Here is a 288,358-nt window from a genome sequence, read left to right on the forward strand (position 1 = left end):
ACTACACGCCACGCATTGGCTCATATTGACGACTAAATACACGATTGGTGAATTCCTTAACGACAAGGTTTCTTGGAAGAAAATAAAACAGAAAAAATTTAAAGATTGTTAAAATATAAAATGATGTTGGAAAAGAGCAATCCGCTGAGTTTCTTGCCAGCTCTTATCAGTAGAATCTGCCTTCCGAACCGGTGGTAGAATCACTACCAACAGACTGACTTGTCGTTTCAATTGTGCTTATAAACTAAGCCTAGGTACTTGAAATAATAAGAAGAAGAAACACTTTATTGCACGTATAACATACAGGAAAAGAAACAGTGAGAAATATACAGTACAGAATGTAGACATTTAAAAGAAAGAAATATAAAGAATCTACTTCAAATTCCATTACTTAAAGAGAGGTAGTAGTCCTTCAGACAACTCTTAAATATTGGAAGGGAACTACTTCCACGGAATAACCAAAACACATAAATGAGTTTTGAAATTAGTATTTTGAAATAAAACTGCTACTAACTCTGCACTTACCGCACGATTGTTCTCTCTAGATAGCTTCGTCGGACCTCTATATGCCTACTTAAAGTAAATAAATTTTAAATTTAGTTTTTTTTTTTTCAATTTTATAAGGAAACTTAATGACTCATACACAGTATTTTCTATTTACGTTAACTGCTGTGAACTCTGACCTCTTTATGTATCATCAATTATTCCAGAGGAAAGGTCATGATTTATCGACCAGTAGGTATGGTATTGAGTTTTTGGTGTTAAGTTAAAATCGTATTATTTAGAAACTACGTCATCAACTGCCTCTCCCAAAATTCAGAGTTTAAAATTATTAAATGGCTTCGTCAGTTTTATTCAGTAGACGAATATTTAAAGCCAACAGTTTAAATAATTCCGTTTCTAGGTTTATATTTTGGGTTGCTTTATATTATTTAATTTTAATTTGACAATATTATTTAATTTCACAGTTTCGATACCCTAATTTTCTGACATTTTGTATAAAATGGAAAAATAATTTTATAATTGAGGTGTGGTTATATTTTGCATGCTAAAGAATGGCAGATTGTAGCACGGAACTTGTTTTGTTTTAATATAACATCAAATTTGTTAAATTACAAACACATCATAGACTTAAACTAATAATAATTAAGTGTAAAATTTTAAGTTAATCCGTATTAATATAGTATGGACTAACAGTTGGAATAAATAAAATATCCAATAAACAAATTCACTAAGAATCAGTTAGGATTAAATAAATAATATCGATACGACATCAGTTGTTGAGTATTCCCGATTCCTGAACGAAAACTAGGTCGGAGGAATATCAGTGGGAAAAAAGGGGGAATTAACCAGTGATGGTGGAAAAACAAGCATTGTTCTAAACTTAAAAGTACAGTTGGTAGAAGTTTAAAAGGTCATTCTGTTCTCTTATACCAAATTATGAGAGGAAGTAATTGTTTATAAAGGAAAGTAAAACGAACAACCAGTTTAATTGCGAGTCATTGAAACGTTCTTTCTTACAAACCACAAGTTGCTAACAAGATTGGAGATGAGTATTGACACATTTACCTTAAACCTAGTTGCTAGAAGCTGTTATAAGCACCTTTGTGACCAAATAATAATAATTATTGCTCTAACCGGGTTGCTCTTCTAATAATTTAAAATGACATTGTGAGATGGCGATAACAAAAAAAAAAAAAAAAAACACCCGGCTAAGTTTGTTGTGGGCTTCTTCTTAGACCGGGACGCGTTTGGAACCCACGTAGCTTTAGTTTTAAGTTTACGAATGTGGTTATCGCCATCATCTCACTACCGTGTAATTCTTATGTACGCATCAAAAGTGCCACCTGTGGGCCTACTTGAATAAAGATATTTTTGACTTTGACTTTGACTTTGAAATAACGTTTAAGTTTAGGCATGATAATTAAACTTAATAAAACTATTCAAACCTATTAAGTCGGCAGGTACTACGATAAATTATAAGTACCTGCTTTAAATAAAGCGAAAGTAAAGTATTAGTATGAAAAATGTTTAGCTAGTAGGTGAGTAAAATAAATCTCGAGGTACAAAGTAAATAAATAACTCTTAAATATGTGCACTGTATTTTATTTATGTGAGCCTAACCCAATATTTCTAACAGTATGTAAGTCTGTTTGTGTTGTTCTGGTAAATAAACAAATTCTATTCTATTCAAATAAAAATTTGAATTTGAATTTGAATTTCCCATGGGGAGGATTTGCCCATAATCACCACGCTGGGCAGACGGGTTGGTGATCGCAGTACATGGTAGGAGTAGCTTCTGATATTTTGTTTATTATACTAAAAATTAGCCCTCGAAATCACGCCTGGTGGTAAGCGATGATGCAGTCTAAGAGTCGATGATGTGATGAGAGTTTAAGATGATAGCGGGCTACCTTGTTAGGGAGTACGGCAGCTATATTAAACCCATACCTATAATTGTTTCTACTTGAGATCGTAGCGGCACGTCTTTTCTTTAGGGTGCCACTATCTAGCCACGACTAAAGGAAATAATAAATTTCCGAATTGCCTCTGCTGCGGATCGAACCCGGGTCCTCCAACTGAAACCAACAACGCTCACCACTGTGCAGTCAAAAAATCAACTAACCTTAAACTTACCAAGAATTTAATTTTATTAGGTACGGGATGAGATAAGAGATACTTAGTCTATAAACAATACAACAACATTTTGCACGTACTAATATATTTATAATCATAAACATATTAAAAAACTAAGTCATAACATGAAGTACATGACATAACGGAACATACAATGACACTTTAAATTATTTTATTATCTTAATAAACTATAGATGTTATAAGGCACCACAAACGTATCCCTTCGGTTACCTTGGCAAGTATCCGATTTCATACGATCGAGAGGTATATTAATTTTCAAAATCCCGTCTTTCAGATCATACGTAGCTTCCCCAGTTTGGAGACTATCTGGTACTATTTTAACATCGTCTAGAACCTTCCTTCTCACACCAGCTTTAGATTCAGCGATTACCCGCATTATTCTATGTCTGATTCTAATGTAAATAGATGATTCTTCGTAACCTTGCAAGTGGTAAGAGCATGTATATTCTTCTGTGTTTAATATCTCGACAGCCTTCTCGTTCTTGTCGCAATACTGTCTCAATTCATTTTCAGCATCTATAAGACTGTTTGCTAGATCTTTGAACACGTCCCTAGTATATTCATCTCTCGACTGTTCATCGCCGGAATCATTATCATCATCTAAATACGGGTTATAGATCTTGTTATTTATGTATTCCATATTAAATCCAGGTATACTAAAACCATTGCCACAGCACTGCGAGTCTACTAAACTAATTTTACTAAACACAACAATAATATAAACGGAACGTAACATCATGACTGAATACTGGACACTGACTGATATGTTATCTGTAATATGTGAAGCATTTATAGTAAGAACTCGTGTTTGCGTGAGCTATTAGGTATGTGACCTGCGATGATTACAAAAGTAAAGTATTATTACAAAGTACGTTTCTACGTCAAAATTAAAAGCGCCTTATTTCTGGGCAAGTATTGTTTTCTACGTCAAAATTGGAAGCGCCTTATTTTAGTTGTTTTGGGCAACCTGGTGCTAAATAGAAAAGTATCGTCAATAAACAGAGAAACGCTTTACAGGGCATGCATAGAATCCTTTCAACAAAGTGCCGCCCTGGGTACTGACCTTAGGCGTAAGTGTTAAGCCTCACAAGTCTGTAAATAGACCGCAAACCATGCCCTTTAAACCGGAATATAGCAGCTTGGTTTTTAAACACCGCATGCAAATAAATAGCGTTAAACTTATCTTACAACTACACAAACAAAATAAAAGTACTAAAACAAAATATGCAGTGTAGATAATGAATAAAATTTAAAATTTCATTCAGGCCATCAAAACCATTTGAAATATGTAGTACTGCTATCGTATGTTACCATAGAAAGCTAGCATTAATTAGAAATAACTAAATTAAATGAACGAAATAATATGATTAAATACAAGCATAAAATAAAGAAAAACAAAAAATTCAAATTATCACAAACTGGTTGCAAAAATAAATATGACAGAAGTACTTCCCCGGACGAACTCTGTCACAAAAAAAACTATTAATACTAAACCAGTCTTAATCACCCGCGATATCTTGCAACCTATATTTGAAACTAAAGCTCTGGTAAACGAAAAATTTAGCTTTCGAATTATAATAAAAATTTGCAATCTCCCGAAAATGCCGTTGCGTTTCACAGTCACGAGTGTGACAAACTAATTTAATTGTAAAGATACCTTTATCGTGTCTGTGGTATTTAATTAACTCCATGTAAATAAGCAATAAGCATTGATATACAAACCATATAGAGACCTGCCTAAAAACACTTGAAAATATCGCCTTATAAATGGCGCTAATAAAATATAAGATTCAACATGGAACAATTGGGAGCTAACAGTACCATTTGAAGCGATCGTGGTTATATTGTGATTTGATCTGTAATACGATTGTGATATATTTGGCGTAGACAAGATGTTTAAACGAAGTTTTAATATTTCCAATTTTATCTTCTAACACCTCGTAACTGCCCCGGTGGGTAGAGGTTCGCATATTCAACTAAGGATTACGATTTTGATTCCTGTGAAAGACTAAAAAATGTAAGTAGAAATTTTCTGTATTAAACTGTTTATTTCACCCTGGAACCCCTGGAAGAGCAAATTAAAACGTCAGTACTGGTTATTACCACTGGCATGTTTAATGATCGTTGAATTCCACTCATCCCCTTGAAAGCAACTGTTGAGACTAAGCTTTACGTTTTTTTAGCCCTTGACTTTAATCTCACCTGCTGGTAAGTTATGATGCGGTCTAAGACGGTAATTGGCCAACCCTTCAGGGATATAGCCATTTTATTAAGCCCAAGCCACTTAGCATTCAAAATTTAATAAGTTTAAACTTGGACATTGATGTTAATTTTTTTTTTTTTTTAATTTAATTTTTTAATTTAATTCTTAATTTAATATGAATTTTAATTTTAATTCTATTTATATTTCTAACATTATTAATTAGTAAAATATTTTTAGACATTTATTTTGTAATGCAGTTATATATAAAATGTAATTAATTTTGAGATTATTTGTAAACGTTGTGAAAACCTGTAATAAGCTGAACATTCACTTAGCTCGCAACGTAAAAACTTGGACAAGAAAAAATGTATTAGCGGTTGGTTTTCCTAAATAAATAAATAAATAAATAAATACATCGTTTTCTACGTAACTACATACCGGTTATCGCTTAGCGACAAAGCTTTGTCGGTTTGGTGGTAAAGGTAACGAAGCCTCCCACAAAAAAAAACGGTTTTGTTATGCGAATGGTACATACTGGTACAGACTGGTACAGACTGGTACAGCCAAACATTTAAGAAAGAAAAAACATTTATTCATGTTAAGTGTTACAAACAGTACATCTTATAATAATAAAGTAACAACAGAGTATACAACATACAATGTCTGTGTGTAACACCAGATAGAAACACTAGGTACAGCTCAGCATTTATTTTTATTTTTTTTCAATATTAATAGCGGGCAAACGAGCAAGTGGGTCACCTGATGGTAAGCCGCCCATAAACATCTGCAGCACCAGAGGAGCCACCGATGCGTTGCGGGCTTTTAAGGAATTTGTTTATCCGTCCCTTGAATAACCCTAGATTGAATTTTTGAGGAAACACATCAGATGCGAGATTGTTCCACAGTTTGCAAGTGCGCGGTAGACTACGCGGTAGGTTTGCCATGCATTGTACCTAAGTACATGCACGCTGCTGATTTTCAGCTGAGACCCGAGTGACGATACGGCAAACTAAATATATAAATAAAAATAATTAAATAAATAAATAAAGTGAAGTACACTTAAGTGAAGTGCACATTTAGAGCGCCGTATCTTGAAATATATATCAATGTCATTGAAGGATTAATTTTGCTTGCTTCAGGCTGTTGGCGACCCTTAATTGAAACCCGAGTAGGAAATTATCGTACAAATTAGTGATGGAATTAATTAAAACGCAAACTCCTTTGAACATTTTGTAGCTTTTGATGTTTGCCGCTTGCTTGTTGTTTGACCTCGTTATTGACCGAGCAAAACTTCTCATCGTATAGTTGCGTAAAATTCTACTTGAAACTGCTTAAATTTAGAACGCACATAACTCCGAAAAGTCAGTGGTGCGTGCTGGGGCTCGAACTCGGTCTTTACGAAAGGAAAGCCGAAGCCAAGGCCATCACTACTATTACGCTATCGCTGCTTATACATGTGGCTGTAAGCACACCGGAAACCAAAGAAATTAGACCGGAAGAGAGCAATGGTACTGCGCCATAAATAACTGCATAAGGACCCTACAATATTTTTAGATCCTTATGCGGTCACGTCTGGCAAACTTGTTTATTATTTAGCGGGCAGCAGCATTCTCTGTTGTAATAGTACCATCTCATGCGATCAGCAACCCGTCTGCCGAGCGTGGTGATGGTGGGCAGACCCTCGCGTTGGGAGAGGCCTTAAGTCCTCCAGAGGACTGTTATAGGCTATTGGTGACTCAGGTTAAATATTGTTAAGAGATTTAATCAAATTTGCGGGTTTTTATTATTAATAAATCTTTAAATATATATTTCTTGTGTGCGTGTGTATGTCACTCATGAACTTGAACTCCTGCTAAACGGCTGGACCGATTTGAATGAATTTTTTGGTATGCGTCTGGGTGGCACCCTGGATGGTTTAGATTCACTAATCAGCCCGACAGATGGCGCTGGGATCCGCTAGTTAATAAATATACTTCGACAATACACACAGTCCCAAAGTAAGCGTAAGTGTGTTATTGGTACTAAGATCACAGAAGAATTTTTTTATCAACAATATACATAAATACTTATAATATACAGATAAACACCCAGACACTGAAAAACATTTATGTACATCACACAAACATTTTCCAGTTGTGGGAATCGAATCCTTGAACTCAGAAAGCTTGGTCGCTGCCCACTGCGCCAGTCGGCCGTTTGTCTTGGAATACATTTTTATCTATTGTAAAAGTATTGTGCAGCTTAAGGACTAGTGCTCTGACCTACAAGCATCATGCAGAATCCTCATGGAGCCATTATTGCATTTAGTGCATTGTGTCCAAAAACAGTGAAAATATAGAGTAATATAAATATATAAAGTCAAAGGCAAGAATATCTTTATTCAAGTAGGCCCATAGGTGGCACTTTTGATGCGTACATTACATGAGAATTACACAGTAGTGAGATTATGGCGGTAAACATATTCGTAAACATAAAACTGAAGCTACGAGGGTTCCAAATATTGCTAGCTAACAAACTTTTTCTCATTTTCCCTTCTTATGGTAATCGTTAAGAACATTTGAGGTAAATTAATTAAATTTCAACAGCTAAATGGTATGGAGTGACTTTGAGAACCGATTGTTTGAGTAACTACTCAAAAGTGGAGTGGTTTTTGTTGCTTCAACATTAGTCGTGTACACGATTTCTGTATATTCTTATTTCTGCGCGTACGATACGGATATTCTCTCACGGCACCATAAATAAGCAAGCAAGTTGATGCAGAGAGATTATAGGACCGCTTATGGATCTTGGCGAGCTGCCAAAGCTTTGTTCTGAAAGGGCACTAACTACTGGCATGCCAGGCGCAGAGTTCAGTTTATTGTATCCCGGATTTTAGAATACTATTCATAGATTTTAGTAAAGAAGAAGACTTGTCTTGTTTCTATTTTATTATAAGTCTTTTTTAGAATCCCAGCTGCTGTAGAATAGGATACCTTTATTTGCTGGAATGTAGCTCTTTTATTATTAAAACTATCGGTGTCCTGAGACATTCAAATAATCTAACAATAGGTATTGTATTTTTTTTTTAAATTAATAAAATTTAGAGCATAACCACAAAAAACTATTGTATCTAAATCTCTTAAAATACTTATCACAATAATGTTAAAAAAAAACTTCGTGGAATGTTCAATAAAGTGTTACTACACGTTTTGCAAACTTGTTTATTATGATTGTCAACATTGTTTCTCCTTTATATTCGAAGTTACAATACAAATGTTTATGAGAAAAGCACAGACCTGAGGAAAAATTTAGACGGAATTTCCAAGGAAGCCAAGAGGGTGAATCAATAAAACCTAACCTCCATAATGCTAGAGGCATCAGAGAAATGGGAATCTATAAAAAAATACATGGAAGAGATAATAAAAGTAAAGGAAAGGGACGAAAGAGAAGGAAGGTAGGACAACGACGTTAGTGGTAGGCCAAATGGCAGGTACACTAACGTTTAGAAGGCAGGAGGGGTTTTTAGTCGGTAGGAGTCCGGCACTATCCATAGGGATGTCCATGAGGATTTTCCCCTCCTAATATATAAAAAAAAAAAAAAAAAAGAGGGTGAATCATTAAAAACTTGGCTGTAGCTTTTAATTTGAGCGCATGTTCTAGGTTTATTTTATGCACGTTATTTATTTGCGTCGAATACATGAAAAAGTGATTGATTTAATGTAAATATCGGTACAATGTACATATATCCTAAGGAGCTTACTCTAATCTTAAATTATGTGCTTTACATGAATAAGTTTTATTATACAGGTTGCTTAAAAAATGTGCTGAATAGTGCGAGAATCGAGGTTAAAATGTTAATTTGATTTGTAAAATTTGACAGACTAACATTACGTCTGTTATGAATGAATTAATGAATGAATATACTTTTAGTGATCATCAAAGAAAAAAAAGTAGTTACAGAGATATAAACATAGAGCAAGAGAGAACAATTTGGTGGCCTTATCGCTACATAGCGATCTCTTCTAGTTATGTTACATGTTCCAATGTTTGTGAGTTAAATGTTTCTGGAATTTAAATTTGGAATCCAGAGTCTGTTAAACCTCTACGATCCATAGAGCACAAACGTGTTTACTGACCATTTATTCTGTAACTTTCGACAACGACGTTAGTGGTAGGCCAACATTGGTACTGTAATTTACTTTGGGATCGTCTCCGTTGGGTAAATATATCCGTCTATATTTTTCTTTAATTTGCGGAGACAAGTAGGTAGGTACAATGAGGGAGGAGAGTTGTTTGTGCAAATCCCTTTGAAGACAACTCGTGTACACACAGCTTAAGCATAAAGAGTTGTCTTAAGGTAAGTCCATACTATGTAACAAAACATGTTATGAAACAAAGCTATTTAGGATATTTTAATAGTGTGGGCGATACAAGTATGTTAATATAACATTTTAATGTTTTGTCATAAATTAAGCTGCTACAAGTACAACATGGTTTTGCTCACCGACGGTAAAATTTGGAGTCTAATATCGCTCATTTTCAGGCGTAATTTCGCAAATTCCTCAACCGATTTCCAATTAACCCGTTCACTTACGAAATTAATCATCGACAGCAGGTACACCACAATTGCCTGCATTAACTTAGCAATTTCTGAACTTTTTTACCAATATATACATATTTATTCCCCTCAGAGCTTATGTAGGTAACTAAGAATTATAACATTTAGTTTAGGCGTAAGAAAATTTATACTTATAAACACAAATATTTTACTATATCAGATTGGTTGCTAAGTTCGGGCATACAAGGGACAAACAATAAAAAACAACGTACAGGCATTCGCATATACAACGTATAACGGATTTACGATATTATGTTGAAGGCCGACTGGCGCAGTCGGCAGCGATTCCCACAACTGGAAGTTGTTTGTGTGATGAACATGAATGTTTTTCAGTGTCTGGGTGTTTATTTGTATATTATAAGTATTTATGTATATTATTCAACAGTCATATTAGTACCCATAACACAAGCTACGCTTACTTTGGGGCTAGATGGCGATGTGTGTATTGTCATAGTATATTTATTTATTATTATATTTATTTTCATATACAGACTGGTTCAAAACATTCTTAGTGTTTAATCATGACAACCCTAATGAAGATAAAAGACGCGCATAGTACCTACACTATGCGACGCGTACCTAATAAAGTGACAGGAGTCACTTGATTTTACTTTTACACGATGTGATGCTAGGGCTGTTTAGGATTTCTTTCAGTAAAAACTATGGCAATGGTTTTCTCAATAACTGTTAGCGTTTCGGTTTAAAAGATAAGTATCAGAGACAGTAAATAATGTACCTCTAACGCTTCTAAAGTATTATTTCAATTTCTATTTACACGTTGTATAATACAAGTAGGAGGAGCCTATCACGAAAATGCTGCAGTTTTTGAGGAATTTAATTATCTGTCTTTTGAATAATCCCAAGTTTTAGTTTCGAGTGAAAAAATCGAATGGGAGATTTTTACACTATTTGCAAGTGCCTGGTGGAAATGGTCTGGCATTGCGAGTAGTAGAAGAATAGCAGGCATCCAGATGGTGGGAGTAGACTTTGTTTCTACGACTTCAGGTGCGGTCAGAGAACAGGGAAGGTTAAATTGCAAATTACTCTGCAAAAAACTCTACTTTATATAGACAGAGAAGATACTAAGCGAGCTCATCTCTTTCGTCCTCTATGGGTGCCTACAAGGTGCAAGTCAATTAAGAATTGTCAACAAGTCGACCACTGCGGCGATTATATCCGTATGATATGTCAAAGCATTTGATCGAGGCACAACTAAACAGTACCTATTCTTACAAATGTAAGTTATTATTTCTAGACTTTACAATGTAGCTGCTAGGTTACAACAATTTTTAGCTTTGATTAAATACCCTCTTCAAATTGATCACGCTAATACGGACCAAAAGTTTCGTTTGTTTACTTCTTTTTTTTGCTTTTAAGGAGTGCACTCAAGGCTAATAAACTATGTACTAAAAGATGGACTCGAATCCGATCAATCGCCGATCTTTTACTTTTAAAGTTTTATCGTATTAAATTAACACAGCACAAGGTTCTAAAGTCTATCTTTTCTTATTTGTTTTATAATGTAAACAATCTTTTTGATACAATTTAAAGTTGGAAGCGGTGACAGCGCATTGGGTAGGAGCTCAACTTCGCTTTCGGGTGGCCAAGTTCGAATCCCAGCTTGCACTTCCAACTTTTGTAAGTTTTTAGCATTTTTAAAGTATCACTTGCTGCTTGATGCAGAAAAACATCGTGAGTAAACCTGCATGCTTGAGAGTTCTACATAAAGTTCTCAAATGTGTGTGGAGTCCACCAATCCGCACTGGGCCAACGTGGTGGACTACGGCCTTAACCCCTTTTCATTGTAGGATTCTTGTGCTCTTCTCGTGCCCGTAATGCGTTGATGTGCTGATGATAGTTTTGAATGTAAAGTTTATTTCCAAACTGTTTAGAAAAATAATAAAAACACATCGATATACAGAAAATCTCATTTGATTGTGTTTGTTTTTATTTCTTTTATCGCACTTGTTTTTTTATATTTTGCCTGTGTCTTCGCATATTGGTAAGACTTTAAATAAAATAAATAAATTTACTACGACAATACACACATCGCCATCTAGCCCAAAAGTAAGCGTAACTTGTGTTATGGGTACTAAGATGTCTGATGAATATTTTTATGAATAATATACATAAATACTTAGAAAATACATATAAACACCCAGACACTAAAAAACATTCATGCTCATCACACAAACACTTTAACTTTACTTTCGGAAGGCCGATTTCAATCCCTGTTCGCACTTCTATCTTTTCTAAGTTATTTGCGTTTAAGCAACTAAAATATCACTTACTTCATTGTAAGGTAACCTGCATGCATAAGAGCGGTGGTTTCACAGACGTTTTAGATTTTATTTAGTTATTAGTCAGGGCCAATTTACTTTGGTCAATTTAATATCGTGATAAAATACGATTCCGACTTTGCCTGATGCACAATATTCATCAGTCATCTTAGTACCCATAACACAAGCTACGCTTACTTTGGGGCTAGATGGCGATGTGTGTATCGTCGTAGTGTATTTATTTATTTATTTATTATTTATTTATTCTCAATAATTGTGTAGAGAATGTTTAATTTGATTACAATAGATAACCACTTAATCACCGAGACAGTTCATATTAAGTATACATAGTTGAAATAACTTCATACCCATCAAAATGCTGGCGCAGCGAATTAATTCTAAAACACAATACATTGCATGGTAGGAATTCCATTTTGACACTAACAGAATTTAATTAAGGCCCAAATATGAGCCGTATTCTCCTGATAGCTATTATACCGAAGTCGTTATAAACCTGAAACTATTTCCTAACGCAATAATAAATACAACCGCTCGGGGGTTTAATGGAGATAATGAGTGATGACCGTCTTCACGAGTTTCGTTGTCTAGAGACAGACCGAGACAGAAAGGTAGGCCGAAGTCTTACTTGTATTTTAACATTGTGCTGGCCTACCGATATTCAATGACAGCAAGAAAGCTGTTGGGATTGGTATCGAGAAGAGACAATAACAATTCCTCTCTCGATGACAGTCCTGGCTACTGCTGTATGTAGTAATAGTACTGTATATACTAGTTATACGTAATGTAAGACTAAAGAGAGGTAGATTCGCCCAGCAAAAAATCTCTTAAACGTAAGCTTATAGAAAAGTCCTATTGTAGTAGTAAGGACTACGTCAACGATAAAAATGCTTGGGTGTAAATTATTGCTCTAACCAGGTTCTTGCTTCTTTAATAGTTTCTAAAGGACCATGTGAGATGGTGATAACAAAAAATGAAAATAACGACCGGCTAAGTTTTTTGTGGGCTTCTTCTTAGACCAGAGCGCGTTTGTAACCCTCGTAGCTTTAGTTTTAAGTTGACGAATTTATTTATCGCCATCAACACACTCCTATGTGCCTATTTTAATGAAGATATATTTGACTTTGACTTTGACTTAAAGACTTACCCAACAAAGTCAAAAGTAACTTTATTCAAGTAGGTCGTTAGGTGGCACTTTTGATGCGTACATTACATGAGAAGTACACGGTAGTGAGATGATGGCGATAACAATATTCGTAAACTTAAAAATGAAGCTACGAGGGTTCTCATCGCAACTGGTGTAAGAAGAAGCCCACAACAAACTTAGCTGGGTGTTTTATTTGTAATCACCAGGTTATCTAGGTTACTACCGCTTACTTTATAAAAATAGTTGCCATGTTTTGTGAAATAAATTTAAAGAGACAAAGTGTACAAAAATTGTAGGTCATGCTCTTTACTCCACTGCTGCATACAAATATATTTAAATATACGACTCTTGCATTCTTTTGTGAATACAAATTGCGTAGTTCTTTACTCTCTTGAGGTTTCCTCTATTTTTTTAAGACGTGATTAGAAAGCACTACCAAAAAGAATGTTGAAGTGAAATGTAAATTCTAATATTTATCTGTGGTAGTTTGTTTGATTATCTTAAGTTTATTATGTTATTTTTTATCTGTGGTGTTGTAAGTTTTTAACGTGACTCTATAATAATGTGGTTGAAATTCTTTATTTATTCATTATTTTATTTATATAATTCAATATTTTATTATAAATTCATAATAACAATTAGAAACTAACATTAATATTTAAAATAAAATATAAGCCGTCTAACTGTTCATTAATGGGCATGGTACCCAAAATTCTGGCACTATTGCCCCATTGAATTGCTAGACTTAGCCGTTGGGCTAAACAAGCGCCAGCTCTTGGGTCACCAGACGTAATTAGAAATTGTATTTGGACGGACGGACGCGCTTGTAATTGGATATTGTACTGTAATTATTTTGTTGACAACAAAGGGTTAACTTTGTTATACAACTTAAAAGCAAGGGACAATTATTTTGTATCACATAATTAAGTAGGTGTGTTCTTCAACCTGTTTAACTTGATGCAGTCGTAAAACAGCTCTGTGTTTGGCAATCGCCTCAGTGAGAGCTTGATTGTTATCGTCATACCAATCATCACTCTTATGAGATTTGAAGCCCAATATCTGATTTGTGGTATTAGCTAGCTCCAATGACAGAGTTGACCATTTTTCAAGCAGATCGCCGTCTTCTAGTTCTATTGCTCGAACCATATCACCAACTGCTTGAACATAAGCTTCCCTAGTCGATTGCTTGCAAATGTCTAACGTTTAACGACTGATGTTTGGTCCCATGAGAACGGCGACGAGGATAAAGATGGAGCTTCAACTTCGGTGTTTACTCCAACAGTGTGCACCCCGCATAACACGGGTAACTTGGACTTGAGAAACATCTCTTTGCCTCACTATGGCAAAATCAATTAAGTGCCAATGTTTCCATCTTGGGTGCATCCAGGTAGTCTTATATTTTGCTGGGAGTCTAAACATGGTGTTGGTGATCGCCTGATTAAATTGGGCACATAGAGACAGTAACAGTTCAGTTGGCGGTTACTATTCATGTTTCCAACTCCATGTCTTCCTAGGACATTTGGCCAAGCTTCGAATTCACGCCCGACTCTGGCGTTAAAGTCACCCAACAATACTATCTGTTCTTTAGGACGGATTCTAGATAGAGTCTGCGTTACCTCTTTATAAAAGTTGTCCTTAATATCTTCACTCTTGTCCATCGTTGGTGCATAAACACTTATGAGGTTTAAAAAGTTGTCATTGGCCAAGTGCAATCGTAGTGATGTTACGCGGTCCGAAATGTGAATAGGGAACTAGTTACTAGTTAGTTGTATAACAAAGTCGAACCGACTTTGTTATACAACTTTTTTGTAAAAAAATATATTTTTTTCGTGTAAGTTTGCGATCATATCTAAATTACAATAGCTGAATGACCTTAGTAGGCGGAGCGTTAATGCTGGAGGAGTTCTCCCGGCACTTCACCATCATCATACCATTACCATCAGTACTATACTATATACCTTTTCTTGTACTATACTATGTACCATAATCGAAGCGCAACAGTTGTAATACTTATTAGGTACATTGACAAGAAGATCCGACTTTGTAAAAGTCGAGTTCGAGGAAAATCTTCAAATATTATATGGACATCCATAGCGATTTGAATATTTCTTAAAGTAACTTGAGCATTTGTTTTTGAAAAGCACCATTTGGTCCAGTGAAACTGATGATGCAGATCTCGGATGAGTACCGGGACTATACAAATGTTACGCGGGCTACGGTTCGAAATCTTTATATATAGTATACATACTTTCTTTTATATACTTTCTATTCGCATCCCTTTATGTCCGGTTCACTTTGTGTCCATATAATATTTGTTATAAGTGTTTTCTCGATTTCTCCAGGATTCCTTTAACTTGTTACTGTATTTGACGGCCAATTGGCGCAGTGAAAAGCGACCCTGCTTTCTGAGTCCAAGGCCGTGGGTTCGATTCCCACAACTGGAAAACGTCTCTGTGATAAACATGAACGTTGTTCAGTGTGTTTATCTTTATTTTATAATTTTTATCAGTTATATCGGTACCCATAACACAAGCTACGCTTTTTTTGGGGCTAGATGGCGCTATGTGTATTTTCGTAGTATATTTATTTATTTTTACTGTATCAAACAAAAAATATTTTTTTAAATCGGTTAAAACAATAAATAAATGAGCGAGTTTTGAGGTGACAAACCTTAAAAAAAACAACCCATAATCCCTTCTCCTTTTTTGTGAGTCGGTTAAAAGTATCTGGAAAATATCAAATTATAGTTATAAAATTTTAATTATTTACCCACTTTAAAAAATCACTGTCAATTTTATAAAAGGTTGTATCAAATTGGCCGCGCTCATGAGTTTTCGTACAAAATTCGCAGTTTTCGAGTTCCCAAAATAAAATTAAGCATAATTCAAATCAAACAATCAGTAATACCTATATTTTAATAAAAAGCTGCAAAGCTTTAGCGACAATTTCATCCTGTTGAAAAAATAATTATTTTTCGCATTTTTTTTCCACAGTGTTCATGTTGTTAGAACCTCATTTCGGAATACTAATGCCCGTTTTTACTAACGACGATCTAAGCAGTGCCTAAATAAGTTACACCTAATCTAAGAAGATTCCTAGGCATACATAAGCCGTTCACAAATAGCTATCACGTAAGAGTTGGTGAAACGTTATTTTTCTATAGACAGCGCCTACATCATTCGGCATTTTCGATTGAGGCGATACCTTGGTTTAGTGAAAGCGGGCATCAGCATCACAACCTTTATTTATTTTTTTGGCTTGGTGTAAAGCTTTATTGCTACCTCCGACCCTTGGGCAGGACGGAGGTTATGTGGGACACCCCCATGTAAAGGAGGTATTACCCAATTTAAAAATCACCACCGCATGTGCCTCTGGTTGACTTATCAGGACCTCAACATGCGATACAAATCGTATACAGTGAGTGAGACCTAAAGACGAGCGAAATAGTTTCTTAATGATTAGGTATATTAGAAAGACTTATGATTTTCTTATTTCCTTTTATTATCGTATCCAGATGAAGTTACAAATATTTAGCGAATTCATTTATATACATATTATATAATATAACGATCAAGATCTTTGGTTCTCTCAGTATATACTTACAACCCAAAACGCACCGAACTTATTTTACACAGCATCACGAAGAAGTCTATTAATAATTCAGTAATATTAACATATCATAATATTCACATTGACTATTCATATATTAAGCGCGTTACACACGACTTACATGAAAATACAACTTTATATACATATCAAAAACTAATCCTTATGTACCAATCACCCCAAAAAAGTAGAAAAATGCAGTTGGATATTTAATAAATAAAATATTATTTTAATTCTAACTGATATTTTTTATGTTTCTAGACATTATGAAATTTAGCATCAAAGTTGTACAAGGTTTTATGATCAACACAATCGAATGTTTTAGACAGATCACAAAGAACTCCCATGGGGTTCTGTGAAAGGTACAAGGCGTTGTAAACATGTTTTATAATTTTACGCCTGCATCCGTTGTGCTGCAAACTTGACTACCTCTCAGCACGAAAAAAAAACCAGTGCCTGAGGGATAGAATACTAACTAAGAAAATTACAATTTATCTAGATGGAGGAAACTTCGCACTAACGTGGGCGAAAATCCACTGGCAAAAGATAGTTTGAATATATATTGTAGGATGAATTATATAAATATATAGTCGCCGTTCATACGTCATTTAAAGCACTAACAATTATGACAAAACTAAATAAAAGTGAAAGTTCTATAATCACATACAATATTAATCGTGTGTATCGACCCTAACAAGCATTTTTAAATATATTAATTAAATATTTACAGAATTGATTGTCACTAATATGTCTTTCATCATGTAATTATTTTAGATTTAATAGGAATCACAAACACAATGAATAATATATCAAAGTGTTTATTTCATCGTGCAAGTGCGTTATAGGTAAGGCAGTTTTCATTCAGTTCTAGGGCTAAGTGTAAGTTTTCAAGCATACAGACGTTTAAATTTTTCAGGGTAGCAAAATTATATATCTATATCTATATCTATACTTATATTATAAAGAGGAAAGTAACGGTACTATTTTCAGGTGATACAATTAAGTAAATAAAAAAACTCATAAGCATTACAAACTTTCTTCAGGTTGTAATAAGTGAAATAAATAAGAAGACAATTCGTTACTGAACGTAAGCAATATTAGAAAACTTATTAAATTATTTTAGAAACTGGATAATTGTAAAAATATTAAAATTCAAAAAAACCCCCGACTTTCAACATAGTGTACATTGTTCTACTATTCAAGCCCTTTCATTTGATACCCATAATAATGTGAATAAAAAATGTAATCTGCCATTTTGTAGTGGCGGCCATCTTGGACCGATTTTCATCAAACATAGCTAAGAACACATCCGACTTATTCACCTTTAAAAACACGCTGCGCACCCATACACACACACACTAAGACACATGAAAACTTTCACAACCCGTCGGAAACCCCATGAAACATTGTCAACTCCGGCGTTACGTTTGAAAACTTACACTAGGGATAGCAATGTTTACGATTATGAACATATCGTTGCCATCGCATTTACACGTCAACAATAATGGAGGAGTAACGGCACTTTTAAGTAAAAAATTAAAAAATTTAAAAAAAAAATCTCATGATGTTTACAAACTTTCTTCAGATGTAATAAGTGAAATAAATCAGAAAAATATTCTTTACTGATCGCAAGCAATATCATGGAAAAGTTCTTCACGTAGATAACATTTACCGAAACAATAAGCACAAAAAAAAATTTTGTCCCTCAGTCGGTTTTTGTCATAAAAATCGCATCGCATCGGTGGATCGTCTGGTGCTGCAGATTTTTATGGGAGGCGGTGATCACTTATCATCAGGTGACCCAAATAAAGGTGATTAGAATAAAGCGCTGCTCTGCACGGGACACACAACCAGCTTTCAGATACTGTTTTTTTTTCTCGATGATTTTAGAACAAATTTGGACCCAAGAGTCCGTTGACTGCTTACCGGACAGGGCAACACCTGCCAGCTTTGCTTTGTACTTTTCAAGAAATAAAGGATTTTTTACCACGACTTCTCAATTACTATTGACTGTATCACATAATGTAAACTGTCTGAGCACTGCTTTACATAATTCCCTTTCAGTTCTTATTTCTATTGTTATATTATTATTTATTATGATTACAAACTTTGATATAACTTCACTCACTTACTATGTAATATTATGTATATTAAATATTTTGCATAATGATAAAATATTTGAATTTTTTTTAAGAATTTTGGACTATTCCTAAAACCCATATAATACTTTGGCGAACAAAAATATCCTATAGTACCTCTTTTATGTACAATAATATTCAATATATTATCTATACAATATACAACAAAATTTATATATACCTAATTTAATCATAGCAAAAAAACAATAACAAACATTCCATACTCATACAACGAAGAAACACATATAGAAACACATTTAAAAAACGCATTTCTATTAAACACTACAAATTTACATAACTTTTGGAAGTGCTGCATAAATTGCTATCTTAAAATAACGCCTTCAACTCGAAAGTTTTTATTTGAGTAAACCCGTTGAAAAGTTGTCAGCGAAAATTTTGTCAACTCAGTTTAAACAGAAATGCAAAATGAGTCTTTCAAAAACCAGGGGTGAAACTGTTATCCGTCAGGGCAGGTCGCTAGCAAACTAAGCACTCTTAACTTAAGCACAACTCCCCAACAAAATTCTCAAGTCATCTATTTACATTGCGAGCAGATAAAATTTGTATTTACAGTAAAATATTCGAAGGAAGTAACTCTTGATATGCATTTTTAGAACTATAGAACTTTTTTTTTTAACTTTAATATAACCGTAACTAGTTTTAAAAACTATAAATCACAGTACGGACTAGCATTTACAAATTAAAACTTATAATTTAAAACAAAACAGCTTTTAGATGATTTTAAGCATCACTAAAATTGAACACAATATCACATCCATTTAGCTTATCTGAAATGTTTAATTTATGCTACTTCTTAACTACTGAATACGTTCAAAGTTTTAACGAAACGTAAGCTTATAGAAATATCCTTTTATAACAAAGGATTACATAAGCGATAAAAAAGCTCGGGTATGAATTATTGCTCTAACTAGATAGCTCTAACTTAGTTTTAAGTGATACTGTGAGATGGCGATAACAAAAAAGATATCCGGCAAAGTTTGTTGTGGGTTTTATCATAAACCAGGGCGCGCTTGGTACCATCTTCGATTTAGTTTTAAGTTAGCTAGTGCGATTGCTCCATAACCTTGTAATAATGTATGCACGGTTTAGGTTTATTTGAATAAATAAGTTTTAAGGTTGAACTTTGAAAGTTTTTTTATAGTTAAACTTCAACGCCCCATCTCTTTAAAACCGATGACTCCGTGAGAGGTATGGTATTCGCATACATTATAACTCTGCTGTAATAAAGTGTTAAACTGCGAGCTTTATGTTATGTAACATAAAGCAAAATTTCCAATAATTTCAAACAAATGGTCTACGAGTGTATCACACGTTGACCATGCATCTCACAATTTAAGCAACACTAAAATATGTTACATGATATAAAACTCACATTTCGTCGGTTTAAATTGACTAGAGTCGATGTGGTATGCGAAGACAGGAAGAACTATTTATTACTTTGCCATATTTGATGTCCATTCGTTTCCCTTAGATCTCTACTAGATCGTATATTTGTCAAATATATATCAGGTCATCACTTCTGGATGTCAAATGAGTTTGTTAGACGCGTCCAACGATTTATATCTTCATAAATTCTTAGAAAAACATAATAGAGGATAAACTGGAAAAAGTTGCGCAGTAAACCTGTCTCAAATGCACATTTATTTGCTTTAAACTTCCCAAGTTTTCAACTATATAATAGTGCTACTAAAAAACTTGAGGAATAACTTTTAAATGTAGCTTTAATAAAAATAATCTTCCGGTGTACTTAATTTTAGTTTTCATAAAATACGTTATAAAATGCTGAACAAATTTATTTAAAGTTCACCAATCGGCTAGATTTCTAATATTAAGCAAATGTAGTGATAGAAATTTTAGAGAAAATCATCTAAAAATTGTTTATAATTGCAGAGGAATGTAAGTACAGTCTTCATTTACAGAGTATTAAACGGTCACCTCCTCAGTAAACCGACTTTTGTCGTCTAGATTAATGACGATAGCATGAGTTCTCGCATGACCTGACCTAACACCTTTAACAGTTTCTGTACTACTTGGACTGGACCTCACTTCACTCCTATCACTTTTGCCTATACCATTTTTAATGGCAACTTCAGGTGGACGTATGTCACTGCAGCCTGCAGCCTCACCTGAGATTTTGAAAACACCATTTTGTTTATCTTCTTTTGAATCTATATCTTCATTTAAATCTGTTCTTTTCTTGGGAGAGTCCGTTGTAACGTCTGTTTGGCTTTGCTCTGCATTGCTGTTTTCTGTGCTTTTTGCTAGAGTGAAGTTTCTTTGTTTGTATGCTGGTGGGGCTTCGAAAGGCAGATCTCTTCCACTACTACTCGATTCTTCTCCCGGTGTAACAGTGCACATAAGTTTTCCTGCTACGGCACTAAATACAGTATTTAGTTTGAGTGGAGCGGAATCCGTGGTGCCTTGACTTCGTTCATGAAGAGTTGCTGCGTCTTTCATCGCACTTATTATTTTTGAAAGATGAGCACCAGGTCCACATCTCTCTCTGAGCTTCTCCAGCTGGTTACATATTTTTTTGAACTCCTCCTTTAGAAAACATTTCAATGTTAAGTTAGAAGGTCATAAAAATTTAATAATGTTAAAATGCATTTAATTTTTTTCATAAACTGCACGGTTTGTGAGTTTTAAAATAATAATAATAACGTAAAATGAAATCCACAGACATGTGCTGAGTCAAATATTAGAATCATATTTTCTATGACTAAGGAAAACAAACACTCTGTTCTCCTAATCTTTGTATGACTTGATCACGTAAGCTTTAAAGTCAGAGAGAGTTATAATCAGAGTGAGCATGACTCTCACTGTCCGAGCTTTTCTATCAAGCAAATTGTTAGCGACCAGGTTGAGAAACATGTCACTAGAAACATACATATTAATTGCTTCGATGTTTAGGTACTTAGGGAAATGCCAAAAATAGTTTACCTCTAAATCTCTTTCTGTCATGTTGTCACAAAAGTGGGCGCTACGGTTCGTTGTCATAGTATAGGTAGAGTCCGCTGGTCGGGATCTGAACTTGGTTTTTTCCCTCTCGTCCTTCCCTTGACCTTTGAACACCATGTAAGCCTGGGGATAAACCAGTCATCATTAAGTGTGATACCTAAGGATAGGTAATAATGATTAGTGTCGATAAATTACTATATATAATATTCACTTCATAAAAAGAAGAATAGAAAACTCGCAGATAGGTCTTCTTAGTTAATTCAACCAAATGTCTTACGAGATATAATAAAATTATCTCCAATAACAGCGAAGTAGGTTCAAGCATTCATTGGTTCATTTACAAGGCTGATGTTATTGAAGTTTTAGAAATAGATTATTAAGTTCCTGAAATATAATTTGTACGTTATTAATTACAAACCATGGTTACTGTGAAAAGTATGCTTACCCGGCTACCAAAAATAAAACACAAGAGAAGCGTGACAGTGAGTTGCGTGTGGCAGAAGAATATAATGTACAGAAGGTCCGGATTAGCGGGCGACTGTAGGAATAACCTGTGAAAGAAGATAACTGTTAATTTAGAAGAAATAAAGTACTTAAATCATCATCGTCTTGGTATCCAGTAGCTGAATTATATAAGCAGGGCAGGGTTCCTACGTTCCGCAAACTATACGTGCTGTTAATTACTCTTCGTAAGCACGCCAATACTACCTACGATTCAGAGTTTGTTAAAAATAAGCGTAGGTTTGATAGGATTTGTCGAGTTGAACCACGCAGAACCGCTTTAGCTGGTTTTCATTCGTACTTCAAAGTTCAATGCTTTATAAAAAAATAACGAATTCTTAACCTATGATGAGACTGAAAACCCTATTTAATAATACATACAGTCACACCCTCACCCTCACCCTCACCCACACCCACATAAAAAGACGCGCGCGCGCACACCCATATGTAACCTTTTAAGTACGATAAATTATTTTAAAATTTAAATTTGTATTTATGTAAATGTAAGAAAACAATATATACATGGTATTTCAATGCATTGAATTGAATTTAACCCAAAAGGTTTTTAGGTTTTCTTTTTATAATATTATAATATTTTGAAAATATTAACCAATAAATGGGAAAATCCCTTTATGGAGCACTGGTTTGGTACACACTAACACACCAAATCAAATAAAAAAAAAACAAAAAATACTTTATTGCACACAAGAAAAAAATAAATAAAAGAGACAAAAACAACAAAGGTACAAGTCAATTAAACTTGTGTAACAAAGGCGGCCTTATCACTTATAGTGATTTCGTCCAGGCAACCATTATGAGGAATTGGCTCACATATGAATCATCATAGCGTTGCGCAAAACTCTAAGAATATACATACTTATTAATAATTAAAAAAACAGTACATATAAAAAATAAAATAAAATACTATATGGTAAAATAAATAGTACTAATACAATATATAATAATGTTAACGGTACAGAAAGTAAATGTAAATGTAAACCAAGTGCTCAAGAGGGTACTTATCTTAGTTAGGAGATTCTAATTATTTATTATTTATATGTTTGGTCAATTTTAATTTATAATATTGTAAATAATACTAATACTTGATAATTGTTTATGTTGTAGCTGTGGATTTTTATCTGAATTAAACGTTTTTATTATTATCTCTATAATTTATTAATTTTCATTTTTTTTTAATTCTTAACAATGCTTACAAAAACAAAAAACACTATTAAAAATTTATAAGAAAAAAAAACCACCCTCCGCTTGCGGGGCTTTTGAATGTCCAAGCAACCGGCGGTCAGGGCTCAAGAGTGAGGAACCTCCTCACAATACGCGCCGTTTCCAGGACTACTGCCTTCTGTATCCGACCCTTGATCTAACAACCAAGCGAAAGCTTCTTAAGATGTTGTTTATTATTATTATTATTATTTATTCATCTCTCTAGATTTAATTTAAGTGCATGGTTCTCGTTCCAGTGACGGGCGATATTAACTGCGGCTCAGTCTTGTACTATAGCAGTATTATCGAATTTGGGTTTCATGATACACATTACCTTATGTTCTCCTTATTTTCTATTATTTTTAATTCACTGGGTTTCATGATACACATTACCTTATGTTCTACTTATTTTCTATTATTTTTAATTTACTGTGTAAAATTGAAGTAAACCTATTATTATTATTACTAGCCACGATCGAATTGACGGCCGATTGGCGCAGTTTGCAGCGACCCTGCTTTCTGAGCCCAATGCAGTGGGTTTTGTTTCCCACTACTGGAAAATGTTTGTGTGATGAGCATGAATGTTTTCAGTGTCTTGGTGTTTATATGTTTTTCTAAGTATTTATGTATATTATTCATAAAAATATTCATCAGGCAGATTAGTACCCATAACACAAGCTACGCTTACTTTAGGGCTAGATGGCGATGTGTGTATTGTCGTAGTATATTTATTTTTATTTATTATTATTTTATTTATCGAAGCCCGCCAGGTCGGAAAAGTGAAAATTCGGTAACCAGGTTAACCACGAAAGATATAATCTACATCATTAAGTGTAAGATTATCCATTATTTACCACTAAAAACCTACTTGGTACCTAGACGCACATATATTATATTAATTGAATAGTCTTAAGACCTTGTTTTATGCTGCTGATATAGATTCTATTTTCGTCCTGCAGAAAAGGGCTGTTCGTGCGATATATAAAATGGGCCCAAGAGAGTCATTAAGGGATAAATTAAAAGAAGTTAAAATAATGACGGTGCATAGTCAGTACATATATGAAAATTTAATTTATGTCCATAAAAATATATCAAAATTTAAAAAGAAAATGCACTGTAACAATATAAATATTAGAAGCAAAAATAAACTCGTTGTGCAGTTTACTAGGCTACACAAAATTGCAAATTCATTCAAGGGCAATTGTATATTATTTTATAACAAATTACCAAATGAAATCTTTGAGATGTCTCTCAATAAGTTCAAAGTTTATATAAAACGTAAGCTTACAGAAAAATCCTACTATAATATTAAGGATTATTTAAACGATAAAAAAGCTTGGGCGTGAATTGCTCTAGCTTCATAGCTTAATTTAAATTTACTGGAAGATGGTGATAATGAAAAAATAAATTTACCCGGCTAAGTTTGTTGTGGGCTCTTCTTAGACCAAGGCGCGTTTGGAACCCTCGTAGCTTTAGATTTAAGTTTGCGAACGAAGTTATCACCATCCCGTTACAATTATGTAAACAAATATGTATGAACGCTTCAGAAGTGCCTGTGATAGGCCTACATGAATAAAGAAATTTTGAATTTTGAATTTGAATTTGAACCATATTAACCTCTATATTAACCTCGTCTGCGTCTTCGTCTTGTCCATTAAACCCATGCCATACTTTTCAATCTCAGTACAGCTTATCTAAAGTGTTTTAGACAAAGCAGCTGCAGTAACAATGCAATAAGCTTGAAGTTCATAACTTGAAGCTTAAGCTGAAAGTAAGCATCTGTTACCCACCGCGATGCTGTTGCGGCAGTTAAGTAAATCATAAAGTTTGACTGCACAGATTTATATAATAACTTCCTTGACACATCTTATATGTGTTGTGTTTGGGTTAAATACGGGTGCTGAATGAACGAGCGCTAAAGTACCTGCAGGCACGTTCCGTTCAGAAGTGGGATAATTGAGGGCCGATTGGCGCAGTGGACAGTGACTCTGCCTTCTGAGTCCAAGGCCCACGGCCTCGATTCCCACAACTGGAAAATTTTGTTGTGATGAACGTGAATGTTTTTCAGAGTCTGGTTGTTTATCTTTATTTTACAAGTGTTTATGTTCATTATTCACGAAAATATTCATCAGTCATCTTAGAACACAAGCTACGCTTACTTTGGGGCTATGATGGCTATGATGGCGATGTGTGTATTGTCTTGGTTTATTTATTAATTTTTTATTTAATTATTATTTAACTTTTCATAACACTTTCGAGCACCAAAGGAAATATTATACACACAACCCAAATGGGTTTTGTTAACGATATTCGTAAAAATAAATGTATTTATTTATTTATTTTATGTATATATTAGGCATTGTTTTCATACTACGGTCACATTTTAGACAGTGTTAAATAAAAATACCAGAAAGCTCGGCCTGTAGTCGTATACATTAAAACTTTCATCCATTTTCCTTCTAGCCGGGTTTGATTCGATCGTTTGGGAATTTATAATTTCTAGTCTTGCGGGAGGCTACCGGACCCCCACGGACAAAGACGTGCCGCTAAGCGATTTAGTGTTCCTGTGCGATGTCGCGTAGGAGCCAATTAGGGCTACGACTCCCATACTCCCTAACAGGTTAGCCCGCTAAAATCTTAGATTGCTTCGCTTAGCAACAGGTGAGATTTCAGTCAAGGGCTAACTTGTAGTAAAAGATAAAAAATAAATAAATATACTACGACAATACTCACATTGCCATTTAGCCCCAAATAAGCGTAGCTGGTGTGATGGGTACTAAGTTGCCTGATGAATATTTTTATGTAATAAAAAATATTCATCATTAAAATACACAAATACATAAAAACACCCAGACACTGAAAAACATTCATGCTCATCACACAAACATTTTCCAGTAGTGGGAATCGAACCCACGACCTTGGCTTTAGAAAGCAGGGTCGCTGCAAACTGCGCCAATCGGCCGTCGAAAGAAAAATTAGCCATGTTTCGATATAAAGTTCACTGACAGACCTTTGCCCAATCATATTGTGAACTTTAAAGCTAGGTTTGATTAGATTAGTTTTGCCTTCTAGAGTGGCAAACAGTTGCTCTAGGGAATCGCAGCGGATTACCATTGAGTAATAACTTCGCCAACAAATTGGTCTCAGCGTTTAAAAGCATCAAAAGCAGTCCGCCAACTTTTCACTTCTATACTCCGCAATTTAAGCTCCGACTCGTAAAACTTAATAACACGAACATTATGGCACTTTAAAAATAATATATGAAGGCCTGTTACCACTCACTATTAATTAAGGCAGCTTTAATTACCAATTTGCTTTTGAGGCTCAATTTACGGCCCGATGTTTTCATTTAATTTAATTTTGTACGAGTCCAATTCAAAATAATTAATTAATTAACGAAAATAACATGCAGACTATTCCAACAAATAGACTGGCAATTCGGTAGGAACGGTTACTGAGTAACTGATTTCGTTTCAATTGCCAAAAAGTGTGTGTTCGCTTATATAGGCTTTCGGTCATTTATCGATTCAAAACCCGTTTCAATGCCGGTCCAACTTGGACTCTCGGTTCACTGCAACCTCATTAATATTTTGTACTGGATTAACTAAATGCATTTTTACTGCTGATGGTCTAAGATACTAAATCCAAATAAACTACATACAATTCTAGTATGCTTTCTCCATATTTAACAAACCGAGACAGTTGTCATTAACTTGACAGATAGATAGATGTCAATTTAGCTATGGACTGCTAGAGGCTATGTTTATCTAAGTTTAAGTCTAATAACCCCTTTGAGCCGCTTAAGATCATCACCATCAAGTATATCCTTCACACAGGGGGTGAGAAGGGGTTAAGGCCGTAGTCCACCACGCTGGCCCAGTGGTGGACTTCACCCGCCTTTGAGAGCATTATGGAGAACTCGCAAGCTTGCAGGTTACATCTCGATGTTTTCCTTCACCGTTGAGGCAAGTCATATTTTAATTACTAAAAACGCACGCAACTTAGAAAAGCTAGGCTGGTCTATTTTAGTTACTTTCACAGCATTATGGCATATGGAATTTTACTATGGGGTAATGCTGCTGATATTGGCACTATTTTCGTGCTGCAGAAGAAGGCTGTTCGTGCGATCTAAAAAATGGGTCCGAGAGAGTCGTTGAAAGATAAATTTAAAGATGTTAAAATAATGACACTCTATAGCCAATACATATTTGAAAATTTAATGTATGTTCACAAAAATATATCAAAATTTAAAGGAAAATGTGACTGCAATAATTTGAACGTTAGAAGCAAAAATAAACTTGCAGTGCAGTACACTAGACTACACAAAATAAGCAATTCATTTAAAGGAAATTGTATACAATTTTACAATAAATTACCGGTTGATATCTTGGGGATGTCACTAAAAAAGTTCAAAGTTTGTATTAAGCGAAAGCTTATAGAAAAGTCCTATTATAGTATAAAGGATTACGTAAACGATAAAAAAGCTTGGGTGTAAACAATTGCTCTAACCAGGTTGCTTCTTAAATATTTTCTAATGACAATGTGAGATGGTGATAACAAAAAGAACACCCGGCTAAGTTTGTTGTGGGCTTCTTCTTAGACCAGGGCGCGATTGGAACCCTCGTAGCTTTGGTTTTAAGTTTACGATTGTAGTTATCGCCATCACTACTCACTGCTATGTACACATTTTGTATATAATAACGCATCAAAAGTGCCATCTATGTGCCTATTTGAATAAAGAAATATTTGACTTTGACTTTGAAAAGTGAGAGGTGCGTGATGGGCTTCGATTCTCTATCCATTGCGCTATCACAGCTTCTTCTTCGGTTTGATCAGTGTAGGCTGTCAATTTAGCTTTGGGCTGCTAGCAGTGGCGTGCACTGGGTTTCTTACCAGGATATGCATACAGTAGGAAAATTGCATAAAACGGCACAAATTCTCCTCCTATTCGAGTTACAATATCTATGTTAGGGTATGCAGTGCTTTTGTGCATGTATGGAGTGCGCCACTGGCTGCTAGAGCTACAGAACAATTATAATCATAACACCGGCTATCGGATTTGGACAAACTATCAAATGATTGTGTTTTTATGGGTCCTTGATAAAGTCTAAAGTCTGATATTAATTAGACGGGTTGCCAAAGGGTTAAAATCACGTTCGAAGCTACCGTTACATCTATCTATCTATCTAAATATATAAAAGAGAGCGATGTGGGTATGTTCCGTATAGGCTCCGAAACGGCTGGACCGATTTCAATGAAACTTTCAGGGAATCTCCAGATTGACTTGGCGAGTAATCCTGTAACGTTTAGTGACGATCGGAGCACTCCTATTTTTGAACTGTCAGATTGTCAAATACAGCTTTTATTTACTACTAGCTGACCCGCGCGACTTCATCTGCACCTAGAAAAAACCTAGAAACTAATTGCAGCGCTACCTGTGGACCTGTTTTATTTCCAAACTATGTTATTCGCGGCCGTACGTGTTATTCTATACCCGTCGCAACTTCTACGCGATAGGTTCAATTTTAATATTTTAAAACTGAATTTGCAGGTATATAATGAAAATTAATATTTAAATTACTTTATTTCTTTCGCTTTTATAATATTAGTATTTAGTAGGATGATACGCATGCACTCGATCGTTGTCCCATATGCCTCGCGACTTGCTGTTATCTGTGAAGTGTTACGTCCTTCATCTCCGACAATATTTATCAGATCTTAATTACGCTGAGTACGCTAGTATATTATATTACATAGACACCAAGGTAATATAAGCGTGTTAAAAAAACCATTTTTAAATTCACCATCTTGGCTATTACCTTAATCATTTGGAAGCTGTTTGATGAAACATCACAGATTTATGAATATAGGAAATAAACTTACATGGAAATATTGAGGAAGACAGACAGTAGGAACTCGTTGTATATAGCCATTGATATGAACCGGCTCTCGTTGAACTCCGAGGGCGCCTTCCGTACCATGATGCACAGGCGGATACCCCACATTAGGAAGATCACCTCCACTGTAACAAAACACACGTTTTACGAACATAGGAATCTTAGTAACAAGACATTTGAAGCGTGTGTACGCGTCACCTTGTCACCGCGAACGAGACTCTGAACACTCGAATGTTAACATTACATTAGCAATAGCCCACCGCAGTGGCGTGCATAGAGGGTATGCACAGGGTACGCAGATGATATAAAATGAAGAAAATCACCAGTACGAGTTTTAAATACTTAAAAGTAGGCTTTTATAACTCTCACAATGTCTACGCTTAAGTTTTATCATTATCAACTCTAACATGAGATTTTCTTCATTTTATATCATCTGCATACCCTGTGCATACCATTTATGCACGCCACTGGCCCACCGATACGCACTGGGCTAGTGTGGTGGACCACGGCCTTAACCCCTCCTCATTTTGGGAGGAGACTCCTGCCCTGTAGAGGGCTGGTTTTGGTTTGATATGATGATGACGATGAATAGTAATAATTATAATAATAAATAAAGAATAATAATAAATATACTACGACAATACACACATCGCCATCTTGACCCAAAGTAGGCGTAGCTTGTGTTATGGATACTAAGATGACTGATGAATATTTTTATGAATAATATACATAAATACTTAGAATATACACCCAGACATAAACATACAGACACTGAAAAAATACATGCTCGTCACACAAACATTTTCCAGTAGTGGGAATCGAACCCACGGCCTTGGACTCAGAAAGCAGGGTCGCTGCAAACTGCGCCAGTCGGCCGTCAATAATTAGCAACTTTTAGTAATTTTTAAACTACATTGTCTCTTATGCTTTATAAAAAGGAAAATAGATAAGAAAATAAATAAATAGAGAAAAAAGTATAACAAAACAACATATACAATTTGGCGGCCTTATCGCTTCATAGCGATTACTTCCAGGCAACTAATGGCGAAGAAAACAGAAAATAGGTAGATGGTGCATATATACATATATTAATTTTCAAACTACATTAAATAAATAAATAAATAAATAAATATACTACGACAATACACACATCGCCAACTAGCCCCAAAGTAAGCGTAGCTTGTGTTATGGGTACTAATATGAGTGATGAATATTTTTCGTGATTAATATACATAAATACTAATAATATACATATAACCACCCAGACACTGAAAAACGTTCATGTTCACCATACGAAAATTTTCCAGTAGTGGGAATCGAACCCACGGCCTTTGACTCAGCAGAAAGCAGGGTCGTTGCCCACTGCGCCAATCGGCCGTCAATGTCATTGTCTCTTATGATTTAAAAAAACTGGATGTATGAAAAGTATAAATGTATGACTCCGATATTCCATCGGCATATCACTCCGAAAAGTTCGAGGTAGTAGTGCAGATTTTTGTGACAGAGCTTGTCCGGGAAGTACTATCACCTTGCTTATTTCTGCCGCTAAGCAGCATTATTGCAATGCTGTGTTGCGGTCTAAAGGGCGTGGTTGCCGGTTTAATTACAGTCACATGCGGCTGATTAAATTGATGGCCACAGCCAAACAGGGCGGCATGTTGCAGGACGTGCTCGTTGCATGCAAGTGTTGCTCTGGTTTATAGGCAACGGTTTTCCAATTACCATCAGGTGGACCATTAGCTTGGTCCGTCATTTATTTCTATATAAAAAAAAGGTACATGCCGGGAATCGAACTCGTTCTCCGCGGACGGCAAGCATAAGCTCTGGGAAAGTCATTGCTTCGTATCTGTTATTTACGAAAGACATATTTATAAACAATGAAAAGAGACAACAAGAATCTTAATAAATTAGTGTCCTATTCTACATTTTACTATTAACTAATTTATTTATTTATATCTTGCGAATTTGGGTTAGAATAAATGGTGAGCTTTTCACCAAAATCCGATTAGCAGAATGCAAATCATATTGTATCATCTTAAAAACCACACCTTAGATTTTCTTCAGTTTCCACTTAAACGAAGGAAGTTCGCGCGTCGCAATTATATGCTTAGGCAAGTGATTACTAAACAGTAATCGTTGAGAGTACTGCACTCGAAAAAACGACGAATACGTATACCTAGGACTTACGATCCAGTTTTGTAGGTCCAATTTTGAGAAGGAGGTGAAACGCCGAATCCAACTCGGATGGGCAGCGTTCGGGAAGGTTCGTGACATCTTTTCGTCAAAAATTCCTCAGTGCCTGAAGACCAAAGTCTTCGAACAGTCCGTATTGCCAGTGATGACCTATGCTCATAAGAAGGCTCAGTCACTCAGCGGGCGATGGAGAGAGCTATGCTCGGAGAATCTCTGCGTGATATCAGAAATGTGGAGATCCGTAGAAGAACCAGAGTTACCGACATAGCTCAACGAGTCGCGATGCTGAAGTGGCAATGGGCGGGGCACATAGTTTGAAGAACGCAACGTCCATCCCACGTTGCAGTCTTAAGCTGCTGGAATGGCAGCCCCGCACTGGTAAACGCAGCGTCGGTCCCGACGAGGTGGACGGACGACATTAGGCGCGTCGCAGGTCGTTGGATTCAAGCACAAAACCCTGGAATTTGGAACTCCCTACAAAAGTCCTTTGTCCAGCAGTGGACATCTATCGGTTGATATGATGATGTTGATGAAATTATTACATAAAAGTGGACTAGTGCAGAAAAAGCTCTTTGAGAAAAAACCTCTTTGCTGTATCGTAGTTTTTGCATACGTCTTTGACTGCTACAGTTTTCAAATGAATTGAAGTTTACTTTAACAAAAATCATAGCCTCATAATTTTCTAAGTCAACAGCTCGGGGAAACATTATATATTCAGGAGCTTAAATATAAATAAGGGTGCCGAGATATTTTACCTGTTGCTTATTCAAATGTTATTTTTATGCTCGCCGAAGTTGTTATTTAATATGCTCCTTAATTTTCAGTATAATTTAGTTCTACAGCGTTGCTCTGCGCAAGAAGCGAGTTTACTTTGTTTAGCAATAGCACGTACAAACAACGTGCGTCTAAAACACGAGAATGTATTTTGAAATTACGTAGAGCAAACCAACACGCACAAATTCTAAATTAATAGTTATAAAAAAAAACGTACATTTGTATGTATACCTAACCAAATATATATATTTTTTCTCTTTAAAGCCAATTAGGGTTTAAATTTTATATCATATTTTATTCATAATCTGCAGAATTGCAGAAGTTTTTTTTTATTAGTAACTAGCTGTCCCGGTGAACTTCTTACCGCGGATCTTTTTTTTATTATGAATGTTATATTTTAATATTTATTATCCTATTCCGGACCAAGAGAAATAAAAAAAAAAACAAATATGATAAAATTGGTCTAGCCGTTCTTGAGTTATAAATGGTGTAACTAACACAACTTCCTTTTATATACATAGATAATGTAGTGGCAAAAACATATGGCCCACCTGATTTTTAGTGGAAACCCATCGCTTATACATGTCATGTAAAGAACACGTCCTACAAGGTGTCCCCCTGTGTGCATTTATTGAGGTATAAAGCCTTAAAAATAAGAAGAAGAATATTGAAGAAGTAATATTGAAGAATGTATAAGTATATTTCATTTGGAATCACCCTGTATAAATATTGAATAAAAAGAAGCCGATTTTTTTTCCTACCAACCGAATTCAAAACATTCAAGTATTTACTTGTAATAACCCTGTTGAAGAATGACACGCGCATAGTACCTACGCTACGCGTCTCGTACCTAGGCAGGAGACACATGTTTTTAATTTTGCATGTGATTTTAGGACTGAATCTGATTACTTTCAGTAAAAACTATGGCAGTGTTTTAGTCAAAAACTACAAAGGTTTCGGTTTTCCTTTATAGTTTTTAAAGCCTGCGAAGTATTCTCTATACCTGTAAAGTATATTTTCTATTTTCATATACACGTCGTATATCGCAAAATCGAGCGAAAAGGAGATTTATCATCTCGGAAAAACACCCACAATCCCTTGTGATTAGGAATATACTTCCTTACTTAGGCAACGGTTAAGGGCACTTCTCATGCAGACAGAGTCGCGGCAAACAGCTAGTCTACATAATTCGCACTTACCGAATAAACAATTTCCATTTATATTTAACATATATTTTCTTTCAGTCCCCATTGGCTACATTTATATTTATTACAAGCTGAATATTATAATGACGGTAATAAATCCATAAATTTAAGTATACTTTTGGCAAGCGCGCGTTTTTACTTATCAAGATACTTGTCATGACAATTCGAATTCATGATTTAAATGTTGGCCGGAATATGGAATATTAATATATTAATATTTTATATAACGCTACCAATATTATTTACAATATTGCTGAGCTTTTTTTTTGTTGGTGTAATATTTTATTGCCAAGTTAATTGTATAATATATTTGTCAGAGTGTTCCCTTTTACAGTTTAACAGTGTCTATAGTTTTCTAAACGTATCTCTGTCATCTAGAAAAGAATTTCGATATTTTTTCTCACATACTCGTCCGCCACTGTTTTTATGGACATATTTTCGACCGTACCAATGTGAAGATCTTCACACTCACCAAAATACACATGCGCTTTTCTAAAATTAATTAGTACGTGTGTTTGTTTGTGTGTGTGTGTGTTTGTGTGTGTGTTTATGTACTATTCTTTGTACAAATTGTCAGAAAAACCGTAACAACGTAATTCAACTTACACGTGGTAAAGGAGTGGTCCCACCAGTCAGTATTGCACAGGTACGCTTTGAGGTCGTCCGTGGTCCGTCCCACGATGACAGTCGGCGGCGCCACCAGCGTTCGTATAGAGAGCAGTACGCACGCTACCCCCACTATGACGCCTATACGCCGCAGGAGGTACATGTCGGATATCTTCACCGCTTTCGCTGAACGCACTTGAAAGATGACTGATATTCTGTAAATAAGAACGGGAGTTAAAAAACTGCGTGCGGTCGGGGCATCCCCTCAGGAGCGTAGTTCTTGAGACCCTTTCTTCAAGTTCGAATGGCGAAATTTGGCGAGTATCCAGACAACACGCCCGTTTTTAAATTTGAAGACATGTTGTGCAAGCCCCTTATAAAGTGTGTTGAGGACAAAAATATGAAGAAGTATTAAGATTTTTGTTCTTCTTTGAATCGGAATTTAATATAACATGATGTTTCTGAAATTAAGTACAAAATAAAACCTTTATTATATAAGCATAAAAATAAAATGCAAGTTTCAAGCATGTGACAAAAGTATCTGTTAAAAACTACTTTGCTGCTTAATAGGGAATTAACCCTCTTTCCTATGAGAGAGGATTCTGGGAGGGTCTGTGCCCGGTAACGCGACGTTAATAGGCTTTAGGTTGATGACGATGATGAAGGATAAACTCTTTGACTTTAAAAATAAGTTTAATATTTAATAGAATGGACGTTAAGTATGTATTTACGTACCTACTTTTTCGTTAAGTGACGTTTCATCATAATAACCTGAAAACTCCACTGCTGGAGTCCAGGCCTCTCTTAATACTCACCTGGCCACAACTAAGTCGCCTCGTACGACTACCATGGCAAGAGGTGAAGTGGTGACAACTGTATTCTGATCTGCTGCCACGACACGGCGCAGGTGACGTCTGCTACCTACCAGTTCATTCCTCCCGCAAGCCACATTAAGGCAGTTCATTCGATCCTTTATTCTTTACTTATGTACTAATAATAAATGTTAGTATTAGTGTCTTAATATCAAATCAGAGAGATCTATGCACGGATAACTATGTGATAAACGATCCAATCCCTAGAAGAACTAAACTTAACTTACGGACATAGGCTAACGATTCGTTTACTAAACTGGCAATCAATTGGTGAGGCACATATCTCGGTGTTAGAATAATACCTCCTTGGTAGAAAGCGCATTGTTGAACGATTCCCACAAGGTGGACAGACGACATAAAACGAGTGGCTGGGTGTAGCTCGATACAAGCGGCTCTCAGCCGTAGAGTGTGGAAATCCCTACCAAACATCTAAAAACGAAGAAAAACAAGTAGTTAATATGGAAATAATGGTAGATATATGAATGAATATAGCCCTTAAATACCCACGCCTGAGAGAAGTTTTTTTTTTTTGTAACTTTAGACTTGCGCTTGACCACAATCTCACCTGATGAGTATAGATATGGCCCAAGATGAGACGGGCTTGCCTAGAAGATGCCTATTCACTCTGGTTTTAAAGATACCCAAGTTGTAAGAATTAGGAAACACAGAACTCGGAAGGGTGTTCCAAACCCTAGCCATTGCGTATAAGAAAATAAGATGCAAATTTAATTAAATTTGATATAATTAAGTGAGGGGTTGAGGGTTAATACAAACAATAATTTAGTTGCCAGATTTGTTGGTCATCACAAGTTTAACAAATAACTAAACACATTACTACGAAATCCAGTGTCACTGACAGTGTGCAAATATTATTTCGATCAAATAATTTAAATTACAGTAGGTATCACAAATAACATTGTTTAAATCATAAACCTACAGAACGTTAATTGTATTACTAGCGGATGGACGAAACTACATCTGCGTGGAACATCTAATATTCTATGAGATATCTATAAATCACGAGATTAATATTTTTTTCGGTGGTGCCAATGCCCGTCACCAGAAAAAATCTATGAAAGAATTCGTAGATTCGTTCGGCTCTCCTACCGTCGATGCCGAAATTAGTATATGCCTTTCACATCAGTCTTATAGCGACTGTAGCGTCATCTAGTAGAAAACGTTGCAGTTTCGATCTACTTTTTCAAAGGTCCATATTACAATGAGACACGTTTGAAACAAGAGATGACACATTGCTTTTTTAATTTTTTTTTATTAGTGTTTTTACCCACACTTGGAGGAATTATCAATTTTTATAAATTTACAATGCATATAAATTTCGGCATCGACGGTAGGAGAGCCGTAGCTTAATTGAAGAAAGCGCTCAGGCCGCGATTGCCAGAGTGTCGCAGGTTCAAATCCTGTCGGTTCCGAAAATTTTTATATGCATTTTAAATTTATAAAAAAATATTTTCTGGTTAAATCTTAAACAATATTAGAAAGAATTACTATAATAATTGAAGAAACGCGCAGCACTGTAAATAACCGACACTTGACTAATTGGACAACTTCGTCGGACCGCTGCAAGCAGTGGCGTGCATATAGGGTATGCTACCGATGATATAAAATGAATAAAATCTCCAGTCCGAGTTATTAAAAATGTAAGGATAGGCATTGTAAGAGTTATAAAAAGCCTACCCTTAAGTTTTTGTAACTCGTACTGGAGATTTTCTTTATTTTATATCATCTGGATACCCTGTGCATACTCTCTATGCACGCCACTGGCTGCAAGTATAATTCCGTGTCTAAAGTGGGGAATCAAACAGGCCTGCTTTTGGTCCAAATCGGTCGATCGGTTCAAAATCAAGAGCTATTAGCAAATTAGAGACTAACAAAGGCCGGATCTATTTAAGTCGCCGCACGCTCTTACACAAGGCTATTGAAATCTATGCCAATTGTGGAAGTACCTACTTAGTGAGTATTGCACATCGAATTACTTGCTTTAATCTTATTGGGCGGATACGATGTAGTTTAATAGTTCTCCTGACCGACTTCCATAGAGGTCAACCTAGGAGGTCTCCTAACAGATTTTACAACTACGGCTTGATTGTAATAAGGTACGACCCGGCGTCAGTTCTTGAAAATAGCAGAGCACTGCTCTACTGGGATCGAACGATTATCAAAAGCTAAATAAACTAAAACATAACTAATTAAATGTTAATTGTTATTATATAGCTTCAACGAAATTAATTGTAATTAATCAAATTCTGAATGTTATTTATTATTTTTAAGTTATGATTTGCATGCCTTTAAATGGGCTAAACATTGTTCTGTATAAATTTTTGTAACATCTATAATTTGACATGTTTTTTGCAAATAAATGATTATGATAAAATTTTACTAAATGATCACTGACAGGTATATTACATCTAATAGACCTTATATAGAGCGATCGATCAGTGCGCCGTGCAATAACTGTTGACATTACAATTCCACATGATGATAATCGGGTAAAAGCTGAAAAGGAAAAAGTATGTAAATACTTGGACCTTGCTCACGAGATTACCGCCATGTGGAGTGTTGAGTCGACCGTTATTGTTCCGATCGTCGTTTCAGTCAATGGTCTTCTCGTGAAAAGCTTCGACCAACATCTTAAGAAGCTTTCGCTTGGTTGTTGGATCAAGGGTCGGATACAGAAGGCAGTAGTCCTTGAAACGGCGCTTATTGTGAAGAGGTTCCACACACTGGAGACCAGAAAGCCGGCTGCTTGGGCATTGGGCAAGTGGAGGTGTTTTTTTTTACTAAGCATTGTTAAGAATTAAAAAAAAATTGAAATCAATCAATAATAGATAATAATAATAATGGAAATGGTATAGTGTACAAGTGTGTGCGTAGACACATAAATCCGGGTGACAAATCTAGGCCTTCGCGATATTCAGTCGACTATAATAACCAATAGAAAACCTCCCTGGCAAAAGTGAGCGCTGTGAATTTCAGTAGGAGGTCACTGTTTCGAGTCCCAGCGGGGCAGTTTGGGAATTTATAATTTCTGGTCTGGTCTGGTGGGAGGCTTTGGCCGTGTCTAGTTACCGCCCTACCGACAAAGTCGTGCCGCTAAGCGATTTAGTGTTCTGTGCGATGCCGTGTAGAAACCGATTAGGGGTATGACTACCAAACTTACTTACAGGTAAGCCCGCTTCCATCTTAGGCTGAATCAAAACTTACCAGTGAGATTGCAGTCAAAGGCTAACTTGTAGCGGAATAAAAAAAGACAAACGATGCGAACAGAAAGGAGTCAACCCAAATTTTTGAGTTATTGACATTTAGGTCAGTATTGCTAACGGTGCCACCGAAATTGTCTGCTTGTAATTTTCTTGACTGTCGTGATGTAATTTGAAAGTTGGACGAAGTCAATTCCATATTTCAGCCATTAATAGTACTGTAACCAATACTACGTGACGGGGCAAAAGGAGCGAGGCGGAATTATAAGACACTTGTGAAGAACAAAGTTGTATTTAGAATTCACTTAGAATTACTTGACAGTCTAGAACAGTGTCCCTGGCTAAAGTCCCACGCAGTGGAAGCAAAAGCTGGAAGCACGTCCTGTAGGTTTCACCAGCAAGGTCCACTACTACAACTACAGCGTCCGGCAAGTGTCTTCGAGAGGAAAGCGTTTGCTGAAGCACTGCAGGCAGGTACCGCTAATGATTGATAATGGCGGAGTGATTAACAATGGTTGGCCGTGGCACCGTCTTGTACTAGTGGGAAAAAATCTCTTTAGCGCGATTTACATTTCACGCAACTACAACTAACGCCATCTAGTGTTAGCGGGTCAGTATTGCGTTTTATTGTACCTATACAGTACCTATTTTCAAGTATTCAACACGCGTGTTTTTATATTTTAATCAACAGCCCGATTACTAAGTTTCATAGTTAAAACTTGAAAAAGGTTAGACCGTCAGTTACCTAAACACTTTTCCACTTTAAGGGAATCACTATTTCTATCCCTGTTTAACCCCCTAGAGGGCTAAGCTGGAAAACTCTATTTTAAAAAGTTATAGAGCCTGTAGCTGTTTTCAAAGTTGAGTTATCAATAGGAATAAATAGAGAAGAGAAGAATAGATGGGAGATAAAACTTTGTAAATTAAAATATTAAAATACATGTTAAAAAAAATTGAATAATTAAAAAGAAGAAGTTTATTAGTAAGAACGGAAAAAACCACTTGAATTAAAAAAAAAGTATTTCTTTTGATTTCATAGCCCAATTTATTTATTAATTCATGAACAAGAACAGCTGAAATTTAAAGAGACTTCTTCCAGAAGCCCCGGAGACGAGTAAACGAAGTTATAGCACAGGCGGGCGATGCGACGGTTGTTTGCTGTATATAGTTGTGAAAGACATTACGTATGGGAAACTTTTACAAAGTTGTATTTGAACGAAGTCTTAGGAAACCGTTAGTATAGATTCCAGCAATATAATTCTTCTTGTCTCCATTAAATCGAGTAAAAAAGGTGGTAGCCGCACACAATTGCCACATCCACCTGAATGAGCGACCGCAGATAAATTGCGAAAGGTTTTGATTGCCTTCCACTTTATAGGGCCCATTGTCCCTCGGAAAATGGGCCGCTTGTTAGAGCAAGTCCATTACCGTCTGGGGAATGTTCACATCAATGGAACTCCGATTTTTAGGGTTCTATAGCTAAAGAAAACCCCAGATTCTTATTATAAATTACTAAAGCAGTTAGATGAAGCCTTTTTTAAGATTAGTAGTCCTCGGTGCGCACGGCGACCTCCACTGGCGTAAGGCGGTGGGCACTGTGAGCTGTGTGTTTTTTTAGTGGATGGTCCCCGGTTCAATTTCTGGCCGGGCAATTTCTGAATTTATTATGGCCTAGTCTAAGCTTTGGCCGTAGCTAGTAACCATCCGACAAAGGTGTGCCGCCAAGCTATTTAGCGACCAAGACCGTGGTTTCGATTCCCACAACTGGAAAATGTTTGTGTGATTAACATGAATGTTTTAAAGTGTCTGGATGTTTATAAATTATAATCTTATAATATTATATTATAAGCATTTATGTATGATTTCTTGAATATAGTTCAACGGGTACATACCACGATAATATTTTGGATTTGTTGATATTTCGACCCAGTTGCGTGAATCGTAGTCACGACAGGACTGACCACGATCCATGTAACTAGGTCGAAATATCGACAAATCTAAAATGTTATCGTGGTATGTACCCGTTGAACTATATTTAAGAAATGTTGATTAAGCACGAAAATCTTGGTTTAAAATCTTTATGTATAATATTCATAAAAATATTCATCACTTATCTTAGTACCCATAACACAAGCATTACTTTGGGGCTAGATGCCAATGTGTGTATTGTAGTAGTATATTTATTTTTATATATTTACGATGTCGCGTATAAACCGATTAAGGATATGGGATTCATATAACTGATATACCCCTGACAGGTTAATAAGAAGGCCTTAGGCTGGGTAGTCCACCACGACAAAGATCCTAGTTTAGCCAAGTGCGGTGGTAGACTTCATACGCCCTTGGGAACATAATGGAGAACTAACCGGCATTCAGGTTTCCTCACGATGTTTTCCTTATTTAAAGCAAATTATATTTAATTCCTTGCATTAAAAACGCACACAACTGCGAAAAGTTAAAGGTAATTGCCGGAAATCGAAAGCCGAAGTCTTACCTACAGGCTATCGCTTCAATTAATTGGATACAGAAACAAAGTTACAGCAGCCTGACCAATGGTATTAAGAAGCTAATACTACGTACATAAAATACGGATACAGAAATTAATCAGTCTGTACGTTACAGCTACAAGGTTATTCTAAATTGATTCATTTAATTTCATGGTGCACACACGGGCTATAGGAGGGCCACACCCAGAGCCTGGTTTGTTGGGCCGGTATAGTTTAGGTTTTAAGTTGTCTAACATAGGATAGTGGTTTTGTATTGTTACTAACATTATATTTATTTATTTTAATATTTGTTTCGTGTTTAATTATTAGTATTTTATTAATTTTAATTATTTTTATTATTATTATTATTATTGATAATTTAATTTGTGCTTCATTTTATGTTATTTTTAAAAACTGTTAAGTGCACACTATATGGGCTATGCCTGAAATAAAATTTTATTATTATTATTATTAATTAAAATATTCTACCGTACTTTATTATGTGCGATCCATTTGCTGCGGTCGGGTTGGATACCAAAGGAATTGATTGCCTTTATTTTATGTGATCAAATGGCCCTTGACAAATTAGCTGCCTTTTGGGGTGATTCGTCGTTAGATCGAAGTTTCCCAATCTGGTTGCCATAGAAAGGGCCGCAAGAAGTCCTCTGTACTTCAAAAAATTCAACAAAATTATCTGTGCAGGGGGGTCGCAGCTACGTTTGGAGCTAGTCCCATACTTTGAAAAATTTGTGGAGATCAATAAAATCAGCCATCGCACTTTAAGAGAAGTTAGAAGAAATGGCTTTTACTTCTAAATCGCCTTAATTTCTATAAAGATCGAGCTTAACGGTGTGATTATCATCATATCAACCCATCACCGGCCCACTACAGGGCACGGGTCTCCTTCCACAATGAGAGGGGTAAGGCTGTAGTTCACCACGCTGACCCAGTGCGGATTGGTGGACTCCACACACCCTTGAGAACATTATGAAGAAATCTCAGCCACGCGGGTTACCTCACTATGTTTTCCTTCACCGCAAGTGATATATGATTTGTTTATAAAACGCACATAACTTAGAAAAGTTAGAGATGTCGCTGGGATTCGAACTGGGCTCCCCGAAAGTGAAGTCGAAGTATGAGCTGAGCTGCCGTACCGCTGTTAACCGTGAATAATTCAATAATTGAAATAAAACTGGATAGAGTTGAGATAATAGTTAAGAATAGAGATTCATCTCAATTCCCAGTATATATATTAGCTACGTCATTGCCGTCGAGCTCCATTAGTGTCGATTGCAGAATCGCTCCTCGCTGAATAACTAAGTGCACAGAAATGGGCTGGAGACCAAGCGGTAATTAATTCATGACCAATCTCTTAACCTAATTACAGTGGGATGGATCGCTAAATATTTCATTACGCATTTCGTTAATAGCGTAATAAGAAGGTGAATTATATTCTAAGGTAATATAACAGGATGTTCAAGATTATATTATTCTAAGTGAGTATAAGATGTTCTACAATCATTCTGAAAATTAAGTTAACAGTCGGTTTTCGGTATAAAGAATTAACGATATTTATTTCTCAATAAGAACACAGATAAATTATTGTTCAACAGCACTCCCTCACACAGTATGCTTTTCTTTCCATAATTGGTTTAAAATTTAATAATGGCGAATAATTTTTTAATAATGACATTAAAATTGAATTAATTATACATATAATGATTCCTAGACTAAATTCAATAAATTTGACAAAAAATATTGTTTATTGTGGTAGAATTTAATGTAAACCATTGCATGCCATTGCGTGGCTGATTGTAAATTGCACAATTTACATTAAACTACACCTTGTTTACTTTACAATCTGGCAAATAAGATATTATTTGCGTATTTTTTTGTTTGAAATCGTAATTGTGAGAGTATATTATCTGTGCTTATTTTTATTATTTAGGTGCAGGTTTTAAATGAAATACTAAGAATTTTCGTCTCTGTATACAATATTCTCTCTCTCTATATATATATATATATATATATAATTATATACAATACATATTTCTGAATATTTTTGACAACTTAGTACTCATAACACTAGCTACGTTTACTTTGGGGCTAGATGGCGATGTGTGCACTGTCGTAGTATATTTGTTTATTCATAACTTAGAGATTGCAGTCAAGGGCTGTCTTGTAATGGAATGAAAAATATTATGAATTGTATTGCTTTCTTCTTACTTCTAAAAAACAAAAAAATAAGGATTTTTGGGAAGATTCTTGAAACACGTCGAATCTTCCCAAAAAACCCCAAACCATTTTATATAAAACAAAACATCCCATTACTGATAACTTTTTATAGTTCGAAGTATCATTATATTGTTCAAGTGGATAGTTCGGTCTGTCTTTCCGTTTTTTTGTCTGTTTCTAGGTCACAGCGTTTTTGTTCAGAGATTATTAAAGCTCAAATACTGAAATTAGCACAGTTACATTTAACTTTTATCGCCACAAAAATGTGCACAAATCTTGTGAAAAATTTGTTAATTCGAACATTAAAAGTGAAAGTCAACCCTTAAGGCAAACCCCAGTTTAACCCCATACAATTTGTCCTCGTCGAAACAGTATTTTTTAATTCGTAAGACTTTTCTTTTAAATTTTTTTAGTATTTACTTTCTTAATTTTCTTTTTTTATACTTCTACCAAAAGATATGCGAATGCATAAGTGGGCGTTTTCGTTAGTCCAATGATGTGCTACAGGTAAAACCGAATCAATCGGAAACGATTGTGGAATTGCAAATGACTTTGAAATGGAATCCCGATGACCCGGATGTGGCGTTCATACCGGAAATTGCTATAAACTGTGAGTCGGGAGACGGAACGCATCTGAGTTGATTGGCGATCGGCTCTCCTATTCAGTAACTTTTTTTAATAATTTCTCTGGCGCACTAGTGAGTGCTGTGGTCCTGCGAGAGAGGGAGGGAGGTCTCGGGTATCGTTTTCCAGTGGGTCATTTTAATCTATAAATTCTGAATTCTCTTTGCATTGGAATAGCAGCCATTTGTTAGCTTAATTGTTTCAAAAAGTTATATTAAACATCACCCTGCGCTCCTAAGGAGTATTGCGACGGGTGAGCGAAGCAAAATGTGAGATGGTGTTAAAAAAAATACCCGGCTAAGTTTCTTCTGAGACCAGGACGCGTTTGGAATCAAAAGTCGGCAAAACGTTATTACCATCCCCTTACAATTATGTAAACGTATATTTCTGAACGCTTCATAAATGCCTTTGATAGGTCTACATGAATAACAAAATTTTAAATTTGAATCTGAACACGGTAATTAGTAGAATTCATTTTATACAGGAAAAAATTACGTATCAGAAATTGTACGCGGATGAAACTGCTAGGAATCGCTAGTTTTTATTCAGTGCTTAAAATTTTCAAGTAAAATGGCTGAAACTTACGAATAGATCGACAGGAAAAGTTTTAAATCGCTACGCTTTTGACATTTGGCTACTGAACCATACAATTGCATGCTCTATATCGGTTAAGCTGGTTTATCTTAATTAAGGGCAGTTTTCAAACGGCATACCTTGAAGAAAACTAGTTTTCAACTGCGACACAACCACTTTTAGTAATTTTTTAGTTTATTTTTCGGATGGACCCTAGCGATATAAGTAATTAAAATATCACTTGCGGTTGCAATTAACGGGAAATGAAAACATCGTGAAGACACCTGCATGCCTTAGAGTTCTACATAATGTTATGAAAGTTGTGTGGAGTCCACCGCACTGGACCAACTGGTGGCCAGTACGGCCTTAACCCCTTCTCATTGTGGGAGGAGACACGAGCTCTGTAGTGGGCCGGTAAAAGGTTGATGTGAAGAAGTGCTGAACGTTTGGTTTAGATAAAATTTCGGATGTAAATCGTGTCGCTGCAAGATCGCTTCATGTTAGATTTTATAACAATATAGTATTTGTAAGACAACATATACACTTTTTGTTTACATAGTCTATATAAACAAAAAGTGGATATAGAATTAAAAAAGTTTCATCTGCATATCGTCTGCGAAAGGTACAGAAGTTATTTGTGGTATTGAGTATACGCTTGTATAATATGATTCCTAAGGTAATTTTGGACCTACCAATGCATAAGTTAAAAGAATTTGTTAAAACACATTTATTACAGTGAGGTTATTATACAATTGATGAATTTCTTAATGACAAGGTTGCTTGGAATCATCCGGCTCAGCTTTCATCTCTCACAAGATAGTAAAATGGATGTTAAAATGAAAAATATAAACAGTTGATATTGGAAAAAATCAACTGCTGAGTTTCTTGCCGACTCTTCTCGGTAGAATCTGCCTTCCGAACCGGTGGTAGAGTCACTACAAACAGACAGACTTTACGTTTCGAAAGTGCTTATATGAAATAAATTAATTTTCAGAATTTTTGTATTTGAGAACGTTACGTTGTACCTTTTGCAGTTGGCTACGATTGATTGAGCTGCCGTCGCCCCGTGTGAGATAGTCAAATTTAATTTATATAAGTTACGTACCTCCATGTCTTCAGCATCAAAGCACCGTATGTCAAACAAAAGCCAACCTCCCGCAGCCAGACGCGTGCAGTGCAAGTGAATACAGTAGGTCTGCCGTACATCACGAGGGTGGTGGAGTAGATCAGCAGGGCTCCTAGCACGATGACCCTAAGGAGAGCTGGACTTGCAGCTCTCACTACCTGTATTCACAAAGTATACCACAATTCAGACTTAATCCGATTTCCTCTAATATTTTTCTATGCAAAGATTTTGTTTTAAAAAAAAAAAGCAGCCCGTTAAGACGACGTCATAGAGAGAACTTATAATTAAATTTACTTTTATTTTTTCCATTTTTCCTATAATTGGAAAACCAACAGTTGTAATTACTACATAGTTCAAAAATTGGTTGACTTAAAAGTAATAACAGTTTTTCCACAGATAAGATTCGTGGTAGAACCTAGAAAAAATGCAGCAAGGTATACCCAAAAATAAGTATGCACCAGTTTATTTTAGGTTTTAGGTTGCGACGTACACTATTCATATTACCATAAAATAAATTAATTTCGGAGTCATTATAGAGAGAATTATGAAAGCGAGAAACACGGATTACAAAATTATTAAATCAGTTCTTAGTTTTAGTTAAAGGTATGTGCAGAGTCTATTTTTATACCGAGGTAATCGTGAGGGTACAACAAAGTCTAACTTAGTAAGTAATAACGGAGTTGTGATAAATCTAATAAAAAATATTTTTGTTATTTTATTTATAATAATAATTACATAATATAAATATAAAAGAAGTAAATATGTTAGTGTAGAGTGTGCATGATGTCATAAGAGAGCGTCAGCCGTTTGCCGTGGCGGCTAATGATATGGTTTTACCTCCAAAGTTGATAGATTTCACATTTAGAGTGAATATGCATCTTCTAGGCAAGCATGCAAGACCTCATTATTGCTTTCTAACAGGCATGATTGTCGTCAAACGCTGGTCTATCTTTAATAAAAAACATCCAAACAAGCCTCTACTCGCCATTTTTTCATGCATGTTTTATTTTTAAATAATCTTAGTGTAAAGATAGTTTTGAAAATTATATACATTCAAAAAGGATATTTCTTTTTATTTTCTTAAAAACATTTATTCTCCATCTATTTTTAAAACATATTTGACAATAGAAAGTTATTAAGTTACTGTTTACATTATTACATTATAAGAGTTAGGACAAAAAGACTTTAGATATTAAACGCTACGGCCATGTTTCTTTATTTTAGTAACTTTGTTAGTGTTGTTTTTGTCGTAAATTTTCTGGTGATGTATGAACCAAACTGCGTCTGGACACAATAAGGAAAATATAAACAACACAGTGGAACCAATATCAATTTGTTTGTTTTTCCTTGTGAAATAATTTAACATTTCATTTTGCCACAATGTTCGTGCACATAGAGGTAGGAAGCGGTGAAACGTTTTGCATTACACGTATGCCATGTTCGGTTCGTTTTAAAAGTTGGGAACTTTAAGAAGTTGATGCTGTGGGTGTGAGAGAATCAGTGGGTATGGGAGTGGCTGTGGGTGAGGCTGTGGGTGTAGTTTTGGGGGTTGCTGTTGAAGTGAACTGTCACTTTAACAGCAAAACCCAAAAGTAACACCCTGGGTTTGGCAGTGTGTGTGGCAGTGTGGCAGTGGGTGTGGCAGACTGTAGGATTATCTTTTTGGTTTTAAATAAAGAATTAGCACTGTTCCAGACTTACCCGGACATGTCCATACTTGATTGTGAAATACACTATGAATGGAAGGCAGGATATGACGAAGCAGGCCAACGCAAAGATGGTCGTCCTCACAACCCAGTTCAAAGCGGCTACGCATGGAGACCCGTCTACGCAGGCTTCGCAACCTTCCGCACAGGGCAGGCATTCGAACGCTGTGATTTTTGAGTACAGGTTCATTTGGTTCTGGTGGAGGAAACACATACATTACATTAAGAATACATGGCCTGGGCTCATTATCCGTAGTAGAAATTTAGAAATTTAAACTTTTCTGTTTGTACTCGGCCTGAGTAAGGACGTTATATCATCGGTGGTAGTTCTGGTGAGAAACCAAAGTCAAAGTCCGATTTAAATATTTCTTTATTAATAGGCACATAGATGGCACTTTTGATGCGTTCATTGCCAGTACGAGTGTGATAATAATCACAAAGCCTTATCAATGGTCGGTAGAGAGGTTTATCCGTTAATATTTTAACAAGAATCCTAGGAAATTTAAGTTCATGATCGAGTATGAAAACGTAACTTGTAGGTAACCTACAAACCTAATAACAACAAAAAACAAAGTAATTTCGAGAATTGTCATACATCAAAATGTTTCAGGATCATTCCCTTTGCTTACCATTCTCATGTGAAGAATGTTCTATACTTCAGATAAGGGACATGAAAAAGGGTGTATGTCGTGACTGTGTAAATTTGCTCTGAGAGCATAGCGAAGCAACTTCACAGTGAAACAAGAGGCCAAACTTGATAATGAGTCATTTCGGCTATCCATTTGGACTACGATTAAGCCGCGCTTGCAAGTGTTTTCTAGAAGTTAGAAGTTACACTAAAGAGCTGATGAAAGTCTTCACAGAGTCAACAGGTTTTCTTATTCCAAATCCTTGAACCCCAGCACGTAAATTCATCAGCCATTTGTCCAACTTCAGGATCTCAAACTTAAAATTTTAAGTTTATTAATTAAAATATTATTTTAAAGTTACTTACGCGATAAGCTATCGTCAAAGTTAACTGCTCTTTGATCCGCCAGTTAATATTTTCTTATTTTAAGTTTGAGCCAAAGGAAAACTTTAAACAATTTACTCATAAGTGAAAACTTTTGGAATTCCGTAATATAACTTTGTATATCAATGAAATATTAAAAAGCAATTTAAAGTTAAAATTATTTTAGAGTTTAGTACAGTATGTCACAGTTTTTTTGGTAGGTTCCAGTTGAATATTTTGGTGTGTGGTAGACTTTAGTTTTCGTTCTGAAAGGACTAACGTTACATACTTCCAGTATTTACTTTTATATATTATATTATGTATGTTATACATACTATGTATATTACATATAATTATTTATATATATTACGTATAATTTAAATAAATTATATATGTATTTGTATCTTTACATTTTGGTATTTATGTATATATTAAAACACTCTTGGCACTATCCCGTTCTCTTTCTGTAAGTCCTTTCAACACAGGTTGCCTGTAAGAGATTGCTTGGCAATAAGGCTACCTTTGTATGTCTACATTGTTTACTGTATACTCATTAATGTTTCTTTTCCTGTATATGATACGTGCAATAAAATGTTTCATCTTCTTCTTAAGGTAATGTACTGAATGTAATAATCTCATGCGTTAAGAGTAAATTTTACATCTCTTGTCCGTTCTCGCTCATGTTGTCCTAATTCTATGGTAGCCTGGCAGATATCGCTACTAAGCGATAAAACCGCCTTTTGTATATATCCGTCTATGTATTTCTATTCTTCTTTTATTTCCCTAACTTCATAGTGGTGTACAAATAAAAAGTTAAATAATAAATAAGAGTACTTCATAAGGGTAGGTTGATGATAGTTATCTTATCGTTTAAATTTTAGATTTAAATTTAAATATTCTTGTTATGATAATATTTTTTCTGTCCTGAAAACTTACTGAGAGGTGTTTTTCATACTCCTCCTCGATGTCGCTTCCGTTGTAAAACCTGTTCTCCGCAGTGGTGTTTGGGAAGTAGAACCCGCGGCGACATACGCAGCGGTAAGAGCCCCGTCGGAACCCCAAGCCTGGGACCGGCACACACTGTAAAGAAAAGCATGATATAAATCTAAAAAAATAACATTAAATTAAAAAAATATCGTTATCTTTGAAAAATCCTTTTATCAATTATTCATTTTAAAATTGAATGTTGCACTTTCCAAACATGCTTCATCAACCAAAGGTTGTCTGGAGGAGATCGCTTCAAGCGATAAGGCCGTCTTTGCGTAAATATATGTATTTATCTCTTGTTTCTGAATGTGCAATAAAAACTTTCTATGTATCCATCTAATACAGCTAGGTTACTATACATTTGATGAATTTCTAATTGACAAGGTGGATTTCAAGAAGCCAGCTTCGCTCTCTTGATTGTAAATGGTGATGTTGGAAAAGATCAACTACTGAGTTTCTTCTTTTCGTTCTTGCCGGCTCTTCCCGGTAGAATCTGCTTTCCGAACCGGTGGTAGAGTCACTACAAACAGACATACTTGACGTTTCAAAAGTGCTTATAAAGTAGGCCTACTTGAAATAAATGAATTTTGAATTTTGAATTTTATCTATCCTTTGAATGGCTTACTGGTCAGAACGTGCTTTTTCTTTTCTGTGGTTTTGTGGGTTTTAACGTGCTCCGATTTCCGAAATCTACTGGAGAACTTTTACCAGAAAAACTAACAAAGACACAATAGTTATCGTCCCGCCGTCTATGAAGTATCATTCAAAACTTAAACGTCTTGTATTTGTGTTGCTATGGATAATAAAATGAGAACCTAGAGCAAAAATGGACGCTTCCGTTTTATTTATTTATTATTATTTTTATTTATTTAACTCTTTATTTGTACACCACTATGAAGTTAGGAATATAAAAAAAAACAATAGAAATACAACGACAGAAGTAGAATACAAAAGGCGGCCTTATCGGTTAGTGGCGATCTCTGCCAGGCAACCTTTGGATTAGGACAAGATGAGCGAGAGCGGACAGCTGATGTAAAATTATTATAAACCTACATTCAAATAGCTAAATACAAATACATAAACAAAATTGCACAAATAAGAAAAATATAATAAATAAATATAAAAGAATAAACTAATATATACTCAATCATACATAAATACTTAAGAAAACATAGATAATAAAAATAGACATTTACATTTACTCGTATTTGTAATGAAATATTTACAAAAAATAACCTTCCATACGCAAAAATAGAAAAATGTTCTCGCACGGGCACTGTGCCCAAGTCGCTGGTATTGCCTCTTTGGATTATGATTATAATAAAACTTTTATGTCACGGCTCTCATGGAGAAAATGGTGAAAAGCTTTGCCGAGGCACATGAAGCAGAAAAAACTAGGGGCGACGTTTATTTTTATCGCGAAGACGGCGGATAGTACAATTTACTTTATTGTGGTAAGCTCCGGGGCTTAGAGGTCAGACAAGACGTTTCTTAGATCAAAATATGCCGCTATAACAACGTCCCCAATCACAATCGAGAAGGAAAATTGACTGATACAATTTTCACTCATATTTCTTTCTAATACCAACGACTAATATTTATTTGAAATCATATTTGTCTTGTATTCCGAGCGAATCATCATCGACTTTTGCAGCCTAGTGAGATCACAGCCTCACATGGCCTTTCGAATATAGCGAATAGCTCATATAGCCTAATACGAGTGCCATATATTTAGAGACTAAACGTACGTTTGTTTGTAACCTGACTCCTCCTATACAGCTGGTAAAACTTTACGTGGACCGATCTTGATAAAATTTTACGTTTATATTGCATTATAGGTTTCCAGTTGGCTTGAAAGCATAATTAGACCCGGTAGGTGGCGCTAATTTACCGGGCAGGACGATGTATTTCGAGTCTTCTAGTTAGTAATATTATTTAACTTAAATTTATACATAAGTTTATATCTAAGAATTAGGTCCAGTGTCTTAATATAAAAACTAAGACATCGGGAGGTCTTTGCATCGTTTAAGTCCATAAAGGACTGAAGTGATTATTGTTAGCGTTGTTGTAAACATTCTTATCAATTTAATAAAATATCTGGAAAATATGAATTTATAGTTATCAAAAGTTTAATTATTTCCCTACTTGATAAAATTACTGTAACACTTATTTTATGTGTGTGTAACAACTAGTTCTTGTTATCTAAAATTTTATTAGCACTACGCTTTTACTATATATTCAACACTCTGTTGCTGCGTGAAATAATGATAAATCAACATTAATGCCGAGTTATGTGAAGTTTCCATCAAAACTTCTGCAACAGGTGAATTCCTAAAATTATGCCAACACACTAATATTTTGTCTTGTTTTGCTCGGGCTTGCAAGCAAAAGTTAGTCGTTCTAATTTCTAATTCCTGAATGTCAGTTGCAGTGAAATTATTCTATATATTCTATATTCATAGGTTTAGATTAAATTTGTGTATTTAAAGTTTCTACGTGTCTCCATGTAAACCGATTTGATGGAAATCTGGGCTTTGCCCGGAGTTTGCTTTCTAAACACGAGTATAGGCTACCATTTAAACATATTTTAATCTCATGTAAAATTCGCTTCTGTTACAGTAATTTTATAAAGTGGGTAAAAAATTAAACTTTGGACAACTACAATTTTGACGGCCGATTGGCGTAGTTTGCAGCGACCCTGCTTTCTGAGTCCAAGGGCGTGGGTTCGATTCCCACTACTGAGAAATGCTTGTGTGATGGCCATGAATGTTTTTCAGTGTTTGCATGTTTATATACCATAAACGCATAGTTTCTAAGGGGATGGATAATTATGTTGGAAAAATATTATTTACTTTTATTTTGAACAATAAATTAAAAAAAAAAAAAATATGTATATTCTAAGCATTTATGTATATTATTTATAAAAATATTCATCAGCTATCTTATTACCCATATCACAAGCTACGCTTACTTTGGGACTAGATGGCGGTGTGTGTATTGTCGTAGTATATTTATTTATTATTATTTAATTTCAATGAGACGTGGTGGTAGTACTTCCGCTAACGAACTGTCACAAAATCTCCACTACTTTTACCCTGGAGGAATAAGTATCCCGCGGAATTTCTGATAAACAAGCGCAGACTAAGTCGCGGGCGAGAGCTAGTAATAAATAAATAAAACAAAATGCTTAGAAAGCGTCCGCACTTTTATTTTATTTATAGTTATAAGATGTGACATGCGACCTTGTCTAACCTCTAACGTTAAAAGCCTACGCCTCTCCTGAAATATTGCATTATGTATATTATATTATACTTATCATAAAACCATCTTAGGAATCTCTGTAAAATACTCAGACAGACATACTTCTGTATTATTTATATTTGCGATATTTGGTAGGCTTTAGTTGTATATATACCAACGCTACCACGATAGTATCTTAATTACCTAATGACCGTACGGGCGTGTGTACATTTTGGAGTTTACTCTGTTTAAATTCTACTGTATCTGTCTGTCCATCTGCCAGAATGCTAAAGCTTGTGTTACCTAACTTGTAAAGAGTTGCGAGCAAAATTAAGGCTATATTTATGTTATGCGATACAATATATTTTTTTGAAAATGATTATTTCTTTATTTATAGAAATATACGTTTTCATTGAGTTTACGCAACAGTTTATTTTTGAATTAAAAAAATTCAGAATAAGGTAAATATAAGCACTTTTGAAACGTCAAGTCTGTCTGTGTGTAGTGACTCTACCACCGGTTTGGAAGGCAGATTCTACCGAGAAGAAGCCGGCAAGAAACTCAGCAGTTGCTCTTTTCCAATAACAACAATTTACATTTTACATTTTAAAATTCATTTTTCTATCTTGTGAGAGATGAAAGCGGAGCCGGATGCTTCCAAGCAACCTTGTCATTAAAAAATTCATCAATTGTATAATAAACTCGCTGTAATAAATGTGTTTTAACACATTCTCTAAACTTATGCATTGGTAGGTCCAAAATTACCTTAGGAATCATATTATAAAAGCGTATACTCAATCCCACAAATGACTACTGCACCTTTCGCAGACGATATGCAGATGTCACTAATTGTGACTGTTTATATCCACTTTTTGTTTATAAAGACTAATATGTTGTCTTACAAATACTATATTGTTATAAATATATTGTGAGGCTACCGTAAGGATACTTATACGATATTCTTTAAATTTTTCACGGAGAGATTCACGTGATTTAAGTTTATATATTGACCGTACAGCTCTTTTCTGCAATATGAATATAGTTTCAATATCAGCAGCTTGGCCCCATGCTAAGATCCCGTAAGACATCACACTATGAAAGTACGCAAAGTAAACAAGTCTGCTGTTTCCATGTCAGTAATCTGTCTAATTTTCCTGGCGGCGTAGGCAGCCCAGCTTAGTTTAGCTGCTAGTGTATTTATATGGTTAACCCACTGAAGCTTACAATCTAAGGTCATGCCCAGAAAAACTGTGGAATCTTCCATTTTTAGTGATTCTCCATTTATTATTATATTTTTATTAACTTTCTTTACATTTGGTAAAATAAATTCCACACACTTAGTTTTTTTTAAATTTAAAAGTAAATTATTGACAGTTAACCAGTGCGACACATGCGACATAGCACGGCTTACATCGTCAGAGTTATCTCTACCTCTATCAGTTTTAAAAATTAGAGATGTATCATCTGCAAACAGTACAATGTCACAGGTTTCACTGACATGGTGTGGTAGATCATTTGAAAGCTGAGAACACTGCTTCTCACTAAAACTAACTAAGAACTAGCTAAGTGATTAAGACTTCGGTATCACTTTCGGTGGGCCGAGTTCGAATCCAAGCAAGCACCTCTTACATTCTTATTTATTTGCTTTTTATGCAATTAAAATATCACTTGCTTCAACGGTGAAGAAAAATATCGTGGACAAACCTGCATGCCTAAGAGTCCATTATGTTCTCAAAGGTATGTGGAGTCCACCAATCCGCACTGGATTAGCGCGGTGGACTACGCCATACACCTTTCTCATAGTGGAAGGAGACCCGTGCCCTCTAGTGGTCCCTTTATGGTCTAACGGGCGTGGTTGTTGGTTTTCAGGCTCAACATCATCGCCTTGGGTTGATGGACATTGGTTGGCTTTTTGTGGGATGTATTCCTTGCATGCCTTGCAAAGTGTGGCTCTCTATAGGCGACCGTTTTCCACGTACCATCACTATTAAAAAAAACTAGCTACTAAACTAGAAATTCATTACGACCCACTTAGTAAAAGCGGTTCAAACCGCGGAAAACAGCTAGTAGTGAACACAAAAATGAATTCTTTACAGAATAAGTCCAGCCTCAGACCATTTTTTATGACTTGAAACATGGAGTCAATTAATAAACGCTACTCCAGGGACTTAATTATTGTAGGCTTTACTGGAGCAAGCAGAAAAAAATTATTCATTAAACAAAACAAAAACTATTTTCTAAGTCAAGTTCTTTCTGTTTCATAAGTCCGAGCTTAGGTACTTTTGTCTTATGTCAATATTTTCAAGTGTAAGTATATGCAAAAGTAAAGTCGAAATATTAAATTAATTATTTTGTAGTTAGCCTACTTTTGAAGTATCCTCTTGGAACTGATATAATATGCTTAGCAAATTAGGAGTTCAAGTCATCTGGGAATAGGAGCTTGATTACCTAATTTACTTGTAAATGTATTGCTTTGCATACTTTGTCTGTTAACCAAAAACATTGCCTTTTTTCGTAAGTGGAACATATAAAAACTCTAATATACAAAATTCTCGTTCACAAACTCCTCCGAAACTTCTTGACCGATTGAAATTGTATCTACTTCCATTGTTCTCAAGATTGTGAAGTGAAATTCTAAAATGTTGATTTTAAAGTCAAAGTCAAAAATATCTTTATTTAAGTAGGCCGGTACTTTTTGGCGTATATTACATGAGAAATGTGTACACGGTAGTAACATGATGGTGATAACCATATTCGTTAACTTAAAACTAAAGCTACGAGGGTTCCAAACGCCTCTGGTCTAAGAAGAAGCCCTCAACAAACTTAGCTGGTTGTTATTTTTTGTTACCACAGTGTCATTTCAAATTATTAGATGAGCAAACTGGTTGGAGCAATAATGCACACCCAAGCTTTTTTATCGATTACTTAGTCCTTTATACTATAATAGGACTTCTATAAGCTCGCGTTTTATACAAACTTTGAACTTTTTAAGAGACATCAATGGGTATCAAGGAGTCAATGGGTAGTCTATTGTATGCAATTTCCTTTCAACGAATTACAAATTTTACGTAACCTAGTATATTGCACTGCTAGTTTAGTCTTACTTCAATGTTTAATTTATTGCAGTCAAATTTTTTCTTAAATTCATCATTTTAAAATCTTAAAATTTATCTCTCTACTTTAAACTTGATCTTGCCCTGTGGAACTCTTCGAACTCAGTGCGGTTATAGAGTCACCTCAAACATACATATATGACTTTTTAAAAGTTCATATAAAATAGGATTAGGTACTAATGCTATTTAAAAAAACAAAGTTTGACTCAGGGCCCGTATTAAATTATTATTAATTATTTATTAAGTGATAAGGCCGCCTTTTGCACATAATTTATGTTAAAATAAGTGTTCCTGTGTGTGTTTCCTTTATTATGAAATATAGTTGTTTAAATAAATAAATAAATATCATGACAACTGATCTATAAACTGACGACAGCAGTACTAGCAGCAACAGACTTTCTCTCTCATTGCCGGAGCGATGGTGCGTCCATTTTATAAATTGCCGTTCATCCGCATCCGTTTATTTTAAAGATCCCAGTATCTATTCTCGTCAGTCCGGACATAAAAGCCTGAAGCGCCATCCACGGTGAAATTCCGATACATATTGGATATTTGGGGCACTCGATATTGAAAAATAAGTTTTGTGATCACGACCTCGTTGGTTGAGTGGTTTGAAAACAGGTTATCTGAGAATTTTGTGATATAAAAGAGTAGTTGGTTTGAAGGAGTTTAAAGCGCAGGTTCTAATTACATTATTCGAAATAATGAAATCTTTTGTTCCACAGCTTTCTGCCGAGATTGATACTTTTAAAGAAATAAATGTGCAGAGTTACCACGAAAATTACGTAGTGTCAACCATAATAATGAGGGGTTTAATGAGGTGACATCTGCCTTTACGGGTACTCTGTAAGGATCATTCCGACCTATTCCCCATGTTTGAGACACAGGTTTACTGGTGTCTCGGCAGCATCCCCCCCCTGAAACCTACCAGTCTCTTTGATGAACCTAACGATATCCCCTTTAGAGAGCTAGGTCTTCTTCACTTATTCCATCCTTATCTTTTAGTTCTCATCTCACTAGCGCGTACATGGGGCACCCACTCAAAGGATGGATCTTCTACAATTCTCATTATTGTTAGGAGTCTTTTTAACAGGCAATTTCCTGTAGTGATGCCTGCTACCAGTGCTATTTGGTTCTGTTCTGTGACATTAATTATTTTGTCTTCCTCTTATCGAATGACTTGAGAAACAATTCCGATTGCCTATCTCAGTGTGAACCATAATGTTAAATGGGGTCCCGAATTAATATGGCAACCACACAAGGATTATAGTCCTGGATAACATAATAGAGTTTCATAAATCCGTATATATTTTATAGACATGACGGCCGAGTGGCGCAGTGAGCAGCGACCCTGCTTTCTGAGTCCAAGGTCGTGGGTTCGATTCCTACAACTGGAAAATGTTTGTGTGATGAACATTAATGTTTTTCAGTGTCTGGGTGTTTATCTGTTTATTATAAGTATTTATGTGTATTATATTCATAAACAAATATTCATCAGCTATCTTAGTACCCATAACACAAGCTACGCTTACTTTGGGGCTAGATGGCGATGTGTGTATAGTCTAAGTATATTTATTTTTTTAGACATGTAAATGTGATTTAAAATAAAAATTAGTTAGGGTTGTGATTTTATTTAATAACGAAAATAACCTATTTTCGCTTTTTCAAGAAGCATTGTATAGTCAGGAAAATGGCATTACCCACCCTGTCACGAAGAGTATATCAAGCCTTCGGTCCTAGTTATTATCACCAACATTACGTGAGAATAATTGCTGAACTCCACCAACCTACATCGGATCATCATGTAGAGTTTTAGCTCTACATTTTACCATCAATAGCTCTCTTCTCAGGATTTTACAGGAACACTCAATCTTTTGGAGGCACGGCTTTGTCAGTAGCAGTTAGAAGAAGTCATGTGAGATATAAAAACGCTAATGATGACGTTATTGATTGCGAATAAATTATTTTTCATTATAGTTTTAGCTAAATGGTTAACCAAAAAACGGATGTTTGTTCAGAGCAGATCTTTTGAGTAATAACATAGAAAGATAGAAAATAAATATTAAGTAATTTGTTCTTATTTGGTGTCAGAAACAGTAGATCTTATTCTAGTGTATAAAACATTTTGTCTGTCGGTGACACCTGTGTCTATAGTTTGGCGTATGGCGTGCATAACAAACGCATGCATTTCGCCGATTTATCTTACGCTGAAACCCAAGTGACGCCACATCCAAAAATAAGAATTCGGAATTTGAACGTGGACGTGCTTGTTCATAAATGCTCCCTCCCTGAGGGAAACTGTCTCCTGACCGATTTTGTATAAGGTTGCCGATTTCCAGAGAGATTTTCCAACTTCACGGGAGATATCAATATGATATTGCACAAGTGTATGCGCAAACACAGGTCCACTCTACTTCCTAGCTCTCATAGTCCGATGGGACGGCAGCTCCGACACGAACGGAAAGAGATCAGGCGCACGACCAACAGCTTTCAACTTGCTTTTCTAGGCACGAAGGGAATTATCGCTAATTTTCGAATTTCGAAACTCAAAACCAATAAGGTTTGACCCGGCGATCGAACTCAAAAGCGCGTGATCTGGTGGAAAATGCTCACCACTAGACCAACGAGGTAGTCTAATCCATACAACCGATCAATTTGATTCGTGGCATAGAGTTAGTTTTAAGGACATAGGCTAATTTGGACTTGAAAAAACATTAAATTCTCAAGCATGGTTTACAATAACATTCGTGACTAAATATTGTCCTTCCATCACGTCCTTAAAAAAGCGAAACCAAACTACTTATTCACCGAAGGGATAACTCCGGTGCACAGCTACTATAAAATATATGTTATATGCAGGTAAAACACAGTATATTTTACCTATAACTTGTAAAGAGTCTATTCGGATGAGATACTAAAGATTAAAAGAATATTGTTCCTTAAAAATTACAACATTTCGAAGGTTTGACGAAAAATTACAACAGTGATAGTAGGTTTGACCACTGATGCCTAAACTAAAGTTGAATTCACACATTCAAACATTGAATAAAAATAAATAAAATAATTTAAATTTAATAAGCTCATATTTTAATTTAATTTTAATTTTAATTTAAACTTAATAGTAATATAAGTTTAGTAATTTGTGGACAATGATGTGGGTTTAATTTTGTTTTTTTTATGAATGACTGTCTGTTGTCACTTATAAATAAAATAAAATTAAACCTCAAATATTTTTTAAAATATGGAACATGCATTATTTGTGCTATGTAACAAATAGGCTGTTTCTGTGTTTAACCACACAGATTTAACGGTATCTAATAACTCGCGAAAAACGTTAAACAAAAATATTTGGTACGTGCATCAATTTTTCATCAGTATTCGCCGTACGAATACGGTTAAGCTGAACAGGTATAGCCTGAATTTTAAATCCTTGCAAAACTTGTTACGCTGCTGGAAAACCATCGGTATTTTTTTTTTTAATTTTGTCCCTTCATTTGCATTACTAAGTCGGGTCGTGTGTGTCATAAAATTACGAGACTCTTTAGTGTACTTAAACAATACGAAAGGTGACGCTTAGAAAGCGGAACAAGTCGCGGCAATAGACAGTTTCATTATCATCATATCCACCCATTACGGGCCAATATAAGGCACGGGTCTCCTCACTCTAAAAAAAGAAAGCCAACTAAGAGAGATTTTCTCTTAGTTGGCGTTATATAAATTATAACAATTATGATAATAAACATAACAAGAAAAGCTGATTAGTTATAGCAGCAAGTTCATTACAGATTGAGCTAACAATGTAGGTATGTTCATTGATTCTAACAAATAAATACGTTGTTTCTATTATTATTTACTTCTTTGTATGATTAGATCATTTTTAATTATTTAGCTTAAACAAGTACGTAAATGGAATCAGTTAAGAATATGCCTTAGTTAAGTAACAATAATAGGAGCAATACAGTTGCCCAGTCCATTGAATTATGATAAACAATCATTATCATCTTATTTGATGTATCTATGTTCTTGTTAGGCTCGTATGGAATCAAGATGCTTGATCACAACAATCACTATCTTGTTAGGAATAACCAATTTTTTTTTAGAGTGCTCTCACAATGAGAAGGCGTTACAACCGTATTCCACCACGTTGGCCCAGTGCGGATTTTTAGACTCCACACACCTTTGAGAACATTATGGAGAACTCTCAAACATGCAGGTTTCCTTCACCGTTGATACTAGCGATTTAAGTTCAATAGCTTAAAACGCACGTAACCTAGGAAAGTTAGAGGTGCGTGCTGGAATTTGAACTCGGCTTTCCGAAAATGAAATCGAAATCGTACCCACGGGGCTATCACCGCTTTCATAGTCAGTATAGCATACATTTAATATTGGATTCGCAGTCCTAACTCGAATAATTGGTACGGGCGGCAGGTGTGGATTACGATGTGGATTAATGACCATACATCCGCACCACTCGTGCGGCTGAATGATGCATTGGCTTGACCTCTCCAAAAATCAACACATACTTTTAAAAACCCCCTTTTATAACAACCTCCCTGGCAAAGTGGGGAGCACTCTGGTCTTATAAGCGGGAGTTAAGTGGGTTTTAGTAGTAGTATAATATATAGTAGTACCATGCTTATTTTTGCCACCGGGCGGGTTTTCATCCCTATGTTGTTAATATCCCAAAAACTCGCACGAAGCGATTGCATTTCCTTTTCTTATACGCATAGCTACTAGGGTTTGGAACACTTTCGGAGTTCTGTGTTTCCTAATTCTTACAACCTGGGTATCTTTAAAACAAGAGTGAATAGGCATCTTCTAGGCAAGCGCGTCCCATCTTAGGCCATATCTACACATTCCATCAGGTGAGATTGTGGTCAAGCGCTAGTCTGTTTCAGTTTTAAAAAAAACCAAGCAACATTGCTGGGTTTCAGACTGAAAGGAGTGGTTGCCGGTGTAATAACAGATACGTTCGGCTTGAACCTACGCCTTAAGGTGATGGGCACAGGCTGCCCTGTGTCCATCACCTTAAGGCGTAGGTTCAAACTTGTTAGGACATGTTCCTTGGATGCCCTGTGAAGTGAAGCGTTGCTCTTTTATAGGTGATGGTTTCGGGTTTCATCATCAAACGATACACGGAAAAATTAAATTAAAATTTCTTATAAACGCGTCATCTTATATATACCTTATATAAATTTATAATGCATATAAAAAAATCTCTTGTTTCAAGCGTGTCTCATTGTAATATGGACCTGTGAAAAAGACTGTAAAGATCGAAACTGTAAAGTTTCCTACTAGATGACGCTACAGTCGCTATAAGACTGATGTGAAAGGCATATACTAATTTCGGCATCGACGGTAGGAGAGTCGTAGCTTAATTGGTGAAAGCGCGCAGGCTGCGATTGCCTGAGAGCCGCAGGTTCAAATTCTGTCGGTTCCGAAAATTTTTATATGCATTTTAAATTGAACACTAATAATAATTATATATACCTACTTAAACTTGTTATTCACACTACCTTGATAATATATTACGAATTATTTAATACATGTTAATATTAATTTTCTCAATAAGTTTAACTGTTTCTTATAAGAAATCTATAAACCTATATTATAAATTAACAGAGTCGTGTTTAAACACTTAAAGTTATGAAAGTTAGACAATCATATAAAGCATCACATAAAAAGGAATAAAACAAAATTTGGTGTCATAATTATTAAATTATCTACTTACAATTTATAGACGCAAATTAGAATAATAATTCATCTATTATATGGGAAAAACAACTAACACAAATTTCAACATATAAAGTGCATATACGAGTAACACAACAGTATATCAGGGAATAGATAGCAGAAGATCTTTTAATTAGGTAATTAGATTAAAAAAAGGATTGTGTGGTTTTATGAAACCACGATTAATTGAAGAATATTAATAGTAAATTGAATGTACTAGTAGTAACAAAGGTACGCTTCCTGTATGTACAAATAGTCCCTGCTCATTATTCAACTGCCCTACTAAAGATCAATCTCAGTGAAAAACTACGTATTTACCATAGAATACGAAACGGAAATGCCGATAATAGATAGGCACGGATCCGTGCCGCCAGCGGTACTGGGAGTCCTCTTGATAAATGAACGCACCGCGTGGCACTCGCCCCGAGTAGACACTTCATATCATTGAGATAAATTGAACTGTGCATGAGAGCGACTGCTGCACTACTTTGTAATATTTTTATCCAGCTTCATTAACAAATAGTTGTACAAACCATTTTTTGTAGTAAATTCTTTAGGCGCGATTAGGGAGTCAATCCGTTTTTATCTGACGGAAGTATTTCAGACGTCTGTTTAGTTTCCGCTGTTTAAAAATAATAATTGAAAGCGTGTAGTAAAAAAAAAGCGTGTAGTATATTGTCATATACTACACGCTTCTTGTCTTATACGCCAGCTAGTGGCAAATATCATAATCAATTAGGATTATTTATTTCCAATATTTTCAAATGGATCAATTGTGAGTGGCAAAGTGAATAAAACAGTAAAAAATGTTTTTAGAAAATCTCAAAATATACTAGTTTATTTATTACTTTTGTAATAAATAACTTATGTAACCTTCAACGGTATTTTGTAATTCGTTTACACGTTGTATATTTTAAATATATTTATTCTCCCATACCCTCACGCGCTTTTCTCGCACGTCCGGTGGACTTAGAGCTAAATTATTTTTTACCAGCCAACGGTAAAAAATAATTTAGTCCACCTTATGTAAGCCATTTTTTTGATTGTGTATCAATAAAGTGAATAAAAGAATTATATTTGCCGCCGCCTCGTTTCTGTGCTCAGGTCTGTAGAGCGTGGTTGCCAGTGTTATTACAGGCAAGATCGGTACGCTGCGTTTAAGTAACAAAGGTTGTTTTTTGAAATTACACGATGTAATCCTCTTGATAAATAAACGCACCCCGCGGCACTCGCTCCGAGTAGACACTTCATATCATTGAGATAAATTGAACTGTGCATAAGACCGACTCTTGCACTACTTTGTAATACTTTTATCCGCGCTTCATTAACGAATGAACGAAAGCAGGCTTTGTATTATGGCCGCCTAGCAGCTTTGCTGTGTACTCAGGTATTAAGGGTGTGGTTGCCAGTGTAATTAAAGGGCACATGAGGTTTCAGACCGACGCTTTAGACTGATAGACGTAGGGTAGCACGTTGCAGGACGTGTTATCTTAAGGATTATTATATAACACTGTAAGTATGATTATTATATTCCACATTTATGTTCTTTACCTTCAATATTGCGTTTTAATTTATTTTATACTAGCGCACCCAGCCCGCTTCGCAGGGCTAGATTTTGCTTTATTTTATTTAAACAAAAAACTTACATCATAATATATTAAATCATTTCTCTCCGTATTCATTCTCTTCTCGAGCGGGTGAAGATCATTATCTACACCCATGTACACCCAACAATAGAATATCATTATAGTAAATAAAAGCTGTATTTGACAGTTCAAAAATAGGAGTGTTCCGATCGTCACCAAACTTTACAGGATTACTCGCCAGGTCAATCCGGGGATTCCCTAAAAGTTTCATTGAAATACGGAACATACCCACATACACACTTTCTCTTTTATATATATAGATATATTTTTATACATTATAGTTAACATCTGGTACTTATATTACATCTGTGCATAAAATACAACACGCGCATAGACCTACGCTTGTCTAATAAAACACTTAGCTAATCAGTCACTTGATTTTAATTTTGCAAGTGACGTTGGCTGTACATGATTTCTTTCAGTAAAAACTTTGACAGTGGTTTACAAAAACTATTAAGTTTCCGCATCACAGAAAAGTCTAAGCGACAGCACATAATTTACCTCTTAAATGAAAACCGAAATATTACTTATATTTCGGTTTTCATTTATATTTTGTAAACGTATTCTTTTCGTATCAGATATTTCTGTGAGTACGAGTATATTCTTAATTCTTTTCTCAAATTCGGGTCTTCTTAATGAAATTTTGGTAGCGATTTAAATTTTTGGTACTAAATAAATAGATAAATAAATAAATAATAATAAATTGAAGCCTACCAACCCGTTGGAGAGCGTGTTGAGTCAACGCCCTAATTCCCTATCTTTCCCCAGTAGGAGAACCGTTTTGAATGTTTTGATTTACCAAATAGCCATCTAGAATTGAAATCGTAGCTCTCCACACAGCGTAAACCGCAATGCCCAAGTGGTAATCTGTTATGGATGGATTCTTTGGCTTTAGTATCGTGTTCCAGATGAAATCAGTGTAATTATTACTAAGCATCTTCCCCGAGAGCAGTCTAATTGGACGAGTTACCCTAAACACATACGCGGAACGCTCTCCACGATCCTTAAGCCCAAGTTTAATTGCAGAGCTCTTTAACTAATGTGTTAGTAAACCTAACCGTGCACTCAGTTTGAAATCTTCGGGAAAAACCAAAAACGAAGGGGTGTTTTTTTTGTAGTGTAAACGTGTGTGTGTCTGTGGCAGAGTGGAACTGGAAAAGATGAACTGATTTTGATTACGTTTTTTTTCATCAAAACGTGAACGAGTCGAGAGTGTTTTTAGCTATGTTTGACGAAAATCTATCCAAGATGGCCGTCACCACAAAATGGCGGGCTACAATTTTTTTCACAACTCCCTCATTATGGTTATCCAATTTAAAAGCTTGACAAGTAGTATATTATAAAAAATGATAAATTTAAAATCCAAGATGGCCGCTGACCATCACAAAATGGCGAATGGCTCAATAGCAGATTAATGTTCACGGTATTGAAAGTCGGAGGTTTATTTGATTTTAATATTCCTTCTATCTAAAATGTAACGAAGACTATATATATATATATACATGTTTTAGAGAAGGATGTTACGACTAAATAAAAAAAGATTGAAAGTTTTAAACCTTCTTTTAGATGCAGTAGTACTACACTCGTACTAGAACTAACCTATGTGTTTTACGCGTAAGTTCTCAAACAAAAAGCGTAAATTGTAATATAACAATTTTCTGCAAAACCCATGGACGGGTTTCACTCGACTCGAAGCATATTATTACGACACATATATATTAATAATAATAATCATTTATTTCAGGCTTTACCCAGAAAATTTAACATCATTTACGAAATAAAATTAAATGCAATTAAAATATATACATGTCAAAAATAAATAAATTAAAACAAAAAACTAAATTAAAAGAAACTAAATAATATTAGATAGAGCATTTGTGTTTGTTCATCCATAACCCGTTGGGCATTAATTTGTTTGCCTGATAAAAATGTTGCAAATGTAATATAATGCGTTTTATGTTATTAACGTATGTTTTTCTTTGTGTACAGTACTTTCTTTCGTTATTCCTTCCTTCCTTTGACATCAAAGCAAGTTATTAGATTGCAGGCTCTCCGGAGCGCTCCGGAAGTTCGTTGCCATCGTGGGTTTTGCATTAATTTTTTTCATTTGAAAATTAAAAAAAAATCAAAATTCATTTATTTCAAGTAGGCCTAATATAAGCACTTTTGAAACGTCAAGTTTGTCTGCTTGTAGTTACTCTACCACCGGTTCGGAAGGCAGACGCTACCGGGAAGAAGCCGGCAACAAACTCAGCAGATGCTATTTTCCAACATCGTTTTACAATTTAACAATCTTTGTTCTATCTCGTGTGAGATGAAAGCGGAGCAGCTTGCTTCCAGGAAACCTTGTCTTTAAGAAATTCATCAATAGTATAGTTACCTCGATGTATTAAACGAGTTTTTTTGTACATTCTTTAAACTTATGTGATGGTAAATCTAATATTACTTTCGGTATCATGTTATAAAAGCAGTTTTTTATAATTTTTTTATTTCACTACAAATTGAGTGCAATCTCACCTGGTGGTAAGTGATGATGCAGTCTAAGATTGTTGCCGGCTAACCTGTTAGGGAGTATGGTAGTCATACCCCCAATCCAGTGGCGTGCATAGAGGGTATGCAGATAATATTAAATTAAGAATACCTCCAGTACGAGTTATAAAAACTTAAGGATAGGCATTGTAAGAGTTACTCGTACTGGATATTTTCTTCATTTTATATCATCTGCATACCCTGTGCATACCCTCTATGCACGCCACTGCCCCAATCGGTTTCTACGCGACATCGCACCGGAACACTGAATCGCTTAGCGGCACGTCTTTATCAGTAGGGTGGTAACTAGCCACAGCCAAAGCCTCCCACCAGACCAGACCATAGAAAATACAGAAAATATAAATTGACCCTGCTAGGAAACGAACCCGGGACCTCCTACTTAAATTCAAAGCGCTCACCGTTGCGCTAGGGAGGTCGTCGCATATATTCGATTAACTTTTGAATTATTCTTATGTTTAAGTTCTATTTTTCGCTGTCGAGATAAATTTTTCTACATTCTTACTTTAATTAAGGAAGACTCGGCTCCTGAGGGACACTTCACATAAACGAGCCCCCATCTCGAAGACCCGAAACAGCTTTATCGATTGCCCTCTTAAAGTAAGTAGAGACCCGTCTCTCGGTTAACATCTGTTACACAGAGGCAATTTCTCGCCTCCCAAATAAAAGTGCCGATAGACAAGATTTTTAAAGATGTTCTGTGGAACTTTCACATTTAACGAAGTTTTAAGGAACTCCTATAGTTTAATCCCACCATCACTTCGCAACCATAATCCACAGCCTATAAAGGTCTCACTGTTGCTATTACCTCGGATGAGTGTTGGATAGAAGCGGGCGTTACTTTGCGGAATTCCATGATGTATTATGAACATTAAGCTTAATTTTCTATACTCCGCGAAAAGCAGGAGAATATGTATGGTGTAATTTATAATTTTACCAATCTTTATACTCCATACAAAACAGATTTTCGGCGATACCCTCTACGCACGTTTCGCTCCTATACCGGAGCATCCTCAGGAGATGTTGACTTTACAATGAATATAACATTATAAAGTCAACATCTCCTGAAGATACTCTTACTTTTCGCGGAATATAACAAATTAAGCTTAATTTCATAACTCTCGGATGAGACTTTAGTAAAGACTAGTTTAGATTATCCAAGCTGCTCATATGCGATTATTGTTAGTTTTAAAAACGTAAACGAAAGCTACGGCCTTAGAATGAAAAACATACAGAACCCTCATTCAGCCATTATTGCATGAAATTCATTGTGTCCAAAAACTTTGAAAACGCCCCGCGCACATCTTTCTTCACACCCGAGTAATCATGTTAGCTCACAAACTTTTTCTCATTTTATGGTTAACGTTTAGACCATCAGAGTTAAATAATTACTGTCAACTGCTAAATGGAATGAAGCGACTAATCGCTTGTTCGAGAAACACTACTAAAGTGGAGTGGTTTTTGAAGCTTCAATATTAGTCGTGTACACGGTTGTATATTCTTAATTCTGTGGCTTAAAAATTTTTTGTATTTAAGGAAATTTTTCTAATAAAAATTATGTTATTTTTTTCACAATATTATCTGTGAAAAACGATAGCACTATTTTTAGATCTGTCAATTCAGTTTAATGTATTATTAGATACAATGTAATTTACTAGCATCATAATAATTGTCCTTCAGTGACCTTCCATAGGTTTCTCATTCGACCAACCTTATTTATTTATTTATACTCTTTATTTGCACATTAAAATACAGAAGTAGAATCAACAAAAAAAAAAAGACAGAAGCAGTTTACAAAATGCAGCCTTATCGCTTAGTAGCGAAGGAAGCCGGGCAACTTTAGGATAAGGAAAACGAAAGGATAACAGACTGCGGGTAGTACATTATGAAAAAAAAAAATTCTAATAACTACATTGTTATACTTGAACTAGTAGAACTACTATTATTATGTATTATTTTATTACACAAATAAAATAATACATAATAATATAATCAATATTAAAATAGTTAGAAAATCCAAAAGCCTCATAATCTCATTCATTACAATAACATTGAGATTATTTGTAAATAATAATTAAACTAGAACTAATTATACCGTGAAAAGAAATAGGCTTCTATTCCTCAAAATACTGAAGCCTATAAAAAAAAACCAAGTGAAGTATGTCGCTCGTTATCGTGACCCCAAGATACGGGACCCGCACCTACAGACACACGGACGTCCAATACAGAACTTTTTTAAACAATTTTTTAATTAGTTTAAATAAAAAGAGATTTCAAAATATCGTGAGTGTTAAAAATAGTGTTTTTTCTCAACATTTGTCTCTTTATATTCACTTATAAAAGCAATAAAGAATAAAAAAGTGACATTTTAAGTTGGAGAATATATTTTTGACAGATTTCTTGAATATATCAAGTGATTTAGACTGCCTGGTTGCGCCAAGTTATAATTAAGTCTTAAATAATAATTTAAAATTTCATTGGTGTTCCTATTCTCCCATATCCAACCTAAAACAGCACTGAACGATTGTCCGTGAAGAGACTGGCGCCCTCATACGCCTCAAAAACACTAGAACGCAGAGCTGTCACTTAAATTAACGGAAGCAAACGATTGAGACGTTTGCGGACGACTTGCTTTCCGATTACGAAAAGTAACGGGCAATACGAGTTTGCTGGCTGCCTGAAAATAAGCCATAAAATATCATAATATACCTTAGAAGTTTCAATGAGATCCTTTTAAGCATAATTCCTATATTTATGTGTGTGCCGAAATATAACATAAGTGGTGGTGTTCGAGAAGAGAGGACTTCGTGAGGAATATTTGGATCAACGGACGGCGTGCTCCTACCCATGAAAAATAAGGTCAAGTAAGTGCTGTCTTCCTTGTGCTCTGATTCCTTTGTATCTTTCTTTTGTACACCAATTTACCGCAAAAAAATACAGTCCACTCATTCGAAAAATAAAAATCTTAAATAACTTAATATAACTTGGCGCATACACTGCCTTTTGGTGTCTCGAACAAAAATGTTCCAACATGTCTTTGTGAACTCACCCTAAGGCATCGGGCATTTTTCCGATTTTGGTCTCGGACCGCCGAGACCTATAATTTAAACCAATTCCATTATTGAGTGATGTCGCTTCACGGTTTTTAAATTTTGCAATTACATTAAAAGAGCTTGAAAAGAACATTGGGGATGTCACTAAAGAAGTTCAAAGGAAAGGATCTTGGGGATGTCACTAAAGAAGTTCAAAGTTTGTATTAAGCGAAAGCTTATAGAAAAGTCCTATTATAGTATAAAGGATTACGTAAACGATAAAAAAGCTTGGGTGTAAACAATTGCTCTAACCAGGTTGCTTCTTAAATTTTTTCTAATGACAATGTGAGATGGTGATAGCAAAAAGAACACCCGGCTAGGTTTGTTGTGGGCTTCTTCTTAGACCAGGGCGCAATTGGAACCCTCGTAGCTTTAGTTTTAAGTTTACGATTGTAGTTATCGCCATCACTACTCACTGCTATGTACACATTTTGTATACAATAACGCATCAAAAGTGCCATCTATGTGCCTATTTGAATAAAGAAATATTTGACTTTGACTTTGACATTTTGGTATAGGGCAGGTGTTGGGTTCTAGGGTTCTAGTGACACCGTGTGTTAGCTTACTTGGATGGGTTTAATTAGATCTTCAGCTTTTCTCCGTGCCTCGGACAGTACGTTAAACCGTCGTCGTAATCGTACGTTATTTGGTTTTTAACCGATTTAAAAAAGAAGGAGGATTTCAATTCGACTGTTTTTTTTTTAGCGACAGAAATAACCAAGGTACTACTCCTCGGACGAAATCTGTCTCAAAAAAAATATACTATACTATATAATACGACTATACACACATTGCAATCTAGCCCCAAAGTAAGCGTAGCTTGTGTTATGGGTACTAATATGACTGTTGAATATTTTTATGAATAATAAATAATACATAAATACTTATAATATACAGACTCAAAAAGCTGGGTCGCTGCCGACTGCGCCCGTCGGCCGTCAAAAGAGCCCTACTGATTCTAATATTTTAACGCAATATCCGCAAGGCTTTCTACTAAAACTTTCATAATATTAGCGCAGGCAATTATTTATTTCCGTTTTGTAATAACGCTTCCTAGGTTGCCTCTCGATGTTATTATTTTGCACGAGAATAAAATATTAAGTTTCTATGTTATTAATTATACTATGTAACAAAAACTGTTCTACTCGAAGCACTTATAACAATTTTGTTAAAGTGTTTTTACCTCGAAGAAAATAACACTTATAATTTTTACATAATAAGGTGCTAAAGTAACTACTAGCTGTGCCTTGTGGTTTCACCTGCTAAGGGCCCCATCAGGCGATTATATCCCCTGACTAGGGATATAAGTAACGTGTCCACATGCTAAAGTACGGGGACATGAAATAGGAGAAGTTTACACCCGTTTATTATTACACATACATTATTTGAACATTATTTCCACTTTGCGCCAATACTCTAAGATTTGATAAAGCTGTGCGAGCAGATAAATAAATATACTACGACAATACACACATCGCCATCTAGTCCCCAAATTAAGCGTAGCTTGTGTTATGGGTACTAAGATAACTGATGAATAATTTCATGAATAATATACATAAATACTTATAATACACATATAAACACCCAGACACTGAAAAATATTCATGTTCATCACACAATCATTTTCCAGTTGTGGGAATCGAACCCACGGCCTTGGGCTCGGAAAGCAGGATCATATCGTTTCTCCAGCGTATCTCCGGCTAGCGGAAGGCGCTTCGGCGAAATTTATTATTATATCTACCGATAGTCGTGTGCCTACAGATTTCTAAAAGGTTCCGTGTCTAGGTATTTTAGCATGTATCCATATTTATATAATACCATCACTAGCCTAGAAAAGCCAACTGCTGGACTAAAAAGAGGAGTGGATATGTCAGCTATATTCTGGTCTGACACGCATTAAAAGAGTTTTTTTTATTCCACTACAAGTGAGCCCCTTAAACAGACTTCTCTGCTAAGTTACGGTGCAGTCTAAGATAGTAGCGGGCTAATTTGTTGAATAGTTTTTAGCCTCTTCGCCAAATGGAATCGGTCTGTACGCGGATGGTACTGAAACGCTAAATTGCTAGACGGAACCTACGTCTAATAAAATGTCGCCTACCTAATGTCTATCACCAGACTAGACCTTTATTCCCGCTCCACGTAAAAAACCACAGCACTCGGAACAAAACCACGGAGACCTTAAAATCATAGGAAAAAAGGGTCTGTTTGTTCGTTAATTTGTTTTATATTTTCGGCCATGTGAACCGATTAATACGCAGATAACATTTGTAAAAAGTTTACAAATGTTATCAACAATGTAGGATCTGTATTAAAAAGAGTTTTTTTTTTCTAAAATACTTAATTAATTTAACACATCATCATCTTCATCCACCCGTTACCGGCCCACTACATAGCACTGATCTCCTCCCACAACGAGAAGGGGTTAAGGCCTTAGTCCACCACGCCTAGGCCTAGTGCGGATTGGTGGACTCTACACACCTTTGAGAACATTAGGTAGAACTCTCAGGCATGCAGGTTTCCTCACGATGTTTTCCTTCACCATTGAAGCAAGTGATATTTTAATTACTTAAAACGCGCGTAACTTAGAAAAGTAAGAGGTGCGTGCTGTTTATTCCTACCTTCAGATTACAATTAGACAACTCTTTTTTGGTATATTTCTAATTTCAACGGCTCTCTTTTAAAACTGCAGATTGTACATTATTTATATGGGATGGCGGTTATTGCTAAAACGGAATGTTATGTACGTCAATAAAGCACAATGTTGGTACTACTACTTACTTCTGTGGTCTTTTTCTTGCACTTGTCTGTGCCGGCGAAGATGTTGAGCTGAGTGGAGCCAGGCTTCAAAGGACACTGGTCGATATCCACCCTTCGAAGGTCAATGTCGATGCCGCTCGTGCCTCTGAGGGAGAAACAAAAAATTTTACTTAACTCTTAACTAATTTTATACAATATCTTATACTAATACTAGCTGACCCCAGCGCCATCTGTCGGGCTGATTTGTGAATCTAAACCATCCGGCAGCCACCCAAACGCATACCAAAAAAACATTCAAATCGGTCCAGCCGTTTAGGAGGAGTTCAGTGACATACACACGTACACAAGGAATATATATATATATATATATAAGATATATAAAGCTGAAGAAGCTGAAGAGTTTGTTTGTTGGTTTATTTACTTAAACGCGATGATCTCAAGAACTACTGATCCGATTTGAAAAATTCTTTCAGTGTTGGATAGCCTATTTATAGAGGAAGGCGATATTTATAATCACGCTAAGACCGCATCGCACCAATAAATAATTGTTAAAAATCGGGAGTTTTTTCCCCTTTTTAGAAGTTCCGCTACGAGCGCTGCGTAAACGGTTAAAGTTTTGATAAAATCAAGTATGACGAAGTTGATTCACTTTAAAAGTTCAAAAGAAAAATGCGGACCAGCATATGTAGTGTGTCTTTTAAGGTTGACAAGAAGAAGATATAACTGAAGAAATAAAGATATAACAAAAGAACTAGCTTACTATGTAGTATATTTATTCACATAAATATCATGATTTTAATGTTAAAAATATTAAATACTAGCGTTTTCTACCTTATTTGGTTGCCTGTAATAGATCGCTATGCAGCGGTAAGGCCACCTTATTTTTTAGAATACAGAATGTGGAAGTCCTTGTAAAATACCTATGAACAGCTATAGACGTATATAATTATGATAATGATTGCATTCGGCAAGAACCAATGAAATCCGATAACATATAATGTCATGTGTTTTAACACCAGTGTCAATGTAACATCGATTTAGCTAACGTGTAAACGATATGAGCTGCACAGTCGCTGAATAATACAGCTATCACTGGCTATCTGTGTCTGTCGTTTGCTCATAGCTACAGCAATAACAGTTGTTTCCGCTACAACTTTAGACTATCTGCCTGAGTTACAAGCGGTAGCGTTTTATATATAACTTGCAGTTGCGAGTTTAAATAAAAAAATTGCCTGATTTTAAGGCGGCATTTTTACGCTCATAACCCAACTTCGGTTTCGACTATCGAAAATCTGTAACGTCAATAAAAATTGAATGTATGTACCTTGTCCGCACTTCTAAAAAGCTCTAGACAAAATAGAAAATCGAGTTCACAGAATTTGCGACTCTAAAACCTGTAACATTAGGTCAATTTTGCTTTAACAAATGTGCAATATAAGTGTATTCATTCATGCATTTTGGCTACCGATAAAAACATACAACAACATAGGCTACTTATAGATTTCATATAACAAGCCATAATAGGTTAGCCCACTACCATCTTACACTGCATTATTTGATAGAAGCAGGCGTTACTTTGCGGAATTTCATAATATATTATGAAAATTAAGCTTAAATTACTATACTGCGCAAAATACAGGAGAAGTTGTATGGTGGTATTTATAAGTTATCCCTTAAGTCAAAATTAATAAAACGGCTGTTGATAAAACTTTTAAAGGGTACGAACGAATAAATATAAAGATTGAAGAAATTTAACACCATGTTTTTTGCGGAGTATAGCAAATTAAGCTTAATTTTCATAGTATAACACTGCATTGTCAGGCTACATTTCAGTCAATCGCTAAATAAATAAATAAATAAATAAATAAATATACTACCACAATACACACAACGCCATCTAGCCCCAAAGTAAGCGTAGCTTGTGTTATGGGTACTAAGATAGCTGATGAATTTTTTTTTTTTTTATGAATGTAATACACATAAATACTTATAATATACAGATAAACACCCAGACACTGAAAAACATGTTCATCAGACAAACATTTTCCAGTTGTGGGAATCGAACCCACGACCTTGGACTCAGAAAGCAGGGTCGCTGCGCACTGCGCCACTAGGCCGTAGGTAAATGAGGCTGTAGTAAATTAACAAAAAGTTTGTGATATGTACCACAACTCAATTAGCCCAAATCTATGCAAGCGGTCTGTATTCCTGACAGATTATGCAAATTCCTCACGCTGCGGCCGACCCCGATCCAGCTGCGCTGTAGATCTATTATAGTACATTATTAGCTTTTCGACTGGAAATATCATTCAAATTTAGACGGTCCGGGACGTGCACCGTCTAACCTAGGGATAAACGGATAAACGGAACGGATGAATAAATTTGATTATACTGTGCACCCAAATAGTCCAGGGTCGATAATTTTTAAAACCAAAAAAAATCATAATAGGATGAAACCCATTAGAAAAGGAGGGAAATATGATAAAAATGAAAGGAAAAATAATTTACGGGCGATCTGAGGTTGGGAAGGGGATGGGGGTGAGTTCTTAAGGGTAAAAAACGGTTTTTCTCGATTTCCGGCGAAACTAAAAGTCCTATCGAAAAAAGTCAAATGGAAAAGTTGTAGATAATAAAAAGATCAAAAACTTTTGTATTTACACTTTTTTCACATAACCTCAAAATTTATGTGAAAAATTCAAAAAACCAAGTTTTTGGTTTTTTATTTTTATCTTTTACAAAAATTTTTTTTTTTTAACGAAATTTTGTGAAAACTTACCTTTTTATGTCCCAAAAACGCTGTAATTTATTTAATTAAAAATATTTATTTTTTCACCTTATTTTGAATTAATATCGAAAAAACACCCTAATTTTCAATCGAAAATTCACCCGTCAAAATATCAGCTTTTCTCAAAAAGTTGTTGTGGTTTCTGTTCGTTGAAATCTCTACTTTCCGATGGTGAAAAAAAAAATATATGTTACTATGGTAAATCTTCTCAGAAAATGCAAAAATTCAAAAAAAACTTGAATTCGAAAAATTTTTTTTAATTATTATAAATAATTTCATCTAAAAAATCTGATTGCTGCAATTTGTTTCAATTAAAAAGTTGATTTATTTAATTCTAATTACATTTATGTCATAGAAAATCTCATTATAGATGAATATAAATGTAAATTGTACTATTAAATGTAGATGCTTTATAAAAAATATTAAAGAAATCAATGTCAAAATAATATATATTATATTATAAATCTAACAAACAAATAAATAATATATTATAAATCTATAAAAAAGTATAAAATATATATGAAAATCGGCCAAAAGTTTGTTTTATTAGAAATATATTTACGATATATATTTTATATATTTTTTATAGATTTTAAATATATTTTTTATAGATTTTGAAATATATTTTTTTTCATGGGATTAACTAAATTTGTTTGTGCAAAATTAAGGAGATAATTATTTTTTTATCTTGTACTAAAATATCATTTAATTTCAATCTTTAGGTTATGTTAAGTTAAGCATACTATTTTTTAAAGAAAATATTACGATTTTTATGGTTGAGTTGATTGATACAGATAAAAATAGAGATAGTATTTACCTTCCTATGCAGATTCGAAAAGTTTTATTGTTTTTTTAAGTAAACTTGTCACAATTATCTTCAAGAAACTCAGCGTGCACGTGTATTTTTATAAACGATGTTGTATACTGTACTGTATTTCGAATACTGGTTAGGCTAGCGGTTGTAACAGCTGCTACGAAATATATAGTATATAATAGTAGGTATGTATGTAGTAAGACCCAGACCCGCCTAGCCCCTTTCCCACTTCTCCACGAAATACCTTTTGATGGGCTACAATTTTTCGTAGGTCACTCAGGTATATCTACTCAGGTATATATATAATTTATCTCAAAATAGTTATAAATAAGCATCTACGCATATAATTTAAAGAAAATTAGACAACTTTCTCCAAATATTGTAGATGTCTTATTAAATATTAATTTAATTAACTTATTTGTTTGTTAATTATAGTAGTATATTTTTATTTGCAATTTTTTTGTTATCAACGTCACATGTAATCTAACGTTTTTCGAGTAATTAAAGTCTAAATTTTAATAAATAGCTCAAAATTATTTATAATAATTAAAAAAAAATTTTCAAATTCAAGTTTTTTTTTAATTTTTGCGTTTTCTGAGAAGATTTACCATATTAACATATATTTTTTTTTTCACCATCGGAAAGTAGCGATTTCAACGAAAAGAAACCACACCAACTTTTTGAAAAAAGCTGATATTTTGACGGGTGAATTTTCGCTTGAAAATTAGGGTGTTTTTTCGATATTAATTCAAAATAAGGTGAAACAATAAATATTTTTAATTAAATAAATTACAGCGTATTTGGGACATAAAAAGGTAAGTTTTCACAAAATTTCGTTAAAAAAAAAAAATTTTTGTAAAAGATAAAAATAAAAAACCAAAAACTTGGTTTTTTGAATTTTTCACATAATTTTTGAGGTTATGTGAAAAAACTGTAAATGCAAAAGTTTTAGATCTTTTTATTATCTACAACTTTTCCATTTGACTTTTTTCGATAGGACTTTTAGTTTTGCCGGAAATCGAGAAAAACCGTTTTTTACCCTTAAGAACTCACCCCCATCCCCTTCCCAACCTCAGATCGCCCGTAAATTATTTTTCCTTTCATTTTTATCATATTTCCCTCCTTTTCTAATGGGTTTCATTCTATTATAATTTTTTTTCACTTTTCATTATTTTTAAAGGCTTCTACCCTGGTCTAAAAGGTCATTTTGAAACATGTTCATGTTCTATTATTTTTTTGCGCTATGGTTCGAAGATCTGACGTCATCCGGACATGGGCTCACACCACGGCCTCGGAGACGTGCGGAGTAATCACCGTCCCAAACCCCGTAACTCCAATCGTCGCCTGAGCCGAGGTTCAGCCTAACATCAGGCTGCCTCAGGCCGACGATCCCATCGCTTGTTCGAGCTCTAGGGTTCAAACTCTCACTGGCAGAGCCAAATTCCGTTAATCAGCAACACACAATACGAAGAAAAAAAGAAGATTCGGAATAAGAACATCAGTTGATAAATAATTAAAAAAAATTGACTTCAAGCAAAGAAACAAATCAACCCCCCAGCTTTATAGAATAAATTATACTAACTGTGATTTCGACGTTGTTTTCTTTTGAATCAACTTTAATTCAATCACATTTGGCCAGCGAACGACGGTGGACAAGGGAATGTTATCACGTTCCCAAATAATCCATTTCCCTGGGCACTATCTATGGCCGAATATTTATTTTTATTGGTCGCCAATGTCAAATAGAGCCGTAGATTGTGAGCAGCGCAGACAAAAGATATGTATTATCCACCACTTGCTATTGGCATAGCTATTACTGCTAAGTATAATGGCGCATTTCATTGGCCTATAATTTTGCTGATACGCGGCATCCGGGGACTCCCCGAAAGGTAAGTAAGGAGTAATGAGACAGTCAAGCTAATCTTTCTATACATATTCTAAAGCTGAAGAGTTTTGTTTTTTTTTGTGTGTCGCACTTTTTTGACAGCCTAATTCTAAAGAAATGAAATACCTATACTAAAATTTAGATTTTTTTATATAACATCACTACGGGGTTTATCAGGGGATGAAAGTTTGTAAAAGAACTGTACATTTTCGAGTTATATCGCTGAAAATCTGACGCTTAAAACAGTAAGAAAACATGTTAGGATATATAAAAATGGGGGTGTAAGTTTATTTGTAAGAACGCGCGAAATACCAGTCCAATTTTAAAAATCTATGTCGCATTCGATAGCTTAACTTCAAGCAAACGAAGTACTAGAGCAGACATCGCGACGTGGATATTGTGTATAATGATGGATGAAAGTTTGTATGGGAATCTTGTCAGATGTTCCTATTAATGGTGTGCGATTCAGAAATCCCCTTTTTTCATCGGTCAATGGATAGGGCGATGGAGAGACCTATGCTAGCAGTGTCTCTAAGTTATAACGTATTTATAAGCCCAATTTGTCATTCTCTGCGTAAATTAGGAGAATCTTTAGGTGTAATTTATAATTTCTTCAATCTTTATACTCCATACCAAACAGATTTTCGACAATGCACATTTCGCTCCGATATTTAAGTTACATCGTAATCAGATATGGGGAGATTCGTAGAAGAACTAGAGTTACAGACATAGCTCATTGAGTCGCGAAGCTGGAGTGGCACCGTAAGGATCTGCATCCCTACGTGGTTCATATACTGCGGATGCGTACGAAGCGCTTCGCATCTTAGTTTCTGATCCGCACCGCTAGAATCTGGAATGCTCTTCCAGCTTCCATTTTCCCCAGTGCCTACAATATTAGTACCTTCAAATCAAGAGTGAATAAGCATCTTCTAGGCAAGCGCGCTCCACCTTAGGCTGCATCATCATCTTACCATCAGGTGTGATTGCAGTCAAGCGCTCGTCTATAAATATAAAAGAAAAAAAACGATAGACGTATGGGTCCCATGGTCCTGGAATGGCGACGCAGTATTAGTCGACCTTCTAATACTGCGACGAGGTGTACAGGTGTCAAAAAGCGAGTCACTGCGAGCGAGAGAAAGAGATTCTGGGACTCCATACAAAAAAATACGTCCAGCAGTAGAAGTCAATCAATTATGTCTTCGGATGTACACTTGTACAAAGATATCCGTAGACTCTTGCCTTGAAAGTATTCAAGTTATATTTTGCAAGTTTTATCCAGCGAAAATACGGTATTTTCAAAGCCTGTCAGAAATCGACACAACTGTCGTTCGTTTGCTGAACGACGCTCGGTGTTTTCGCAAAATAGTAGACATTTTTTATCGAATAACTGACTGACTACAAAAGAGTTATTTATCTTTGGAATGAAGTCTGCCATACTTTCGTTGATTATATTTTTCTATAACCGATTCAGCATCAGGAACTGTTTTGTTCGGAATCGTTTTCTATAATAGATACCAATGGTTCTACAACATATTGGTCATGTCCAGTGTACTAGAAACAGACATAAATTAGTGATATCTGCATATCGTCTGCGGAAGGTGCAGAACTCCTTTGTGGGGTTGAGTATACGCTTTTACAACATGATTCCTAAGGTAATTCTGGCATACATTTAAAAAATATGTAAAAACACATCTAAGACAGCGAGGTTACTATACGTTTGATAAATTTCTTATGACAATGTAGATTGAAAGCAGCCAGCTTTGCTCTCATCTACCGCAAGATAGAAATATGATTGAAAATGTTGATGTTGGAAAAGAGCAACTACTGAATTTCTTGCCGGCTCTTCTCAGTAGAATCTGCTTTCCGAACCGGTGGTAGAGTCACTACAGACATACTTGGGGTTTCAAAAGTGCTTATAAAGTAGGCCTACTTGAAATAAATGAATTTTGAATTTTGTCCAAATATACGTACTAATTAGAATATTGGTAGGTCATGAAATATCATCATCTTCAGATCGTGTGGAATATGGATAGCAACATCAGATATTGGATGAGACTTATTATTAAAATAGGGCATAACTGGTTTTATTATTGTATGTATATGTAAAGTCACTTACTTGAAGAAATAAGTGCCATTGCTGTAACCGAAAAAAGGGACGGTATATGTGAGCATCCAGATGTTGCCACCACCGCAGTCGTAGTACGGTTTCGACCACTTGCCATCCTCATACGTCACGGAGAGAATCTCGTCGAACTCTCTCTCCGTATGTGCTGTGTCGTTGTAGGTGTACGTGTTGTAACCTGGACATAGATAATACAAGACGTAGTTGGAAAACTAAAATTAACTATGTACTACTTCTTCAATAACACTCAAGTTTTTGTTTATATCTTCTTATACCAGAGCGCTTATGCAACCCTGGTACTTTTAGATTTTAGTTCATGAATCCGAAAAATTATCACCTCATTTATACTATTAGTGTTAAAGAAGATTAGATTTTGGAGCAAAGACCCACCTCGCTGCTTCAATGTAGGTTCTTGGGCTGGTCAAACCAACCTGGCCCTACCTGGTAATCGAACCCAGTACATTGGAATCCGTTAACGAAAAAGGTAACTTCTCCACCAATTTGTTAATTTGTTATAACTACACAACAATATGATAATATTATGCGTACGCATCATAGTGCTTTCGTTTAGGTCGTTTTAAATAGAGCTTTGACTTTGACATAGTCCTGTTTGTAATATTATAGGTAGGGCTATAAAGAGAAAATGTTTGTCAATACTAACGTAAAGCCGGATTTACATAGTGTGCTGCTGAATCGTGATCCGTGGTGCATCAAAAGGCCGAGTGGGCAATACATTTTGTATGAAGGCGTTTATCCTCGTTGACACTACATCACGTCTATCATGAAATATATAGTAAGCAGATCTTCATAGTATACAACGTGTTAATGAAAACTTAACAGGTTTAGAGGTACATTGTGTACCGTCTCAGAGACTTATCTGTGAAACCGATAACCTAATAGTTATTGAGTAAACCGCTGCCATAGTTTTTACTGAAATAAATCAGATACAGCACTTACATCACACGCGAAATTACAATTATGTTACTCCTGTCACTATATAAGGCTCGCGTCGCGTAGCATTGAGAGAGATTAAAATAAAATAAATATTAAATGAACTGACTAATGTGTTATAAGTATCGACTACGCACGCTTAAGTTGCCTTTAAAATATTTATGTATCTACTGCCTCTATAGAAAGGAATTCCAAACCGATCAACAACCTGCCTTGAACTAAGTATGTTACGCTAAACCACAATATAATAAGGGCACAAACTAAGATAAATTTGTAACATGAATGTCAAACAATAACTGTGACGTAAGCAAATAATCTAACACTGGAAATCTCATGTAGAGTCATTTAATAGCACACTACATACCGCTGTCCCGGGGAAATTATTAAAATCGTTCCATCAAGTTGGAATGTTGGAATATATTATGCTATCACAATTCAGTCGAACGACCCTTAAATACTAAGTGAGGTACCGAATTAAACCACCTCACGCCCCCCCTGTATATCAATCGGGAAAGTACGGAAATTGGATATAATTTCGTAATTCCATTATCGTCTGAGGCGCAATTGATTACTTGTTAGAAATCAAACCGGCAATCCTATTAACTGTAGCTGTATCTCGAGAACGTCAGTCCTACCTCGTATATATTAACTGTATCTAGATAGCACATTTCACATGCAGTGATGGTCTTACTGAAGCGGTGATAGCGCAGTGGGTAGGAGCTTGACGACTTTCTGTTTCTTGCTTTGCTTTTTAACCAATTAAATATCACTTGCTTCAACGGTGAAGGAAAACATTGTGAGGAAATCTGCATGCCTGAGAGTTCACCAAAATGTTCTGAAAAGGTGTGTGGTGTCCCCCAATCCCTACTGCCCCCCCTCCCCCTCCCTCACCGTGGGAGGAGACCTGTGCCCTGTTATTGCGCCGGTAATGGGTTGTGATGATGATGATGTTACGAAAATTGACCAAATATTGTATGTTATTGTTGCCTGACTTTTACTTTTGTTTAAACTTTTATCACATATTCATACTAATTAATAAATTGATTTTTTAATTTACATCTTTATTATTCCAATAAAAGTCGTATTACCACTTTTTACTTTTTTACCTTACATAGTTTTGATGCGCCAAAACTATGTAAGGCTTTGAAGAGTGCAATCCAGTTTTAGCCCTTAGTATCTCGACGTCAACTAATTTATTTAATGTGTTTTCATTTACATCGAAAATAAATAAAATGCTTCTATTCTTATTCGGTGTTAGAAACAATACACTTATTCTCATTTTTATATATTAGGTTTGTCTGTACCACCACTCAGAGCTGGTAAACAGCTTCGCAATATACCGTGCATTATGTGAGCACACACTATTTCATAAAGAAAGTGCGAGTGAGTGAATGTATTGTGTACACTTTAGTTGTACACTGTAAACTTTTGTGTACAGAAAAAGAGGTAACACAAAAAGCAACACAGTGTCTCTTCAACTGATTGCTATAAATTCAATTATATCTTTTTTCTAATGCAAAGTGGAAAAAATTAAACATCCAACTTGAGAACAAAAAATTTCCAACAGTTTCTTGCCCGATCCGTAGCACTCGTGACTCTTAGACGATTATGGTAACCACTAGGTCAATAGCAGTGAGTTAGTAACAGTGGTGTTATCATCATTTTCATTGTCATATCAACCCATTACGACTACGAGGCATAGGTCTCCTCCCACGATAAGGCCGTAAACCACCACGCTAGCCCGTTTGGTGTACTTTGCACGCCTCTGAAAACATTTTGAACATTTTGGAATACTCGAAGTGAATGCAGATTTCCTCACGATGCTTTCCTTCACCTTTGAGGCAAGTGATTCTTTTAATTACTTAAAACACACGTAACTTGGGAAAGTTTGAGGTGCGGGCTAGGATTCGAAATAGCCCCTCAAAAGTGAAGTCAAATTCCTAACCACTGGGCTATCACAGCAACTTTTATGAAGTAGGCCACAGAGTATCCCAAAAACTATATATCAGGTCAAACAATCTATATATATATATATTATTAACTATTGTAAAGTTAATTAAGTTGTTATAATTATGTTATTGTTATTATTTTTCTTTTTTCTTTGTTTGTTCTAGTTTTAATCTGTATAATTTTATCGGCTATGTATTTAATTAGTGTAATTTAATTTGTGTTATCCGTACTAATTCATTTAAAATAAATAAATAATAATAATAGACCTTTATAAGTGACTTTCGTTGATTAGTTTCACTATTATAATAGTAGAACTAAATGAGCTATAAATCGCTCTCACTTATGCTTTACACTCACCTCTCCTGAACTGATTGTGGTTTCGAATCACGCGCTCGGCGTTCTTGCGGGCAATGTAGAACCACTCTGAGGTGTTGCTCAAATATTTGTACTCGACCGCCAGATCCTTCGCCAATATCGGCCCCTCGGGTAACCGATACGCGAACGGGCAAAACAGCTGGTAATCTTTATATTGATATTGGTCATAACAGTTCCCAGCCGCGAAAACGTCATCGTCAAACTCCACCATCGAGAAAACACTTGCATGGAGCAAATACTCATTATGCATCACAGACGGACCGGCGTATTTCCATAACCTAGTGAGCATATTCGCTCTATTAACAGCCACATCCGCTTCTATCCTAAATCTCTCTTGAGCATACCTATCTACCACACCCTCGCCTAGATTCAAATGCGTCCCAGCTGTGCAGTTTTCGCCTAGCAAATGCTGAGTTTCGATCAATCTTAGAAACTTAGTAACAACGTCTTCGAGAACATTCGGTCTGACAACCGTTACATTTTCACTATCATTTATATTTGTGTCATTGTTAACAATGTCTTTTATATCATCTAGGGAGATTCTCTGCGTTTCATTGTCATAACTATGCTCTAGGTTAATAAAGTGATCTAGCAGAGACACGTCGTCCGTTGTGTCTCTCGCGATAACATTTCCCGAGTAATTCCCGAAGTATTTCTGGAACATGTCAGGTGTGGTTTTGTATCCGTCTTCATCGGGCGCTCCGTAAGGTCTGAGCGCTGACACGACCGGGTCCTCCCCGGATTTGTCGATACTCTCTGCAACAAAGATAAAACGTTTTATTACAAACTGTGTAGATATCGCGTGATTTTATTTGTTTTGCTTTCGTTACATGTTTGTCGCGAATAAGCGACGAGTTTATCTAAGATCTCGGTAAATTGGTAGCTTACTGGATTACGATTATGGATATATGTACTAACTGATGCCTGCAGCTTCGTCGACTTAAGTTAATATACCACATTTAAAAATATTACAGTATACAGCCGTCACCAATATGCTACCGATGTCTGTTTTATTAATCATATCAAACCATTACCGGTTCACTAAAGGGCACGGGTCTCCTCCCACAATAAGAAGTGTTTAAGGCCGTAGTCCACCACGCTGGCCCAGTGCAGATTGGTGGACACCACACGCCTCTGAGAAAATTATGTAGAACTCTCAGGCATGAAGGTTTCCTCACGATGTTTTCCTTCATCCTTGAAGCAAGTGATATTTTAATTACTTAAAACACACATAATATTAAAAAGTTAGCGGCGCGGGCTGGGATTTGAACTCGATCCCACGAAAGTGAAGTCGAGCTCCTACCCACTGGGCTATCACAGCTTCACTTACATATATTAGATAGCTATATACATAGCTATATTTTATGATATATTATTATGTATAATGGAAATAACAAAACATTACCTCTGAATAAAGTAACTAAGAATTATATGCAACGTTATTTACTTATATTTATTAAGTACCGTTTCGGGAATGCCAAAAAATACTGCACGAAATGTTAATATTATCATAATGTACGAGAAAACATTGTTTCACCTTTTGTAAACTCAACGAAAAACGCGAATGTAAAATAAGGCTAAATGTTTTATATTTTTCTTGGTCCTTTTCAACAAACCGAGTTTCTGGATATAAAAGTTTCAAAGTAGATAGCCAGTAAACATTACTTGGAAAACTACACTAATACTATTTGTTTTTGTGGGACTATAAAACGCTTTTAAAATTACCAAGAGCGACGCTTTAAAAATTACTGTTTTACTTAATTTTTTTATATACTACGACCATACACACATCGCCATCCAGCCCCAAAGCAAGTTTAGCTTGTGTTATAGGTACCTAGACGACTGATGAATATTTTTATAAATAATATACATAAATACATATAATATACAGATAAACACCCAGACACTGAAAAACATTTATGTTCATCGTTCAAATATATTCCGGGGAAATCGAACCCACGGCCCCGAACTCAGAAAGCAGGATCGCTGTCCACTGCGATATGGTTTTTAATATGGTTATTTAAACAATATGAAACATATTTCTTTTTTTCATTTATGTCTGTCTGTGTAACAGCTCTGATTTAGACAGATAACAATGAGACATGGGTGTCGCAAAGGTTTCAAACATGAAAATTTAAGAAGAATAAGAAGAAACACTTTATTGCACGTATAACATACAGGAAAAGAAACAGTAAGGAGTATGCAGTACACAATGTAGACATGCAAAGGCGACCTTATTGCTGTATGCATTCTCTTAAAGACAACCTTAGTAGGTTTCTTTTAGGGCATAGCTATACGCTTACAAAAACTCATCCCTAAGGACGGAAAACACGAATAAGGTATTTATATCGGAGTCATAATAATATTTTTGGAGTCACAGATATTCGGAAGGTAAATAAAATCATTCTGGAGACAGGTAATAGGCTACCAAAGAAAATTTTCATAATCTCACGGGAAATCAAACATTGTACGCGGACGAAGTCACCCTTCAACGACAATAAAAATAGCTAAACAAAATCAACCAACAAAGAAAAATCTGACTCCGTTAAGGAAACAATATTATTTTTTTAATAAAACAGCAAGCGATACCAGCACTGATGTAGATACATGTAAAGACGTTTTGCTCCATAAAGGGGATTTGTCGGGGGCGACGAGCTTGTAAAATCCCCCATCTTGCCTTGTAAAGGGGGATTTTGTTTATGAGAATAACAAATCGCGACTTTCATTACGGCAGCAATTGATGGGCCGACATTATTTATTGCAGGCAATTTCAGGATATTCCGCGTTCACTGCGAGATAATTTTGGATAAGTGCGTGAAGAATTTGAGACTCGAAACGTGTGGGGATGAGGTGGAGTTAGAGACAGTGATGCATGTAGAGGTACGATTTCGAACAAGGATTCGCAAACGGTAAAAATACAATCTATAGGTGAGTTATGCTGTAGGTTTAATTTATCATGAGTTTTTAAGAATGTCACACTACTGGGTGCAGACATGCTTTCCATAAAAGTGAGCTATGTATAAAATAATTCAGTATGTCAAATTATGACAACCCAAACTTTATTCAATGAAAGTTGGCGGCTTTCAATGACATTATTGTCGCTTAACCCCCGTCTTAACAACCTGCTCAAATTAATACTTAAAACAAAGCACAATATTAAAAAAAAACATTGTTCCGATGATGAAGGTAAACAGCGTAAGGAAACTGTATGCCTAAGAGTTCTCCACAATGTTTTAAAGGCGTGTGAATTCTAGCGATCCGTGCTTGGCCATCGTGGTGCATTCTGTGACGAGATCCGTGTCCTGTAGTGGCCGATAAATAAAAAGTACATATTAATGACTTGGGACCCTTACAAAATTCACGACAAAACACTAAGGAAAATCATTTCTCTCAATTTTCGTATAAAATTATCCGCCATCTTCACACAGTAACCAGAAAAGACGCGAACATGACGTAACAAAGCCAATTAACAACTTCTTTACGTCATTATATTTACAGAAATGGGAAAGCTGTATCTTTATAAGAAGTGTAAGGAGTAAGCGGGAGCCACACTGCGACGTTTACGTTTGCGTCCTGCGTGCGACCAATCACAAGACCTACTCAAACGGGCGCTTTGTGTGATTAGTACCTCGAGAGACGCCAACTTTTGTCGCCGGTGTCAGGCCTTATTTTCTAAGTGAAGGTAACACGACGGCGTCAAACCTGCGTCCTCAGCGGCGTTAGACAAGACTTAGTATAAGACTTAGACTACTTTTTGTGATTGGTCGCAATCCTAAACGCCGCTGAAGACGCAAATTTGACGCCGCAGTTTGATCTTACCTTAATGAATCTCATAAATCAAACTAAAAGATGAAAAAAAGGGAAAATACAACAAAAGAAATCGCGCAAAAAAAGTATTTATTAGTCATATAATTCATAATCACCAGCCAATTAATTTCACATTGCTTTTCAGACGGCCGATTGGCGCAGTTTGCAGCGACCCTGCTTTCTGAGTCCAAGGCCGTGGGTTCGATTCCCACTACTGGATAATGTTGTGTGATGAGCATGAATGTTTTTCAGTGTCTGGGTGTTTATATGTATATTGCTATTATTTATATATATTATTCATAAAAATATTCATCAGTCATCTTAGTACCCACGTGTTACCCAGTAACACAAGCTACGCTTACTTTGGGGCTAGATGGCGATGTGTGTATTGTCGCAGTATATTTATTTATTTATTGCTGACCTCAAGCCTCTTCAAAATATAGGTTTACAGCTAACACCCACCACAATGCTGTAGTGCTCTTTAGCGGGCTTTAATAATTACTATTACATTTAACGATTAGTGATATAAACCGGTTAAACCGGTATCGACGTGCGACAGCTACGTGCTTTTAGAGACATGGTTAACGCGAATTTCCAAACTCCGGGCTCACGTATATTTTAGCAGTACCTACACCTTGTTACCTTGAGAAAGTGCTTTACTTGTTTACCTTTGCCGCTATAGACACCCGCTTTGTTATGATCGAAAACTTATAATAGATTAAGAGACCACGATTTATTAAATCCAACTTCAGCTCCATATTTGAAATAACGTTGCGTTACTTAATTATTCTCTCTCTGTTCAGTGGATAATCTTATTTAGATGAGTAATTTTTTCTAAAGTGTTTTTACGAAAAAAATACATACAAGTATAAGTAAAAACGCTTTGCAAATAGATGTATAATTTTGTTAACACCAATACAGAAGTTCTTTATAACATTTCATATTTTATAAGTATCGTGTACAATAAAAGTATGTTTTCATTTCACGAAACTCATTAATATTAAATCATCTCTGAATACATTTTGGTACCTGGTTTCTATTTAAATTATTAAGGTTATTCATTGTAATAATATACATTAAACAAACCGACGTATTTGTGTGGTCCGCATCATAGCTATTATCATAATATTTATTACTACAAGTAAGTGTATTTTTAATTTATCTATCATTTTTCTTTTTAATTCTTAACAATGCTTAGTTATCATAAAAACAACACTATAAAAAAAACATCCACCCTACATTTGCGGGGCTTTTGAATGCCCAAGCAAACGGCGATCAGGGCTCCAGAGTGAGGAACCTTCTCACAATACACGCTGTTTCAAGGACTACTGCCTTCTGTTGTCGACCCTTGATCCAACAACCAAGCGAAAGCTTCTTAAAATATTGGTCGAAGGTTTTCGCGAAAAGAGCATTAACTTAAACGTCGATCGGAACAATAACGGTCGACTCAACGTGTATTTTATTATTATTTTACTTTATATTATGCAACAAAAAGTTATAACAAAAAGTATGCGAATAAAGCAGTTAAGCCAATTAAAAGTTTTACAAATGCCATTTATATGAACCGAAAGGAAATTCTCACGTGGGAAAGTATAGTATATAAATAAAACCTTCTGTTAATTATAAAGTATTAAAAGGAGATGAAAACTATAAATCCCTAGCAACTTACTAGCAGTGCAGTTTCGTCCTATGGACCCATTACCGGCCCAGGGCACGGGTTTTCTCCAATAATGAGAAGTGTTTAAGCCGTAGTCCACCACGCTGACCTAGTGCGGATTGGTGGACTTCACACGCCTTTGAGAACATTATTGAGAATTCTCAGGCATGCAGATGTCCGCGCGACGTTTTAATTCACCGTTGAAGCAAGTGATATTTTGATTACTTTAAACGCACATAACTTATGAAAGTTAGAGGTGCGTGCCAAAAGTGAAGCCGAATTCCTAGCCACTGGTACTATCATCGCTTCTTGCGTTAAATACCTACAAGAAAGTAAAAATATATTTAAATGGATTCCTATTAACATAAAAAAATATGAGATAAGCGCTTCCAAGTATGAGCCCTTTCCAATATTTAGTATACCCTGAAGTATGACAAGTTTGATGTTCTACCCCTTCGTTCCTTCGGATGATGTGAGATGTTAAATATCCTATAACCTTCTTCCATAAAAGTTATCCATTGCATTTTTTTTATATGCGGTTCAAACTCTTCAATTTTATAATCATGGTCAAACTGCAGCACACATATAGCAAATATGTGTGCTGCAGTTTGACCCACATTAAATTAAACAAAAATTATAACGCAATATATACTTCTTGATATTAAAAGAGTGACTTTTTGTGATGGCGGCCATCTTGGATTTGTAATTGAGAATTCGAAGAAAGCTCTCCACTAATTCACCTTTGAAACAAAAAAATAAATCGAATCGGTTCATCCGTTTGGGAGCTACGGTGCCACAGACAGACACACAGACACGCCAAACTTATAACACCCTGTAATTTTTTTGTCGGGTTAAAAAGTAGTCCACAAAATTATAAATCATTCTTGTATGAATCGGACATGTTAGAACGTTATACTTGTAGCAACATGTTGGAAAAAGTTAAGTGGCCAATAAAGCACCCGCGTCAGGTAAAGAAGCACATTAAAGTGAAAAATGAACATGTTCTACTAGGGGTTCCGGAAGCAATGACTTTTTGATGGATATTTATGAGAAATTACGGGACACAAAACCACTTGCCGTAACAAACATTATACCCTCTTCAAATAATGCTTGAATAATTTATTTTTCTTTGTCTCTCCAATCACAATTTGAGTTAATATGACGTGGCTATAGATAGAAACAGGCCTTACCTATTTTGTGTGTTTTTTTATCATCGCTATGGACTTAGCGTTGCGCGCAGGCGTTAATTTGCGGAAATCCATGATATATTATGGAAATTAAGCTTAATTTGCTATACTCCTCGAAAAGCAGGAGAATCTGTATGGTGCAATTTATAATTTCTTCAATCCTTATACTCCACATCAAACAGATCTTCAGCAACCCTGCTTTCTGAGCCCGGGGCCGTGGGTTTGATTCCCGCAACTGGAAAATGTTTGATGTATATTATTCATAAAAATATTCATCAGTCGTCTTAGTACCCATAACACAAGCTACGCTTACTTTGGGGCTAGATAGCGGTGTGTGTATGTATTTATTATAATATGTATTATTGATTGTTTTTAAGTTTAATTTAATTACGAATTAAGCAGTTACTATTATCTCGCAATCATGTAAAAGAAACCCCATATTCATATTTTACAACGTTTAATCGTTTAAATATCTCTAATTACACCATAGCACATTGTAAACTCAAACATCAATCTATCTGAACTTATAGCATACTGTTAATTAACTACAAAGAGATAACTTCTTCCATCCTCCCTTGACACTCCCGTTTGTTCTCCTCTGTACCTCTATTTTATTGCCAGTTTAAATGACCCTTCTTTTTGATCTGGGTTCCTGTCATTTTGAATTCCTACTCCAAATTATACCGACTACAGATTATGAATAATTTTGACCAGTCTGAACGAAGAAACCTTTTTATCTTCAACCAAATGTACATACAAAGGCAGATTTGCTAACATATATAAAAAAATATGTAGGTTAACATCAAAGGTGCTTTTTAAAAGAATAACAAATTATTTATTTACTAATTTCTTAAACATAGAAAATACACGTCACTTTATCATTATTTTCCTTTCAAAAAATAACAAAAAGCAGAAAAGGCGTACTCATCGTCAAAATGTCTCCCCTAGTTACTCCAGGGCCAAAAGTGTCCATCAATGAAATTTATGAAATGAAATGAAATTTATTTATTTGCCCACAAAATCGCTTACAATTATAATACAAAAATATATCCTAATAAAAGCATGTGGACAAATAGGGTTCCACCTCAGCACGAAGCCGCAGCGAGCTGCAGCGCTGGTTTTCAGGGGGACCCTGTGTGCTCACAGACGTGTTTGCGACTACATCATCCATGCCACAGTCTATACAAAATAAAAATAAAATTAAAAATAAAACATGGTGCGGAATATAAAATTTACAGATCTAAACCAAGAAGCCTATCACAGGCAGTGTCCATGGAAACGCTAGATACTTCGTCTGTACATACGCCAGAAACAAATTACAGCCCTGCTACTATAGTGTTTTTGACACACAAACACATACGGAAAAAAACTGATTTAAAGAAAAGCCTCATTAATGTCGATTTAAGAACTATAAATTTTTTGTTGCTGTAGCAAATGTGCTTTGAGTTTTTCTTTAAACAGCCGAACAGTTTGTATATCACGTATGGGTGGTGGCATCAGACTGAAAGCGTTGCCGTGCTGTATAGCGATGGACAACCTTCGGGCCAGGTAATCCCCAGAGCAGAGATCACAGTCCCTTTCCCGCAAACGGCGCCCAATCTCCCAGATGGAACTCTTAGTTCCCCCACCCCAGCAACCAGTTGTCTCCGAAGCTAAAGGGACTAAGAGGTAGCGATCCAAAAGTTGGGTATACTTTTTTTTTTTGGCGGCGGCAAGATGAATTGATTTTGTCTTTGACATTATTGCAAATACGTTCAATTCGAACAAAATAATAATTTTAAATTCTGAAAATTAAGCTTAATGTGAGTGTGTTCGGAATAGGGCAATTAATATGTAAATTTAAAATAAATCTTCATGATGTGGGGATTTGGCAAAGTATCCTGGCGACACCTTATTCAGAGGTAGCCAGAATGCTATTAGATTTTAAGTTAAGATAAGAGAAAGTAAGTATCAATTTTTGTAAAGGGATGGGTGACATTCTTATTGTTAAGAAAAGTCCCGAATAAATAAAGAATTAAAAAAAAAAAAGCTTAATGTGCTATACTCCGCGAAAAGCAGGAGAATCTGTAAGGTGCAATTTGTAATTTCTTCAATCCTTATACTCCAAACCAAACAGATCTTCTTAACAATTGTAAAGTCAACATCTGTAGAGGGTACATTGCTGAAGATCTGTTTGATGTGGAGTATAAGGATTGAAGAAATTATAAATTGCACCATACAGATTCTCCTGCTTTTCGCGGAGTATAGCACATTAAGCTTTTTTTTTTTAATTCTATATTTATTCGGGACTTTTCTTAACAATAAGAATGTCACCCATCCCTTTACAAAAATTGATACTTACTTTCTCTTATCTTAACTTAAAATCTAATAGCATTCTGGCTACCTCTGAATAAGGTGTCGCCAGGATACTTTGCCAAATCCCCACATCATGAAGATTTATTTTAAATTTACATATTAATTGCCCTATTCCGAACACACTCACATTAAGCTTAATTTTCAGAATTTAAAATTATTATTTTGTTCGAATTGAACGTATTTGCAATAATGTCAAAGACAAAATCAATTCATCTTGCCGCCGCCAAAAAAAAAAGTATACCCAACTTTTGGATCGCTACCTCTTAGTCCCTTTAGCGTCGGAGACAACTGGTTGCTGGGGTGGGGGAACTAAGAGTTCCATCTGGGAGATTGGGCGCCGTTTGCGGGAAAGGGACTGTGATCTCTGCTCTGGGGATTACCTGGCCCGAAGGTTGTCCATCGCTATACAGCACGGCAACGCTTTCAGTCTGATGCCACCACCCATACGTGATATACAAACTGTTCGGCTGTTTAAAGAAAAACTCAAAGCACATTTGCTACAGCAACAAAAAATTTGTAGTTCTTAAATCGACATTAATGAGGCTTTTCTTTAAATCAGTTTTTTTCCGTATGTGTTTGTGTGTCAAAAACACTATAGTAGCAGGGCTGTAATTTGTTTCTGGCGTATGTACAGACGAAGTATCTAGCGTTTCCATGGACACTGCCTGTGATAGGCTTCTTGGTTTAGATCTGTAAATTTTATATTCCGCACCATGTTTTATTTTTAATTTTATTTTTATTTTGTATAGACTGTGGCATGGATGATGTAGTCGCAAACACGTCTGTGAGCACACAGGGTCCCCCTGAAAACCAGCGCTGCAGCTCGCTGCGGCTTCGTGCTGAGGTGGAACCCTATTTGTCCACATGCTTTTATTAGGATATATTTTTGTATTATAATTGTAAGCGATTTTGTGGGCAAATAAATAAATTTCATTTCATTTCATAAATTTCATTGATGGACACTTTTGGCCCTGGAGTAACTAGGGGAGACATTTTGACGATGAGTACGCCTTTTCTGCTTTTTGTTATTTTTTGAAAGGAAAATAATGATAAAGTGACGTGTATTTTCTATGTTTAAGAAATTAGTAAATAAATAATTTGTTATTCTTTTAAAAAGCACCTTTGATGTTAACCTACATATTTTTTTATATATGTTAGCAAATCTGCCTTTGTATGTACATTTGGTTGAAGATAAAAAGGTTTCTTCGTTCAGACTGGTCAAAATTATTCATAATCTGTAGTCGGTATAATTTGGAGTAGGAATTCAAAATGACAGGAACCCAGATCAAAAAGAAGGGTCATTTAAACTGGCAATAAAATAGAGGTACAGAGGAGAACAAACGGGAGTGTCAAGGGAGGATGGAAGAAGTTATCTCTTTGTAGTTAATTAACAGTATGCTATAAGTTCAGATAGATTGATGTTTGAGTTTATAATGTGCTATGGTGTAATTAGAGATATTTAAACGATTAAACGTTGTAAAATATGAATATGGGGTTTCTTTTACATGATTGCGAGATAATAGTAACTGCTTAATTCGTAATTAAATTAAACTTAAAAACAATCAATAATACATATTATAATAAATACATACACACACCGCTATCTAGCCCCAAAGTAAGCGTAGCTTGTGTTATGGGTACTAAGACGACTGATGAATATTTTTATGAATAATATACATCAAACATTTTCCAGTTGCGGGAATCGAACCCACGGCCCCGGGCTCAGAAAGCAGGGTTGCTGCAAACTCCTCGATTCATGCAATATGCATACAAAAATTACAGAGGTACTTTTCGGGTACTAACGTAGTATAGTCATTATATGACTTCCTATACTTAATTTATCATCGGCAAAAAGTTATTTGAGTAAGACATTTCTTTAATAGCATTTCATTAAAATTGAAATGATTCATGACCAAAACAAATTTGAAACTTTAACTTAATACATACATAAGTACCGGCAAAAATTTTCCTCAGTTACAAGCTTTTTTTGAGACTTCGACCTCAAATTTTATAGCTTTTTAAAGTGATTTATGACCGATTCCAATCAGAAACTTCTTTTAGTTCAGAAAACCTGGTTTATTGAGAGGTATGGATATACCCGGTTTTAAATAAAAATTATTCATGTACCAATTGCTTACGGCACGAATAAAAGAGTGTTCGAACTGAAGCCGATACCGCAAAAGACGTGGAACGGAAGTCACTAGCGCTATTTGTGTCAACCAAATCGTATATTAGAACAAACTGGCGCTATCAGACTTTCAATATACTCGATAAAGCTTCCATTGAGCCTTGTTTTGTGACGCCGGTTTTTAATTATGATCTTCTTTCTTTATAGTTTTTTTTTTATTCCACTACAAGTCAGCCATTGACTGCAATCTCACCTGGTGGTAAGTGATGATGCAGTCTAAGATGGTAGCGGGCTAACCTGTTAGGGAGTATGGTAGTCATACCCCTAATCTCTTAGCGGAACACTAAATCGCTTAGCGGAACGTCTTTGTCGGTAGGGTAGTAACTAGCCACGGCCATAGCGTGGGAGGCTTATCAGACCAGACCCATGGCCCCTGCCGGTAATCGAACCCTCCTACTTATTTCACAGGACTCAAGCTATATAAGCTATAAGCTATAAACTCAAGCAATAATGACGTAGGAGATGGTCTGCAATGATGAAAAGTTGAAAACCATCGCATATAAATAGAGCAACACACAGGGTTGCAGGGCTTGCAAGGGACACACAGTGTTACCATCTGTCCATCTGTCCATCAACCTGAGGCGTAGGTATTAAGCGTCAAGTCGAAATATCTATCTATCTATCTATCTATTATCGTGATATGTACCCGTTGAACTATATATAACCAAAATCTTAGTTTAAAAACCTCACAATACGTTCCCAACGCAAGTTCAATTCATTTAATTCATTTTCTATAGAAGATGTTGACTTTATAAAGAAATGTTTAAAAACGAGTGTTTTGTACGAAGCTCCAAAATTGAAGCAAGTTGCACAGTGACAAGAGCCGAAAGAATTTTGTATTTTTTTTTTGAGTAAGTGGATGAAAGATTTAATCAAAAATAGGGCCCTAGTAATTGTAGAAAAATAAAAAAGTGTGTGTCAGCTCCAACGCACGACTGGAGTTTACTCCTTAAGTACGATTGTCGAAACATACACAAAGAGAGTTTATTTAACTGAAAAGGAAACTTCGTCTTTAAAAGATGTTTCCTAATTGTATTGGTATTGTGGAATTATGAATATTATTATTGTTGATTTTTATGTTGATTTTTATTTTTCGGGTCAAAATTCCGAAATATAGAGTTGTAGCCAAATTTTGCTTTAGTGTAAATAAGGTAAATTTTACCCCGATATTCAAGTATTTCCTTACTCTGAAAACGACCTCGATTGCGAGCTAGTAAACCTTGCACTAAGAATACAAGAGTCTTAATATTCGGAGCTCTTAAGACGCGAAGTTGAACACTGCTTAGGCCATAGGTTTGACGCCGCAGTATGGCCTCGCCTTAAACCGCCCATCACGTCCTGCGCGGAATTCGCTTAAGCTTGCACAGAGCTCAAACATTGCACAAAATAAGTACGCGGTATATATTTCGCAGTGAAGGCTTTTACACACTTTGTTTCACATTTTCACTTTGTAATTTAGTAACAAGAATTTAGTGTTCAAACAAGCGCTATGTGTCGGAATTTTATACTAAGTACACGCGAGTGGAAGCTTTTGAGTTGCACCGACTGTAATGTTTTGCAGTGCTTTTATTTATTTTCACAAAATTCCCTTCTGTTGGTAAAAAACTCGATTTTTTTACAAATGTATTAATAACTAGCTGCTGCCTGCGAATTTGTACGCGTACATTTCGTTCGTAATTCCGGATGGAAAACTATTATACAATCTATAAAGTAAGTAAGTATAATACGTATTATTTTGCCAAGATCGGCTTAGCTGTGAAACCGTGTAAAGTAACAAATGCTATTTTTGAATCCCGCGGGAAGTAATGTACCTGTGCTCTTTGCCCAAATTAAAAAAAATTTACGTACGACAAGACAGAATCTCTCTTCCTGATATTAAAGTAAAAGCACACACATATACACACACACACACATGCACTCAAACACTTCCACACACACACACTCACATATTTGCATGCTTGCATGATTGATTTTGAAAAATACTAAACATTAAACAAAAAAAAAAAAAAAAGAAAGTATAAAATTATAGAATGTAATAAATTGGTTAAGTCATGATATCAAATACAGGTTTTTTTCAAACTTAAATGGAGGTTAGCCTATTGTTTTGTAATGAAATTTAGATAACAAATAAATAATTTTTCATTTTCAAAAAAAAAAAAAAATGTTGCGGGCATCGCCTTGTATCTCCTATTATAATTGTAAAGGAAACTGTAAGTTCATTGTAATGTATTCATCAATATCCTATTACAGTTCACTGCTGGACTAAATCCACCAATCCACACTGGGCCAGCGTGGTGGACCACGGTCTTCTTATTGTGGGAGGAGACCCATGCCCTGTAATGAGCCGGTAAAGGGTTGATATGATGAGGGAGAGGTCTTTAGTCTATCTAAAGACCTCTCCCCATAATCACCACGCTGGGCACACAGATTAGTCATCGCTGTAGTTGGTAGTAATAGTACATAACATACTCAGTAGCCTCGTACGACATCCGCGGTAAGAGGAGGGCTGTTCGTTCTATCTACAAAATGGGTCCGAGAGAGTCATTGAGAGATAAATGTAAAGATTTTAAAATAATGACAGTGTATACACTGTCAGTACATATTTGAAAATTTAATGTACGTTCATAAAAATATTTCAAAATGTAAGAAACAATGTGACTACAATAATTTAAACATAAGAAGTAAGAATAAACTTACAGTGCAATATCCTAGGTTACATAAAATACATAATTCGTTTAAAGGAAATTTCATACAATTCTACAATAAACTACCAATTGACATCTAGGAGTCTCTTAAAAAGTTCAAAGTTTGTTTTAAACGTAAGCTTATAGAAAAGTCCTATTATAGTATAAAGGACTACGTAATCGATAAAAAAGCTTGGGTGTGAATTATTGCTGTAACCAAGTTGCTCTTCTAATAATTTTAAATGACATTGTGAGATGGTGATAACAAAAAAGAAAAAAAACACTTGGCTAAGTTTGTTATGGGCTTCTTCTTAGACCAGGACGCGTTTGGAACCCTCATAGCTTTAGTTTTAAGTTTACGAATGTGGTTATCGCCATCATCTCACTACTGTGTAATTCTTATGTGCGCATCAAAAGTGCCACCTATGGGCCTACTTGAATAAAGATATTTTTGACTTTGACTTTTGACTTTGATTGAAGATCTGTGACCACAACTCTATTCTGATCTGCCCAAGGCAAATAACTTATTCGCTACTTTATATTAGTAGCATCGTGTATATTAAGCAAGCACGAATACTTACTTTAAATGGTTAAAAATGTTTTGAAATGCGAATTGAACTAAATAATTTAGGTTAACTGAACACTTTGTACATTTTAATCGGCATAAAATGTAAAGTTATACACTCAAGACACTTTGCAAAGCCGAAACTAAACCATCACTCTGCATGTAGACCAAGAATATAATAAAACGGGTGACTTTCCTCAAAGGCTTTGACGCGGTGGCGGCCGGGTTAAGAGCTCATTGAAATTTAATTTATAACACTCGAGCTTTCTTATTTAAATAAAATTGTAGGCTTCCATAGAATTCAAACATTATGTTTGGTCTAGCCTGTGTTTTTATGAACTCAAGAATTTTTATAAAGTACTAGGTGTTGCCCGCGTTTAGTGGGTACGGTTTTTTTTACAATTCCACTGGGAACCGTTTGAAACTTCAACTATAAATAAAATAAAAAAATAATTTATTTTGGTAAGAAACAAAGTGGCATCAAGATATCGCTGAAGTCTTCTTTAAGAGTAGTATTACTATGTCAGAAGACTCCGCTCTTCCATTACGATAAATATAAAATAAACTTAACAAATTACAATAAAAAGGAAGGTAGGTACAAAAAAAACAAGATATATGACAATATACATTAGGATAGACGTGTTATAGAGATATTTCGTTGTTTTTAAAAATATCAACCTTTTTAATAAACAAAATAAGTATGCGTGTGTGTGTATGTTTGTTAACTATCTCTATCGACATCTTTTCAACTGTTTCTATGCCAAAAATCGGTTTAATGATATTTATTTTCTCAAAAGCACATACTATTCACTTCATAGAGATAATAGTTGCACGCCGCTGATGTTAATATCAGCTCCTTCAACTAACTATATGCGAAGGTTACTTAGTTGGGGCGTGAAGGACAAACAAACAAACAAACACACTTTCGCATTTACAATATCACTAGTAAGGTATATAAGGATAAACGGACCGGAGTTCAAAGGGAACGCGACGGGGAAGTCAGTTCGACACTGATTGCAAAACGCAGTCGCTTCCATTTCAACGCACAGCTAGAAACACCAACCGCTAAATTCGATTAACCGCGCGATTACGATATACGACGGTTAAGCCCATTTTCATTAAAACACCATGTTTTACTTGGATATAAAGTAGTCTATATGTTAAGTATAAACAATGTGTTAAAACACATCTAATCCATTGTGGTTACAAAACAAAGGCTGGAATCAGGCAGCTCCGCTCTCATCTCTCACAAGACAGAAAAATTCTAAAGATTTTAAAGTATAAAATGATGTTGTAAAAGAACAATCTTGGCGGATCTTCTCGGTGTCACAAACAACTGAATGAAGAGAATTTATAAAATAGGCCTACTAAAAATAAATGAATTCCGGATATTTTGAATCCAGAGTAAAATCTATCTGCGTTCCAAATTTCAGTCAAACTGTTTCAGAAGTTTTTGCGTGAAAGAGAATCAAACATGCATCCATCCGTCCTTCCAAACTTTCGCATTTATAACGTTAGTAGGATAGTATAATATTTAATTTGAAAAAAGAATACGAACAATATCACTTTTACGGATAGGAACTTTAATTTGAACAAAAGAAAAGAAACCACTCCAGAAAATAACTAAGAAAATCCATTATTGTCGACGCGATTAAATTTCGAGCATAAAGCGCGACTACGATGTTTTATGTAGAATTCATTTTTGTCATCTTAGTTCCTTTTTTAAATTTGTCTGGTTTGCTTTTGAATTTTGGTGTGCTTCAAAGCCACTATTTTATATACACTGAACTAATATTGAAGCATCAAAAACCACTCCACTTTAGTAGTGTTTCTCGAACAGGCGATAGTCAGTTCTCTCCATTTAGCAGTTGACAGTAATTATTTGACCTCTAATGTAACACGTTTACCATGAAATGGGGAAGTTGGAAAAGTTTGTGAGCTAGCAACATTACGCTGGTGTGAAGTGACATGTGCGCGGGGCGTTTTTACTATTTTTGGACACAGTAGACGTGCGTTCTTTGTTCTGTGGTTGTATAGTATTGGTACATTCTTTGGTCGATATGCATAACAAATTGGATTTGAGGGGAACCAATAAATTATTAAAAACTGTTGATAATTTCCGTAGACAGAGAAGTAAATAGACGAATGGTTGGCGTGCCGCTTGTGAGAAAGAGCATTGAGAAATGTTGCCATACATTTTTTTTTCCCCGATTCTAAGGTCCCAGATTTCAGGTCTTCTACCACACTTATAGTTTGTTTGTATTTGTTTATTACTATTTGTTCAATACAAAATTTATTTATTTATTTTCAACTTACGACTAGTTTTACAGGAATTTTCCTAATGCACTAGCGTAGATACTTATGCCTACCTACATACTAAACTTTATCAGTGTAGCATAATGTAGGCGTTTGTTTCATTAGAAGCAGCTGCACTTAGAAACATATCCTAAAGAAACTGCATAATATTTTTTAATGTTCCGTAATTAACTTAATTGTAAAAAGGGAACATTTATGGAATAACATTAGTACGTTGGTCTGTGAAGCAATTTTGCAGTTTTTTTTATGAGAAAGGCTTCTGGCTTGTGATTAGTTGGAAGATGAAAGCGGAGCGGCTAGCTTCCAGGCAACTTTGTCATTTACATTATAAATCTATATATATACAAACTAAAGATGATTTTATAGTAGGCTAATAAACAAAAAGTGTCATAATTATATCATCCAGCATATCTCCATACAATGAAAACTCTCATACAAAACTCCATACAAAAAAAAGCTAAATTATTCACTGACCAGTGTTGGAACAGCATTAGGATACAGAACCGTTAGCTTGTTCTTTTTAATGACCATATTTTATGAAAGTGTTTGCTGCAAATCTTTGAACTCTTTTTGGGTGTCCAATTAGTGCGACCTGTGGATTCAACCCATAGCAACAATAAATAATGGACCGTAGGAAAACTGGAACAAAATATTTTAAACATAATTTTTAATAATAGTTGGGAGATTCGTTTCTCCGCATAGTATAGTTTTAAGTTTACTTTTCTGTACATAAAAATGTTCAAAGACTATCTTCGATGGATTCCGAAATATTTCGAGGAGTATCAAAAAAATTAGCTTTAGACTTTACAACGTAGTGCTTGCATATTTGTTGGAGTCAACAAGTTTTTTTTCTTACAGTTCCACCAAATACATTTTTTCTCTAATACATCAACATCGTATCATACATCCATGGAATTAAATTTATGATTATTGACACATAAAACTTGAAATTCTATAATTTTAATAAATGCAGCAGTTTGGGCAATTTTCATGTTGAATGTAGGCAACACTGCACTCCATTATACTTTAGGTTATGTATGATTAAAATTAGCATAAAACCTTCTAAACGATTTTCTATTGCAAATTGTGTTGTATATTATAGAAATATAATAAACGATAATTATTTATACTTTTAACAAATCAAATTGTACTTACGAGTGGAACGACAAATCCGTAAATTTACGTTCACTATCACTTTTACATCCTAAAACACTGCACCATGTTTTCGCAGAAATTCTTCACGGAAGCTGGTTATTAACAATGTCAAATTAGTTAGGTCTGTATTTTTGTGCTCACAATCAGTTTATCTTGAATTTCTTACTAATAAAAGTATCTCTTGCTAATAAAACGATGGCTAACTTTCCAACTTGTTTCGCAAAGTGCTTTGCTAATCCATGAAAAAACCGGCACGCGGTATGAGACAAAAGACACTATCGATATTTATCTCGTTTATTTACAAGACGTATACATAAGTTGTTGTGCTCTTACTTGTGTGAATGCGACGGATGCTATCCATTTGTCTATTTACTTCTCTGTCTACGATAATTTCATACACTGAGTTGCAGTGAGAACAGTTTTTTGGCTATCAAATTTAAGGGCAGGACCCAAATTGGCCATACAAAACTTGTAACAATTTAAAGTGGAAGGAATATTAAAATTAAATATGTATATTTTATATGGAATTTCATTCAGATACTTCCTAAAATACTAATATGTATATATTTTTGGGGACAACATTATATGCCTTGGTGGAAATGGCATTTTTCTGACTCGTAATAAATATCCTCACCTAAGCCGGCCGGCTTCTTCTCGGTAGAATCTGCCTTCCGAATTGGTGGTAGAGTCACTACAAACTGACATACTTGCCGTTTCAAAAGTGCTTATATTAGGCCTAGTTGAAATAAATTAATTTTGAATTTTTATTTGAATTTTAAGGCTCAGACCACTTGCTGGGCAATTGCCAAATTCTTCCCGACTCGACAATAATGTACTATTCTTTTGTTTAAAAAACAAAATAAAATGACTTTTTTTTCTTACTACTTAGTTCCAATATTGATATCCGTGTTTTCAAATTCTATCGCTAATCATTAAGGACAAATCTTGATATTAAAGATATTTTTTCGACCTTTCTTGAGCTTTTAACCCGGTCGCCGCAAATCAAGCAGTATGTCCACGTAATCCACAGCCAGTCATGGCTGTCCCCTCGTGAATTAGACGCGTGGATACGTACTTGGTACTTGGTACTCGTAAGTCCGGTCCAAGGAAAATGCAAGGAAAATAACAAATTTAGAATTCCCGGAACGCGTTTGGCCGCTGTCGAAAGCTAGACAGTTTGACAGCTGCGGTCTTTCTGCTCAATTGGTATAAAAAATATTGTTATTATTTCCCGTTTCATTATTACCACAAGCTGCGTCCAGGGCTATTCGATTTGTGGAAATTAAAGTAACGAAAATGCTACGAAATGTGGAGAACAATTTGTAGCACTTTTGACCACAAGAAGGAGGTTAATAAATTGTCTCGCAGGTATCTCTTTATTGTTGTGGTACCCGCATAGTATCTCCAAGGAAATGGAAACTGATTTTGATATTTATTTTTAGGGTTCCGTACCGAAAGGGTAAAACGGGACCCAGACTTTTTTACTCGCTCAATAATCAGTTCAAGATTCTAGTGAGCTAATCGGTTAGGGGTATGGCAAATAAATTACCCATCAGCCCGTACCTCTAATCGAAATCTACGCGACAACGAAACTGAACGCTCAAAACGCTTTACAACAATCTTAAATGTTGTCCCCACAGGTATTGGCAGCAGACGTTCGGGCGCAGCGTCGTTGCGCAGCGCGTCTACAACAAATAATAAAAATAACAACCTAACTGTCCGTGCGTGTGTGTATCTATGTCCGTCTCACACCAGACTGTATCTTATGAACCGTGATAGTAAGACGGTTGAAATTTTCCCGCTGATGTATTTCCGTTGCCTCTATAAAAACAAAACTAAAAAATAGAATAAAGGATATATTTAAGGGGACTCTCATATAACAGACATGATTTTATATGGAATTTCATTCAGATACTTCCTAAAATACTAATATGTATATATTTTTGGGGACAACATTATATGCCTTGGTGGAAATGGCATTTTTCTGACTCGTAATAAATATCCTCACCTAAGCCGGCCGGCTTCTTCTCGGTAGAATCTGCCTTCCGAATTGGTGGTAGAGTCACTACAAACTGACATACTTGCCGTTTCAAAAGTGCTTATATTAGGCCTAGTTGAAATAAATTAATTTTGAATTTTTATTTGAATTTTAAGGCTCAGACCACTTGCTGGGCAATTGCCAAATTCTTCCCGACTCGACAATAATGTACTATTCTTTTGTTTAAAAAACAAAATAAAATGACTTTTTTTTCTTACTACTTAGTTCCAATATTGATATCCGTGTTTTCAAATTCTATCGCTAATCATTAAGGACAAATCTTGATATTAAAGATATTTTTTCGACCTTTCTTGAGCTTTTAACCCGGTCGCCGCAAATCAAGCAGTATGTCCACGTAATCCACAGCCAGTCATGGCTGTCCCCTCGTGAATTAGACGCGTGGATACGTACTTGGTACTTGGTACTCGTAAGTCCGGTCCAAGGAAAATGCAAGGAAAATAACAAATTTAGAATTCCCGGAACGCGTTTGGCCGCTGTCGAAAGCTAGACAGTTTGACAGCTGCGGTCTTTCTGCTCAATTGGTATAAAAAATATTGTTATTATTTCCCGTTTCATTATTACCACAAGCTGCGTCCAGGGCTATTCGATTTGTGGAAATTAAAGTAACGAAAATGCTACGAAATGTGGAGAACAATTTGTAGCACTTTTGACCACAAGAAGGAGGTTAATAAATTGTCTCGCAGGTATCTCTTTATTGTTGTGGTACCCGCATAGTATCTCCAAGGAAATGGAAACTGATTTTGATATTTATTTTTAGGGTTCCGTACCGAAAGGGTAAAACGGGACCCAGACTTTTTTACTCGCTCAATAATCAGTTCAAGATTCTAGTGAGCTAATCGGTTAGGGGTATGGCAAATAAATTACCCATCAGCCCGTACCTCTAATCGAAATCTACGCGACAACGAAACTGAACGCTCAAAACGCTTTACAACAATCTTAAATGTTGTCCCCACAGGTATTGGCAGCAGACGTTCGGGCGCAGCGTCGTTGCGCAGCGCGTCTACAACAAATAATAAAAATAACAACCTAACTGTCCGTGCGTGTGTGTATCTATGTCCGTCTCACACCAGACTGTATCTTATGAACCGTGATAGTAAGACGGTTGAAATTTTCCCGCTGATGTATTTCCGTTGCCTCTATAAAAACAAAACTAAAAAATAGAATAAAGGATATATTTAAGGGGACTCTCATATAACAGACATGATTTTTTTTGCCGTTTTTTATAGATAATGGTATGGAACTCTATATGCGCGAGTCCGACTCGCACTTGGCTGTTTTTTTTTTTGTTCGGAAGGGTGTCAATAAATATTTAACTTAAGCAGTCTTCAAAGAGTTTTCAACTTTAGGGAGGTTTCTTTACAATTTTTTTTTAAATCGTTATATAAATAAACAAGTAATTCATATACTACGACAACGCACACATCGCCATCTAGCCCCAAAGTAAGCATAGCTTGTGTTATGTGTACTGTGTGTAGATGACTGATTAATTTATGATTTATAATATTTTTATAAATAATATCCATAATAATAATAATAATAATACTTATAATATACATATAAACACCCACACACTGAAAAATATTCATGCTCATCACACAAACTATTTCCGGCTGTGGGAATCGAACCTTTCAAATGTGCAAATTGAATCGGCCTTTGACTAAGAAAACAGGGTCTCTCAAAACTGCGCCAATCGGCCGTCAATTTATATAATTGATAAAAGACTAAGACACCGGGAGGTATCTTTGCATCGTTCGAGTCCATGTAGGACTAGAGTATATCGATAATGCAGTCGTACTTTTATCAAAATGCCCACCAATTCCATGTCATGAACATTGGTTATTAATTAAATGTTTAATTATTTACCCACTTTATAAAATTACTGTAACACAATATTGCCTGGTGAATAGGTAAGTCAACACAAATATAGTTCCTACATATTTTTACAAATTTTCGGACACAATGCGTTCATGAATATAAAACAAAAAAAAACTGAAATCATGTTGAGCCGTAATTTTTTGTAGCACATAAAAGCCGTTATTGCTGACGCGTTTATTAAATATCCATTTTATGGACGGAAATTGAAAAATTCCTTCAAATATACACCTATTTGGAAAATGTAAACCAACAGCCGTTCAATAAATAATTCTATGATTTCCGTAAATATAGATTGACTCACTCACGAAAATGTGACAATATTTTTTATTTTTACGTTTTGTAATCGATAAACATCGCTTTTTATTCCACTACAAGTAAGGCCTTGACTGCAATCTCACCTGGTGGTAAGTAATGATGGTAATGGGCTTTCTAATTACGGGTTTGCAAGTTATATTAAACCCTCTAATCAGTTTTCACGCGAAATCGTACCGGAACGCTAAACTTAGCAGCACGACTTTGTCGGTAAATTCAAATTCAAATTAAAAATTTCTTTATTCATGTAGGCCTATCACAGGCACTTATGAAGCGTTCATACATATATGTTTACATAATTGTAAGGGGATGATGATAACTTCGTTCGCCAACTTAAACCTAAAGCTACGAGGGTTCCAAACGCGCCCTGGTCTAAAAAGAGCCTACAACAAACTTAGCCGGATATTTTTTTTTTTGTTATCACCATCTCACTGTAAATTTATATTAAGCTATGAAGCTAGAGCAATTCACACCCAAGCTTTTTTATCGTTTAAGTAATCCTTAATATTATAATATGATTTTTCCGTAAGCTTACCGTTTATATAAACTTTAAACTTATTGAGAGACATCTCAAAGATTTCATTTGGTAATCTATACTAATAATAAAACTGTAACTGGAAGATTTCTGTACATTTAATATATTTTATAATTTTTACCGGGGGATGCTTTATAATCGATACTGAGTCCAAAACAGATTTTATTTAATTTTTGTCTGTCTGTCTGTCCGGGCATGTCCGGTGAAAACTACTGAACGGATTCAAATCAAATTTGGTATAGTGGTAGCTGATATTTTAGGTCAACATATAGGCTACTTTTTATCCCGATAAACAATAAGCTTCTCCCGGGAAATGAGATGATAATTTTTATCAATTTTAGTTAATAGCTCCGTTAAATTTGAACCGATTTTAATAATACTTTTTTTATTTGAAAGTGTATACTATCAAGCATGTATTGTGTAATTTTAATGAAGATCGTGTCAATATTGTCGGAGATAAAGGACATAACTATTCACAGATAACAGCGAGTCGCAAAGCATATGGGCGAGCGATCGAATGCACGTGTTAGAATTTAATGAAAGTAACAACTTGATAATTATCATATTTAATTATGATTTATTGCAAAAGTATATTTCAAGTTAATATTAATATCCTCACACTAAATATACGGAACATTGTAATATGTCAACATACAATGATGTCACTGTACTTGAAGAATTAATAAATGTGTCTATACCGTGGTTAATAGTGGTTAATACACAACTGTCATTATACAGTTGTAAATTATATTTTAAAAATAATAGTTAAAGTAAATGAAATTAATATATTAACCATTTTTGTTAAAGTCTTTATACAATACATAAAGTATTTATATTTGTACACACAATTGTCATTATACAATTGTCACTATACTTTAAAAGTAAAGCTTTCCAGGAATGGGTATAAGTAAACTACGTGATGTCAAAAAGTATAAAACTAATGTGCCTTGTCAAAAAAGGGCAGTCTCTGTTTTGCTAGCAAACAGTTGGTCCTTCACGTGGGTTACTGAGGCCACCACGCTGGCCAAAATACTAAAGTTAAGTTAAGGCATAATTACTATATAATTTTTTTATTTTTCATACGATAAAAATGTGTTATAAAAATAAAGAAGAAATAATTATAAAGAAATATTGTAAATGTGATATTTCAAAAGAAGGGTTGCTCTGGAGTTTCTTTCGCCACTTCTTCTCTATGACATATGACCCCTTCCGAAGTGGTAGTAGTTAAAAAAGAAAATATTAACGACAAGATTAATGTGAAATATATTACCATCATACTTTAACGGAGTGTTCCTTGTTTTATTTTTATCTCATTTAATTTGTGTTTAATTATTACTTCAGTCAGAAGAATTCAGTCCATTAGCTTAAATAAATTCATATATCAAAGGCCTTCCTACCTAAATTGATAAAAATCTATTACATGCGTACCATCTTACTTATATTATAAATGCGAAAGTTTGTGAGTAAGGATGTATGGATGGATGGATGTATGTATGGATGGATGGATGGATAGATTGACATGTTTAAAGTAATCATTACTACCTACAAAAAAGTCTGGCAGGTTAGATGCCTAATTGTACGGACACAATAACCGCTTTTTGTTATAATTTGTCAATCAAAACACGGGTACGATCTTAAGATGGAGACGTTCCTATCAGATCCAAATAAATAATAATTTCTCTTTAAATTATTCAAATTGAACCTATCGTTTAGACTTTACAACGGGTATAGAAATGCTAAAAGATATTAAATCCGATAATAACCGATTTGATGCAGACGAAGTTGCGCGGGTCAGCTAGTTTGTTATAAAATAACTAGCTGTTGCCCGCGACTTCGTCTGCGTTTGATTTTATTTTTAAAGTATTCAGTATCGCTAAGCCTTAAATGATTATAGTAGTATATATATCTTAATATATATAAATCTCTTGCATATATATATATATATAACATGTGACTGTCAATTAATTATAGACAAATAATTTGCAATAAAATAAAATTGCGACTATAATTAAAGATCTAAGCTATTCCTATCTCTTAAGCTGGACCAGACTGCTCACGGTGTGCCCATTTAATTCAAAATCGGTTAAGTAGTTTAGGAGTCCATCGCGGACAAACATCGTGACAGGAGATTTATATATATTAAGATATACAATTGCCCTTGAATGAATTTGCAATTTTGTGTAGCCTAGTAAACTGCACAACGAGTTTATTTTTGCTTCTAATATTAATATTGTTACAGTTAATTTTCCTTTTTAAATTTTGTTACATTTTTATGGACATATATATATAAGGTAACTAGCCACGGTCGAAGCCAGAGAAAATTCAGAAATTATAATTCCCAAATTGCCCCTAAATTTATTTCATACTAGCGGACCCTCGCGTCTTCGTCCGCGTATGAGTCAATCGAGGAGCTAGAATAGATGTGATGCTAACATCATAATCATCGTGGCTAGCTATGTACCTACTATTATTTTACCATCCATACATCCACTCTTACAAACTTTCGCGTTTATAATATTAAGTAGCATGGTACGCATGTATTCGATCGTTGTCCCATATGCCTTGCTACTTGCTGTTATTTGTAAATAATTATGTCTCCGACAATATTTATCAGATCTTCATTAAAATTAGACACTACATGTTTTATAGTATACTCTTTAAAGTAAAAAAGAAAATACTAAAATCGGTTCAAATTTAAAAATAAAGTTTCCCGGAGGAAACTTACTGTTTATCGGGATAAAAGGTATCTTATATGTTGACCCGGAATATCAGCTACCACTATACCAAATTTGATATAAATCCGTTCAGTAGTTTTCGCGTCAGAAAGACAGAAAAAAATCTAAAAAAAATCTGTTTGGACTTAGTATCGATTATAAAGCATACCCCGGTCAAAATTTTCAAAGTATATTAAACTAGCTGTTGCCCGCGACTTCATCCGCGTTTGATGTGGCATTCAATTTAATTGTAGTTCTAAACAAAATTAAAGTATTCAATATCGCTAAGCCTTAAATGAAGAGTTTGCTGCTGTCCGCTGAGGAGTTCTGTCCTCTATCTCCAACCACATTCATCAGATCTACACAAAGTTTGGGCAAAATTAAACACATATTATAACTTTTATAGTACAAAAATAATTATTTAAATCTGTTATATATAATGTCAAACACTTTCATCCCCTCTCTCAAAGGAACCCAGCTTAATGTTGGAGTAAAAAGTATCCTATATTACTTGTTACACTTCCATGAATATGTGTACAAAGTTTCATGAGGATCGGTTAAGTAGTTTTTTTGTGAAAGCGTAACAAACAAACACTTATAATATTAGTAGGGATAGGGATGTATAGTAATCTTCCAGTTACAGTTTTATTATAAGTATAGATATATCAATTTGTTTTGTTTATGTATTCCTATGTAGTTTTATTTGAATGTAGATTTATAATAATTTTACACCACCTATTTGTTCTCGCTCTTGTTTTCCTATTCCTAAGGTTGCCTGGTAGAAATGGTTTCTAAGCAATAAGATCGCCTTTTGTATTCTACTCCAGTCTTTGTGTTTCTCTCTATTCGTCCTTTAAATTCCTAACTGTGCAGTGGTGTGCAAATAAAGAGTTAAAAAACAACATACAGAAAAATTGTAAACAAAGATTTAACACAAAGTATACAATTTGGCGGCCTTGACGCTGACTGACGTGTTTCTAGAACGAGTTTTATTTAATAGATCCAGAATATTATTAACTGTTTTATATCAATAGCCTAGTATGCGTAGTTGTTTGATAAAACAATTTTTATATAGCCTAGCACGCTTCGTATTTTTAATAAAACTATTTTTATTAAATAACTAGCTATTTACCCGAGTTCTTTGTCCGCGTTTATAACGGTTTTTTACAAATTCCGTGAGAACAGTTTATTTATAAGGGATAAAAAGTAGTCTCACTGCTCTCCGGCCTTTCAAATAACTTGATACAAAAAATTGGTTGCCTGTAAAGTCGGTATACGGGCGAAAGTTTTACGTGACAACGACTTTGAGTGGTAAAATAATTTTAATGTGAATATTCATTCGTATAGTAGGAAGAAGGATGAAATAATAGTAACAATTTAAAACATTTATTTATACAAAGAATTATATTTAAAACATTAATTTATACAAAGAATCTCGCACTGAATTTCATATTAACAAAATTTTATTTTTACCTTTACACATACATACGTATTTATATACAAATATACATACAATAACTTGCAATACATTTGCGTACAATGAAACAGCGTTTACTACAAAGGGACGCGTGCCTTTCACTTTTTATGTCTGTCTCTCTCGCTCTTAGGCGGGCTAACCATGCCCGAGTGGAAGGGACACGTGCCTCTCACTCGCTCTCATTGTGAGCGCATAACGTGAGCGGAGCGTAACGCAGTTTCTTGAAGTGTCACCCGGCAAACCAATTTATAAGACGTTGTCACGTCAAAAATAGATTATTTGCTTTGTGAAGGACAAACGAGCAAACAAACACAGTTTCGAATTAATAATTGATAAACGACTATGACTGGAGGTATCTTTGCATTGTTCGAGTCCATGTAGGACTGAGGAGCATCGATAATGTAGTCGTATTTATATCAAAATACCCACCAACTCAATGTCATGAACATTGGTGGTTAATCAAATATAATTTTAATTGTCTCTTGAAATCTATCTATTAACTATTTAATAAAATATCTGGCAAATATGAATTTATAGTTATCCATTTTATAAATTTACTGTAACATAATATTGGAAAGAATATAACAAAATTTAAAAAGAAAATGGACTATATTAATATTAGAAGCAAAAATAAACTCGTTGTGCTGTTTACTAGGCTACACAAAATTGCAAATTCATTCGAGGGCAATACTATATTATTTTATAACAAATTACAAATTGAAATCTTTGAGATATGTCTCAATAAGTTCAAAGTTTATATAAAACGTAAGCTTACAGAAAAATCCTATTATAATATTAAGGATTGCTTAAACGATAAAAAAGCTTGGGTGTGAATTGCTCTAGCTTCATAGCCTAATAAACTGTGAGATGGTGATAACAAAAAAAAAATTACCCGGCTAAGTTTGTTGTAGGCTCTTTTTAGACCAGGGCACGGTTGGAAGCAGTAGCTTTCGGTTTAAGTTGGTGAACGAAGTTATCACCATCCCCTTACAATTATGTGAACATATATGTATGAACGCTTCATAAGTGCCTGTGATAGGCCTACATGAATAAAGAAATATTGAATCACTTTTTGAATCCCTTTGAATAAACCTACTACATTTTTTTCTCCTTTCTCTCGTGTGAAAATATTGCACTGGCGGTCCCTGACGCAGTGGTGAGCACTGTGGGAGGAATTTGTTTTTGCAGAATTTTCTCTGGTATGGTTTCGGTCGTGGCTAGTTATCTTCCACCCTACCGTCAAACACGTGCCGCCTAGCGATCTGGCCTTCAGGTACGGTCACTATTGTGCATTAATTATCGCGTTTTCTTTAATGTTTCTTCAACCAAAGGTTGTCTGGAGGAGATCGCTTCAAGCGATAAGGCCGCCTTTGTGCATATGTATATTATCGTTTTTTGTTAACCTGGTTTTATATTTGTATGTGCAATAAAGACTTTTTCTTATTCTTCTTCCTAATAAAATTAAGGCGCTCATTTACACATCACGCATTCCAACAGGTTATATTTAAGTTATATTAAACGTTGTCTTGAATTGAAGGGAGAAACTTATTCGTTTTTTCACCTGTAACACGTACAACAAGTTCGCTAAGGTGATAACGAGGCACCCAAGATAATACTTTGAAATCTATCCCCAAGAAATAAATACTGTTAAATTACTCGGTTTATTTTTAAACCTATCTTCACCCATAGCGAGAATTGTACTTGCTTCGAATTTGTTCGCATTAAAGAAAATATCTCCACCATTTTACACAAACTTGGAGAAAACTCTCTGGTTTTTATCACTTCACAGAATAATTTCAACGTTTCAATTTATTCTGGAAACGTTCACTTATTTACTGTAAGGCTCCGGCCACATTAGTGTTGACATTTATCCAGTTCCAGACGAAAAAAAGGTTTTCTGCAATACTATTCTAAGCAATATTTTAAATTGACTTCCTTCAAAATTAGGTGATGAATATTTTTTTTTTTTTTATGTATTATAGTTCTGGCATAACTCCGTCATTTATAGACCGATTTGCGAAGATGTTTTCAGTATATCGGGGTACACCCACATTTGTTATCAGTAGCTGGAAGCTATTTACGTTTTTTGAAGTAAAATTTCTTTAGGCGTCACTAGGGAGTAACTCAGAACTTTTTTCTGACGGAAGTAACGCTTACGTCAGACGTCTGTGTAGTTTCCGCTATTTAAAAATAATAATTTGGATTGGGCGTAAGTATATGTCATACACTCCACGCTTCTAGACATATACGCCAGCTAGTTGCAAATATCATAATCAATTAGGATTATTTATTTCCAATATTTTCAAACGGATCATTGTGATCATTGTGAATAATAACTTTTGTAATAAATAAATTATTAATAAATTTTCTGACGATTGCGACATTCTATAATGTTTAATGACAAGGTTATTTTGACATGTGCTGATTTAACCTTAAATTTTTTACTCTCAATTATTCGATTTAAGAATTAAAAATATTTAAAAAATGTGAAAGTGATATTAATGAATTTTAAATAGAATATAAAATGAAATAGTGAATATTAAATGAAATGGCGGAGTCCCAGGAACATTTTACTCTTCCATCAATAAATAATAATAAAATATTTACTTTATTTGCGCGTAAAGGTTACACACACACACTGTTTTTTATCAGTCATATGTACGAATGAATGAATGAATGAATATACCTTTATTGCACACCACAAAAAGCACATAAAAAAAAAGTATAACAAAACAACGTATACAATTTGGCGGCCTTATCGTTTCATAGCGATTTCTTCCTGGCAACCAATGGCGAAGAAAACAAATACAGAAAATAGTTATCCATGAAATATGTATCCATGTGTTTAAAAGCAAATTTTAATTGTTGGACTTCCATTTTTTACTTGTCTATTTATCATTATATTAATACATTTATAGATTTTTAGAAGCCTCTATTATTGAGCAACTTGTTTAAATACCTTTAGAACTTATTTAACGCTTCGACCTTGATCTCATTATTATTTTGTTAGGAAAGGATATGATTGTAGTCAAGTAAAAAAATAAATTATCCTATCTAAAATAAATTATGGGATTTATAATAAAATAAGAAAGTCCCTTTTAATATTGAGTGAATACTCAGCATATTATAAAGGTTTTCAGAATTTAAACCTCTTTAATTTTAATTTCATCATATAATTAACTATAGACAGGACCGATATGTATATAAATCCAAGGATATACTTGCTATCTAAGACACGAGTGAGGATAACGCCAATTTCTAAACACAGGGCTCGAACTGAGAATAATTTAATAGAAAAGGGAACAAAGCTGAAAACTGAACCGAACATGGCGAAATTTTGTATAGATAGCTTGCATCCTTCAGACGGATATAAGATACTTTATTCCAGTAGAACTTACGATTCCCGTTGTAGTTTTATAAAGCCGACAAAAACATGGATTATGGAAAGAGCTGGGTGTTCTACACACATTAATTCTCCTCAGTGGTACACGGACAAATGGTAAGAAAATTTCAGATGGTAAAAAAATAAGTCATTTTTTCTTTTGTGGCCTATTTCCTTTACAGTGTAGATCGGGCCTTAGGCGTAAGATGTTTATTGACGGGAATGTTGATTACTTTACTGTTTCAGTGAATTTTAAAACCCCTTTCATTCAATTCAGTTAAAACTTGTAAAATTTTGAACAAGTTAATTTTTGAGTTAAGAAATTAGTGTTAAGCAATTTGCGATGGCGTTTTTAAGTAATTAAAATATCTGTTCGCTCCGCGTATATGTTCAACTTTTAAAAATCATTCAAATTAAGTTCACTCTATTTGTATAGTATCGTTTTTATTCGCAATCTGGTCTAGCCAATGGCAGAGCTCGCTTCCCGAGCCTACGGTTGTACACGAATGCTCATTGGCCCCAGCCGAATGGAGTTGCAAAGTTACTATCGAAGATTCGTGTCGTCACATCTTTTGCATCTAAAGGTCCCTGGTTTCGGCACCAAAAGATGTGATGACACGAATCTTGCCGTGGAGATCCGGTGACGTCACTCTGGGTTTAGAACGCGAATTTCGATTGGATGTTCCACCGATGTAAAACGGGCAGGTTCTACTCTTCAAATGTTAGGCACTGGTCTAAGCAACAAGCAGATACTTACCGGTCGTACCGAGGCGATCCAGACCGAGATCTGTTTGGTCGTATTTCGATTGTATGGGAGACAAGACAGCACGTGGCAATGCTGCCTGGAGAATTTGATGATTTGGATCCACACTCCACTGCACAACAACTTCACAGGGGCGAATTAACTTGAATTATGTTGTCTACCACGATAGCGGGAATAACAGGAGATCAAATTCTAGTCATTTTCGAACCAGCAGCGTGGTTTTTCTACGTTCGCGTCGATAGTAACTTTGCAACTCCATTCGGCTGGGGCCAATGAGCATTCGTGTACAACCGTAGGCTCGGGAAGCGAGCTCTGCCATTGGCTAGACCAGATTGCGAATAAAAACGATACTATACAAATAGAGTGAACTTAATTTGAATGATTTTTAAAAGTTGAACATATACGCGGAGCGAACAATATCACTTGCTAAAACGCTGAAGGATACATCGTGAAGTAACCTGCATGCCTGAGAGATCTACATAATGTTTTCATAGGTGTGTGGATTCCACCAATCCGCACGAGGCCTGCGTGGTGGACCGCCAAACCCTTCTCGTTGTAGGAGGAGACCCCTGCTCTGTAGTGGGCTGGTAATGGGTTGACGTGATGATAAAGAATTGGCGATGGTTGATGGAATTGAAGGTTGAAATAAATGGTATGTGGCTTTCTACTATCGCTTAAAGCAGTATTGTTTGTATTTTGTTCGAGTTTTGAATTAACATTACTAACTAACCTTTAAGGTATCCGATAAGCTAAGATTAATAATCGGAAAGTGTGTACAAAGTGTGGCTAAATTATGGGCCACATAAGAAGAAGAGCGATTGAGCGAGCTATGTTAGGAGTATCTCTACGTGATCAAATCAGCAATGAGGAGATCCGTAGAAGAACTAGAGTTACCGACATAGCTCAACGAGTCGCAAAACTGAAGTAACCATGGGCGGGGCACATAGCTCGGAGAACCGATGGACGCTGGAGTCCCAAGGTGCAAGGTGGAATCGCAACCCCGCACTGGTAAACGCAGTATTGGTCGACCCCCAACCAGATGGTCAGACGTCACCAAAAGAGCCCGAAAGCAGCGGCTTTCGGGCTCTTTTGGTGACGTAATCGCTCATAATCGTGGAGTTTGGAACGCTCTACAAAAAACCTATTTCTAGGAGTGAACGTCAATCTTTTGAAATGATGATGAAGCTCTGAAGGTAAATATAGTATATCATATAATCTGACATTTTCATAATCTGTTACTAACTCTATTTACTGTTCAGCTTTTTAATATTAGTATAGTAGACAAAGATGAATAATATGTTCAGGATAATATGGTAATATCGAACAGTATTAAGGGATTTTTTCCTCAATTCGTACAAGTTACGAAGGCTTTGTAGTATCGCTTAAAATGGTTTCCTCTTTTTTGTCTCTTTGTTGTTCCATAAAAGCCTTTGTAAGTAAAGCCTGCAAATGAGGTATGTAAAAAGGTTTCACGTCTCCCAATGTTATCGCATTGAAGTCATTGACCTCCGTGTTCGTAATATAACCATGACAATGAAATTCTACTGTTGGCCCTGTTTGGACCGACATGTTTTCTTTAATTCTAAGCATTTATACCTATGTTACTTTATGGAATATAATAATTAATTGAATGCAAATAAAACTCAACTCTTTTGTTTAAGATTTCCGTTGCTATACAGAAAGTTTTGGGCGTCAGTTTTTTTTTTGCAAATGGTTTTATATCTAAATCTATTTGTCAAATAAATAAATATACTACGATAATACACACATCGCCATCTAGCCCCAAAGCAAGCATAGCTTGTGTTATGCGTAACAAGATGATTTTATAGCTTTATATTAATTTACTGTGAGATGGTGATAACAAAAAAAAAATACCCGGCTAAGTTTTTTGTAGGCTCTTCTTAGACCAGGGCGCGTTTGGAATTCTCGTAGGTTAAGGTTTAATTTGGCGAACGCAGTTATCACCAACCCTTACAATTATGATATATATGTAATAACGTTTCATAAGTGCCTGTGATAGGCCTACATGAATAAAGAAATTTTGATTTTAAATTTGTTATTTTTATGAATAACTAGCTGTCCCGGCGAATTTCGTACCGCGGATAACTTTTTTTTTATGATTTTTTTTATTAATACTTTTTATCCTATTCCGGTCTAAGAGGAATCCAAAAACGCAAGCACGCACGCTCCGAAATCGGAGCATCCTCAGTTGTTCATTGTTCAACATCTCCTAGGGTGGCGTAGAGGGTACATTGCCGAAGATCTGTTTGGTGTGGAGTATAAGTATTGAAGAAATTATAATTAACAAAATACAGATTCTCCGGCTTTTCGCGGAGTATAGCAAATTAAGCTTAATTTTCATAAGATACTGACTGTACCATAGTTATTTCGTTGAATAAGAAGAAAGGAATGCCGGTGGTAATTATTTTCTTAACGCCTTCCTTTTTATTGCTTCCTCGTTCTTTGTCACTTTTACTGATAATATTTTCTTGTTTAATTCCGCAATGGTATTAAAATATTACGCTTGCATTTTCAAATTAATCCCGAAATGGATTTTAAATGGAACGACCGGGCATCTATTGTTGCCTTCAATATAATCACCGTTAAAGGTTTTAATTTATAGCCACGAAATAACTGCGCTTGTTACCCGCTTTATTCTTCGTTCCAACCTTCCCGAAGGCATGACAGTGGAAAAATATACCGCAATACGATACAAAGAAAATGAAAAATTAAAATGATTTATGATCTTCTATTTGTAAGCGGGAATAGCGCATTGGGTAGGAGCTTGACTTCACTTTCGGGGCGCCGAGTTCGAATCCCAGCACGCACCTCTAATTTTCTAAGTTTTGTGCGTTTTAAGTGATTAAAATATCACTTGCTCCAACGGTGAAGGAAAACATCGTGAAGAAACCTGCATGCCTGACAGTCCAACATAAAGTTTTCAAAGGTGTGTGGAGTCTACCTATTCGCCAGCCAGCGTGGTGGACTACGGCCTTAACCCCTTCTCATTGTGGGGGGAGATCCGTGCTCTGTAGTGGGCTGGTAATGAACTTCTACTATAAGCGTGCGCTTGCAATTAATGAATGTTGCAGGATCGAGAAATTATGGCACACACCATATTAGACCAGGACGCGTTTGGAACCCACGTAGCTTTAGTTTTAAGTTGACGAATATGGTTATCGCCATCATCGCACTACCGTGTAATTCTTATGTACGCATCAAAAGTGCCACGTATGGGCCTACTTGAATAAAGATGTTTTTGACTTTGAAACTTTGATTAGCTTAACATCAGCGTGGCTCAAATTAAATGACATGTGTCATATGACATATTGAAGTGTGTTTTAAAATGTGTAATGCTCAGTCACCGAGTGGCCTACTCGGCGTATACGTACTATTGGCACAAAAATGCTGTGAAGTTTGCTTGATAGTCCAAACACTAGGCTCACATTTTAAAGGTTGCAGCAGAATTGGCGTAGAGTCGATAGAGGGTAAGAAGGCCATTCTAATTGCAATTTTTTTTTTTATCTTCTGCAAGTTACTTATACCCTTTGCAATCTCACCTGGTGGTAAATTACTAACAAAGACGTGCTGCCAAGCTATTTAACGTTCCGATACGATGCAGACCGCTATCATCTTAGGCTGCAACATTTGACGGCCGATTGGCGCAGTGGGCAGCGAGCCTGCTTTCTGAGTTCAAGGCCAAGGGATTCGATTCCCACAACTGGACAATATTTGTGTGATGAACATGAATGTTTTCAGTGTCTGGGTGTTTATCTATATATTATAAGTATTTATGTGTATTATTCATAAAAAATATTCATCAGTTATCTTAGTACCCATAACACAAGCTACGCTTACTTTGGGTGTAGATGGCTATGTGTGTATTGTCGTAGTATATTTATATTATTATTTATCATCACATACCAGGTGAGAGATAAAAAAACCTAAATATTAGTCCAGCTGTTCTCGAGTTTTAGTGAGACTGACGAACAGAAATTCATTTTTATAGATGAAAAAATATTATATCTTCAAATACTTCAAATACAGAGTACATACCGCACGCATTTTGCGAACACATTTATTACAATTTAATACCAAAGCGGCCATTTAGAGGAAATCGAGGAATTCCATCAAACACTCGCGAAGGAATGACGTCCAATAAATCATTCGATGAAATTCGTATTCGAGATTCTTATATTGTTTTTTTGTGAAGAAGACCGATGTGTTTCTTATTTTGTGAGATACGTGGATCGTGCAAACATATTTTGTATGGATTAAACAGCGCGTAAACTTTCGCTAGAAAAGCTTTTAAAAAGCGATGATATCTTAGTGATTCCGGCTTCCTTTTCGGGCAGACCGAGTTCGATACCCGGCACGAACCTATATTGAGTTACCTATGTGCGTTTTAATTCATGCATTTTTATAACACTAAGGAATCCTGCACGCTCCACAGTTCTCCAGGATGTTCTCAAAGGCCTGTGAAGTCTACCAATCCGCACCAACCATAGTGGTGTACTACGGCCTAAACTCATCTCATTCTGAGAAGAAATGTAGTGGCCCGTTAACGGGTCGATAATTATTATAAAGCATTTAAAAAATTGTGCGTTAAGCTTCACGATGACAGTGAAACTTCTTAAAAGGTTCCATTTGAATCATCGTTTTATTACGTTCGTTCCCGTGGACATCATGTATCCCATGTCGTTACATAATACGTACAATACTTGTTTATTTTAGGGCTTAAGTAAATTCTGTCTGTTTTCTTTAGTTCTGAAATCTGATTCTACTAATAAGAAGCCGGCAAAAAACTCAGTTATAAGCTACCTACATTACAGATTTCTTTATTTAAAGATTTTTTTTTTTAGTAATTTCTATGCAAATTTGTCATGTCAATAAACATTCATATGAAATTTCAAGTAACAGAATATAAATTTTTAACGCATTGCTTGAACTTATGCTGTCCGAATAAATCTGCCTGTTTTGTTATTGGATGAAAGTACCATATACTCGTATGTCAATTCGATTTTAGCTCGGCATTCTGGGACATAGCGGTAACTTTTGTCACAGCCAATGCGATGCTTAATTTTTCTCAACTCTTAGATTTCAATTAGTGATACTTTATGTTAAACAGTTTTAAGTTATATTTCTGTTGGCGTTTTTAAATCACATGAGAGGGATTTTTTCCTGATGTAGCACAGGATATGCAAATTGAATATCTCTAGTCGGCCTACTGTATGAGCACTTTTGAAATCAAGTCTATCAGTTTGTAATGAAAACAAAACCTGTAAGAAACTCAGCTGTTTATCTTTTCCACCATCAATATTTTACAATTTAACAATAACTTTCCTTTCGGTCTACTTTCAAATAATCATTAAGAAATTCTACTAAACTAGTGTTTACCTTATGTACTTAAATGTGTATTAACCGAATATTTATTATTCATGCAGTAGATACATTAAATAAATTGATAAATTAAATTGCATGCTGCAAGCTTTTACAGCACCTGTAATAGCTTCAGCATGCTAGTATTTCTGGACGCGGGCATAGCATACTTTTCAGTCTTGGAACACGAATTCCCATTTTCAAGAACCAAATTCGATGCGGGCCATAACAATTTAATATTATAAAGTAACATAAATATAATGGATTTACTTATACGCATTTCATTGCTAAATAAGTGAATCCATTATGCTAAATTCATCTTCTAGTGTACCTAATATAATTTTAAGTCAATGCAAAATCAGTTAAACCGTATACCAATGATTCTGAATTAGATTTTTCCCACTCCGAAGTCCTTATTAAAGAAATTCCTCTGTCAAAGTTGCTAACTCACTAACACACCCGGTTCTGAACCACACACATAAATAGTTACTTGTTAAACTAGTTTGCGGTTGCCTGTCAAATAGTTACCATCAAAAGCGGCCGCTTCTAACGAATTCGTGAACCCTCTGTCCTAACTTTTGCCGCAGATTCGGACTTAGGTTCAAAAGTTTAACTAAAAAGGTCGGGTTTGATAAATACTGTTAAGCTGTCCTACATCGGACGTCGTCTTTCAATTTATTTTTTATTTATCTCAAATTTGAATATCAGTCAGTGTTTTTGTCGATGTTCACCGATTTGAATCAAATACTTCTTCAGTTTATGACCTCGAAGTTTAATATAGTGTTGTGACGTTGTGAGGTATTTATTTGCCTACTCGATGTTGACTCTAGCAGCCACGAATTCTGTTATCCTGATTTTTTATTTTACCAAGAGTTTGATGTAAAAGTGTGTGTAAATTGAACTTTAATACGTTACATATATAGTCCATTAGACTTCGACATGATAGTGTATTGATAGTAGAAACCGACCTTCGATTAGGCACGTACTATTTTATATTAAGGATACGGTTATCATCATGACCTTAACCCACAGCAGTGGATACTGCTAGACGGAGGTTTTTGTTCGGAGTTCCAAATTCCACAGTCCTAAGCCAGCTGTTTCCAGTGTTACCTGGTGGCTCATTTTCAACATCTTTCCACTCCGTTGGGGTCGACTAACGCTGCTTTTACGAGATTGCGGGAGCACTCCAAAGTCCATAGGTTTTCCGCGCCATGCGCCCATTGCCATTTCAGCTTCGAGATTTTTAAGCTATGTTGGTAACTAGTTATCTCGATTACTAGATCTCTCGATTACCTCAAAGTGATTCTCTCAGCATATCTGTCTCTGTAGACCAATACGCAAAAAAGTATTTTGCGTAAATTGCTACTATACAAGGTGTAAATGAAAACCAAAAATACTTCAGAGGAGTTAGAGGTACATTATTTACTGTCTCTGAGACTCATCTGTGAGACCGAAACGCTAATAGTTTTTGAGTAAACCATTGCCTTAGTTTTTACTGAAAGAAATTAGATAGTTATGTCACTTAGCATAGGTACTATGCGCGTGACGGTCTTTAAACTTCAATAGGGTTGTAAACATAGGTAAACGATTATAATATTTTAAATTCCTTTGTATGGAAAAATATGTATGATTCCTTATGTGATATACTTACGCACCCTTCAACAGCATTAAGTAATTCCGTTACACGTTGTATATTATACTAGCTGTTGCCCGCGACTTCGTCCGCGTTTGTTTTATTTTAAAATTGGGTGTAGCTTTTAATAATAACATTTTCAATTAAGTGTGTCTCTATGAAAAGCGTCCCACTGGAATGTATAAAAAAAGTATTTTACTTCTTTATAAATACCCTCGATGATTAAAATATTTATGTAGATAAGAATAAATACTGCGATACCACGAAGGCTGTTGTTGCGACTATGATAGTTAGATATATTCTACTATATTACTTTTTGTACGTAATGATGAGTACTTTTATTATGTAAAACATATTTTTTATTTAAATCTTTTTCTAGAAATTATTTTGCTACTTTGGGTTACATTATTGCAGTTTTCTTAAGTTCAGTTTTTTAAATAAATTATAGCCTTTCTCAAAGATATGTTTAAAATACATACATAAAACAAACAAGCGAACAAAAAAATCTTTCCTCTTGATAATATTAAAGTATAGATTAATAAAATTAGTGGGAAGCTGTTCTAAGGTGAATTATCTAGTAGTCTTCTCACGAGGGTTCTAATAACACACTTGGTTCATCGTTCAGAACCAAGTCCAGTCAAGGTCTGACCTTGTTACTGCTTGGAGCAGCTATCAGGGTTAAACAGTCAAGGTTGATCAACTTACGCATGACCTAAGGTTGAGTTTCTTTGTTACCTTAGTAACAAAAGTTTCTTCGAGCTTGTACTGTTAGCGTTAAATTTCTAAGTTTATGTTAAAGGATGAACTATCAAGTTTTGTTAATCCACACTCCAGACTAATATTATAAATGGGTGGATCTGTTTATTTGTTAGTACCTGCCTTTAATTTGAATGAATGAATAGATACACTTTTATGGCACACCACAAAAAGTACATAAAAAAAGAAAATCTTATACAATTTGGCGGCCTTATCGCTTCATAGCGATTTCTTCCAGTCAACCAATGGCGAAGAAAACAAATATATTGTTTTCTATGTTTGGTTCAAATACTATACTGTGACGACCCCCGTGGTGCAGTGGTGAAAGCGTGGACTCATGAGTTGAGGTCCTGGGTTCGATCAACAACAGAGACAATTTGGGAATTAATAATTGTTCTCATTGTTTGATCGAGACAAAATAAATATATATTTATAAAAAATTGGAATGCTGTTCGTTAGTCTCACTAAAACTCGACAACGGTTGGACCGATTTGGCTAATTCAGGTCTTGAAATATTCAAGGAAGCCCAGGGAAAGTTTAAACGGTGAGAAAAATACTCAAAACGACAGAAATATACATAATTATTATGTTAGTTTGTCACCGAATTCCTCTTACACAGCCGGACCGATTTTGATGAAATTTTGTGTGTGTATTTCAATGGGTTCCTGGACGGTTTGAAAGTAAAATTGGACCAGGTAGGTGGCGCTGCTTTTCTGGGCAAGACGACTTCTACCGGTCCCGCTAGTAGTAAATATAAATCTCTGCTTGAAGGTCGTGGTAGCCGGTGTAATTACAGGAACATGAGGCTTAACAAATTTTTTTTTTTTTTTGCTGACGGTGGGGAAATCTTCTTAAAAGATACCCAATTCTCTGAGATTCGGGAGAATTTGGGTTATGTGGGATTTCTACCCACTAAAACCCCCTCGGTAGCCAGCCTCGGTACATAATGGGAGGCTCCGGGATCTCCTAGGAACGCACCGGTGCCTCCCTTGCACAACGCTTATAACTCATCCCGGGAACATTTATGATTCCCGATTTCCTGTAGGTACGTCACTTTGAGGCTCTTGTCTCTTCTTGTCTTCCCAGGGTCGTAAGTAGAGGTGATGACGTGACATTTTCCAGTTGTGGAAATCGAACCCACAGCCTTGGAGTTAGATAGCAGGGTCGCTGCCCACTGCGCCAATCGGCCATCAATATTAGTTATATCAGACTTGAGACCCTGTCTAACTACAAGATTGCCTCACAGATGTATTATTCTCAGGGCAGTTCTATTTTGGGACACATGTTAGAGAAACGTCTTTGAAGATTGAATATTGTCTTAACAGTAGGAAATGGTCCAAAACTCGCTCCACTGAACCCTTTTGAAGTCCACCGCAGTTATGTGTGCATATTTATAATTATCTACCCGTTACTAGCCCCGAAAAGGGGTTAAGGCTGTAGTCCACCACGCTCCACACGCACAACGGACGGTTCAGGCCAACCAAGTACGGAGACTGGCCCAGGAAAAGAAAGAAAGAAATGTCCACCACGCTGGCCCAGTGCGGATTGGTGGACACCCTTGGGAACACTATTGAGAACTCTCAGGTATGCAGGTTTACTCACGCTGTTTTCTTTGACCGTTGAAGCAAGTGATATTTAGATTGCTTAGCACGCTCATAATATAGAAAAGTTTATGGTGCGTGCTGGGATTACGACAGACATGACAAGATTTATTTATATTATTCATAAAATAATTCATCAGTTATCTTAGTACCCACAACACAAAGAGCGCTTACTTTTGGACTAGATGGCGATTTGTGTATTGCATAGTATATATATTTATTAATTATTTATTTATATCTCTGTAACTACTTCTCTGTGGCGTTCAATAAAAGTGTAGTCATTCGTCCAATATCTCAGAGCAGTAGATGAAATGAACCGACTTCAATTTCCTGTAAAACGAAACAGTGCAGCTGCCCCAATTTACCAATATTCAGAGATTTCCACGGAAATGAGAGGCTGGAAGTATTGAAAAGAAGCAGACGTAACTATGCGGATGACAATAGAAAATGTAAAAAAAACTTAATCAAGTCCACTGACCTGTGACCGAGTCCATAATATAACAAGCCAATATTAAGCTTAATTAAGTCCATGTTATTTACACTAACACTATAAATGTGAAAGTTTGTTATAGTTCACATATACGGACGGGACACATAGCTCGGACAACTGTGTGCTGAGTGCGAGATTTTTCATCAATTCGATCGCGTAAAAGTTAACTATGATTTGTATGGCGTTGAAAGAGCGCCATCTTTGTTCCCTAGATGGCGTTCGTCCCTAAGCTGGAATGTCGACCTCGCACCGATAAACGCAACGAAGGTCGGCCGAATTTGACAAACGCCATCAAGAATTACGAATGTGGTTCTCCATCATCTCACTACCGTGTAATTCTTATGTACGCATCAAAAGTGCCTACTTGAATAAAGATATTTTTGACTTTTTTTTGACTAAGCTGGGAGGACACAAGCGGCCCAGGACTGTGGATTTTGGAACTCCCTATAAAAGACCAATGCCCAGCAGTGGATTTCAATGATGATGAAAGTTTGCCTGTTTTTTATTACCTATGTTCGGCTTAACCGCTGCACTTATCCTTATTAAAGGCACAGACATGGAATACTGTCATCCCTTAAGTTTTCCTTATACTTTTTTTTAACTTTCATAGAATACTTATTAGAAACAAAATATTTGTAATTTTCCTTAACCATGTTTTGTAAACAATTGGTGTTTCTTTAATAAATAAATGCACTCTAAAAAAAGAAAGCCACTAAGAGAGATTTTCTCTTAGTTGACGTTATATAAATTATAACAATTATGATAATAAACATAACAACAAAAGCTGATTAGTTATAGCAGCAAGTTCATTACAGATTGAGCTAACAATGTAGGTATGTTCATTGATTCTAACAAATAAATACGTTGTTTCTATTATTATTTACTTCTTTGTATGATTAGATCATTTTTAATTATTTAGCTTAAACAAGTACGTAAATTGAATCAGTTAAGAATATGCCTTAGTTAAGTAACAATAATAGGAGCAATACAGTTGCCCAGTCCATTGAATTATGATAAACAATCATTATCATCTTATTTGATGTATCTATGTTCTTGTTAGGCTCGTATGGAATCAAGATGCTTGATCACAACAATCACTATCTTGTTAGGAATAACCAATTTTTTTTTAGAGTGTGAATTCCGTAAAAATGCACAGAATCGTTTATGTAGTAGGAAAGCTCTTGGTTAGAGAGCTCGTCCGCGAAGTTCTACCACCATGCTTATTTCTGCTGCTAAGCATTTTTGCAATGCTGTGTTCTGGTCTGAAGGGCGTGGTTGCCGGTGTAGTTACAGACACATGTGGCTTAACACCTAAGTCTCAAATTGATGGACACAGGGCGGCATGTTGCAGGACGTGCTCCTTGCATGCCCTGTGAAGTGTTGCTTCGTTTAAAAGCGATGGTTTTCCACTTACCATCAGGTCGGCCATCTGCTTGGTTCGTTTAAATCACTGAATGCTTCGGTGGTATGAAATAAAATACCAACAAAGTCTTATCATACAACAACCGTACTCGTAGATGAGTTATTGTATGACCAAAACGGAATAGAAATCGCCTATAATATTACTCTTTACCCTTAGCGAGGTTACCCATTTCGCATTCGATGACGGTTTTCGAATATCGTGGATAATATCTCGTTATAAAGGTTGAGTTTTTCGTAAAAATGCTTTATGTACCGCTGGAGTACCTTCTCAATCAAATGCCACTTTTGCAACAACACGTAAGTGCGTGACGTCTAAATAGGAAAATAGTATTTTCATAGTATCTTGACATTTTTTTTGTATTTTTTTCAATTTTTTACATAATATACACCGTGATTTTTGTCTGTCTGTCTGCAACCTATCTAATCTTCAGCAACTCTAAATAATAATACGCAATATGCAATATAGTTCACTACAACACCAGCCATATAAAATTAAAACTTTAATTTCTTTGGTAATTGGAAGCGACTCTTCAAATAAGATGAACCTAACCTTATTTGATAATGTTTTTTTGCTGCATGAAGTAACCGCAATTAATTGAATTGCTACTTCCACTGCACCGCAACGCTTACACTGTGTATAGGATGCTTCTTACGCACCAAATTAATAATTTAATTTCATCATAATCATCATGGGGTCTTCGCCAACAATGAAATGGGGCTAAGGCCGTAATCCACCACGCTGGCCCAGTCCGGATTGGTGGACTTCACACGCCTTTGAGAACATTATGCAAAACTCTCAGGCATCCTGGTTTCCTAAAGATGTTCTCCTTCACCGTTGTAGTAAGAGATATTTTAATTGCTTAAAAGCTTAGAAAAGTTAGAGGTGCGTGCTGGGATTCGAACTCGGTCCCCCGGAAGTGAAGTTCAAGTCCAATCCACCGGGCTTCGGGCCTGGCACTGGGACTGGACTGGGTCCCACCCGCTTCGATAATACTATAATATACTTTATTTTTTTTTTCTTTAGCAGGTATTTTTTTACGATAGATTAGACAGATAAACTGAATCACTATTCTACGAAGAAGCAAAAATTACCTTGTATTGGCTAATAATAACAGTACACTTACAAAAAACATCGTGCAATCTCGTACTAAGTGTACTGATTTCAAACGACACGCATACTCAGTGGAGTGTGAAACTCAAACCCCCTTTCCCCCTAGTGTTCGAACAAAAGGGGGTAGGCGCCCAAGACATAACGCACAAGGTAGACATTCACTGACCTGCAAGGGATAAATTCATTTCAGATATATCTACGTGCACAGACTATCCTTATATAGACAGTCAGTGAGTAAAATAGGCAAACCGATTGATTACATTAAAGCTGAACGGCCACTGCGAACTAAACTTACTTAGTTAATCTAAGATTGCAAAGCTGAGACAGTTTTTTGTTAAGGTTCGTCCACCGCAAACTATGCTAGCCAAGCTACGTAAAATAAATAAATATACTAAGACAAATCACACATAGCCAAGTAGCAGCAAAGTAAGCATAGCTCGTGTTATGGGTTCTTAAATGACTGATGAATATTTTAATGCATAACTAACTGTCCCAGCGAACTTCGTACCGCAGATTATTTGATGTTTGATGATTTTATTTTAATATTTATTATCCTATTCCGTTCTAAGAGGAATCCAATAAATCAAATATCATAAAAATTGGTCCAACCGTTCTTGACTTATAAATGGTGTAACTAACACAACTTTATTTTATATATATAGATATACATAAATACTTATAATATACATATAAACACCCAGACACTGAAAATCATTCATCTTCATTACACAAACATTTTCAGTCGCGGGAATCGAACCCACGGTCTTGGACTCAGAAAGCAGGGTCGCTGCCCACTGCGCCAATCAGCCGTCAAATATGGTAATGGGTTAATATGGTGATGATGATGATGATGATGAAGATATTCAGTGTTTTATCAACTCGAACGTTTAAAATATGCTCTCAGTTAACGTAAGACAAAACAATGAACTATTCCGAAGTTAAACGAAGTTTATTCGTGAGGCCCAAACTATTCCGAAGCTCAAGGACGATTCTAAGAATCACACGTAGTTCTAGAACGCAATGCAATAAAACTCAATAATCAAACGAACTTACATGGCCATATTCTTTTGCTAGAACTCCGTCCATATTTTTCTAGTAGTCAGTGTTTTTGAAAAGGTTGCACCATGAATCATTTTTAGCAATGACCCAACAATATTTTTGCAGACTTTATGAAAACTTTATCTGACGCTTCGCTTAGGCTTACAAGTAATTCAATAGGTTTGCGACTTTAAGTCCCATTTGGGTCGCTTTTAGAAAGGTCCTTTTTACTTGACTGCACTGAAGAAAGGTAATTCATAGTTAATGCATCGAACAACTTATAATAACAAGTGCCACATTCATTTTGAAACTTAAAAAAGTTTAAGTAAAGTTTTTTAGATTAACCTATTTAGGCGATATATTTCCATAACTCTAGTCAACTCAACTCCACTCCACTCCATATATATAATTGGTTAAGGTGACTGACTGATCTATTAATGCAGCTTACACCCATGAAAAGATTAGACTAAAATATGGCACCCAGAAAGCTATAATAACATAGCTATATCCCGTTTAGAAGGGGTTTTGTGAAAATTCATCCATAAAGGTGCAGAAAAAACTAAATTTGAATAAAAGGGTATAAAAATCGCTCCATCAATCTAAATTTTATACTTGGAAAATAAATATACTACGACAATACACACATCGCCATCTAGCCCCAAAGTAAGCATAGCTTGTGTTATGGGTACTAAGATAGCTGATGGATTTCTTTATGAATATAATACACGTTAATACTTTTAATATACTGATAAACATCCAGACACTGATAAACATTCATGTTCATCACACAAACATTTTCCAGTTGTGGAAATCGAACCCACGGCCTTGGACTCAGAAAGCAGGGTCGCTGCCCACTGCGCCAGTCGGCCGTAAAATAAGAAAGATAATGGGAAATAATAAAAATAGACTAGGTCTCCAACTAATATTTTCATTGAACTTTGTGTCTTAGAGTACGACATACATAATACTTAACAATTATTTAGAATATATACACATATTAAAAAAACTGAAACCAATATTTTATAATCGTAGAGTCATTTTGATCCATTTTTTAATTATTTTCAATTCTATTATCAATTCCATCTTTATCATAAATGTAACCAATATTTTATGGAGCACCGGCACTAATGAGTGATAGTCTAAGTCTGCTGATGCGAACCGAACTATAGGCGCCACCATATTAGTCTCGGCTGCTCTGATGAGCGACTGTCACTTTATCCCTACTCCGCGGCCGACCGTCACGCGACATGCAACTCACAGCCGAAAAGTTTGAGACGATGTAATAAAAGTATGTAGTAGTATGTAAAAAACAAAGCCTCAGACAAAAATCAGTTTGTAAATAATTATATTGTTGTTTTTCTTGATATTAATTTTACAGCTGTTTACATAATACTTTATGTAAGCCAATGAGAGACTAGAGTAAGGCTCGTAAGGAGTTTCGGGAGATAACAGAGTTCATGATAATAACCGGCGACTTAAGTCGGGTAATATTTTTCTAAAGATTTATTACTACGTACACATAGAAGGGCGAACCTCTGTCAATTTGACCCTCAACATAAACGATAGCGGGTGGCCGTATGAAGATTGTTACTTATCTTAATTCGCTAGAACCCAGAAGAGTTAAGGCCGTTACATATAATTCCAGTAACTAAACTTGCTAGTGCGGGGCCCAATTAAATTTACCGATGTACGCGATATTAGTTTCTTACCCATGTAAATGTGAGAAACAGCCAGTACTTCTCTTGTATATCACAAATATTAAATGACGATGCAGTCTAATATGAGCTCTTAAATGGTCGTTTATTAATCTCACAATTTATTTGGTATGGCATTGTATAAAATCAATTGTACAAATGAAAGGTCACTAGCCCCGACTAAACCAATTTTGACAAAACTTGAGCCAATTAAGTAGATATAATTCCCCTTGGAAACGAAACACAAGATCTCACTTCATATTATGTCAGGTAAGGAACTGAGTAAAAAGTTATTGTATGTTTTACAGAGGCAACGTTAATCAATTAAAATTGTATGGAAACACGTTTGACGTCACGTTTATTTGATTTACAAAAAGTGCACTGGATACAATTTTTTTTTGTTATAGACTGTGCGGCTGGCATGATGTGAATTGGCTAGTATCTTAATACTCCGGGAAATCCCTGAGGAATTAGCGCAGTTCAGAAAATCCCTCTGATAGTAAGCCTCGATTTATATTTGTTTAGGATGTTTTTGCTACTGTTATCAGCCTCTTTGACTACAATGTTTTGTTTATATAACTTGAGACACTGATGTGGGTGTAAATATTTTCTTAATATCACGTTTTTATTACATAAAACGAATTGAATTCAATGAACTATGAACTGTATGTGTGTTATTTAACTGTAATATAAATTTTATTTTGAACCTGCAACTTTGGGAATCGCGGCCTGAGCGCTTTGACCACTAAGCTACGGCTCTCCTTCTGCCGATGCACAAATTACTATATGTACTTATATCTGTCTTATAGCGGCTGTAGCGCCATCTAGTAGGAAACATTCTAGTTTCGATTTAGTTTTCAAAGGTCCATATTGCAATGAGGCACTTTGAAACTAGAGATGATACATTGCTTTAAGGTAATTGTATAATTTAATTATATACTACAATATAATTTAATTGATAAGACTGCGTATAAAGAAGCTCGCATAAGGTAACTTACGCATATTACATGCGCTACATACAAGCACAACTTTGTCTTAGATATGCATTGCTTTGAGATTTGCCCACATTATTGCCACAACAGAAAGCACAGTATTTTTTTGTGAACTTAAAAAAAAAATTAACCGTTTGAAAAAGATTAAACCGATGTTTATGAACTCCTACGTAGAAAGATGGTGATGATTACACAACGTAAACCTGTTTATAATCGATTTAAAACAATGAGTACAATTTCATGTAACTCCTATTTCAATAACACTAACGTGAGTGAGTATGAATGTTTTAATACATTATTATTATCTAGGACCCAAACCTTTTGACACACTAGACCTTGATATAAACACGTCGACACTGCATATTATTATGTCAACCTATTAAAGTTTATTTCTAAAAAATCGAGAGAAATTTTCGAAGTAAAAGTTGTGTAACAAAAGTTTTATTATTAATAATAATTAAAGTTTTATTATTGATAATAATAAAACTTTTGTTAATGCATATTATTATGCCAAGCTAATACAGTTTTCCCAAAAAAATCAAGATAAATTATCTTAGAAAAAGTTGTATAACAAAAATTTTATTATTATTAGTACCTTGTGCTACCCTACCCTGACATAATATAACCATAAAAAGGAAACAATATTAAAAGCATAAAATAAAACAATAATACTTGGAAATGCTTTTGTTTTTCAAATAAAGTCAATGTTTGCAACTCTTTGATAGAAGTAATTGGCTGAAACGAAAAAATCGTATTTACATTCGTAAATAACTACCATCCAAATAGTGCTGGCTACGTGAATCGTTAACGACTTGAAAAATACAGCGTTTACGATACCAATTTGCATCAATCATCGTCAATCAGTTAAACGTAAAGTTAGTGCAAGTTATCGCAAAAATAATAAAATCTTTAACTGGCCAAGGTGATATGAAGTTCAACACGCAGAGTAAGATGGGTTTAATTTTTTAAACCATATCCAAAAAGCCTTTATTTACTGGGACGAAACAGTGCATTTTTGTCCCACCCGATTTCAGGGGGGATATAGGTTTTTTTTATTTCACGCCAACTAGTACTTGAGTATAGTCTTTTTTATTATTTTGTATACTATTAATAGACAAACCAAGCAAATAACTTACCTTATGGTAAGTGGAAAATTATTGCTTGTAAACAGAGCAATACTTTGCGGGGCATGCGAGGAATACGTCCTACAGATTGCCGCCCTGTCTCCATCAACCTCAGGCGAAGGTGTTAAGGTGTGCCTGAAATAATACCGGTAACCACACCCTTTAGTGCGGAATACAGCAATACTGCTTTGCGGCATAAATAATCATGTCGGCAGTACTTTCCCGGACGAGGTCTGTCACGAAAGGCGTTACTAAGTCTCACTTCAACCAATCGAATTCTATTTCACAACCGATTGGCGCAGTGGGAAGTCCAGTAACCAAGGCCGTGGATTCGATTCCCACAACTAGACAATGTTTGTGTGATAAATATGGATGTTTTTGAGTGTATTGTGTCATGTGTATGTGTGTATTATAAGTATTTACGTATATTATTCATAAAAATATTCATCAGTCATCTTAGTACCCATAAAACAAGCTACGCTTACTTTGGGGATAGATGGCGATATGTGTATTTTCATAGTGTATATTCATTATTTATTATTTATTTATGTCATCAAATCGAAACGCAAAATCGTTTAGCGGCACTTTTTTGTCGGTAGGATGGTCCAATAGCCACGGCTGAATTCTCAAACAGACACAAGACCAGAGCAAATTCTATAATTATAAATTCACAAATAGTCCTCGCCGAGGATGGAACCTGAGTCTTCGAGACTTAAAAGACCACAACGCTTACCTCTGCGCCAGGAGGTCGTCCAAAACTACTTAGTTACGAGACTTAAGTTATGACTAGCTGTTTTTCTGGTGCTATAAAACAAAGCATTTTATCTCTTAGCTTATTTCGTAGAATAATTTTAGAGGGAATTTCCTTTGAGAGTTAAGTATAATCGGACTAAAAAATCGTAATGCCACTTCAAAGTTCAAGAGTTTAGGAAGTCCCCGCTTTGTGTTCCAAATTTAATTATGGTTTTCACTTCCAGAACGCCAGAGTTGCCAGAACTGTCGTGGCACTGAGCAAAAAATCGAGAAGTACAAAAAATGTTTGTCAATGGAATTTAATGAGCTTACCAAACTCATCTACTTTGATTTTACTTTGATTGTTTCTTATATGTAATTTGTTTGCTTGTTACCTATATTCGGTTCAACTTCTGCACTAATTTGCGAAATATGACATATAGATTATATCCTGGTGCCTTCACCTACCGTTTATCCCGGAAAAGCTACGAGGAAAACTTGCCGTATGATTTAAAAAAAACGGACAATTGCGATTCGGATTTTCCCATCGAATGTTCCGTACTGTAAGCATTGTTTAATATGTTACTAATTTGCAAGCATGCTTACTGTAAATATATAACATCACATATATAATAGTTCAGGAATCGAGTCTCGCAGTGTTTCGCTGATAGTTCGGTAAAAGTTTGAACGTTTCCCGAAATCAATTTTAAGATTTAATAATATCCTAGTTTAGTTACGTACATACAACCTACGTTTAAATTTAAAAGTTTAAGTTTAAGTTTTAAATGCCTTCTTATTGAACCGCAAAACTAACTTTGTTTAAAGAGGTTTACCTATTGTTTTAACAATACAGCAAAATTCTAATGATTGACACTGTAAAATGATTTATAAAACAGCAATCTGCTGAGTCTTACCCGCTTCTTGCAGTACTAAATTAAAATATACATTAAGCCCGGAAATTGAACCCAGACTCGAAATCTGGAGTCCAACGGTAGGCCAACAAGACAGTCCTTCTCTGTTATCACATTACGGCGTAGTGTGCCAGCACTTTCAAAGTTGAAGCCTCCACTTTGTGTCCCAAACTTAATTATTGTTTCATCCTACAACCGAAGTCATATTAGCTATTTAGGATTCTACTATTCTCGGAGAACTGAGGAGATCCGTAGAAGAACCAGAGTTACCGACATAGCTCAACGAGTCGTGAAGCTGAAGTGGCATTTTTCGGGGCACATTGCTCGGAGAACGGTTGGACGTTGGGGTCCCAAGGTTCTGGAATGATAGCCCCGCACTGGTAAGCGCAGCGCTGGTCAGGGAGCCACTGGACGCAAGCGGCACATAACCTTGGAATTTCGAACTCTCTACAAAAGACCTATGTCCAGCAGTTGACGTCTATTATTTGATATGATGATGAGAAATAAATAGATGTAAAATTTAAAAAGATATGTATCCACTTCGGCGCATTGGCGCGTGCTGTGGTCAATATATGGAAGATCACTGGTTTGATCACCGGTGGAGCATTTTTAAGATTTTGCGTTCCGGTACGATGATGTAATAATAAGATTGAAATACTTTATGCTATTCTAACCCCTTTTTATTTCAGTGAAATGCACAATTGCTTTGGGATAGCTAGTAGTTTTTTATAACCATTGTTTTATTATGGCTTATGTATGAACTTTAATAATCTATATATTTCTTATTTTAAATTGTGAATAGACAGAAAATGGATAATAGAATAATGTTAAGGTGGTTTTTATTTTTTACACGCCCCACAGGCGGAATGTGTTTGGCTACGATTTAATTTTTTATCTTTATATTTTATTTTATTTTTATATCAGACAAAAAAAGCATGGCATATGAGGTACAGTGTCCATCAACTCGAGGCATAGGTGTTTAGCCTTATGAAACTGTTTCTACACCGGCAACCACGCTGCTCAGACCGGAAAACAGCATTGCAACAATGCTGCTTAGCGGCAGAAATAAGCATGGCGATAGTACTTCTCCGGACGAGCTCTGTCACAAAATGCTCTACTGCTACTTCTACCAACATTATCACGACTATACACTTCCGCATTTATATTAGAGGGGAAATATGGATGCACTACAACGACCTTCCTGACGCAACGGTGACCGCTGTGAATTTAAGTAAGAGGTCGCGGGTTTGATTCCCGGCAGGTGGAATTAAAAATTTCTGAATTTTCTCTGGTCTAGTCTGGTGGAAGGCTTTGGCCGTGGCTAGTTACCAACCTACAGACAAAGACGTGCCGCTAAGCGATTTAGCGTTCTGCTGCGATGTCGCGTAGAAACCCATTAGGGTATGACTACCATACTCCCTAACAGCCCGCTACCATATTATACTGCAGTCAAGGGCGAACTTGTAGTGAAAAAAAAGTAACAGCTCTCCTAGTTATAATACAAATAATCTTTAACGTGAACCATAAATAAACCTGAAAAGCCTTTCAGAAACCATCGTTTATTTACAAGATGAATTTATTACATCTCCCGCCCACTCCGCTCGCAATTCTGGATGCTGGGTATTATGAAGAGTTTATCGACAGCTGTTCGATCACTCTATTGTAATGGTCCATTGTTTACTGCGGAAATTGATTGTGTTCGGCACCTCCCTTTGACGATTCCATCGATTGAATTGGATTATTAATGATTCTGGTTAAAAAATGATTCAATTTTGAGCTAGGTGAATTGTATAACTTATTTGTGCCATTTTTAAGGGCGAATCTAGGTTTGCTTCCCGGTTCGGATTAATTATGGAATTGATAGTTTTAATTTTTCCTGTCCATTGTTGTACTTATTTGATTTTTAAGTGTTTATTTTTGGTTTAATTTTATCTTTACTTTTTGTTTAATTTAATTCCAAGTTGTGTACACAGACTTTGGGTTGTACCTTAGAACAAAACTTGTTATTACTTTTAGTTATTACCTGTTTTGTGTACAATAAACAATTAACTTTATCATAGATTTGGACGGGCAATAGATATCGAGAATCGAAACACGAATTCTTATAATATAAGAAATATTGTTTTACATCTATTGACCTTCGCGGTTTAGTTATATAATTAAGGTTGGTGTATGTGTGTGTGTGTGTGTGTGTGATGTGTGTATATGTGTGTATGCGTGTGTGTGCGTGTGTGTGTATGTCATCAAGCAATATTTGAAAGCTTAGTGTCGTGACCCAGTATTAATCGTAAAGGAGTCTACACACAAAAACTGTTGGTTATGTAGGTGTCATTTTTTTTGTACTTACGTTCCGCCAATAACACTGGACGAATTTAAGCTTTTAAACAAAGAACATAAGTTTCAAATTTCAAATTTAGCTTACAGGTCTGGTCAGTACGTTTCAGCAAAGCCTTTAACAGTTAGAACCTAGAAATATGTATGAAATAATTGATGGGTTTGTTTTAAGTTTAGATACGTTTTCAAGGTATAGTCCGCCAGACACAGGAGTTAGTTTTGCCCATTTTATTCAATTGGTTACACTTCTGCAAGAACACAGATCTATTTTAAAACAAACTAAACTCTATCTATTTCCGTAATACAAACCCTTCCATTACCAATCGTCTGTTCACATTTTGTTATATAAGTTTTGCCAATTTCCCTCCCACGCGTCTGAGAATATTTGCGAAGGTTTATTTTAATGCCTTTGTTGGTTTATGTTACATTTAACTACAAAAAACTAATCTCAGTTTATAAATGTAATTGAAATAATATGTTGATATAAAATCTACTTGTTTTTAAAGTATTCAGAATCGCTAAGCCTTAAATGAGTAAAGTAGTATTTATATATATATATATATAACTATCTTTTTATATTTAATATATAGTAGGTATTTACAATTTTAAAATATAAATATAACCTAAAATAAACTATTTAAAAACTAAATAAAATCTAAAACGTCCTCGAAACCATTATTATATATATATATTTATTTATATATATATATATATATATATATAGTTGCACCAGACTGCTCACGGTGCGCTAATTTAATTTAAAATCGGTTAAGTAGTTTTATATATATTAAGATTTGAAAGTAATAAACGCGCAAAATAAGTCATGTTTCAACTATGTTAGGAGTTAGGACACTGATATATAAAAATTTAATTTGACTTATATATGCTATCAGTTCGTATCAAGCGATCAAGCCACAAGTTGTTCCATTCTTCCACACCTAATTCCTATATAATGTACCTAAAAATAATAAAAGGAGCTAGTAATGACTAAATGTAGTCAGTGATTTGAGTTTACTTGCGTAAAATTTGCTCTATGGCTGCCTATCTACTTGGTACGGACGGCCGATTGGCGACCCTGCTTCCTGAGTTCAAGGCCGTGGGTTCGATTCAAACAAGTGGAAAAATGTTTGTGATCGAAATGAATCTTTATCAGTGTCTGGGTGTTTATATGTATATTATAAGTTTTTATGTATGATCCGGAAAACATTTTCATCACCGTAACAGATAGAATTTCCTGGGAAAGAATTCAAATTTATAATGTTAGTTAGGTTTTGTAATTGAAATAATGGGATGTGTGAACAAAGCCAGAATTAAAATCGTTCGCGCTCTTATTTATTCGCGTGTGCTGTGTAAATGGCCAGCCATATAGAAATACTACGTTCTAAAAAATTACAGTACTTTTGTACAATTCCTTTGTTTTAATATAGACTACTAGGCATGCAAAGTTCAAAATCGCGCGTGTCTACATAACGATCAGATATTTGACGGGTTTGTACCTAAAACCTACGAAAACTTTTTTGCTTTTATTCCACTACATGGTAGCCCTTTCCATAAATCTCTGCTGCTAAGTCTAAGAAGGGCTAACCTATAATAGCAGTTACATTAAACACATACAGCGCTAATCGGTTACTTCGCGACATCGTATTGAACGCTAAATTGCTTAACGTAACGTCTTTGTTGGAAACCTTCAGGAAATAGTCATAATACGATACGTTTCTGGGTCATTCCTTTGTTTATGATTTCCGAGTAAAGAAAGGATAGGTTTCATATATATATGACTACGTCGCAACTAAGACATACTGCGAAGCGAAGCGACTTCGAGAGGAAATCAAGTGATAAATTGTGAAACCTTGGCTACCTTTCTGGACAACGCTTGACCTGCGCATGGAAGTGTGCTTTGGAACCTTGTATTGAAGAGCTGACTAAAGTCTAACGAGAGTCACCAGATGTTCTTAGTCTTCGAACCTTAGCACATGAAAATATTATACCTATTTCTTACAAATAATAATATTTTTATATTTATTTCCAAAAATCTTAAGTCTAAACAATATAGTAAAAACATTTCTTATTTTATAGGATGGGGCATCCATGAAATCTTAAAAAATTATATTACTACAAGCTTCTGAAGCTAAACTAAGAAACCTTGTATTTCAGCTTCAGTGCCTTCACCCCCTAGGGTTTTTGATTATTTTTAGCTCAAATATTAAACATGCAGTTATAATTACTTAATAATAATAGGACTACGCTAACTACTACGGGCTAATTGATTTATATTTTTTGTAAAAGGTTGATTATTAATATGTTATGTACTACTTGTTCCTCTCTATAAAAAAAAAAAAAAATAATAAATATAAAGGTGTATGCCTGTGTGTGTGTATTGTGTAGTGAAGAGAGGGTGTGTATTGTTGTATTCATTGATGAGAATGAATGTGTGTAAAGGGTACTTTGTAAATAAATTAAATTTTAACAGAAAATGGGTGCCCTTTTTATTTTAAAATAGTAAGTAGGTTTTCAGTATCGTCATATGATAAACTCTTTAAATATGCAGTTATGGCTTTTTTACAATTTATTTTGTTGAGAGGGTAGATGTTCGTTGACTCATTTATTTTGTTATACAAATGAGGTCCCAGGAAAGAAAAGAATTTTTTAATAAATGATGTGTTTGATAATTGTGATGTTTTTACTACGGTATGTTTTCGGCGTTTATTAAGATGGGCAGTATCATACGTAAGTTCAGCATGTTGCTTTAATAAGACACTTAATATAAACAATTTCCTTACTGAGAGAACTTCACAGCTTTGATAAAGCAAAGATGTCGAAAACAAATAAGGGCGAAAAGTAGCAAGAGTAAAATAATCCTCAATAAAGCTAATTTCTTTGTGTTTAAAGTGATTTTCAAACCTTATTACTAGGCATACAATGTGAAGGTACGAACCAAGGGCCAAGTGTAAGATTTTCTACCTTCGTTAACTTAGTCGATCGCGTGAAAGTTAACTACGATACGATCGAAGAATCGCCATCTACAACACTATGAAACTTTACTGTCAATAGATGGCGCTGTTGTGATACAAAATAAATCGTATTTTGATTTAACGCAATTGAATAATTGTAAAAATCTATCTTAATTAGATATTCTTCGGGATGAGCAGGAGAATCTGTATGGTGTAATTTATAATTGATTCAATCCTTATACTCTACAGCAAAAAGCTCTTCGGCATTGTACACTCTACGCACGTTTCGCTCCGAAACCAGAGCATCCTCAACACGGCAAGCATGGGCAGGAGACAATTATATCCACGGGGAAAGCTTAAAAATGTATCTTCTCACACAGCTTTATCATCTCTCAGAGCACTGGCGCACAAGTGGAAATAAAATCCACATATATGTGTAATAATAAACGGGGGTAAACTTCTCTTATTCCATGTTCCCCTGCTTTAGCGGGTGATATAATCGGGGGATATAATATTTCTCAACTGCCCGTGCTAGCCCTGCTGTAGATGTTAACTTAAAAATGAAAAAAAAATGTGTGCGTGTACTAGCGTACACTCGTAAGAAGTGAAACTTCTTTATGACCTTATTTTTCGAAAAATGATCTTCTATATGCAACTTTAGAGAAAATTGTTAAATAACGTTAAAATAGATTAAATTTAGCAAAAGGCTTTTATTTTCATAGACATGAATACAAATAATACAATTATTTCATTTTACCTCATCATTTTACCTTGTTACTACGAAAATTATTACATCATTTCATTGATTATTACTATCATTGTTATCGTTATTATATATTTTTGTTAATAATGGCTTGTGGTAACTGAAATCCCTATCCCTATCCCTATCCAGTGGCGTGCACAGGGTTTTTGACCAGGGTATGCATAAAGAAGGCAGATGCCATAAAATGGAACAATCCTTCGCATTAAAGAGTTATACAAAAAAATTAGGGTATGCAGAGCTTTTGTGCTTGTATGAAGTGTACGCCACTGTCCCTATCCCTACTATCCCTACTGCCCTACTAATATTATAAATGTCAATGTAAGTTTGTTTGTTACGCTTTCACGCAAAAACTACGTAACTGATTCTCATAAAACTTTGTACACATATTCTTGGAATTGTAAGAAGTAATATAGGATAATTTTTATCACGACATTAAGCTCGGTTCCTTTGGGAGAGGGGATGAAAGTCTTTGACGATTTTACACCATAACTCCGACAAATTATAACCGATTTAAATAATTACTTTTTTTCTATTGAGGTTATAATATTTATTTAATTTTGCCCAAACTTTGTGTAGATCTGATGAATGTGGTTGGAGATAGAGGACAGAACTCCTGAGCGGACAGCAGCAAACCCCTCATTTAAGGCTTAGCGATACTTTAATTTTTTTTAGAACTAAAACTTAAATGAATGCCTCATCAAAAAACAAAATCAAACGCAGACGAAGTCGCGGGCAACAGCTAGTATGTAATATATTGTTTACATTCCACAAAATTTAGTAACCGAGTAAATACTCCATCAATTGTCTGCACTTAAAATTATCGGTGTTTTATCATTATTGTTACCGAGTAAAGAGTCAACTTGTGTATGACTACAATGAATTGTGAAGAATATTAATAGTAATATCGTCCAACTTCTGATTAGGAGATACAGATAGTGCAACGATCAAAATTTTCATCCCATGATCCACTTGCCATTGAGCCATACATAAATCACCAAATTCTGAAGCTTGACCCATGAAAGTCAGTCAAATCAATTGTGGAAGTTACAATGTTGACAAAATCATTAGAATTATGATATATTCCTACACCTCCTGCTCTCTCGTATTCAGCCGTTTAAATTTTGCGATGCATTTGAAGTTAGTGATGTTTACTTCACTGTCATTGTACAGTCATGTTTCAGATTTTAGACTGTGACAATTGAAAGTGAAAAGTGACAAGAAAAATATGGCACGTAACGAAAAATTGTCACGCGTAACCGAAAAATGGCCATAAACAAGAATTGAATTGAATTGAACCGAAAAATGTTACACTAAATTTTTTTCCAACCCCGATAAAGAAGTTTCACTTCAATAATTGTTAAGTAAAAATTATAAGTAATTTTCACGTCTGCTTCTATTCAGCAATTGAATTAAGTAAACGTAGGTAGAAATCTCATACACACTCAGCACTCAGTTCTTTATAAATTAAAATAAAACATACTAAACATTTATTGAAACAAAAATGTTACACAGAATAATATAATACAACAGTAGAAAGAAAAAGAAATACAACACAAAAAGTAAAACAATTTCACATAAGTTGGTAATCATATTTGTAAAGCTGAATGCACATTATATTGATATTTGCCTCTTATTATTGATAAACTGTGGACCTCACACTAGGCGACCTGTATCGTGGGGCCCAGTTAATAGATTGCCAAAATTGATTGCTCGGCCAAAAAAGAGAAATTGATGAAGGCGACAGTTTTAAATAAAGGTATTAATGAGGTAAAAAACGAATAAATTAAACAAATTAGCCTGTGTATATAATATAGTAGGTAATAGTAAGATATATATTATTTCTACATATATAAAATGGTAAGATAAATAAATATATAAAATTTTACTGTACGAATTTTAATATCTTTTCAGTGTCATCGTATCCAAGTGTGTTGAGCCAAAATGTTAACTTTTCCTTAGCCTTCTTTACAGTTAGGTCTTTAATATCTATATATTTAAGAATACTATTGTAGACATGTGCATCAATATAAGGGAAAAAGCGTCTAGCAAATGCTGTTTTAAGTCGTGGTAAGCTTGCTTTGTATACTCTTTTTTTCGTAACTGAAAAAAGAAACTTTGAGTAAAGCGTCCGCGTGGCCAATATAGCATTACGTTATGACCTTAAGTTTACCAGTGTAATATGGAGCTATAGATATCTTTATATCAGTCCAGTATTTATCCATCGATCATAGCAGCCTTGAGCTCGGCTCTTTTCATGAGAGGGCTGTTGAGAGCTCTTCAGAAACCGTTAGTTCGGCTAACTTGTAACGTTTCGCCTACATTTAGCCCATTCTAAAGCCAGAACGATTAAAGCTCAAGACTATTTTCAACCGACTTGAAGAAAAGCAGGTACTCAACACAACAGTACATATTTTTTTTTTATTTGTTTATATTTGTACGTGATTACTCTGCCAATTATATGATTATAATAGGATTTTTCTGTAAGCTTACGTTTTATATAAACTTTGATATGGTTGATAACCAATCGATGTCGCAGTAAAGGAGCTGAAGTGAAATAAATGCCGGGACTCCTCAACCCTTAACGCCCCGCCTTCGGGAAAAGCAATGTTTAATAAAAAATGAACAGTTGATATTGGGCTAGATGATTACATACCAAACCATAAAAAGCAAGAAATGAAAAATTTGGAAAATCCAAAAGTGCACGCCTCATTATCTCATTTATTTCACAATAAAATTGAAATTTTTTTAACTGAAACTTTCAATGCTCATTACATTTTTTTTTTCATATTAATTATTATTCATTTTTTGTAAACAAAATACGGGAATGTCATAATGATTGCACATTGAAAGTTACAATGAATATTAGCTAGAATAATTACATGGAAATTTAACGACAGTGAATTGAACGCTCATATTAACTAAGAAATTATGTCGTGTGTTACTTTAGATAATTAAAAAAAAATTATTCCGATACGATCATTTTTTCGACCAATTTTGATGCCACATACACCCGTCCGTACACGGACGTCCAGAAAAGATTATGTTTAATGTTATTATTTACTATGTTGAACAAAAAAATTGTTATTGAAATGTATTTTATGTGCCTGACAAATTATTTGACTTGATATTAGTGTGCTCAAATTAACCTGTAAGTGCAATATAAATAACATAAAATCAATTTCAGTTTCGAGAAAACTGCTATTTTTGAAATGTCGAGAGTAGAGCACAACCTCAACGCTTCGCTTATGAGGCGTGCAAAATTTTAACACATTTTCAAGTCGTTGCCAAGTAAAACCTATAAAATTAATAGGTACTTTCCTTGCTAACTAAATAATAGGTAATTACTTAGACACATTTTGAAGTTATTCATTATCTTTCAGAGTGGGGGAAAATATCCGCACCCGGCTAGCTACTAGTATATACTGAATTACGGACTAAATAGTTCTCATTTCGAGGTCAATTACGATTATAACTACATACTCGTAGACTAATAGGTTCCAGCTGTTTTCCGCATTTGTTACGATTCCTTACAAATACCATGGGAACCGTTTATTTGACTGGGATAAAAAGCCTATGTTACTTGCCGTCCTTCGAACTAACTGTATGCCATTTTTAATATTATTTGTTATTTTTATTATCTATATGTTCTTAAGTATTTATTATTTTATATTTATCTATATATACAAAAGGCAAAGGTGACTGACTGACTGACTGATCTATCAACGCACAGCTCTAACCACTTGACGGATCGGGCTGAAATTTTGTACACAGATAGATATTACAACGTAGGCATCCGAAAAGAAAGATTTTAAAAAATTCCAACACTATGAGGGTTAAATGGGGGATGAACGTTTGTATAAAATCCTTCATTTATCAATTTATTTTTCAAGTTACATTCATCAAACTTTGATTTTAGGTTTCCGATTAAAAATAAAGAAATACGTTTTTCACAAATTTTAAAATTCCAATTCCTTAGGTATCAATGAGGGAATGAAAATTATTTTTTTTCATATTTTTCTATTAGCAGCAAGACTTTTTTTAAACCTTTGTAGTTAAAATTTACCATAAGAAAATTGTACTTAACGTGAGCGAAGCTGCGGCCAAAAACTAGTTTATTATATTTTTCTTATTTGTGCAATTTTCTTTATGTAATTGTGTTTAGCTATTTGAATGTAGGTTTATAATAATTTAACATCACCTGTTCGCTCTCGCTCATGATCCTCTTCCTAAGATCCTAATCCTAAGGTTGCCTGGCAGAGATTGCTACTAAGCGATAAGGCCGCCTTTTGTATTCTACTTTCGTCTTTGTATTTCAATTGTTCTTTTATTTCCTAACTTCATAGTGATGCACAAACAAAGAGCTAAAATAAATAAATACGTTAAATTTAGTCTGACTCTACCAAACTACTGCCGGTTAAATTATTGACACATTATAGCTCAGCCGCAGCCCTGGGTAAATTCTTCCTCAGAAAGTTTAACTCAAATAAAAATTCTAAGCACACGAAATTCGAGCACAAAGTCTGTCTCGCTTCACTGACAGAACTACACGTAAATAGGACTCGAACTTTCCTCAAATAAATTCCCTCACTATCCAATAAATACGTTAACACGGGAATTTATTCAAGCCCTCCCAACTATCCGGGCAGTAGACGAAATCGTTCCGGCTAACTTATTCCACGAATTACCAAAACACGATGCGACTTTATGGACCTTTTTCAGCGTTTATTGGTTTTAGATTCAGTTACAAGTCGTAGTAAACTTTTCTTTAGGAACAGGCGTAAATTTACAAAAATCAATGATAAACAATGAGAACAAAGCTTAATTTCCTCCTCAATCCTTATGCTCCTTCCCATACAGAAATTCTGGAATGTACTCTCTCAGGACTTTTCGCTCCGACACTCTCAGGAGATGATGACTTTCCAACGAACAAGGTTGGTAAAGAATAGGATATATGTATCTGAAGATCTGTTTGGTGTGGAGACTATGGATTGTCGAATATAAATTACGTCGTATACAACGTGTAAGAGAATTTCGAAATAGTATTTAAGGATGTCACCCTGTGAAATTATTAAATCAAATGGTGCATATTAATTTTTCCATACGAACGGATTCAAAATATTCTAAATGTTTACTTATGGCAACCCTATTGAAGATAAAAGACCCACACGCTCATAGTACGAGTACCTTCGCTACGCAACGCGTACCTAATAAAATGACAGGATTTTAATTTTGCATGTGCTGTATCTGATTTATTTCAGTAAAAAGTATGGCAGTGGTGTACTCAAAAACCATTAGGTTTTCGGTTTCACAGATAAGTCTCAGTACATAATGTACCTCTAAAGCCTGGGAAGTATTATTTCGGTTTTCATTTACACTTTTCATTCTCCTTCTTTTCGCGGAGTATAGCAAATTAACCTTTGTGTTCACTGTATTTGTATATTTGCTACTAATCCTTACTAATCATAAATATTACAGTGTGTTTGTTGATTTGTTAGTCCGTCCTTCCTTTACGCGCTTACTTAGCAACCAATCAACGTCTTTTTGTGCATGGAGTTATTTAATAGGTCGGAGAGTACTAAAATCGTAATAAACGCGGACTATGAACGCGGGTAATCATCACAGTATGATGAATATAACAACAATATTTTTATATAATTTCACCAACTCTAAACATTATTTCAAAAAAATATTTACACAATCCCTCAAAGACAATAACATCGTTGCATGTTGACGAATAACAATGGTCAGTATTTTTTATGTTAGGATATATATTAACTTTAAACTTTTACAATAAATCATAATTAAATATGATAATTATTGTCAAATACTTACTTTCAAAGTCAAACTCAAATATTTCTTTATTCAAATAGGCACATAGATGGCACTTTTGATGCGTTAATTATATACAAAATGTGTACATACTCGTAGCAGTGAGTAGTGATGGCGATAACTACAATCGTAAACTTAAAACTAAAGCTACAGGGTTCCAAACGCGCCCTGGTCTAAGAAGAAGCCCACAACAAACGTAGCCGGCTTTTACTATACCTATTCTAAAACGGGCAATAACTAGTAATAAAGAATTCAAATTCAAATACAAAAATTCTTTATTCATGTAGGCCTACCACAGGCAATTATGAAGCGTTCATAGATATATGTTTACGTAACTTTATGAGGATGGTAATAACTTCGTTCACCAACAAACCTAAAGTTAAAGGGTTCCATACGATTTAAGAAGAGCCCAGTTTAATACGGAGCTCAATATAAATGCAAAAATGCAAAAAATCATAGATCGTCATTCTTCTTTGCATAATGAGGCCGCGGAGTTGGAGTGCAGTCGAATCCCTTGTTAGTGGGGTGCCAATCAGACTAGCAAAGGTTTGCAGCCAGTGTCTTATAAGTAAACCTGCCGAGGCGAAATATTTAGTGATTGATTAGTTGTGACAGAGCTCGTCCGGGGAAGTACAACCGCCATTTTTATTTCTGCGGCCAAACAGCGTTGCTGTCCGAACGTCGTGATCGCGTATGTTATGTTAGGCACATGAGGCTTAACACCTACGCCTCGGGTTATAGACACAGGTGCCACTTTTAGAACGTGTTCCTTGCATGCCGTGCTCGCAAGCAATGGCAGTGGGTTTCTTAGCAGGGATTATAGCGAATATAGCCTAATAGTTGTTAACATGGTATGCCGCGAAATAACCGCTGCTTAACTCCTAACGAATTAGCAAGCTGCCATCTTAGACTGTATCAACACTTACTACCAGGTGAGATTTCAGTCAAAAGCTAACTAGGAGAGGAAAAAAATCGATTAACTTTTCTATATTATGGATATGGATTTATTAAATCCATTCCATGCAGCAAAAACTTCCCTCCTTTATGACTTATATAACAATTTTAGGGTAGCCAGTGCACAAAAGTGCACGTATGAAGTGCACGCCACTGCTTTGAAGCTGCACGCCCACTGATATAATCACAAGCAATAGCTTGTACACTACAAAATGCATAATCTATTTCGGAGTTAAAAATTGCGGCTAACCGCAAACTTTAACGGTATAAAAATAAAAGCTTTAGTTTTAGTCGATTTTGCACCCGCAGTATTTCAACATGAAAATGACCTGAATGCAATTAAACTCAAGTAGGTATTTACCGAAGCAGTTTATAAAATTGAAACTTCAAACTGCCAGCGATTTATGATGGAAACTAGAAAATATAAAAATTATTTTTTGTTATTGCTCGCATGCATTCGTAGGATTAAAAAGTCCATTAGGTAATGCTACTTGAAGCACGGAATGAATTTTCATTGTATAGCTAACGGAACGTTATCGATTTAATAAATCCATCCATTTTTTTCATCAATCCATTTTTTTTTTAATAAATATACTACGATTGTGTTGTATGTCTATGTTTGATTTCTTCCGATTTTTTTAACATGGAACTTGCAAATAAATAGTATTTATAATAAAATAAAATACTTAGACAATATACACATCGCCACCTAGCCACATTAGCACCTAGTAAGCGTAGCTTGTGTTATGGGTAAGTACTAAGATGACTCATGAATATTTTGATGAAAAATATACATAAATACTTATATATACAGATAAACACTCATACACTAATAAACTTTCATTTCCATAACACAAACATTTTTCCAGTTGTGGGAATCGAACCCACAGCCTAGGACTCAGAAAACAGGGTTGCTCGCTGCGGACCGTTGAAATCTTATCTTTATACAACACACTACACCCAATAAATCTTCAAAAATAGAGTTAACTTCAAAAGAGGTTGACGTTAAAATTAAAAACGCTAAGTAAGTCCTAGCAATTGATTATTATTGTAAAGTCAATATTTTCAGTGTCCGATTTTGATACGATTTTTCTATAGCACAATCATCACATTAGATCCGAGTTTAAAGGTTCATAAGCCACAAAAACAAAAATAAGCTAATAAAATGTTTTGACAGCCGATTGGCGCAGTTTGCAGCGACCCTGATTTCTGAGCCCAAGGCCGTGGGTTCGATTCCCACTACTGAAAAATGTTTGTGTGATGAGCATGAATGTTTTTCAGTGTCTGGGTGTTTATATATGTATATTCAAAGTATTTATAAAAATATTCATTAGTAACCTTAGTACCCATAATACAAGCTACGCTTACTTTGGGGCTAGATGGCGATGTGTGTATTGTCGTAGTATATTTATTTATTTATTTATTTTAAAATGTCGCTTTATTCATCAAGAGTTCATAGAAATATATTATATTTAAGAAGACGCTGTCGAGGGCTTCCAACTAGGTGTAGGTTTAGGTTTAAAGGCATTTATTCCCATAAAAAGACCTAAGTCACTTACATAGGAAACTTAGTTTTCTATAATAAATTAATACACTTCGCCATTAGACTAAACTAAATTCAATTTTACTATTATCTACTCATGCAATGTATTCGTCTTTAAATTTATTGGTATCACTTAATGTATAAGAAGCTAATTTAGTTTTGAATACATTGAATGAGGTGTACACTGTACAAGCTCTTTAGTTAATATAACTGAGCGTTAGCAATTAGGATGTTAGTTACCTCTGAATAGGGGATGTAACATCAGTCCATTACCGTGATTGCGGGGCCTTTGTCAGAGTAGCGTCCCAAGAGATGACGTCACTGTCACACAGTAAGGGGTCAAGTAAATTACATGCATATAATGAATGTATAAAGTAAGCAAGTCGGTAACATCAAACATGAGAGTCCCGTCTGTTTATACAGTCACGTATTCTAATCTCGTTAGTCAACAAATCCGCACTGGGCCAGTGTGGTGGACTACGGCCTTAACCTCCCAATAGGGTGATGGTCGTTAACTATGGGCCTCATAAGAAGGCTCAGAGTCACTCAGCGGGCGATGGAGAGAGCTATGCTCGGAGTATCTCTACGAGATCGAATCAGAAATGTGGAGATTCGTAGAAGAACCAGAGTTACCGACATAGCTCAACGAGTCGCGAAGCTGAAGTGGCAATGGGCCGGGCACATAGTTAGGAGAAAGGATGGACGTTGGGGTCCCAAGGTGCTGGAATGGCAGCCCCGAACTGGTAAGCGCAGCGTTGGTCAACCCCCAACGAGATGGACAGACGACATTAAGCGCGTCGCAGGTAGCCGCTGGATCCAAGCGGCACAGAACCGTGGAACTTGGAACTCCCTACAAAAGACCTATGTCCAGCAGTGGACGTCTATCGGTTGACGTCACGAATTTATGTTACCTTAGTAACAGACTCCATCTTTTATTGACCGTTTTTAAAATTCTTCTTTTGTTTAAAAATATATAATTCCAGTCCCATTGTTATCAGGTTTAGGCGACTTTTCTAATATAACACACCTCGAAGATTGGGAAAAAATACTTTTTCCTATGGAATACACTATTCGGTCAAGCGATGATGAAATATTGAATGGCTACTGAAACTAGATAATAAAATTTATTTTACAGGATGATAACTTATTATTATTTCAAGTAGGAACAATTTTCAGTGAACAACTTTAGCCTATTAATCGTGTTCTAAAAGTTTAAGTGCTTTGTCAATGTCGACATTTTACTAGAAAATGCAACAACTGCTAGATTGCTTAACTTATTTAAATGTTTTAATTTGTGTCACACTTTTAGTGAACCTACTAGAGTAACTGCAACTTCAGCATCCTGCTTAGATAATATTTTTTTCAATTGTGACATTTTAGATAAAAGAATAATTAATAATTTAAGATCAGATCATTGTGGTCAACTTATTACTGTTTTAAATACTATCAATAAAAGCAGAAAAATTATAAAGTACAGGCCAATAACTAAGACTAAATTAATGCTATTCAAACGTGAAATTTCTGCGAAAATTCCTGGTATTGCGTGCGAACATTTTCATCCGGACAGTCTTTATAGTGCACTATTACTTACTTATACTTATACTATAAACAACGAATTTAATAGAGTATTCAACTTTAAGCACATCAATGTCAGTAATAAATTAAAATTTAGTGACTGGGCTACTGTAGGTATATATAAAAGTAGGGAGAAGTTGTATGAGCTGTATGATGAAAAACAATTTAATCATACTCCAACTTTCGTAGAACACGTAAAAAAATACTCTAAAATATTTAAGAATGTTTGCACTAATGCGAAATCGCTACACATTAAATATAGTATAATGAAATCTGATAACAAAATACAAACAACCTGGAAAATAGTTAATTACGAGTCAGGAAAAACTAAATCTCGTGATGTGGATTTTGGACTTATTGTTGATAACAATAAAGTGACGTCTGACAGGGAGGTTGCTAATACTTTCGAAAACTTCTTTCAGAATGTTCCCATTTTGTTAACAGATTCTCTAAGCTCTTCACCAATAGCAGCTCAGCGTATATTGAGAGATAATGTTAAAGAGTGCAATGTTTTATTTAATTTTAAACATATATCTGCAATAGATATTGTAAAGAATTTCAGGTTATTAAAGTTGAAAAAAACCGGTGATCTGTGGGGTATGTCGGTGATGATCATTTCTAACATTATTGACGTTATTGCCCCTTATCTAGCCGTAATTTTTAATGAATGTGTTGATATGGGTATTTTTCCGAACCTAATGAAATGTAGTAAATTAATACCCCTTTTTAAATCCGGTCACAAAAATGACCTTAACGATTACAGGCCTATTTCAATCTTGCCAACTCTTAGTAAGGTCTTTGAAAAAATTATACTTTATCAACTTTTAAATCATTTTAATGTAAATAACTTACTTCATCCGGAGCAGTACGGCTTCACTAAAGGTCGTAGTACAACGGATGCAGGCGCAAGACTCATAAAGCATATTTACGATGCCTGGGAACGTTCCCAGAATGCCATTGGTGTTTTCTGTGATCTGTCCAAAGCATTCGATTGCGTTGAACACAAAACGTTGTTATTAAAACTAAGCCACTATGGCATCAAAAACGTTGCACTCAATTTAATTGCCTCTTATCTAAGTGATAGAGTTCAAAGGGTATGCGTAAAAGACATAAAGTCTAAGGGATCATCTGCCTTAATGGGTGTCCCACAAGGCTCAATTTTGGGTCCCTTATTGTTTCTGGTGTATATAAATGATCTGCCACACCATGTCAGGGGCACTTGTGAGATTGTACTGTTCGCAGATGATACATCTCTCATTTTTAAGACTGATAGAAACAAAGATAATTTTGACGACGTAAACCGTGCTTTGTCACATGTGTCAGACTGGTTTACTGTTAATAACTTACTTTTAAATGCAAAAAAAACCAAGTGTTTGGAATTTGTTTTGCCTAACGTAAAAAAAAATTATAAAAACATCATAATAAATGGAGAAACACTTAAAATAGAAAACTCCACTGTTTTTCTAGGAGTGACCTTAGATTGTAAACTACAGTGGGGTACCCATATAGAAAGCCTAGCGAGTAAACTCAGCTCAGCTGCATATGCAATCAGGAAAATTAGACAGCTTACCGATGTTGAAACAGGCTTGTTTATTTCGCATACTTTCACAGTATTATGTCCTATGGGATCTTGCTGTGGGGAAAAGCTGCAGATATTGAAAGTATATTTATACTACAGAAAAGAGCCGTACGATCAATATATAAACTTGGATCACGCGAATCGCTTCGTGAAAAATTTAAACAAATAGGTATTCTTACAGTAGCTTTGCAATACATTTATAATAATATAGTCTTTGTGAGGCAAAATATTACTCTTTATAAATCAAAAGCTGAAATTAACAATCGACTTACCACATACGGTCATAAATTAGTGATATCTGCATATCGTCTGCGAAAGGTGCAGAACTCCTTTGTGGGGTTGAGTATACGCTTTTACAACCTGATTCCTAAGGAAATTCTACCTACCAATAAACCTACCAATGCATACATTTAAAAAATGTGTAAAAACGCATCTAGTACAGCGAGGTTACTATACATTTGATGAATTCCTCAATGACAAGGTAGAATGGAAGCAGCCAGCCTCGCTCTCATCTCCCGCAAGATAGCAAAATGATTGTAAATGTTGATGTTGGAAAAGAGCAACTACTGAGTTTCTTGCCGGCTCTTCTCGGTAGAATCTGCTTTCCGAACCGGTGGTAGAGTCACACAAACATGCATACTTGACGTTTCAAAAGTGCTTATAAAGTAGGCCTACTTGAAATAAATGAATTTGAATTTGAATTTGAATTTTGTAAATTGAAGTGTTCGTGTTTATGTTAGTATTCAGAGACTATTAGCTACTTCCTGCGACTTCGTACGTGTTTTTGCAAAATCAAAATTCAAAATTCAAAATTCATTTATTTTAAGTTAATAAATAAATAAATATACTACGAAAATACAAACATCGCTATCTAGCCCCAAAGTAAGCGTAGATTGTTTTATTTGTACTAAGATGACTGATTAATATTTTATGAATAGGTAATATAATTTAAATACTTATAATATACATATATTCAAATTCAAATTCAAAATTTCTTTACTCATGTAGGCCTATCACAGGCACTTATGAAGCGTTCATACATATATGTTTACATAATTGTAAGGGGATGGTGATAACTTCGTTCGCCAACTTAAACCTAAAGCTACGAGGGTTCCAAACGCGTCCTGGTCTAAGAAGAGCCCACACAAACTTTGCCGGGTACATTTTTTTTTTGTTATCACCATCTCACAGTAAATTTATATTAAGCTATGAAGCTATAGCAGTTCACACCCAAGTTGTTTTATCGTTTATGTAAACCTTAATATTATAATAGCATTTTTCTGTAAGCTTACGTTTTGTATAAACTTTGAACTTATTGAGAGACATCTCAAAGATTTCATTTGGTAATTCGTTATAAAATAATATACAATTGCCCTTGAATGAATTTGCAATTTTGTGTAGCCTAGTTACAAATCACAACAAGTTTTTTCAACATTTTCTTTTTAATTTTTTTTATATTTTTATGGACTTAAATTAAATTTTCATATATGTACTGACTATGCGCCGTCATTATTTTAACTTCTTCAAATTTATCCCTTAATGACTCTCTTGGGCCCATTTTATATAATGCATTTTATATATAATCACCCAGACACAGAAAAATATTCACGTTTATTAGACAAAGATTTTCCAGTTGTGGGAATCGAACCCACTGCCTTGGACGCAGAAAGCAGGGTCGCTGCCCACTGCGCAAATAGGCCGTCAAGTAGGCCTAATATAAGCCCTTTTGTAACGTCAAGTCTGTTTGTGTGTAGTAGTCTCTACATACAAACAGACCGGTTCGGAAGGCAGATTCTACTGAGAAGAAACTCAGCAGTTGTCTTTTTCCAACATCAACCATTTACATTTTACATTTTAATATTCATTTTCTTGTGAGAGATGAAAGCGGAGCTAGATGCTTCCAAGCAACCTTGTCATTAAGAAATTCATCTCAATCAATCAAATTGTAGAGTAACTGTTAAGTGTTAAGTTTTGTTAACGCTGGTTACGACTGGTACCGCTGGTTTTAAGGCAAAAAAAATATTTTCTAGATCGGTCAATAAATGACGGAGCACTAGATAACAACAAAAAGTTAATATAACATTTTTGACGACCCCCCTGGCACAACGGTGAGCACTGTGAATTTAAGCAAGAGGTCCCGGGTTCTATTTCCAGCAGGGGCAATTTGGAAATTTTTGATTTCTTAATTTTCTCGGGTCTGGTCTGGTAGAAAGCTATGGCCGTGATTAGTAGACCTTGCCGACTAAAAACAGCCGCTAAGCTATTTAGTGTTCCGGTGCGATGTCTACGAACCGCTATCATATTAGACTGCATCATCACTTACCACCAGGCGAGACTGAGGTACAGGGCTGAGTTGTAGTGGAATAAAAAACAAACAACCGAAGTTAAAAAATCCTTCTTTTTGAAGTTGCTTAAAAAAGGTAAAGATTACGTAAGAACATAAAAAACAAGTCTGAATTTTACCTCATAAAAACGTAATACGTCCCTTGGTTACAAAAATGAGCTTATTAACATTTTAGACTTACTTCTTTACGCGACCCGCCCGCCTTCGACGTGAATAATTAAGTTACGCTGGGAAACACAATACGCCTACCTGTAACAACACAGAAAATACGTTAAATGCTGAGCCATGTGAGTTTGGAGCGATGTACAAAAATCTGTTTTGTCTGGGGAGGCTTCGGCTGTAGCTAGTTACCACCCGATCTAAAAAAATGTGACCCTAAACGATTTAGCGTTTGATGTTGTGCGTAATGTAAGCGTAACTTGTTCTATGGGTACTAAGATGACTGATGAATATTCTTATGAATAAACTAAAATATTTGTTATATACAGTTAAACACCCAGCTACTGAAAAACATTCATTTTAATATTTGATAGTAGATCGTGCTAGTCACTAATCCAACTAAACAAGCAATAATATGTAGTCTATAAAACTCCGTGGTAAAGTAAAGTGTACAGTACAAAATGGAACTGAACTTCCATAAAGTAGCTCGAATATTTTTCACTTTCTCAAAACTTTTCCCATCTGTCAAGAATTTCACCGAAGTTCACTTTTCGCAATAAACTGTTCTGCACAAGTTGTTCAAAGTTGCCATTTCTAAAACATGTCGTAGGAAGTCATTGTAAGTATACCGCGGTAAACTTTTTCATGTTTCTTGTTAAAATACATGTTTAACATAAATAAATGTAAATAAATAAATAAATATTAATGTACTACGACAATACACACATCGCCATCTAGCCCCAAAGCAAGCGTATCTTGTGTTATAGGTACTAAGATAACCGATGAATGATTTATGTATAATATACATGTATATACTTATAATATACAGATAAACACCCAGAGACTGAAAAATAGGAAAGGCAGGGTCTCTGCCCACTGCACCAATCGGCCGGCAAATTTGGATTGTGGATGCAATAGTGGAATGTATGCGATATAAGAACACGTTATTAATTTGCTGTGAGTGAATGATAGCCTGTGAGGCTAATAAAATGCTTATATAATAATGAATTAAACTTCTAATATTATGTTAAACCCGTACCCCAAATTTATATTTATTTTTTGAAGTTATACTTCTTTTGGCGCGTTAGGGAAAAATGATGAGGGTAAATTTTTACGATGCGCGCGCACACCGTCATGAAAAACCGACACCCTGAAGTTAGCTATAGTCAACCATTTTGTTTTTCAATAAAAGGTTTGACACGGTGATTTAATTGATTAAATTGTACAAACAAAAATCTCAATGTAAATGATGAAACTTTGTTTTTCGATAATGAGATAACTAGAAAATACGTTATAATAAATCTTTCAATGTAGTAAATACCTTTTTCTATTGTTAGAGTAGTAATTTTCTACAAACGCAGAATAAGGCGAAAGATAAAATTTTCCCATCCGGGATTCGAACCTGGTTTTGAAAAAAAGGGGCGCCAACTTAGGTCTTGATACCCAGAACTATTATATCAGAAAACCTCCTACTTAATATTTCAAGTGCGTAGTCCTACTTTCACGCAGCAACGTTTACATTAACAACATAAATAAGGCTGTAGGAAAACAATACACTAATAGGACCCACCAACAAAACAAATGTAACAAAAGCAATAGCGAAAGAACAATAATTGTGCTGTTTCATTTAAACACAGCGCAATTTTATTGTTAACCATTTTCCATAACTCGACGTTTTACGAGGTCATATACGTGTATAAAATCAGCTACTCTGACCGATTTTACTCCCACTGTACCCAATACACGTCAACAACGGTACACCGCTATCCATTGCGGCCCTCATTCTCACCAAGTTACAAACTTATTTAAAATGGGGAAAACGTTTTCATCGGGCGCATTACACGTCCTCTGCAACATGCGGTCATTTTGACCCATGAGGATTGCATAATTTTTGCAGTACAATATGCATAGTTATGTATAAGCAAGTGTAGCTTAGTAGAAGGTAAGCTTTTTAAGACAGAGCTCGTCAGGAGAAATACTACTGCCATGCTTATTTCTGTTGTAAAGCAGCATTGTTGCAATGCTGTTTCGGTCTGAAGGGTGTGTTTGCCAGTGTAATTAGAGGCTTGAAACCTACGCGTCAGATTGATAAACACAGGTTAGCATGTTCCCCGACGTTTTCCTGGCATTTCTGTTTATAGGTGATGGTTTGCTACTAACCATCAGGTGGGCTATCTGTTTGGTCGGTCAATTAATATATGTATTTTATTTTATTTATATCATCATAAGGCCGTAGTCCACCGCGCTGGCCCAGTGCGGATTGGTGGACTCCACACACCTTTGAGAACATTATGGAGAACTCCCAGGCGTGCAGGTTTCCTCACGATGTTTTCCTTCACAGTTGAAGCAGGTGAAATTTTTTATTACTGAAAACGCACATAACTTAGAATAGTTAGATGTGCGTGCTGGCATTCGAGCTCCTATCCTTCACCGCTTCATATAATTATAATAAGTTAGAATATAGCGAAGTGACACTTTTTATGTAAATATAAGATACCCTTGGTAATATATAATGTATCTTGGAAAATATAAAAATCAACTTTAAGTTACCAAAACTAATAAATGATTTTTACAATATCATATTTTTCAATATATTCATTTTGGAAATAAAAATAGCTAGTTATCCCAATGAAGAATTAAAATGTCAATGTATATAGAGGAAAATAAATACAAGGCCTAAGCAGTTTATGTGCAAAAATGTTTTGAGTCAGTAATGTTATGGCCAAATATCTTACTACCTGTGGGTCTAAATGACCGCATACCTCGTAACGAAATCATCAAAATGAACAGACGGAGTATTTAATTTCTTCCGAATCGCAATCAATTTAACTTCCTTTCCCAACACAAAATTAATTAAGTATGACACTCATTTAAATACATATTTCTTTTTACACAAAATTACTGTCACGTTGTTGTTACATCGCTTAACAAAGTATCATTTTATCCATACTAATAATATTATTAGTGCTAAAATGCATGTATTTGTTAAAAAAAACCATTACCCGTCTCGTTTTGGTCTACCAAAATTTTGCACATACTCGTAAGTAATTAATACCTCGTTCGCTTCAGCAAACTATCTCCTACGATTCAGTATACTAACTGCTATATATAAATTTAAATGACCGTGTTTAGCGATCTGTCTTAGAACGTCGATTTACTTACTCTCTACACCTTCGTTCTCCCAAAAGGTCGTAAAATGCCTAGTATTTTAACAAACGCGACCGTTAGTAAGAATCTATTGCTTCTGTTGGCGTATATTGTGCCTTTGTGTTTCTATTACAAAAGCAACTGTGTCACAATAAATTACCAGGACAACATAACCAGGAGAATATATCCGATTGAAATTCGAATTTGATCAATCGAGGTTGAAGCTACGTCTATATTACCTCAAGACCCGGAGTTGGAGGTAGGAATTTACAATTATAATGATAACTTTGCGATGCACAAAACGTAGGTCTTTTTTGTGTCATTACAGGTATATGAGGCTACAACCAACGCCTCAGGTTAATGGACAAACAGCGCCACGTCGCAGAACGTGTTTCTTGCATGCCCTGCAAAGTGTTGCCCAGTTTAAACGAGATGGTTTTCCAAAAACTATCAAGGTTGGAGGAGTGGAGTGGAGTCTATGTATTGATAATATAGTACAAGAAAAAAATTACTTTAGCGCTTACATGCGCGATGAGTGATGACTCCTTGTTTAAACAAGGCCAGTTTGAAAAGGGTACGTGGTAGAGGGATCCATGATTATGAATACTTTAAAAAATACGCAGTGACGACAAAAACATCAGCTATGTTTAAACTTACGGTCAAATGGGCTCACGAATTACTATGGCGAATGCAAAAGATTCAACATACCATCAAAACAATAATTTACACACACTATCATACACATGTAATAGTAATTTCAGGTACTTACAGTAAGTTAGGATTGCCAATTACTTAGATTACTTTTATACATTTTTTGTGTCCTATAATTTAATATTATAATACTTTCTGCAAATGGAGTATTTGTGTTACTTTTTATAGCCAATGCTCTATAGCCAACTAGCATATTATAATTGTCTTAAAAAGCTGGGTTTATGCATATTAATTCATCCACCTACTTAATCTTTACCTCCCATTACAGCATTCAATTACCAGGAGAGCATGAACTAAACGGATATTTCCTTCGATCAAAGTATTTTGAAGGACCTTCGGTATTGAGATTACGGTCGATATCGTGTGTTCAAGGACACACTCGAGCCTTCGTTTGTGGTTAAACCTGTAATTACAGTATAACAATTTGCTATTACACTGTAGACGTTAAGGTTACTTTGTGGGTATGAGCATCTAGAAATGAAACTAAATTATATGCAGGTAAAATCTATTTTAATGACGTAAATGTATCTGTTTGTTGGAACAAAGTTGCGGCCTCCTTGTGAGTTAAATTGTGGATATAGTCACGTAAGGGAAAAGCGTTTTCCCTCTCCATACGCTTCAGGCCTAGTTCAGGTTTTATCTTCAATCTCTGGTCGCTAAACTTGCTTACATTGCGTTCGTTAAATGTTCAGCAGCCTCTGTGGTACTAAACCATCTCTTGCGATCACCATCCCGTCTACCCAGCTTTGTGATAATGGGAAGATCCTCCCGCTGGAAGAGCAATTTAGTCCAGCTGCTGACTGCTATAAGGTATGAGGTATACATAGAACTTAACGCAAATGGTGACATGTCACAATTCGTTTTTTATTGTAGAATTACAAACGCGTTCAAACCAATAAAAAAAAACATAAGGCACCTAGTAGGTACGGGTCGGAAGGAAGAATCCTTATAAATATTTCCCCAAATTTTCAGTGATCTATTTACCTTATAGATACCAGCCCAACTCAAATTTCAATCCCTATCTTACTCCGAATCTGGAACCATTTCTACCGGATTCTGTAAACTGTAACCAAACACGATAATAATGGAAGGTAAGATTAATTGAAAGACAAAGTCAGGATCTTTTACTGATAAATTGCAAAAATCCTCTGACGTTATTAAAGCCTTTAAATTATTAATTAATGAAAAAACAAATGATCTGTGGGGCATTTCCGTAAACGTTGTCAAATCATTAATTGATATTGTTGCACCCGACTTAGCCTTAATATTTAATAATTGTATAGATTGTGGTGTGTTTCCTGACTTAATGAAACTTAGTAAAATAGTTCCATTGTTTAAATCGGGTAGTACTTCTGACCCCACTAACTTTAGACCAGTATCCGTACTACCCACTTTCAGTAAAATCTTTGAAAAACTCATTTTAAATCAATTACTTTACCATTTTCATAAGTATAATTTACTTCATATTAAGCAATTTGGTTTCACACGGGGTCGCTCAACAATCGACGCAGGTGTTGAGCTAATACAAAACATATTTGAAGCCTGGGAGGAGTCACGTGATGCACTTGGTGTGTTCTGTGACTTATCTAAGGCGTTTGATTGTGTTCAACACGAAACGTTAGTTAGGAAACTACACCACTATGGAATTCAGGGTGTAGCTCTAGACTTAATGAGTAACTATCTACGCGATAGAATTCAGAAAGTCGACGTGAATGGAAAACGGTCTAATGGATCAGTTATGAAAATAGGTGTCCCACAGGGGTCTATATTAGGACCATTTCTGTTCCTTATTTACATTAATGACCTTCCTTACCTTGCCAAGGATAAACACGGGATAGTTCTGTTTGCCGATGATACATCACTGACTTTTAAAATAAATCGACGTGAACTAGCTTTTGACGACGTAAACAACTCTCTCGCTAAAGTGGTATAGTGGTTTGAAGCTAATAATTTGGTTCTTAACGGAAAAAAAACGAAGTGTATAAAATTCACTTTACCTAATGTTAAACACGTGAAAACCACTGTACTACTTAATAATGAGGAACTGAAACTGGAGGATACGACAGTTTTTCTAGGAATAACGTTAGATTCTAAACTTCAATGGGGCCCTCATGTAAATAATTTATCGAACAGGCTTAGTTCTGCTGCCTATGCGGTAAAGAAGATACGCCATATGACCGACGTAGAAACTGCTAGACTGGTATATTTTAGTTACTTTCACAGCATTATGTCATATGGAATTTTACTTTGGGGTAATGCTGCTGATATTAGCACTATTTTCGTGCTGCAGAAGAGGGCTGTTCGTTCTATCTACAAAATGGGTCCGAGAGAGTCATTGAGAGATAAATTTAAAGATTTTAAAATAATGACAGTGTATAGTCAGTACATATTTGAAAATTTAATGTACGTCCATAAAAACATTTCTCAATTTAAGAAAAAATGTGACTGCAATAATTTAAACATTAGAAGTAAGAATAAACTTACAGTGCAATATACTAGGTTACATAAAATTCATAATTCGTTTAAAGGAAATTGCATACAATTTTACAATAAACTACCAATTGACATCTTGGAGATGTCTCTTAAAAAGTTCAAAGTTTGTATTAAACGTAAGCTTATAGAAAAGTCCTATTATAGTATAAAGGACTACGTCAACGATAAAAAAGCTTGGGTGTAAATTATTGCTCTAACCAGGTTGCTCTTCTAATAATTTAAAATGACATTGTGAGATGGCAATAACAAAAAAAAAAAAAAAAACACCCGGCTAAGTTTGTTGTGGGCTTCTTCTTAGACCGGGACGCGTTTGGAACCCTCGTAGCTTTAGTTTTAAGTTTACGAATGTGGTTATCGCCATCATCTCACTACCGTGTAATTCTTATGTACGCATCAAAAGTGCCACCTGTGGGCCTACTTGAATAAAGATATTTTTGACTTTGACTTTGACTTTGCAACCCAGCTTCGGGGATGGGAACTATGATAAAGGTTTAGTAAACACCGGGATTAATTAATTAATTTTCTAAAACGTTAGATACGTAGCGCCTGTAACTTTAAATTAAAACATTCTCTAAACTTTTAAATGAAGCATTGCTATTAAATCGCTACAGGCAATATTATAAGTTACATTTTAATAAAACATGTGCGGTTGCTCCGACCTCCATCAGTTTCTAAAATAAAATTAATAACTAATACTATATAATATTATGAGCTATCAGACCTTGTAATAAAATGCAAGTTTCAAGTCTGTGACGTTAAATATTTTTTACTAGCTATTGCCCACTTTCTTCATGCGCGTTTATAATAGTTTTTTTACAAATTCCGTCGCGACTGATTGTTTTCCTGGAATAAAAAATAGTCCATGTTACTCTCCGTCCTTCCAACTCTTTGCCAGAAATCAAAGCTTAATGATTGCGGTGATAGCGCATTGAGTAGGAGCTCAACTTCACTTTCGGAGGAGCGAGTTCGAATCCCACGCATGCATTACCTTTAACTTTTCTAAGTTATGTGCGCTTTAAGTAATTAAAATATCACTTGCTTCAACGGTGCAGGAAAACGTCCTTGCATGCCTGAGAGTTCTACATAATATTCTCAAAGGTGTGTGGAGTCCACCAATGCGCTCTGGGCTAGTGTGGTGGACGGCCTTAACCCCATCTCACTGTGGGAGGAGACCGGTAATGGGTTGATAAAAAGATGATGATTGTTTCATTACACACATTTGTATAGTGCAGTGTAGCCCGTAACTATTTTACAAGCACTTAAATCGTATCGTTAGCCGCAGCGCATAGTGGCAATCAAACACATTAATTTGTGGGGAGATTTATTGATTCAGCTCTACACAAAGCTGGGATCAAATGGTTTCGGAGTTCGTGGTCTGAGGCGAAACAGTGACAAAGGGCCCGCAAATACCACAATCGATTGATTTCCATACACACCGCCATAGTTTCTTGACCTTATCTGTGACGTAGTTGAATTGTCGGATTATTGTGGGTTCATGATATTATTAAAGCGGTTATAGCTTAGTGGTTAGGGCTGCGAGAGAGGGGCCAAGTTCGTTTGCAGTAGGTAATGGAGACATTTTCCAAGTTAGTATGGTATCATACTAACTTGGAAAATGTCTCCATTACCTACTGCATTTTCTTTGTATTTTTATTTCAATGCGCTTTTGGCAAGAATATACAATTTCACTTTAAAAGAAAACGTACTCCTCACCCTGACTTTAATTAAGTAAATGTTTAATTAAGTTATTTCATTTTAGAAAACGCATTTCGCTGTACTGCGAGGATTAAAAGTTTAAGCCCCGGCACTTTTGTGAGCAAGGGAAACTTCCAGAGATGAAATTAGTGCATGAAGTTAATTGGACAGGACGAGCGGAATAATTTTATGTTTACTTAGTATTTTTATTACAATGAATAATTGTTTTTTTTTTATTAAATATATACAAGTGCTTGACTGCAATCACACCTGATGGTAAGCGATGATGCAGCCTCAGATGAAGCGCGCTTGCCTAGAAGATGCCTATTCACTCATGATTTGAAGGTTATAGGTATCGGGGAAGACGGAAGATGGGAGGGCATTCCAGGCTTTTGCGGTGCGGATCAGAAAGGAAGAAGCAAAACGCTTGTTTAGAATTCTTTCTTAGAAAAAAGTCAACATCTCCTGAGTATTCTCCGGATTCTCCTGCTTTTCGCGGAGTATAGCAAATTAAGCTTAATTTTTATAATATATCATGGAACTCCGCAAAGTAACGCTTCCGCAAAGTAATGCTTCTATCCAATATTTATTGTATGTACACAGAAAGTTCATTTATGTGGTCAAAAGCCCTCAAAAAATAGATTAAAAATTTATAAAAAGAATCAAAAATTTTGAATTTTCTCTGATTGAAGGCTCTTAGGCCATAGCATTTAAAAAAAACATCCGGGTTAGTTTGTTGTGGGCTTCTTCTTAGACCGCGTTTGGAATCCACGTAGCTTTAGTTTTAAGTTTACGAATATGGTTATCGCCATCATATCACTACCGTGTAATAATCATGTAATGTACGCATCAAAAGTGCCACCTATGGGCCTGGGAATAAAGATATTTTTGTCATCATACTAACATAGTATGATGTCGCGTAGAAACAAATTAGGGAGTTATTACGGCTATACCCGTAACAGGTTAGCCTGCTACCATCTTAGATTATATTATCACGTCTTATAGCTAGGTGCTATAAGACGTGATAATATAATCTAATTAAAAAAAAAAACAAAAAAAAAAAAAAAATATTTAACGTAACAATTTTGCAAAAGCTTATATCTATTTTCTATCTACTTCTTATCTATTTTTATATCTATTGTTTATATTTTCAATCAAGGAATAATAAAAGGCTTTTTTCTTTTTTTATTTATTTTTTTATAGCTAGGTGCAATTGCAGGGCTTGATTGCAGCGGAATAAAAAAGGTGTAGAATTAGAGCAAAGTTTTCACAGCCGTTAATTAAGTCAGGGTAAGAAACATACGTTTATCTGTACTTATAATAAAACTGTAACTGGAAGATTTCTGTACATTTAATATATTTTTGATCGGGGGATGCTTTATAATCGATACTGAGTCCAAAACCGATTTTTATTTAATTTTTGTCTGTCTGTCTGTCCGGGCATCACGTGAAAACTACTGAACGGATTTAAGTACGGAGAAGAGATACACGTGGTAGCTTATATACCGGGTCAACGATGGAAATGTCTCCGGGAAATGGGATGAAAATTTATATCAATTTACTTCGTATCTCCGTTAAATTTTCACCGATTTTAATAATTCTTTTTTTATTTGTCAGTGTGCACTACCAAGCATGTATTATCTTAGATCTTTTTATGAAGATCAGATGAATATTGTCGGAGATCAAGGACATAATTCTCTACTTCTTCTTTTGGATTGATAGTAACCATTATGTCTTTATAACATCACGCTGCGATCAATGGCTACTATGATTAATGAGAAATGTTGCAAAAACTGCAAAAAATATCCTTTTTGAGAGATTCTGATGCGTGCGATGCGTGAACGGGTAACGATATAGCCATACGTATCGTATAGAATATCCGGAATTGTCGGAATTGTTGTTTCTTTAAAGTTCTATAAAACAGTCCGCGACAACATTCAACTATTTTTTTAAGTCGACTCATTCGCGGACGAAGTCGCGCGGGTCAGCTAGTTGTAAATAAAAAGCTTCTTAAAAATTAAATATGAAGAGTTTAATACCACGACAAATTATATTGTAAAAATCACTTGAGCGAAATTGAATCCAATTTATTTGCATAATTATTTTCAGCATTTCAACCACTATAAAGTTGACCAATTCAACAGCTTTTATTTGAACGGCCATTAAGCGGAGAACCGCAGTTTTCGACTGGTTTTATCTGTTTCGCGATGAATATTGAAGATGAAAATTTCGAACACGCATGCTGTGGCTGGTCACTCACATAAAGAGTACTTACCTACTTCAAAGTTTAGAAAGGACTACATTTTAAAGCCTATACTTCATCATCATCATCATGCAGTGGCGTGCACTTCATACATGCACAAAAGCACTGCATACCCTAAAATTTAAATATAGCTTGTATAAGAGGAGCATTTTTTCCATTTTATGCAATTTTCCTGCTGTATGCATACCCTGGTAAGAAACCCAGTGCACGCCACTGTCATCATGTCAAGTAATGGACTTCAAATTCTGTTCATATATAGTCTTTGGTAGTAGTGGGGTTCCAAATATACTTACGTATTAAGCCGCCTGGGTCCAGCAGCTCCCTGCGATCCCTCGATGATGACATCATCTCGCCAGGGGTCTACCAACGCTGCGTATATCAGTGTGAGTTCGCCATTCCAGCACCTTTGTACCCCAACGTCCAGTGATTCTTCGAGTTTTGTGCCCCGCTTATTGCCCTTTTTGCATCGTCATCGTTCAAGTCTCGTGGGAATAAATTATGTAGTAGTATCCCGTTGCTTTCTACATCGCGGTACTACAGACTCAATTCAGAACATATCGTTCTTGCGCTTCTCCACCGTACCAGTGGCTTCCTTTTTCAAAGAGAGGTTAACGTCGACTGTGCAGATGCGAATCCTCAAGTTCTTTGGACATATATATAACTAGAAATAAACACTCCGTGGAACTTGCTGTCCAGGGAAAAGTGGAATGCAAACGGTCACGCGGTGGATCACCAACGCGTTGGACAGACATAATAAAAGCTGGACTATGGCCAATGTTCCCGAAACGCTGAAGACCGTTACAAGTGGAGGCACATCGCGGGGGCTGCTGTAGCCAAAGAAAATGTATCATCGTCAAGTGGTCGTGACCATTCTGTCAAGACTGAACGACTAAAGAAGTTTGCCCTTTCAGATTTGCGATTTGTTGAGCTGCGTCGGTAATTCTAAAACTTCTACGGATCTCCTCATTTCTGATTTCTATAGATACTCCCAACATAGGTAACTCCATCGCCCGCTGTCACTCAGCGTATTTTTAGGCCCATATGCTTCTTATAAGCCGTCTAATAAATAACCAATGAGTTTAATAATATTTCCATGCCCCTAACAGGCTAACTTGTAACCATCAGAATTGAGGAGATCCGTAGAAGTATCCCACTTGTACCGCACTTGTAGGTAATTCGATCCTAAGAGCTCCCGTAGTAAACTTTAATTTAATATGCGGAATCGCGTTGTAGAATAATGCAAGCCTAAATAATTGAAATGACTTGAAATCCAATTTAGATTGTATGTGTTGCGGATGAATGTGTGTTTATATTATAATTGTTTGAATATTCTAACTAGGACCAAAGCCATTTTTCTTTTGGTGCAATAGTGAATCCAAATGCCCAATCAAAAAATGAAATAAAACAATTGGATGTCGGTAAAGTCGGCTTACTGACGATAGTTGAACGTGACAACGTCGTAAGAAAATACTGATGGAATGGTTGCATTTTTCAAAAGAAAATTTTAATTTTATTTGTTTGATAGATATTATCGTTGCTATAAACAATTGACACCACATTCACTTTTTACTGCACTTCATCCTTGCCGAAAACATGTAAATGTATTATTGTATAGAAGCTGTCCACGCGGACGCATCGCTCACTCAAGTAGGAGGGAGACAGATGTCGTACGCGGAGGCCGACTGTGCCTCTTTGTAGCTCGTTCCGAGCTCTCGCTTGCACTTCAAGCCTTGAATGGAACGCCACAGAGCGAGGTAACGCCGCATACGTCATGTTTTTTCGTGCGTGCAGCCGGCTCCATCGAATTATAAGACGTTGTCACGTCAAAATCTTAACTTGTGACAAGTCAGGCACATTATTCGGAAATCAATCAAATCAAATCAAAACAAAATAGTTAAATTTGTGAATAATATAATATATTCGAAATCATTACAAACAGACAGATTACAAACCGAGGATCGTAGATTTTGAAGTACATCTAAACTCTTAAAAATATGAATTTTTGAACCAAATAAATTCGTGAAGAGTTCTTTGCTCAATATTTGTATGCGTTATATCAATGGCTCACTCGCTCTGTGTAATAATTTCATGGAATAAAATTTCTTTGACAGTTTTAAAATTATAAAAATTATATTTCATAAAGCAACGGCAATTAATTATTTTTTTCTATAAAAAGCCCTTAATGAGACGTCGGCAATTGGTCGGCGGGATTTACGACTCGCAGCGGGACGTAATTCCGGGACGCAATTTATAAATGCTACCCAATTATATTTAATTCAGAGAATTATGCGTGATACGAATAAATTAATACTTAATTTATATTAGAATAATATTAGATTTCGAGTCGTCTGTGGCTTGACACGAGCATGCAAATTCAATTTGGAGATTGCTCAAACGTACGATAACCTAACTAAGTAATACAGATAGAATTCTAAACATCATGCATATTATGAAAATTAAGCTTAATTTGCTATAGTCCGCGAAAAGCAGGAGAATCTGTATGGTGTTATTTATAATTTCTTCAAAATTCAAAAAATTCAAAATTGTTAGTAATCTAACGCTCACTATTGTATCTGGGAGGTCGTCAAAACTTCTCAACAAAATATTGATTAATTCCAGATCTAGAAAGTAGAAGCTCAGTCAATCTAAGATTAATACGTTACCTCCGATAAATTTGGTGTGGGAATCGATTAAGCCGTTTCCATGTTTAATGGATTCGAGCGGAGTAGCTTTCGAAATCGTTTGCTGAAACTAATTAGAATTGTAAGAAATTATAAGTATTAATCTGGTTACAATATAAAGTTTTTTTGTGCTGAGCTGAATGATAAGACAGAAAAAAAAAAGGTTTAATAAAATCACCGTTGTTACATCTGCTGTTTTATAACTTTCCTCCGAACACAATCGCTACGGCAATAAAATGATAAAATAGAAATCCTTAAGCCTAAAAATGACCATACCACAATGATGATGGTGACGATGCTGACTACAGCATTCATTAAAAAATACGTGTATATAGCACGCAATACATTATGATATGTATCTAAGCTACATTAGGATGCTCAGTGAAGCTAAATGAAGTTGAAATATTTTTATTAATGTTCTGTGTAATTCTTTACAGCGAAAAAAGATAGAAGCAGGCGTTACTTTGCGAAATGCCATGATATACTTTGAAAATTAGGCTTAATTTGCTAAACTCCACGAAAAGCAGGAGAATCTGTACGGTGTAATTTATAATTTCATGCATCTTTACACCACCTTACCTAACAATTATTTATTAGTACATTCAACATCTCCTGGGGAAGCCCCGGAGTTGGAGCGAAGTATGCGTAGAGACTACATTGCCTAAAGTACGTTTTACTAAGTTATTTATTAAAAAAATATTAATACTACTATATCAAGCGGTGATAGCCGAGTGAGTAGGAGCTTGACTTCACTTTCGGGGGACCGAGTATGAAACCAACCTCTATGTTTTAAATAATTAAAATATCACTTGCTTCAACGGTGAAGGAAAACATCGGTAAAAACCTGCATGCCTGAGAGTTCTACGTAATGATCTCAAAGGTGTGTGGAGTCCACCAATCCACACTGGGCCAGCATGGTGGACTACGGCCTTAACCCGTGCCCTTTAGTGGGCCGGTAATTGGTTGATATGATGATGAATTCAAATTCAAATTCAATTTCTTTATTCATGTAGGCCTATCACAGGCACTTATGAAGCGTTCATACATATATTATGTTTACATAATTGTAAGGGGACGGTGATAAGTTCGTTCCCAAACTTAAACCTAAACCAAACACGCCCTGGTCTAAGAGCCCACGACAAACTTAGCCGGGTACATTTTTTTTGTTATCACCATCTCACAGTAAATTAATATTATGCTGTGAAGTTAGAGCAATTCACACCCAAGCTTTATCGTTTAAGTAATCCTTAACATTATAATAGGATTTTTCTGTAGGCTTACGTTTTATTTATGATAATGACTACTATATTATTTGATGCACGAGACGACTTACAGAATGATAAAAACGTTTGTAGTTATAAACGACACTTGCCACATAACTTAGCAAAAACGACTCCTACAGAATAATAGAAATTATTAATGCCACTCGTTTGTGCAATTTTTACATTATTCTGGCAAGTAATTTTTTACACCTAATGGCCTGCGGAAAATGCTTGCTTGCAACCCGCATGAAAAGCTTGATCATTAAAATGCCACCCCTTTATTGCGCGAAGGAATCTCTCATTTAATTTTTATAATAATTAAATGCAAAAAAGATTTTTCACTATTGTTACCTCGTGGAGACATTTATAATTTTTTTTTTTAATGAATGCTGTAGTCAGCATCGTCACCATCATCATTGTGGTATGGTCATTTTTAGGCTTAAGGATTTCTATTTTATCATTTTATTGCCGTAGCGATTGTGTTCGGAGGAAAGTTATAAAACAGCAGATGTAACAACGGTGATTTTATTAAACCTTTTTTTTTCTGTCTTATCATTCTTTAATATAATTGTTTTATAAATATTACCTGAAATAAACTATTTAAAACTAAATAAAATCTAAAACGTCCTCGAAACCACCGCAGCAAGGCACGGTACCTAAGATGCTGGCAGCATTGCCCCTTTGGATGTCCAAACCAATTCGTTGGCCTAGATAACTGCCCGCTCTAGGATCACCGGAAGACTCGATAACCCTTTTCGATAATTCTTTGAAAAGGGCTCTCGCCTCCGGACCCCACGGTCCCAAAGTATCTACTCCAAAAGGCACAAAAATGAAGCTGCTATCCAGGTTTTCATATTTACGCCTTTTACCTTTGTATTTATGCTAAATATCTTTTAAAAGAGGTTGTAAACAATGGGATCAAAGTAGTAATGTCTGTATGCGTGGGAACGTAGGTATGGATTTGAAGAAATGTGAGAAAACCATGTAACGTCGAACGGGGAGTGCCAAACTAACCTTGATTTAGGACAGACCTCTGTCTTCTTATCTATCTTCGTATGAAAAATACACTTATATTTTAACCGTCTCGTGATTCCTTTAGTATTCAATAATATTCGTATCATAACATCCGATACCACGTCATTATCATCATCATATCAATCCATTACCGGCTCACTACAGCGCACGGTTCTTTTCTTACAGTGAGAAGGGTTAAAACAGTGTTGACGCTGTGGTAATATTGGTTAATTCCTTTCAGTGCATTTAATAGCAAATTTGATCACGTTACGCCAAGAAATATAACTTCTTACGCATGTACATACAAGTTTTTTTATTTTTCTTTCGGTAAATTCCTGAGATAATCGTTGCACTGAGGACAACAAGGATTATCTCCACCGATGCCTTTACGCTTACCATTTTGCTTTTGCTTTATTCAATAAACAAATTGACATTGATACAATATGCCGCATTGAGGACAAAGTCTTCAGCAAAAGCTTTTATCGTGTGAGGGATAATTTATTATAGGAATAATTGCGCAATTTTTAAAAATTATTCATTGTAAAGTCAACATCTCCTGAGGATGCTCCGGTTTCGGAGCGAAACGTGCGTAGAGGGTACATTGGCCCTTATCGAAACACTCTTGCCTATTTCTACAGATTCGATATCGTCTTACACTGAAATTAAATTTCATCAATAACGAAGACAGGTAGGTACCTACTCTTATTAGATTAACCTTGTCTACCGAGAACTTGAAACAAATAAACAACCTTGCCCAATATTTGTATCTGTATATTTGGATATGTTTATAAATAAAATTATTATATTCTGAAAGTATTGCATATTTTAACAACAAATAATATTTAATATATAAAGTCTTTTCTATCTGTCTTATTTAATATATAAAAGTATTATATAAAGTCTTTTTCAAAATAACTGTCTCCTAATAATCCCTTATGAATTCTATTTGAAAGATAGCAAGTACTTATCACATTTTTATAAATTTATTGTCAATTTATCGGCATGTAAATTTTTTTGGTCTGTTTATTATTCAAATGGCTGAGCCGTTTTATAGATTTTCTACGATTAGTCTAGCTTGAAGCGGTGATAGCCCAGTGGGTAGGAGCTCGACTTTACTTTCGGAGGGCCGAGTTCGAATACCAGCTTTAACTTTCTAAGTCATGTGCGTTTAAATTAATTAAAATATCACTTGCTTCAACGGTGAAGGAAAACATGGTGAGGAAACCTGCATGCCGGACAATTCTACTATTTAATTTTCTCTAAGGTATGTAAAGTCCACCAATCCGCAATGGGCCAGCGTGGTGGACTACGGCCTTAACCCCTTGCCATTTTGGGATCCCAGGTTTGCAGGTTTCCTCACGATGCTTTCCTTCACCATTAAAGCAAGTGATATTTTAATTGCTTTAACCGCACATAACTTAGAAGTTAGAGGTGCGTGCCGGGATTCGAACTCGCACCCCCGAAAGTGAAGTCGTAGTCCTGCCCACTAGGCTATCACCGCTTCTTACTACTACGGGATAGAAAATGCATCACCGTAAACAGTAGTATTCTAAACATGTTATTGATACGAACCGTTAAAGCCGTAAAAGAAGAACTTAAAGATGTAAATATAAAAAAGAAAACACCCTAACTGAATCTTTTTATTGCTACCTAAGCAGTTACCAAGAAAACTTACTGGACACAAACTAATTTAACGAAACAAATGAAACCGAAAAAGTCGCCGGGAGGTATTTTTGCGTCGTCTGAGTCTCAATTCAAGATTTAAATTTATTGAAGATGCACCGTTAGTTATATCAAACTACCCAGCGACACAACGTAATGAACATTGGCAGTGAATCAAATATCTTTTTTAAGTCAATTAATTTACTACTTTCTTTAAAATGCTAATCAATTTGATATCTTAATCATAACATATCAAGGCATAGTTATTGAAAGTTTTATTATTTATGAGCCTACTTTAATAACTATACAGTTATTTTGTAAAGTAGGAACGTGCTGAACCGTTATTACTGCTTATAAATGCTTTATACAAAGCATTTATTTAATAATAACGGTTCAGAACACTAGTAACCCCGCTTTTAACTTTTCATTTGATAACAATTATTACTACATTCATGAAAAAGCCAATCACTTTAATAAAATATGTGGCTCATATCAATTTATAGTTATAGTTATATATATAGGCCGACTAGCGCAGTGGGCAGCGACCCTGCTTTCTGAGTCCAAGGCCGTGGGTTCGATTCCCACAACTGGAAAATATTTATGTGATGAACATGAATGTTTTTCAGGGTATTTATCTGTGTATTACAAGTATTTATGTATATTATTTATAGAAATATTCATCAGTCATCTTAGTACCCATAACACAAGCTACGCTTACTTTGGGGCTAGATGGCGATGTGTGTATTGTCGTAGTATATTAATTTATTTATTTATGTATAGTTATCAAAAGTTTAATTTATAAGCCCACTTTACAAAATAATTGTAAAAAAGCATATATCTAATAATAACGGTTCAGAACACTAGTTACCTCGCTTCGGGATTAAAAATCTTCCTTATAAAACCAAATAGCTTTTCACTATAGGTTAGAAAAAATCCCTCCATTTTTCCTCCCTTGCGCAAGCGACAAGTAATTTTTCCACCTAATGGACCACAATCAGCTCTCATTGCATTTTAAATAGCTTTTTTCATTAAAATGCCAACACTCCGACCCGCGCAGAATAATTTTTTGCCGAGTTTCATAATGATGAGGCCAATGAGATGGAAAATAGGGAAGTGGAGATATCCTCTTTAATATCTCGGTCCAATGTGACTAATATAGATAAATATACTACGACATCACACACATTACCACCTAGCCCCAAAGGAAGCGTAGCATGTGTTATGGTTACTAAGATGAATGATGTCATCATGAATATTTTTATGAAAAATATACACACCCAGGCACTGAAAAAGATTCAAGTTCTTCGCACAAACAGTTGTGGAAATCAACCCCACTGCCTTGGACCTAGAAAGCAGGGTCGCTGCCCACTTCACCAATCGGCCGACACTATATAAGGATACTTAGATATCCTAGTTCATACTAGTACAGCCTTCATTCAACACCTATAAAAATTACCTAATATTCTCGATTTACAGAAATCTTCACTGATACAAAAAAGCAGTGACAGCCTAGAGTGTCGTTTATGCAAGTAAAGTACGTCTCGTGTACAGGTCAAAAGTATTTTTTATGCAAGTTATGTTCGTCTAGTATACAGGTTACAATGTATTTTATGCTTGTATAGTACGTCTCGTATACAGGTCGCAAGTGTCTTTAATGCAATTTTAGTACGAATCGTAATTATAAAGCACGTGTCCTTTATGCAAGTAAAGTACGTGTCGTATACAGGTCACAAGTGTCTTTTATGCAAGTATAGTACGTCTTGTGTAGATGTCGCAAGTTTATTTTATGCAAGTTTAGTACGTCTTGTGTAGAGGTCGGAAGTGTCTTTTATGCAACTTTAGTACGTCTCGTGTTTAGAAAGCACGTGTCCTTTATGCAAGTAAAGTACGTCTCGTAAACAGATTTCAAGTGTCTTGTATGCAAGTTTAGTATGTCTTGTGTAGAGGTGGCAAGTGTCTTTTATGTAAGTTTAGTACGTCTCGTAGTTAGAAAGCTCGTGTCCTTTATGCAAGTAAAGTACGTCTCGTGTAGAGGTCACAAGAGTATTTAATGCAATCTAAGTACGTCTAGTATACAGGTTGCAATGTCTTTTATGCTTGTAAAGTACATGTCGTATACAGGTCGCAAGTGTCTTTGATGCAGCTTTAGTATGTCTTGTGTAGAGGTCGTAAGTGCCTTCAATGCAATTTTAGTACATCTCGAATATAGAAAGCACGTGTCGTTTATGCTAGTAAAGTACGTCTCGCATACAGGTCGCAAGTGTCTTTTATGTGAGTATAGTACCCCTTGTATACAGGTCGCAAGTAACTTTTATGCAAGTATAGTACGTGTTGTATAGAGGTCGTCAGTATATTATATGCAAGTTTAGAAAGTCTCATATACTGAAAGCATGTTTCGTTTATGCAGCTAAAGTACGTCTCGTATACCGGTCGCAAGTGTCTTTTATGCAAGTATAGTACTTCTTGTGTAGAGATCGCAAGTGTCTTTTATGCAAGTAATGTACGTCTCGTGTAGAGATCGCAAGTGTGTTTTATGAAAGTTTAGTGTGACTCTTACACAGGTCGCAAGTTTATTTTACGCAAGTTTAGTACGGCTCTTTAGTAGCATTGTTGTCACCAAAATTTAATTTCATCAAAATCGGTTTACCTGTGAAGCCAGTATAGGCAACAAACATTTTCCACGGTTACGGCTTTTTTATAGCAATCAATGATGAACTAAGCAGACGGCCTACCTTATGATAAGTGGAAAAGCATCGTATAAATCAGAGCAACAGTACACAAGGCATGCAAGGAGCAAATCCTGTCATATTAATTTAACTCGTAGGTGTTTAGTCTCATAGTCCTGTAATTACATTGGCAACCACGGCTTTTAGACCAGAACATAGCGTTGCAAAAATGCTGCTTGACAGAATTGTACATTTACAAAAAATATCAATAATTGTTTCGCGTTAATGATTATAATCAATATAAAGTTAGTAAATGTTTTTCCATAGGTACAAATTGGTGTAAGGTATGGAACAAATCACAAGTGTTTATCCCATCCTAAAGTTTAGAAAGTTAAATCCTTAAGAGGTATTTGTTAACGCTAAATTAAAGCAATTAATGTTCGAATTCTGTGAAATTTGTTACGTAATTTAAAGATATTTTTCTAACTATAATTAAAAAACTATAAGTTTTATTTAAAAATAAATTAACGTCATGTCAAAAATGTGTTATTATAAATTACATTCTGGAATTTTTAACGACTCGTGAGCTGGAATTTTACAACTTCGCTGTGCACTCTATCTACTAGAGCAAGTATTAAAACTTGAAAATTTATTTATTAAATTTTTTTTAAACTAAACATTTTTGGAAATAGTGTAAAGAAGTAAAAGATTAATGCACACGTATTTTATACGTCGTTTTTCATCACACTTGCGATGACAAAACCGGTTAAACTTTCAACTCAGAAAATGAGTGATCATTTTTGGTGTTTTTTGTGTGAAGGTAAGTTTCGAAGCCCAGGTTTCAGGTTAATACTCATTATTCATCCTCTATTATTATTTCCGTTGGAGTTAGATCTACTATTGCATCCAAACTTAGGCTGGACATTTTAAATTAGTATTATTGATTCAATAAATATAAATTTTAAATAATCAACCACAAACCGAAAATATTACAAATTAATATTAATTAACCACAAAACGAAAACATTAACAAAATATTTATAACGGAAAATGGTGGGAAGTTTTTGTTTCGCGCGCCAAGACCGTGATGCGCAAGCAGGCCGCAAACCAAGCCGAGATGCATGGTTAACAATTTGATCAATATATGTATGTACCTATATATATAAATACTTTATTGCAACCCACAGATACTCATATTTAGGACGTAATAATATTAAACTTAACTTTCTCTTCCAGACAAGCGGCTAGGGAGATATTGAAGTATGGACGGACAGTATAATACAAACGTGCTAATAAACATGCTAATAAGCACCTAATAAGTAAATAAACTAAACCAATATATTATGATATTAATATACACATAAATATAATAAACTATAATTTTTATTAATACATAACTATAACCTAAAATAAACTATTTAAAAACTGAATAAAATCTATAACGTCCTCGAAACCACCGCAGCGAGGCACAGTTCCTAAGATGCTGGCAGCATTTCCCCTCTGGATGGCCAAACTAATTCGTTGAAAATAAATAAATAAAAAATAATATAATAAACTAATACAACACTCAAATAAATACTATCGATATACTCATAATAAAACTGCGACTGGATGATTTCTGTACATTTAATATCAAAATTTTGACCTGATTTTTGAATGCCTTATAAACGATGCTGAGTCCAAAACAAATTTTTATTTTATTTTTGTATGTCTGTCTGCCTGTCCGGGCATCACGTGAAAAGTACTGAACGGATTTAAAGAAAATTTGGTATAGTGGTAGCTGATACCCCGGGTCAACATATAGGATACTTTTTATCCAAAAATCCTGTTAAAATATGTGGCGGCTTGAACGATTATTATCAAAATATATAATAATATAAACGTAAACGTGATCTTTCAATGCAACTCCAAACTGGTACTGAGAATTTGTTTACGGTTAAAACCCATTAAGCATTGGGTTTTTATATTGTTGACCTGGGACTGCAAAAACCATTGCAAAACTATCGTAAAGAGTCAGATACTATTTACATAACAATAATGTCGGCAGCTTAAGTAATAGGGTTTTGCGGTCGAGCGGGCAGGGAGTACATCCTCCAATGTCCGTTACTTCAATATATAGGCTGATCGATCACTGTCTGTAGAGGATAATGTTTAATAATACCTAAAGAACAAAGTAGAAATCCCCAGTTTCTGAAAGGCTTAGCGAATCAACGGATACAAGGATAAAAACTTCCATTATACAATTCTATTTTCATAATGTATATATAATAATTATTATAACAGTTAAATACAATCCAGTATTAGTTTTATATTGAACCTGATGGCGCTTGCGCCGATATATATATTTTTTAATTACTTCCATATTTAAAAAATATTTCCTTCACTAGAACACAGTTGTCACCAACCTTTTCTCACCGCGACTGTACGAGGCGATTAAGCTACGCTATTTTGCATTGGTTGTGTAAAGTAAAGTAATGACACAAAAAAATGTGTAAAAGCAGAAGTGCCGAATGGACAGAGTGCGTAAACTCTGCACCGTTAATCTATTTCGACTCTTTAGGTACTAGATGGAATATAATCTCTTTGCAAAACCCATAAAAGCCCTGGGCATCCGACATTCATAATGATGAATTTGGAAATATGTAATATTATTAGTAGCTTGCCTTTGACTATGGCCGCGTGGAATTAGCGTGACGTTTTCCGGTGGGGCAAACACCAGTTCCCAGGATGAAATCATATTATGTATAACCAACCTTTAAAGGATACTGTGCCAAATTTAACTTCAATTTTAGTTTAGCCATTCCAACCTCTGACTGGGAGTTACTGGGTTTGATTTGGAAATTAGGTTATTTTGGGAGTTTATAATTTCGGAAATTGCTGTGTTCTGGTCTAGTGGGAGGCTTCGGTCGTGGCTTGCCACCCTACCGATAAAGACGTGCCGCCAAGCAATTTAGCGTTTCGGCACGATGCCGCGTAGAAACTCACTAGGGGTATGGGTTTATAATGACTGCCACAACTGTTAAATATCCGCCCGCTAGCAACTTAGACACCACCATGACTGCAATCAATGGTCATTGGTTTCCCTTGAATTTCATTGCAATTTTATTTTAATTCGCTTTTATATTTTAGCATTATAAAGTTATTAATAAGTTTTTAGTTTATTTTTAGACATCTTTATATAATGCAGTTGTATTGTTACGAGTATAATATGTAGGTAAATTAACTCAAACAAATGTAATTATGACATAATTTATTTTAAAATTATTGCTGTAAGCTGTAATGAGCTGGATATTCACTTAGCTCACAACGTAGAAACTTGGAAAAGAAAAAATTTATTAGCTGTCGGTTTTCCTAAATAAATAAATAAACTTGACATCATCATCATCGAAGTGATGATGATGATGTCAAGTTTCGAACCGATCGAAGTCAACTGCTGGTCTTATGTAGGGAGTTCCAAAATCCACGGTCCTGGGCCGCTTGCTTCCAGCGGCAGCGACTCGTTTGATGTCGTCTGTCCACTTCGTTGGGGACACTAATACAATAATAAACTTGTGGTGGAGTAAAATAAAAGCTTGACTGAAATTTTAACATCCATTAATTATTATCTACACATAACATGAGCGTTTCAAAAACCGGAGTGTAATCCCGTGTATTGAAATAACAAGAAAATATAAAAGAATTCCCATTGTGTTATGTGAAGCATTCAATTTTGGTCTTATACTTATAATAGGATTTTAGAGATATAAACTAGAGAGAAAATAATTTGACAACATAATAGAGTTCAGACGCCGAAAACGTACGAACGACAAAAATATATAAATAATCCGATTAAAAAAGAAGAAAAATAAATTCTGTTTTTAGAACATGTATTATTATAGGTTTTATGTTCGAGTTGATACCCAGTTCATTTTAATAATTGCCCGACCATCCATACTACTACCTATTATATATGTGAAAGTGTGTCTGTCTGTGTTTTCACTGTCCTCCCATATACATAGCGGTTTCCAATAGGGTATTTTTTATGGACTTTTACTTCTTTTGACATGTTCTACAAATCAGACGCGATCAGAGAATCAGATGTACAGCTTATTTTTTTTTTATAGATAACATAGGAAACCATTTAGCCCAGAAAAACAAACGGTTCTAATTAATAAAAATAATAAAATAAAATAAATATATTACGACAACGCACACATCGCCATCTAGCCCCAAAGTAAGAGTAGCTTGTGTTATGGTACTAAGATGACTGATGAATATTTTTATGAATAAAATACATAAATACTTAGAATATACATATAAACACCCAGACACTGAAAAACGTTCATGCTAATCACACAAACATTTTCTAGTTGTGGGAGTCGAACCCAAGGCCTTGGACTCAGAAAGCAGGGTCGCTGCAAACTGCGCCAATCGGCCGTCAAATAATAATTTCTAGTTTTAGATTACTTGTTATGTTAATGTGAATGAAAAAATGGTCATACAGTAAGTATTTAAGGTAGATTATTATTAATGCTGGTATTCGAAATTGGTCCCCAGAAAGTGAAGTCGAGCTCCTACCCACTGCGCTTTACTTTACCTTATTGTTCTCTTAATAGCTACATATCTTAATAGCTACATTTCTTAATAGCTACATATCTTAATAGCTACATATCTTAATAGCTACATATCTTAATAGCTACATATCTTAATAGCTACATATCTTAATAGCTACCTACACACTGATTAATCATCATATCAACCTACCTACCTGCCTACTACAGGGCACGGGTCTCCTCCCACAATGAGAAGAGGTTAAGGCCGTAGTCCACCAAGCTGGCCCAGTGCGGATTGGTGGACTCCACATACCTTTCAGAACATTATGGAGGACTCTCAGGCATGTAGGTTTCTCCACGATGTTTTCCTTCACCGCCGAAGCAAGTGATATTTTAATTCCTTAAAACGGACATTACTTAGAAAATTTAAAGGTGCGTACTGGGATTCGAACTCGGCCCCCCGCAAATTAAGTCGAGCTCCTACCCACTGGGCTATCACCGCTTCAAGAAAGTTCAGAAATGTTAAATTACCAAATTTCCACTACCGGAAATCAAATTCGGGATCTCCCGCTTAAAATCACAGCGCTCACCACTCTGCCAGCGAGGTCGTCATTTTATGCCATCTTTTTTTAAATACGCCTACCCTGGTCAAAGACCCCGTGCACGTCAGTGCTTACGAGTGATAAACAAAACTGTTAATTACATTCCATATGTGCAGTGTAACATTAAACTCAAACGGAGCTCAAAAGAGCTCATTTGCCTACAACAACCATGTCGCTGCAAAACTGTGCGAATGCATAGTTGATCCTCCACTAAGACCCTCGAAATTACACCAGGCACCCAGCTAAGTCTGTAATTGTGCAGCCTGAATGGTAATTTACCAGGAAATGTGGGCATGCTTTGCTGACGCGACTTCGTACTGTTAATGGAAATAACATTTTTGACTGTAAATTTATTGAGTAGGTATGTAAAATGTTAATGGTTTTTAAATTATGAAAATGAAGCTTAATTTGCTATACTCCGCGAAAATCAGGAGAATCTGTATGGTGTAATTTATAATTTCTTCAATCCTTATACTCCACAACAAACAGATCTTCGGTAATCTACGCACGTTTCGCTCTGAAACTGGAGCATCCTCAGCAGATGTTGACTTTACAATGAATATTTGTTAAAAACGCCTGCTTATATACAATATGGTGTAAAAAGTAAAAAAAAAACATTTAGTAGAAATTTTTATACTAGTCAAGTAAGTTTTATACCCATATTGAGGGAGTTGTGAAACCCTTTTTGGAGATATGTGCGTTTTAATTTTTTTTTTTTCTTTAATTGGAAAATCAGCTGTTTACATACATTACTAAATTGTTGACTAATCGGTTGACTTAAAACTAATAACAGGTTTAAAAGGCTTCATGTTTTTAGCAACTAGTTATCATTTGTTATAACGGTGAAGGAAAACATCGTGAGGAAACTTGCGTGCCTAAGATTTTCATAACGTTCTCAATAGCGTGTGAAATCCGCAATTGCCCAACTTGGTGGACTTTGCCCTAAGCACTGATCATTCTGAGCGGAGATCGGTTATGGGTTAACAATGAGGATGATACAGCCTATGTTAATTTTAGATAATAGTAAATAAATAAATGTACTACGACTGTATGTATGTGTATGTAGACTCAAATTAAGCGTAGCTTGTGTTATGGGTACTAAGATAACGACGACGACGACGATAACTGATGAATATTTTTATGAATAACTAGCTTTTGCCCGCCGCTTCGCTCACGTTCAGTTCAATTTTTGATTTGGTGAATTTTAACTACAAAGGTTTAAAAAAAAGTCTTGCTGCTAATAGAAAGATATGAACGTGATACTTAAAAAATCAGAAACTTTCATATAAATTTTCGTTCTTTCATTGAATTACCTGGAAAAATAATATGATAAATGAAGATTTTATACAAACTTTCACCCCCCATTTAACCCTCTTGGGGTTGGAATTTTCAAAAATCCTTTCTTAGCGGATGCCTTCATGTAATACCCATCTGTATGCAAAATTTCACCCTGATCCGTCTAGTGATTAGAGCTGTGCGTTGATAGATTAGTCAGTATATATATATATATATAGAATATAAATACACATAAATATTTATAATATAGATATAAACATCTGCAGTGTCTGGGCACTGAAAAACATTCATGTTCATCACACACACATTTTCTAGAAAATGCAAAGAAAATATCAGGAATCGAACCCACGGCTTTAGTTCCAGAAAGCCGGGTCGCTGCCTACTGCGCCAATTGGCCGTCAAAAGTAGTTTTCTAATGGTGAAAGAATTACTAAAATAGGTTGTGGAGTTTCTGAGTTTAATGCTAAAAAAAACTTTCCTCTTCATAAAATTGGTATAGATGTAAATATGTTACTAAATGAAATACATAATTTATGGGCTAGAATCTAACAAAGTTATAACGCATGGAACCGAGTAGAAAGAACAGTATGTATGGTAAAAAGATGTTCAACTTACTTCCTTTACTGTTCAATAATTTTAGGTGAAATTTACGAGCGCCCTAAAGGAATAGTGGAACTAAAAAGTTATGACGGACGAGATCTTTCAGCTTTCCCCTTGAAATTCTTCGGCGAAAATAATAAAAGATAAAGAAAAGTTCTACGACTGGAGAGTTCAGTTACGGAATAAAGTACTCTGAATTCTGAGTGTTTCGGGTCACAAACCGTACCGAATTGCAGCGTCTGGGAACACACTAAATAGTTTCTAGAATGTGCGGAAGGGGTTTACGTTTTTGAGTGATATATCAGCTTGATCAATAAAACATTACGGTTTAATCCCCAATAATTTTGCGTCACAATACATCGTACCCTGTCGACGTGATACCAGAGACCAGGCGAACATGAGCAGCAAGCAGAAGAAGAACATTCTCAATAAAAGTGCGCGAAACCACAGTGAACAACAAGTTTTTCATTGTAAATAATTAAATAAATATACTACGACAATACACATACAAGATAACTGATTAATATTTCGTGAATAATATACATCAATACATGGAATGTTCAAATAAACACCCAGACACTGACAAACATTCATGCTCATCCCACAAACATTTTCCAGTTGTGGGAATCGACTACTGGAACACGTCCTTGGACTCAGAGAGCAGGGTCGCTGCCCACTGCGCCAGTCGGAAGTAATTATGCTATCATTACGTTTCGTACATTCCAGCCCTTGACTGCAATCTCACCTGGTGGTAAGTGATGATGCAGTCCAAGATGGTAACGGTTTAATCTGTTAGGTGTATGGTAGTTATACTAAAACCTGCCCCTAATCGGTTTCTACGTGACATCGTAACGGAACGCTAAATTGCTTAGCGGCATGTTTTTGTCGGTAGGGTGTTATCTAGCTAAAACCTCCGACCAGACGAGACCGGAGAAAATTTAGAAATTTAAATAAAATCCCCATTGACCCCGCTGGGGATCGAAACCGGTGCCTCCACTCAAAACCACCGCACTCACCGCTGTACCAGTTAGGTCGTGAAAATACCTAATGGGCCCTATGATTTAGTTGTTTTAATAAATAATCTTTTTCCTTTGAGGACACGGTATCTGTTTTCCTCATAAGCAGTTATTTTCATTAGGGCCGCCCTTGGTACATTTTCTTAGGACCACTTTCTTAATTAGCGTGAGTATTCGGTTCTCACGAATCATTCAGTTGGGCTAACACTTAACATTGATAGAAAGAGGGAAATAAAAAGTGTGTGTGTGTAACCTTTACGCGCGATAGTAGTAAAACTTTTATTATTATTTCTTGATGAAAGAGTACCATGTTCCTGGGACTCCGCCATTTCATTTAATATTCACTATTTTATTTTATATTCTATTTAAAATTCATTAATAACACTTTCTCATTCTATAAATATTTTCATTTGTTAAATAGAATAATTGAGAGAAGAAAATTAATATAACCTTGTCATTGAATATTATAGAATGTCGCAATCGACAGAAAAATTATTAATAAAGTATATTTAGAGACTTTAAAAAAAACTTTGCAAGTTTTTTTTCTTAAACTGTAAAATTTTTATTCACAATTAATCCCTTTGAAAATATTGGAAATAAATAATCCTAATTGATAATGATATTTGACACTAGGTGGCGTATAAGTCAAGAAGCGTGGAGCATATACTTACGACCAATGCAAATTATTATTTTTAAATAGCGGAAGCTACACCGATGTCTGAAGTAAGCGTTACTTCCGTCAGAAAAAAATCTGAGTTACTTCCTAGTCACGCATAAAGAAGTATTACTTCAATAATAGTTATTTATGCAACTGTTGTATAATAGAGGTATTATAACACGAATTTTGGTTTATCAAAAGAGTGTGATAATAGTATCACATGAGTGTTTTACATCCAAACGTATGATATAATGTCGTACTGAATTTCACAATAACACTCCTTTGTTTTTTTTTCGATCGCTTCTGGCCAAAGGACAAAGACCACATGAAAAAGAACATTGTCATTTTCACGCGTTTCACTGCCTGAACGCCACGCGCTGTAAAAAAAAAGTAGGTTTTTTGAATTCGCCATTTTTCTTAGATATTTTTATTGTTTTCAAAAACTTTCTTATTAAAACATTCATATGATAATTTTATCAAATCCACATTTGTGTTTTAATACCTGTAATAAACTGTAATAATAATAGTAATTAATAATGGAAGTAGTAGCACACAGGACTCTGCTGCCCGCTTTCGTTATATTTTTTTAGTCACGTCGTACAAAAACCTATCTCTGCGGCTGTCTTACGAGGCGTGACAACTTTATCCCACGGCAGACTTAGGCACTTTACGGTTATAACCTATCATTAATGAAGTTATACTTCTTTTGCGTTAGAAAAAATTATGAGAGTAAATTTTAACGATGCGCGCGCACATGGTTACACGAGTTTAACAGGATGAAGGTAGTTGCGAAACTGAGTGAGAGTGAAATACATCGTCCGCCAGCTTACTATGTACGATGCGAGCGCACACTATCCCAAAAAACCGACACCCTGTAGTTGGCTATAAGGTGTGACAGTATGCACTTTCAATTGTCAAAGTCTGCGAGCTCATTTCGGTGATTTAATTGATTAAATTGTACAAAAATCACAAATTTTAATGTTCATTAAAACTTGGTTGTACGATAATGAGTCTATTAGAGTACCAAATTTTATAATGTTTATTATTTCCATTTTTTTAATTATGTAAAAATATTTTTTTGTGATATTTAAATAAACTTTATTAAACTAAATAATGCTTTGTAATAAAACTTTCATTGTATAAAATAACCTTTTTCTGTTGTGTGTCGTTTTCTCTACAAACCTAGAATAAGGCGAAAGATAAAATTTTTGAAAAGATTTTTATCTTGTTACGCCAAAGAAGTATAACTTCTAACCCGTTGTTCATGAGTACAGACACGGTTTTTTATTATATTGCCAATGGTTTAATTTGGTGCTCCACCTGCGTATTAATTGAACACTTTTAGTCGTGTGAACGTATCCCCAGCCGACCTTTCTCTTGTTCACGTAAATTACATTACAGCGTAGTGTACTCTGAAGTTAGCAAATTGAATTACGGATCACCAATAAATTTCAATGCCATTTACCTAATTTTCAGTTAAAATTGTAATTTATTATGTACCTACGTCAAAAATAAATTCGCTGATATAGTAAAATCTATAAACCGACTAGCTGTGGCCCGCGTTCTTCGTTCGTGTTTACAGTTTGTTTTTCAAATACACAGGCAGGAGACAGGAAATCGGGGAATATAATATATAAACGGGGGTAAACTTCTCCTATTCCATGTTAAAGTGATTTAGCAAGTGAGCACGTTAATTATATCCCTTGTCAGGTGATATAATAGGCAAGGGATATAATAGGGGGATATAATTTTTATCTCCCACCCGTGCTAGCCCTGCTGGGATACCTTGGATGATATGTTGGCTTAGAGTAGAGTAGAATTACTCTCTGTATTTTCAACTAGCTCTATGCCAATAGTTACGTTATTTAGTTGCGTAGGAAGGGCGTCAAGGAATGATAAACAAACAAGCAAACAAAACCATTTCTATATATATACTATAGATAAAGGAGTAAAGATTTGGGCCGTGGACTAAAAAAACAGGTAGCTCGAAGCATTCGCACGTTCAAAATAAATTAAACTAAATCCCCTATTTTTACTCTTGTTTGGTTGGAATATTCATTAATCCTGTAAAAGGTATTTTACTTATTTAATAATCGACCTGTATTTAATTTCAAAATTTTCTCATACAAACTTTTATCCATAGAGGCAAAGTTCCACTGATTGCCTCTTTCAGAAATTGAACTATGAAGTACATTTTTTATCGACGGCCGATTGGCGCAGTTTGCAGCGACCCTGCTTTCTGAGTCCAAGACCGTGGGTTCGATTCCCACTACTGGAAAATGTTTGTGTGATGAGCGTGAATATTTTTCAGTGTCTGGGTGTTTATATGTATATTCTAAGTATTTATGTATATTACTCATAAAAATATTCGTCAGTCATCTTAGTTCCCATTACAGAAGCTAAGCTTACTTTGGGGCTAGATGGCGATGTGTGTGTTGTCGTAGTATATTTATTTATTATTTATTATTATTTATTTAATCCAACTGGTAGTTTGGGATATCAAACAAGCAAGAGAAAAATAATGTGTGCCGGCACGGGGCTCATGGCAGATGTAAAACATTGAAATTGTTTGTACAAGTTATATGCATAAAAGGACAGTACGATATAGTGTACTGAAAAGATGAAGCATTACAAATTTGTTTTACAAAATAATGACTCTTTGTTTAATTTTTATTTTAAACAAAATATAATTAAAAAAAATACGTCGTATTTAAAAATGTATTTGAAATCGCGACCACTTAACTACGTATCCCTACTAATATTATAAATGTGAATGTAAGTTTGTTTGTTACGTTTTCACGCAAAAACTTCATGAAACTTTACATATGCTTGGAAGTGTTAGTGTAATATAGGATACTTTTTATCCCGACATTAAGCGGTTCCTTTGGGAGAGGGGATGAGTGTTTGACGACTTTACACCATGATTCCGACAAATTATTACCGATTTAAATAATTATTTTTGTACTATAGAGGTTATAAAATGTGTTTAATTTTTTCCAAACTTTGTGTAGATCTGATGAATTCGGTTGGAGATAGAGATCAGCACTCCTCAGCGGACAGCAGCTAACCCCCTCATTTAAGGCTTAGCGATACTGAATACTTTAAATTTTTAAATCTACAAATAAATTTAATACCATATAAAAAACCAAATTCAAACGCAGATGAAGTCGCGGGCAACAGGTAGTAGTATATATATGCCATCATAAAGCGTGGCGAAGCGTCGTCATGGCCTGTATCGCCACGCCAACAATCAGGTTTACCCTCGCCTATGTTTCATACATCACACAGTCATTTCTCTTTTTTGTGGATAGTAAGTAGTTAGTTAACCCGCTACTCAATACTTCCTCTCATTTTTTTCCTTATATTTTCTGACTTTGACTGAACTTTGAAATATAATGCTTTGAGAATTTGTGCTATTTATCTAGAATAAACATTCCCCTTTACCCAAATGCCAGAACGGCAAAAAGTTTCCGCCGACGAAGTTTCCGTGTGATGTTTTCCAGTACTAATATTCCTTGATTGGGAAACGCTATCCTAAACTTCGCCATGGGTTTAATCTCTTTCATTATTACTTGGGGAAACATTGTTTTCCCGTTCATTGGCCGTATTTTCTTTTACATACGAAGGTGGAAGAAGTAATTTTGTTTTATACATCTTTTACGCTCAGCAGGGTTACTTCTGTTGGAGTTTTATACACGTTTATTTGCTTGTCTAAATGTGGCGACCCGTTTGCCAACGGGACTCTATATCTAAGCCTCTGTCCGTCTGTCTGTCAATGGACTGTATCTCACTTACAGATAGAGTTGGAATGATCATAGAATATGGATTTTTATTGCTGCTTTAACTATAGCAAAATGTATTAATATAAATTGACCTTTGTGTACATTAAAAGATTAATAGACTAAACTCAAGCTTTTTTAGCGTGATCTGAAACCTTACACTTATAGCTTAGATGGAGAAATATTGTACTATTTGAGACTTGTATATAAAAAAAATGTGTGTACTTATGTACACGCGTTAGAAGTTATACTTTTGCATAACAAGATAAAAATTATTTCAAAAATGTTATCTTCCCCCTTATTCTACGTTGGTAGAAAAAACGAAACTTACAATAGAAAATGGGTATTCAATGCATATAAAGTTTTATTATAAAGCATTATCTAGTCAAATAAAGTTATTCAAATATGAAAAAAAAAAAAATTCTACATAATTAAAGAAATGGGCATAAACATAATTAAATTTGGAATATTAATAGAGTCATAATCGGACAACCAAACTAAACTTCACTAAACATTATAATTTGAGATTTTTGGACATTTGAATCAATTTAATCACCGCAGTGAGCCCGCATACTTTGGCAATAGAAAGTGTACACTGTCTAACCTTATAGCTAACTTCAGGGTGTCGATTTTTATGACGCATCGTAAAAATTGACTCTCATAATTTTTCCCTAACGCGCCAAAAGTATAACTTCAAAAAATCGCTTGGAACCCACAAGAGGTTAATCGTAGGCGTCTATTGAATTTATGTTTACTTTTCGCTGAGTTATTAAGTAGGTGCATTATAGAAGAAAAAAAGGTTGCACTGCCGATTGCAAACCTATTTGAATAAATAATCATTGAGTTTATAAATACAGTGTCATATTAAATCAATATAAATAATTGTCGACCGTGATTTTTCAATAATAATTAACGTTTTTTTGTATGTATTTTGTTCCATAAATACTTTTAGACAACTGAGTCATAATTATTGTTCCTAATTGGACTTTTTGGACCTGCCAATGCACAAGTTTAAAGAATTTGTTAAAACACATTTATTAGAGCGAGGTTACTATACAATTGATGAATTTTTTAATGACAAGGTTGCTTGGAAGCATCCGGCTCCGCTTTCAGCTCTCACAAGATAGAAAAATGAATGTTAAAATACAAAATGTAAATTGTTGATGTTGGAAAAGAGCAACTGCTGAGTTTCTTGCCGGCTTCTTCTCGGTAGAATCTGCCTTCCGAACCGGTGGTAGAATCACTACAAACAGACAGACTTGACGTTTCAAAAGTGCTTATATTAGGCCTACTTGAAATAAATGAATTTTGAGTTTTGAATTTTGAATTTTTTAATAGCAAGGCCAAGTCAGCCCTTGACTGCGATTTCACCTGACAGTAAGTGACGATCAAATCAAATGAAATCCTTTTATTTGCATAAAACATTGTAGGTACATGTTTAGTCATAATATATGACATGCAAATCTTCATTTACATAAATGAAGATAAATGAAAAAAACATCAAAATAAACAAAATCAAAAAAAATCTTAATCATCGGCTGAATATAATAAAATTTCATTAATTTTACTGTATGGAATAATAAACATGGAATGTCAATTAAAAAATAACTAAAATAATAATTATATTTTATTATCCAAGAACTCCCTTACCGAGTAATAGCATTTATCAACCAACCAGTCACGTAATTTATAGATAGGTATGAGATTATAGGTTGGTATAAGAGTTATATGAAAGCCGTACCCAATGGTTTTTTCGCCTCATACCAGAACGCTTAATCGCTTGTCAGCACGTGTTGTTGGTAGGGTAGAAATAGATATAGTTAGTGCAGAAATGATAATATTCAAAGTTTCCCCTTCCGGGAATCCAACTGTCCCACGTATGAGACCAAAATGCTCACAACTGGGCCAGAGAGGTCACCAGAATAGCCGCAAAGTAACGTCCGTAAAATAAATAAATAAATATACTACGATCATACACTCATCGCCATCTAGCCCCAAAGTAAGCGTAGCTTGTGTTATGGGTACTAAGGTGACTGCTTAATATTTTTATGTATAACTAGCGTACCCAGCCCGCTTCGCCGGACTAGATTTTGCTTAAGTCTCATAATATATGAAATCATTTATTTCTCTCCGTATTCATTCTCTTCTATTCTCATCTCGAGCGGGTGAAGATCATTATCTACACCCATGTACACCCAACAATAGAATATCATCATAGTTAATAAAAGCTGTATTTGACAGATTGACAGTTCAAAAATAGGAGTGCTCCGATCGTCACCAAACTTTACAGGGTTTCTCGCCAGGTCAATCCGGAGATTCCCTGAAAGTTTCATTGAAATCGGTCCAGCCGTTTCGAAGCCTATACGAAACATACCCACACACTTTCTCTTTTATATATATAGATAGATAGATAGAAGATAGATATACATAAATATTTATAATATCCAGATAAACACCCAGAAACTGAAAAACATTAATGTTCATCACACAAACATTTGCCAATTGTGGGAATCGAACCCACGGCCTTGGATTCAGAAAGCAGGGTCGCTGCCCACTGCGCCACTCGGCCGTCAAAAATAATAGTATTTTTATTATAGATAGTAGATACGAGTATATAGAGACTGTACATAATAAACATTGCTATTGAATTAAAACACGTGATCCATTTATGCTTAAGTATATCCGCCCGTTAGACTTTAAGCGAAGCTGTATTAGGGTTTATTCTTTAAGAGGTTGTACTGACGCCGAGCTCATCGTTGAAATCAATTTGATATGTAGACTTCGAAGCGGCGAATTTGTTAACCCAAACACTGTGTTTGCGTAAATTGGATGACTATGGAAACATTTTTAAGACGGAGTCAAGAAAAACGTTGAAAATAATTTGATAATATACCAGGTTAAAGTTAAAGTCGGTTTTTTGTGTTTAATTATTTTGTATACCATAAAAAGGCAAGGACTTGTAAAAATAAATACTAAGTAGCAGCACTTACTGACCTGCAAAATTAGGATTAGGAAAACTAAAAGAAAAGGGTTTGCTTTATGTGCACTTTGATTTTAACTTTTTATTCTTCTACTGGCTGTAAAAAAAACGTAACGTTGCTTCATGTTATAGCAACGATAAAGTAATTATTACAAAGATTAAATGTATTAATATTAATTTGGATTTGATAAACTTGATATTAGTATGACTGATATCAGACAAAACTTAAACTTTCCTGATATGGCCGTATTTGAGTTAGACCCTGGCACCAAAATGCCCATACGAATAGCTAGCAGCTATTCGTATGGGCATTTTGGTCAAGCGCTCTAAAGTAACAAATATTGAATAGGTTTAACATTAAAATAATAATATAATAATCTTTATTTCAGGCCTAGCCCATAGTTAACACACACAAAAATTACAGAATTAGAAAAAAGGATTTCACAATAAGAATTATCAAATTAGACCACAGGTTATTATTAAATTAAAATTACAATACAAAGACATTTCATAAATAAAATTAAAAATGAATAATCACAATAATATCAATAATAAGAAATAAAAACAATGTAGTTTAGTGCTCTGTTTAAAAAGACTGCTTAAACATTTACCATAACTAAATTAGGAGTAGTAGAAGTCTCAGTTTTGGCTCTACGTACAAAGAAAGGACAGATCTATTATATCCAATCGGCCCGGGTACATAAAAAAAATATCCTACCAGGTTAGCATGCATATACTTTTATTATGTTAATAATAAGTGAAATTGTGTAAACATCTCATTGGATAAAGGACTTCCACGTGCGTTTGATAAATAAAATATAAAACATGACTCTTCCATCTGCGGCTACAAATTGCGTCATCAGTGATAGGAAATCTCTCAATTTGTACGTCAGTGCTGTCATCACAGTTAAAATCGCATGACTTACCGATTTCGTTAAGTTAAATAGGGATTCTATGTCAGAAATACTGCAATAAATCCTAAGACACCCGCTGCAGAAAAGTATGGTTATCTACCATGCCACGACTAATATTTGCACTTGCGGACAACAATCCGTGTGCTCACGTTCACGGAGTAGTACCACGCACTCATGAAAAAGACTTCTTGAGCTTCTAGCTTCTTCTTCTCTCTTCTCTTTTCTTCTTCCTTTTCGTCTTCTTCTTTCTTCTTTTTTATTTTTTCTTTAATTCTTATTCTCCAGTTATCCTACCAGCGTGGATACACTGATGGTGTTGACGCATCTGATGGACTTGACAATCCTCATGCGAAATGCGACGATAGTATCGCCAATAACGTGGAGATTTGAGGACTAAAAACCAAGATGGCAGACCTTTTTTGTTTTTAACATAAAGGCTTAAAGTACCTCACCACACCACCTCAAGTACTACTTCTCCACAAACAAGTACTGAGTGATGAACTCCAGTTGGCCTCATGCAATAATTAAATTCGTGGCTGCTTCAGCGTTGACTTCGACGCAGTGTATTTAAAGAATAGCACATCTGATGTAAACGAGGTACGGCGAATATAAAGGTATGTTACAGCAGGTGTCGTAAAGTTTTCTCGTAAAACGCTCCGTTTTTACGACGGCGAGTATTCGGTGATGTAGTGAAATCAAAGACGGATTGTTTTCGCCCTAAATTGGGCAATTCGTCACAAATGTTTTATCAGCTCAGAATGATTCGCCAGCGTATTATGCAAATGGACGCCGACTGGGAAACCGTTGGAAGAAATTTTCTGTGACAATCGATTTGAATTTCGGAGAAATGAAGAAAAATGTTGCAAATGATTGAAACGTCGGATATGAAAAGTGGAACTCATCGTTACTAACACAAATGGGATCTGAATGTTCATGAAAATGAGTTTGTGTTCAGTCTATTTGAACAAATCTTATCTTGATATCTTTATGTATTCACAGGTGATAAAGCGCAAGACATCGTATTGGTAATTATATTATTTAAAAATGTACTATAATGCCATATATGCTTTATCATAATATTGACAACCGATATAAGTCCACAGCTGGACATACAAGTATCTTGGCATAGGCTTTAGTAGGCATTCTCAAATTCAACGTCTTTGTGCTGTTTCTGGAGGCTGGTTTGACATCATCTATTTGGAATCCACCAACGATGTAGAAGTACCTTTCCAGCAGTTTACAACCCAAGCGCCCATCAGTTTTCCTCTTTGCTTTGTGCTCCCCCATTGTCATTTCAGCTCCCCCCAGAGAATCATAAAACTTTTTGGGTCAAAAAATAGTCTATGACCTTCCGACTTTATTATACTACTATGTATAGAATAGAATAGAATAGAATTTGTTTATTTATCAGAACAACACAAACAGACTTACATACGGAGTAACTTAAACATTTAGGTAGTACTTATTTAATAATAGCTTAAGTCTAAGATTTGTGTCGTGCCAATAAAAAGGTTCTGACTCAGCTTTATGTTCCGGATACTAATGTACCCACAACGCTGGTATTCTGTCAGTACCTATTTAGTTGAGGGAAGTCCGGTTATGAAATCACATATAAAAAAAAAAAAAATAAAAAAAAAAAAAATATATAAACTTGATAAAAGAAAGTAAACTTCATTATGGAAAGGAGATGAAAATTCATTTTTGTTTAAGTAGTAATGGAAAAGTATGTTAGTCAGATAATAATTTTTAGTTTTTTTAGTAGTTACTATTGTAAGATAGTGCCACATTAGATTTTTGGATGTTCAGTAGATAATAGCGATATAATTTCTTAAAGCAAAACTTTGATTTGGCATTTCTAAAAGGCGGTGGGATGTCGTTCCAGCATTTGGTGGCAAGATATTTAAAACTGCCACGAAATGCTGCAGACCTGTGGCGTGGCATCGATAGTGGTGGCGCTGTAGTTCTTTTACCGTAGCTAGGTTAAATGTAATTCATTATATTTAAAGAAATATTATCATCAGTTTGATTGGCATCGCACAACTAGACGTAGATCTCATTTCTCCAGAAAAGAGGCGAGGATAAGCCTTTATTTTATTAACAAACAGATTAAAAGTGTTGATTAATTTGAATAATTCTGTGGTTTAAATAAACATTCTATGGGCAAAATATCGAGATCACAAACAGGAAAAACTTTTATTAAAATATTTAAATACAAGTTGACAAACAAGCAAGAGAATCAATTGATTTTGACACGGCCCATGAGCATCTGCGACACCAGAGGCCACCAATGCCTGCTATTAAAAAATGGAAGATTCTTACACAATCTGCAAGAGCAACGCACAAAATATCGGGTATAACAGATAGTATAGGAGCAGATTCAAATGTAGTGGATGAAATTACTTTCTACGGCTTGTGGTATGGTCAGAACAAAAGAATGGTGGAGTCAATGCAAATAATCAACAATCAGATTACCGGCCTTTATAAAGTCGATAGAACACAAAAAAACCAGCTGCTACCTTCGGTGCTCCAAATACTGTAAAGTGCAGATCAATTCGGGATATTAAACCAGTCGATCAGCCCGTTTTTGTATCCATTTTGTTATTTCAAATTAAAGTTTATTGTATTGTATATAAATTTAATTTATGTAGCCCTTATCACGGGCACTTATGAAACGTTCATACGTTTAACATTATTTGGGTACTGTTTTTTCAGTGCTAGTTGGTTAAGGAGCTTCGATTACTAAAACACCATCCTTTGACAATGAGGACACGATGGTCTTTGGGTCGATTCCTTGTGGGAAGTGGAACTCTCTCTGGTACTGCCTCACTGTGGTGGAGCTGTCAGTAACACTAATGTTAGTGATGGTGTTAACTGCCTTCGTTAACTTAAAACTAAAGCTACGAGGGTTCCAAACGCGCCCTGGTCTAAGAAGAGCCCACTACAAACTTAGCAAGGTTTTTTCTTTTTATCACTATCTCACAGTCGAGTTAATGTTGAGCTATGAAGTAAGAGCAATATATACCCAAGCTTTTTAATCATACATGTTATCCTTACATTTTATATAAACTTTGAACTTATTGAGAGACATCTCATGGATTTCATCTGGTAATTTATTATAAAATGATATAGAATTACCCTTAGATAAATTATTAATTTTATTCAGTCTAGTGAACTGCAATTATTTTTAAACTAGTAGCTGTACTTTGATAAAATAATAATCATGTACCTACAGATAAACGCGTTTAATGTTTCCACGTTGTTTAACCTGCAAATTTACAAGCGTATCCGTAATTCTCAGCTTATTAACAATTGTTGTAGAACACTTTAGTATATTTACATCGAACTTTTCCATTATGCTTAGAGCTTCTGCGATGGCCGACTACTTACAGGTAGAACTTTAATAACAAACTTAAATTAATTGTTGAGGAACCCCTTTTAAGTTATGATAACCTGGTTTGCAGATTCCTGTTTATTATTCGGTAATAAATAATAAGCCTTTATTATTTAGTTTATCAATTGAAATTGGTAGAGTTTCAAGTTTTGAAATTGAGACAGATTTTATAAAATAAATTGTTGGTATCCCAATTTATGAATTCACTGTTAAAGAATGTTAAAAATGCGTGCTTTTTTGATCGAAAATTGAGAGTTTATAAAGCTTACAAAGTTTCATCGCCATCTTAATAATTATATAATCCTACTATATTTAGGATTTAATATCATAAATGCGAAAGTGTGGATGTTTGTTACTCAATCGCGCAAAAACGGATTTTGATGAAAGTTAGCATGTGCTAAAAAAATATAGAGAAATGGAAAGGCCAAGGTATTCAGATATTCAATTCAATACCCACAATGTTCAGGATGGCACTTAGATCTTTCATTAATTAACAGTATTATTGAAGGTAAATACCTAGTTTCTCATATTAAAGTATTAATTTTATAAAAGACATCATTAAAGCCCACCAACCTGCTTTAGAGCAGTGTTGTGGGTCTGTACTCTATAAACCTGACTTCCCAAGGAGTGAAATAAAACAACTAGACTGACTCTAATACTGTATATTAGGCTTCTCTATAATTCATATTACTTATTACCTTCAAATGACTCTACTACCAGTTCGGAATGCTGTCTTCGGCAGAGAAGACCACTGGCAAGAAACTCTACCGTTGCTCTTTTATTCAATCAATTAAAACAAGACTTATAAACACAATTACAACATTATCATATGTTATAACGCTAGGCCCTTTGATACAAGACATATAAGACAGGTCAAACATAACTACTATTATCACTAATAACATCAGGACTTTTGAAACAAATTGTTTGTATAGAGCAACGTATGCTACATAAGCTATCTGTATGAAATAATGCTAGGGCTCCATATATGATACCTGAATAACCCAAAGGATATAAGAGATATACTTATCTGATGCTACATCAGGTACAACCATAGTACCAACAACTTTTAACAACTTATCTCAACTCCATCACCAGTATATACGACTCTTGTTTTGCCACAACAATATTTCGTTAAGTATGTCGTTTCCATTATAAATCATCTATTCCCAATTTGTAACGTTCTATCCACAATACTTTACTTAATCGTCTATTCTCAATTCATTAATTTAAATCCGTCCTCACTTTTCTTTGCCGCCAATCTATCTTGTCAAACTCGCGTCTCCCGCCATAGATCCTATACTTTTATTTGACAGTTTACTAAAGTCCATTATTCTATTTTCAATACATTATCAATGAGTATACAAACTATTATTTGTTGATATATTTAATATAATCATCGGGTTTATCATAGATAAAGTGCTGTAATTCCCTATTTCCTAACACGGCCATTCTGACAAGTACTTCGTTCTCGAAGTACATAGGTATATGTATTGTATCATAAGTCCTTAGGTACATAGAATATCCTAACAAGTACATAATCTTATGTACACCTCTATAACGTTAGTTTAAATGGTATATAAGCACAAATATCATCAAATCAGTTACATTCTGTATACACTTTTATCAATAAACTGTAAACAATATTCCATCAGAAGATAGGCATAATCAAAACATTTTATAATTAAAGTGAAAGAGACCAAAAAAAAATTTCATTAAAATTCCACACCATTTAACATATTACAACAATATAATACTTCTAATAAAGTAAAATGATTAATTTTCAACAATGTAAATCAAAAATACTCATTTTCATTTATCTTGTACATTTTAACATGTACAATCACAATCCAAATATTTCCATCTCAATATAAATCTCGAACAATTTATCCTTTTGCCTCTAGTCCAACTTTATCAAAATATCCACACAGGTAATTGTATTTCCCATCAATTCTGTCATTGACATTGTTAGTCTCATTTAGTCACAGATGCAATCGGTACAGTCTAATAGTCTAACCAATATATACCAAAACACCAACACCCACTGGTGATATCAACAACATCATCACTCTCAAGTGATATCAATAACATCATCACCCACTGGTGATATCAACAACATCATCACTCTCAAGTGATATCAATAACATCATCACCCACTGGTGATATCAACAACATCATCACTCTCAAGTGATATCAATAACATCATCACCCACTGGTGATATCCACATCATCATCACTCTCAAGTGATATCAATAACATCATCACCCACTGGTGATATTCATATTTTTTCACTGTCCAAGTCAAGTAATATATAAGATAAATATAAATAAATTAATATAAAAACGCTAAGATGGAATTATTTCTATTAGTTTACATCTTTTTTTTTTTATCATCTCATCATAAAAGCCAAGGTATATTCAATGTTTGTTCAATTTTTATTTCTATTATTCAATGTTTTATTTCAATCTAAACATCAATTAAACAACCTGTTTAACAGAATCATTTATCATGCAAGGACTCTTAAAATTTCACATAAAATTTGATAATTTAAACAACTGTAAACCTAAGTATAATCTAATTATTTATAATGCAACTAATATATTTTCCTTTGCAGCAGCAACATTAATTTAGTTTAATATTGTATTTTATTTATATCATTTTTAAAAACTTCTCTCATCATACTGAAAGATCACTAACCTAACCTAACCCACAACATTTAAGCTGACTCCTAATTCTTTTCTTCACACAACCCAACATAGAAACTAAACTATTTCATTTAGCTATTCAGTAGTAATTTTCCCTATATGTATTGTTCTGACACATAATCATATTCTATTCTATTCTACCAAGAAATTTTGATTTTTTTTTTTTTTTTTTGTTTTTGTTTTGTTTTTTGTGTATTCTTTTATATGTTCTGAATAATTTACACAATCTCTCCTATCTCGGCTTTCCTGACAAGTACTTCGATCTCGAAGTACATAGAATAGTTCCTAAATAAAAGTCAACAGCTTGGCTAACCTGACTAGTTGCTCAATATAAACTTGAAATCTTGTATGTAATAAATAAGAATTAAAAGAAAATCTATTACACATTCCGTTCGGCTAACCTGACCAGTTAATTTATTTTAGCCTGGACAGACTAATAAAATAAAAGTTAACACAAATTCCATTTGGTTAACCTGACTAGTTAAATAAAACTTGAAATTTTAAATTTATCAAACTTATCACACATTCTGTTTGGCCAACTTGACTAGTTGCTCAATTTAAACTTGAAATCTTGTATGTAATAAATAAGAATCATAGGAAAAATATATCACACATTCCGTTCGGCTAACCTGACCAGTTTATGTATTTTAACCTTGACAGACTAATAAAATAAAGCTTAACACAAATTCCATTTGTCTAACCAGACTAGTTAAATAAAACTTGATAATTCAAATTTATCAAACTTATTACACATTCTGTTTGGCCAACTTGACTTGTTGGTTATCACAAACAAACTTAAATCAATTCTATTTTGGACTTAATCTTTTCAGCAAAATAAACAAAGAGCCACTAGGCCATATCAGTTTCAGGTAATAAGTACTATCTTTCAAGTAGAAACCACAAAAAGAAAAGATAAATAAAAATATCACATGAATTGGTTCCCCGGACCACATATACTTCAATGGAATTTTACCAAGTCTGGTGCTCTGTCTCCAGAGTGTTTCTGTTTTAGCACATACCAGCTATTAGTTGAAACATCATCAGAAACATCAAACCATGTACTACATCCACATTTGCCGGGATGGTTATTAATTGGTTCCCCGGACCACATATCCTTAAATAGAATTTCAACAAGCATGGTGCTTTGTCTCCAGAGTGTTTCTGTTTTAGCACATAGCAGCAAAAAGTTGAGGCATCATCAAAAACATCAAATTCTTTATTATGTCCACATTTGACAGGATGGTTCTAAAAAAAGTAAATCTGCATTAGAGAAAGGCATAAATTGGACATGAATAGGATCCCACTTCTGATGCTAAAAAAATATAGAGAAATGGAAAGGCCAAGGTATTCAGATATTCAATTCAATACCCACAATGTTCAGGATGGCACTTAGATCTTTCATTAATTAACAGTATTATTGAAGGTAAATACCTAGTTTCTCATATTAAAGTATTAATTTTATAAAAGACATCATTAAAGCCCACCAACCTGCTTTAGAGCAGTGTTGTGGGTCTGTACTCTATAAACCTGACTTCCCAAGGAGTGAAATAAAACAACTAGACTGACTCTAATACTGTATATTAGGCTTCTCTATAATTCATATTACTTATTACCTTCAAATGACTCAACTACCAGTTCGGAATGCTGTCTTCGGCAGAGAAGACCACTGGCAAGAAACTCTACCGTTGCTCTTTTATTCAATCAATTAAAACAAGACTTATAAACACAATTACAACATTATCATATGTTATAACGCTAGGCCCTTTGATACAAGACATATAAGACAGGTCAAACATAACTACTATTATCACTAATAACATCAGGACTTTTGAAACAAATTGTTTGTATAGAGCAACGTATGCTACATAAGCTATCTGTATGAAATAATGCTAGGGCTCCATATATGATACCTGAATAACCCAAAGGATATAAGAGATATACTTATCTGATGCTACATCAGGTACAACCATAGTACCAACAACTTTTAACAACTTATCTCAACTCCATCACCAGTATATACGACTCTTGTTTTGCCACAACAATATTTCGTTAAGTATGTCGTTTCCATTATAAATCATCTATTCCCAATTTGTAACGTTCTATCCACAATACTTTACTTAATCGTCTATTCTCAATTCATTAATTTAAATCCGTCCTCACTTTTCTTTGCCGCCAATCTATCTTGTCAAACTCGCGTCTCCCGCCATAGATCCTATACTTTTATTTGACAGTTTACTAAAGTCCATTATTCTATTTTCAATACATTATCAATGAGTATACAAACTATTATTTGTTGATATATTTAATATAATCATCGGGTTTATCATAGATAAAGTGCTGTAATTCCCTATTTCCTAACACATGCATGTAGCTTTTGACATGGCGACAAGAGAACATATGCTACCTTTTATTCCGATTCCTTAAGTAGTTCCCGAGGGAAAAATGGAAATGGTTTATGAGCTAAGCCGCAGGCAGGCAGCTTTAAAATTTGTTATGCATGGAAAAGGACATGGAATTTCTATACCGATCTCGCAAATAGTTGCTATACTTTATCCCAAAGAGATTTTTAGCAGAAGTCACCAATTTATTTCCGTATCTATTACCTTCTTCTTTAGTGCTTTACTGCTAACTATTTAACTGAAACTGAATTACAAGTTACAACTACGAAGAGATAGGATCCGATCCTGTTTATTACGAACTTTTGATGTTGTTTGAACTTCTTTTTTGCTGTCTACTTTCTAACGTAAATATTTGCTTTGAAAGGCGATACATATAAGGTACTTTGTATTTACTTCCCAGTGCTCGGTGTCTTTTAAGAGGAAACATGGGTTCTGTGTAAGAAGCAGATCAACGCTGTAAGCGCACATAGCTCGTGTGAAGTCTACCAAATGTGCATTGGTAACAAAATAATTGTTTTTAAAAATATCAAATACGGTTAAACGTCTGTTTTTCCTTGATATATATATGATAATATTATCGTATACGTGCAATGTAAGAAAAATGCAGTCATTGTTAATTTCGAAAAGTCCTTGACTTTTATATATCGCGAGTAGATAATCACCTCATCCAAAACTAAAGCTTATTTTATAAAACTTTCAATAACTTATGATTTAACTCGTACGTGCGGCCAGAATACCTCCAGAGAAATCACTGGTTGAAATGTCTGAGTTACTAAAGTTAATTTCATTTTAGACATATTACAATATTATCTGAGCCATACCGTTGGCATAATCCGACAGCCATATTTTACATGCACATTTACTCTACAGATCCAACTAAAGTGAAGTGTTATCGCACTTTAATTGTGCCTGATTTCTCATTCAGATATCTCAGACGTCTCTGAACGAGCAAGATTTTCGAGTTACGAGATCAAGAGATGTTTAATATTTGAGATAACCTCTTGGGTCTAATAAATGAATTTTATGTCGAATCAGATATCTTGCTCGTGATTCGAAATGGGGCGTCTTACTTTGAAGAGGTTAGGTTAAAATAGAAATGTCTTCGTTTATCTGAATACAATTTTATGTAAAGAAACGTAGCGAACAAACTAGTGCTGGGGAACGTGGAGATGGGACTTGAATAATACTTGTTTTTACTTATACTTGTTATTGAATTATAATCGAGCAGAACTTCCTCTAAAAAATATTCGTTTAAATTGGATCCTCGAAAATGCACTGCTTCTACTTTTACACGACTCTGATACTGTTTACAATGTTGAGAACAAAACAAGCCAATAATAATATTTTACGATATTAGTTTCCGGTAAGTTATTTCACAAAAAATATAGTTAGTTATTAATCCATTTGGAAATATATAAAATATTTAGATAAGAATTATTAAAATTACTTACTATTGAAGGAATTCTAGATCAATGTATGCGTTAATAAGAAACAGGACGAACACAATACTCCAAAACACGTGAACAAAATGTCAACGAATAATTATTTTTGCCAATCTTTTGATTACGTTGCCAATAAATCTCACTTTGTCAAAAAATGCTGTGATAACGGAAATGCTTGGCTTGTCCGTACACTTAAGTGGGGAATACTGAAAGTTTCTGATACTGGCCACTTACAATAAAATATAAAATAAAGCCCAGAAATTCAAAAATGGAACGCTCTGAACATGTTTGTCAGTCCAACAACAAGTCCTGAGAGTTCTCCATAATGTTCTCAATGGCTTGTTAAGACTCATTCAGAATCCTGTTGAATTTTTATTGTAAGAAAGAAAGAAGAAAAAAGATTGTAATTGAAGATCCGCAACGAGGAGGTGAAAGAGGTTTCATGTATTGCTGATTTCATGTGTTAGCAGGTAATTGCTATATTGATGATACTTTCTCAAGAATATCACAAAGGAAATATGTGTTGATAAACTTTTTGTATATTCTGTAATAAACTTGGAAGATGATCTGATTGCTTCCAAACAGATACGAGTATATTGCGTAAAAGCAAAAAGGCTGAATAAGGCCTTCATTTGGAACTTTGGTAACTCATTAAGCGGAAGAACGTTGAAATGCTTTTAACATAAACAAAAGAAAGCAACATTCAGAAGCAAATGAAGCATGTGTTGTTTTATGACGTTACACAGTGCCAAAGTAATGTCAATACTTGAAGGTATTTTTTGTAGCATATGATGTAAGTTAGAGAACGGCAAAGGTTCATTATTTAGGATCAAACCATTTTCACACGGTTTTTACCTGCTTCTAATGCCTCATTGGGGAGTCAGGGAGTAAGGGGGGGACAACAAAAACATCTAGTCTGCCTCAAACTTCAACCTCACCTGCACGCGGTGCCCCCTGCTAGACAACAGACGAGGCTCTGTCGACCGACTACGGGCGGTATACACATTATATCCTAACCAAACAACTGGTTAGAAGAGGCGACAGCGGCCGTGGGGCTCCAAATGGCCTGTAAAAGGTCTGGTGCAGAAGGCAACGGAAAACCACTCCAAGAGGGAAATGGTGGATGAAATAAAATGAAAAATGAAATGAAAATGAAAAATTATTTATTGTGGCAACATGATTACATTTAGTAATACACAAACAAAAAGTATGGACGGTCTCTGCTGCCTAATTTAGGTAACCCTGTGCTATAGGCATCAGCGACCTACCCTCCTTAATATTGATTAAGTACTAAAATAACAAAATCAGTGCATTCTTAATTAACTAATTTACTTTATGTGTGTGTGTGATTGCGTGAGTGCGAGTATGTGAGTGTGGAGTGTGTGTGTGACGTATGTGTGTGTGTGGCGTGTGTGTGTGAGTGTGTGTGATTGCCTTAATATGAATCCAACAACATTATTCAGTGAATACGCTTCAGTGAGTCCTCTGTTTCAACATAGTTTAAGCTTTGTAAATAATTAGTGACCACTTTTACCACTTTTACACTTTTATTGAGACACACTCGTAACTCAATGCTGATTTTGTCGGACGATCCGACTAACGCCCGGCGAGAAGCCGGTGAATGCAACTGGTCCGCAACAGGGTTGCAATTACGCCAAGAGCACGTTGTTTAGTAATGAAGGTGCGACTAGAGACTTAGAGGGAGATAGAGTGCCTCGTTATATCAAAAAGCTTCCAAATTAATTGTGGGCGTTCTCTACCTGTGCTATGTAAAACGTACCTTTCGTCACAATTACTTCTTATTTACAGCCCATTGGCGCATTGGGCAGCCCTGCTTTCTGAGTCCAAGGCCATGGGTTCGACACAACTGTAAAATGTTTGTGTGATGAACATGAATAGGTGTTTATCTGTGTTTTATAAGTATTTATGTATATTATTCTTAAGATCATTCATCAGTCAGGAGCTACTTTGGGGCTTGATATCAATTATTAATTAATTTTATTTATTCCTTAATAATTAAAAAAAAGTTTAATTATATGAAGTATTGTATTAAAGTTTCAATAGAACATGCATTACACATTATCTCGGACCCAAGAAAGAAATAGTACAAAGCACTTCCTGCAGAGTACATTTGAACAAAGGGCATCTTCTTAAAGCTTAAAAGTAGGTTATAGGGGCACTTGAAAACGCATATATAGCTCTTGAGCACGTTTTATTTAAAGATGGCGGATTTCTATTCATGTTATATTTAAAATATATACAGGTACAGTAACTTACCATCGCGCTGGCCAGTGTTCATATCCCTCCTCCTCTATGAGTGAGGAGGCCTTTGCCCAGCAGTGGGAATGTCCCACTGCTGGGCAAAGGTGAGCATTATGATAATTAATAACCAAAGTAGTCGTTGATAGCCTAGCGGTTAGGCCTCTAGTTTATGGTGACCGAGTTTGATCCCCTGCACGCAGATCCAACTTTTCGGCGTTATGTGCGTTTTTAATTCAATGAATTTAATATAGCACTTGCTTTAACGGTCAACGAAAATATTATCGGGGCACCTGCATGCCTGAGAGTTTCAATCGTTCTCAAAGGTGTGTAGAGTCCACCAATCCACACTTGGTCAGCGTTTAATATTACTTATATAATATTCGTCTATTTTCCTAACAGGTTAGCCACCTGCCATCTTGGATTGAATCACCACTTACAATTGATCTGGTCTGGTCTAGTGGAAGGCATTGATCGATACCGACTGCGATGTCGCGTAGAAACCGATTAGGGGTACGCCTACTACATACTCCCTAACAGGTTAGCCCGCTACCATCTTAGACTGCATCATTACTTACTACCAGGTGAGATTGCAGTCGAGGGCCAACTTGTAGTTGAATTAAAAACAGGTTAGATTGCAATCAAGGACTAAATTGTTGTGTATTAAAAATAAACAAGGTGTAACTGAAAACCGAAACAATACTTCACAGGGTTTAGAGGCACATTATGTACTGTGAGACTTATCTGTAAAAACCGAAAACCTAATAGTTTTTGAACGAAATCATATACAGCCCTAACATCACATATAAATTTAAATCATGTGACTTCTGTTACTTTATAAGATACGCATCGCATAGCGTAGGTACTGTGCGGGTGTCGGTCTTTTATCTTTAATAGGATTGTCATAAGTACACACTTAGAATGTTTTGAATTCGTTTGTATGGAAAAATAAATATGCTTCTTTTAATTTAATATTTTTTTTACAGGTTGATTCCTTATGAGATATACTTAAACACCATTCAACATTACATCGTAATTCGGTTACACGTTGTATAATATAAAAATGGAATATCATTTTTAGATACTTATATGATCCATACTAATATTATAAATTTGAAAGTGTGTTGGGTTTGAGTTTTTGTCATTACTTTACGCCCTAACAAAGCACCCAATCGACTTGATGTTTGCATAGAGTTAGTTGAATGGAGAGTAGCATGGGCTTTTATTCCATGAAATAAAACGGCTCCTACGGGTTTTGTAAAAAAACCATAGTAAACGAGGACTAACAACGTGCTCAACAGCTAGTATACCATACTTCTGTAGAATTTCTGCCACAAAAAAAACAAGCTACAAAGGTCGACAAAATGTCGATAAAATCACACGAGGGCCAAATTTCCACCGGGGCGAATTGAGCAATTTGAATGCTATATTCAATATAATTTGCTATTACGTCGAATGAAGCTCCGTGGATATTTCAAATATTTGAAACGACATTTTAATATAAATATTGCGAAAATGTAGAGATTTCTGTTGGAATGTTTTATAGTACCGTTAAAGATTGTAACCTATTTCATTTACTTAGGAGTAGTATTTTGTTATCTCAAACCTTTTGTTGACCAGCTTAGGGCTTCCTCTGTAATAAGCAGAAGAGTTTTAGAGCTTTGATCCACCAAAATTGTACTCACAATTTGACTTAGCGTGATTTGACGAGCATGTATAAAAATATTAAAATTTCAAAACTTTAGCTTGGTGTTCTACCAGAAATAAACTAAAATAAAGTAAACTTCTCATTAGGTCATGAAGAATGGGGTATTGGCTTATTTAATTGAATATTGGATAGAAGCACGCTTTACTTCGTGGAATTCCTAGATATATTATGAAAATTAAGCTTCATTTGCTATACTCCCTGAAAAGCAGGAAAATCTGTGCGGTATAATTTATAATAACTTCAATCTTTATACTCCACACCAAACAGATCTTCAGCAATGTACCCACTGTTTCGCTCAGCATCCTGACGACGAGATGCCGACTTTAAATTGAATAACTGATATGAAGTACATTGCCGAAGATTTGTTTGGTGTGAAGTATAAATATGAAAGATTATAAATTACAACAGATTCTTCTGCTTTTCGCGGACAGTAGCAAATTGAGGTTAATTTTCATAATTCATTAAATTGAGTTTTTCTCAATAAGCACGCTGTAAATTGTAAACCTACTATTACTAAGTAATGGCTTGTAAGTTTTTATGTCATTTTAATGTAGGTATAACAATATTTTCTTTTGAAACAACAAATCTCTTAGACCACAATATGTTGTACGAAATGATTCCCTTTTTATTACAATTTTCTATGAAGCAGAATTTCAATTATTCAATGAATAAGCTATTATTACCTTGTTGGTCCAGCAGGGCTAGCACGGGCAGGAGACAAAAATTATATCCCCCGGTTATATCCCCTGTCAGGGGAATTAACGTGGCCACCTGTTAAAGCACGGGAACATGGAATAGGAGAAGTTAACCCCCGTTTATTATTACACATACATATTTGGATATTATTTCCACTTATGCGCCAGTGCTCTGAGAGCTGAAGCGGTAGGAGAAGACAAATCTTTATCCTTCCCCGGGGATATATTTGTCTCCTGCCCATGCTAGCCATGCAGTGGTTAGCATTTTCATCAATGATAATGAGCTTCGGGGCTCGATTCCCGGATTTAGCCAAGATTTGTTAAGGAACTTATTTTTTAAGACAGGAAATTGGTGGTGGACCTGAGAGAGCCGTTAAGTCGTTGGTCACGGGTATTCTATAAACCCACGATTTCCACGGGATTCTTAAAAAACCGACGAAGATCGCGGGCAACAGCTAGTAATATTATACTTAGCATAAGTAGCGGATGCCTTTCAAGCTGTCAGACCATATCATGTTCATAATCGATCAAACGTGTCAATACAGACTCACCGCAATCCTAATATTGCAATATACGGATTTAATGTAACGTGTAGGAATTTCCACTTAATCTCTTAATAATATTAAGGTCTCAAATTGAATAAAGAGTAAATAAAGGGTTCTCGTAGTTTCACGAAGCAAACAGTTTCTATCATGTAATATAAATATCATAGTTGGCTGGAAAATAAACAACCTGTTTTGTGTAAACATTATGTATTCGTCGCCTAATAATACAATACATATATTGTTGTTATGGTGATATCGTTCGCTTTTATTTTTGAACCTCCGACGCACATATTTAATTTTGTTTGAAAGGTGACTAGGTTAGACGTTTTTAGCTCTTAAAAATTGGTATTTGGATATTATAAATTCCATATTACCAATGCCCCCCGCATTGAACATGGGACCTCCCAATTACAACCACAGCGCACGCAACCGCGCCCCATCTTGATATTGTACACATATTCTTGCCAATTAATTATTATTTTTATTAGGAAAAAAGTGGAGGTTGTCACAAAATTAAACTGGGTTTTAAATAAAACCCAGTGAGCTTGAATGAATAAAGTTTGGCAATCATCGCGAAATAATACAATACAATACCCGGGAATAAAAGTTTTCGCATTGCATGATATTAAAAAAGCTTTGAGTAAGTACACACACGCTCTTATGAGTGCCTGTGCTTCAGAAAGTTGAGAATTTTGCTGAATATTAATACAAATAATAAACGAAACGATATTATTTACCTTCGAAATTGGTCTGGTATTTTTATTACAGCGATGTTACTGTATTATGTTTTATTAGTTTTACATTGTTTCTCTTTAATAATGTACGATAATTAAATGGTATTCTAATATACCAAGTACAAGACACGTGCTCGAAACATGGATAACAATTCACGGTCTGAATAAATATTGATAAGTACGTACATACGAAGGTGATTCATGGCGTATCTAGCTGTTCACTATACGATTTCGCCTGCTTAATAACGCCTAATCAATTAGAATGATGTTCTAGTTTCGCACTACACGCAATATGACTTGCTTCAAAGTTGAAGGAAAATATTTTGAGGAAAACTGCATGCCTGAGAGATCTTGTTAACGTTTTCAAGGTGTGTGGAGTCCACCAATCCGCACTGGGCCAGCGTGGTGGAAGGCCTTAACGCCTTCTCAATATGGGATGAGACTCGTGCCCTGTAGTGGGCCGGTAGTGGGTTGATATGATGATGATGAAAAATGCCCTATGTTTCAACTGGGGGCATCCATTAGTTGACATGATGAATGATGTTGATGATATTGTTACAATAATAGTAAAGTTTGTTAGTGGCTCTCTTACTCTTACTCTTAGAACGGGGATTTCGCACTCATGTTTTCGAGTCCATATTATTATAACGTCAGAATAAATTAGATCTTATACGTATTCAGTTAGAGCACAACTTCCTTTGTAAAACTAAACCCAAGATCCCCTAGCAATTGGATTTTTGGCGGCAATTTACGCGTTTCGCTCAACGCTCGATGTGGTACCAGCCATTTTCTAATTTAGAACTTCTCTTAACTTCTTAACTTGCATAATTATTAAGGTCACCGCGAAAGCGAAATTTATGAATCAGAACATCTATCTCACTTTATATTAATTGAAAACTTTTGCTTGAAACCTTTTTCTTTTATTGGGTATTTTAAGTGTTAACATTTCCCAACGTATATGGGAAATTTATCGCACCATACAGTTTTATATATCTATATATTATATATTACATACGATAATTTTCTTTACATTCAGACTCAGAATAAAGCTGGAAATATTGTTTTTTATTTCTTTTAACGCCTAGATCTCTGGAAGTACCAATCGGGTTTGTAAAGCGTGATTGCATTTGAAGTCTTGAATCACACTAATACTTGTAGGAGCCGCAAACGAAAGAATGGCAAAGGTGAATGAGGCAAAGCGGTGAATTGCAGGCGAAATCGTATAGTGAACAGCTAGATACGCCATGATCCACAAAATCGATACCTTTTAAAATTTAACAAGGAAATAGATTGATTTTACTTATGATTCGTAAATAATAGTGCGGACTTTTTGGACAGTTATTAGAAATCACAAGCAATACTTTCTAAGGAACCTCTCTGGCACAGCGATTCCCGATAAGGGCAAATTGGGAGTTTATTATCTGAATTTTCTCTGGCCGTCGCTTGTTAGCACCCTACTAACTACGACATGCCACGAAGCGATTTAGCTTACCGGTTCGATGTCGCCTAGAAACCAATGGGTATGATATAACCGACATACCACCTAACAGGTCAGCCTGCTACCATTTTAGACTGCATCACCAAGTGAGATTGCAATCCAGGGCTGACTTGTAGAAAAACACACGCATAGTAAACATTTATAAATTACTAGCTGTTGCCCGCGACTTCGTCTGCGTTTGATTTAGTTTTTTGATGTGGCATTAAATTTAGTTGTAGATCTAAAAAAAATAAAGTATTCAGTATCGCTAAGCCCTAAATGAGGGGTTTGCTGCTGTCCGCTGAGGAGTTCTGTCCTCTATCTCCAACCACAGTTTGGGCAAAATGAAACACATTATAACCACTATATTACAAAAATAATTATTAAAATCGGTTATAATTTGCCGGAGTTATGGTGTAAAATCGTCAAACACTCATCCCCTCTCCCAAAGGAACCGAGCTTAATGTCCGGATAAAAAGTATCCTATATTACTTCTAACACTTCCAAGAATATGTGTACAAAGTTTCATGAGGATCGGTTAAGTAGTTTTTGCGTGAAAGCGTAACAAACAAACTTACATTGACATTTATAATATTAGTAGGGATAGGGATTGGGATGTTGCCACTGATATAATCACAATAAAAAATAGAGACTTAATTTGTACTGAAGATGTATAGAAACGAGAGCAATCGGGTAAATAGAGAGTCTGGCGTAATAATTATTAATTCAACAATCCGAAAGTCATATTTCATTTCTAAGTAGGTATGCTTTGTCTGAAGAAAAATTTTTCAGCGAGCTTATGAAAGTATTTTAGTTCTCATTTTCTATTATGCACTGTAGAATTTCATAATGAATAAGGATGCACGTCGGATCGGTACTGACGTAAATTTTTAGCCCGATGGAGTGAATAAGTAAAAACTCTAGTCGGGTCGGGTTATCCTAGTCGGTTGCTAAATTGAAAAAAAAAAAATGGAAATTGAAAGTTTTTTTATTATATCCTAACTATTATTATATTATGTATTTTTTTTGTTTGTTAGTTGCCGTAGATAAATAACCAAAATCCGTAACCAATATCCCTAATGAAAAAGTCAATTTTGGCATAAAGTTAGTTGAAAGACCGAAAAGTAACATAGGCTAACTATGAATGTTTTTGTCTACGAACATTAGTTTATTAGTATTTCAGTGTCTGGGTGTAATATAACCGCGGGCAGACAGCATTGAAATTAGGTATGCATGTCACCTATGCTATAGAAAACGACATGTACTTTCTATACCGATATCTCAAATAGTTACTTATTTATTTATTTAGGAAAACCAACCGCTAATACATTTTTTCTTGTCCAAGTTTTTACGTTGCTTGCTAAGTGAATGTTCAGCTTTCAGTTCAGCATTACAGGTTTCCACAACGTTTACAAATAATTTCAAAATTAATTACATTTTATATATAACTGCATTACAAAATAAATGACTAAAAATATTTTACTAATTAATAAGGTTATAATGTTAAAAAATAAAATAGATTTAAATTAAAGTTCAAATTAAATTAAAAAAAAATTAAAAGAAAAAAAAAATTCTACATCAATGTCCAAGCTTATTAAATTTTGAATATTTGATAACATAAGAAGTCAAGTATTTATTTTATCTTGAAATGTCAGATGGTAAGATTAAAAATTGTTAATGAACGAAGCTTTAGAAACAATTTTGAAGTCACTGGCAGAAGCGAGTATATTATAAGTATCTATGTATATTATTTATACAAATATCCACAACTTAAAGAAATCACTACAAGTTATAAGGCCGCCTTTGTTACACATATTTAATTGACTTGTACCTTTGTTCTCTTTTATTTATTTTTTCTTGTGTGCAATAAAGTATTTTTGATTTGATTTGATTTAACTTAGTACCCATAACACAAGCTACGCTTACTTTGGGGCTAGATGGCGAAGTGTGTTGTCGCAATTTATTTATTCATTTATTATTTTACTATCCCAGAAACAAAACCGGGGCATTTATAAATAACCGTAATAAACGCAAACGAAGAAGTCGGGCAACAACTAGTAACTAGTAACATAGGAAAATGTGTTCGTTTGTGAACAACAGAAAGGCGTGTGAAGTCAGCCAATTTGCCAGTGTGGAATACGGCCTTAATTTTAGACCTATAGTGGACCGGTAGTGCAAATATTGACTAAGATAAGTCTTTCTTACCTACAAATTTATGCGTTTTCATACAAAGCTAAGTGCTAAGTGCTAAGCTTATTATTCAATTACAACTCAAAAACTTAACTTCGCAGATTCATTTACATAAAAGTGGTGGAAAACTAAGTTATCGTAAAATGGAGCCCATAAAATACTCAAGCGGACAAATAACTTACTAAAGTGTGTTTATGTGAACACGGGCTACAGAAAACTTTGAATGAGTATAGAAGTTTTGTTTAGCTGAAGCGCTATCCACACGAACAAATGTGGCCTTGATTATGAGGTGCTATCAAAAATTCAAGACCCGAACGAGTTGATTTTATTTTATCCTTAAATATAATCCCACCTGTAGCCTTAGTATAAGATTTTCTCGCTCGCAATCGTTTTCGTGTATTAAATAATTGAACAACGAATTCAAATAAAGATCTATTTGGATTGAGCTAAAGATGTTATTTGCCTACAATTCTTTAGCTTGGGCCTAACCTGATGACAGGTGGAAAACTATCGCCAATTAACAGAGCAAAACTTGGTATCGTTGAATCGTCATTCTGGCTTGATATCGTCTGTCCACCTCGTCGAGGGCCCACCAATTCTGCGTTTAACTGTGCAGGGTCGCCATTGGAATCCATACCTCCACATTTCACATCAGCTTTGCGACTCGCTAAGCTGTTTCCGTAACTCTGGTTCTTCTCCGGATCTCCTTATTTCTGATTCGATCACGTAGAGATACTCTAAACATAGCTCTCTCCATCACCCGCTGAGTGACTCTGAGACTTCTTATAGTTAATATGGCAAGGGTCAAGTTGCAAACTTTTTTAAATTTTTGTGTCAGTAGTCGACAGATGGCAAGTGTAGATTCGGTATGATGTGTGAAGGCCGTTTTGGTGTCAAATTACCGTTTTAATGGATTGTTTGGTTGGAGGCTTCGGCCGTGGCTAGTTACCATCCTGTCGACAAAGACGTGCCGCTAAGCGATTTAGCATTCCGTTACGATGTCGCATAGAAACCGATTGTTATGGGTTTATATGATTGCGGTACCACCATAACTTTAGTACTAGGAGATGATAACCTGCCGGGATAAACTCAACCGTATGAGCCCGCCTAAGTGAGAAAACAAACCCCTATTTTTAGAAGAAAATAATATTACGGCGAGTAGCGAGTACGTGTGCGGTTTGAAGCAGAAGGTACATTTAGGGTAAAAGATTGAATTATAAAATGTAAGCTTATACTTTTAACAATTGAATTAATTAAGGCTTCATTTAATTATAATGATTGAGGAAAAGGTGAAGAAATTTATATTTTTCTTTCAGTTATTTTAACAGACTTTAAACAAGGTGAATAATTGTTTAAGTTATAATAAACTATAGAAAATCCTTCTGGTGATATCAGTCTATAAAATATCTCCCGTCTTTCATGCGTATTAAAATTTGACATGTAAACGAGTGTATGTTTGTTTGTTTATACGTGTAATTCTTTGTCGTTACCTAGTTGTATTTATCCCTTGAAGTGTATCGAAAATGCACTCGTATGTATATACAATATTATCACACTATGTCGGTGAGTATTTGGATATCCAAATACTCACCCACACAGTGTCATGCACATTGGCTGGCATCAAATGTGATTTTAATTATTTGCTGACGACTATTCATTAATTAAACAAGCATTATAAGCACGGTACTGAAAATGAAAAGATTTAATAGATTATCTGTTACATATCAAGTTATAGTTATCAAAAGTTAACTAATTACTGTAACGGTCATGCCCGCGTGGAATGATGCCAAGAAGGCCGGCTGCATTTCCCTGTTTAACAGCCAAGCTGATTCTCCGCAAAAAATGCGAACCAAAAATCAACTTCGTTAATATTATTACAGCGGTAAACAATCGAAGTTAAATTATTTACCCTCTACAAAATAGCTGTAACATATCACTTGAATAATGACTTTACTGGATTGACGTCAATGGCTGGGTATATAATAATTAACGATTAAAAAGCAAGATATGCAAATGATCGGACGGCATTAACTTACTAAATAATTTCCTAATTGCACTCCTGTTTCCAACTTTGTGGAAATTAGCTGGAAATTGAAATACGAAGGAGTGTTAGCAAATTAAGTTGAAATGTTTTAACGACTTTCTTAATGACGTAATTTTTCATGTTAATAAGCTGGCGGACTGAAACGGCTAATCGCTGGCTTCACTTTACTGCTTAGGGCTAGAATGAAAATTTGCTCTACATTCAATTCAGTAAAGACAATCGATTTTATCTTACTAATATTATAAATGCGATAGTTTGTACGGATAGTCGCTGGATGGATGTTTGTTACTGTTTCACGGTTGTATGAGGACTTCGGGTGATGGAAACAGAGTTGTCCGTCACTCATAATGCGTTCCTCGAGTTGATCGAATAACTGCACGCCTCTGACGGATTAAACTGGCACGTCGTGCCTCAAGGGGGGTTCCTCCCAAGGGTTGAGTAGGAACACCCTGATTTTTAAGTCAGGAACGTTCTGACATAACCTCTGCGTCTCCCCGAGGCGCAGGAGTATCCATGAGAAAAATCTAACTTTCTAATGATTCAAGAATTATTAACGCAGCTCTAAAACACATTGTATCCTCTTTATCAAACTAGTATAGATAAAAAGTGCCCACTTGCTTTAAGCTATGTAAGCAAAGTGCAATATAGAGCAGGGTTTTATAAAACAATATGGAACCGATCAATCAAAGCGTCCAGCATACCGTCGGTTCTCCCCCGCACTCGCACGCTCACTACATTTCTGTGTACAATACCCTTACAAACCCCTTACAGAATTGCCATCACGAACGACGCACCAGAGGTATTGTTGTCAGAGTTTATTTTGTTGTAAAATAAAAATAAATAGAATACCGTCACAGGCTATCGTAAATGGAAATATATAATATCGCACCTACGCGGGTGGATCGAGCTAGGAAGTAATATCATGCCAGTGCCAGTAGCCTTAGTACAAAATTTGTTCGCTACCAATCGAGGTGTCGTTTTGAACTATAGCAATACTTTAATAACGGAGTAAAATGGATCTTATTTGCAGTGTATAAAGTTTAAATTTGCCTACAGCTTTTGGCTTTTGACAGGCCGTTTGTAAAACAGAAATCAATAGTACAAGATTTACGACTCTAATACAGGTGTGTTTATGTCCATTTTACTTTGATGATACAGAATTTAATACTCTAAAATGACTATTCAATTGCGAGCAAGCGAAACTCGTTCTAAGGATATGGTAGTCAGGTGATAAAGGTAGAGTGTAATTTTATTCCTTTGGTGGTTCCCAGTACAGTAGAATTGGTATCAATTTGTTATATTGATGTACGTGTTCTTTCTTTCTCTTGTTGTTTTTATTTATAAAGACAAGATAGGATAACATTAACATCCCACTATAGAGCACGGCTCTCGTCAAGAATGAAAAGGGTTAGGCCGTTGTCCGCCCTTGAGAATATTATGGAGAACTTTTAGGTATGCAGGTTTCCTCACGAAGTCTTCTTTCACCGTTATAGCACCGTCTCGCCTATGAGACAAGGAATAAGCTGGGGATGATGATGAAGCGGTGATTGCAGCTTCTCTTTAGGAGGACCAAGTCCGAGCTCCAGCACCTCTAATTTTTCGGAGTTATGTGCGTTTTAAGCAATTAAAATATCACTTGTTTCCGCGGTGAGGGAAAACATCGTGAGGAAACATGCCTACCTGAGAGTTCAGCACTCAAAGGTGTGTGAAGTCCATCAAGATTCTATATAGTGAGAACAAACCCTGTAGTAGGCCAGTAAAGGTTTGATATGATGATGGTGATTATTGCTCTTTTATTTCTACAAACTTTATCGTAAAATCCCTTTATCGTAGAAACAGAGTCATATAAGCCAAAACTCTATTTGGATTCTTCGTTTTATTTCAGAGTTCTCGTGGCTACCTTCCCGTTCTATATAATATTGTATCTATAAAGGCCTATGTTTGACATTGACTTCTGACTTTGAGAATAGAAGTATGTTAACAAATCTGAAAATATGGTTTGAGCTATATGTCTACTATTCAAATTTAAAAAAAACCTATAAAGAATCAAAAGAGCGTTTAAAATGGTAATATAATAAATAGTCGGTGATTGCAACGCCATCTGAAATAAATATATAACTTATATACCCGTTTTTCCAAAAAAAACCTACCAAAAACGCTACCAAACGTACGTAGGTAATTCCAAAATTATTAGGGATTGCAATTTCTGAGTTATGTGCGTCTTTAGCAATTACAATATCACCTGCTTGAAAAAATAAATAAAAAAAACATAAAAAAAATAAAAAAATAAATAAAAAAAAAACATTAAAAAAAAAAATTAAACCTGGAAAACATCGTGAGGAAACCTGCATGCATGCATGCACCGAGAGTTCACAATTATGGTCTCAAAAAGAGTGGTGATTCCGAACAGGGCCAGCGTGTTCTGCGTGTTAATTGTGGGAACAGACCCGAGCCCTGTAGTGTTCATGTAATAGGTTCATATGATGATAATGATGAGATACCGGGGCAGGTTAAACTAATTGAACGGTCGAAAAAATAAACTGAAATAAAGTAAATAGATTATCACTTTTTGCTGGCGTTGCGAACTTGTTATGTATCAACAGCGGCGAAGCATCGACCAATTTAAATACATTTCCAGTTAACAATAAATCGTTTTTAATGGCTTTTAGTTTTCATACACGCCAGCTTTGCCGATGTTTCACAATCAAATGAGTCTTTAGGGATTAACGTAAAACCGATTCAAAAATCAACGCGCAACTTTTTATTTAGATTTTTTTAAATAACTAAATGTGTGGTGTAGCAGATCGAGTAATGAAATTGGTCTTTTAAAAACCAGGTCAAAAATAAATGTTCAAAAAATACCACTTGACTGTCTGTATGTGTGCATTTAATATTGTATCGTACGTAGAGAAAAAAACAAATTGTTAATCCTTTTTTTATTACCTACGTTTCAAAAGAAAGTGGACTAACAATATTAATATATTATCAAAAGTTAAAATAAACTTGTAGTGCAGTGCATAAAGTTAGTAATTCATTTAAGGGTAATTTTATAACAAATTACCAGATAATATCCTTGAGATATCTCTCAATAAGTTCAAAGCTTATAGAAAAGTCCTATTATGATTATTTTAAAGAAATGAAATTATATTAAGGATTACATGTATGATAAAAAGTTTGGGCATGAATTGTGAGATAGTGGTAACAAAAGTTTAAGCTAAGTTTGTTACGGGCTCTTCTTAGACCAGGGCGCGTTTGGAACCCTCCTAGCCTTAGTTTTAAGTTAAAGAATACAGTTACCACCATCACTATTTGTGTTAACATGTTAAATGTATGAACGCTTCATAACTGCCTGTGATAAGGTCTACATGAATGAAACATTTTTGAATTAGAATTTAATTTCGCTTTTCGTTTGGGTAGATTTTTTTTTGGAAAAGGGGCTGTATGCCACAAAGCCACTTATTTTAGATGGCGTTCCAATCGCCTTTATTTATTACGTAACCATTTTCAATGCTCAATTCTTTTTGGTTTGGTTTTACATTTTAATGTTTGGTCAAAACACGCTGTCTGATTTGTTTCCCCGTTATATACTTCTAAGGACGTGTCTCCGATAGAACCATGTAGGTACAAAAGCTCAAAGTCATAGTGAAATATTACTTAACTCAAACAGGCCCATACATGTAAGCCACTTACATTGCGTTTATAACATAAACTATGAGTGCAATGTACATGGTAGTTATATAATGGCGATAACTACTTTCTTAAAAATAAAACTTAACGTATGAGGGTTCCAAACGCGCGGTAGTCTAAGACAAAGCCCAAAATAATTTAGCCGGGTGATTATTTTGTTATCAAATTTGTTACGTAGACAATAGTATGCTGGGCAAACAACAAACGGCCGTATTGCATCATATTCATATTTATGTATTTCTTTGACATGTGCCCATATAAACTTAATTGTAATTTATTATTTAATAATTGTATTGTGTTATTATAAACATTGTAATTGCCAATATCTTAATTGTACCTACTAGTAACAAATTAAAATTTTAAATACTACGCTGAAAACAATTTGCATGCCAATTTGGCGTGGTACTGTTAAGATCTGCATATACTTTTTTTCCTGTAACACCTATTTACCTGTATCAGCAAATAAATAAAATTGAATTGAATTGAATTGAATTCAAATCTCAAAATTAAGTAAGTAGGGATATTAAAAATCTAGGGAGTAAGAAATTCCAGAATTCTTCAAATAACACCAGCCAAATAAATCCGATCATTGGTTGTACAACATCCAGTTTACATTAAACATTGTAACCTTAATATCTTACTTTAACAATCCTATAACTGAATTTTGTTTCAGGTTTCTAAAAGAAGATAGTACCTACTTTTATTTCGAGTTAACAAGTGGAATTGCGGTTACCTTGTTAAGACTTCTCGAATTGTTGAGCGAACTGCGGTAATAAAAAAGCTAGTTTTATAAAGTGCACTCTAGTTTCTCCTTTAATATATACAAGGTCATGTTTTATTAAACTACCGGCACTCACTTTAGCCGCGATATAAAATCGCAACTATTCCCCTTCTGGTGCCAAAGGGCTGACTCATTATTTGCACGAATAATAAATAAATAAATATACTACTAAGATGATTGATGAATATTTTTATGAATAAAATACATAAGAAATACTTATTATATACAGATAAACACCCAGACACTGAAAAACATTCATGTTCATCATACAAACATTTTCCAGTTATGGGAATCGAACCCACGGCCTTGGACTCAGAAAGCAGGTTCGCTGCCCAGTGCGCCAGTCGGCTGTCAAATAATGAATGAATGAAATAATGAACTAACTTCAGGGTAGAGCCGCAGCCAGATTGCTGGATGTCATTCCACACCTATTCTACATTAATAAGGATTACAGTAAATTTATAAAGTGGGTAAATAATTTAACTTTTTAAAATATATTTATTTATAACTTAGAAAATATAATTTTTATTAATACATATAAAATAAACTATTTAAAAACTAAATAAAATCTAAAACGTCCTCGAAACCACCGCAGCGAGGCACAGTTCCTAAGATGCTGGCAGCATTGCCCCTTTGGATGGCCAAACTAATTCGTTGGCCAAGGTAACTGCCCGCTCTAGGAAAATATATTTTAAAACGTAAAAATAAAATTAAATGAATAATGAACATTTAACTTTTGATAACAATAAATTCATATTTGCCAGATATTTTAACAATAGTTAAAAGATAGTTTTCAAGAAACAATTAAATTCAAATTCAAATTCATTTATTTCAAGTAGGCCTACTTTATAAGCACTTTTGAAACGTCAAGTATGTATGTTTGTAGTGACTCTACCACCGGTTCGGAAAGCAGATTCTACCGAGAAGAGCCGGCAAGAAACTCAGTAGTTGCTCTTTTCCAACATCAACATTTACAATCATTTTACTATCTTGCGGGAGATGATAGCGAGGCTGGCTGCTTCCAATCTACCTTGTCATTGAGGAATTTATCAAATATGTATGTATAATAACGCTGTACTAGATGCGTTTTTACACATTTTTTTAATGTATGCATCGGTAGGTCAAGTATTTTCTTAGGAAACATATTGTAAAAGCGTATACTCAACCCACAAAGGAGTTCTGCACCTTTCGCAGACGATATGCAGATATTATTATTAGGTACTAATTTATGTCCGTTTCTGGTAAGTCGATTGTTAATTTCAGCTTTTTGTTTATAAAGAGCAATATTTTGTTTCACAGAGACTACATAGATATATTGCGAAGCTACTGTAAGAATACCTATTTGTTTAAATTTTTCACGTAGCGATTAAAATTAGATATATTTGATTAACAACCAATGTTTTGTGACATTGAGTTGGTGGGTATTTTTGATATGTATACGACTGCATTATCGATGCACCTCAGTCCTACATGGACTTGAACGATGCAAAGGTACCTCCCGGGTGTCTTAGTCGTTTATCATAAGTTAAGTTATCAAAGGTATAGGTACCTTTTGCAGCAATTGCATCAAAAGCGGTGGTACCGCAGGTTAATTGGTTGACAATTTGTTGGAGTTTTTTGTACTTGCAAGCTTACGACACTTACGATCAGGTGGGTCATCTGGGGTGTCCATCCATTTTATACTATAAAAAAAAGAGACCAGAGACTAGAGTAGAGTCAACTAGAGTCCTCATTGAGAAAGGGGTTAAGACCGTCGTCCATCACGCTGGTTCCGTGCAGATTGGTGAACTCCACATACCTCCGAGAACATTATGCAGAACTCTCAGTCATTCAAGTCTCCTCACGATATTTTCTTTAACCGTTGAAGTGAGTGATATTTGAATTGCTTCGACGAAAATGTCAATTACCTACTGTAATAGTATTAAAGTCAGCCAGATCTGACCTGTAAGTCCTGTAAGTATTCTGTGCCACGTGAACAGTAATCAAACATCTTTACAATTAGACGAGCGAGGTGGTTATTACGTTTAAGACTATGCAACTAATACATAAGTCCTGTTAACAGAAGCTGCAAACTTCAGTACACTCGTGTAAGGTTGAGACTTAAGGTCTAAGACAGAGTTGAGTGAATGAGTATTAGTTCCGCATCAAGTTAACAGCTAGTTAATGTTTGAACTGAGTTATCAAATGTATTATCTTCATTAGCACATCTGGGGCTAATGGTGACGTAGTGGTGTGGAATAAAAGTTTTCACCTGATTTTTGGATACCGTTACCAAAAGAATAGGAACAGCAGTAGTAATAATTTATTTATATTTATTTCGTAGTATTAGAGATTTTAGTTTTCGCAATCATCATCATCATCACATCAACCCATTACCGGCCCACCAGAAATGAAGTGTGGAGTCCACCAATCCACACTGGGCCAGCGTGGTGGACTAAGGCCTTAACCTTTTCTCATTGTGAGAATATGAATACTGCCGAATAAATACGCCCCGTCATTCTTGCGTCGTCTCCCTTGAAGGACCTTTTTGGTAAAACTGATAGAGTTGACACGGTTGTAACTTTTTAACTACCTTCTAAACTTTTACAAAACTGTTTCAATTGGCACCACAACTTTTTCGATCCGCTAGCCGTGCTACTAGTTTCAATTTCAGTAGTAAAACGGGTATATATTTTACCCATGGGAAATGTTTTGGACGACGCAGACTTTGGCGCAGTGGCAAGCGCTGTGTTTAATTTATATTTCCTGAATTTGTCCTCTCCTGGTCGGAAGCTAAGCTTAGTAAACTACCTATCAGCAAAGACGTACCGCCAAGCCGTAAAGTAATCTTAAAAACAATTGTACCTAACCTTGTTAAATCATCTTACAGGAAAGATGAGGTGGGAATCAGTTTTTCAAAGTTTTAAATGTGTATGAAAAAATTAAACTGGCAGTTACTTGTGAGGCGTAGCCGCATATTAATGCATGAAGAGTACACAATAGATCAGAGAACCTAAGACATCTGTAATACTTACCAACTTATAAAGTACCTTCTTATAATAATGCATATGGCCAGCGTACCTGGGAATATATGCTGCCATCACTTATAAATAAGCATACAGTTAATTTGTTTGATAAGATTAAAAATACATAACATTAAATATGTAAGGGCAACCTTAAAGAATTTTGTTTTAAAATAACTTTATCAAAGAGAATGTTGCGTGGGGTAGGGATCTGGTATATCATCTATGTACAAGTTGTAATCATAAACTTGCTATCTAACTGTTGTGTACTGACTACTGGTAGGGTTGTGATTGCAACTTAAATAATTTAAAAAAAAATGTTTTTATAATGAATATCAATTATCATTAATTTATACCTTGTCACATAAACTCTGTGTGGTTTGAGATGAGGTGAGTGACCTAGTTGTCGTAAATTGTTTTACTCTTAAGTTGACCAATAAAAAAAAAAAGCTATTAAATTGCACTGCGATGCCGGGGGGAATAACCGAAGGTAACCGTAGGTCATTTAAGCTTGACGTTTCAATACTTGAAATAAATTAATTTTGAATTTTTTTTTTAAATTACCACTAGTTTCATTATTTTTGGGTCTTTATCATGTTGGTTCTACTAATAGCAAAAGAACTATATGCTCCAATAATGCTTATAGAAGTTATACTTCTTTAGCGGCGTAAGCAAAAAATCAACCGAAATGCGCGCCCAATAAATATAGTTAGAATAGTTGCGAAACCAAGTGAGAGGGGAATGCATCGTCCGCCAGCTCACTTTTTACGATGCGCGCGCACACCGTTACAAAAAACCGGTTTCCTGAAGTTAGTTACTTAGTTAGCTATAAGGTTTGACAGCGTACACTTTCATTGTCAAAGTCTGCCGACTCATTCCAGTGATTCAATTGATTCAATTGTACAAAAATCTCAAATTTTAATGTTCAGTGAAACTTGGTAGTCCAATAATGAGATAACTAGATAATTCGTTGTAATAAAACTTTCAATGTAATAAATACCTTTTTCCTTTTGTTAGTGTCGTTTTCTCTACTAACGTTGAATACGGTGTAAGATAAAATGTTTCAAAAGATTTTCATCTTGTATATACCAAAGAAGTATAACTTCTAACACACGTATTTTATTTTTTAACACGCATACATACAATGACGTGCCACCAAACGATTTCGCGTTCAAGTACGATGCCGAGTGGAAGCCGAAATGGTATAGGTTTATTATAACTGCTTTACAGGTTAGCCCGCCTACCGCCTTAGATTGCATCATTCTTTATAAACAGGTGACATTAAACCTTGATTTTTACGGGTAATGGAATAAATGCAAACATGCAAATCTCACAGGAAAGTAGCAGTATACTTATGACGGTTACTATTGCAAAAAATATGGAAGTGGCACTACGCAATCGGCAAATTTAGCGCGTCGGATTCGTCGTTGAATATTGTGCTTATTCATTATGTCGTCGATGTCATCGAAAGACCTTGAAAGTCAATTAAAATTAGGTCCAGTTGAGCTCTTGTAACTGCCAAAGAGAACAACGCAGCTGTCTGTTCTCACGACAAATCGGATTACTGGAAGGGTTACACACAAATGAAGTTGTGGGGGTTCTTAAATACCTTTTATTATAACCTTATATAAAACGTCGAAAACGCCGCGAGAGTTTATTTATTAAAAATGTAAGTAAAGTCTATTTTTTCTTGTCGGTCTAACGTATAATGTAAATAATCTTACCTAACTTTCTAGTACTTATACAACGTGTAATTGAAAACAAAAATAATACTTCACAGGCTTTTGCAGGCAGGCAGAGGTACATAACGTACCATCTCTGAGACTTATCTGTGAAACTGAAAACCAAATAGTTTTGGAGACAACGACTGCCATAATGTTTACTTACTGAAAGAAATCAGATTCAACTCTTACATCACATGCAAAATTAAAATCATCAGACTCCTGTCACTTCATTAGGTACGCCACCCTTCGGGTAGCGTTGGTACTGTGCACGTGCGCTTCTTTTACCTTCCATAGGGTTAATACGTAAACACTGAGAATGTTTTACATTAGTTTGTATGGGAAAATGCTTCTTTTGATTTAAAATGTTTACACGGTGATTCCTTATGAAATATATTTATGCATCGTCCGTAATTATGTTACACGTTGTATAGTTTTTTTTTAATATTATGTAAGTAATAAAAGCACACTACGTAAAGAAAATCTATTTTTATTCTGTTTTTTTTTTGTATTAATTTTGACGCACTTGTTTATTTAATATTTATGAACCATATATTCTAAAAAGTAATGAATAAAAGGTTTGCATTATACGACAAGTGAGAAAAAAGACAAGTGAGAGGCGTAAAAGCACTTTATTGCTGATTAGAAAAAAAGGTAAAAGAATAGGAGATATAATACAAATTGAGCCACGGATTTATTTATTTATTTATTTATGAATATCCTTAGTATACTTACAGCTAGCCAAGACGTATACTAAGTCAGTTACAGATGTACATTACAAAAGGATTGTGATAACGACTACGACACCGGGTATCTTAGCATGGTTCGATATACAGGACTTAGTATTTCGAAAACGCAGCCGTACTTATATCAAAATACCCACCAACTCAATGTCACGACCATTGGTTTTTAATAAAATATAATTTTAATTGTCTCTTGAAAACTATTTATGAATTAAATAATAATTATGTTATCAATCAATTTAATAATGTGGCAAATATGAATTTATAGTTATCAAAAGTTCAATTACTTACTTTATACAATTACTATCACAATCACCATCACTAACATTAGAGTTATGTTAAATGTATGAGCGCTTCATAAGTGCCTGTTATAAGGTCTACATATTTCTATCGTACTTTGGAGAACACGTTCAACTAAAAGGATTCATCACTACGATGTAGTTAATGATGGATAATGACTAAGACCTCCAAATTTACATAAAAGTGGTGCCTCAGCTCATTATCTCCTTTTTCTATAAAAGACGATGCTGTACTGAACTATTTGGTATTTTTTTTATATTTCTTATTAATTGTTTCCTGTATTAACTTAAGCTGTTAACTTACTTACTTATAAAAATACTTCAAACTTCAGCACGGGTAGCATACGCATTTTTCTCACCGGGGAAAGGACAAAATTATGTCTTCCCCGTTATACAGTTTTATTAACTCTCCAAGCATTGGCGCACGTGTGGAAATAATATCCAAATAATATAAGTGTAATAATAAACAGGGGTAAACTTCTCCTTTTCTCTGTTGCCGTGCTTTGGCAGGTGGACACGTAAATTGTATGCCTTGTTGGGGGATATAATGCTTATGTATCCCCTGATTACCTATGCAAAGAGTCGTGCAGGAGTTGTCTTCGCGCCGTTTGATATCGCAATACCTAACGTTCCTTTCGAAACAATCGTCAGCCAGTTTTGCCAGTAAAATCGCAATAAGTCAAATCAAATTGCAATTGCATTTTATTCAATAAAGGTGGTATTATATTACAGTGATAATATATTAATTTTATTTATCACGCTATAGTTACGAGAAGTTTCGAAATTGCAAACTCTTCGAAAATAACTGAACTTGTACACAAATCTCTTAACTGAACTAAACAAGACATCGTCATCATCATCAGCCACTGTGCGTCCACTGGACATAGGCTTCTTTCAAGTAGCGCCAACTTTTCCTATTTTCGGCTTTCCTCATCCAATCGATGCCTGCCACTTTTCGGTGGTCGTCGCTCCATCTAGTTGGGGGGCGTCCGACACTCCGTTTACCCACACGCGGTCTCCACTCGAGGACCTTTCGACTCCAACGTCCATCGGTCCTCCGACAAACGTGACCAGCCCACTGCCACTTTAGTATGCTAACACGAAAGGCTACTTCAGTTACTGGCGAATCACTTCGTTACGGATCTTATCCCTCAAAGAAATACCAAGCATAGCTTTTTCCATAGCACGCTGAGCGAATACTAAACAACCTAAACTAGACTCATCATAAAATAACGTTACGATGTTTTTTAAGTGACAGCACTATTTTAATCCATCACTTTAGATTTGCGTACATATTTAACACCATTTACCATATTATTCGACTTGCTTTCGACGAAAGAAAATCTGCCGTATTTTCCACGTATACTCGTATTTATGCTAATTAGGCACATAAAGTATTTCAGCTATAAAAGCAACAGTAATAAAATTCATATACGCATATCTAAGCAATCCATGAGTAATAATATATTAGAGAAGTCATTGCAAAGATGTTGCAATACGCTTTGCGGTCCACTTGGCTTCAAGGCATTTATAAAGTAGCCAGGATAGGAATTATGGAAATATTTTTACAGGACGCGTTATAAAAACTTTACTTTTTGAAAAACTAAAATGTTGACTAACTTCATGGTGTCGGTTTTCTACATTGTTAAAATGAAAAATGATGTGCGCGTCGTGAAAATTTACACTTATTATTTTTCCCTAACGCGCCAAAAGAAGTATAACTTCAAAAAGTGTTTTAAGATGAAGAGTTGGGGAAAATGTTGCACGAGTCTGCGTATATTAAATAAAATAGAAGAAAACGTTTTCATAATGAACTTATGTCGTTGTCCGTTAGAATACAAGTGCCTCTCACAGACAGAAGGGTCGGAAAAGCATACAGTAATTTCTATTCTATTTTCTAAACGACCCTTTTTCGTTTTCAATAAAATAAGGACTTTATTACTGTTTTTATTGTTCACTAGCTGTTACCCGCCACGTCGTGCGTGCCTAATTTCTGTTTACCCGTTTCTCGCTGTATTAAGTTTTTTGGAACACTCCTTGAAACAGGTGTCACCTCGTATACTACCCGCCTACCCGCGGGTAATATGCAAGGCGAGCTTTCTCTGTGCTACTACTAAGACAGCTGGTTGGCGCAGTGGGCAGCGACCCTGCTTTCTGAGTCCAAGGCCGTGGGTTCGATTCCCACAACTGGAAAATGCTTGTGTGATAAACATGAAAGCTTTTCAGTGTCTGGGTGTTTATCTGTAAATTATAAGTATTTATGTGTATTATATTCATAAAAAAATTCATCAGCTATCCTAGTACCCATAGCACAAGCTACGCTTACTTTGGGGCCAGATGGCGGTGTGTGTATTGTCGTAGTATATTTATTAAAAAGAAAAAAAAAGTCTATTGCGAAAACTAACCCGTCTGCCCAGCGTAGTGATTACGTGCAAACCCGCCGGTTAGAGAGGGGTTTAGTCCAACAGTTATAGACTATTTTTAAGGTAAAAACCACTTCACCTCCACTGTTGGACATAGCTCCAAAATTAACGGGACGCTTGTTGCCCAGCGGCTCCCAACGACTCTTCTGATGTCTATGTTGTCTGTCTACATCGTGGGGGGTCAACCAACACTGCGTTAACCTGTGACGTCGCCATTCAGCACCTTGGGACCCCAACGTCCATCGGTTATGTAAACTATGTGTGATGATGCTATTATGGGATAATAATAATGGTCTTGATATTTTTTTAATTGAAAATTCTTGGAAACTAAGGAGCAACAATTCTAAAATGATGATATACAATGAACTTCATTTATTTCAAAAATAGCAGACGGACGGATAAAATTTCATACCACTTCTCCGTATACTTTCAAAGCCAGCATTATTTTTTTTTCTTTCTGTTAGCATATAATGAACTCTTTTCTCGAGTTCATATATCGAACCTTTCCTTAAAGTCACCAATGTTTTTTTTTCAGTCATAAGTGGCATTTAAAAAGATATTTAAGAGTTTATTTCAAGAAGATGATTTGATTTTAAAGAAGATTGTAATTTAAGTTATAACTTAATTTGACGTGAGCAGGGTTAAGCAAAGGACTAGCCATATTTTTCCTCTAAATTTAACTAATTGGTCGACGTCAGATTAATCAGCTTTGCCGTAATGAATTAGGGGTGTTTTTTTAGGATTCCGCTACTTATTATGTTAATATGAACCCTTATGGGATCACTCAATTCTGTCTGTATGACATATTCTATTTTCCAAATCTGACAAGAAAAATAATTGAATAGAAATAGAATAGAAAAACTTTATTGCAACACAACACAATAAGAAAAATACAAGGAAAACAGTAATAGTACTTAGTGCTAGGCTTTATCACTAAAAGTGATCTTTTAAAGGCAACCTGAGCGCCTTGAACGAATGATGAATGAATATAGAAAAAAGTTTAAATTTTAATGTTGGGGCTAAACGAAGAGCTTCTAAACAGTAATATTATAGAAATATATTTTAAGTAGGTAAGTTTACATCGTAACGTTTAAAAAATATCTCAAAAACTATTCTTAAGTTATCTGGACTGAACCCACGTAAATTACATTCCCACCCCGCGGGTTGTAATGTAATTGAAAAAGAGAACATTTTTTTGAAGTTCCCCGTCAAAGAATTAATTTGATAGTTCCGACTAAAATTGTAATTCTTGTTGCAAGTATTCCTTTCAAGTTTCAAGTTATTCTGAAGCTAATTTAACGTCTAATTCCATTAAAATACTGAAAATCAAAAATATTTTGCTGGAAGGAAGGTATCTAAAATCGAAAAAATATAGCGAAACGAAAAATAAGTTAAATGTCTTTCAGAAATAATTTTCTAGCCTTTCTCCCTCCCACTCTTTTGCCTCATAATCGATATGAAAAGTAGTATGTTAAATAAGGGAAAGTCACCTATTCTCAACCTCAAACTGTGTAAGTCCTCGTGCGTCTCGTATTTCCATATCGTTAAAAAATATACATTTACTTACAAAATTGGGAGCCAACTTCCATTAGTTTGCTAATAAAAACAATGCATGTATTTGACGGCCGAATGGCGCAGTGGGCAGCGACCCTGCTTTCTGAGGCCGTGGGTTCGATTCCCACAACTAGAAAATATTTATATGATGAAAATGAATGTTTTTCAGTGTCTGGGTGTTTATCTGTATACTATAAGTATTTCTGTATATAATTCATAGAAATATTCATCAGTCATCTTAGTACCCATAACACAAGCTACGCTTACTTTGGGGCTAGATGGTGTATTGTCGTAGTAGTGTCGTAGTATTTGTACTTTTTTATTCCTCTACAAAAACATTAATTGAGCATTTATTAATTAAGAAACGAAACATAAGCGGCACACAAATACTTATGACCTTAACTTATCCTAACTTTAGATTTTGTATAACCAACATAAGAGTGGAATGCAAGATGTAAGATGGAGTGGGGATTACTTTAGTTATAAGATACCGAATGTTTTTATTGCTGCAATGTATTAAAATAGATTCAGATTTGCAAGGTTACTTGAATTTTTGTCAAAGTAAAATGCCATTCTAAGCTAGATTGTTTATACGAGGTGATATGCAAATCAATAAAATGAATATAGAAATTCTAAAAGACCTTAAACATCAATTCATTCGATAAAAGCGGTCATGGATTTGGAGTATTAATATTTGATAAGCCGGTGCCACGAAAGTTGGAAGGACTGGCGACTAAAGCGACGCGGGGAAAAAAAAGAAAGAAGATAGAAAAAGATGTCGCGGGAAGCGACATCGGGCGTTTGGGGTTATTTGGTTAGATTTTAAAATAGAAAAAGGAAAGAGGGAAAGGATTATTTTAGTAAAATAGTAAATATTGTATGTGTTTAAAGTGGACCTAACAATATTGTTGGCGTAATTACAAAATATACTTGGTGTATGATTCTGAAATTGGTTTATTTATTTGGACAGGTGGAATTTCACTTATTTTATTCCATTGGAGGTTCTTTTTCTACTGCAATCTTGCCCTTCACTCTAATCTCTATTGGTAAGTAATACTGCTATCTAAAATGGTAGCAGGCTAGGGTTAACATATTAAACCAAAACTAATAATCGGTTTGTACGCGGCGTCACTAATACTCGTACCGTACGCGGCATCAATAATAATCGTACCATACGCGGCGTCACTAATACTCGTACCGTACGCGGCATCAATAATAATCGTACCATACGCGGCGTCACTAATACTCGTACCGTACGCGGCATCAATAATAATCGTACCATACGCGGCGTCAATAATATTCGTACCGTACGCGGCGTCAATAATACTTGTACCGTACGCAGTGTCATACCGTACGCGGCGTCATTAATACTCGTACCGTACTCGGCGAAATACCGTGTACGCGGCGAATTACGGAGAGCGGCGTTATACTGAACCGTCATATCGCTTGTTGGCATGCATCTGTCCGTAGGGTGCTAAGAAGCTTCGGCTGAAGCCTTCTACCAGAAATAATCCAAAGTACCTTTGATTGCTCTATTAAAATTAAAAAGTTTAGATTATGTGCCAGTGCTGCTATCTCTAAAAATAACAACACTTACCGCTGTTGATAGCATAACCTTCATTAGGAAAGTAGTTCTGACAAGTCAGGCTGTATCTCAAGTAGCTCGAGTGGGGGTGGAGACCTCTTAATACAATATTGCTAAACTTATAAAGTTTGTTAATTACATTTGCCAGTATTACAGTTCAAAGGATTATGTCTAACGAAATGTTCCAAGTTTGTGCTTTAATCTCTAGATTTCTTAACGCTCACTGTGCGATATTTTCTAGTAATACTCCTTTTTATAGTAATAATTGACAGACCAAGTAGATTGCTCACCTGGTGGTAACGCATCGCCTATAAACAGATCTACACTTCTCAGGGTATGTGAGGGATACGTCCGGCTACATGTCGCCCTATGTCCATCAACGTGATCCCAAAGCCCGGTGTAACCAGCGACCAAACCATTCAGACCGGAACACAGAAATGCTACTTGGTGGAAGCAATGCTTCTTTGCGGCAGAAATCGCGGTAGATCTTTCCCTTACAAGCCTAATTTAAAGAAATAGTATAATTACAGTACCTTCGCTATATATTTACATTTGATATGATCTTTATAAAACAAAACATTACCAATTGTAAGCAAAAAGTCGATCGCTAATCGACATACTAGAAACGGACATAAATTAGTAAATATCTGCACATCGTCTGTAAAAGCATAGACACAAGTCCTTTGGGATGGCTTTAATACCATGATACCGAAAGTAAATACATTTACCTAAGTTTACACAATCTATTTAAACAAATTTAATCAATCGTGTTTACTACATGATTGATGAAATTCTTAATGACAAGGCACCTTGGAAGCACGCCACTCCGCTCGCACCTCTCTCAAGATAGAGAAATTCTAAAGATATTTAAATAAAATGATGTTGAAAAAGAGCAATCTGCTGAGTTTCTTGCAGGCTCTTCTCGGTAAAGTCTGCCATCTGAACCGGTGGTAATGTCATTACAAACAGATTGACTTGACGTTTAAAAAGTAATTATAAACTATCGATGTGATCGAACTTCCCACTTCAACAACCACAACGCGCACCGCTGTCCGGGGTGGTCGCACATTTCGGGCGAGGTCAAAAGAATAAAAGTAAGTAAGAAAAAATCTCCTTGCTTTTATCAATTACCCTATTCAATATAATCCTGTGCCCGTACGTTAATAATTCTAAAGTATAAAAATTGTCTCATTTTACCAACTAGAGATATTGCGATTGCTTCTGCTACCAATTGTTTACACTCCATTAGAGCTGTCTCAACGCTACTGGCCATGGATTTAGTGGGTATATTTTAGAGGCACTATCTTCCACGAGTGTAGAAATAAAAACTGTGAATTCGGGCCTTTGGAAATTAAATTCTTTGTATTGGAGTTATTGATAAGGTAATAAAATAAACCTACGAGAGAGGCGATCTATACCTGATAGTGGGACACTAAGCTGAAGATGATGATGAGGAATCTGTAGTTAACGATATCCTTTTGGGCCCTATACGAGAACATTTATTTATTTTTTTATTTAAACTCTTTATTTGTATACCACAACATTTAAAATATAACAAAAACAGAAACATCGAAAGAAGTAGTAATACAAAAGGCGGCCTTATCGCTTAATAGCGATCTCTGCCAGGCAACCTTAGAATTAGGAAAAAAAAGAGGAGAATAGACTGCTGGTGGTACAAATATTAAAATACATACATGCAAATAACTACATGCTAATACATAAACTAGTGTGCACAAATAGATAAAAAGTAAATAATATAATAAATAAATAAATATAAAAATAAACTAATATATATAATAACAACACTTACATAATTAAATACTTTTAACATACAATAAATGAGTAAGTACATATATACATACTATTAAAAGTCGTTAACAATATAATGGGCCTTAACTGCTCTTTTAAATATCGCCAGTGATTTGGATCGTCGTATGCTCAATGGAAGCGCATTCCACAATTCCACAGCTCGTACGCTAAACGAACGCTTCACGACTGGAAATTTTTTGTGTGATGAACATGAATGTTTTTCAGTGGCTAGGTGTTTATCTGTATATTATAACTATTTATGTACATTATTCATAAAAATCATTTATGTACATTATTCATTATTCATCATGAATAGCTTGTGTTATGGGTGCTATCTTAGCACCCATAACACAAGCTACGCTTTGGGGCTAGATGGCGATGTGTGTATTTTCGTAGTATATTTATTTATTTGTCATTGTTACTATTTCAACAGTTTTTTTTTTAATCTCACGCACATAACTGATTTTTCAGGACTTAGACATATATGTCCTACATCTACGACATGAAAGCTATCCCTATGCCATATTCTATCAAGATCGGTTCTTGAGCCTTGCAAAAAATTGCCTTGAGATAAGGAGCATATAAACGCACCTTTGCGGTTATCAATATATAAAAATTTATTGCTGTTCGTTATTCTCACTTAAAATCAAGTACAGATGGACCGATTTCGCTAATTTTTGTATTAAATTCGTGCAAGTTCAGGTAAGGTTTATTAAAAGGTTAGAAAATATTACATATAACTATTACGGCGTACGTTATCTATATAACTAATAATGCCACGTTATCTATATAATTTTAAATATATATATATAAAAGATAGTTGTGCTAGTTACACCATTTATAACTCAAGAACGTCTGGACCATTTTTTATTAAATTAGATTTTTTGGATTCCTCTTAGACCGGAATAGGATAATGAGTATTAAAATAAAACATTCATCAAAAAACAAATGATCCGCGGGACGAAGTTCGCCGGGACAGCTAGTCCTTTATATGACATTGTATGTGTTGCCTATTATTAAGATTTGAAAAATAGTATGAATACATAATATTATGTTTGTATATTTGGAACTGCCGGTACAATTGAGAAAAACTTTGCGTAGCTGATTTATTGAGGAACCTTGTAGACTATGTAGGTGTACGCTACGTCCCGTAGTTCACGCGGGTGTAACCGAAGGACATAGCTTGTATAAAAAATTTTAACGACACAGTAATGCTGTCATCTTCGATTTCATATAACAGAAGATAGAATAATTATTTAAAAGATATAAAATATTGATGTTAATAAAAAAAGACAGCAACAAGCTTCTTGGATGAATCGGCTTTCCGAAGTTAAATTCAGTTGTAGAGGCAGACAAACAGACAGACTTGAAGATTCAAGAGCTTACGTAGAAGGCTTATTTAAAATAAATTAATTTCGAATATTATAAAAAATAAATCCTCCACTTCCAGCTTTCATCTTTATGCTGATGATTTACAAGTTTATGTCGCTGCCCCTGCTCTCAATGTCTCTGAAGCAATCTTTCAGTGAAATAATGACCTGCGCAGTATCTACACATAGAGCAAATCATATGGACTTTGCGTAAATCCGCATGCCTCAGGTTATTATTATAGGCAGCCGTCAGCAGTTAGCTGGTGAATTTCTGTACCTTGCCCTCTGTCCAGTTTAACAGCACCAATTTGATTCCGAGTGCTTTTGTAAAATATCTTGGCCTCGTCATAGACAATAATCTGTCGTGGTCCCCACAGGTATCTGAGGTGAGTCGAAAAATCTATGCTTCGATTGGGTACTTAAATCGTTGGAAAAATTTCCCTTGCTCAATCTCTTCTTCTTCCTATACTGGATTATGCCGACTCATATTATCCAGACCTTACGGAAGAACTTCTTAATAAGCTCGAGCGCCTTCAAAATTCATGCATCCGGTTTGTGTTTGCGTAAATTTGATCACATATCGGAGTACCGAGCTAGACTAAAGTGGTTGCCTATCCGTCGATTCTTAATAGTCATTGATCTCCCTCTTATTTAAAGCATCGTTTGCGCTTTATTTCTAACTCATCTTCTCAGAAGTCCTACAGACGACTACCTCTCTTTGAGTGATGGAATTTGAAGTAGATTCTTTATATTCTTTTTTTTTTTTAACTGTGTGTTAAAATCTACTTATACATAATATTATGTTTGTTATATATTTATGTATATTATGTATATTTTATATTTATATATTACGTATATTTATTAAAATTATATATGTATTTGTATCTTTACATTTTGGTATTTGTGTATATCTATCAACACTCTTGGCACTATCCCGTTCTCTTGCTGTAGTCCTATCTACAAAGGTTGCCTGTAAGAGATTGCTTGCAACAATAAGGCCGCCTTTGCATGTCTACATTGTGTACTGTATACTCCTTACTGTTTCTTTTCCTGTATGTTATACGTGCAATAAAGTGTTTCTTCTTCTTCTTCTTCTAAATCCTACTAATATTATAAATGTGGAAGTGTGGTTGTTCCAGAGATAGTAGGCTACTTTCTGTTCCGGGAAATAAGAGAGTACCCGTGGGAACAAAAAACCTTGTTCCACGCGAACGTAGTCGCGGGTATCAGCTAGTAATAAATAAATAAACCTACTATGACAATACACACATCGCTTTCTAGCCCCAAAGTAAGCGTAGCTTGTTATGTTTTGTGTACTAAGATGACTAATCAATTTTTTTATGAATGTCAATAATTACTTATAATATATCAACAGCCTTGGACTCATAAAGGAGGGTCGTTGCACACTGCTCCAATCGACCGTCATATAATAGCATCGAGTTGAGAACCTTTAGGAATTATAGAAGTCCATTAAAATTAAATTACCTCTCATGTCTACCGGTATTTGAATAACGATTTGGCATTCCACGAGCATCCCTCCCTAATATATTCCGCATATTAAAGGGGCATAAGAAACTCTGAATTATTCCTGAAACGACACGAGTCTTTGAGATACAACCGTTTTATAAATACACGGATAACTAAGTAATATAAATATCATCTTCATCAGAGTAATGAAATTACCTACCACTCGTGATTGAAAGGTTTTTTTCTCATAAGGCTATTAAAGCCGGAAATTTTAAAGGATGAGCAGTAATGAACAGTGCTTAAGACATAAACCGGGGAGACTGAGTTGGATCCCAGGTACACCCGTCTGACTTTTTAAAGTTATATCACTTGTGATAAACAACTAAGAACCCGGGAGGTATCTTTGCATCGTTCGATTCCATGTAGGACTGAAGTGTATCGAAAATGCACCCGTATTTATATCGAATACCCACCAACTCAATGTCATGAACATTGGTTGTTAATCAAATATAATTTTGATTGTTTCTTGGAAACTATTTACCACCAATTAAATAATAATTATAAGCGTATTTGTAAAAATCCTAATAAATTTAATAAAATATCTGGCCAATATGAATGTAAAGTTATCAAAAGTTTAATTATAAGTCGCAGACAACAGATAGTACCAATTAGTAAAGAGCCGACACGCTCTATAGTTTTATTTTAAAAATGGAATCCCACTGACATTAACAATACCAACGTCAGATGTCAAAATGAACGACATTTGACATTAATAACAATGACAACAGAACCATAGACACAATGATTACAAAACTACAGGATTGTTCGGAAAACTGAATAAGATAATCATTTTTTTTTATTGACTTATTCCGAGAGACTATGTATTGTGATACGTTTTTATAATTGTGTTAAATTACCTATTTCGTTTGTATAAGATTTTTGATATCCCAGAACAATACGATTTTTTTATCTTATAGTTAAGGTTTTTTTTTAGTTTAAAATATTTTATGGAAATTTCACCAGCCTTAGGTGTAGAATTTTAATGATTAAAGAGGTTTTTTTTTTATATTTTTAGAGAATTTGTTGGCCTTTAATCGTTTAGAGAGACCGAGCGACCGACTTGCTGAAACTGTAAGAGTTCTGACTACAAAGGTTTTATTCGAATTTCAGGAAACTACTTGCCTGCTTGAAAATTAAAAATTTCCAATTAAAACTTGCTTTATTCGCTTGTAATTATGTACAATTTGATTTATTTGTATACTAGCTGCTGCCCGCGTTCTTCGTCCACGTTTATTATGGTTTTCTACAAATACCGGGGTAGCTATTTGTTTTCCTGGGATAAAAAGTTATCCTCCTATGTTACTCTCCGTCCTTTTGCCAAAAACTAACTCTATGCCAAAAATCAAGTTAATTGGTTGCTTAGGGCGTGAAGAAAGGACAAACAAACAAACACGCTATCATTTTCATAACATAATTTTCAAACGTAGTCAGCCATGGAAAAGTAGAAATACTTTGAATAGCTAAAGTTTGATCATTATTGGAACAGAAGTTGGAGCGTTCAGTTCAACGGATATAGGTATTCAAACTTCCACTACCTACTTACTACCTTGAAGGTTCTACACTTTAGAGGTTAATTGTTCAATGTACGTGAATAAGGAATTCTAATTTAATCTAATATCCTTCGCTATTCAGTTTAATACAGAATTTTCTTATGGAATTCTGTTACTAAGACTTTTTTTACCGAAACTAGTGTCAGTGTTATTTTGTAAAATGTATAGCTTGATATGTTTCAGATTTTTCAATTAAATTGGTTAGCATTTTAACAAACATACTAATTATTCTTATTTATTAATAAATAGATCTAAAGAAAATCAACATGATACTTGACTAGTCGTTGCACGCGATTTCGTCCGCGTTTATTTTTGTTTTCAAAGTACAAATTCAAAAAATCCAAAATTCATTTATTTCAAGTAGGCCTAATTAATAAGCACTTTTGAAAGTCAGTCTGTTTGTAGTGACTCTACCACCGGTTCCGAAGACAGGTTCCACTGAGAAGAGCCGGCAAGAAACTCAGCAGATTGCTCTTTTCCAACACCATTTTAAAGTTTAACCTGTTTAAAGTTTAAGTTGTTGCACCCCGTAGGAACTGTTTATTAGGGAGTTGCCACACATTCAATTTATGTGTAGTTCCATGGATATTTTTAAGCTGTGTATTCTTGTTAAAGTAAATCGTATGAAGGTAAATGTAGGTAATTGTATTTCTAAAGACATAATTTTGTTTCAACTACCCGCCCCGGGTTTGCATCGGCGGAGAAGTTTGGAGTGATTCATAACACAATTCCGTGGTACATTAATGTAATAAATCTCGTAAGCAGCGTTCGCGATGCAAGCACAAAAAAAAGGTTTCTTACGATATCACATGACAAAAATTTGAATTTCTTTGCCTTTCTCGACTATAACATGCGTGATGTTTACTTCGTAAAGAACCTTCTTATTGAGTCACTCTATTTATTGCTGGAAACTGCATTTGAAATCCGTTGCGTAATGTAAAAGATGTAAGTGTACAACAGCAGGAGCTACTTTGTTTTATATTATGTAAAGACAAGCTATTTCTCACGAATTTGTAGGCGTATTTCCCGCTGAATTTCTCGGGATAGGAAGAAACATATGTTCCTACTGCCGAGATAAAAGCTTTCACGATGCAAAATGCCAAGATATCTTAAAAGCTGTCCATAGGTAACAAAGGCTGTTTTTTTAACGTTACCATAATGCTTTTCTGGAATAAAAATCTAGCTTTTATCCATCTCCAGGCCTCACCTTATAAGTGCTAAATTTTATAAAGATTGGTGCATTAGGTCAGGCTAACAAAGTTAACAAACAAACAGACACTTTTGCATTTACAATAATACTAGCGGTCCCTCGCTACTATGTTCATGTACTCAACCTAAAAAGATAGACAAAAGCTGTCGCGGACTTTTTCTAGAACTTTTAAAGGGGAACAACTTTCTCATACATGATTTTATCGAAGCTTAACCGTTTACGCAGCGGAAGCTCTTAAAAGGAAACAAAACCCCCGATTTAGAAACATTCTTCATTGGTTCTATAATCCTATTGGTCTTAGCGTCGGACCCTAAGATCATTCCGTTTGAGTATACAAACTAACAACCAAACAAATTCTTCTGCTTTATATATTAGTATAAGATTATAGAAGTTAAGATTTATGTAAACGAGAATGGATAGTTATTACTATGATCACTTCACAACATTGAAAAAAAAAAGTATGCTATATGCTTATACATGTATATCGAAGAATAGTTCTGTCTTCGATAATATCAATCGTATGATCGTTTTATAGACCTATATAAACCCCCTTATCCGGCTCAACGGTGCATCGTTCATTTACATACCTAATAGTAAACTTTGATTGGTTTTTCATAACGTATTGTGTATCTGTTAAGGACTCCATTTGTTGGGTTCCGTACCCAAGGGGTAAAACAAGACGACCTTCCTGTTTATCTGTCCGTCTGTCACTAGGCTGTATCACCGTGGTAGTTACACAGCTTAAATTTTAACAGATTATGTATACTTGTTGCCGCTATAACAACAACAAATAAAAAACGGAATAAATTCAATATAATATTTAAAGAAATCTCATACAACAGACATCAGTTTTTTTGCCGTTTTTATAAATATTGGTAGAGAACCCTTCGTGCAAGAGTCCGATTCGCACTTGGCTTGTTTTTTATTTAAAGCGTTTCTTGAAAGGAGACACGAATCATTCATGCCGCTCTCATTATTTCATTTATGTTATAAATAATTGTTTTTCTTTGATGTCAAAGCTTAATCGCTATTTGGTAGATAAGCATTTAGTTCAAACGAGTTTAAACAAACTTTATGTTACTCCAATGTTTTCTTATCATTGAAGTAATTATTTTTGTCGTACAACTCGTAAGTTTTTCTACAATAGTAACTTATTAAATCAATGAATTTTTCATTCAAACAAGCTTATTTACAAACGCTTTTAAAGAGATATACATATTTTATTGTGAAGTGCGCCGAGGATTTCTATAATTTAAAAAACCAACTTAAAAAGTTATAACAAAAAAATTTACCGACGAAAGGTACTAAAGAGTCACCAACACAAGGTACCGAGCGAAAATTTCGGTAAAAAACATTTAGAAAAATCGTTTTTGCGTCAGATTAAGAAGAGATGCATTCAGTGAAAACTTCATAAAACGTATACTATCTCTAATCAAATTTTTTATATACTTACTGCTTTATCTATAATATTTTAATAATAATAATAATTATCTCTTTATTTCGGGCAAAGCCTATAGTAATACATTTAAAATTACAAAATTAGATGAAAGAAAAAGAAATAATTCACAATATACAATTGCGAATTAAAATTAAAAATGCAACTAAAATAAGAAGAAGATATTATTATATAAAGAAGGAGTGCAAGATTCTAATATAATTTTTAAATTACGCGTATAACATACATTAAATCGATAACACACACGCATATATACTCTTTTTTAATCATTTTTTAGATTAATATTTGTTTGACGGGCAAATTAATAGTGTGGTGAAGACTGTGATTAAATCGAATAGTCTGTGATAATAGAGCCTTAATAATGTTTAAACTTATAATTAACATTAATTACGGTAGAATTTTGACCAGTGGGCGGCCACTAGTTAAATATAATTACGTAATCGGCCTGGATAAGCTAAACATAAGAAGGATCATTTAAAAAAATAATGATCTTCTCTTTGACATTTACAGACTCTAATTTCAGAACGTTTTTCACGTCCTTAATAAGGAAAGTGGTCCTTGAAAATTAAAACGTAGATTAATTTGTGTTTTTTAATTTGGTCTTAAGAGTTCGTTGAAACATAAAACAGGTTTTTTTTTACTGTGAGTATACCATCTAAATTAATATGTCGTAAGGATTCAATAGTGTCTTTAAATAATATAATATTGTTTATTTAAATAAAATAAAATAATTTTGATTAAATTGTGTATCATTGTTTTGTTTCTATTATTTATGAATTATTTTCTTGTTTCTTTGGTGTTTTATTTGAACACCATAAATATTTGTTGTTCTTATTATAAATGTTAAATATTTTTCTTGAAGATGTTCTTATAATAAAAACCTAACCAAGTTATAACTTTTTTAAAAGTGCTATAAAAAAAGTTATATAGCTAATTAAAATTACTTCACAATTTAACTAAGATTCAATTTAAAATTTATGTAAGCACAAACTTTAATAAGATTTGTAAAACAAATTAGTTGTGGAGAATAAATAAAGATGTTCGCTAAATCTTAAAGTAAATTCTTTTACCTAATTCGCTACTTGTCTCAGCCTCTATAACTTGCGCGACGAGGTCCCTGGCTCTCGTATGCATCCGACTGAAGTGGACCCTGGACCGCCCATGCCTGATCAAGGTCCTGGCATGCCTTAAATGTTTCACTTCACTTTTAAAATCACAATTCACTAACGACGCGAAATATATGAGCATTAGCGTCCGCATGGTACATCGCGTGCGAACGCCACCGCCGTCCGACCACTACTGAAGTCGCAACTCTGAAGTATTTCAGACCCCGAAGTTTGTCTCGACTTTTTTTTGCTCGGGAAATTGATTCGAAATTTAAATAGGAGTTTTAAAACTGGAACTAGTTTTAATTCTACCTTATTCTGTTTCTGAATTTGAACTACCAGATGTGATGAGTTCCGAACCCAACCGCTTCGTTACTTTTAAAAAGGGGATGTATGACCGGGTTTGACTTTCAACTTGGTTCATATTGTATATAACCGTTTTAAGGTTAACATGCTACCATCTATAACTGCAATGAATGAGGGTTTGATGGCAGTCAAGTGAAAACTTTGTACTGATATACCTAACTTGCTAATTAAAGATACAATTCATATAAATATATAAGAAGGTCGACCGTGACATTTTTTCAAATAAGGTTTAATATTTTAAGGACTATTAATTTGGCATCTACTAATCCGCACTGGACCAGCGTGGTGGACTACGGCCTACAGCCTTTTAATTATGGGAGGAAACCCTTTAGTGGGCCAGTAGTATTATGAAAATTAAGCTTAATTTGCTATAATATGTATTGTAGAAGGTACATTGCCAAACATTTTTCGGTGTGGAGTATAAGATTGAAGAAATTATAAATTACATCGTACAGATTCTTCTGCTATTCGCGGAGTATAGAAAATTAAGCTTAATTTTCATAATATATCATGGATTTCCGCAAATTAAGGTCTGCTTCTAACGAATATTTAAAAAAGGCCCAGTAATAGGTTGATATGATAATGATAATGATGGTGATGATGAATTTAGCTAAGATCAAAGCTTTAGCTATTGCAACGGTGGTTCAGAAAACCATTTCTTGTTAGAACTATTTCAAACCAGGCTTTCAAAAGTATGGAACGATAACGGAGGTGTTTCATAAATGTATAAAAGCTTCCGGACAGGTCTTTGTACGGTATGATAGCTAAGTAGACACAAAACAGTTTTTAACTATCCGTTTACTCATAAAACGGTCGGTTGGCGCAGTGGGTAGCAACCCTGCTTTCTGAGTCCAAGGCCGTGGGTTCGATTCCCACAACTGGACAATATTTGTGTGATGAACATGAATGTTTTTCAGTGTCTGGGTGTTTATCTATATATTATAAGTATTTATGTATATTATTCATTAAATATATTCATCAGTTATCTTAGTACCCATAACACAAGCTACGCTTACTTTGGGACTAGATGGCGCTGTGTGTATTGTCGTAGTATATTTATTTATTTTATTTATTTATAAAACAGTTTTGTATTTTGGTACAAAATGTTGGTGCAAAATGAGAATTTTGTCGAAATACCTCGCGCAGTGGTGCAAGCTGTTGAGTTATTTGTGGGTTTTATTCCCAGTGGGGTAATTTGGAATTTTATAATTTCGGAATTTTTTCTTGTCTGATTTGGTCTGGTGGGAGACTTGTTACCATAGACGCGCTGCCAAGCGATATAGCGTTTCAGTACGACGTCGTGTAGTAACTCTAGGAGTATGGGCTTGATATAACTGTCTTCCATCTTAGATTGCATCATTACTAACACGCAAATAATTAAATAATTAAAACTTATTAGAAAAAGAAAAACAAAAAAAAATCAGTATCATGACACTTGTGTTTGACATTTCTCTTGACTGTTGAGCGGTGCTAACTCATATATATAATTCTTTATTTATTTGGGACTTTTCTTCATAATAAGAATGTCAGCCCCATCGTTTCCTTTATGAAAATTAATACTTCCTTCTTCTCTTATCTTATCTTAAAATCTAATAGCATTCTGGCTACCTCTGAATAAGGTGCCACCAACTGTCCTGTTTTTTAAAAATAAAACAACTGCTATTTCTAAATTCAAAAACACAAAAGTGAGTTTTTTAAAAGTAAGAAATCTAACAACGAATAATAAAGTGGCAAGCTATCAGTGTCTGATTTAACAATTTTTTAGGGTGATTCCTTATGAAATATACTTATACACCCTTCAAGAGTATATCGTTATTCCGTTACAAGTTGTATGTATATGACTCCGATGTTTTATCTCATTTTTTAGTTGGTTATTTCAAATTCAAACTTTATATTTTATCTGCCAGCTGCCGATAAAAAAATAATTAAAAGAATTCTCTGGATTCATGAAGCGTAGCACAGATATCAAATGCCTTTGAAAGTTTGCCCCGCAGTTTGCCCTGATTTATTTAGTTCGCGGATTCGAGTTCGTAAATCAAATTTTGTGTTCAAATATGCATCAGACCCCGGGGTTGATTGTATCTGCCAATTGCAGATAAGAGCTTTGACGCTTTTATTATGTTGATGGTAGATAATACGCTCGTCTGTATGGCAGCTGCGCATGTATTCATTAACTGATAAAAAGCGTTGGATGGGGGGCATGTGCCAGACCTATTTGTTACGAGCCAAGTCTGGGTAATTTTGATACTTTCCGGGCATTATCATCTTTGGGTAAAGACTACGTAGATTTGCCCCAAATTCTATCATAAATACATGGGAATATCTTGTTGCAAAAATAATATTTTCATCGTCTTAAAAATAATGCCACCAAAAGCATTATGTAAAAAACTAGCCAAGTCTCGATGGAGCTGCTTGTTTATCTCTAAATAGTAATGGAATCTAGACAAAGTCGTGCCAAGTCTAAGGTAATCGCAGTAAGGATACTGCGATTTTTTTACTATTATAATTAATATTGTGTGAATTGGCCGTTGAACATTCTTTATATCTGTCGAAAATTCAAATTAAAAATTCGTCTATTTCAAGTATACTTAACTTTTGAAACGTCGAGTTTGTTTGTTTATAGTGACTTTGCCACCAGCTCGGAAGGCAGATTCTACCGAGAAGAAGCCGGCAAGAAACTCAGCAGATGCTCTTTTCCAACATCAACAATTTAAATGATAACATTCATTATTCTATATTGTGAGAGATGAAAGCGGAGCCGGATGCTTCCAAGCAACCTTGTTATTAAGAAATTCATTAAATGTATACTTGTATACTATACATTACATAGCTTAACATAAACTTATGCATTTATAACACTAATGTTAATAATATACAAAATATATTTTATTTAAAAAACAAAGTTAGTTTTTAGTAATAATAATATTAATGAATTTTTATTTAGGAGTGTCTAATAAAAATTCATGTAATAAAGGTCAACGTTTATTTTATTAATTTTCTATACACAGAACTGAGGGTGTGCGTTTTCGGTATAAAGTGAAAGAGTGGAATTAAGTAGATTTGAAAAGTTTGGCTCGTAAGTAAATACCGTGAAATTAAGTTATGCGGCGCCTTAAGCTCTTAGCTAACTAGAAATGTTTAGCGCTAAGTTATAAAGATGTATCTACAGACCGCTCTGTTTTTATCTAAATATCTGCAAATAGCTTCCTTACCAGCTTTAGACGCCCTTGAGACTCTCTTTTGTAGGTTTACGATTTCTATTTCAAACCGAAACATTAAACTCTATTTACTGCAATTTGGTTTTTTATTTATTGTAACAAAAAACACAGAATTAATAACGTGCAGTTTCCTTACTACATACGTTTTCCTTCACCGTTGAAGCAAGTGATATTTTAATTACTTGAAACGCACATTACTTAGAAAAGTTAGAGGATACGAACTCTGAAAGTTAAGTCGAGTTCTTACCCAATGCGCTAGCACCACTTGCTTAATAAAGTTCAGTTAGCCCTAATGCCAAGATCTTATAGAAGACGGCACTAAAAGAAAAAAAGAAGAAGATTAAACAGAAATATAACTAAATTCCAAGATTATATCTTTTTTTCTGTTCAGAATAAGAAGAAGAAGAAGAAGAAGAAAAAGTCTTTAGTGCACATACAAATATAAAATCAGGTTAACAAAAAAAATCAAAAATAAAAACTATACATATGCACAAAGGCGGTCTTCGGCGGTTCAAATAAATATATAGACTGAAGGAATAAAACAAACAAGTTCTAAAAAAAAAATGGAGTCGACTATTGGATTCCTCTTGTAATTAATTATTCAACTACCCTCTTTTTTCTTATCGTGCATTGTCACCTGTTTTCGCGATGCGACGCGAGCGCCACTTTTAGTTGGTATCGTAGCGCTTCGCGATCGGACGTATGACGATTTGGTCTGTCTGTGCATAATCGCACCCGTGGTGACGTCGTGAGTGCTGCTGCTGTGCCCGTTGGATCCAGCGAAGTGTCTTCCTGTTGCCAGTGAATATGTGCTGTGCCGATGAACTCATCACTTAAGGTCGTGAAACTGCTCAGGTTAGTGCACTGATCTTCTCTGCCTAACGCGTGGGGGTCCAAATTTATCCCACTAGCCTTTTGAAGAACTCTCTCTATATTGTCACCTTCTTTGTAAAATTGATTTGCATTTTATAAATTTAATAATAATTAATGAATAGTTTATCCCTATCCCTATCCCTACTATTATTATTATAAATTCAAGTTTGTTACGCTTTCACGCAAAAACTACTCAACCGATCCTCATGAAACTTTGAACACATATTCTTGGAAGTATTATAAGTAATATAGGATACTTTTTATCCCGACATTAAGAGATAGAATACAGAACTCCTCAGCGGTCAGCAGCAAACCCCTCATTTAAGGCTTAGCGATACTGAATACATAATTGCTGCCACATTTATGAGGATTTTAGTCCTAGGACTAAATAAAAAATGTTAAAAATGTTCTTCGTTAACCTTTAGCATATGAATCAACTAACAATGCGATTTCGATTCTTCCTGTAACGATTACTATTCTTTGTAAGTGATAGAAGGAGCTAATACTGATCAGACAGTTGTTTTAAGATATTGTTACTATGTGAATTGACAAACTACTTTTTAAAAACTACATCAGTTTTTTTTTATAAGAATTGGTATTCTTAACTATTTTTAGAAATACAACTAACTAAAATAAAATCAAACGCAGACGAAGTCGCGGGCAATAGCTAGTATTCAATAAATAAACAATGAATTATTATCACAAATAATAAAAAAATAATATATATATAAATAAAATTTTGATTATTGCTAGCGTTTATGTCACATGATGGCCGACATCATATTTTGATTATATTACATATATCTGATTATATTTTGGTATAAATATCGGTGCGATTTGATACCAACTTCAGTGTCTTTCTGAGAGACTCTGCAACCAGTCAATAAATAACCTCTGGTATTTGAGTTATAAATTAGACGAGCGGTGCGATAGCAATCGCTAAAATAATTATCGTTAGTTGTTACGGCTGATTCTCGCCATCTTGAATATCGGGTATCATATACCAATTCAACGTGATTTCAAGCAAGTAACTTTTTATTCAATGATTAGTTTACATTTTAATTGCGTAACATTTGGTTAGTTAAATCAAATCATGTTAAGATGATTTTGACTCTGCTAAATAAACAACAATTGATGTTTAAGATGTGACTTCTAGAGTTGATTCGAATAATTTTCTGAATACCTTCAGTATTAAGATACTGTTTGCAGCGACCCTGCTTTCTGAGTCCAAGGCCGTGGGTTCGACTCCCACTACTTGAAAATGTTTGTGTTATGAGCGTGAATATTTTTCAGTGTCTGGGTGTTTATATGTATATTCTAAGTATTTATGTATATTACTCATAAAAATATTCATCAGTCATCTTAGTTCCCATAACACAAGCTAAGCTTACTTTGGGGCTAGATGGCGTTGTGTGTATTGTCGTAGTATAGTATATATAGTATAGTATAATTATCAATGAGAAGTGATACAGTTTATTATAAACCGAATACCGAATACATCTGATTTATGTCAACGGTTAACCGTACTCTGTAGAAAGCAGATACTTAGTTGTCTATTACTTCCTATTTAAAATACAATATACACTATTTACGAGAGGTCTCCTTTTGTTACAGAATTTTTGCAAATATGATTAAAGTCAGAAGTCAATACATTTTTATTCAAGTAGGAAGTAGGTTTTTAAAGAGCTCTCTGGCGCAAGCGATAAGGCCGCCTTTTATATCCTACTGTAAAGTTTCTTCTTGGTGTTTCCATTTTTTTTTCTATTTGTGCAAATAAGGTGTATAAATAAAAAATAAAAATAAACGGGGAGCGCTCGGAATTTAAGCAGAAGGTCCCGTGTTTGATTCCCGGCAGAGACAATTTGGAAATTTATGGTTTTTGAATCTTCTCTGGTCTAGTCTGGTGGTAGGCTTTGGCCTAGTTACCACCCTACCGACAAAGACGTGTAGAGACGGATTAGGGGTATGACTACCGTACTCCCTAACAGGTTAGCCCGCTACCATATTAGACTGTGATAATCATATTCGTAAACTTAAATAGTCTAAGAAGAAGCCCACAAAAAACTTAGCCGGGAGTTCTTTTTGTTATCACCATCTCCATTATCATTTAAAATTGGTAGAAGAGCTTGAACTTTTTTATCGACTACTTATGCTCTATACTATAATAGACTTTTTTATAAGCTAGACTTTTTTTTTGTACTACGCGCAATTTTAATAGTCGAAAAGTGACATATGGAACTTGTTTCTTGGTAAAAACATACAAAAAAAACGTGTGTGTACTTATGTACACGCGGTAGAAGTTATACTTTGGCTTAACAAGATATAAATCTGTTCGAAAATTTTACCTTTTGTCTTATTCTACTTTTGTAGAAAAGACGACACTGATTAAAGAAAAAGAATAGAATAGATTAGAAAATCTTTATTGCAACACAACACAATAGGGAAAAGGCAAGAAATACAGTAATAGTACATAGTGCTAGGGTGCAAAGGCGTCCTTATCACTAAAAGTGATCTTTTAAAGGCAACCTGAGCGTACAAAGCCGATAAAAAAGTGGAAAGTGGGTGGTGCCTAAAGGATATTACAAAAATAAATTAAACTTACATGAACATACATACTACATTTACATATTAACTACAAAAATATTATTAAAAAGGTATTTAATACATTGAAAGATTTATTATAAAGCATTATCTAGTTATCTCATTGTAGGAAAACCAAGTTTCATCATTAAAATTTGAGATTTATGTTTGTAAAATTGAATCAATTAAATCACCGGAATGAACCCGCAGACTTTGACAATTGTGTTCACTGTCAAAGCTTTTATTGAAAATGAAAATTGTTGACTATAGCCAACTTCTTCAGGGTGTCGGTTTTTCATGACAGTGTGCATGCGCATCGTGAAAATTAACTCTCATCTTTTTTCGCGCCAAAAGAAGTATAACTTCAAAAATGTAACCGGTAAAATCTAGACATACATTAATAAAAAAAAGTGATTCCTATTAAAATTTCTACTGTCTGAACTTACGGAATTTTAATGACCCTGAGACATGAACTCAGCCTTTAATTCATAGCCTTGTGGAAAGGTACATGATAACTTACTAACTTCAGTAATTATATAGCGCAAAACTACAGAAATACTGAGTTGCCAACCTGGGATTATGAATTGTTATTAGTCTTTGTTTTTTGCCATTGTTTTCTTCTGTGGTTTTATTATCTTGTTTTTTAATTTTTTAACAAATTTTGTCCATAGCCGAAATTTGTTCTAATTAGATTTGCTTATACTTGCCTCTGCCCGCGACTTCGTACGTGTGAACTTCAAAATTTGGTCTTAAGCTTCTCTTGTTAAAATTTTTTAAATCCTGTTACGGGAACTATTTGAGAGATCGGTATATAAAGGACATGTCCTTTGACATAGCATAGGTGACATGTATACCAAATTTCAAAGCTGTCTGGCCGCGGCTTAGCTCGTAAATAAATTTCAATTTTCCCTCGGGAACTACTTAAGTAATCAGGATATAAGGTAAGTTACGTTCTTTTCCATGTCAAAGGCTACATGCTTACCAAATTTCATCCAAATCCGTTCAGCCGTTTTTGTGTGATTGGGTAACAAACATCCACACGTTCACATTGATAATTTTAGGTAGGCATTTGTGAATTTAAAGTTATATTAACTCTAGCAGAAGGTATTTATTATTTGTTAACACTATAGGATTTATTTATTTTGATTATAAAAGAACTTTTAAATGTTTGCAATATTTTCTACCCCTTTATGACATTTTATACAAAGTTGTCGCATGACAAAGCGTGCAACATTAATATGAGAAATAACTCCTATTACGTAGAGAACTAGGGTTTCGCTGAACAAATTAAAAACTATTTGCAAAGTTTCCTGCCGACAATCGTTTAAAGTTTGCAACGATGAAATAGTACACTAGAGGCGGCCTTATTGTTATAGTGATAGTAAAAATTAGATGCATCTGTTGATGTTTTATTTTTTTTTTTATTTTTTTTTCGTATTCGATGATGCGAATCAGCCGTCATGCTTAATTCGATCAGCCGTTTTGAATAACATGAAAAATTGTTTTATCATTCAAAATTCAAAATTCATTAATTTAAGTAGGCTTAATTAATAAGCACTTATGAAACGTCAAGTCTGTTTGTAGTGACTCTACCACCGGTCCGGAAGGCAGATTCCGCTGAGAAGAGCTGGCAAGAAACTCAGCAGATTGCTCTTTTCCAAAATCATTTTAAAGTTTAACAATCTTTAGAATTTTTCTGTTTTGTGAGAGTGGCCTGCTTCCAAGCAGCCTTGTCGTTTAGGAATTCATCAATCGTGTAGTAACCACGATTTATTAAATGTGTTTTAATATATTGTTTAAACTTAAGTAAAGGTAGACTTCGGTATCACGTTATAAAAGCATATACCCATCCCCTCAAAGGATTTTTGTCCGTTTCTAGTTAGTCGACTGTTTATATCGACTTTTCGTTTATAATAACTTATGTTTTGTTTAATAAAGATAATATTGTTATAAATATATTGCGAAGCTACTGTAAGTATACCTATTTCTTTAAATTTGGTACGAAGGGATTCGCGTGATCTAAGTTTATATATCGATCGCATAGCTCTTTTCTGTAGTATAAATGTCTATATCAGCAATGTCTATATAGTTTCTATATCAGCAGCTCTGCCCCATATCAAGATCCCATACGACATTACACTATGGAAGTATGCCAAATAAACAAGCCTAGCAGTTTCAACATCTGTTAACTGTCTAATTTTCCGCATAAGCAGCTGAGCTGAGCTTACCCGCTAGTGTCTCGATATGGGCACCCCACTGTAGCTTACAATCCAAGGTAACTCCTAGGAAAACTGTGGAATTATTCATTTCTAATGATTCTCCATTAATCAGAGAAAGGGCTATAGTTAACAAATTTTTGCTTGTCCAAAGCTGAAATTTATTCAGAGTAGATTAATAAATATTACCATATATTTGAAAATTTGGAGCAATAATTATGTTCCTTAATAGAAAACCTCTTAAGGCTTTGGTTCCGCTTTCAGGGGGACTAAGTCCACTCCTTGACTTTTAATTTTACGGAGTTATGTGCGTTTTTAATGAAAACAATAAATATAGCTTAAACGACAACGACATGCCGCTAAGCGATTTAGAGTTGCCAGTACGGTGGCATGACAAAGCCGATTAGAGCCTGCCTACAGCCTGTAACCATTTTAGACAACGACAAATAATAATATTATATAGACGACAATTTACACACCGCCATCTAGCTACAAAGTAAGCGAAGCTTCTGTTATGGGTTCTAAAATAGCTGATGGTTTTTTTTTATAAATATAAAACACACAACTGCTTATAATATACAGATAAACACCCATTAAACACACTGAAAAACATTCATGTTCACCACACAAACATTTTTCAGTTGTGATAATCGAATCGAATCCACGACCTTGGACTCAGAAAGCAGGGCCGCTGCTTCAAACAACAAACAAGACTGCATCTTCACGTACCAGCAGGTGAGATTGCAGTCAGAAAAATATGCCTGAGAGTTCTCCATAATGTTCTCAAGGGCGTGTAAAGTCTACCAATCGATACTTTGCCAGCGTGGTGAGCAATAACGGCCTAAACCGTTCGTATTCTGATGGAAGACCTATGCCCTACCCCTACCTGACCCTATAGTGGGCTGGCAATCGGTGGGTGGATGGTAATGATGATGAAGATTATGAAACGGTATGCGCTTGAGCTTGTTAGTTCGAGGAGTCCTGACCGTAGTAGGATTTATGATTTAAATGAAGATATTATCAACATGATATAATAATGCCAATTCTCATCGGGTTAGCATCGTGGCTCTTCACTTTAAATCTTACTTTCCTATGAGGGAGCCCTTTTGACTTTTGATTATGAACACCACGTATACGCATTTCTTGTATTTTTATTACGGCATAACCTCATAGCAATTCTGTCGCAGTTCATACTGGATACGTAGCATTATGGCTACGCTGAAGTCGTAGCAATTAATGTTAACACGTAGCAGTCTCGTAGCAGTAAATATATATCAATGTCTACCTGGAGCCTTACCAATATGTTCCATTGGGACGATGTTCGAACATTATATTAATAACATAACATTACATCACATACTAAACTAACATAGATAGCTAATTGCTAACATCAGAAGTGGGATGTCATTATCACTTGACTGTATATAATGCTCTAGTTATTCTTCTTATTTTACTTGTAATTATGCAATGGATTATCAATGGATTCGTTACATATTGGCAGCAGGTATATGGAACATGGATCATAATATTGAATCTTATAAGGGAGGGACTTAGAGCTATGACTATCCGGTTAGACCGGCTTTAGTTTTTTTTATCTCAATTTACTGATTTTTCATTTGTTTACTTGAACATGATGAACTCAGGTACAACACGTCCGATTTAAAAAATTGTTTCAGTTTTGAATAGCCTATTTATTGAAGAAGGCCTATTTATATAACATCACGATAAGACCAATAATAGCTGACATGTCGTATAATCAGCTGCTCGTATTTTATTTATAATTTAAGTTTTAATTTTAGTCTTAATATTCGTAAAACTGTGTAAATTATTTGTAAATAAGTGTTTGTTCATTAGATAAGTAGTCATAAAAAGTGTAATCAACTCAGCGAGCACAAAAAGCGAACTATCCATGTGACAGGAGGTTCGTTCGGCGAGAATTCAAAATCCAACGTCTGTAACGACGTATGATTTACGTTCAAAGGATTTTACTGGGGAGTATTGCTTTTATTTTCTTTATCGTTCTCTGTTATCACGTTATATTATCCCGCTAGCTATTAAATACATTACTCCCTACACAGTACATTCTCGTTGATCACGAGACACGTCCCTATATACACTCTGACAAAATCATTCTTGCTTTACTTGACGGATTTGTGGAAGTGAAGAAAAAGAATTATTGAAACTGTCTCAGACAACATTTACAGCATCTACTCATGCACACCTTATGATATAGGTCACTGTTCTAGTAATCTACTTTAGTAATTAATACATTTTAGAAATAACTTCAATAGTCAGCGCAAAAAATAGTATTTGTAACTGTTGGATATGCCAAACTAGTATGTTTTTATATTTCTAATCAGATCTTTAATATACTCTGTTTAATACTAATTTGAATCCTACTTTTATTCCTTTGGTCTCTCTCTTCTGTAGGTCATCTATTTTCCTTCACTTACATACACTGTTTGGTGTGTTTCAGAGACAAGTTCTATAAAATGGCTCCTCCAATGTTAACCAGAAGAGCGGCTGCATTGGAAGAGCAATTGAAACTAAAGAATGCCCTCCGTGAACTCAAGTCACTCAAACAAGTAAATGCTGACTTGGTGAGGGAACAAGATGACAGTGAAGTTGAACTGAGAGCAATTATAGCCAAGAACTCCCAACTGAAAGGTGAACTAGCAGAGTTAAACAGTGCACACAATCTGGTCATAGAGGAACGCGACCAACTCCAGAAGGCAGTCAGCTCATTTGAACAATGCATATCAACCTATGAAGAAGCTCTAGGGAAAATTTCTATGTTGGAGGGAGAATTAAGTAGGGCATGTTCAACAATCAATGACCTTCAATCACAATTACACAGTGCTGAAATACTATCAACAAATAATCTGTACGATGAACTTGTTGCTTCATCCTCAACAATGCCAATGTGTATCGATCTGACTTGTGATAGTCCTTGTATTAAAAACCCCAAGCCTCAGCAACATTCCTGTTCCTATTTAAATAGCCATAACAAAATAAAAAAATACATTAAAATAAGTAAAATAATTAAAAAAACTCAAACTTTAATAAAAAAACAAAGGGCTGGCACAAAAAACCTGGCATTAAGAAAGGAACGCTCAGTTTTAGTAAATAAATTAAACACCCTTTCATTATCCTCTCAGAGAAGTAGAGAAAACTATGAAAGTGAAATTCAAAGCCTCAATGATGTAATTAAACAATTGGAGGACTCACTTAAAACTGTAACCATTAAATATGAGCTATCACAAAGGCAGATTGATGAACAAATTCTGGCAGCTGATGAGTTGTTAGCCCTAGGTACCTACAACATGGCTCGCTTTGAGTCTTTAGCAAATAAATGTAACTGTACTCATGAGATACCTATGACTAACCTAAAATTATGTGATACAGTATCTTCCAACCAATTAGAAACATGCCTGGAGCAGTGCTCAACTGTCATACCAGACCCTTCACCTTTATTAAAAAGTATGCCTGAAAAACAGACAATTATATTTTCCGACATGTTAGGTAAAGGTTTTGGACCTATTATGAACCATTACCTTGATCACTCAGTGACTAATAGATGTTCACCGGGGGCTAGTTTCGATTATCTTATTAATAGTTTGAATAGTGACTATTTAGATGTAAATAAAAATGTTGTTCTCTTAATAGGAGACAGTTTGAATGTCAAAAAGCATCAAATTATAAGATGCATTGATAAATTACTAGCTTTACATAGTAAAACTCAATGTAAATTCGTTATGTGTGCCTTTCCTTACTGTGGCACATTTAGTTCAAAGCAGAATGAACATATTTATAATTTAAATTTATTAATTTATAACCTGACATGCCGTCATAGTGACGCAGTTTTTTATTTTGACATCAATAAATCCATGTCATCCCTATTGTCTAGAGATAGTTTAATTTTATCTAAGAAAAGTAAGCATCACTTGGCATCTTTACTAGCTTACAACTTAAATGATACTGTTACAAGTATTGTAACTAAGTCTATTGACACCTCTACATATTGTACTTCAAGTACCACCAATATTTCTAATATTGACCCTAGTACTTGTTCTAGTACTATAATTAATTCAAATAGTTATTTAAACTAGACAGTGAGACAACGGGGAAGCTCTGTAATATGAACATTGTACATCAAAACATACAGAGCTTCACCGGCAAAGAATTAGAAATAGAACTGTTTGTTGAAAAATTCAATATACACATATTGTGTATAACTGAGCATTGGCTCACTGGAGCACAAATAGCAGTTAACATCAATAACTTCAAAATGTCAAGTGTGTTCTTTAGAAAGACTGCTATTCATGGTGGATCCTTAATTTTTGTACGCAATAATATAACATGTAAGGAGCGAAAAGATATAGTTAGTCTTTCTGTGGAGCGCATAATTGAACTGCAAGACAGTTGGAGCTGGAGCGTTTTATAATAGTGTGTGTGTACCATCCCCCCTCAGGTGATTTCAACCAATTCGAGGATGTAATGGAAGATGTCCTTAAGCGATTGTGTATGTCTACTAAAAATGTAATAGTATGCGGGGATTTCAATGTTGATATCTTATTACATAATACTACTACGACTAGGTTGTTAAACTTATTTAAATGCTTTAATTTGAATAATGCTTTCGATGAACCTACTAGAATCACAGCAACTTCAGCATCTTGTTTAGATAATATTTTTTTTAACTGTGATATCTTAGGTAAATCGATATTAAACAATTTAAGGTCAGATCATTGTGGCCAACAAATTACTGTTGTTGGTACAAATAGAAATAAACATATTGTTAAGTACAGGCCGATAACTCAGAGTAAACTGACGCGATTTGAAGGTGAAATATCAGCCAAAATTCCTGCTCTCTTTTTTGAAAACTGTCATCCCGACAATCTTTATCGTACGCTTTTCAATGAAATAGAAAGTGCATTTAATAAAGTATTTACTTTTAAATACATAGATTCTAATAAAAAAATGAGGTTTAGTGATTGGGCGACAATAGGCATTTACAAAAGCAGGGATAAGTTGTATGAGCTATATGATGAAAAACAATACAATCAGACTCCAACCTTCCTTGAATATGTAAAAAGTTACTCCAAAACATTTAAAAATGTTTGTAGACAAGCTAAGTCGCTATACATTAAAGATCGGATAGTAAAATCTGAAAACAAAATACAAACAACCTGGAAAATTGTTAATAATGAATCTGGGAAAACTAAATCTCGAGACGGAAATTTTGAATTAATTATTAATAATAATATGGTAACTACTGATACAGAAGTTGCTAGTACTTTTGAAAACTTTTTTCAGAATGTTCCTATTTTGTTAACAGATTCACTAAATTCCTCACCTACTGCAGCTCAGAATTTATTAAGAGGCAACATTAATGAGTGCAAAGTTTTATTTCATTTCAAACATATAGATGCATCGGATATCAGTAAAAACTTCAAGTTGTTAAAATTAAAGAAAACAGGTGATATATGGGGAATGTCGGTAAAGGTAATATCTCAAATTATTGACGTCATTGCTCCTCTTTTAGCCATAATTTTCAATGAATGTGTTGATTTAGGTACTTTCCCGAACCTAATGAAACATAGTAAACTCATTCCTCTATTTAAATCTGGTAATAAAAATGATATAAACAATTACAGACCTATCTCAATCTTACCAGCTCTTAGTAAGATATTTGAAAAAATTATATTAAATCAACTCTTATATCATTTTAATGTAAATAACTTACTACACCCTGAGCAGTATGGCTTCACTAAAGGTCGTAGCACAACGGACGCAGGCGCTAAACTTATAAAACATGTTTATGATGCCTGGGAATGTTCACAGAACGCCATGGGTGTTTTTTGTGATCTATCTAAAGCTTTCGATTGTGTTGATCATAAAACCTTGCTTCTTAAGCTAAGCCACTATGGTATCCAAAACGTTGCACTAAATTTGGTTGCCTCTTATCTCAGCAATAGAACCCAAAGAGTTTGCATAAATGATGCAAAGTCTCAGGGTTCAAATACCTCAATGGGTGTCCCACAAGGCTCGATTTTGGGTCCTTTTCTATTTTTAGTGTATATAAATGATCTACCGTACCATGTCAGTGGAACATGCGACATTGTATTGTTTGCAGATGATACATCTCTAATTTTTAAGACTGATAGGAGTAAAGATAACTCTGACGAAGTAAACCGTGTTATGTCGCATGTGTCGCACTGGTTTACAGTTAACAACTTACTTTTAAATGCAAAAAAAACAAAGTGTGTCGAATTTATCTTACCAAATGTAAAGAAAATTGATAAAAATATAATGATAAATGGTGAATCACTAAAAATAGAGACTTCCACAGTTTTTCTGGGCGTGACCTTGGATAATAAGCTACAGTGGGGTGCCCATATAGATTCACTAGCGGGTAAACTAAGCTCGGCTGCCTACGCAGTCAGAAAAATTAGACAGATTACTGACGTTGAAATAGCTAGGCTAGTTTATTTTGCGTACTTTCATAGTGTTATGTCCTATGGAATCTTGTTATGGGGTAAAGCAGCTGATATCGAAACTATATTTATATTGCAGAAAAGAGCTGTACGGTCAATATATAAACTTAAATCACGCGAATCCCTCCGTGAGAAGTTTAAAGAAATAGGCATACTTACTGTAGCTTCACAATATATTTATAACAATATAGTATTTGTAAGACAACATATTAGTCTTTATACACAAAAAGTGGACATAAACAGTCGACTTACAAGAAATGGTCATAAATTAGTGTCATCTGCATATCGTCTGCGTAAGGTACAGGGATCATTTGTGGGATTGAGTATACGCTTTTATAATATGATTCCTAAGGTGATTTTGGACCTGCCAATGCACAAGTTTAAAGAATTTGTTAAAACACATTTATTAGAGCGAGGTTACTATACAATTGATGAATTTTTTAATGACAAGGTTGCTTGGAAGCATCCGGCTCCGCTTTCAGCTCTCACAAGATAGAAAAATGAATGTTAAAATACAAAATGTAAATTGTTGATGTTGGAAAAGAGCAACTGCTGAGTTTCTTGCCGGCTTCTTCTCGGTAGAATCTGCCTTCCGAACCGGTGGTAGAATCACTACAAACAGACAGACTTGACGTTTCAAAAGTGCTTATATTAGGCCTACTTGAAATAAATGAATTTTGAATTTGAATTTTGAATTTTTAGCAAAGAACCCGTGTAGAATGTTTCAAAATCGGTGTTTTTTTCCTTTTTGAGATTTCGCTGCGTGCTCTGCGGAATCGGTTCGAATAAAATCATGTATGACAAAGTATTTCCCCTTTAAAAGTTCTAAAAAAATTCGCGACATGTCTATCTTTTAAGGTTGACTTATACGCAGACGAAGTCGTAAGAGACCGCCATTTATTAATAATCAAATAAATAGCAAATCTAATGCACAGCTAGGTTTGTTTTTATTGAATAATGTTTTTTTTCTATTTCTAACTTTTATTAAATTCATAGTCAAATATTAAATTTAAGAGTATTAAAATGGATGACGTTTTTTTTTTGCGTCAATTACATAAAAAATGTTACGTTGTAGTGAGATGTTTGCGATAACTTAAATCTAAAACTTTAACTTAAAACTAGACCTTCGCCGAAGCCAGAGCGAGTTTTTAAAAACGCGCTCTGTTTTAGTCTAGGAATAAATCTATCAAGCCGGGTGTGTTGCTAACTAACCTAATCTAAGGATAATTAACTATTTTAAATGTAATTACCTGTAATAAAGTAGTACACATCTCGACTTAATATTATATTACATTGTTACATATTTATGTACGTATGTACATATTACATACACTCTAAAAACCTTACTATTTATGCCGGGCAAAAGTTTTGTCAGATAGATGGTAGATAGTTCTAAACAAAATGATCAGTTAACTGTTTTGACTAGTTTGTTTCTTGAAGCGTTCTCAATTTCGAAGCAGAGAGATGAAGTTTGGTAAAGAATTTAAATTCAAACCAAGTTTTATTCTCAATGCTTCTTTCCAAATAGATTGTATAAAAAAATGTCACGTTGCGAAATTAAGATTGAAATACGGGATTTGTCGTACAAAGGCCGATGAGCCTTATATGAGAAATCTACCTATTTCTTTACTTATTCGATTATGGATAAGTTAACTACGATTTATATGGTACCAGAATCACGGCGCTTAGTATGGTATAACTATGGGTCTCTTAAGAAGGCTCAGAGTCACTCAGCGGCGTTGGAAAGAGCTATATTAGAAGTATCTCTACATGAACAAATGAAGATCATGAAATGGGGAGATCCGTAAAAGAACTAGAGTTACAGTTACTTGAGTTAGAGACATAGCTCAACGAGTCGGGAAACTGAAGTGGCAATGAACAAACAGTTTGGAGTACCGATTTACGTTGTGCTCCTAAGGTGTTAGAATGGTGAATGGTTAGATATGTAATCGCAACGAACCGTGGATTTCGGAACTCCCTTCAAAAGACCTAAGTATGTCCAGCAGTGAACGTCAATCGGTTGAGGTGACGATGATAATGATGTTGGAATCGCAAGTGCCATTTATTTACAATAATAGGAAAAACTATTCTAGACAGAAAATAGCTCTCATTTGACACCTAGCCATCTTTAGTCCTTTGCATAAGGAACCCTAAACACAAAATGCATGATCTCCCGCAATAACCGTAGACAGTTAACAGAATAATTAAACTGGAAGTTAAAAGTAACAAGTTTTGTGACTATGTACTTGCGAGTATAAAAAGTAATTGTGTATTGTGAACATTTGCAGTGCGCAATGCAATTCGCTTTTAATGTGGCAATCGTGTGGAATTTTAATTTTTTTTAAACAAGATATTTACCCTGGGCTTTATTTAGGACAAATATTCGTTTTTAACCCTCGTAGCTTTCATCATATCAATCGATAGACTTCGATGGTTGGACATAGGTCTTTAAGGAGTTCTAAATTCCACAAAATTTAGGTTTTATGCCGCGTATATCTAGTGACTCGTTGCGTCGCGCTTCTGTTACATTAATTAATAAATAATTAAAATTTACATCAATATAATTTGATTTACGCCAGATATTTTGTTAAATTAATTACCATTTTAACAAATGTAGTTCTTATTCAATTATTACATAATTGTCAAGAAATAATTAAAATTATATTTGATTCACAGCCAATGTTCGTGACATTGTGCCGGTGGGTATTTTGATATCGTCAGTCCACCTCGTTAGAGGCCTACCAACGCTACGCTTATACGTGCACGGGCGCCATTTGAGCACCTTGGGATGTCTGCGGCCGTGGTTTTTTATTTTGGCCGAAATTGCAGTCAAGGGCTAACTTGTAGTGGTATAGAATAAAAAAAAAGGATAAACATCTTTTACAATTTCACTGTCTTAGTGGTCTAGTTGTTATTACGTTCGACTGTAAATTACAAGGTCCTGGGTTGATCCCGGGTCGGACCAATAAATAGAATAGGGACTTTTTTTAAGAAAGTATTAGTAACAGCCCGTAGTTTGGTTATTCACCGCACGTAAAGTCGGTACTGCGCCTTACTTCTCTCCGGTGGTATTAGTCTTGTCCCATCGGACTGTAAGAGTGAGTGAATAGAGACTACACCTACGATCTCTTTGGATATTGGCCTCCGTGGTCAGTGAAACGGTTTTACAATTTCACAATAATTCTGTAAGAGATGAAAGCGAACTGGCCTGCTTTCCAATAACCCTGTAATTTTGAAATAGAAACGTTATTTAGACCACCGCAGTTGTTACTGTGTAAGAGGAAGGTCTGAATTCCAGGAATTTGGGAAAATGATAATTTCAGAATTTTTCTATCGACTAATACATGATTTTCGCATTTGAATTCTTATTAGAGTGCTAAAAATACCATCCGTCCAGATCTCTCTCAAGTTTCCAGACTAATTCAAGTTCGTGATTCAGATGTCTAAATATCATTAAAAGTTTTATGTACATTCATTTTTAGGGTTCCGTAACCATAAAACCGCTAGTAAGCAAGGTGTGTATATAAACATCAGAAGAAAATCGCGAACATAAACGTTAATGAAGGATTATCATTGTCTTACCTCAATTAAGTACGTTATTTTTAAAAATAATTTCAAGATTATTCTTCAAATCTTTAGTATTTTTCAATTTTTGAGGATTTGCACCTTCTGGTGTATTTTACTTTCCAATGGATCTGCGCTTGGCAGATATCATGCCTAAGGGAAATCAGTGATGAAGTCTAGATTGAAGCGAGCTAACCAAGAAACTAGTCAATCTCTTTCGCGGCTCTTGCCTTGAAGGTAGGTGCCTAGTTCCCACGTGGCAGAAAACAAATACCAAAGAACGTTCGACACCATAGCAATTTTTATAAGGAAAGTCAATAAATCCTCACTAATAATATAAATACGAAAGAGCAAAAGTACAGAGAAAACGTTACCTACGTACAAATAATAACGATATATACGACAATAAAGTATCATTCGAATAAGAACTTGCCATCTATATTATCAAAGCGTCTATATTATGTAGCGTTGATAGTCCAGTGGGTAGGACTTCGACTTCACTTTTGGATGTTCAAATTCCAGCACACACGTCTAACTTTTGTAAGTTATGAGCAATTTAAATATCACTTGCATCAGCGGTGAAGGAAAACATCGTGAGGAAACCTGCATGCCTGAGAGTTCTCCATAATGATGGCAAAGGTGTGTGTAGTCCACCTATCCGCACTGGGCTAGCGTGGTGGACCACGGCCATAACCCCTTCTCATTGTGGCCATCTAGCCCCAAAGTACGCGTAGCTTGTACATGTAGAATAATATACATAAATACATATAATTTTCATAAAAAACATAAAATTAAACACCCAGAAAAAACATTCATGTTCATCACACAAACCTTTTACTGTTGTGGGAAACGAATCCACGGCCTTGGATTCAGAAAGCAGGGTCGCTGACTACACCGCCTATCGGCCTTATAAAAACCACGTGTCTTTTAATTTGCCTTTTCATTGCGGTAGAATCCTCTGATTTTGGTTTCTGTGTTCTGACTTGACCATTTTTTATAATAGATACTACTGTTTTTCTTAATCTACAGATTGATCTTTTTTCAATCCAAGGAATAAAGATGTGGCATGAAATTCATTCCTTCAGCAAGGTTTTTTCATTCATTCAGCATTCTCAAAGGTTAAGCAGTGAAGCAGTGATAGCCCAGTAGGTAGGAGCTGGACTTACGTTCCGGGGGGTTGAGTTCGAATCCTCTAACTTTTCTGAGTTATGTCCGTTTTAAGTAGTTAAATATTACTAGCTTGAACGGTGAAGCAACATATTGTGATTAAACCTGCTTACCTGAGAGTTCTGCATTATGTTCTCAAAGTTGTGTGGAGTCCACAAATCCGCACTGGGCCAGCGTAGTACACCACGGCCGTAAACCCCTTTTCATTGTGGGAGGACTGCCATGTAGTGGGCTGGTAATGGGTTAATATGATGATGATAATTGACTATATTGTAGTTATTCAAACATATATATTCTAATATGATGAATAAATAAATATACTACGACAAAAGACACATCGCCATCTAGCCCCAAAGTAAGCATACCTTGCGTATGTAGAATAATATACATAAATACTCATAATATGCATACAAACGCCCAGATACTGAAAAACATTAATGTTCATCACACAAATATTTTCCAGTTGTGGGAATCGAATCCACGGCCTTGGACTCTGAAAGCAGGGTCGCTGCCTACTGCGCCAGTAGGCCGTATAAAAACCACGTGTCTTGTTAATTAGCCTTTTTATGGCCGTAGAATCCTCGAATTTTATTTCTGTGTTCTGACTTGACCAGTTTTTATAATAGATACCAGATTTTTTCCTAATCTACAGATTGATCTTTTTTCAATTCAAGGTTAAGCAGTGAATCAGTGATAGCCCAGTGGGTAGGAGCTGGACTTACCTTCCGGGGGGCCTAGTTCGAATCCCGCGGGTGTCGTACGACTTGACTCAAGGGATATGAAAGAATAAAGGCAGCAAGGTCCTCTGTGGTAATACTCAATATACTTCTGCAATCATTAACCCGTCCGTCTAAGGTGGTGTATATCGGAAAATCCTCCGTATGAGAGATACCTTTAGTCCAGCAGTAGACTAGTATAGGCTAGGCACAGGGGTCTATATTAGGACCATTTCTGTTCCTTATTTACATTAATGACCTTCCTTACCTTGCCAAGGATAAACACGGGATAGTTCTGTTTGCCGTTGATACATCACTGACTTTTAAAATAAATCGAAGTGAACTAGCTTTTGACGACGTAAACAACTCTCTCGCTAAAGTGGTACAGTGGTTTGAAGATAATAATTTGGTTCTTAACGGAAAAAAAACCAAGTGTATAAAATTCACTTTACCTAATGTTAAACACGTGAAAACCACTGTACTACTTAATAATGAGGAACTGAAACTGGAGGATACGACAGTTTTTCTAGGAATAACGTTAGATTCTAAACTTCAATGGGGCCCTCATGTAAATAATTTATCGAACAGGCTTAGTTCTGCTGCCTATGCGGTAAAGAAGATACGCCATATGACCGACGTAGAAACTGCGAGACTGGTATATTTTAGTAACTTTCACAGCATTATGTCATATGGAATTTTACTTTGGGGTAATGCTGCTGATATTAGCACTATTTTCGTGCTGCAGAAGAGGGCTGTTCGTTCTATCTACAAAATGGGTCCGAGAGAGTCATTGAGAGATAAATTTAAAGATTTTAAAATAATGACAGTGTATAGTCAGTACATATTTGAAAATTTAATGTACGTTCATAAAAACATTTCCAAATTTAAGAAAAAATGTGACTGCAATAATTTAAACATTAGAAGTAAGAATAAACTTACAGTGCAATATACTAGGTTACATAAAATTCATAATTCGTTTAAAGGAAATTGCCTACAATTCTACAATAAACTACCAATTGTCATCTTGGAGATGTCTCTTAAAAAGTTCAAAGTTTGTATTAAACGTAAGCTTATAGAAAAGTCCTATTATAGTATAAAGGACTACGTAAACGATAAAAAAGCTTGGGTGTAAATTATTGCTCTAACCAGGTTGCTCTTCTTATAATTTAAAATGACATTGTGAGATGGTGATAACAAAAAAAAAAAAAAAAACACCCGGCTAAGTTTGTTGTGGGCTTCTTCTTAGACCAGGACGCGTTTGGAACCCTCGTAGCTTTAGTTTTAAGTTTACGAATGTGGTTATCGCCATCATCTCACTACCGTGTGGTTCTTATGTACGCATCAAAAGTGCCACCTGTGGGCCTACTTGAATAAAGATATTTTTGACTTTTGACTTTTATTAATTACTTTGCAAAGCACAGGGTGAATATAGCAAATTTTCTAGCTCCAGCGTAGCACTAAGAATTTAGTTAAAGACCAATCCCAAAACTTCTTGATCCTTAGTACAACATTCTATGTAGTAAACCAAAGCAGTGATATTTCCTCCATGTTCTCAAAGGCGTGTGAAGTCTACCGATCCACACTTGGCCAGCGATGTGGACTACGGTCACAACCCTTCATAGACATTGTGAGAGGAGAGCGTACCCTGATGATGTGTGAATTAATATTGAAAAACAACAACATTATCCAGACACCAAATTATGAAGCCGATACGAAATAAAAGATATTTTGTTTATCGTCTTGTGGGCAATTCCAAACTTACGAGCAAATTGAAAACTTAAGAGCACCGCGGAGACGTCGGCGGTTCGCTTTGTTTGTTCTATCATTTCTAAAATATGGAGTATTCTGAAAATTTGTTTGATCTTATACCACCTATATTTCGATTATTCTTCTATTGTGTGATCGTACTAGAAATATATATATTTTTTTAATATATATCCCAAACCGAACAAACTCTTTCGCATTGGTAGGTAAACTGATGGGACTTCAGAAATACACCATACTTCCTAATGCGTCTTGTTAATTATTTGATATTTTTATTAGTGGACTTTATTGACTTGTAGGTTGTTTTTTAATTTCCCAAAAAGCGAATTACCATTGTGTTCAAGCTAAGATGAAAAAGAAAATGGAGAAGGGACCCACCGGCCACAGCGATATGTCGAATGCAAGCGTTCAAGATGCAAAACGTCTTTCACTTAGACAAACACAGGGTTCGCCTTGCGTGGGTTTTGAATGGAGACTAGGTTAGAAAAAATGTTTTGTGTTGAATAGAATGACGGAATGAGATACTAGGTATGATTGAACGTATAGGAGTAAAAAAGAGCGAATGCTAATTGAGAGAAAACAGATTAACAGAGAAAGACACGTCAAACGTCTGTTAATTATTATTTATCTGACCTCAAATTAATTAATATATGCGTTGCAATTCGAGAAGTATTTTTGCTATGCGATGTTTCTAAGAAGATTCAATACGGGGTAGATCAATAAATTCCCCTAAAGCCTTTCTAAATGTACACGGGCTGTGGGTATCGTTTAATATCAGGTTACCCACAAACTCGTTTGCTCGCTATTTATTTATAAATAAAATACCTACTGGTTTACTTTCGCATTATCGCACACTTCGTGCGTCTGAATAATATAGGTGGCATAACGTCGAAATATGTACGCACTGATTTTTCACTGTGACGTTTATAAGGTGCTGACAATTGAAATGTAACAAACCCTGATAATTTGGTACTTTTTATTAACATCAATTGCATGGTGGGCAGCGACCCTGCTTCCTGAGTCCAAGGCTGTGGGTTCTATTCCATCTAGAAAATGTTTGCATGCTGAACATCAATGTTTTTTAGTATCCGGGTGTTTATCTGTATATTGTACTTACAATATACAGATAAACACCCGGATACTAAAAAACAAAATAAAAATACTTATTTATAAAAATCATCAGTCATCTTAGTATCCATAACACGTGCTACTCTTACTTTGGCGCTAGATGGCGACGTGTGTATTTTCGAAGTATATAAATTTATTAATTTAAATTTGATATGGTATATGTTTATGTTGACATCTTGGAGATGTCTCAAAAAAAAAAGTCTCTGAAAAAGTTCAAAGTTTGTATTAAACGTAAGCTTATAGATAACCCCTATTATAGTATAAAGGACTACGTAAACGATAACAAAAGCTTGGGTGTGAATTATTGCTCTAACCAGGTTGCTCTTCTAATAATTTAAAATGACATTGTGAGATGGTGATAACAAAAAAAAAAAGCTAAGTTTGTTGTGGGCTAATTCTTAGACCAGGACGCGTTTGGAACCCTCGTAGCTTTAGTTTTAAGTTTACGAATGTGGTTATCATCCCACTACCGTGTAATTCTTATTTACGCATCAAAAGTGCCACCTATGGGCCTACTTGAATAAAGATATTTTTGACTTTGACTTTGACTTTGACAATCAATCAGTCTTGTACAATAACCCCTGAACTTAGAAAAAGAAATAACTATTGCCTACCCAAAGATAAATTCTCGACGGCCGACTGGCGCAGTGGGCAGCGATCCTGCTTTCTGAGTCCAAGGCCGTGGGTTCGATTCCCACAACTGGAAAATGTTTGTGTGATGAGCATTAAGTGTTTTTCAGTGTCTGGGTGTTTATATGTATTTTCTAAGTATTTATGTATATATAATTCATAAAAATATTCATCAGTCATCTTAGTACCCATAACACAAGCTACGCTTACTTTGGGGCTAGGTGGCGATGTGTGTATTGTCGTAGTATATTTATTTATTTTATTTATTTAAATTATTTAAATTACTTTTAAACATTTTTAGCCCCACTCGCATCCGTTTTTCTCGCACGTCTAAATATTGTCTGGTAGTCCGCACGTTTGTTTGTTGTTTTTTTGATCAAAGCACAATCAAAAATGGTGAATAAATCAAATAATTATTATTCAAGAACAATAAAAAAAAGTAGAGATGTGATATAAGATAAGAAAATATTGCAGTTGGATGAACTAAAAAGTTGCAGTTTTGCTCTAAAATGAAATGCCACTTCTTCCGCTTCGTGGATTTTGTACAAAATCGAGTCATTTTAAATTAGACGGTCTAGACTACAAACGAGTAGCGAATACGAATGGTAGCATCACGCTAGTGTTAGTCAAACAAACACTCCAAACAAGCGTTCGAAGCGCCTCGTTACCCGTCAGTTCTGAACCGACCGCATCCTTTTGTATCCGTTAATTTGAACTCTAATTAAACTACATACCTACCACATACGTAGCTGTTTAAAGATTGCATCCGAATCTGTTTAAAATGATCTATGTTTACCTTGCCACCCGCCACAGATTTGCAAGGGTAAATATTAGAAAAGAAGAGTGAAATGTTACAGTCATTTTTTAAAGTGGGTATATAATTAAACGTCTGATAACTACAAATTGTTATGTAATTGATATTATATTAAATTGTTAAGCATTTTGACGAATGCATTAATAATATTTATTTCATAAATAACCAGTTTTCATTTCGAGTTCGAATCCCTGGACACACCTCTAACTTTTGTAAGTTATTTGCTTTCTAAGCAATTAAAATATCATTTGTTTCAACGGTGAAGGAAAACATCGTGAGGAAACCTGCGTATCTGAGAGTTCTTCTTAATGTTCAAAGGTGTGTGAAGTCTGGTGGATCCACACTGGGCCAGCGTAGTGGACTACGGCCTTAAACCTTTCTCATTGTGGGATGATGAGTGGGCCTATAATGAGTTGATATGATATAAACTAACTGTAGAAAGTAAAAACCAAGTCAAAAATAATTTCCTGGTAAAGGTGAAGTTGGGATAAACGAAAAGATGAGGATTGGTTAATTATACTATGTACAGCTTATAAATAAGTTCTAGGACTGCATCGTCATTCGCCACCAGGCACGATTGCAAAAAAACACTTCGCTTGCTGTTGTAATCAAACTCTTAAGGAGGATCTTAAAGGAGATTGCTTCAAGCGACCACCTTTGTGCATATGTATATTATCGTTTTTATTTTATTTTTTGTTAACCTGGTTTTATATTTGTATTTGCAATAAAGACTTTTTCTTTCACTCTCTTAATTTCATATATTTAGTATTATCATCATCATCCAATGCTGGACTTAGGTCTTTTAGGGAGTTCCATAATCCACACTCCCAGCGACTATAACAACTGCGATAATAACTGTATATCCAGAAAAAGTATATAACAGTGCATTTTTTTAAGAGAATTATGTTGACATACATAGCACACTTATATTCATCAACAAGTTATGAATATTTCCCTATATCGATTATTTATCATAATATGCGAATATTTCGCAGTTCCAATAATAAAACATATTTAACAAACGTATCAAGTTAAACCATCTTGTTTAGAAGTCAGTTAAAAATATAAAGCATCGCTTGAGGAGCCTGTGATATGCCGAAATGGACAAACAATTTTCGATTAGTTAATTACAATTTGGTAGTACTCGTCCGTCGTCGTATTTTCCTTTATGGCGTAGAAACTTGGACTGTTCGCGCTAGAGAAAGACAGCGAATTGATGTGTTCGAAATGTGGTGCTGGAGGCGAATGCTACGCATACCGTGGACTGCCAAGCGCACTAATGTATCAATTCTTTCACAACTCAAAATTAAAACACGTCTTTTTACCATTTGCCTTCAGCGCATCCTTAGTTATTTTGGACATATCACACGCCGCGGAAACGACAGCATTGAAAAGTTGATAGTGGTTGGAAATGTAGAAGGCAAACGTCCCCGTGGCAGATCTCCAACCCGGTGGTCAGATCAACTAAGAGAAACTGGTGCCCGTACCTTCTATAACGCAATACAAATGGCCAAAGACAGGACCCGATGGAGAGAGATCTTATATGGCAAGATTACTCGCCATACCAGTGATCACGATCCTCAGTCATGAGGGAGCGACTAAAGAGAGAGAGTACTCGTCCGGGGAAGTCCCTTCTACCGCGATTCTTTTATCTGCCGCTAAGCAACATTGATGTGTTTCTGTCTGAAGGGCGTAATTACCACCGTAATTTCAGGCGCATTATGCTCAAAACCCATGTATCTGGCTATTTCAATATAGTAATATTAGACAGCGGTTGGCAATTTGCAAGATGTGTTCCTTGCATGCTCTGCGAAGTGTTGTTCTGTTTATTATCAAAAATATATATATTTCCACAAACCTATAACCCCGCCGCGTCGGTCTGTGTCGGGCGTGGCGTCGGGCGCGAAAAACTGAAAACCACGAAGCCGATTTTCATACGGTGTTCACTAATAAGCAGACTGACATATGCGGAAGGTTATAGTTCTTATTTCATTATGGTTTACAATTTGGTTCTAGGTTTTTTTTAAGTATTAAAACCGGTAATAACCTGCTACTACTAAATTGTAAATCGAAAATTGTTTGTCCATTTCAGCGTATCACAGGCTCCTCAAGCGATGCTTTATATTTTTAACTGACTTCTAAACAAGAAGGTTTAACTGGATACGTTTGTTACATAATATGTTTTATTATTAAAACCGGTAATAACCGATTTGGTACAGTCAAATTGCGCGGGCAACCTAGTTTTAATATTATGACTTTTTTACGCTAAAAATATATAACATTGTTTTCAAAACATTACGTTGGTAATAAATTAATTATCTATTGTTGAAGTTGAACCTTTGTTTTATTCTATTGAAATAAAGTAGAGGTTGTTTTATTTTAATTAATCACGACGGCCTCCATGTTTATTATTGACCTACGGGGGGAAGCACTGATTGTAAGCGATGGGAAATACTTAATACATTTTAGAAGAATAAAACTTCCTGTGCAAGTGACATATTCATTAAAATAGAACGAAGTAATACAACGAGTATTGTGAACATATACAATTATATAATACTAGATAAACCTAACCATTTACTAAAACATTATTTATTACAACTAAAACAACCTACAATTGTAGCTTAGTCTTAAATCTTATAAAACATAAGATTTTCTTTGTATATAAAATTTAAAGTTCTGACTGACTTATAATCAATGCGCAACTATAAAAAAAAAACGGTTAAAACCGTTGGGTATGAAACTTGGGATTCGACAGTAGGTATCTGTTATGACGTCAACGTACACTAAAAAAGGATATTCTATGGCTAAAATAAAATAAAGAAATATATGTAACACAGTTTTTGGAAATTCTACCCACAAAAAGGTTAAACGAGATATACGAGTAGGAACGCTGGTAACAAACTTGCTTGTGACCAAAAATTAATTTCGTAGCGACACAAAATGTATGCGCATCAATTTGTACGGGAAACCGAAGCCGACTGTAATCACCTCTGATTCAAGTCGCCGATGGTGCAAGATAATGATTGGTTCGCCCTACCGAGTGCGAGCAATCTGGGTCGGCGCAAATTAATTACTTCCTGTCCGGCGAAGGTATGTACCTATATGGCAAATAACTTTGCGTTTCAAACATTGGGACATTTCCTGCGTAATTGAACAGTTTGGCAAAAAATTGCAAATACGCCACTTTACGGTAAAACAGTCCCAAACGATTATAAGTAACTGGCTCCGAAACTTTACTTAATGTTAAACATTAGAACTGTTTCAAGTTACGAAATAACTTATATAAACATACACATACAAAATCACTAACAAACACACCCACACCCACACACATACACACACACACACACACACACACACACACACACACACACATATATACACACACACACTCATACATCCAATTTAATTTGCATGATTTGCAATACAGTTTTTTACTAATGCAGTTATCACGAATTATTTTATATATACAGTACTGAATGTATACTGTTTCATTTTTTAACATTTTGAAACGAAGGATGGGTGACTCAAGCACGACGGTGTAAATCATTTCAATGTTAAATATACAAATAACCTGGGAACTGTTTGTTTCCCTGGAATAAAAAGTAGCCTGTCTCCGTCCTTTCGACTAACTCTATGCAAAAATCTAGTTTATTAATTGCTTGGTTGGGGCGTGACGGACAGCCAAACAAACAAATAAGCAAACACACATTCGCATTTATAATACTAGTATGAACTAGCTACTGTCCGCATGTCCGCGTTTCTATCGGTTTTTTTAAATATCCGCGGGAATAACTTTTCCTCGGGTTAAAAATCATTTTTTAATTTCGCTACCTACTGTTTGTATGATATAACTAGTCTAAGAAAAACAAAAAAAAAGAAGAAGAAACACTTTATTGCACGTATAACATACAGGAAAAGAAACAGTAAGGAGTATACAGTTCACAATTTGACATGCAAACGCGGCCTTATTGCTGCATGCAATCTCTTACAGGCAACCAGTGGCGTGCATAGAGGGTATGCACAGGGTATGCTGATGATATAAAATGAAGAAAATGTCTAGTACGAGTTAAGGGTAGGCTTTTTATAACTCTAACAATGCCTATCTTTAGGATTTTTATAAACTTTTACTGCAGATTATCTTCATTTTATTTCATCTGCATACCCTGTGCATACCCTCTATGCACGCCACTGCAGGCAACCTTTGTAGACAAGGCTTACAGCAAGAGAACGGGATAGTGCCAAGCGTGTTGATTGATTTACTATATATATTGTAATGATTTCTTTAATATTATTTTGTAAATATTAATATGGTGTATTGACTTAAAACGGAAATAATTTTAGTATTTTTGTATAATTTTAGTCAAGTCAGTTAACCGCCAATTCCTAGCACTCTTCCGATTGGTCAACGTGAGATGGCGGTGGGATTGCTGGGAAAGTCGTAAACGGGGGGGAAAGGAAAAGAGTGGGCATTCTGAGAGTGGTTTGGCGGAGGAAGGTTGTCCGATATATATAAGTGTTTAAAGTAATCTAGTAATACATAATAATGAAATAATAAAGTAACTACTTTTTTCGTGAGTTTAATTTCATCACATCATAAATACCAAAATGTAAAGATACAATTACATGAATAATTTAAATAAATATACATAATATATAAATATAAAATATAACTCATATAAATATATAACATACATAATATATATACACATAATTTACAAACAATAAAAAGAATCTACTTCAAATCACTCAAAGAGAGGTAGTAGTCCTTCAGACGACTCTTATACATCGGAAGGGAATTACTTCCACGGATTTCAGCAGGCAGCAAAAAAGTAGATCTCACCGCTCTAAAAAAAGTAATTATATTCCATTTTGGATCAAGATTTCACTTTAAATATTAAAAGTTCACACCGTATGATAAACGGTTCTGCTCCTCAAGTTAAATAGTACTAAAAAGTTGTCTATGTCCAGATCAACAACTGCACCAGTAAGCATCACATTTAGTGCACTCGTAACTTGCATCCTGGGGATAATAATACGGTTGTTAAACGAGATAAAAAGTATCCCATTCTCACCCGAGGTGTTTACGTAGTTCGAGGCGTTTGAGTTGAAACAGTTAGATTTTATGTGTTGAACATACTTTTCACATCTTCAAGGGCAAAAAAAGGAGATGAGAAAACGATAAATAATATTTCTGAAAAGATTTCACATTTTAAAACATATTGAAGGATGAGAGGCTGCTACAACTGTTCTCTTTTTGAATTACTTTATCAACTGCCGCGCGGGAATGTAATGTTTCTACCCGCAGTTCAGATAAAAAACGCAACTTTTCCGCACATCTGATATGAAAAATACTTCTTATCTCAAAGTATAAGCACAAACACGGCTAGGCAGACAATTATATCCCCGGGGACAGAATAAAAATTTATCCCCCACAGATTTATCAACTCTCAGAGCACTTGCGCATAAGTGGAAATAATATCCAAATAATATATGTGTAATAATAAACGGGGCTAAACTTCTCCTATTCCCTGTTCCCGTGCTTTAGCAGGTGGACGCGTTAATTATATCCCTTGTCAGGAGATATAATCAGAGATATAATCGGGGATATAATTTTTGTCTCCTACCTGTGCTAGCCCTGCTGAGAACATTTTCGGGGATTTTAAAGTACAGCCTTTGTAACCTACGCAGTTTACAATTTCTTGGTAATTTTGTATTAAGATAGCTCCTGGAGAGTACCCAGGATATATTTGAATAATAGTTTGTAATAATTTTGTTCATCCTGGTGAACGTATATAAGATTTTATCCCGGATAAACTGACGGTTACTGAGGGTTAACACAATAAAAACATATCTTGGGCAACAGCTGGTTCGAATATAAGGTGATACTTCGAGGATTTGTTAGTCACAGTTGTAAGACTATCTGATACTTCAGTTGCTAAATGACTAAAGAGGAAGTCGTGGATAACAGGAGCTTATCCATAACAATCAAGAGATTCGCGTCCTGAATAGGGAGGGCCGTTTATTGGTTTGGCCCTGACACAATGTGGGCCGGAAGGAATTAGCGTCCATCCTTTGACCAACTGCTGACCTGACTAGAGCATTGGAGAGTTCTTCGCGACTATTTGAATTAAGAATAGCGTTGATATTTCTACTTGAAGTGTTCAAGTCAAGTCAAAAATATCTTTATTAAAATTGGCCTATAGAAGATAATTTTGATGCGATTTCATAAAGAAAAAAATAGCGCGGCAGCCTTTGGATTGCTAGAAGTGACTACTAACTCACTTGTCAATGGTTACGTCAAGCTATTTTTGATTTCATTTTGGTTTATAAAGAAGTTTCTTTTTTTTTTCTCTACCATTAAACATCATGAGATGCTTTATTGCTTATGACAATGCAGCTTATTTAGCAAGTCGATTTTAACTTAAACTTCTACCTAATAGTTACAACTAAGATATATTCCAATGTCTTAACTCAGTCTCTAACTATGATTTCCGTTCACATTGCTCACGTAAACTTATTACTTACCGCAGACAATACTTTTGTTCGCTGCACTGATCGACAATACGCTAATCGTCAAATGTTTATAAAGAAGTTTTCATGATCATTACAGTTTGAATTCGTATTTCAAACTGTAACTTCTTTACAAACCTAACAAACCTTACAAGTAATTAAAAAAAAAAAAAATCTACTAGCTCTACTATACAATTCAATAGAAACACTATACATATAAAAACTATACATATATGAAGCGGTGATAGCGCAGTGGCAGGAGTTCGACTTCACTTTCGGAGGGCCGAGTTCATATTCCAGCACGTCTAATTCCGCACCTCTAATTGTCACCGAGTTATTTGCGTTTTAAGTAATAAAAAAAATATCGCAATTTGCAATAATCCACGGATAATATCGTAACATTGTTAAGGGTAACAATTATTCATGGTAAAGTGTATCAACAGCATCTCCTGAGAATGTTCCGGTGTCGAAGCGAAACGTGCCTAGAGGGTACATTGCCTAAGATCTGTTTGAAGTGGAGAAAAAATTTAAAATCACGCCGTACATTCTCTTGATTTTCACGAACTATTTGCTATACTCCGTGAAATCTTTATGGTATATCATTGAATTCCGCAAGGTAGTGCTTTTATCCAATCTTTGTATAGATATTACTGTTTATTTTATATACAAATTAGTATTATCATACATTGACGACTTAAAAAGATTATGATGCTGAAACAAGAACCCTAACAATATTAAAATAATACTGGTTTAAACGATAGGGAACCATCTGAACGTCAGTACAGTGTGAAGAAGTCACACACACACAGGGAAACCAGAAACACTTAAAATAAAGAGTAAGTGAAGGCCCAAATGAAGCCTGTTTTATTCCACCCGCGTGATCACGGTAAGAGCCAGGAAGGAAGCGGCGCAGCTTCTTGACTTTTAAGATCTACGTGGCAAGATAGTACTCGTACCTACATACTAAAGGAATCAAAATAGGTATATAAAAAAATCAATTATTAAGGTAAGTTATAACGACTAAGACACCGGGAGGTATCTTTGCATCGTTCGAGTCCACGTAGGACTGAAGTGTATCGATAATGCAGTCGAATTTATATCAAAATACCCACCAACTCAATGTCATGAACATAGGTTCAAGAAACAATTATAATTATACTAATCAAATATAATTTTAATTGTTTCTTTTAAAACTGTCTATTAACTAATTAATAATTATAAGCGTATTTGTAAAATCCTTATCAATTTAATTAAATATCTTGCAAATATGAATTTATAGTTATCAGAAGTTTGGCTGTTTACCCACTTTATAATATTATTGTAAGTCTTAGAGTCTTAGTGACTTAGATTACACAGATGTTATCGGTGAAATAAATCAAAACAATGCATTGGAATTGCTCATGTTATTTCAATGAGCAAACGGTGAGCAAGAGTTAATGTAAAGGTTGTCTGTTTCCGGGACACTGACAGTCTATAAAAAATTAACTTGGGAGTTGCTGGCAATTTCGTTATATAGAGCGTCGTGTAGCTTAGGCATTGTTTGTTTTTATGGTTTACAAGATAAATATTAATTTCTTGGTAATGGCATATCTTGGAAACTGTTTTAGAATGCTTGCGTACCGTTGTACGGTATACTGCTTCAGTATATTCAAGCCGTGTTTAATTATTTTAACTATTGCAGTATATAACGTATAAATGAAAACCGAAATAATACTTCTCAGACTTTAGAGGTACTTATATATTATGATCTGTTTCTGAGACATATCTGTGAAACCGAAAACCAAGTAGTTTTGATTAAGCTAATGCCATACTTTTTTTTTTTTCGTAGTAGCGGGCTAACCCGTTAGGGAGTAGGGTAGTCATACCATCGGTTTACACGCGACATCGCACCGGAACACTAAATCGCTTAGCAGCACGTCTTTGTCGGTCGGGTGGTAACTAGCAACGGCCAAAGCCTCCCACCAGACCAAACCAAATTAAATTTCGTAATTATAAATTCCCAAATAGCCCCTTCCGGGAATCGAGCCCGGGACTTTCTATTTAAATTCACAGCACCCACCGTTGCGCCAGGAGGTCGTCAAATAATGAAAGTTTGCCAAATATTGTATAAGATTCCATGAAGTATTATGAAAACTATGCTTTATTTTGTATACTCCCCGAAAAGCAGGAGAATCTGTATGGTGTAATTTATAATTTCTTCAATCCTTATCCTCCACACCATTCAGATCTTTGGCAATGTACGCACGTTTCGAGATAACGAGATGTTGACTTTACAATGAATAAAATTGTTAAGTAATAATTAGTACTAAAGAAAGTTTTCAATAATATTTAGTGATTCTGTTTCACGTTGTAAAGCGTTGTAAATGTAATGTTGCAGCAAAGATGCATTAGTTCTGCCAACACCACGAATTAAAGTCGGTTTTATGAATAAAATAATTTACTTAAAACTTCTCCGTGACTACAAACGCGTGTAACGTTATAGCCATAAATCAAGCGTGAATAGTGTTTGCAGAGCCTTCGCATCGGATTATCTGTTATTTCTATTTCGCACAAAAGGATGTCGACCGTGAGTTATGGCGGGATAGCGCGAACTTGACTGCGAGGTTATTATTTATTGAGCGAACGATTCTGATGCGCATTGATATGCGAAACTTGCGTTATTTATGTGTTTCTTAAGAGCGTGGCGTGTCCGGATTCGACTTGAGAACGAACTAAAATGCGACAATTTAAAAAAAAAGGGTTTGCTTTAATAGAAATAAGCATTGCTAAGATATTCATAATTCCCTTCACTTATAGATCTTTATTTTATCCCAAGTTTTATCTTATATAAGGAAAATAACCATTAATTGAAAAAATATAATAATCCTGTGAGAACCGTTGGTTTTGCTGATATAAAAACTATCCAATAAATTTTCAACTAACTCTGTGACAAAAATCAGAACGAGCATACTTACACACTTTCGTATTTATAATATTAGTTAGGATGTTTTCACTGAGATTTAATAATAGTATCAGTTTTACCATATTTTGGCTTACTCAGTATGTTAATGCACCTTTTTATTATGTTGGGGGGGGGGATTCCAGAGAACTGGGATTCCTTACACACCACGTTATTTCAATGTGGTTTAGTGCTACATGTGACAAACTTAACCTGCTTTCTAAGGCACAGTTTCAGTTTAGTGAAAAGCAATGTGAAAATTATATTTTTTGCTCGAAAAGCAGGTCAATCTGTTTGGTGTAATTTCTTCAATCTTTATATTCCACAACCAACAGATCTTTGGCAATGTACCTACTCTCTACGCACGTTTCGTTCCGATATCTGGGCATCTTGAAAAGATGTTAACTTAAAATTAATAATTGTTAAGTCAAACAACAAAGATCGTAGAAATTACAAATAAGGTAGGTACACCATACAGATTTTCTTGTTTTTCGAGGAGTATAGCAAATTAAGCTTTATCATGGTACTGAGAATTTACACAAACCGACTAAAAAGACTACTAAAAACCGACCCGAGGTCCGCAATCGTAGATGTAAACTACAATGAGGCTGATAACAAAAAAAAACGACAGAAATCAAATATAATACGTATATATTTATATATTTATTTTTTGTCAATAGATTTTGGTATATATGTAAGTATATATTAGAACACTCTTGGCACTATCCCGTTCTCTTGCTGCAAGTCCTGTCTGCAAAAGTTTCCTGTAAGAGATTGCTTTCAGCAATAAGGCCGCCTTTGCATGTCTCCATTGTGTTTTACTGTAAACTTCTTACTGTTTCTTTTCCATTATTTTATGCGGGCAGTAAAGTGTTTCTTCTTCACATACTTAAGTAGCTTTTTGTGGCAGACCTCATCCGGGGAAGCAATAAATCCATGCATATTTCTGCCAAGCCAAGCCAAGCTTCATTGATGTGTTTCAGTCTGAAGGTTGCCAGTTTCCGGTGCAATTACAGGTATGAGTCTTAACATCTACGCCCCATGTTGATGGACATGGCGGGACTTAGCAGGATTTGTTGCTTACATGCACTGCAAAATTTTGCTCTGTTTACAAGCAGTGGTTTTCTAATTACGGTAAAAATAACTCAGTCATTCAGTCAGTTGCTCATTCACTCGAATTTCAAACTTCAGTAGTAAAATAAATCCATAGTCGATATTGCTGTAGATTTTAGTGACAAAAAATAAAACTTCTTTGCCCGTAGTCCATCCAACTTTGTTTCCGAAGTATATCTTTATGAATAAGCAGTCTTTGGTCCCTAATTTTATATCGAATCGAAGCTTCAAAAGACCGTTGAAGTATTAAAATCGGATTGAATTTCACTGAACGCTTCAACTGAATTAAAATGATGCTAAGTTTTTGCAAGTCAAATCTGAACTAATTCTGGGACACTCAAGTTTTGCATAACGTGCCCTGTTCAGCGTTGTTTCTGAGTCAACTTTACAGTTTTTATGTTGTGTTTTGTGAGTCAGTGTTTATTTTTGGTGACTTTTTTTAATACAGTGAGCAGTGGAAACAGTTTATAACCAAGTAAATAACAGAGTAATCAATGCTGTCAAAACTATGTACTTAACACCAAAGCCCGAGACACTGCTCGAGTTTAAATGTGACGCAGCGTTAATAATAATATCTGATAATCATTTATTCAAGTTCATTACTCTGATTAATCTGTTTAAAGCAGAAAGATGGCATAAAATGTAAAAATCCTCCTACTGTTAGCGTTATATTAAAAAATTAGGGTACAAAGTGCTTTTACAAATATATGAAGTGCACGCCACTGCGTGTGAGTAGTTAACGCTGCAATTCAATTGTTGACGCCTGGCTTAATTGATACATAAACTATACCATCAGCTGGGCCCCTGCTTGGTCCGACGAAAACTACCATGAAAAACCAGTATGTAGATCCCTGTCCCACTAGGCTATCACAGCTTCATCTTTGCATCTATTAAATACACACTGATTGATTTTAAGTTGAGCTTGAGTGACGTCACATAAAAAAAAGTAACTTTCACAAATTTATTAGGATATACGAGTATATACATTTTATGGGAATAAGATGCACACTGGCTGACTTAGTCGCAGGGGTCCACTATTAATTATTATTTGGTCTTAAACATGTATCGTGTCGTGTAGTGACCAAGATACGCCCGAGAAATCGAGCAAAAGTTTTTTTCATAAGATCTACGAAATTTTTAAGTGCGTACATAGAAACTTTCTAAATTATACTTGGCACCGACTTAAATAGATTTTAATGTTATACAAAATATTTATTTCTTGCTTTTTAGTTGTATAACAAAGTCGGTTCTTTTTTGACAATGTTTTTTATAATCACTGGCCTCACGCGTACTATAGTATAATAGAGGTCACTATATGCTATAGATCGGGTATGAAAAACTAAGACGAGATCAAAAATGAGCCACGTGTACCTTGTAGGTACGGGTGAGTAAAGAATGGAACGGTAATTAAACAATGCTATCGATCTATTGATGCTCAAAAATTGAAGAGAGCCATATGCCATCTTGATAATAGAATTTAACTGAATACAACAACGTAAGTTTATGAAATTTGTTAGAAAAAATTTGGACAAATCTGATGATTTTACCCTAACTTTATCTGTGCCGATTCAGCGCTCAAACGCCTTGTACAATTAAACTGTGGTTTATTAAATTACTCATAAGTTAGTTCAAGTTTAACTGTCGTCAATAATACAAAATATCATTTGTACCTAAATCATTTATTTAGGTAAAATTGTATTATCAGTAAAGTTTTAAAATATATATTTGATCCGAAGTCCAAATTAAAATCTCTGGATTCGATACGTAGGTATAATTTCTCTATAGAATGTTTCTGTCGATTGACTTTATACAACGCATTTTCCCGTTTTCTATACTAGAGCAATTTCGAATTACCCGGTGAAATCATTTCCTGTGAAAACACAAGTTCTTTAGAAGAGTTTGTCTGAAACAACTTAGATGTATTTTATTACATTCTATCGCAATTTAAAAGAACCTTTTGCGAGCGTTCATTGCTGGAGCTATTGAAAGGTTTTTATAAATCACTGAACAAAAGCTTCACTACTTTAATCTATTAGTTGCAATTTACAGTACCTTACCTACATTTAGTGCTGGAGTTAAAGAAAGTAATAACAGGTAGGCAAGTTCTGCGGCGAAAAGTTAGAAAACTATATCATATTTTGGTCCGTTTCTCAAGTTGTGTGTGTCAGCACAACATGCTTTCTTAAAAACTTAAATACAGACTTCTAAAAACATTAACATATTCATAAGGATTCCGCATTTTTTTTTTTAATAAAATGCTTAACGGAAAATCGATAAAAATGGAGAATTCTACAGTTTTTCTAGGAGTGACCTTGGATTGTAAGCTCCTTTGGCGCAAAAATTATACAGTATACAGACATAGAACTGCTAGGCTTGTCTATTTTGCGTACTTTCATAGTGTTATGTCCCACGGGATCTTGCTATGGGGCAAGGCAGCTGACATAGCTATATTTATATAACAAAAACGAGGTCAGCTCTTTTTTGTTATATAAATCAATATACAAACTTAGATCACGCGTATTTCTTCGTGAAAAATTAAAAAAAATAGGTATACTTACAGTAGCTTCGCAATATATTTATAACAATTTAATCTTTGTAAAACAAAACATTAATCTTTATAAAAAAAAGTGGATATAAATTTTATTAAATATATCGTTAGTATACTATTGCTGAATTTCTAAATAAAAAAAAATATATAACATTAATCTTTATAAAAAAAAGTGGATATAAATTTTATTTAATATATCGTTAGTAAAATATTGCTGAATTTCTTAATGACAAGGTTGCCTGAAAGCAAGCCGCTCCGCTTTCATCTCACACAAGATAGAGCAATGATTGTTAAATTGTAAACTAATGTTTGAAAAGAGCAACTGCTGAGTTTCTTGCCGGCTTCTTCTTGGTAGAATCTGTCTTCTGAAACGGTGGTAGAGTCACTACAAACAGACATACTTGACGTTTCTTAGTGCTTATGCCTGCTTGATAAATGATTTTTTTTATTGGATTTGAATTTGATGGACGGTCTATATGATTTCAACCCTCCTTGAAAAAAAAGAAAGTAAAAGTGTAAGAATAATTTTAGTAGCTGCAGAGTTTTTGGTGACAGAGCTCGTCCGGGGAAGTACTAAAGCAATGATTATTTCTGCCATTAAGCAGCATTGTTTCTGTGTTTCGTTTTAAAAAGCGTGTTTGCGCGTGTAATTACAGGCCCATGAGACTTAACACCTACGTCTCAAATTGATGGGCACAGGGCGGCATGTTGCAGAACGTGCTCCTTGCATGCCCTGTGAAATGTTGCTCTGTTTATAGCCATTGGTTTTCATCTCACCATCAGGTGGGAATGCTGCTTTGTCCGTCATTTTTAATAGAAAACAAAACTCAAGGTTGCCGTTAATGCTATGAGTACAAGGTTTTCTCTTTTTGTATGATTGATTTGAGTGTAGTCGAGTGCTAACTTGTAGGTGTATAAAAAAACGTCCCCTGACTATAAAATCTTGTGTGGAAATATAGAATCTTCCTTGTTTTCCAAGTCGCATAATAATAACCTGATTTACAAACCAAAGATCCGTAATCCGTAAGCTTTACGACGGTCCAACGCTAAACCGCCATAACTCGGCCCTCATAGTTAAATTCGCACTTTAATACGTCGTAAACTTACTTCTACCATTCCTATACATTTCTGTACAGCTTTACATTCATTCTAATGCAGTAGACCGGGTGCCGAGTAGCAAGCGTGTATGTACCAATCTCCTCAAAGGTCGGTTCGGTTCCAATAAACTGCCATAGTTTATTGGAACCGATAAATCCATTAAAATACCGTACCCCATTTTTGGTGACAGTTATACAAGACTGGAGCGTTATTTACTATGAGGTCACATTTCTGTCAAGCGAAAATACTCATTCAATAAGAAAAAATTGAAAAATCCAAAAGCTTTTCACTGGATTTGGGCGCTCCAAGTCATCTGTTATTTTTTTTTACAATTAGTCATTGACGTAAATGGCAAAGCAGCAAACAGTGCGCTGCGATTATGAAGCTTTTGAGAAAAAAACTTCAAAACGTTAATTTTTACGGTCGTGAGAGTGCCAGATCCATACGGACAGAAATCCGGACGGCCTTGAATATTTTTATATTTTTTTTTTACTTTAAACAAAATAATAGTCTTTTAAAAATATCAAATACGTTTAAACGAATGGTTTTTCTTGATATATATACATATATGATAATATTATCCTATAAGTGCAATGTGAGAAAAATAAAGTCATTTTTAGTATTTTTAAGACAACATATTAGTCTTTATAAACAAAAAGTGGACATAAACAGTTGACTTACAAGAAATGGTCATAAATTAGTGTCATCTGCATATCGTCTGCGTAAGGTACAGGGATCATTTGTGGGATTGAGTATACGCTTTTATAATATGATTCCTAAGGTGATTTTGGACCTGCCAATGCACAAGTTTAAAGAATTTGTTAAAACACATTTATTACAGCGAGGTTACTATACAATTGATGATTTTTTTAATGACAAGGTTGCTTGGAAGCAAGCTCCGCTTTCAGCTCTCACAAGATAGAAAAATGAATGTTATAATGCAAAATGTAAATTGTTGATGTTGGAAAAGAGCAACTGCTGAGTTTCTTGCAGGCTTCTTCTCGGTAGAATCTGCCTTCCGAACCGGTGGTAGAATCACTACAAACAGACAGACTTGACGATTCAAAAGTGCTTATATTAGGCCTACTTGAAATAAATGAATTTTGAATTTTTTAGAAAAGTACTTGACTTTCATATTTCGGAAGTCATCACTTCAACGCTTCGCTTATGCGGCGTGCAATAAAAGGTCCATTTAAAGAATTGATAAATTTAAAGATTTTAGTTAAGTAGGAATTAAATTTTTCAAAGTGTTAAGACTTAGCTGGGCCAGTGGCTTGCTTTCTGAAGACAGGCAGGTAAGTAAAGGGCTAATAGCACAACGGAAAAATTTCTTAATCACACGGTATATTAGAATCTCCACGCAGACAGAGTTATTGACATCGCTTTGTTTTAAAAATGAAGATTACTTATACGCCAGCTAGTTGCAAATATCACAACCAATAAGGATTATTTTCAAACGGATCAATTGTGCATAGCAAAGTGAATAAAAATTCAACAGTTTTAAAAAAAAAATTTTAAATTGCAAAGTTTTCTAAAAATCTCTAAATATAGTTGTTTATTTATTACCTTTGCAATAAGTAAATTATTAATAAATTTTCTGACGATTGCGGCATTATATAATATACAATGACAAGGTTATATTGATATGTGCTGATTTAACCTTCAATTGTCTACAAATGAAAATATTTATAAAATGTGAAAGTGATATTAATGAATTTTAAGTAGAATATAAAATGAAATATTGACTATTAATTGAAATGGCGGAGTCCCAGGAACATTTTACTCTTTCATCAATAAATAACAATAAAAGTTTTACTTCAAGCGCGTAAAGGGTACACGCACACGCTTTTTTTCAAGTTATTTGCATCGCTTTATTTAAAAATGAAGATCACAAGTCGCTTTTAATCTTACAAACTCGATGTTAAAATTCAAACCTCAGTTTAGAAGAACATAAATAGTTGATCCTGCAATCGTTTAAAAACAAGCCATTGTTTTATCTCGCTGAAAATTCCTAATCAAAGTTAATTTCGCGTCAATCGCTTTGAACAAAAGAAGCGCTGCGTGCTTTATCTCGGTTTTAAACGCCGTCATCATAAATACGGAACGATTATTCTTTTGAAAACAGCTTTACCTAAGTGTCTTGTCTACTATTTATTAATAAATAAGCATTTTATTACACGTTTTACAAACATAATGCCGAGGTACATGAACTGTCAAGATATCGATCTTTCTAGAAATTTAAACACACTCAAACCACCAACCTCAACAAATTGCGTTTTTATTGCTTTGTAGTAATTCGAGTTGTTAGTTCAGCAAATGTAACTGTCGAGAAATTAAACCTGAATTTAACTTAAGGAATTTAGAATATCAGTTGCTTAAGTCGGCGAGGAAATACATCGTGAGGCAACATGCATGCCTGAGAGTTCTCCATAACTTTATCATAGGTGTGTGAAGTCTACCATGCCACACTTCGCCAGCGTGGTGGACCACGTCCTTAACACCCCTCATTCTGAGAGGCGATCCGTGCCTTGAATTGAAACGGTAATGGGTCGATAGTGTAAATTATGATAAAAAATTTTAAACCAGATGACGCTCTTTTATACCACCTCTACGCCACAACATATTTGCTTTCTTCTTAAAATAATATTCTCAATTTGTTGAAAAAAAAACATTATTCTCACCAAAGAAACAATATTTCTTTTACTAATAATAAATTGTACTGTAACCTATGATGTTTATCCAATATGAAATGCCAAGTTTTTTATTACTTAGCCCTTTTTACTTAGTAATTGAGCAATATCCCCCGAGGATTCTCCGGTGTCGGAGCGAAACGTGCGTAGAGAGCATATTTGAAGAGCTGTCTAAAGGCGGTTGCCCACGGTCCGTTTTATCGCAGGCCAGATACCAGGCTGACTAGTCATGGTAACCGTTGCATTCTATGAACGGGTTGTCGCCCGTCCGATCCATCGAAAGTTCAAAAGAACGGTGGGGGGGCGTCTGCGTCGGTTCTCATTCATTGTGGCGAGGCACGGCACGGCGCGAGACACAATCAGCCGCATAGGTATCCACTGACGTGGTACAATCTGGTCTGGCCTGTAATAACTCGGGCAGTGTGACCCGACCTTAAAGAAGCGTTTTTAAAGGTAAGGCCAAACTGTCGCGTCCAACCAGTATCCTTAGCGGCGTTTAAGTTTGTGTCTAGCGGGAGGAAATCCTTCTTAAAATTGAAGTTTGACGGTCACGGTGCATGTGTATATTGTGCAGCCATTTTTGTCTCCGTCGCCCTGGAGATCGCTTCCCAAGAATTTTACCTTGTAGGAAGAAAGCTACTTTTCGGCGCATATTAGTGGACCTGAGTTCTCAGTATGTCTCTACTAGATCTAATGCTTTCTTTTAATTTCTACAGTTTTTTTACAAATCCCGTAGGAATAGTTTTCCTAGGGTATATATAGCCAATGTTACTTTCTGTGCTTCAAGCTAATTCTACGCCAAAAATCAAATTGTTTGGTAGCTAAATTAGGGCGTAAAGTAAGTACAAAGAAATATACTTTTGCATTTATAATTTTAGTTTAGATTGTAAGCTGGTTAAGTCACGGATAACCGCTGGTATAATATAGAAACTCTATGTAGACTGTTACGTCGTTCTGCCTTTTAGTAATAGGTTTACTTTCAGCCTTCAGTGCCTGGCACTAGTTACTACTGCTAGTAGTTAGGAGTAATTGTACACAGTTAGTGTAAATAAATTGTCGACGCTATTAGAATTAACTTGTCAGCGGTGTAGGCCAGGTGGGTAGGACTTCGACTTTATTTTTGGAAGGGATTTCTAATCCCAGCGCGCATCTCTAACTAATTAAAAGTTATGTGCGTTTTTAGCAATTAAAATATCACTTACTTAAACGACAAAGGAAAACATCGCAATGAATTAGAAGAGGAAAGAGTTCTCCATAATGTTCTCAAAGGTGTGTGGAGTCCATCAATCCGCACTGAGCCAGCGTGGTGGACTACGGCCTCACCGGAGACCCATGCCCTGTAGTGGCCCGGGAAAAGGTTGATATGATGATGATGACTTGAATTTAAATAAATTGACTGAAAGCGACTTTGGTACCTATATTGAGGGAGCTGTGACAATCTTGGAACAATTCACAAAAACATAGTTAAAAATAGCAACTCATCTTTAAAACAAAAAAAAACATAAAAATGGCAGTGTCAAGCGGACTCAACAAGTCCCGACACTCGTCACTCACTCTTTAAGCGTTGCGGTACGAATACGCGTAGAAAACGATGAGAGCGGGTTTAGTATAATAACCGCGCCGCTTACAGGTAAGCCCGCGCTTTAATTAGACTGGATCGTTACTACCAGTTATATCCTAGTCAAGGGCTAACTGGTAGCGGAAAAAAAAATTAAAATCGTAAAGTTTTCGTGTTCCTTCTTTTTAAAAAACTTGGCATTCATAACGTCGGAACACATTAATTTAGTGATAAACGAAATTAATTAAAATTTATTGTTAAAATTTACGTCAGTTTACAATAGTATCGGGAATCCGTTTACAATCGATTTTACAACCTCACTGTCTCTGGGGGCCCGCTCTTCTGTTTTATTTAGTTTATTTTGTAAGCTTACCGTCGAAATAGGTAGTGCAGTGTTTTGTCACACTTCAATTGACAGCAACATTTGAAAGTCAGACCGTAAAATCCAGCTAATGCTGTTTTGGCAGGTCTGGTACGCCATGTCTCGTCCATATGGAAGAAAAGTCTACAAATTCAATTACCATATACAAGACTGTCATAAACTCAAAGACGATGTTGGGAAACAGTCGAGTCCGTGGTTACGCCATAATCAAAATCCAGCGAGCAAACTAAAACTTCAATTCGTATTCTCAATACAACGTTTATGCTTACCTTTGCACCCTAAGCACGAGTTGGCCTAACTCAGGAACTTTGATGATTTCAATATTATAATAGCAGAGTAAAGATAATCATATTTGTTAAATTAATCAAGATACTTGTGACGAGCAATTTTCTTTGCTAACCTTTATTAATAAAAGTAAGCGTAAAGCAAAAAAATTGTACCCCTTTTTACAAAAATTACGCAAACGGAGGAGTATGAAATTTCCCACATATAGTATATATTGAGTGCAGAATACAATTTTGTTTAATTATCCATACTTATAATAAAACAGACGGCCGATTGGCGCAGTTTGCAGCGACCCTGCTTTCTGAGTCCAAGGCCGTGGGTTCGATTCCCACTACTGGAAATTTTTTGTGTGATGAGCATGAATGTTTTTCAGTGTCTGGGTGTTTATATGTATGTTGCTATTATTTATGTATATTATTCATAAAAATATTCATCAGTCATCTTAGTATCCATAACACAAGCTACGCTTACTTTGGCGCTAGATGGCGATGTGTGTATTGTCGCAGTATATTTATTATTTATTTATTTATTTAAAACTGTAACTGGAAGATTTTTGTACATTTAATATATTTTGAAAATTTTGACCAGGGGATGCTTTATAATCGATACTGAGTCCAAAACAGATTTTTATTTAATTTTTGTCGGCCTGTCTGTCTGTCTGTATGTCTGTCCGGGCATCACGTGAAAACTACTGAACGGATTTAAATGAAATTTGGTATAGTGTATTAGTGTAGTGTTCAGGATATGGGATGAAAGTTTGTATCAATTTTACTTCATATCTCCGCTAAATTTGTAGCGATTTTAATCATTCATTTTCTATTTGACAGTGTGTAATACCAAGCATGTATTATCTAATTTTAATGAAGATCTGATGAATATTGTTGGAGATCAAGGACATAATTCTTCACAGATAACAGCAAGTCGCGTATATTATGGATATCCGCAAAGTAACGCCTGCTTCTATCCAATGGTTCCGGTGTATTCTTTAACGGGCCGCTTGCACTACAAATTCATACTAGGTAAACAGGACCTTTGTGGCTATTGCGAACCGAAAAAAATATTGTTTGAGCGGTTTTCCTGCGGGATTACGTCTATATAAATGCGAGAGAATTCCGTGAAAATCTGTTTCATGACAGTTGTTCCGAACGGCCTTTGTTACGATAGAGTTTTTAGTAAAGCTTTTTATCTGCAAGTTTGGGCGACAAACAATTTTTTATCAACAAAACTCAGTACAACTTTGTTTCAAATTTCAACTGTTACATATTAAATTTTGTTTACAAATTTTCACGAAGTTATGCATTATGTTATGGCGTTCAAACGGTTACAAAGTACACTCAAAAGTAAAATAGGACAAAGTACTTGTATGAATAGGTCTTTTACAGTTTTTGATTTATTTCAAAAACTTTAGGATAGTTGTGCGTTTATAAACTTTGATGTTCATTGATAACACTGTCAAGAAATAGAATGCTCATGCATCATAGATCCGAGACGAATGAAACCTAACTCAAATTTTTGCTATATTAGGTGTTACAAAAATATGTTATTTTTATATTCTGTCTGAAACTATCGTCGCTTATTATGGGCCTCATAAGAAGGCTCAGAGTAGCTCAGCAGTCGATGGAGGGAGCTATTTTGGGTGTATCTCTACGTGATCAAATCAGAAATGAGAAGATCCGTAGAAGAACCAGAGTCACCGACATAGCTCGGCTACTTGAAAAGCTGAAGTGGAAACGGGGCACATAACTCGGAGAACCGATGTACATAGAGGTTCCAAGATGCTGGAGTAGCGACCTCGCATAGGTAAACGCAGTATTGGTCGCCACCAACGAGGTGGACAGACGACATCAAACGAGTTGCTGGGAGCCGCTGGAAACAAGCGGCCCAGGACCGTGGATTATGGAACTCCTTATCAAGGACCTATGTCCACCTTCAATCGACTGAAGTAATGATGATGATAATATTCTGTATCCTACTGCAGATCAAGAGTCTCTGGTTTTAATCCTAGGGATCCCGGAAAAGTGAATAAGTATTGGCTTTTAGGAGCCTCGAGTTTGAAAATTACGGTGTTCATCCCCGAGCCTCGCAGAGTAAGTTAAGCTAAGCTAAGCGTTCGTGTCGAAGCAGCCATCCTTTCATATTATGAGAGTGAGATAATAGAAAGTGAACCTGTGTTTTCCCATACACTTTGTGCAATATAATGTTGATATATCCCGTGTAGTTGGAAAATCTCAAATCATTTTAACTATGAGGCATGCTGTGGTCATTTCTAGAAGGTTTCAATCTCCCGTCACAGTGGCGTGCACTTCATATATGCACAAAAGCACTGCATACCCTAAAATTTATATATAGCTCGTATAAGAGAAGGATTTTTGCCGTTTTATGCATTTCTCCTGCTGTATGCTTACCCTGGCTAGAAACTCAGTGCACGCCACTGTCCCGTCTTTCTCTTTTATTTATGTTATTCTCATGATAATGTCATTGATTGTTACCAGATTAATGATCCTATTAAAAAAAAACTCTGGAATTGACAACCTTGGGGTAAATTGGTCAGAGGACAGTCTCTCCCAGGGAGGGAGCGTTTAAAAATAAATTCTTCTCCTCAAGCTTCTTCAAGATAATGAAAGATTAAAATACGCACGAGACGGACATTTAGGTACGTTTGCAATATCAGATACATACATCATGTATGTATATTTCCTTCATCTTGATTTTGACTTATCTATTTTTTGACAAAGACGAAAATGGTTGGACTATATAAATGGGTTGACTGGTCTAAGTTCACTGTAAGTTGTACCCAGATCTAAAGAAAGCGGCTTTTCAAATATCTTCCGCCAAACTTCAACTTAAAGAATATAGCACCCGATGATGATGATTATTTAATATGTCCTTACACTCTGCAGTTATAGCGGATGAAACCTCGGAGATCAACTAGTATTAAATAAATTCGTTTTGAAATAGTACTCGGGTGCTGTTACTAAACGTGAATTTTAACACTGCACTGAAAAAGACTCGTTTTGTAAAAATAATATTAGCATAAATCCCACTATCTTAATTGTGTTACGCGACGTTGAGTACAGCGAGATTAAACAAATATTTTCTCGTTTACCAGACGCTTATGCTTCCCAACTGAAAATATAAACAGCCAAGAAACAAAGAATATCACTCGCAAAGTGGGACGCCACACCACTGGATATGTCTTTGTTCATGACTTTTTATAAATAGACGGATCATATGCCAGCATTGTTTTATTCCATACTAAAGAAAAAAATAGAAAATAAGCAGAATCAGTTAGTGTTGCAGCATGCGGCAGTGAATTTAAACTTTAGGTATTAATAAAACACTGTAACACAAACGCGTAAATATAAATAAAATACCGAAAGAATACTCTGAAGGCTTTAGAGGAACATAATGTACGGTTAAACCACTGCCATAGGTTTTGCCGAAAGAATTCAGATGTAGCCCTAATGCAGAATTAAAATCATGCGACTCCTGTCACTTTATTAGGTAAACGTCGCATAGCGTAGTACTATGCGCGTGTCGGTCTTATTTTCAATAGGGTTGTAATAAGTAAACACGTGGAATATTTCGAATTCATTTGTATGGAAAATTACCAATGTAATAATAAAAAATAAAAAACATAAAGCGCGGATGACGCATCTATAAATAAATAAATAAATAAAAAAGCCATTTATTTCTCATCACAAATATATAAAATTTACATTGATTTTTAAATTCTTATTTATACAAAATTTTAAAGATATCAAAATTATAAAGGATGACGCATCTACACATTTAAAAACATCTTAGTAGACTTGCAATTTAATTTATTCGTGTAAATCGCAGGCGCTTACAGCAATGTTAAATTGTGGCCAGGGAATTGGTTCGAGCGCTCAAAGTTTACCCAGGTGAAATCATTGAGATGGTTCCTTTTTCCTCTAAAAGGTTTGGAGCCCCAGTTTGAACGGCACTTTGTACACACAATTAATTTATGAAGCTACTCTATCCAATTAATTATAATGGCATACCATTTCTCTCATTAACTAGCCCCGCTTTAAATGACAGCGTAGAATAGTTGTTTATGGTAAAACTATTATTATCTGACTCTCTCAATCCATCACAATCTTAATTTAAATAGGTAATTTTTGATGGCGAGTTGAAATTTGCATTGGTTATAAACCTTGTTCGACTAAATTAAAAATAAAAATATAATAACAAAAGAAACATTTATATTTTTACTATAAAAAGTGTAAACGGGTAATAGAAAATTGTATAGCTACGACATTACATGGTATGTGAAATGAAAGGACTCTATATGGTAGGCGTTCTAAAACAATTTACACAAAATACCTTGTATGGTGTTTTTTTTTTAATTTAAAGTTTTCACAGCGAAAAATCTGACATAAATAGAATTGAGAGACATGAGTATGTATGTATATTAAAATTTAAATATGTCTGGCTACTAGAACAGTTTTTTTAAGAAATCAGCATTCGATTGTTAGTAACAAAGGACAAACAAAACAAAGTATGCTTTGTTTCTCAATAAATTTTCGATGTTTCGGAGTCGGTAAAGTAATTAATTTCAATCATAAACATAATTACTTTTACGTATTGGATAGAAGCAGGCGAAAAGAGAGTACTTTGTAGTGTAGTGTAGTGTAGTGAACTTGTGTACGTTTTCATTGCATGCCCTGCAATTGTTACTATCCCTACGATAGGCAATGATTTTCGACTAACCGCTAGGTGGGTCATCATTTTCGTCCGTCAATTACAACTAAAAAAAAAAACAATCAAATCTTTTATCTCTCTTATATTCATATAGACAGTCAAAAACTCTAGCCGTGAAGTAAAACCGCGAGTTGTTCAGATATATAACAGTTTTTGGTTCATAACATTGAATATATAACAGTCGACATCAGAAGCGGTCACGAAGCGATAGTTTGCGTTCGATGGATTTACAGGAGGACCAGTCAAATTCACCTCTAATATATTTGTTCTTCGCTACAGCAATAGATAGAATATGGGAAAATAATACCAGGTAAGTTTGCTGAGGGCTTTTTCAGATGTGCGCCACGATATGTTATTTCTATTATTTCCTCGTCCTCGTATAAGTCGAGAGTCAATGCCGGGCGCGTGCTTTCATACACACACACACACGCACACGCATACACATAAACACACACATACACACACACGCACGAACACGTAAAAACATTTTAAAACACGCAAAGCCCTCACGCCAAACGCTTACTGTGTCCATTTTATCGCGTTTTTTATTATTATGGTTTAAGTTTATCGGCCACGTCTACTTAATCAGGCCAAGGCGTTTTTAAAAATTTCTCATCGTCTAACAAAACTAAACAGATAGATATAAAGTTTGAATTCATCAACTCTCCCCTATGCTTGATTTAACTCTATATATGTACATTTCCAACAAACTAGTTTAACTAGCAGTAGAACATCATAAGCCGTACAGCTTAAATCAAAGCCAATTTTATACAAACCATCTACTCGTAGTTAGCCTCTGGGAAATCTCATTTATTTAATTACAGTTCAAATGCATTCATATAAGTTTTGAGTAGTCTAACTAACGATAGATGAAAATGAACTATATAAGAAACATAAGAGCAACTAGAATAAAAACACACAACGGTGTTGGTTTTGGTTATTCTAAATTTAAAGATTTGCCATAGGGATCAGCGAAATAAAATTAAATTGCTTCTTGAAAATTTTGAGCGGAAAATGGGACAATTGACTGAATAAGTGATAGGACAATGTGAAGAGATACGTCAAAGAAAAGATATGAGTCTCTCTTTTTTTCCAAGTTTTGCGCACCTCTACTTGTAGTTTAAATTTAATACTTTCTGACGAGATACCAAGACGTCCGAGGTATAATGTTGTTAAGTTTTCCGTTGGAATTCTTTCCTCGCCAGGATAATTCTGGACGTTGATTCATCCCTGTGGGCTTTTGATCTACTAATACCAGTCTCGTTCTATGTTTTTTATACCGCTAAAGATATTACACGACGGTGATTGCTCAGAGGGGAGAGGTTTTCCGTTTAGGGGACTCAGTTTGATCCCCGACACATATCTCAAAGTTGTCAATTATGTGCGTTTTACTCGATAAAGTATCACTTTTTTGACGGTGATTCAAAACATTTTGACGAATTCTTCATGCCTGAGAGTTCTTCACGATGTTTTCAAAGGCGTGTGAATGCTTAATGACTGCCGCCTTCTCATTTTGAGAAGAGACTCACCCTCGCCCATGCTTACTGGGTAAGTGATAATAATACAGATAATAAGTTGTTTTCGGGAACCCAGAGAGTATAGAATCAGTAAAAAATTTCGTAGCACTAACACTTATATTTACCGGTTCTCTAAATACTGATAAAATGGAAACAAAATTGAAAACGGGGTGGAAAATAAGGAAATTAATTAAATTCCCAAATTGTCACTGCCGGGAATTGAACCCGGGACCTCCTACTTAAATTTACAGCCATTGCGCCAGAGAGGTCGTCAAAATCAGCCACATAAACAGACAAGATAGACAGACTGTAAAGATCAATCGAGATTGTTTTTTTTTAAATTTTATTATAAAGATCAATATAAATACGTAACGATCTTACGAATAACGTCTTGGCATAACCCAAGACGGTATATAAATATAATTATGATTTATATTAGGATTCTCAGTAATGAGGCAGCGACTCACGAAGAAGAAGAAAGTCGAGTAATCTTGTAACCTCGATACAGTTATTTTAAGTAATACAGTTTAGTGACCTCACTAGTACGACTCCACAGATATCTATTCCAATATCAGAAGTGTGATGCAATGGATTATTGTTCTACTATTACGAAAAAGAAGTATTCATTAGACAATAAAGTTTAAGTAACGATCACATAAAAGTGGGAATTCAGTTATGACGTCCAAGTTACGGCGGATACAGTCGGATGCTCGTAAAATAAGAGCTTACGGATCTTCGGTTTAAAATTTTATCGTAATTCCAGCAACGTTTCAATGTAATGCCGGTATAAACCTCCGTAGCACAGACGTCTGCATAACAAAAAGTCGGTACTTATTGTTATTACTGTTAACATATCTTCGGTTATACCTAAGTTTTATTATCTTTACGCTAACTTTAAATTGAAATTAGACTTTCTGTGTTAAGGAAAAGGTCTAGCAGATGGGTCTGCTACCTTTTTAGACCACGCATTGACCAACTGATAATGTATTTTTTACAAGGTGGCGGGATAACTGGTTTGGATCATAGGAGTTATATTAAACCCAAACACCGAATCGGTACCAACGCGGTATCGTAGTAGAGATTTTTATGACAGAGCACGTCTAGGAAAGTACTATCGTAATGCTTATATTTGCTGTAAAGCAGCATTCTGGTCTAAAGGTCGTAGTTGCTTTTTTTATTCAAAATAAAAAATGTTTCATTCATGTAGACGGAGACCTCATTACAGGTAGGTACATATGAAGCGTTCATACATTTAACATGTTACTACTAATGTAAGGTGATGGTGATAAATGCATTCGTTAACTTAAAACTAAATCTAGGACTTGGTCTAAGAAGAGCCCACAATAAACTTAGCCAGGTTTTTTTTGTTATCACCATCTCACAGTCGAGTTAATATTTAGCTATGAAGCTAGAGCAATTCATACTCAAGCTTTTTTATCATGTCAATATAACACTGGGATTTTTCTTGGGTTGCTCTGTTTACACAATTGTTGGAATGTTTTTCTAGTTATCATCGCGATTATCCGTTAATTATATTTACAAAGCATAAAACAACGTAACTCACGCAGTTTGTCTAAGATCTTTTAAAACACGTTGTGAATTTCAGCAACACAGAACGATTCAAGAAAAAGATATAGTATATGAAGTAAAAGTTACAGTAGGGAAAAGCCGAGAAATTCAAAGATTTGTAATTTTAACTTATTTTTGTGCTCTTGCATTGCAAACGCCAGTTTTACAAGATCAAATTATTAATGTATAGCGGAGTCTCTATATCTTTTTTTCAAACTCTTTATTGCACAACCAACAAAAGGCGGACTTAAGGTTAAATCAATTTCTACCAACCAAACTTCGGATGCGCGAGAAAAACGACTGTGGGTGTGGCAATAACAAAATAAATGATATTATATTGTTAGAAATCAATTCCAACCTAGCATCAAAGGGAGTGCAATTTTCCTATAAAAGGCGATTGCCACATTTGTTCATTTATAGTCAGATTAACGTCGAACCGAGCCGAGGTCCGCGTCCTCGCAGGAGGCACCCTCGGGTCGCCGTCTCCCACTCTCCCTCCGATGTCGTCGAGCCCTAGAGCTCTTCTCATGGCGAGCCCTCACGCTCGCCCCACTCCCCCGGTACCGCCGTAGCAACCCCTCAGTTGATTATAGGCAAATGTCCATCCGAAAAATGAAAATGATTGTTTGGGGTAATTTTGTCGTCTACCGCCATCTTGTGATTAGTTCGTAAATTAGTTGTTTTGTGCATTTCTTTGTTATTCGAGTA

At 35.1% G+C, this 288,358-nt stretch overlaps 2 protein-coding genes across 2 annotated transcripts; both read right to left on the reverse strand.

The window, feature by feature from the left end:
• Positions 1-2,705: 2,705 nt before the first annotated feature.
• Positions 2,706-3,406, reverse strand: LOC120631864. Its single transcript, XM_039901525.1, has one exon. The coding sequence runs from the start codon at positions 3,395-3,397 to the stop codon at positions 2,813-2,815; it is 585 nt and encodes a 194-aa protein (XP_039757459.1). The 5' UTR covers positions 3,398-3,406; the 3' UTR covers positions 2,706-2,812.
• A 17,184-nt stretch (positions 3,407-20,590) lies between these two features.
• Positions 20,591-235,332, reverse strand: LOC120630899 (probable G-protein coupled receptor 158). Its single transcript, XM_039900241.1, has 12 exons — positions 235,143-235,332; positions 81,833-82,606; positions 78,569-78,752; positions 70,990-71,113; positions 48,790-48,933; positions 46,858-47,058; positions 45,136-45,314; positions 34,023-34,237; positions 29,231-29,369; positions 22,071-22,176; positions 21,608-21,748; positions 20,591-21,211 (listed from the first exon to the last, which is right to left on the reverse strand). The coding sequence occupies exons 1-12, from the start codon at positions 235,330-235,332 to the stop codon at positions 20,591-20,593; spliced, it is 3,018 nt and encodes a 1,005-aa protein (XP_039756175.1).
• Positions 235,333-288,358: the final 53,026 nt, after the last annotated feature.

Source organism: Pararge aegeria, chromosome 2 (genome assembly GCF_905163445.1).
Source record: "Pararge aegeria chromosome 2, ilParAegt1.1, whole genome shotgun sequence".
NCBI lineage: Eukaryota > Metazoa > Arthropoda > Insecta > Lepidoptera > Nymphalidae > Pararge > Pararge aegeria.

Coding starts and splice junctions, on each gene's coding strand:
- LOC120630899 (XM_039900241.1), bottom strand. CDS start 235,332: ATGCGGACGCTAATGCTCATATATTTCGCGTCGTTAGTGAATTGTGAT. Junction 82,607..235,142: donor TGAGACAAGTAGCGAATTAG/GTAAAAGAATTT, acceptor TCTTTGTTGCAG/AGAGTATCGACAAATCCGGG. Junction 34,238..45,135: donor TTGATGCTGAAGACATGGAG/GTACGTAACTTA, acceptor TCTTATTTACAG/AATATCAGTCATCTTTCAAG.
- LOC120631864 (XM_039901525.1), bottom strand. CDS start 3,397: ATGATGTTACGTTCCGTTTATATTATTGTTGTGTTTAGTAAAATTAGT.